The 288,358-nt window shown below is 43.3% G+C and overlaps 5 protein-coding genes across 17 annotated transcripts; 2 read left to right on the forward strand and 3 right to left on the reverse strand.

Annotated features, from left to right (window-relative positions):
- Positions 1–1,480: 1,480 nt before the first annotated feature.
- NCMAP (non-compact myelin associated protein) lies at positions 1,481–53,382 on the forward strand. Of its 2 annotated transcripts, none has more exons than XM_069971266.1 (4): positions 1,481–1,783; positions 47,964–48,053; positions 51,736–51,820; positions 52,764–53,382. In XM_069971266.1, the coding sequence occupies exons 2-4, from the start codon at positions 47,969–47,971 to the stop codon at positions 52,903–52,905; spliced, it is 312 nt and encodes a 103-aa protein (XP_069827367.1). In that variant the 5' UTR covers positions 1,481–1,783; positions 47,964–47,968; the 3' UTR covers positions 52,906–53,382. The 2 variants fall into 2 exon arrangements, with proteins under 2 accessions (XP_069827367.1, XP_069827368.1); XM_069971267.1 differs by lacking the exon at positions 1,481–1,783 and adding an exon at positions 46,344–46,395.
- A 22,592-nt stretch (positions 53,383–75,974) lies between these two features.
- Positions 75,975–94,725, reverse strand: RCAN3 (RCAN family member 3). Of its 3 annotated transcripts, none has more exons than XM_069972510.1 (5): positions 94,688–94,725; positions 88,752–89,000; positions 85,602–85,775; positions 78,989–79,160; positions 75,975–77,807 (listed from the first exon to the last, which is right to left on the reverse strand). In XM_069972510.1, the coding sequence occupies exons 2-5, from the start codon at positions 88,950–88,952 to the stop codon at positions 77,647–77,649; spliced, it is 708 nt and encodes a 235-aa protein (XP_069828611.1). In that variant the 5' UTR covers positions 88,953–89,000; positions 94,688–94,725; the 3' UTR covers positions 75,975–77,646. The 3 variants fall into 3 exon arrangements, with proteins under 3 accessions (XP_069828611.1, XP_069828612.1, XP_069828613.1); XM_069972511.1 differs by lacking the exon at positions 94,688–94,725 and adding an exon at positions 94,521–94,600; XM_069972512.1 differs by lacking the exon at positions 94,688–94,725 and adding an exon at positions 94,268–94,464.
- Positions 94,726–98,769: 4,044 nt separating this feature from the next.
- NIPAL3 (NIPA like domain containing 3) lies at positions 98,770–132,675 on the reverse strand. Of its 6 annotated transcripts, none has more exons than XM_069971272.1 (13): positions 132,574–132,675; positions 130,653–130,866; positions 128,840–128,908; positions 119,974–120,145; positions 117,091–117,150; positions 112,041–112,162; positions 111,711–111,807; positions 110,335–110,470; positions 104,463–104,551; positions 102,559–102,622; positions 102,207–102,301; positions 100,713–100,956; positions 98,770–100,632 (listed from the first exon to the last, which is right to left on the reverse strand). In XM_069971272.1, exons 2-12 carry the CDS (start codon positions 130,737–130,739, stop codon positions 100,775–100,777), a joined length of 1,173 nt encoding a protein of 390 aa, XP_069827373.1. In that variant the 5' UTR covers positions 130,740–130,866; positions 132,574–132,675; the 3' UTR covers positions 98,770–100,632; positions 100,713–100,774. The 6 variants fall into 6 exon arrangements, with proteins under 6 accessions (XP_069827373.1, XP_069827372.1, XP_069827369.1 ...); XM_069971271.1 differs by having other exon boundaries at positions 98,770–100,638; positions 100,715–100,956; positions 112,041–112,186; XM_069971268.1 differs by having other exon boundaries at positions 112,041–112,186.
- On the forward strand, positions 114,956–196,238 carry STPG1 (sperm tail PG-rich repeat containing 1). Of its 5 annotated transcripts, none has more exons than XM_069971276.1 (8): positions 114,956–114,978; positions 147,705–147,823; positions 164,620–164,718; positions 167,085–167,264; positions 170,968–171,079; positions 174,414–174,582; positions 176,668–176,858; positions 195,720–196,236. In XM_069971276.1, exons 2-8 carry the CDS (start codon positions 147,713–147,715, stop codon positions 195,791–195,793), a joined length of 936 nt encoding a protein of 311 aa, XP_069827377.1. In that variant the 5' UTR covers positions 114,956–114,978; positions 147,705–147,712; the 3' UTR covers positions 195,794–196,236. The 5 variants fall into 5 exon arrangements, with proteins under 5 accessions (XP_069827377.1, XP_069827376.1, XP_069827375.1 ...); XM_069971275.1 differs by lacking the exon at positions 114,956–114,978 and adding an exon at positions 121,586–121,666; XM_069971274.1 differs by lacking the exon at positions 114,956–114,978 and adding an exon at positions 132,797–133,029 and having other exon boundaries at positions 195,720–196,235.
- A 29,760-nt stretch (positions 196,239–225,998) lies between these two features.
- GRHL3 (grainyhead like transcription factor 3) lies at positions 225,999–240,586 on the reverse strand. The gene is made up of 16 exons (XM_069972514.1): positions 240,181–240,586; positions 236,006–236,192; positions 235,682–235,743; positions 234,772–235,102; positions 234,604–234,683; positions 233,926–234,079; positions 233,046–233,157; positions 232,809–232,903; positions 231,448–231,606; positions 231,199–231,274; positions 230,534–230,667; positions 229,956–229,987; positions 229,757–229,845; positions 229,132–229,217; positions 228,581–228,645; positions 225,999–226,909 (listed from the first exon to the last, which is right to left on the reverse strand). Exons 1-16 carry the CDS (start codon positions 240,195–240,197, stop codon positions 226,795–226,797), a joined length of 1,794 nt encoding a protein of 597 aa, XP_069828615.1. The 5' UTR covers positions 240,198–240,586; the 3' UTR covers positions 225,999–226,794.
- Positions 240,587–288,358: the final 47,772 nt, after the last annotated feature.

Genomic DNA, 288,358 nt, shown 5'->3' on the forward strand with positions numbered 1-288,358 from the left:
ATCAAATGCCAAACGTTCGGGTTCGGATCGACTCGAACCCAACCCGGTTTGCTCATCTCTAGTCCTAAGCAGAAAGCAGCAGCTCGAACTGGGGGAAGGAGACTGAATTATTAGTCTCACCATGGGCAGCAACATATGTTATGTTTCAGCAGAGTGTCCCTTTAAGCAGTGGCGTAGCTACCATAGAGGCAGGGAAGGCGGTTGCTATGGGGCCCGTGGAGGGAGGGGGCCCAGGGAAGATAAGAGCCTCCTGTGTCTTTTTGCTTAACCCCTTATTTACTGCAGTGTGTAAGTGACCCAGTGTTCTCGAACATGGTGCAAAACAAAAAAAGGGCTAATACAGAAGACAATTAGCTCTCTGCCTGACTACTCTGATAACCTCTGTCCTCTGTTTTTAGAGTTCCTGCAGAGGTCAGGGGTTATCAGTGCAGGAGTAGGAAGAAGAGAGCTAATTGTCTTCTGTATTAACCCTTTTTTGTGTTGCAGCATGTAAGAGAACACTGGGCCACTTACACACTGCAGTAAATAAAGGGTTAAGCAAAAGGTAGTCTGCTTCTGCACCTATGTATATAACCATGGGATTCTGCCTCTGGCCACAAGAGAATTTTTTTTTTGGCCACATCACCGAGTATATATATATATATATATATATATATTATTGTGTAGGGGAGGGGGGCCCCATACAGTTTTTTGCTATGGGTCCCCATGAATCCTAGCTACGCCCCTGCCTTAGGTCAGGAGGGGGGGGGCTTTGGGGTGCTGTCACCTCTTTTCAGGTCCAAACTCGCCTGTTCTGTGCTGTATATTCTAAAAAATATATACAGTGGGGGGCTCTGTATCCGCAGTGCTGTGTCGGTGGCAGCTCTTGATCAGAGCAGGAGAGCATGGTCCAAGTACAGCCCTGCAGTTCCCAACCTGAATGTTGGTGGCAGCAGAGAGGTCCTTACTAATCAATATATAATAGTAGATAAAAGAATATATAAATTTATTCTAAAAAAAAAATATAGCACAAAGTAATATAATTTTATGAAAACATTGTATCTTTTTTTTTCTTTCTTCCTTCTTTTCTTTTTTTTTTATTTTTTTAATCGTTACTCTCCGGAATACCCCTTTAAATCCTACATCTATGATTCCTATAAGTCTGTTTCTATTTTTAATTCAGAAACAGGAGAGTCGCTTGTTCGACCTCCAGTCTGGAATTCTGCTGAATTAAAAATGCCACAAAGATCACAGTCTGCTGGAAACAAAGGAGCAATTTATGCGCTCACCTATTCTACTTCACTCGGGCTATTTGTGTCCGAACTCTCGTCTACCGAGTGCGGCATAATTAAAAAATTTTTTTTTTTGTAAAATTCATCAGTTTAGCAGCGATATACTGTAAGAAGCATGGGGTGGGTCTGTGGTTGATGGCAATTACCCAGAGGGAGGTGGGAGTAGAATCAGCCGTCTGTCTGCAGCTACTGATTTACAGAATACACACTGGACAGGAGTGAAGAAGGAGGAGAGAGATTAATAAAGAACAAAAAAAGTCACAGTACACCTGAACAAGGAGTGGTTGAGCCAGAAAAACAGGATCGCGTTTGTAGTTTCAATATGGCGTTGAACTAACTCTGGTGGATAGGAAATACATTTTGTCTGATTCTATACTGAAACTCAAACACCAAACACACAGGGAATCATCATGGTGAAGAGGAAGAAGAGGTGTTCAGTGTAAGCAGAGCAGAGATCTTGCCTAGGTTTGGAGGAGTGAGGAAATCTACCCACATTCTAGCTGTAAGCACAGGTAAGCCATACCATTCCTTTCCTTTTTGTCGCTTTTTCTATGGCTTTTACGCTTTTATTTAGTATGAAGTGAGCGATAATCTGTATCTGGTTCTTAATGTTTAAGCCTCCAACTTCTACTTTTTTTTAGATAGACTTTGTAGCAGGACAGCAAAAACTTCCTTGTTACAGAGTCAGACAGTTCCACATGAGGTTGTTCTATAGAAACTTGGAATCTCGGATAAAAGGTTTAATGGTTACTCCCATAGAGACTACTGTATGGGTGAAATAATTCCTTGAAATATGCCCGTGAGGTTACCGCAAGATCTTATTAATACAGAATAAAATGTTGGTCTATCATAAAAATAAAAAAAAAAACAGCAACTGATCATTGGTGGTATGTGATCAAATTTTTGTAATCAACTGAATGTATAAAAAAAAAAAAAAATTTTTATATATATATATATATATATATATATATATATATAATTTTAGCTAACCAAAATTATTATATATTTTTTTTAATTGCCTTGTAATTCATGTATAAGGAAAAAAAATGCTACATCTATGGTCTGACTGGCCCAGGTCTACCCAGAAGAGAGTATTCCGGCACCATTATCACATCTAAATAATCATGCCTAAAGTCATGTATTAATAAATATGGTCACGCCAAAACAGGCTTTCCTGTTGTTTTCTTACAGTCTTAGAACTACTTGTAACAGAGAATGCTTGTTAAGCCGGTGACATCAGTTTAGTGCTTATATCCGAGTGATTCTTTATGTGTTAAAGGGGTAGTTCACCTAAAAAAAAAAGTTTCTTTCTGATGAACTGGTGCCAGAGATCTGTAATTTACTTTGATTAAAAAATATCAAGTCTTCCAGTACTTAGCAGCTGATGTATGTCCTGCAGGAAGTGGTATTCTTCTCAGTCTAGGGAGCAGGAAAGGTTTTCTATGGGAATTTGCTACTGCTTTGGACAGTTCTTGACATGGACAGAGGTGGCAGCAGAGAGCACTGTGTCAGACTGGAGAGAATACAACTTCCTGCAGGACATATAGCAGCTGATAAGTACTGAAAGACTTGAGATTTTTTTAAACAAGTAAATTACAAATTTCTGACAGGTTTTGGTACCAGTTGATTTGAAAGAAATGTTTTTCTTTAAAATATGGTGGAATTAGACTCTATCTATATGCCTGAGAAATTGCAGTTTCATGCTGCATTGTATGAATGGGTTTGTCAAAAATACCACGCCACAATGGAGAGTATGACACATAGAGCGTGTGAGTACAGCTTTCTAATGAGTATAACAAATCATAATAATGTAATTCATCCAGCAGGATAACCTATGTATAATGTCTAGACAAATAGTGGTTTATAGGTTTGATTTACATGGAAGTAATAGCTAATAAAATGCTGTATCACTGGCCGCATTGTAAAACCACAATGCCTTTCATCCAAGGACAATATTGTGCAAACATCATTATTATCATAGCTGTCTTCTAACTGAATGTAATCTTATATGGGTGATCTATTTAGCAGCCAGTATATATACTTAGAGAGCTATCCCTGCTACAGTAAAAAATGTCAGGAAAGTGAAAACGGAAATAAAACCTATAATAGAAACGTTTTCACCTGTAAGCTATGTCCCCATGGGTCTCCAAACTGTGGCCCTCCAGCTGTTGCAAAACTACATTTCCCATCATGCCTGGACAGCCAAATCCAAAGCTTAAAGGGGTATTCCCCCCAAGAGCTAAAAAAATGAAATGCCCCCAAACCTAGCCAGTCTTACTCACCAAGTCCCTCTGAGTATTTTGAGCCGTCTTCATCTTTCTAGCTGCTGCCGTTCCGGTTACAAGTTTTTCTAAAAGCCGATCTATATCCAAGATAGGAAACTACATTTCCCATCATGCAATGCTTCTGCCTGATGATGGTGAAGTAGCAGAGCTGAGACAATGAAGGAGATGATGACAGTGTAGCAGAGCTGAGTTGGAAGTGACGGTGTAGCAGAGCTGAGTTGGGGATGACAATGTAGCAGAGCTGAGACAATGAAGGAGATGATGACAGTGTAGCAGAGCTGAGTTGGAAGTGACGGTGTAGCAGAGCTGAGTTGGGGATGACAATGTAGCAGAGCTGAGTTGGCGGTGACGGTGTAGCAGAGCTGAGTTAGAAGTGACGGTGTAGCAGAGCTGAGTTGGGGATGATGGTGTAGCAGCGCTGAGTTGAAATGACGGTGTAGCAGAGCTGAGTTGGGGATGACGGTGTAGCAGAGCTGAGTTGGGGATGACGGTGTAGCAGAGCTGAGTTGGGGATGACGGTGTAGCAGAGCTGAGTTGGGGATGACGGTGTAGCAAAGCTGAGTTGACACTGACCGAGTAGCAGAGCTAAGTTGGGGTAAAGGTGTAGCAGAGCTGAGATGGTGAGTGCCGCGGGTGAAGGTGGTGCCCCATGGCTAATCACGAAGGGGGGGTGCCACTTGGTGATCGGGGGGTCGGGTGCCACTGGTGATAGGGTCGGGGCCAGGAGCAGGTAGCGTGTGGACTGAGGTCTGATGATTCTATGCAATCCATGGGGGTGAATGCAGCTGGATAACAGCAAAACTGTGCAGAATCCTTAGTACATTGATATTGGAAAGATGAAAAGCTACGGGTGGGCAACATATTAATGCAAAAATAATTTGGGGGGGGAATACCCCTTTAAGCTGTCCAGGCATGATGGGAGTTGTAGTTTCACAACAGCTGGAGGGCCACAGTTTGGAGACCCATGACATAGACGGCCGCTAATAATGATCATGATTAGAGATGAGCGAAGCAACCAGAAATTTGTTTCGCAAGCTTCGTGAATTTTCGGTCAAGCTCGGCAAGATTCGCAAATTGAATCTTAACAAATTTCATTAAAACGGCCAAAAACTATAGTAGCTACAATAGTGGGACTATTACAGAAGAGTACAGGAGAATTTGTTAAAGCAAGTTGTTGTAAAAGCGTCAGAAATTGGAAAATCACAATTTAAAAAAAATGTCAATCAGCCAGTCAGTCATCCAATTTCACCTCTCCTCTCCTCTCTGTCCCTATATCTCTCTGTTAGTCTCTCCCTGCTCTGCTGTAACTGTCTGCTGCCATCCTGCTCTCTCCTCCACACACAGTGGACTGGCCACCTCCGTTACCAAACCTCCTTATATAGAGGGGGAGGTGCTGACATCACAGAGGGGCCTGCAGCTGATTGGACGGGCGCCAGGGATTATGGTTAATCCCTTTCTCCCACCCAGTGATGCTCTAGACAGCATGTGTGGCCGCCATTTAGTTTTTTTGCGAATTTCCTTAACAAATTGGCGGGAATTCGGACCCCAGGACAGATCTTGGATGAAAAGCAGCTATACAAAAGTATAAGCACTTTGGGGGGGACAGATTGTGGGTACAGACTCGCTTTAGGAACTTAACGGGAATCTGTCAGCTGTAATTCATGTTCCAAACTGCTGATACTGTTAGATGCTGTTAGGACAAGGAGACACATCGTCGTACCCTTTATTTATCCATCTGTGCTTCCAGAATGTAGAAACATGCTTTTATTCTATAGTACAAAGAGCCAAAGAGGTGATCCTTAGCTTCTGAAGTGCAGCAACACCTTCTCCTATACCTGACCCTGCTTGGGGCTTCAGTAATCGCTATCAGCATTATTCATACTTTGTAAAATGGGAATTACAGCTGCCAGATTCCCTTTAAGATACGCTAATGGATTTTTACCTTTAATAAATATGTAGCCATGACATCCTGTTGATAAGGCTGACCTAAAGTAAATATCTATGGTCTCAGGACTAGTACTCATGAGTAGTAAAGTGCAAAACCATTGTATGTTAGACGTTTGCTCATATGTTAGTCAACAATTAGTTATCTTTATATTGTATGGGGCATCAGATGTTATACCCATGTAGCCATTTGGATCTTGCTCTGTTCACCGTGGTGTCATGGCTGCTGTTTATACAGGATCCATGGCGGGTATGATGACGACACCTTTAAAGGAAAAGTCCGGTGGGGCAGAAGTCAGGGGCAAGGGGAAATTGATTACAAGTAGGAACTTACCTGTCCTCGTGCCCATGGTAAGCAGCAGGACTAGCCCCGGGACCCCTGCTGGTAAGCAATTTCCCCCGAGTTGTCATGACGGCACGACTTGGGGGAAAGGCCTGTCCCGGCTGACGGACTGGCCGCTCATCCAATCAGTGACTGGAGCGGCGTCCTGCCTCAGTCACTTACTGGCTGAGTGGCCGGTCCATTAGAAGGGTCGTTATGAGTCAGCACTCCTGGAGCCTAGAGGGGGTCCCAAGGCTATCTCCTCACTGTGATAACAATATGACTGCTGAGAAGTAATCTCTACAGAACAGGACGCATCACCTTCTTAGAGGTCAGAGTGAAAATTACTTTATGAAAACAATAGGTAATTTTTTATTACACATTCCTTTGAATATTATGAACAGACATGAACGTACTAAAAGGGGTATTCTTATCACCTAAACTTTTGCCAGGTTATAGATAATGCAAAAGTAAGCAATTTTTGCTTACTTAAGTATTTTGGCCCTCTTCATTGGCCGAATAATTGACAGCTCAATGTGTGGGTTACCGACCACCGATCTCTGCTTTCTGCTCTCTAGCCAACACAAGGTGGTCAGGATCCTTGCGAGCTTGAAAGCAGTGGCGTAGCTACCATAGAGGCAGGGAAGGCGGTTGCTATGGGCCCCCTGGAGGGAGGGGGCCCAGGGAAGATAAGAGCCTCCTGTGTCCTTTTGCTTAACCCCTTATGTACTGCAGTGTGTAAGCGACCCAGTGTTCTCTTACATGCTGCAAAACAAAAAAAGGGTTAATACAGAAAACAATTAGCTCTCTGCCTGACTACTCTGATAACCTCTGTTCTCTGAGCTCCTGCAGAGGTCAGGGGTTATCAGAGCAGGAGTAGTGAAGGAGAGAGCTAATTGTCTTCTGTATTAACCTTTTTTTGTGTTGCAGCATGTAAGAGAACATTGGGTTACTTACACACTGCAGAAAATAAGGGGTTAAGCAAAAGGTAGTCTGCTCCTGCACCTATGTATATAACCATAGGATTCTGTCTCTGACCACAAGAGAATTTTTTTTTGGCTACATCACCGAGTATATATATGTACAGTATGTATATATATATTAGTGTGTAGGGGAGGGGGGCCCCATTCAGTTTTTTTGCTATGGAGCCCCATGAATCCTAGCTACGCCCCTGCTTGTAAGTATGTTTTTACTCCTTCTATGCCTCCCTCTGAGGACACACACATCTCCAGGGCTTGTGGATTATCTCCTTACAAATGTGTGACCTCGGAGGGAGACATAGCGATGTGGAGCTCATACAGCTCAGCACCGATGTGTCCCGTTCTTACTCCTGTTTGCCCCATCCCCATTCTGTGGCCTGAAGTTGTAACATAGCCAATGGTGAACAGAAAATGATTATGTAATAACTGTAATAAGTCTTTTACTTCCTGGTGTTAATGCCTTAAATGCCATGGACACCCTTGACACTCTTTTTTTTATTTATTGTTGATTTGTTTTCTGAAAGCAAAAGGAAGAAACTTTCTCAATATATTTTATTAAAAACTTCCTACCATTTAGCTGCTACTCTGCTACACTGCTAGAAATCATCACCAGTGGTGCAGACCATTTTTTCACCCACCACCCGGTTCCTGCACTTGTCGTTGGTCTATTCCCGAGCACCACCGGCCCCCAGTTTGACAATCTCCCCTCCTCCTTTAGAATCAATAGAGCTGTTTCACAGAGAGAAGGGGGGTTCAATACACTGGGGGCCGGAGAGCCTGTCCCTTGCTTGGGAATAGACCTGACGACGAGCGCAATAACCGGGTGGTGCGCCACCAGCATCCCCACGCCGGTCTGTTCATGTAAAAAGCCCATAGCGATGTAACTAATAGTACATGTAAATTTAGATGAGATTTAACTCCCTTTATGGGAATGAGCCACCACATTTAAGAGATGTACAAATCTGACATTTCGAATATTCCCATTTGTATATCTACTATTCCAATTCTGAGAACTCATATTCAGGACTATACTAAAGGGAGGCCCTAGTCATCTGTTGATGAGCCCCACAGGATAGATCATCTGTATTTTTATGAAGACTTTTTATTACAAATAAAATGGCCTTCCAGGAAAAAATCTAGAACACTGTCAATTTAACGTCTTTGGGGTCAGTGAATCTCCCCTAGGAGAAAGCTCCATGTTTCTCAAAGGATTTTTTTTTTAATGGGGGAAGTGGTTTTCAAGAGTATCAAACCAATCACTTTCTTATCTCTTGCTATACAAGTTATTTTCCCACATTTGACTCCCCCCTCCCCCCCTATTTGTCCCACGTAATGAAAAACATGTTGCCAAGTGAGGATACAGAGAAAAATGGAAAGGATCTATGGGTTTAGAAGAAATCCAAAATCATTGCCAGCTGACAGCTTTCTGGTCTATAAATGGCATTCTTAAAGTAACTTAAGCCTCATGCGGAGTTTACAAACTAAGCAATATTTAGCCTGAAAGTAAGTCAGAAACTGATGTGTGTCCGAGGTTTCTACATGCAGATGTTGGTTTAGGAGTGTTATATTATGAGCTAGATTTCTGCTTGGTCATAAAACAAAATGTACTTTGATCGGCCATTAAACGACACTAGATAAAGTAATATGGCTTTCTACCCTGCATACTGAACTGTTAGCAGCCACCTAGAAAGCATTCTGCAGATGATTGCTATAGAAAGAGTTGAAAAGGTTAATTTATCAATGTATTTCTGTCTGTTCTTACTAAATCATCACCTGCCAAAATGATGATTTTTGCATCACAGCTGCTAAAAATAGGAAAAGTAAGCATAGTTTATTGGGAGGAGCCATGGGGTCAGCACAGCCGGAGGTTGCAATCGGCCTCCTGCAAGTGCCGACAGTATCCTTGGCAACCGGAGCGTGCCGCTGGCATCCCTGATGACCAGCCCGGCCAATTGCTAGGGGCACGGCAGCAAGCGTCTATAGTTATTGGCGTGGCCGGGGCTGCACCACCCCCGGCCGATCGGCTCAGGTGTTGTGTATTGTGAAATGCTGACTGGCGGCTGGCACCGCCAGTCGGCTCTGTAATAGTATAGTCTGGGGAATGGAGTCTCTGCCCCAATCACACCTGGCCTCCAAAAAACTACCCCCCTTATCATCCTCCTTGCCTGCAATAGAGCCTTTTTAGAGTGTGACTAAGCTAGCATAGTATCCTGATTGTAATTATCCTGGTTTCCTGATCCTGGCTTGACTTTCCTACTATTCCCCTGACTTCTGATTCTGTACTGCAACGACCGCTAGATACCAACCCGGCTAGTGGACTCAGCGATTATTATGTTTGTATTGTCTTGTCCCTGTCTTTGTGTTAGACTTATATCAGCGTAGTACCAGTCTGCAGGTTGGGGCTGGCCTGTCCAGGAGCCGATCACTCCAAGAGGAAGGGACAGTGAGGCGGGTGCCAGTGTTAGGGCTTCACTTGTCCTGTGTCTCTGGGTCCTAGCCTAACACATGGTCTAAAATTAATTGACTGTTTTATTAAAGGGGTACTCCGGACAAATAAAATGGTTTTTAAATCAACTAGTGTCAGAAAGTTATCTAGATATGTATATTGCTTTTATTTAGAAATCTTAAGTGTTCAGTATTTATCTGCTGCTGTATGTCCTGCAGAAAATGTTGTATTCTATCTACTCTGACAATGCTATCAGCTACCACCCCTGTCTGTGCAGCAAATCCTCATAGAAAATCTCTCCTGTTCTGCACAGTATCTGACATGGACAGAGGTGGCAGCAGAGAGCACTGTGTCAGACTGGAAACAATACACGACTTCCTGCAGGACAAGTACTGGACAATATTTTTTTTATAGAAATAATTGGCAAATCTGTATAACTTTCTGACACCAGTTTATTTGATTTTTTTTCTCTGTAGTGCTCCTTTGATACTAAATACAAAAAAAAACCAGACAATTTGGTACAAATCTATGGCTGCTTATAGCACTATAACAATGACCCAGAAAAAAATATTCTTACAGTTCTATAAAAACTTCCAGGGTTCAGTCAAAGGTTTTCTTTGTTTGCACAGTAGGGTTATAGGTTAAACTTGATGAACCACGTGATTGTAAAGCACAAATAATTCAGTATGAGAAGGATTTCTCCTCTTTACCAGGTCCATACAACAACGTCCAACAATATTAGACAAAGATTTCATGTTTTTACTTTAGGATATGGAGAAACTGATGCAGTGTAATTGGTACAATTTACTCCAACTTTTTTATTTTTTTATTATTCAGCTATATTATATATAGTAATAACTTTTTATATAGTAGTAACTTTTTTTTTTTACTATTTAACTATATTACTATATATAACTATAATGCCAATCTTAAATAATCCACACCTATGTTTCTGTACATAGTACAACATGTTAAAACTATTTAGTGATAAGAAAAGGGCAAAAAAAAAACCAAACAAAAAAAACTTTTATATGTAGGCAATACACCACGTAGTTAATAACCCATTATTTTAAAATCAGCAATATCCTATAATTATCTTTTTAACAATTTCCACTTATATCCAGTTAATTATGATCATGGTGTTTAGAAAAAAGCAAACAAATCCCCTAATGGGTCTCATCTGCCCTGCAGACGCCACAGACGTAATGAAACATGTGGACACATCATTCTTTTAATTAGCTTTTAATGCAGAATTTTTCATCACTAATTACAGCGCTGACGGCTGCGAGTGCCGGAGTGTTATAGTATTAGGATAGCTGTGCTACTGAGTCTTATTACTCAGCAATTTATTCATTTCAGAATATTTCGGCTACACTTTATTCATTTAAAACTTTCCCCTGATTTGTTTTTACAGTATGAATAAAGCAGATACAGCAAATACTGGCAAAGCATGGTGCAAATAGAGACTACAGGTTATTCAGAAATATTCACACCAAAAAAAATTCTGGTGTCAGAAAGTTATTCAGATTGTTTTAAACCTTAAAGGGGTTGTCTGAGATAAAATTACATTTTTAATGTGTTTATTTGTTAGGGCAATGGCGGCGTCCCGTGCTCTGGACCGCCGCCGCACCCTCTCTCCCACTTCTGCAGCAGCCGGTGTCCATATGCAGGGACCCGGCGCTGCTGTTGCTTCGGCCCCGGGGGGCGCCTCACCTCACCGCGCTCCTGTCCGTCGCTGTGCCGGCCGGAGCGCGCGTCCCCACCTCCTTGGGCGCGCGCGCTCCGGCTGTCTCGGATTTAAAGGGGCAGTGCGCTCCTAATTGGCTGAATGTTAATCACTCCTCTATATAGTTCCAGCCCTGCCCCCTTCCAGGTGTTGGAGCCTCTACATGCTTCCCATAGCGTTTGGCCCAGCTCCCTGTTGTTCCTGATTCCTGTCCGCTACCTGGTCCCTAGTCCTTGTTCCTGGTTCCTGCTCCTCTGTTACACTATTGCTCCTGTGTTCCGCCTGTCACCCGCCGTTCCGCCTACAGGCCTCTGCCAGCACCATCTCCTGCCTACTGCTTCTGCCACGCCTTGCCTGCCGTCACTAGCAACCAAGCCAGGGGTAGCGACCTGGGGGTCGCCTGCCGCAGCAAGTCCGTCCCGCTTTGCGGCGGGCTCTGGTGAAAACCAGCGGCCCCTTAGACTCCGCTCCCTGGTGAGGTTAGTGCCATCGCTAGTGACGGTCCAGTGGATCCACTACTCCAGGCGTTACGTTATTAAAGAATTTTTTGCATGACATTAATAGTAAAAATTACATTTAAGAACTGTGAAAAAGAGACAATTTCTCTCAAATATTCCTGATTATTCCTTATTATGTCTGCTGTGTCAAGAAGACATGTGAGGTATGTAGGACAGTCACATTTTTTTTGTGGTCATTTTTTTGACCAACAGTCCATCACTTGGTCATCTGCATAACAACACAGGTACCACGCTGATGATGAAGTCAGAGTTTGGACCAAGTAAGCAGAATGAGCTCCAGGCGGGAAATGTACCAGTCTATATTGGGTCTGTGGAAGGTAGATGACAGTCTCGGGGTGCTGACCCCCAAATATGTGATGGCATTGGTTTGCCATGTGACCACAGACCACAAAAGTTTGTCTAAGTTGATAAAAAATCCAGACAGTGCCCCTAATTCCTCAATTTCCTTTTGGGGTCGGTGATGACTAGCAATACGTCATCGGCAAAGGCTAAGACTTTCGCTATGGAGGCGCCCAATGGTACATGGAGATGCCTTCGAAGGGGAAAAATATACCAGACATTTTCTGGAGGCCCTGATGGGTTCCCCAGAAAATGCCTGGTATATTTTCCCATAATTTGTTAGTGTGGTATCGGCCTGCTCATGACTAAATTTACAGAATAGGTGACAAACCCCCTGTCCAAAAGATTTTCGTATAAAAAAATGGCCATGATACTTAATCAAAAGCTTTATTCGCGTCAAGGTTCAGTAAGATAGATGGTGGGTTGTGGCCGTTCAAGGCCTCAATGGTGACTGCAGATATTTTTGATAGGATGTCTGTTCCGCAGGAAACCCCTTTGAGATTCAGACATCACCTGGGGAAGAACAAGTGGGAGTCTGTTGGACAAGATTTTTGCAAACAGTTTGTAATCCAGATTCACGAGGGCAAGACAGCTGCCTTCCCAGATAAGTTCCCGAAGTGGGAACATAGCCTGAATCTATGTTCACACACAGTACAATATTACCAAAATAAGATTGAATTTATGTTTCAATTTAGCAAAATGCATCAGACCTAATCAAATACAATACATCAACCTTTGGTTCACATTCCCCCTATACTAGGTTGTGTATGGACTGCAATGCAGCACCTGTACACATAAATTAAAAGGTTATGCGCCAATAGCTTTCTTTCATTGTCTCGTATCATACCAGGATTATGGCGCAATTCCATAAAAACAGTATACAAGAGCTGCTATGACTAGGAGATGTCCCTTCCCTTGCACTAGGTTAATGGTTTTCACACCGAGTAAAGATTGCATAATCATACAGATACTTTGTAACATGTTGGGCAACCTCTTTGTCAGGTGTCAAATTCTTTTATCTTGCACAATGATGACTCAGGGAACCATGTCACATTTCATTTATTTAAAGGGGATATCCGGAGAACAGGAAAGGTCCTACCTTCTCTGCTCTCAGTCTCTAGCACCTCTCTTCCTACATCTGCCTGTCCATGCTGATATCTTCGACGAGAGGGGGCAGGAGTATGCATTTAATTAGGGCTAATTTGATGCAAATTTGCACAATTTGTGATAAAATTTTTGAGAAATTTTTGCGGTAAAATAAAAAACTAGTAAAAAACATTTGATGACAGAAACACCTTAGTGCATGAAGGTGTTAATGTTTGGACCAGAGGTCTTGCATGGGTTTGATCCTGGCTTTAAAGGGGTTATCCAGTGAAAATATTTTTCTTTCAAATCAACTGGTGTCAGAAAGTTGTATAGATTTGTAATTTACTTCTATTTAAAGGGATCCTGTCACCGGGGAAGTGCGCCGCTGAGATGAGTCCGACGCCCATAGAGAATGACGGCTCCAGTCATTTTTTATGGTCATCAGACTCATCTCAGCGGCGTGTGCACGGCTTCGGGCGCTGATATCTTCGTCCCGGGACTGGCTCCAGGAACGAGACTCGTCGGAAGGGGTAAGTATCCGGGGGCTGCATCGGGGGGGTCGGGAGGGCTCTGTGCCCGCGTCCCCGGTGACAGGTTCCCTTTAAAATCTCAAGTCTTCCCATACTTATTAGCTGTTATATGTCCTGCAGGAAATGTTTTATTTTCAGTCTGACACAGTGCTCTCTGCTGACATCTCTGGCCGAGACAGGAACTCTGTCTCGGTTTTCTATGAATCCCCATAGAAAACCTCTCCTGCTCTGGACAGTTCCTGTCTTAGCCAGAGATATTATGTCTGAATCCAGAAATACAAGTTACTGGACACCATCAGAAAATGCTCCACGTCTTTCTAAATAACTCCATTCTTGAGATGAAGCAAGAAGGAACAATTATGTAGTTATCAGATTAGCTGCCTCTTAGTTGCCGATTGTCTAACCTACAGTATGTTTTCCTCCCAACCACTAACACGTTATCGAATAAAAATATTTTACAGTTCAGTTCCATTGGCTGGAATGAAGGTGACAAGTTAATATGCAAGCGCAATATCTTTCCATATCTCAGATATCTGCCAGGAGTCATTACCGCTAAGCACTGCAAATTCAGGCTGATGATTATGAATCATTAACCTAGGTGGATTTTGTGCTGAGTTCAACCAACAAATGGGAAGTATACAGCGATAATGCAGATCACTTTTCACAAAGGTGAAACTCATCTCCACCACCATCATGTTATATGAATATGGGGACATTAATGTTACTGTATACACAAGGTGCAGATTGCTGCAGTACTGAAATACTGTTGTAACAACCATTAAAGTCAAGATGTTAAAGGGGTTGTCCAGCGAAAATCTTTTTCTTTCAAATCAACTGGTTTCAGAAAGTTATATAGATTTGTAATTTACTTCTTTTTAAATATCTCCAGTCTTCCTATACTTATTAGCTGCTGCATATCCTGAAGGAAATTCAGTCTTTTCACTCTGACACAGTGCTCTCTGCTGCCATCTCTGTCCAAGACAGGAACTGTCCAGAGCAGCAGAAAATCCCCATAGAAAACCTCTCCTGCTCTGGACAGTTCCTGTCTTGGACAGAGATGGCAGCAGAGAGCACTGTGTCAAACTGAAAAGAAAACACAATTTCCTGCAGGACATACAGCAGCTCATAAGTATGGGAAGACTTGAGAATTGTTAAATAGAAGTAAATTACAAATCTATATAACTTTCTGACACTATTTGATGCGAAAGAAAAATATTTTCGCTGGATAACCCCTTTAATGTGGATGAAAACACAATGGCGGAAATAAAATCTTAGTTTACACTTAATCTCCACAGTCTACAGCTCCACCAGGTTGTTACCAGTGGCTCAGTCTGTACAGTAAGTTAACCAGGGACACCTTTACATGCACATTTTTGCACATTTAAGTCACACCCAGTTAGACAAAACCACTCCCGCTTTCCGTTAAGCCCTTTCTTAATAACCCATGAACCAGGGTTGGTGCCAATATTCTGACACACACACATTCCTTCTAATGTCACATGTATTCTGACATATTAAGTACACGATTCAGTGTCTCATATAGAAATCTGATGACCCAGGGGTGCTAGGTGTTGCTTGCAAGGTCAGGTATTGCAGCTCCATTGCGTTACTTAACATGGGGCTCGGAGTGGTATAGGGCCTCCCTGGATCCCAGCACACGTCCGTTAGGCATAGGTGCAGATGTAATCCCTGTGGTTAAGTGTAGCACTTTATTGAGAGTTATAATATCCCTTTATATTACTTGAAATACTTAAATGATAGCTTTTGAAGTTTTAAACAGTTTTTCTTTAGGAGGTTACTTGTTAAGGTAGGGCCAATTCGGACAGATATCGCCCCTGCACTCTTCAGTGACAGACTGCTCAGCCAATCAATGGCCGCGGCTCTGTCCTGTCTGGGCCAATGATTGGCTGAGTGGCTTATCACTAGAGATGAGGGAATCAGAAGCCGAGAGTTCAGGTTCATATTAACGTGAACCTCAGCCGGTTCGCTCATCTCTACTTATCACTTCAGAGATGTTTCAGAAACTTCAGGGCATACCAGCGGTGTGGAGAGTGGATAAGTATTGATTTATTATTTTTTATATATGCAGCAAGGGCTGCACAGACATCGCTTATGATTATATATATATATATATATATATATATATATATACAGCCCTTGCTGCATGATCGTCAAGCTGTATAGGCTATGTAAGCGAGCGCCGATCTAGCAGATTGGTGCTTACTTACATAGACTATCTGGCCGTGTAATACAGCCCGTACTGTAGGAGACATAATACATGGAAAGAGCACCAGGTAAGGGTGGAATTCAGCAGGGAAACAGGTTTGAACAGTGACAACGCTGTAGTATCTTGCACTACTGCTACATAAAGTACAGCAATTGCAGTTACGGAGCACATGTAACCATTGAAAAGGTTGCTGTCCTCTCTCGAGTGCCACAACTAATTGGTAAGGGTGCTTGAAGTTGAACCCTTGCCAGTCTATTATTGATGTACAATCTTGGAAGGTGTTTCGACTTTGTTTGGAAGGTGTTGTAGATGTAGATGTAGATGTTTAGGTCATTAATTTACCATTGCCAAAGGAACTTCTCGTCCTCTTCCTATCTCACAGAATAACGGTATAGATACAGATAAAAAAAATTTTGATAATTATTCAGCACGGTGTTTGGGTTGTTTTTGTTGACCATTTGGGCAGGTTGAATTCCTACTAAAGAGTTCCTGGTAACCCTTGAGGCCCTATTACACCAAGCAACCATAATGGCCGATAATCGCTTTGTGTAATAGCTGCTGTTAAAAGGCAGCGATAAGTTGACATTTTTTTTTAACGATAGCGACAGTCTGCTGGCCCCTGCTTCGAGTAATAGGAGTAGCTGCAGCAGACTGCCTCTATCTCCTACGGACAATTTAAAGTTCATCCGGGGGGGCACCTCCCGCATCTCCCCGTGGCCCCCCAGCTCTGACCCGCTCGCTGTTGGTGCATGTAATAGCGCCGTCAGTGAGCGGGGAACGAGGAGCAAGCGAGCACTGATCTGAAAGGTTGGCGCTTGCTTGCTCCTCACCATCGGCCGTGTAATAGGGCTTTTAGTTGGGAAACACTAGTTAAGGTCTTTAAAGATATAAGGTGGCAGTCAAACAGCACAACTCTAAGGGCCCTATTCCACCGGACAATTATCCTTTCTCATTTTGAGGAACCCAGTAGCAAACAGCTGAAAGTAACACTGTTGATCTATACACTCATTCCTCTGTTCATGAGCACAAAGCCTTCCGGAAGGCTGTTTGAGAACCGAGCAGTGTTTTCCTACAGAAAATAATGTAAATGTGTTTATTGTATGCACCAACAGTACCAGAATTTTTAATTAAAATATGTACAGTTTAATCACTGCCGCCATTTACTTTGGCCCTTCCCAGTCTAATACTACCAGCCTGTTAACACCCTAGATCTTGAGCATTATTTTTTGATGCTCCAGGACTAATGGTAACTGACTCCTCCCAGTAACGCTGTGGCAGTGGGTACTGGTGTAATAATGTGCGAGGTAATGTTAACCATTTTACAGGCTAATGCTAAGCCCCAGCTCCGTAATGGAAGTGTCTATCTAACGGCTTGCACTACTAAGCCTGTTAATTGCAGGAGATTTCTGCTCTTGAGAGGTAAACCCAGTTCAGAGCGAGATTTCTGTCATCATGATAGCAATCCGGGCCCCTGTAAGCAGTGGTGCCCATACACCTTTATGGCTGGGTTCACACTACGTAAGTTTCCGGCCGTAGCGCGTTCCGTGAATAAGCGGCCGGAAACTTACGTAGTTTGCGTACAATGTAAAGTATACGATCTACGGCCGCACAGTTCACACTACGTACGAACTTACGCCCGGATCGTATGCGGCGCCGTAAAAAATGAACCAGACCATTGTTTCGGGACAGAAATGCCATAACTTACGCCCGTAGCGTTACATGCGGTCCTATACGTAGTGGTGATTTCTTCATTTTGAAAGCTTTTTGTGCCGATCCAAAAGGTTCTGTGGGGTGTCCGGGGCTAGGCGAAGATTTCCAAGTAAAAGACCGCTGTCAGATCGCTACGAAGAGCGCTCAGGAAGCGTAAGTACACTACGGGCGTAAGTTTGCGGTCCGTATGTATCCAGCCGCAACTTGCGTAAAGTAGCGGCCGGAGTTTCATATGTATATGTCCGTCCGCGGAAAATATGCGGCCGGACATATACATAGTGTGAACATAGCCTTAATAACTATCCGCTGAACAGTTGTAACTTGCTGTCATATCTTTTACCTTTCTCTTTCTCTGTTACAAAAACAACTGGAGGCAACATTTCCCTGTTTTAATTACTATTCTACAACTGCTTGAACCATTACCTGTTTAATGATGTATTTATTACTGTGTCTGTTAATGGTTTCATATTGCCATTATATATCTAGTACCATGTGCAGTTTATTATGGTTTTAGGTTACAGGTTGGCAATCTAACTAAAGGGAAGGGCAATCCTTCCATCATGATTCCTTAAAGTTCTTTCTTGTGAATTGAGGATTTGCCATCTTAGCCACATTTCACCCTTCAGATTCTAAGCTGAATTTCAGCTTGTCAATTCTTGTGGAGGATGGTGAGGTGCGCATGAGATAATCTATTAAAAGAATGGGACAGGTGGAACTCCGCTCAAATTCTGTAGTATGAGCGCCCCCTGCAGCAGCATTGTCATAGTTTTTAGTTGGATATGTAGTTTTAGGTTACAGGTTCATGCCATTAAATTAAAGGGGTTAAAGGGATAATCACTAATGACTTACTTATAATTGGGTATTTTTTTTTTGCTTTTTTAGCTGGTTTATGAGTCCAAACCTCTCCACTAAGTTAAGGTCCGATTACACGGAACGATTATCGGCCATATGCGGCCGATATTGGCCGTTACGGCTGATAATCGCCCTGTGTAATAGAAGGCAACAATCAGCCGACATGAACGATGTCGGCTGATCGTTGCTGTTGTTTCTCTTTCAACATGTTGAAAGACAAACGACTAATAAAGCAGCGATCTGCTGCCATCGCTCTGTGGAATAGGAGCGGTGGCAGCAGACTGCTGCTAACTGCTATGGGCTGCTCGGATGATCTAACGATCACCCGGGCAGCCCCCCCCCCCCCCCCGCACCTCCCCTGTACTCACCCCCCCAGGGAATGAGGAGCACTGACAGACCTCGTTGGCTCCTCTCTGTTGCCCCACGTAATAGGGGCTTTATTCTTTTATTGAAATCAGTTCATGCTGCTTAGCTAATAATCAATAGATAAAAAAAAGTTTCTTATCTGCATTCACTTAAGTGTATTGTTCCCTGTTATGTTCATACTGGGGAAAGGTAGCTGAGTGGTAGGAAGTCTATGATCTTTACCTTATCTCACATACTGTATCTCCAGTTCTGGGAACCTCAAGTAACATAAACAGACTTATTATATTCCAATGATAATAGCTGCTCTTTTAAAGGCAATGCTTCCATTAACTATAGTGCATAGTTCTAGTGGTTCTCTAAAGATCCTTTCTACTGAGGACTCTATATACCTTTGTGTTGAACTCACCCTTCATTCTGGAGTGTAATAACATGTATGAATATAGTCCATAGCAATGTGCACACCCTTGAAACTTGTGCCATGAGCTGTGTTTGTGCCATGAACACAACCAAGTCAACTGTTGTCTATGAGAAGGTACACATTAGACAGGGTACCACACAATGATGGAAGGATAATATTCCAGGCCAGCCTTAAATGTGTATCAATCCCACTGAGAACAATTCCCATTACTTGAACATGCCGTATTTATTTAGAGAACAATAGCCAAACCAACAGCAGCCACAATTGTACCTAAAGGGCCTATTACACAAAGAGATTATCGGCCATTACAGACAATAATCGCTTTGTGTAATAAGAGGCAACGATCAGCTGAGGTTCAAGATGTCGGCTGATCGTTGTCTTTTAACATCTTGAAAGTCTGACGACTATGGGGAGCCCATAGGAGATAGCGGTGTCTGCTGCTCCTAGTACACAGTGAAGTGAAGGCCAGCAGGCCATCGTTATCGTTTTTCTCCCCAACATGTAGAAAAGACAAGGAGAAGCCGACCTCATGCATGTCGGCTGATCGTTGCCTTTTGACACTGGCTATTACACCGAGCGATTATCGTCCAAATATGGCCAATAAACGCTTGGTGTAATAGGGCCTTAAATGTACTTCTAGCTAATGTATCTTTATATAGTTCACTGTTAACACTCAAGCTTCTATGAGATATTATAATTTGTAGGTACATATCAGCTTTCATCTTCTATACCAATCATTTTCCTTTTAAGGCTGGGTTCACACTTGAAAGGCTATGTTCATACTAGTGGAGTGGAGTGAGTGGATGGCCGCCATATAACAGTAAATAACGGCCATTATTTCAATATAACAGCCGTTGTTCTAAAATAACAGCAAATATTTGCCATTAAATGGCGGCCATCCACTCAATTACAACATTGTGTGAACAGATCCTTTCTGTGTTTTTAATCCACTCCTGGTTTTGGTTGCAATATGAGGACCACAATACTGACTGAAATATACGTAGTGTGAACCCAGCCTAAGGGTGCATGCACACTACGGAATCCGTACAGAAAACCCGTTGCAGATTTCGTCGATCATCCTCGCTCGCGGCGGCGTGCATCTCCGTTTGTGCCATAGACTCCATTCTAGGCACAGACACAGGGCAGTTTCTAGGCCATTTTGGCAACAGGGCGACTCTTGAGAAAAGCGCCCCCCCCACCTCCTATTAATGGGGGGGCCGCTATAAATCACTGCTGAGTGAGGTGCGAGGTCTGGGTGGGACACACACTGCAGAGCGCCCCTATATGGAACATGTGTCCTGGACTCCTGGGCGGGCTGATACTGGGGGACACCTACAGAAGGAACCAGTGAGAAGAGACACCACAGCTTCATTAAATAACAACTACAACTCTCAGAATGCCTTACACTTATGAAGCTCTCAGGGTATGCTGGAAGTTATAGCTTGTGAGATGACAACACCTTGAGGTGTCTGTTCATTTTTACTTCAACTTCCAGTATATTCTGAGGGCTGTGGACTTTCAGTACATGCTGGGAGTTGTAGTGTTTGCAGGTGTTGTAGTTGGAGGCGCATTTGTTCCGGAGCAGGCCCCTCTGAATTTACTAAGGCTGGGTTCACACTACTTTTTTGCGATGTTTTTCCAAAAAACGGATAAAAAAATGTATGGAAAAATGGATGCTCGTGTGCATTCGTTCTGATCTGTTTTTCCATTGACTTCTGTTTTTTTAACATACACAAAAACACAGTAGACTGAATTTTTGTGTACGTTAAAAAAAAAGGATGCGTTCTGATATGACTGACAGGAAAAGAGGCTTGTAACCGACCTCTTTTCCTGTCAGTCATCCTGCAGAGCTCACGGACAGGCAGAGAGCCATGACTAGTCACAGCCCAGATGACTAGTTCCCGGCTCTCTGCTTGTTTCATGCGCCAAAATATTAGACCGTTTCAGCACCTACATTTCTACAGAAGACATAGAACACAGGGTAAGGAAGCATTTTGCCATCTTCCGGGCACCGCTAGTAGCATTATCGGGAAAATCTAAGTTAATGATTTCCTTTACAAGTCTATGGCACTATACATTCTTCCAGAGGAATGAAAATCCGCCTCAGGAATGGAAGAATGGAAGAATGGAGCGCCATAGACTGTAATAGAAATCAGTATAGCAGCAGATTTCACTGTGATACTCCCAGCGTGAAATTTACTGCAAATGCGGTATGTGTGGATGTGCCCTTATAAACCCTTGGTAAGTTTGAACCTGAACCAGAATCAGATGGTGTAGCTGTATCTTTTTTCTTTTCCAGGCTGCGTTATCAACAGCTGCACCATGCGGGTCTGGTTCTGGACCTTACTGTAAGGGTAGCTTCACACTTACCGCATTCGCATCGGATTTCATGCTGCCAGTTGTGGGTATGTAACCCCATTGCAAATCACACTTCCAAACTCGCAGCGTGAGATCTGCTGCGAATCCGGTATGTGTGAAGCTACCCTAAGTTGTCTCATCTCTAGTGTATATACAGACAGATCAATAGATATGTATTTACATACAATTATATATACACACACAAACACATACACACACTATACTTGTATACTACACAGTATGGACATCACACATACATAGAACACAAACAGCACACTATACATAACAGGATGTCACACACAGCACACTATACATTACATAGGATATCACACACAGCACACTATACATTACATAGGATATCACACACACAGCACACTATACATTACATAGGATATCACACACACAGCACACTATACATTACATAGGATATCACACACAGCACACTATACATAACAGGATATCACACACAGCACACTATACATAACATAGGATATCACACACAGCACACTATACATTACATAGGATATCACACACACAGCACACTATACATTACATAGGATATCACACACACAGCACACTATACATAACATAGGATATCACACACACAGCACACTATACATTACATAGGATATCACACACAGCACACTATACATAACAGGATATCACACACACAGCACACTATACATAACAGGATATCACACACAGCACACTATACATAACAGGATATCACACACAGCACACTATACATTACATAGGATATCACACACACAGCACACTATACATTACATAGGATATCACACACAGCACACTATACATTACATAGGATATCACACACGGCACACTATACATAACAGGATATCACACACAGCACACTATACATAACATAGGATATCACACACAGCACACTATACATAACAGGATATCACACACAGCACACTATACATTACATAGGATATCACACACACAGCACACTATACATTACATAGGATATCACACACACAGCACACTATACATTACATAGGATATCACACACAGCACACTATACATTACATAGGATATCACACACAGCACACTATACATAACAGGATATCACACACAGCACACTATACATTACATAGGATATCACACACAGCACACTATACATAACAGGATATCACACACAGCACACTATACATTACATAGGATATCACACACACAGCACACTATACATTACATAGGATATCACACACACAGCACACTATACATTACATAGGATATCACACACACAGCACACTATACATTACATAGGATATCACACACACAGCACACTATACATTACATAGGATATCACACACACAGCACACTATACATAACAGGATATCACACACAGCACACTATACATAACAGGATATCACACACAGCACACTATACATAACAGGATATCACACACAGCACACTATACATAACAGGATATCACACACAGCACACTATACATTACATAGGATATCACACACACAGCACACTATACATTACATAGGATATCACACACACAGCACACTATACATTACATAGGATATCACACACACAGCACACTATACATTACATAGGATATCACACACAGCACACTATACATTACATAGGATATCACACACACAGCACACTATACATTACATAGGATATCACACACAGCACACTATACATTACATAGGATATCACACACAGCACACTATACATAACAGGATATCACACACAGCACACTATACATTACATTACATAGGATATCACACACAGCACACTATACATAACAGGATATCACACACAGCACACTATACATAACATAGGATATCACACACAGCACACTATATATTACATAGGATATCACACACACAGCACACTATACATTACATAGGATATCACACACAGCACACTATACATTACATAGGATATCACACACAGCACACTATACATTACATAGGATATCACACACACAGCACACTATACATTACATAGGATATCACACACAGCACACTATACATAACAGGATATCACACACAGCACACTATACATTACATAGGATATCACACACACAGCACACTATACATTACATAGGATATCACACACACAGCACACTATACATTACATAGGATATCACACACAGCACACTATACATTACATAGGATATCACACACACAGCACACTATACATTACATAGGATATCACACACACAGCACACTATACATTACATAGGATATCACACACAGCACACTATACATAACAGGATATCACACACAGCACACTATACATTACATAGGATATCACACACAGCACACTATACATAACAGGATATCACACACAGCACACTATACATAACATAGGATATCACACACAGCACACTATACATTACATAGGATATCACACACAGCACACTATACATTACATAGGATATCACACACACAGCACACTATACATTACATAGGATATCACACACACAGCACACTATACATTACATAGGATATCACACACAGCACACTATACATTACATAGGATATCACACACAGCACACTATACATAACAGGATATCACACACAGCACACTATACATTACGTAGGATATCACACACACACAGCACACTATACATAACATAGGATATCACACACACAGCACACTATACATTACATAGGATATCACACACACAGCACACTATACATTACATAGGATATCACACACAGCACACTATACATTACATAGGATATCACACACAGCACACTATACATAACAGGATATCACACACAGCACACTATACATTACATAGGATATCACACATACCTTTGCACATTGAACTCTTTACACACAAATATAGTGGAGTAGTTTTTTGTAGCTGGGTGCAGTCTAGGAAGGGTTAAATCACCAGGCACAGGTCCTATGCTAATAACCCTCCCCCACCCCCTCCTCCCTACTGAAGCTGCAGAGTCTTGAGAGCTATGGGGAAAGGATGAAAGTTAGAGGGAAGATGAGAAAGTATAGACTGTGGGGTATGAAGCTGCCCCCCACCCAACAATCACATTCACATACACCCCAACACTGCTGATCCCCCACAGTGACCCCCCCCTCTCCCCCTCCAGACAGACAGGAGCGCTTACATAGACACTCTCCTCAGCTGTGTGCAGGCCGGGTCGGGGGAGGAGACGTTCTCAGACTGGAGCTGCTGTCTGTGCTGGATGCTCTGCAGAGCCACAGGGGGAAACGTGAGGGAGTCCCTGCTGCCTCCTCTATCCTCTATCCTCTTCCCTCTGGTCACAGGCCACAAAGGAGCCCCCAGGAGCCAGGTACTGTGTGTGTGGGCGCTCCAAAGTCCGAGCCTGCTGCCCTGTGCAGAACATCACTGATGCTGTGTGGTGAGGGAGGGCGCCCCCTGGCTGTCAGCGCCCCGTGCAGTGGCCCGGCCTGCACGGTGCTAGAAACGGCCCTGCACAGACATGTCAATTCTTTTCGGTGGACGGCGGAATCCGTCTGTGCCTAGAATGAAGTCTATGGCACAGACGGAAATGCGCGCCGCCGTGAGCGGGGATGAGCGACGGAATCCGCAACTGGCTTTTCGTGCGGATTCTGTAGTGTGCAGGCACCCTAAGACAGTATATCTAATGGTTTATTTAGGTGTCTGCGTTTTCATACAACACCCAGATGAACTGGTTCCCGCTTACCTGTGCCCTTAGACAGGAGAAACACATTGGGAGGCATTTATTAAGTCCGGCGTTTTTTACGCCGGACTTAAAAATGCCCCCGCAGCTCCGGCGGTACGGGGATTTATGTAGAGGCGGACTGCCTGTACATAAATCCTGTGCGCGCCGGTGCGCACCGCCGAACACCTACGCCAGCTGAGGACTGGAGTAGGTTTTCGGCGTACATTTGGGCGGAACGGATGATAAATCGCGCGGACTCTGAGTCCGCGCCCTCCGTTCCGCCCACTTCCCGCCTACTTTCCGCCCCCTGGCGTACTCGGCGGAAAGTGCTGATTTGCGAATATTTTATTCGCAAATCGGCCATTTGCGTATAAAATAATACGCAAATCGGCACTTTCCGCCACAAATCATCCGTTCGCCGGATGATACATGTGGCCCATTGTTTTTTTGTATATGTTAGTGCATCTCAATAAATTAGAATAATAAAAAGTATAAATTAGAATATCAAAAAGCCCTGACCAAGTATTGAGTGCATATACTGTACGTACTTTTCATTTGGCCAACATGTCTGTGTTAATTTTTTTATTTTTTTACAGTTGGTTTTTATAATATTCTAATTTTCTGAGATAATGAATTTCCTTGGCTGTAAGCCATAATCCTCAACATTAACAGAAATAAACACTAGAAAAAGTTCACTCTGTAATAAATGTATATAATACAGGGGTTTCACTTTTTGAATTGAATTACTGAAAAAAAATAACTTTTCGATGATATTCTAATTTATTGCGATACATTTTTACATATATGGTGTTTTTATGTAAATAATTTTCCAAGTTTATCACTGATTGTCACTGGTTTGTCTTTTTTTATCCTACACTTAGCATGAGGGAAGGACTGCAATTGTGGTTGGGGCCACTCTATTAAGGAAGTGGGTACCACCAAAAGGCAGGGATAGATACCAACATTTGTATTTCTAGAGTGCACCTGTGGTGAGCCCCTGCATGATGTTGTAGCGGTGGGACGGCCGGTCACTTGCTAGGTGGAAGTGTGACGCCACTACTTGTGGTGGATGGCCGAGATACAGCCGGACCTTAAGGGTTTTGTCATGTGACGCCATAGCCTGGTGGGCACACAGGTGTGATGGCACGCCTGCTTTTAGAGTATAAGGCCTTATGCACACGTTCAGTATTTTTTTCTGGTCCTGAAACAACCCGTGAGAAATTGCGGATTGGACATCCGTATTCCATCCGTATTCCATCCGTATTCCATCCGTATTTCCGTAATTCCATTTTTTTACTACTCATTGCTTTTCAATGCACTTCATCCGGATTTTTTTGCGGAAATACGGATGCCAACATGTTACAATCCGTAAACAATCCGTAACCAATTGATTTCAATGAGAGGATCCGCAAAAAAAAATGGGTCCGCACCCGGTCCGCACTAGGACATGTCCTTTTTTTTTTACGGATTGATTTTCATCCATTTCTGCTACTGATCGTGTGAATAGCCCAATAGACTTCAATGTGCACTAACTCGGATACGGAAATACGGATCCGTAAATTACGGAACGTGTGAATAAGGCCTAAGGCCGGTTACCCTTCTCCCATGTGGTCGGTGTCCTGTCGGGTTGCTGAAGGGTCCTCTGGGATTATGTCACAGGTGTCCAGAAAGGTATAGTAACCCTCCCAAATATTGGTAGGACCCGCCACCCACAGAAAGGGGAAATGTCCCAAGGTTATGGTGTAAATGCTGTGCAGGTGGTAGCGAGTAATCACAGACTCAGGTGGTAAGTTGACTTGGTTTACTACTTGTGAATGTGCAGCAGGTAATACAATGAATCTTGAACACACTTGATACAGTTCCAATAAATACATGTACATAGAGCCAATAAATACATGTACATAGAGCCATCAGATCTGTGAGATAAGTGCTGAGTAGGATGAAGTAGAGTGGATAAGGTTGTACTGAGGTAGTAGAGAGGAGGGTGCCGTGAGAGTCTCAACCCAATTAGTAATGTGCCCTGCCAGGAGGTTGAAATGCATAGAAGAATACTTGTAGAAGAAGAAGAAGAAACAACCTGTGACTGTGTATTGACCTTTCCTATAGTTTTCACACGACCTTGTGTCCACTAGCTTTGGCTGAACTGTACTGATGGGTGACACAGGCCCCAGACCCTGTTACCTGAGTTGAGCGGAATGGTTAGGATTTTCTAAGTACACCTGCGTTGCCAGATGGAGTCCATCGACTTTACATAACTTTGCTCCACCCAGATCAGTTCCTAGCTCTTTGGCTCTTTTGCGGATACTGTTCTGCACTGTAGTGTCTCCTAGTCCTCGGTGTGGGTTGAGGTTATCTGCTGGTTAGTCCTCTCCTGAAGGGCTTAACAGTGTATCACACAGCGTGTTTGGTGCTTCAAGAAGGAAAGGTGTCCGAGCTGACTGTCCTGCGTCCTACCCCTGTGGAGTACTGACTAAGAACCAACTTGTAGAGGGGACCTGGCAGAGGGCCAGGGCCCAGGTAGAACCACGGGGGAGAGCTATCTAAGCTGCGTCCTTTCTCCCCCAAAGCTTGGCTAGAACTCCTCCTCCACCCAAGGGACTAACTTCCAAACCAGCATGTAAGATGCGCTGTGGTTGGGTGGAAAGGGTGCAATAGAGAAGGGGAAAAGAAAGAGAGAATAGGATAGAATAAAGGAGTGATCCTGCTGGACAACAGAATCTGGTACATACACACACAAATAACCCTTGAGATACTTCAGCTGTGCAACTTCTGGACCTTGGTTATACTATACAGCGACATCTAGTGGTCATCTTTGGCAATACTACAGTTACAACAAGACCACAAACACGTACAGACTTTTACCAGGGGTGTAAGGAATAGCAACACCCGCAGTGGGACACCACACACCTCTGCCCTTGCCACCTAGACATCCCTCCTAATATGTCTTTCAGACCATGTGCTAGTTCAGTTGTTTGCACTAAATTTCCCTTATTTATTATAATTATTACTTACTTATTATTTTTTATTTGTCTTGTATTGTTTTGTGACTAGTCTTTTAACATTTGGAAATTAAAAGTCAAGTTTTATTGCCTCAGGGTGTTATTTATTCTTCGTTGACATTGTGTTTTCGGTCGAAAATTCTCTACCATTTATATTTTTATCAATGAGTTTACGGTTTTAATTTTTAGCAAAGTTTAAATTCCTAGCTTATAAATAGAGTGTAATGCCAATATGCTGGGTGCCTTTAGCCACCACTAAGGGGAGCTGATGAGCTTGCTGCATACTGTTTTATTATTAATAGTGATGGCTGCAGGCAGTCAGAATGTTATCGTCAAGACTTATGTTTGGGTAGGGGATTTGGAAAAATACTATTAGAAAATTATTTTCACATGCTTACCCCTCTGTGCTATCGTGCTAATCCCATCTGCTGCTTCCCGCTGCTTCTGACTCTCTACAGCTAGGCATTGCACCATCTCCAGGGCTACTAGCCTTGCTAATAAGAGGACTGGTTTGCCAGTCACGGCTTTAGGATGCCAAACCTACTAGGGCCAGCCTCAGGGTCCCATGCTAGTTTAACCTTTGCTATTTAAAACAGACATCTGCCTATGCCCGGTTCCTGTGATTGTTTCTTCCATGGACTTCAATAGTGTTTTAAGTTCTGATCTCCTCATGTTTGGTCATGACTTAGACCCTCTACTGTTGCAGTTTACTTACTGACTGCTGATTCTCACTGGTTCTCACTGTTAATGACTGACCACCACAATCACACACCCACCCATTAATCAGTGCTGCACTACTGTCACTGTCCGATCAGGACCCTGACAGCCCGAAGTCTCTTACTTATCTCCATGCAGTCAGCTCTGCCATCTTCTAATAGAGTCTGCCACAGGCAGACTTTATGTGAAGATTGCAGATAACACTGATCAATGCTATGCAATGACATTGCATTGACCAGTGTATGCAATCTAGTAAAAAAGAGTAAAAAAAAAAAATTAAAGATCTTAACAAATATGACACATGGTACAAATGAAAACTAGAGATCAGGTCATAAAAAAGAAGACCCTGTAGGTTACAAACTAAAAAGCATTAGTACCATCCGGAGGGTATTAGTGGTTTGGTGGGGTGGGTTGATGGATACAGAGACACTTTAAAGCCAAAAATTAGCTTTTGCCATCTTACAGATCTAGATTACATTATTACCATTATTGTAAGAACTCCTAAAACTGAGCCCATACTGCTCCATTTACCTATATTATATCGGTAGAGTAATGTGCTTTTCACCTTGACGTTAACCAGATGATGTATATCTGGATAACACACAATATTACATGATTTTATGTAAAAATTCACAGGGAATTGAAGTGTCTTTCTAAAAAAGAGCCCGTTATTTGCTGTGAAAATATTACAGGCAGGCGATTCTTTGCCAAATCTGAGAGCGTATTCATTATGTGAACAGTACTGCACAGCTGTATTCAATTGCTGTGAGTCATTCACAACCCACTTGTAAAAAAATCCAAGAAATTTGATATAAACATAATACAAAAATGTTTTCCTGCCCTGTGAACAAACTCGTGTCTTCTTGATTCAGTAGCAAATTCTTAACATCCTCAGTTAGGAAGTATAACAGTGTCTTATTCACCAGCACCAAGCCTGGTGTTATCTAGTATGTGCCCTGATCTGAGATAAGCCGGGTGACCACAGTAGGGATGCTGGGATTTTAAAGGGGGCCATAAATGTTAAGCTGGCCGAGCACTTTTAATAACACTCATCCTGACAGTTATCGACCCCATATATAAGAATATTCGGCACAGTGTAACATTTATACTCTATGGGAAGCCAGATTACCTATACCCAGAAGCTGCCACAGAAGGAAAACAGCCCAATCAATGAATATATCCAGAAGGAGGGAAAGGAGAGGGGTGTAGGGAAGTAGTTCAACAGTAGAATGAAAATATACGGTATGTTTGGGTATGAAAAAGTTGCAATGTTTTGTGCAAACTCTTATTTTCCTTATTTTCTTTCAAATCAACTGGTTTTCAGAAAGTGATATTGATTTGCAATTTACTTCTAGTGAAAAATCTCCAGTCTTCCAGTACTTATCAGCTGCTGTATGTCCTGCATGGATTATTTCCAGTCTGACACTGTGTTCTCTGCTGCCACCTCTGTCCGTGACAGGAACTGTCCAGCTCAGTAGCAAATCCCCATAGAAAACCTCTCCTGCTCTGCACAGCTCCTATTTTGGACAGAGATGTCAACAGAGAGCACGGTGTCACACTGGAAAGAATGCACCACTTCTCTTTTATTTTTTTTATTTCTACTGCATGAGTTGTACTGAAAAGGGGACGATTAATGCTCTGTCGCCCAGGGGCCCACATACACCTGGAACCTACCCTGCTTAGGACCTTTAGATGAACATTCCTGGGCACCCAATGTACTTACATGCCAAATTTGGGATCAAACAGTTAAGTGGTTCAGACGTCTATAGAGGACAAACAGACATTCACCTTTAGGCCATGTTCACATGGCGTAAGACACCAGCCGTTCTGTGACCCAGCCAGGTCACGGAATGGCCGGTGTCAGAGAAGATCATCCCGGCCGGTAGTGCAGTACTGGTCGGTAATCTTAGCTGCAGTTGAATTCGGATGCAGGCACGCACGTTCCATTGTGTGCACTGACAGGTTTTCTGCAGCAGCAGAAAACCGACATGTAATTTTTTTGCTGCGCCGCTAGGGGTCCTGGCCGGAGTGTATACCATGTGTATACACTCTGGCCGGGACTCCTTAGAAGGCAGCACTACGTAAGGACCGTAGAAATCATGGCCGATGTTACAAACTGCCGTGGCCTAGAGTGTCTCTGCATTAGGCTGGCACAACATCTCCATCCCTCCTCCCCGCCCTCCTCATCATTAGGAATGCCCCAGGCAGGTTTTCTCCTATTCATCAGCTGTGAGAACACTGCACATGGGCTGGATCGTTAAGGCACCTGTGCAGTGTTCAGTGCAGAGGAATAGGTAAAAACCTGCCAGTGGCATTCCTAATGATGAAGAGGGTGGGAAAGAGGGACGGAGGGGTCGTGCAAAGTTAGAGCAAAGACACTCTAGGCCACGCCAGTTTGACACAGGGCTGCAAGTTTAAAAGTTGTTTTTTAGGACAATAACTGCATCACCAGCCAAACGGATCACGGGACAGACCTTGGATTAAAAGCAGCTATCTGAAGTTATAAGCGGTTGGGGGGGGGGGGCAGATTGTAGGTACTTTAGATTGAGTGACTTTAAGTCTTGTCATCTGGAAAAGTTGGTTGGCGCCCTAGGCCTGCCGGGAAAACATGGATATAGCTATGGCTGTATCCATGTTTTCCATGACTCCCGAGGGAAGCAGGCAACTTTTCCAGATGCAGGCAGTTAAATTGTGAGTGTTAGGCTATGTTCACACTACGTAAATCTACGGCCGTTGTTTTCACCCGGCCGGACATGTGCGCCTGAAACTACTGCCGTAGAAACATAGCCATACGGTCTAGTCGTGAAACTACGGCCATTATATAAGTTTGCTTTCTAGATTGTTTCTAAGCGGGCTGAAACAGGTGATTTATTTGGAATTCTGCCCCCAGCCCAATAAACCGCACAGAACATTTTTAATTTCAAAATCAAAAATTAAATTAAATTAAAAAACTAACACCCATTTTGAAGCCTAAGCTGATTATATATGGAAACGATTGTTACAAGACTTACCTCTAAATAAATGCTGATCCGGACTAAAAAATATCCTGCCCAGATGAAGTGAAACATCATAGGACAAGGGTCTTAAGAGGAAAGTGCACAATATGTGTCAAATATACTTAATTAGGGACCATAAAAACTTAAATAAATTATAAATGTCACATCATTAGCATAGTCAGTAGAAACAGAAGTCATTCCCTCCGTTCAAACATTGTGTATGTCTGCTGTCGAGTTTTAAAATCCAAAATGTTTCTTTTTCAATACCAGAGAGCAGCAAAGCAAATTTGGCAAGTCAAGATTCGCTGTGAATCGCACTGTAAATAAGCTTCACACTTCGAAGAGAATTGCCGCTGATTTGTTAAGGAAATTTGCAAAAAAAACAAAATGGCGGCTGAACATGCTGTCTGGAGCATCACTGGGTGGGAGAAAGGGGTTAACCATAATCCCTAGCGCCCGTCCAATCAGCTGCAGGCCCCTCTGTGATATCAGCACCTCCTCCTCTATATAAGGCGGTTTGGTAACAGAGGTGGCCAGTCGGCTGTGTGTGAAGGAGAGAGCAGGATGGCAGCAGAGCAGGGAGAGACTAACAGAGTGATATAGGGACAGAGAGGAGGAGGAAAAGAAGAGGATAGGAGGGCTGATTGTGGGGGATGTCAGCACCTCCTCTATATAAGGAGGTTCAGTAACAGAAGTGGCCAGTAGGCTGTGTGTGGAGGAGAGAGCAGGATGGCAGCAGGCAGCAGAGCAGGGAGAGACTAACAGAGTGATATAGGGACAGAGAGGAGAGGAATGGCGGACATTGGATGATTGACTGGCTGATTGATTTTTTTTTTTTAAATTGTGTTTTCCGATTTCTGACACTTTTACAACAACCTGCTTTAACAAATGCGCCCTTCTGTAATAGTCCCACTATTGTAGCTACTATAGTTTTGGCTGTTTTAATGAAATTCATTAAGATTTTGAAATTCATTAAGATTTGATTCGTGAATCTTAACGGATTTAACCTAAAATTTGCGAAGCTTGTGAAAGGACTTTCCGGCTGCTTCGCTCATCTCTAATTAATACTATAAGAGACCAATTCTCTTCCCACCTGGGTTTTCATACTTTCTAAGTTCCATCATCTGTATACTCAGTGGTGTCCCCCCTGGTGTTGTTCAACAGAATGTCTTGATACCCCAGACATGGGCCTCTGGGGAACATGGAGAATCAAATTGTAGACTATTCTGTCATGAGTGCATAATCTTTAAAAAAAAAAAAACATTTAGTGTATGGCCAGTTTGTCTATGTGGTTAGTTTCTAGCATTGTGTCCACAGCTGTGGTACTTGTCAGGTAGACATATATATGCATTCTCAGGTACATATATTATTCAGGGTAATGAAATGACCATACGTTCAGGATGATGAGTGCATAATTACCACAGCTAACAAAGACAGAGAAGGCGTTTGCCCAATGAATCCAATCCGCCTTTGTTCTCAGTGGGAACTGTTTGCTTACAAGAGTAAGAATGCGGCAGAAAGACGTCAAAGGAAAAAATACCTGTCCACATATCTGCATTCCACTTAAAAGAAACAAAATATAATCATGTAATCATGAACTTTGCACAAAATGTTTCTGCACTTGTTCCCAGACCCCCGGCCACTTCCTGGTCCTGAGTGAGGACCTAGGTCGTGAACCGGAGCGGAGGATAGCGGACCCCAGTGCTGGAGCCGGGGAGGTAAGTGCATAGGAAAGAACAGACTGGAGTAGAACCTATTTATTTGTGTAGAAGAGATTTTAGACATACTCTCACCTGTGCAGAGGTCATTGTGTAGGGAGAGATGTATTTGAGCTGTGAGCATCACCTATTGTGAATAGTAATAGATTTGGTATTATCTATATTTTGGTGTCACCTTTTACTGTAGTCCTGTCTGTGATAACAAGGAGGAGTGACATTTATGGAACAGAAAGTGTCAGCCAGTTATTAGGCTTAGTGGCCAGAATGAAAACAATAAGATTTCAGGATTGTGGTCACTGCAAATTAGGTCTAAAATTAGCCTTTATTAATCCCAATATCTTCCTACAGGGTGTGCAATACCTCCTGTGAGTGGTGGAGAAGAAAGTGCAGAGAAAAAGAAAAGGATAGAGATAGGTGGAAAAGAGAAAGAGCTCTTATTAGTACGCAGATTACCAACAAACAATAACCCCTTGTTCACTACAGCTGTGCAATATACGAGTACAATAGATAAATAGTAGTGGCAAAACTTGGGTACAACTTCATTACCACTTCCACTTAGAGTACAAGCTTTTGCAAGGGGTGTATAAACCAGTAACACCTGTGGCGGGACATCACAAGCAATATGGCATCACGATAAAAGCAAATAAGTAAATCAAATGACTGCTGCTCAAATACATCATTTTCTCTGTTGACCTGTTCCCATATCACTATAACAGCCAGAATAAAATAATAGTTAGCGGGACGGGATGGGATTACAATCTGGACACACCGTGTAATTATGGAAAGGAATTTAATATCCCTGGGTACGGCTTTTCAGAAGGGTCCGTAAGTGCGATTGATAAAAGCTCTTTTATGTGCTTGGCAGAAGCATGCAACCTTTTTGCCAAATTGCACTGTAGGGCTGGCATTATTTAACATTTAAAAGCTATCAGGAGGAAAGACATTCTCAAAAAAAACTGAGCTATAACAAAGAGTTGAACTGATATATATTCAGTGGTGTACGGGGTCCCAGGGATTGAACTTTATGCACTCATTTTCTTTTAATCTTTGATAAACTAATTTATCTACATCCAACTCATGCAATAGTAATCTATGGGCAAGTACATGTTTATAGGTGTAAATTAGAAGCGGATGTGGACCTGCTGTGCCATGGACCAAACTGGGTAGTGCAGTCTAAGTGTCCCCTGTAGTGGGACACTACATAAAGAACGCAAGGTCGCTCCACAAGCATGGTTCTGGTGTTGGTAGTGGCTGGTCCAAAGAACAAGATGCCAGTGCTGGTGCACTAGGAAACAGGCCGAATAAGCATGAACAGCAAGCCGGGTCGTCAACAAGAGAATTAGCAAAGTATCAGGGATAATGCAGCAGCATAATTAATAAGGTGCAGGTCCATGGCAGACGGTTTCCTCTGCTGGTCAGACATACAAGTCGGCAACAAGAGACACAAATGATACAGTAGAGGACAGCTAGGCAAGTATAATCTGAAGAAAATAATTCAAACCAAAATGCTTTCATAGGTGGCCCAGGGGTACCCACTACCAGTATAGTCACACCAAATCGACAAGTACAAAGGCCTGGGGTATAAGATCCCTATTATGTGAAACCACACCCTTAAAATATATCTTTTAGTAGTATTGTTTAAAATGAAAAAGGAGTGTGAAATTCCAACTCCAATATGACCATCAAACGAAATCCCTGGATCAGCGTTCCATCACATGAAATCTTGTGCTCATATCTTGTAATATTATATTATCGCTTGTCTTGGTACTGTAGCCCACCCATTCCATTAAAGAAATACTCTGGCAAAAAAAAAAAAAATCTTTAAAATCGCATGGTGTCAGAAAGTTATATTTGTATATTTGTAATTTACTTCTATTTAAATACTGTCAGTTTCACTTGCTAACCTTGTTCTGGGCTGCAGACAGTTAAGCTAGGTGTGATTGACAAATCCCTTCACCACTCTCATTCCTTCCTATTAGCCTGTGATTTGTGTGGTCGGAATGTCAGAGGACTGGTCCAATCACGCCCTGGACCTGGACTCTGACATCACATACCTCCGACTCTTCTTTCAGTGTTTGCTATAAGTCTATACAGATTTGGCTGGCGTTTTCCCTTATTTGCTATTTTGATCTTCTGACCTCTTGCTTACCCTTCTCTGACTTCTCATTTTCTTGCTGACTTGGTGTTGTATTTGCTATCTACAGTTTTGACATATATCTGTCTGACCATTCTTTATTGTGTTGTTTGTCTTGTTTTGTGTGCACTGCTACATAGGGAGGGACTGTCGACCAGTTGTCACTGACTGCCTAGGGTTAGGTCGGCAAGTAGGCAGAACCCTTTTTGGGGGGTCTAGCTTTAGGGCTCACTCTTGTGTCTTACCTGCCTGATTTCTCTGGTCTTACGGTCCTGACACAGACACAACTCATGGTGGGTGCGGCCCTGTTTCTGGAAAGAAGCAGCCATGTTTTTCTGTACTGTACACCCTCTTTTTAACCAGTGTGTGTGGGTGGCATCTTTATTTATGGGCTTCATAGTAAATACCCTCAGTTCTTAAGGAAACATAATCTGTTTATTGGGTGTGAAGAAAAACAAACTCTTTCACAAGTCTACTAAAGATCACTTACAATGATTAGAATCAATGCACAGTAATTCATGAGTCCCATAAAATGACACAGCTATAAACATGACTGCATAAAAATAAAAACACTCAGTGGGCATGCTCAACAACACGTAAGACAGTTACTAGGAGTCTAAAACAGACTTGATATGACATTACTATTGTTTTTCCATTGTGCTTCGGCTGAATCCAACTTGTGTGAAATGACAAACAGATATACAGCATTAGCGAGAGTGTGGGGCCGAGCGACCGGATGTTTAATCAAACGTTTGTATCCTCGGAATAATTGCATTAGACAGCAACAACATCAACCCTTTCCTTGCCTTGCACACCACCGACATCTAGTAATAAGGAAAACCGAAAACCTACTTGCCCAAGATGTTTCTGAAATAATCCTCTGAATGATTATCAGCTGTTGTCTTGCTTCTTTCTGTAGAATGGGTCAGGGATTCAGAGACTTTCCACCCACATAATATTTATAAATGGAGGCACGCAGTTGTGTATATTTATAGCGTTCAGGCCATTTTTATTAAATTAAATTTCAGATGCAAATTCTGGACAATGTAACACGCTATGTAAAGCCCTGATGGGTCTTCCTTCCGGCCCAGAGAAGCTCACTGATTGAAATGCAGCTAAAAGAGAGGGAATTTTGCTTTGAATATTCTCGTGTCACATGTACTGGACCCTTCTCTATAAGCTAAAGCAATAACCAATATCTGGCTTGGCTTTTGACACTAGATTCAGTATGTATGTTTTCTACCAGTCTGAACTACCTGTCTTATTTCAGCATTTGACAGGTTCCACCACACCCGTCTGGGTTATTCTGCTAGCCTTATGGTCCTTTTACACGGAACGATTGATCGTTTGTTTTTGCACAATAACGATCGAATTCGAATGATAATCGTACGTGTAAACGCAGCGAACGATCAAACGACGAGCAAAAAAATCGTTCATTTTGATCTTTCAACATGTTCTCAAATCATTGTTGATCGTTCGCAAAAAATTCGCAGATCGTTCAGTGTAAACATTCTTTCAACGATTTCCCCTATGTGTGAGATAGGCTTAAACGATCGCATAGAAAATTTTTCGTACGATGTATCGTTCCGTCTAAACGCTGATCATTATAAAAAAAACATTGTTCATTCAAAATCGTTAATCGTGCGATCGGGCGAATTATCGCACCGTGTAAAAGTACCATTATTTCAGCATTTGACAGTTTCCACCACACCCGTCTGGGTTATTCTGCTAGCCTTAGGGCCCTATTCCACCGGACGATTATCGTTGGCATAATCGTTAACGATTGACAATCTCAAACGACCGTCATTGCGAAAGACCTTAAAACATTCACTAATTTCCATGGAACGATAATCATTACTTATGATCGTATTTGCGATAGTTTTTTCTTCGCTATTTCTTCGCTATTGCGTTCGTATCTACTGTGAACGACCGAATGACGTCTTATTCAATGCGAACGATTTGCGAACATTTTGCAAACGAGCAACAATTAAAAATATACTTCCAGGTCTTATAAAGCGTTCAACGATTTCTTGTTCGGTCGTTAATCGTTAACTGCATTTCAACCGAACGATTATCGTTTGGATTTGAACGATTTAACGATAATCTGAACAATAAACGTCCGGTGGAATAGGGCCCTTAGCCGGGCTGCAGGTGCTATAGACTAAATAGTGATGGACAGTTGTGTTCTTCACTTATTTCCCTTCCCTATCAGTCTGTGTTTTATGTGGTGAGAGGGCTGGTCCAATCACACTTTGGACCAGGACTGTGGTATCTCATAGGAGGTCCACGTGTGCTCTGGGACATTGCTTGCGATAGTCTCTTGTAGCTTGAGTTGGTGTTTTGTATTGTATTGGATGGTTTGGCATTCTGATTTCGGCTGCTTACATGAGAATCCTGAATACAAGATGTGATTGTCTAAACCAGACACCCATAAATTATGTCAAGTTATACGGATAAGAACATTTATGAATAATTATGAAAAAAAAGGATACATTTTTCTTTTTATAGTATTATTTCATAGCGTGTTTCAATGGCCAAAGCCTGGAGGTGACACATGCTGATCTTTATGCCCTCCAAGTGTTATCTGTATTACTTTACAGAAGTTAAAACAACTACTGATTAGAGATGGTCCGAACCTGCCGAGGTTCGGGTTCGTACGAACCCGGACTCTAAGCAATGATTCCCGCTGTCTTAAACCTCTGTGCAGAGGGTGGATACAGAGGGAGGACCGCCTGGAAAACCGGGATACAGCCACAGCCATAGGCTGTATCCCAATTTTCCAGGTGGTCTTCCCGCTTTATCCACCCTCTTCACGGAGGTTTAAGACAGCGGGAATCATTACCGAGAGTCCGGGTTCGTACGAACCCGAACCTCGGCAGGTTCGGACCATCCCTACTACTGATCTACAGTCATTAGAGACGGTTATTGCTAAGCATATTACTTTTTACTATATTTTTCTTCTATAATGTTTTCCCAGTGTTTTCATTCATTCTTCAGCCTTTTAAGTTTTCTTGTGGAATCTTAGTCTTTTTCCTATTATTAAAGTATAAGATTTTATCCATAAGAATTTATTAATTTGTAGGTTTAAGGGGTCTGTAATATAAACGTATTTTAGGTACTGAGCATTTAATACGTTTTGCATAAAGACATTAAAGAGAAGACATATCCATGGCAGAATGTACAAATGTACCAAGTATTTTAAGCATGTCCACAGTAGTTAGTGTCACCTAAGGTAGAGACAAGTCATTTTGCCCCTCAGGGTAAGATGTCACATGCTCTTTACTTGGATTATTTAAAGGGGATCTGTGACTAGGTTTATGCTGCCTTAAATGAGGGCAGCATAAACTAGTGATATAAATGCTGAACAGATTGGTGCATTACTTACATCATTTTGTTCAGCCATTCTCCTAATATGCAGGAGAATGGGCTTCACACTGCAGAACTTCCCCCACCCTCCAGCTGCTGATTGAAAGTTGTCTGCCTATACACAGCATGGATAGATAAGCAGCTGGTGGAGTTTTCTGCTTTTCATGAATATCCAGGACTACTGAGCTCATGCACATAATAGAAAGGACTAGTTATTGTCCATGTTATTCAGGAGGATATCTCTGAATCAGCTTCACAGAACAATGTAAATGATACATCATTCTGTTCAGCTTCTCTGTCACTACTTTATGCTACCCTTAGATTGGACAGCACAAACCTGCTGACAGAGTCTCTTTAAATGGATACTGTAAGAATAAATAAAATATGACATGTCCTAGAGAAATGTCAAAAGTTTTGAGTCTGTGTGTTCAAATTGCCACCAATCATTAGAGCTGGGAGAAGTGCTGAGCTAAGCGCTTTACTCTCTGGCTTGCTGCCATTTTTATCTGGCTCCAAAGAGACAGGATCTCTTGCTGCGAGACAGAGATCACTGCGAGCTGGGGAGTGAAGCATTTCTTCTAACTCTATGTAATAATTTGTAGGGGTCTGAATAACCTGACCCAACCAAACAAAACTGGGACATGATATTAACACTGCTCAAACACCACATATAGCACAATATAGATAATCGCTTGGTGTAATACATCCTGTTGAAAGGCAACGATCAGCCGACATGCGCGATGTCAGCTGATCATTGTCGTTAAATTTGTTGAAAAAATTTAGAACGATAACAATGGTCTGTTGGCAGACGCTTTGTGTAATAGGAGCGGCAGCAGCAGACCGCTGCTGTCTCCTATAGGCTAAAGATCATCCAGGGAGCCCCTCCCTCTGCCCTCTTGCTCTCACCCGCTTGCTGTTGGCGTGTGTAATAGCAGCGGCAGTTAGCGGAGAACAAGGAGCAAGCGAGTGTTGATCTGACAGGTTGGCGCTCGTTTGCTCCTCCAGATCGGCCCGTGTAATAGGGTCTTCTGTCTGTTTCCTACACGGGCACTGGATCACTGGTTTATCAATGACGTGTCTGCTGATAGGTGTAGAAGGACAAATTCTGTGGTGTGTTGAGCTTTACGTCTGCTCAAATTCATTCAAAAGAAATTTTAGTATGGGGCTTCACAGTATAGATGGACAATGACCTAAAACATAGCACAAAAGCAACCCAAGAACTTCTAAACTCAAAGAAAAGGCCCGTTGCAAAGGTGGAAACCCAGCATTTGGTCATGTCCGGGTATTCCAGAATTCAGAAAGAAACTGACTGGCAATTATTTGTATCCAGGTATTAACAATAATCCTTAGATTTATCATTATGTTATTAGTCTAGTTACTTTTGAGCCTGTGGAAATAAAGGGGAAAAAACTGTGACTAAAAGCTTAAAATTGCACTTCAATCCCATATTTTTGTGGCAGTGTTTCCCTGCATGCTTTTGCATTGTTTATTGTTGATTTGTCATCTCGATGTCCGACATACATCCTGATCCTACAATACAGTAGTGGCTGAAAGGTGGTCGCCTGCTACAGTTGTTTAAGACCAAGTTGTTAGAATTCTGGGCCCCCCTGAAGTGCCCCCCCCAGGCTACACACCATTTAATACAGAGGATAAATTATGAGACTTGTGTCACTGTCCAAACTGTATACAGTTTAGTATGGATTGCTTGAGTTTCCTGTATACAACCTCGAAAGAGATTGTTGAAGTTAACCATACATAAACTTTGACGTCAGTCACTAAAAGCGACCATAGTAAATTTCGCCATCCCCTATTCTGTATCGATTGCTATGAGCTACTGCTCAAAATATGTCAATGATCATGTATCATTTTTAAATGGTGCCTCACCAAGGCGTACAAAGTTTTTCCTGTGGTGTCTTGTGGTTTCAGTGAACCCACAGTAGCGTGTGAGTGTGTAATAGTCACTAATCCTTTATGCATTAGAGCTAATTGATTTGGTTGTTTTATAATCTACAATCTATTGTCTATAATCTATTCATTACAGGCTTAATGTCTGACAGGCTACATTTACACTACATTTGTACATTCTGTTGAAAACTACTTTTCTGTATGTGTCAATGGACCCTGAAACAGGATATATCCAGCTTACTTTTTTTTTTTTTGGCTGTCCTGGTTTTAGTAACACAGAAGTTAAAGGAGAAGTCCCATGACATTACAAAAGAGCAGAAAGGCAGGGGGGTGCAGGAACATAATAAACAAAGAAAACTCACCTATCCTCGTACCCTTTAGCTCCGCACCCCGGGCTAGTTAACAGCCGCCTCCTGCAGTACCTCCGGCTGCAATGTCATGTACCTGGCTCTTCCAGCTGCAATGTCACGTACCAGGCTAAAGGCCCTATTACACAAAACAATTACTGTTTAAAAATCTGCTAAAACTATCGAAAATGAGTAATTATCTGTCCATGTAATAGCACCCAATGATCAAACGACGAATGAAAAATTGTTCATTTTTGTCTTTTTCTTTTTTTAAATTATCGTTAATAGTTTGCCAATTGTTTGCATATTTGTTTGTGAAATAAGTGATCGGCAATCGCTTAGCCGGGCCCTGAAGTTGCAGCTGTAAGAGCTGGGTGACCTACCCAGATTCCAGCAAAAAATGACAGCTGACCGCCGTCAGCCGGCCCAGGAGCCACAGGGACCAGTAAGTATGTGCCACTAGTACAAAGCTTTTTTGTTTTTAACATGAACAGACCGCCATCGGTCTATTACCAAGCACCGGCCAGGCATGAAGCACCGGAGGCAGGCTTGCCATCCCCAGTGTGACGATCTCCCCTCCCCACTGTGAAGTAGCTCCCTTAATTCTAAAGGAGCCGCGTCACAGAGGGAAGGGCGTGTCGTCACAGTGGAGACCCCCAGTGGTTCAAGCACTTAGTAATAGACCAGGGATGTGTGCAGGAACGGGGCGGTTGTTTAAAAAAAAAAAAAAAAAAGACTGTGGCATCCACATCCCTGCATCGGTCTGTTCATGTAAAAAAAAAATAAAGTGATGTACCAGCTTTTTTTTATTTTCATGGGACTTCCCATGTAATTGAAGTCAAAAGACATCATCAAACTTATATAGGTTACCACAGCGGGCGATATAACCGTCAGCTGAACGATCATTCGGCCATCAGTTATGGAAGGTATTTGGCTATCTTTACAGGAGCTCGGTTGAGCACCGATCTTGATTGTGCAATCAAGCATTCTCGTTCAACATTATGGGGGAGATTTATCAAACTGGTGTAAAGTAGAATTGTCTTAGTTGCCCCTGGCAACCAATCAGATTCCACTTTTCATTCCTCAAAGACTCTTTGAAAAAATTAAAGATGGAATCTGATTGGTTGCTAGGGGCAACTAAGACAATTCTACTTTACAGTAGTTTGATAAATCTCCCCCTATGTATTATGTTTAGTGTATTAGTATGCTACATTTTGGCACATTTTTTGATGTACAGTCAGAAAAGGGTCTCTAAAGAGTCTAACATGCATAATAAATGTCGAGAAAAGTCCTGTGCGCCACTTTTTGGGCAGAAATTGGTGTTCTTTTTTTCTAATTCTAAATAACATCTTTCATCAAGATTAAAAAAGATCAGGCACAGTAATTTCCCCAATAAATTTTTGTAAAAATTTGGATTTTTCAAATACACAGTTTGGGGCTTTTAGCGTCGGACTAGTCTGAGCATTCACTATGATTTTTGTTTGCTGTGATTTTATCTTTCTGCATATCCTGGCACCATAATAATCACATGACAGCGTCCGCATATAAATAAACAGGCTGGGATCGTAAATGGATGTATGAAAGCGCAAATGTGAGAGCTCAGCACGGAAATGTGCTATACTCACCTACTCTGGGGAGGCTTCGTATTTAACATCACATAAACAATGGTCCACTTCATCATGGAAATAAACATTTATCCTGATAAACTGCCAGAAAGTAAAAAGCCCGAGAATTTTTCTGCAAACCTTTTATTTTGATTTAAAAAAAGGAAATATTTACAATGGGATCTGTAATCGTAATAGGTCCTTTAAATGCTTAAGGACACAGTGGGTTTTGGCCTTGTGGTCCGAGGCAACTTTAATTTTTGCAATCATTTTTTTTTTCCTCCTCGCCTTCTAAGAGCCATAACTCTTATTAGCTTGTCAGGAACAACTTTACTTTGTAATGACTTTTTTTTTAACATACCATAAAAATGTATGACTTTGTGGGGTGAAACTGGGGGGAAAAGTGCAATTTTAGTAAAATTGTTCAGTGTACAGTATTAGGCTTTTACATGTTCACACTATGTAAAATAACGGCCGTTGTTTTCACCGGCCAGACTTTTACGACCAAAACTACGGCCGTAGAATTACGATCGTACAGGCTAGTCGTGAAACTACGGCCGTTGTTTAATTTTGATTCCTAGCATGTTTATAAATGGGATGAAACAGGTCATTTACTTTAAATACTGAGCCCAGCCCGAGAAACCACTCAGAAAATTTTTTACATCAAAATCAAGTTCGGCAGATATAAGTTTTACGTTCGCGGCCGCATTGAAATCCACGGCCGTTGTTGCAGTATTACCAGCGGAAATAATTGACATGTTCATTTTTCACGGGGCCATATAAACAATGGCTGTTATCTGATACGTAGTGTGAATTCAACGGCTGTAGTTACATTGCATTGCAGTCATTACAGGGAACCTCAAAACAACGGCTGTAGTTTTGCGGTGCGGACAACGGCCGTTATTTTCCGTAGTGTGAACATAGCCTTAAACTTTACTCACTGTATATACTGACAGCAGATCCCTATGTACCTCATAGAGCTAATATCAAGCTTCTCTTTTCCAGGCTGTGCTGCCCTGCTCTGTGGTGAGACTGTCCATAAGATGGCCGACATGAAAGAGCATGTGACCATGCCCCGCCCCCCAGTGTCAACTACACAGCCTGTATATGGCTATAGAGGCCTGGTCACAGGCTCCTCCATGCTCAGCCATCTTCTAGACAGAATCACCACAGAGCTGGACAGCACAGCTTGGAGGAGGGGAGTCTTATTTTAGCTCTATGGGGTAGTGAGTACCCTTACTTATACTACGCACGAAACCATTTTACTCTAAAGTGGCCAACCTCTTTAACGTTGCCTTTTTGTGATTTTCAACCTACAGGGCTGTTTGGGGGCTTAATTGTTGCACCGTGATCTATAGTTTTTATTGGTACCATTGCCGTTTTTTAACACTGCTATATAATGTGCCAGAAGAAAAAACACCAGTCAGTTCCGAGATATATACAGCAATTATATCCAGAAGAAAACTGAGACTGGATGTAGGTGGTTTGGTGTTCCTGGTGCCATTAGTGAACACTGGAGTTGTGACACTATTGGGATAACTGCTCCTGAATTTTTACTATATGTATCAGTAGGTGTCCAGACTGTATGGGGTACATAATAAAAACAATACAGCACACATTTTTGTACTCTAAGAATTAAAAAAAAAAATCAATGTCAATTTTTTTTTTTTTAAATAATCGAAGTCCGTGGAAAACAGAACTCAACAAATGTCCTACAACGAAATCCGTTTTTACCATCCATTTTCGCATGTTTTTTTCCCATGTACTGTACATGTTAAACAGACAACTAAAATGTGGTGTGAACCTAGCCTAAGCTGGTAGATGAAGAGGATTTTTAGTTGATCTCCCAAGCATATGGGGTCTTGTGGATGGTTTGTTAAAGGGGTTTTCTGGGCTAAACTAATTGATGACCAATTGGTAGCTGTTTGGAGAGTCGTAGTGCCCGTAATACACAGTAAACTGAGCTGTTCATTGTGTACAGTAGGTTCCGAGTTACTACCACTTAGCTCCCATTCACTTTATTAGGAGCTGAGCTGCAGTAACCCTGAACAACTACACACTGAGGAGGACATTAAAACCAACGACCTGGGTGTATGCCAGGGAGAAGACCCAGATTCGCGTCTTCTCCCTGGTGTACATCTTCTGTATGACTTGATAGGGCAGAGGGTGCTTGGGGTGGGGGTGGGGGCGGGGGAGTTGCAGGAAGGCAAGGAAGAGGCGTGGCATAAGTCATGATTCAAATCTACACCTGGAAGCAGATCAGGCGAAGGGTCAGACGCACAGCTGATTCAGTAAGAGGCATGCGCTTCTACGTGAATTTGTCGGGAGAAAAGGGGGCAGGGCCTAACTTAGGACCGCCGTTTAACTATGCCAGTCTTAATAAACATCCCTTTAAATGTCTCTTCCAAACAGGTGATCATGGGGATGCAGAGTGTCAGCACCTCAGCAATTATCGGCCTATTTTACATGTAGGCCATCCATCATTTCAGCCCGGAAAACCTCTTTACACATAATCTTGTTGATAAACCAAATTTTTCGCTCCATTTTGACACATTTTAAGAAGTACTGACGTAAATCTGCTAGGAGGATGTACTTTTTGACATTTCTCCTTTAATTACTGTCAGTAAATCTTACCACCATCTGACCGAGCAGCAGCTACTCTATGGGCTTAGAGAGAGTGACAGGCCCTATGATTAATTTGCAGTGAAAGTAAAAAGTTATTTAAATATTTTTTTTTTCTTCTCTGAGTTTAGAGGAGTGAAAGTGACCTTACTTTTTTCCCTTTTGCTTGTACACTAAGCACCTGAACTAATAGGTAGTCAGTGCAATTAAGTGAACAGCTCTCTATGTATCTAGGAGAACATGTAAATTAAATTTAGAGAGGAAATAGTGCATTATTTAATGCATATGAAAAATCCCACCGAATGATATTTACCCAGTAGTAACTCAGATATGAAGTGTTTTATGGCCGCTGCTTCTTTACATGTGTACGCTTTAATACAGAGCCTCATTGTATGTTATTGAGCAAATATAATGAGCTATTCATAGAGGCTAGCAATGCATTATGGACCATATAGTAGCGCGGCAGTCAGTTTTTTCAAGGGCTCTCGCCTTAAGAAAACCAGGGCTTATTAGTTTGCCCTGTGAAGGATTCCCTAGATATGCGGTAGATTTCAGAATCATGGAAGTGGTTAGGAGAAAATATTTCATGGATAAGGATCCCGGTGGGTTTATAAAGACAGCAGTGTTCTGCCAAATAGAAGTATATACTGAGCAATCGTCCGCGGTAGACATGGACTGCATGAAAATATTTGTTCTTTTAAGGTTTCGCTTGATGAAAAATAAATTGCTCAATGCCAAGTGGCAATCATATGTCCTTAAACACGCACTGTCACTTTAAAAAAACCTCAAAATGTCAAACGTTTTGATTGGTTGGTGTTCTGGGCATCCAGACTGACAGCTATGGTTAGATAGAGCCTAGTGCTTCTCTGTCCAGCTCCCTGATTTTTCCTTCTCACCGCAGGTGACAGTCTCCATTATAAGTCTATGAAGCCCATCTCCCCAGTCTAACGGTCAGTGACAGACTAAACACCCAGACGTCAACCAGAAATCAGCAAATGTTGTGATAGCAAGCAGTTTTGCAATATTCTTACTTTATTTTTTCTTTAAGTTTTCTATGTTTAAATTAACCTTATACATTAGGCCAAACTGTGGTCCCTGTTCCCTCCGTGCCGATATTTAGTCTTTTTTCTGTTCAAAAAAACAAGACCAAACACAGGAAGTCCCAGACCTTTACATGCTTATGCAAGGAAACCTGTTCATCATGTAGGTTGTATATTAACTGAGGGCAATAACTATAATTAGCAAAAAGGTAATATTATAATTAGCCTATCATCTATGCATACTTACCTGGAGACAATGCTCGTTTGGTGCCGTGTGACAGGAGAGCTGACCATACAATGCGAGCACCCCCAGGATTTTCTGCTACTGAATTTAGACACAGCAGCTGTACACATGCACAGTGAAGACGTGTTGTGCTCTGTGCATGCTTAGGAATGGCTATCAATCCCAAGCCATGTCTGTGAGCGCGGACTTTGTGTTTGGTCTCTTTTTGTGAACAGAGAAAAGAGGGAATATCAGCACATAGGAAGCATGGATAGCAGTTTGACTGGAAGGGTGACACCTAGTGGCCATATGTATGATGTTGGTTTAAAGGGAACCTGTCACCCCCCGCGCCGGGGTGACAGGCTCCCGACCCCCCCGCTACAGCCCCCTTTACTCACCCAATCCTGCCGGGTCCCGCTTCTGGATTCAGTCGGGTCACGGAGATCTCATCCGCTGCAGCCCAACAGTGACCAAAAATATAGGTAAAGGATGCACGCAGGTAGGCCCCAAATCCTTGGTGGGGGAAAGTAGACTTGTGAAAAAGGGATCACACAGCATCCACAGGTAACAGCAAACGTGTTTATTCACACATCAGCGTACAGCCAAAGCAGCGATGTTTCGAGCTGGCGGTCTTTTGCGGTCGTTATGCTTGATAAGACCACCAGGTTGAAACATTCCTCCGGTCGCTGTACCCTGATGAATTATGTCTCTCTGACATATCAAAGTTTTGTTTCATGACAGGAACCCTTTAAGTCAACCATCTTCTAGGCAGCCTTGTACAATATAATTATTTGACTGTGTTGCCCCCTAGTGGACAAAAGTCATTTACATGCAATCTTTATGAATAGGAGTCCAAAACACTAAAAAATAATAATAATAAAAAATAAAATTATATATATACAATACATTCAGGCATTAATTAAATATATATTCATATTAGTTTTATCGTTACCATACTGAAAACGCTGCATCAATGTAGAATAAACAACAGTATATCAGTTTTGCAATCGCCGCCAATCTGTTATTCTCAAATAACTGAACTTTGCCTATAAAAAACACAATATTTCCCCACAGGTATAGTGACATAGAGTGTCACTACGTGTAAGGAGGCTTCTAAGTCCAGGATTTTCTGTGGCAGCTCGTGCAGACTTCTGTTTGCACATCCCTTTAAGCACATTCACATAAAGTAAATGCTGATTAGGTGCCATAGTCTACAACAATTATTTAATTGCTATCTTATGTGTTTTTTTTATAGTTGTCATGGCAACAACACCTCAATTAATAAACACAACAGTATCTCCAGGAAATACGACGACAAAGTCACAGGAACAGATTCTTTATCAGAGTAAGTACAAATATAATTTCCAATCTGACGTCCATGTATATTGCTATCTGGCCGAATTCCCCTTCCACGTCCGTGTTTATACTTCTGATGATTGTTCTACTTGGTATTATTAGATATCATGAAAAGGAGAATAACAATGCTTGGTTCTTTTGTGACTAATGTGGCAATTGCTAGCTATGGTGATCAGTACACACATTTATCTACAGTATACAGTATAGCACCATCAGATTCTGATGTACTGAGCTCATACCCAAATGGTTCATGTTCACATCCAACACATTGTTTCTGTTGGCCGACTCCATCGGAAGATTCCTTATATTTCAGACACCAATGGTGCCTAATGGATCCCACTGAGTTTCCATCAATGGTGTCCTGTATTATACTGGACGAATAGAACTAGGTACTGTGATTCTTTTTCTACATTTTTTAAAGGAATCTGCAAATCGACTGATCGTGTCTTTTGGTCCTGATTAAAAATCATTGGCCGTTGACTGCGCATCGCTACATGTAATAAAGATGTGCGGCCAGTGGAAAAAAATAAAGGAAAAAAAAATAAAACATATACATACCTCTCCACACTCCCCGGCAGTGGTGTAGCTATCATAGAGGCAGGGTAGGCAGTTGCTATGGGGCCCGTGCAGGAGCGGGGCCCGGGGGAGAAGGTAAGAGCGCGTGTCCTTCTGTCCTTCTGCGTGTACAACAGTCACTGAAAAAAACTTCCACCTAAATAGTTGATGGATGTAGGTACACTACATGAACATAGAAACAACTATCACTGAAAACATGTAGGTTTAAAACTTCTAACAAATTTTATTGGATATACATTAAAAACGTGGTCCAAAAAATAAATCAACAAACATAGAAAAACTTAGTGAATGATGCCGCACTAAACAAAAATATAGTATAGAGGTAGTGTGTCTATTTATTCATCTATTACCACACTAAACCCTAATCGCTGCATATGTATACAGTATAGTGGCATCAATCTACCACCCCGGTCTCAACGCGTTTCTCCCCTCCGGGATCATCAGGAGACCAAACCAGTAAACTCAAATGACAACAAGATATATGTTGCCACTATATCCCGTGTCCCTAAGGACAATAAGGGATAGTAATGCAAAGGCACTTTAAACTTTCACTCAATAAATAATATAAGTTATACTTGGAAAGTGTCACAATCGACCAACCAGTGCCATAATAAAACCGGGCTCAAACGAGCCACTTACGATCCCCACAGACAGATGTCCAGTCTCACATGGTAGTGCCGAGGACGCCAAGGCTCGATCCCGCCCCGCTAATATACTGGAGCGGTTCGCGCCCTTAGAGTGAACGGCGCCGCCCCCCGCTTACGTTACTGCGTCTCAAAGTGGAACGCAGCGTCTCATAATAGATCTAACCAGCGTCCCAAGTGGAACGCAGCAACTCATCGTGGAACGCAGCGTCGGGAGAAACCAGGTGATCTCCCGCTAGTCACATGACCGGCCCAGTGCTAGGTCACATGATAGAGCTCTGGTAGAATGCGTGCCAGGGTGGACCGCATGTCTAGTTCCTTCCATGGTACGTATCCACAACGCTCACAAAATTACGCATACCCAATCTTAAATTCCACCAATCAGATACACAAAGCATTTTTTTTCCAGTAGGTGATTAATAGACCTACACAGCAGGAAATGTGCAAACCAACACCAGCGTGTCTCTACTTGTGTATATGGCACATCCCCTGTCTATAAGAGTATGGGAGGCATAAATTAAAGGCACAACGGGCCTGTTAGATTAGTGAAGGGAAACCAAACAAATCGGTAAAAAAGGCCAATGATTGCCGCACAGGGGGGACAGGTATGATACCACAGAAGGACAGCTAGGATTAGAGTCACCATAAATTAGTGGTAAAACGGTCAGGGGGCTAGATATCGGAGAAAGTGTTAGTCCCTGGGAATCCCAAAGGTCTAAATTGCCCGGTACACAGCGACTAACTGTCCTTAAATTGCCCTAACAGTTCCCCTAGTGTCCTATTCTAATACGGAGCACTCGCCCTAAAAAGGGCGACCCCGTCCGGAACCTGTCCCTGCCCTGTCCCTAACACTCGCCCTAAACTGATTATTACCGAGACAAGGGGATATGAAATTAAGGGACCATACATAAATAGGTGACGTCACTAGGTCTAACTGACCGATTAAAGGATTTCAAAAGTGTTGCACCAACATAATAGAAACGGGGGCGGTGCCTCTCTCGCACTATATCCCCACAAACTGAGCTACTAAAATTGACGGCACTAAACTGTGGGGTTAAAACTAATTAGAGTTAACCCTGAAAGAGGTTGTGTGGTGACCACAGGTATCTAGATAAGTGTTGGCACAGATTATCAACCTGTACTATGTCTCAATAAAGCAAGTGAAGGTAAGGCGTTCATTAAGTCCTCCCGGAGTTTGAGATCGGAACCTATAGATCCATTCGCTTTCCTTCTGCAGTATCCTCCTGTCCCAATCTCCTCTTCGTACTGACGGCCGAACCCTTTCAATGATGGAAAATTTAAGGCATTTAGGATCTCCGTCATGTACGGAATTCACATGGCGTGCAATGGGTGTATCTCTCTTGTGCTGAATGTCTCCTAGGTGTTCAAGGATCCTTCTTCTAAGCTCGCGCTTCGTCTTTCCCACATAATCAAGGGGGCAGGTGCAGGTACATAAATACACCAACCCCTTGGTTTTGCAATTCACCAGGTCCCGGATTAGGAAAGTTTCCCCAGTGTTTGCATTCTTTCTGCGTGTACCCCTACTGTACTGCAGTGTGTAAGTGACTCAATGTTTATATATGTATATATATGCAGTGCTGTGTTGTGCATAGGGGAGGGGGGGCCTCCTAAAATTTTTTGCTATGGGGCCTTGTGAATCCTAGCTACGCCCCTGCTCCCTGGTGTCTTCCTGGCTTCTGCTCCCTGCCCGCTCCCTGCAGAACTGTAAAGCCGGTCTCTGAAGTGACAGAAGAAGCCAATCACTGGCTGAGACAGGACAGCGCTGCAGCCAGTGATTGGCTGAACAGCCTGTTGCTTCAGAGATCGCCTCTACAGTTCTGCAGGGAGCAGGCAGAAGCCAGGAAGACACTGGGGAGTGTGGAGAGGTATGTATATATTTTATTATTTTACACTAAAGGTGAGGGCTGCACAATAGTCGAGTTGTGTAATACGGCCACTGACACAAACGTGAGCACAGCCTGACATGTACCTAGAGACGAAGGAACTGACAGTTCAGCTCCAAGGGGGGGCCACTAGGCCCTTTGCCACATAAAGGGACAGCACTGCTATAAGTGGCACAGCATAGTTTGAAGGCTCTGGCACAAATAATGCAAACACCCACAAAAATATAAAAATTGTTAGCAGAAAAAGACCCCCGGCTCATCTACTCCGCCCTGATATTATTTCTTTTATTATTATGTTAGGATAGATATATGTTAAGCCCAGGCAGGTTTACATTCAGTTATTGTAAATTTATCAACCACATCTGCTGGAAGTTTGTTCCAAGCATCTACTACTCTTTCAATAAACGATAGCCTGCAGCAATACTGAATTACTACACACCATCATGGCAAGTGTTTCTTAAAAAGCTGAAAATGTTATATCTTTAGATCAATAAACTTTTCAAGTTTCAAAGTATCTATCAACTGTGTTTTGTTCTCCCTCTTCCAGGTGCTGGTGCGATAGTTGCTGCTATTGTGATCGGTGTCATTATAATATTTTCACTGGTCCTTATCAGCCTCAAGATGTATAACAGGTATATAGAATTTATATAAGTGACTCTGAGGGTTGCAAAATAAGACACATGTGACATTAAAGGGGTACTCCAGCAAACACTGGTGTCAAAGTTAGATTTTTAAAATTACTTCTATTTAAAAAATCTCAAGTCTCCCCCTACTTATCAGTAGAGATGAGCGGATTTCCCGAAGTTCGGGTTCGTATGAACCTGAACTATCTGCATCTGACTCCCCCTGTCTGCCCGCTCCGTGCAGCGGGTGAATAGAGCCGGAGGACCGCCTGGAAAACTGGGATACAGCCTATGCCAATGGCTGTATCCCAGTTTTCTAGGCGTTCCTTAGGCTGTATTCACCCTCTCCACGGAGCGGGCAGACAGCGGGAGTCAGATGCAGATAGTTCAGGTTCATACGAACCCAAACTTGGGGAAATCCACTCATCTCTACTTATCAGCTGCTGTATGTCCTGCAGGAAATTGTGTTTTCTTTCAGGTCTGACACAGTGCTCTCTGCTGTTTTTTACATAAATAGACCGGCGCAAGGATGGCAATGCTGTGGTTCTTTTTATGAACCTACGCCCAGTTCCCATGCACAGCGCTAGTCTATTTCCAAGCACTGTGACGAACCACCCTCCCCTGTGTGACGCAGCCCCTTTACAATCAATGGAGCCACGTCAGGGAGGGGAGATTGTCACACTGGGAGCCTGGGGGCCTGTCCCCAGTGCTTCATCTCCAGCCCAGTGCTTGGGAACAGAGCGGCGCCATGCACGGAAATCGGGCGATGTTAAAAAAAAAGATCACAGCACTAGCACCCCGTGCCAGCGCCAGTCTATTCATGTATAGAACACCAAGTGATGTACCTAGTGGTACATTCGCTTTAAGTTATAAATGATATTACTGATAAATCACCTAATACATGATATATATATAAATAAAAATATATTTTTCCCTACTTTTAATTTCACAGGCGCACACGAACAGAGAGAGAGCTGGGAATGAAAAGCACTAAAACCATAAACACACCAAGCACAAGGGCCCACCACAGTTCCCTCAGCCAGCCGACGTCTTTAACATCTGTTCCACCTGACATCCACCTGGAAAACCGATGACTGCCGCCAATGCCTGCTGCTGCTGCTGCTGGAGTGAAGTGGAGCTGGATTTCATTTACAATTACAATTAGTTTAGAATAATCTATTTACACCCTCAGATCTTCACTGAAACACTGAGAATGTGATAGTAGGTCTTTGCTTCCAAGACATTCATAAGTCTATCCTCTAGTAACCTCCTACACACCGGATGAGCTGAGACATAAGCCATTGTGTTGGGATTCAAAATGGCCACAAAAAGGGAATGGAAAGCCTCCTGACATCTCTTGTATCTTATATCTACTTTATATCTGACCAGTACTATGGACAGGAAGACTGGGGTACATTTCTGGAAGCATGACTGACCTTGTGATGGCTTTTACTTATACCTATTTATATTTATATATGAAAGGATGTATGTCGATTGTTGGACTTTCTCTGTTTTTTTCCCGCCATTATTCATTAAAATCACTGTGCTGAGCAGAAATCCATGACAAAGTACCACTGTGCAGTCAATGTCTATTGGAGAGAGGGAAAGCTAAAGTAGATACAACATTGCCTCTGTCCGTAAATCCGTCGATGGAAATGTACACATTGGGAGATAAGCGATTCCACAGCGTATAAATAATCAGTGTTTCCTATGTATGTAGAAGTAATTTATTTTGGGGCCTGAATGTTCGGAAACATCGCTGAGTACAGAAAGTTGACAAAAGTTATTTACAATTTATTTTTGTTTATTTGGCAAATTTTGGGGTTTATGGTCATAATACCAGAGATAAGTCTCGTCATATGGAAGTCATTTGGCTCTTCATACTCCTAGAAAGAAGCTGGTTTTGATGTAAAAATGACATGAATGGCCATCCTTACATGGACAAGTTAAAGGGGAACTCCAGGTAGAGGTAAAATAATAAAAATAAACCAGCTGCAGAAGCAAATAGCATTACTTACCTATCTATCCCAGTTTTGAAACTATCAAAAATCCATTTGCTTGGGGGGGGGGGTGTTCTGTATTGTGTGGCTGTATTTCCTAGTTGAGCAGGTGTACACAGTACTACAAGTCCCAGAATGTAATGCTTTACCTCAGCCTGACCATTCCCCCACCCTGCCCATTCCCCACCCAAATCTGTTGCAGAACATCTAGGCTGTGTTCACACATTGCAGTTTCTGCAGTTACTGAATTAATTGCAGTACTTTGTCATTTCATTGTGTTCCCACCCACACAACACACTGTTTGTTACCTGTAACAATGATATTGGATTAAAGGACTTTTTTTTTTCTCCATGCACATATTATGATGGAGCATCTTTTATCTTTTGAGCTTGAGCCCACAATAAGGAGTTTATCCAATACTATCTTACATGGGATATACTGTTTATGCCTTGTTTTTGTCCAGGTGGGATTGGCAGTGCTGGCTCTTATCCCTTCTGCTGTTTAGCATAATTTAATTGCAGTTCTGCATCATTTTTGTGCAGATGCTGCAGAACTGCAATAAAACTCCAACATGTGTGAACACAGCCCTAATTTCACAGCACACTTCTGCACAATCAGTGAAGTTGCAGCAGCTGCTTTGTCACTCCTTGCCTGCTCAGATTTAGACTAGAGGCTAAAGAGGCCGGTCAGAGATGGTGAATCACTCAGGGGATTGGGGGATCCAGCCAAGCCTCCTGTAACGCCCTGCCCCCTGTCTGCATCATCAGCCTGTGCTCGGCAAACACACACAATGTGAGACAGAGGCATGGAAGATTTGTCTCCTAAGGGGGGAGAACAGAGGGAGCAGGAGACAATGTGAATTGGCACAGAGGCCAGTTTTCTTCACTTCCTGGATTTCTATCAGCTACCAGTGTGGCAGAACCGCACAGATATGGTAATACATTGTATATAACTTTTAATAGAAAACAAGTTTTCCTTATCTAGAGTTCTCCTTTAAAGGGGTTGGCCACTTTATAGTAAAATAGGTCAGTGTACAGTATTAGTAAGTGTACTCACTGTATATACTGACAGCAGCTCCCTGTGTGCCTCATAGAGCTAAAATCCGACTCCTCTCCTCCAGGCTCGGCTTTCCTGCTCTGTGGTGAGTCTGTCCATAAGATGGCCGACATGGAGGAGCATGTGACCATGCCCCGCCCCCTGTGTCCACCACTGAGCCTGTATAAGCCTATGGTGGACACTGGAGGTGGGACTCTTTAGGGCTGCATCCAACTTTTTCAGCCACCGGTAATCAAATGCCACATGATCGGACTCGAGTTGCGCTCATCTCTAATCTCAATGTCTCCCAAACACAATCATTTAATGAAGAACTTCCCTTTCTTTACTGTCAGACTGGTTGCTATGGAGGTTGTAGATAATAAGCGGTATATTCCTAGCAACTAATCTATCCCAACAGGTTTTCTGCTCAAAGCTGGACTGGCACAGTGCTGACTGCGGACATGTAAGGACGTGTAATACTCCATCTCTCATTATTTCATAGCATGCATGTGGGTGTAGATTCTTTTTCATTTAAACTATGAATTAATTTATACAGCTTGGCATTTTGAGTTGTGTACCTCTCTTGAAAAATAACTTTTGACATGTAATCAAATATGTCAAACATTATTGATCCCAACAATTCTCGCTGCTTAGATCAGGAGATACAGCCGGGGAGAAGACACGGGAGAGGCCCAATCCACTCCATGGCCACTTGCTCTGTCCGCCTAGGTCAGGGTTGGGGAACCTTGGCTCTCCAGCTGTTGCAAAGCTTCGCTTTGGCTGTCCAGGCATGATGGGAATTGTAGTTTTGCAACAGCTGAAGACCCAAAGGTTCCCCATTCCTAGCCTGGGTAGTCTCAGAAACTTCCATTGGCGGACTCAGTCGGTCGGTGAGTGGAGGCACGGCTGCTGCAGTCTCTCCCTGCATTTTTTTTCTTGACAGGTACTCTCTTAGGGTACGTTCACACTTTCCTGTTTCCGCAGCTGATTTTCTGCTGCGCATCCACAGCAGATCCGCAGCAGATTTCATTTAAATAATATATAGTTATATAGATTTGTAATTTACTTCTATTAAAAATCTCAAGTCTTCCCATACTTATCAGCTGCTGTTTATCCTGTAGGAAGTGTTGTTTTATTTTCAGTCTGAGCACTGCTCTCTGCTGACATCTCTGGCCGAGACAGGAACTGTCCAGAGCAGGAGAGGTTTTCTATGAGGATTAATAGAAAACCAAGACAGAGTTCCTGTCTCGGCCAGAGATGGCAGCAGAGAGAAGTGTCAAAAACATTTCCTGCATATAGCAGCTAATAAGTATGGGAAGACTTGATATTTTTAATAGAAGTAAATTACAAATCTATATAACTTTCTGATATTGAAAAGAAAAAGATTTTCGCTGGACAACCCCTTTAAGAAACCAAGCTTAGTTGCTTCTAACAACTGATCAGGATCTAGCTTTCACTCTTTAGGATGAGGCCTTCATAGAAACTTCTGCTGTGTGACCTGCGTCTTATTTCTTAATGTGAACCATGTAATGTGTTTAATTAAAACATTTTTTGGAACACAAGATGTTTTATTTATATTGTGGTGCACATGTTGTACAGATATGGGCACGGGTGAGTATCTGCAATGAATATGTCCTAGCTTTATCATAGATATGGATAGAAATATGAACAAAGAGAATGATTTCCTGTGTGTTGTAAATATTATTTACGTGTATTGCTGTAAGTCTATTTATACCATATGTCCGATTGATAAATAAATCAATCAGAATGTTCAGAAACAAGTCATGTACTTACCAATAGGAGACAATTTCATCAGTAGGAACCATTCTTTATTTTAAAAGGGAAGCTGTCACCATGAAAATGTTGTCCGGTCCACTGGTGGTATGTTATAGAGCAGAAGAAGCTGTAAAGTCTTGTATACAAAGGTTTTGTATAACTTGAAAAATAATGATTAAAATTGCTGCTCACTCTATGCGAATCCAGGGGGTTGTCTCAAAGTCTTTACTGTATAGGCATGCATGCAGAGGTAGCTGTCAATCACTGAGAAGGACCACCCACTGGACTCTTAAAGAGACTCTGTCGGCAGGTGTCCTATCTAAGGGTAGCATATACTAATGACAGAGAAACTGAACAGAATAATGTATCACTTACACTGTTGTTTGCAGCTGATCCAGAGATATCCTCCTGAATAACATGGATAATAAGTAGTCCTCTCCATTATGTGCATGAGCCCAGTAGTCCTGGATATTCATGAGCAGAAGAAAACTCCGCTCACCAGCTACTGATTGGCAGTTATCAATTCATGTATAGGCAATTGTCAACTGTCAATCGGCAGGGGGAGGGGTGTGGCAAGGATCCTATTCTCCTGCATATCAGGAGAACGGCGGAACAGAATGATGTAAGTAATACACCGATCTGTTCAGCATTTCTGTCACTAGATTATGCTGCCCTCATTTAAGGTGGCATAAACCTAGTGACAGATTAAGGATTAAGGATATATATATATATATATATATATATATATATATATATATAGCAGGACAGACTGCTGCTTGTACAATGTGACAGGTTCCCTTTAATATGGTAGGTACAACAATTATTTTTAACAATCATTGTCTGAGGTTGGATTTATACTATTCATGGCCTATGGCCATCTTTAGACCTTAATGGGAACCTGCCATTACCGTCATTCTGCCTGAACCATGAATAATTGGGGCAGACTCCTTTGGATTTTTTCCACCCCACCAGCCCTGATTGATATATTTCTCTCTAGAGTTCATCCACACAACATAGGCCTATGTGGACCATGTACAGCCAGTGCACAGAGGCTGTAGAGATCCTTGGAAAAGAGTTGGACAGACTCTGTCAGGTGCAATAAGTACAAATATACTTTCCCAATAGAACATGCCATAATTTTCTCCTCGGTTGCGCGATCATATTGTTGGAAATGTCCATCAGATTCTCTGCCACAATTTTCACCCCATTGACTGGTTGGAAAAACAGTGGTAAATAATGGGGACTTAACTTATTCACTGCTATGAAGCTCTAGCAATGAGTGAGTTAAACTCGGGGACTTTCTGCAAAACTAAAATTGTTGAATTGTGATTGTTCATCTTTATCTTATTAAATACAAGTGCTGCTTTTATTAGTGTTTATTTTCAAGACATATATTGTATCTTACAATAAATGTTTTAGTGGTTAAAACGTCTCTCAGATTTCTTGTTATTCCAAAACAGTTTGGCATTTTAGGTCAAACTTCAGAAGAAAGATTAAAAAAAGTGGACGAAAAGCAGGTTCAATTTCTGCCACTTCTTTGGAATCATAAGATTAGACTATACCAGGTATCTTCATAGATTTGTCCCCATCTATACATTTACTGGCTTGTTCTTGGGATTAAACTCTAAGCACCTTTGGACACAGAATGTTTGGATATTTCCCCATCCATACTAACTTCAATTGGAATCAGATTTCTGTCTACAATCCCTTGAGAGTTTTCAAAACCATAATGCAGAATAAAAAAGATAGGCGCAACTGGAGCATAAATACTGGTGGCTGAAGACGTCAGGAAAACATGGATACAGCCAACGGCTAGGTTTATGCTATGGATAGTGATGAGCGAATACTGTTCGATCGAATAGATATTCGATTGAATAGTGAGATATTCAAATATTCGATATTCGTACGAATATCCCGCGAATATTCGATAAATATTCGATAAGCGTTCATATCCCCCAGCTTCCGGTTTCACCCTCCAAATGGTCAAATAGATGTTTTTCACTAATCGAATACTTGTTCCCATAGACTTTAATGGGATTGAATATTCGATTGAATATTCGAATATTCGCAGGATATTCGTACGAATATCGAATAGCTCACTATTTGCTCATCACTAGCTATGGACAAACAACAGCCGTATTTCCTAACAACGGTCGTTGTTGTGCAAAGGCTGTTATTAATAACGGCCATTGTTTTTTTACATAGTATGAACCTAGCCTATGGCTGTATCCATGTTTTCCTCCATTTCCTAGGGCAGCATCCAACTTCTTCAGCCACCAGTATTCAAATGGCGGACTCGATTGGACTCAAGCATGCTTGAGCTGTGCTCATCTCTTGTATCCCAAAAACATGGTTACTATAAAATGCCAATAGAAAAATACCACTTCCCCCTTCATCTCTATTAAAGAACTGCTTTTTTGGGCAAATAAACCAGGTAGCACAGGAAAGAGCAGGATCTCTTCAAAACTAGTTCACTCCACATCATGGATTCTCAGCACTAAAAGGCACTGACGATGGTATATATCAGATAGCTCCATGATGTTGAATGTACTTTGTTGGTTTACAAATTACTACTAAAAGTGATCTAATCCTGTGAGAGCAGCAGTGGCCAACATCTGGCAGCTTACTTTCCGACTTATGTTGGAAATACTACAAGTCCCACGCAGTGTTGTGATATTATAATTCAGCTCCATTCACCTCAGCCTTATCCAACAATAAAACTGAGCTGCAAAGTCACACCCAAACTGAGGAAAAGAGGGGTGCAGTTCCTGGAAGAAAGCGGCCATGTATTTCTAAGCCTGGATAACAATGAGATGAAAGAAGAGCCTTTTCTACTGCAGAACACGAGACGTCTTTTAGCTGTTTCCTTAGCTTCCTCAGATGCTGACATGGCGATCACACTGGACCTCCTCCTCCTCATCACAAGCCCCTCACCCAAGAAAGAGTGCACCAGCTGCATTTTTTTTGCCCATGTTCCCTTTTCCACATCATCACATATTGCAGCTCAGTTCAATTAAAGTGAATGGAGCCAAGTTGTAATTAGAGATGATCGAACAGTGAAAAATCTTAGGTTCTATCGAACTTGAACCTAGACGAACCTTCTGCACTTGATTCCTAATGCCTATCCATTCTGTGGGGAAGGAGGAGACATCCTGGGTGGGTACCTCCTGGAATTCTGGGATTCAGCCTAGGTAATAGGCTGTATCCCATAATTCCAGGCGGTACCCAGGCTGTCTCCTCCTTCCCCACGGAACAGATAGGCACTAGGAATCAAATGCAGAAGGTTTGAATAGGTTCTAGTTCGATCATTCCTAGTTGTAATACCACACCCAACCTGGGGACAAAAAACCTGAAGAGCCTAGTATACAAGACATATATATAACAAATAGTGTTGATTGGGATTGGACTTGCCGAACTGTTTGGGTCCCGGTGTCTGAAGAAGTTAGATGTCGCCCTGGGGCTGCCAGGAAAACATGGATACAGCCTATGGCGTATTCCAGGAGTCAAAGGCAGAGCATTCAACCCAAAACAGGCAAGTCCGCCCAACACTACTTATGAGTTCGGAAAAAGCAGAGAAACCCAACAACCTTTCGAATTTTGGTCAAGTCTCCAATATAAAATACTCCAAAAAATACCCAAGGATTCTAATGTATAAAAAAGCAGCAACAAAGGAAGTTGGACAATAGACTTTATTACATACAACAGTTTTTGAACAAGAATAAAGTTTTCCAAAAGAGACCTGATTCTTTATTTGGCCCTTGCAGTCAGATGAGAAGAAAACCTTTAACCATGTAAAGGCCAGATGGTGCAGAGAAGCGGATCATTTCATTGTAAAGTACATAGATCTTTAAAACAGTATGAATTCCAAAAAATATCTGAATGTGTTCTCACTTTTAGTTTTCTGGTAATGTCCCTCAGGTCTCTGCGGTCGTGACCTAATGCACACCATACTATTATTTGTCATACTGTTGTAACTTCTAAAATGTTAAATCCTAGTGAATAGAAAAGCTGAGAAAACGTCCATGATGGCTAACGTCCACACAGCGATTTTCAACAAATTTGGAAGGTCCATTAAATTTTGATGAAAAGACAGTAAAAAAAGCCCCCCCCCCAAAAAAAAAATAATAAATAAATAAAAATAAAATAAAAAATTGCGTGTGAACAACTTAAAATAGTGGCTAAATAACGGCAGTCAATAAATGTCCCGAACATCAATTTGACGGCCGTTATTCCATGCATTGTGTGAACAAATGGCTGTTGTTTCCATAGACTTCAATAGAAATCATTGAAGACTGAAAACAACAGGCGTAATTTTAACCAAGTGTGTGAACATGGCCTATAAAAGAAAGGAAGGTTCACCTTCAGCCATCTTCAGATCGGGAATTCACCTATTGGCTAAGTTCACATTACGAGATTACGCCCCTGCAATGTTCTGTCTGTCTCCCACTATGTTTGTCAGTGATTGTCGCTATAATAAGGCGACCAATAGCATGAATAGGTGAGTGCCGCATGTTTCATCTCCCTACACGCTGCATATGTTTAGTTACGTATATATCGTGCACATGGGTGGATGTGTTTTATATACATAACATATTTTCCAGTGTATAAGATGACTTTTTAACACGGTCATCTTACACGCCACATATGATCACTGCATACAACAGTGGGGGAGCTAAAAATGGCCGCATTCCCACTGTATGCGGCGACCACCAACAAAAAACAAACAGTTAACTCACCTGTGACCCGTTCCGGGCAGCTGCGCATATCCCGTCCCGTTTTCCGGCGATCCCCAAAGATCTCTCGAGCAGCCGAGTGTTTTATCGGAAAAACTCTGAGATGCTCGGCTGCCCGGGAGAGCTGCGGGGACCTCCGGCACAGACAGTGTACAGTACGTCACACTCAGGGGCGGATTAACTTTACCACAGGCCCCGGGCTGTTCACCAAGCCCCCCCACCCTGTAACTATGGCAGCACTAGCCTGGCGTTCATAGTACAGGACAGATAATGTCATGATGTCCTGATTTGTGCAAAATTGCCATAAAAAAACTGTGATTTTTTGCAAATCATGGCGGAAGTGTAGCCAGGAGACAGTACACCACTGAAAAAATAAGTCCTTTTGGGTGGTCATGGGCCCCCCAGGAGCTCAGGGCCCCGGGCTGCCGCCCGAAACGCCCCTATTATAGTCAGCTACTGGTCACACTGGCTGTGCCGGGAATGGGATGGGAGATGCACGGCTGCTGGGAACGGGTCACAGGTGAGTTAACTGTTGTTGTTTTTTGTCTTTAAGTGCAGTTAACCCCTGCCAGACCGCAGCAGGGCTCCAGCTAGTAAACCCTGCTGCGGTCAGGCAGGGGTTAACATTTTCCGGCGTATAAGCCGAACCCCTGACAATCTTCTTGAAAGTCAGGGGTTGTGTTATACGCCGGAAAATAGGGGTACATGTTTTCCAGTTTCTAGGACCCGTACTTCTAATGTATACAGTATGTCATCAGTGTAAGCTTTGCAAGCACGGCAACGTAAAGTTAAAGCCAGACGTAAATCCAGCAACTACTTCCTTTATACTTTCCATTTCTTAGAACCCTAGAGTTTTCCCCCCATACCTATACAATCCCTGGCAAAAATAATGGAATCATCACACACAGAGGATCAGCCAGCTTTTTATTACTTTGTAGCAGATGCACAGATATGGCACAAAACAATATTTGTTAAGGGTAGCTTCACACACACACCGTATCGCAGCGGATTCTCTGCTGCGGATCTGCAGCAGATTTGATCTAAATAACTGAACACAGCATCAAATCTGCACCATTAAATCTGCTGCAGATCTGGTGTGTGTGAAGGCACCCTAAATAGCCAAACATTTTGGCTTCATGAAATGTACTGCAAACTATTGAGATGTACTCTTTTTAATTAATGTGTCCATGCGTCATCTTTTTTTAGCTGCAAAGTCTACATTTTTTGATAATGACGGATGTTTATAACAATAATGATCATTATTTATGGCTGCCATTATAAAATAACAGCTCTTATACTAAAAAGAACGTCCGTTATTTTGCCTTAAAAGACATTGTGGGAATATAGTCTAAAAATGCATTTTAGGGCAAATAACGTTATTATGGTTATGAAAAACGTCCATTGTCTTGCAACAACAGACATTATTTGACCATTTTTACACAGTGGGCATATAGCCTTTGGCTATGTTCATACTATGTAAGAGACCGGCTGTTCCGTGACCCGGCCAGTCTCTGAAAAGATAATGCCGACCGGTACTGCAGTGCGCGCCTGCATTAGATCTCCACACAGCACTCTATGTAGCGTACGACCAGAGTCGCTCGCTCCATAGTGTGCACTGACAGGGTTTTCTGCGGCCGCTAGTTACTGGATAGTGGCCACAGAAAACTGACATGTCAGTTTTCTACAGCACTGCGAGAGATTCTGGCCAGAGCGTATACTATAGGGGAGATTTATCAAAGGGTGTAAAATTTTGACTGGTGCAAACTTCCCACAGCAACCAATCACAGCTCCTCTTTCCTTTCAGCACTGCCTAAAGCTGAGCTATGATTGGTTGCTGTGGGTAGTTTGCACCAGTCTAAATTTTACACCCTTTGATAAATCTCCCCCTGTGTATTCACTTCAGCCAGGATTCCAAAGAGTACAAGGCAACTTATCTTTTCGTAAAAAGTACGACTTTTGTTGCCGATTGCAACAACAGCCGTACTTTTTATGAAAAGGTACGTTGTGAGAACATAGCCTTAATCTTCGGGTAAAAAAAAAAAATCGCACACAGACACTGCGTTTTTGCAGCCTGTTTAATGGATCCTTTGAATGGAAAAAGAAAACGGATGAAAAAACAGATGCATTTGTGTGCATCCATTTGGATGCCTTTTTCCATTGACTTCCATGAAAAAAAAGGATCAAAAAGGATGTTTTTATTTTAATGACAGCTTTAATGGAAGTAAAAAAAAAACAGCATTTTTGTGTATGCTAAATAAAAATAAAATTATAATTAAAAAAGGATCCGTTTTGATCCGTTCTTTTTTTTAAGGAATGGAAAAACAGATCTAAATGGAAGCACACAAATGCATCCATTTTTTTATCCCCATGAAACGGACAGCGAAAATGTATTGTGAACCCAGCCTAACTGAAATGTTTGCCTTGGCAAATTGAAAAAAGAAACCCATCACAGCTCAGGTTTAATTTTAGCAGAGATCTTTAGGATATTAAACCTGAGCAGTAGTGGGCTGTTGTGGGCAGTGTCAGACTGGAGTATCTGGGGCCCACCAGAGGAAATGATGCTGGGGGCCCACCAATGAAGAACCAGTGAGAAATGACATTTTAGTCAGTGTTAATGCAGGTTCTAAAGCTGGGGGCCCACCGGAGGACTCTCCGGTGATCTGGTGGGCCAGTCCGACACTGGTTGTGGGGAAATGACATCAGTTTTTGTTTCCCACAGACTGATAAATTTGAGCCTTTTTATATAGGTTGGTGTGAGTAAAAGTGGACGTTAATAAAAAAAAAAACATATGGGGAGACCAAGGAAGACATAAAACTCAAAGCAATATACCCTGAAAAAGAGCGATGAGTTGGGGTGAAGGGGGCCTCCCAGCGAGGAGCCATAAGGGGTTTCTTTGCGACCGCGACCAGGTGATTCTTAGGTGGGGGTTGATAGGGTAGGAAATGAGTCCAGCATGGTGATATGAGTTAAGGAACTATGATTAAAATGGCCCCAGGAGGGTAGGAAATGGGTCCAGCAATGTGATAGAGAGACACTGTCTTATGTTTAAGATGGCCGCCAGAGGGCAGACAGGGGAGGGAATGTCGCTGGGGGCTTTGTGATGGAACAAAGGGATTAGCTATGTGGAGGGAATACCTGGAAGAGGTATAAGGCACCAGAGGGGGAGGGGCTTATAGGTATAAAAGCAGACAGGTAAGCCTGGTCAGACACAAAAGGTTTCCAGATCCCACCCACCCGCCCTGTGTTTTCATAAAGTGGGGTTTTGTTGGTAATGTATGTATAATGTATTTTCTGTTATGTAATGTATGTTTTTGTGATGCATGTACTTATAATGTATGTTTACAATGTATGTACTTATAATGTACATGTTTATAATGTGTGCTCTTGTTTGTAATGTTGTTTGAAATGTTTCCAATGTTCAATCACTTTGTGAGGCGGAAATCATGATCCTTCACCCAGGGATACGGCGGTAGGGCTAGGGGTAGCTATTCAGAGCCCTAATTAGTGGTCAGATAGCTCAGTGGTGATGTCAGAGGAGAGAGCCCGGGATGTGAGTGTAAATTAACTCTTTGTTGTCCTGTTTTGCTGCTTTTACTTTCTCTCTCCATATGAAAACCATGAAGACGGGGGGGGGGGGGGGGGGGGGGAGAGCTTCAAACTGCTTTTTCATGATAAAAATTCATTTTGCGGCTAATAAACCCAATTACAAAGTTTCTTAAAAAATTGCCTGGACTATTGATTTCTGCAATAAAAATTTTAACGACAGTGACACTTTAAAGTTAAAGGACAAGTGCCATGAAAAACTTTTTCCCAGTAATTGAAGCACATTACAAAGTTATATAACTCTCTATCTTATATATCTGCCTCCCTTCCCTGTCTTTCCCCCCTCCACCCCCCACCAGGAAGTGTCCTAACTCACACAGACCTAATTACTGCCGTCACCGTCACCAGGCAGCTCCTTCTTGTGAGGATGAGTCATCAGCAGGAGGGCTGCTCTAGGTCCTGTTACACCAGCCTCCCCTTCCTTGTCAGGTGGCTCAGCTTGCTCATCACTCATTCACTCACTGAGTCCACGGCAGCAGGAGAGAGGGTATGAGGTGGGGGGGGGGGAGCTGCTTATGTGCCGAAATCAGTCGAAGGGAAGATAAGCATGACATGTGACAAGTGATGGCTTGCAGTTGTTCAGCCAATGGGAGCTGAGCAAGCTGAGTCACCTGACAAGGCAGGGGAGGGGGGAGGCTAGTGTAACAGGAGAAGGAGCTGAGAGAAGAGCTTGGTGACGGTGACAACAGTAATCAGGTCTGTGTGAGTTAGGACACTTCCTGCTGGGGGGTGTAGGGGGGAAAAGACAGGGAAGGGAGGCAGATAGGTGATTGAAGCACATTACATAGTTATATAACTTTGTAATGTGCTTCAATTACTGGGAAAAAGTTTTTCATGGCACTTGTCCTTTAATGAAGGGTAACTTATACTGCCAAATTTTCTGCCAAGAATGTTGTCTTTGTTTCTCCTATAGTGGTCAAAAGACCTGGTGGGGTAATGTTCCTGAGGGTGTCCTCCTGAGAAGGGGGAGCCAAATAGGGGAGGGAGCCCCATCGGGTCTGGACAATATGTAAGGGGTGTAAAAAGGAAAAGGGTTTCGTTTGTAAGTTGAAATGAGTATGATGGGGCCTGCGTGCGCCTGCTTTTCTCCCTGCCTCGGATAGGCTCCCCTGGGATTGTGGGAGAATGTAAAAGTAAGAGGGGGAGGAGGATATGGGATAGTTTGAGATACAATAGTGGTGGCAGGCGGAGTGGGTTGGCGTCCCAAGTTGTTGAGAGTTGTTTGCTAAGATTACGGAGGGCGATATACCAGCAGGTCCAGGTCTGCCCTCTAGTAAAGGGTCAATATGGAAAGTTGGGGAACGGGAGGGGGTGTGCTTCTTGGATGAGAATTTAAATAAGCGCTGAAGCCTTATCTTCTACCTTAGGTGTTAAGATTTTGTGGTAAATGGGAATAAGTATGAGGAAAACCCTGATGTAAATTTTAAAGTGTTTTGTTATTTGTGATAAGTTTGATAAAAAGGAAAAAAAAAAAAAAATTCACCCCTTACAGAAAATGCAGCAAAAAAAAAAAAAAAACACAAATCTAAATGAGAGCTACATACAGAAAAAGCTAACAGAAACCAACGCTAAAACCTTAACTGAAGAAAATAATTTTATATTGGAATCAAAAGATATGTATATGTATATAAACGTTCCAACTGGCGATGCCCCATGCACTTGCAATGTATATAACATCATGGGGCAGAGAAGTTTTATTGTGTGTGGGGCCACTTCAGTGTGAACAGCCCCATACACATTAATATCCCAGGAGCTGGGCACAGATTAACTGCTGCTTGCCATTAAACGCTATGATCTATAGTGATCAGGTGTCAGTGACAGGAGTGGTACCGGTCACTGACTGATCGGAACGCCCAAAGTCGCACAGATACTGATCAGGTTGCCTGACAGAAGGAATAATACCTACCTCCTTCCTGCTGGATGGGCAATCTGCATCTAGAAACAGAATCTGCCTAAAAACTCTACATGCAGAGGGCCAATCTCACTGATCAGTGCTATGCAATGGCATAACATTGATCAGTATAAGCAATGTAATTTTTTAAATTTAACACTTTTTAAGTCCCCCTAGGTGACTATTACATTGATTTATTACAGTACATACACATATGCATTAGTATAGCATTGATCAGTGTTATCTGCGATCCTCACATAGAGCCTGCCTGTGGCAGACTTTATAAGAAGATTGCCGAGCTGACTGCATATATATATATATATATATATATATATATATATATATATATATATATATAATATAATATATAAAATATAACAATATTGTTCCCGCACAGTGAACAGCATAAACCAAAAGAGGAAAAAAAACACCAGGATTGCTGAAAAAAATAAGCGATCAAAAACTTCCATTTACACCAATATGCAAAAGTAACAATAGAAAGTGTAGCCATATTGGTTGTCACTTTCTGAAAATGATGACACAAAGATCTGCATGTTCTGTGTACACCATAGTGGTCATTTTATCATGACTTGCTATGAAGCTAATGACTTCCATGACTGACTGCATATCTAATAACAATGGCTTCTGATATATTATCTGATTATTAATATATGGCCATCTTTAACCCTTTCACATGGCAGGTTGAAAAAAGCACCGATCAGCAAGGTGCCTTTACACAGCACGATAAATCGATCATTGCATCATTTGGGCGGCCATTCTAATGCATTGTTAATGGCAACATCCCCTTTTAACCCCTAGACAACCGTGGGTGTCTGTAACCACATGACACAAGCCGTACTTGTACGCCAGTATTTGGTACAGTGTTATGAAGCAAGCTGAGGAGCTGAGCTTGTTTCATAAAGGATGAGGCCCTCGCCACTAATGATGGGCTGCAGCAATTGTGCTTGTCATTTATCCCTTAAATGCCACAACCGCAGCGTTTAAGAGTAAGTGATAGGATGTAAAAGTCCCCTAGATGATCTTAAAAGGTGTAAAACAAAATCTATATATAATATATTATATATAAATTAAAATATATATATATTATTCAAATAAAATATCTAAAAATAATATAATAAACTTATTATACATCTTAGCACAAGGAATAGTCCAACCTATTAAATATTTTTTATTAAATTACACTTAACATCTACAGAAATATACTAATAAAAACTAGATATCATGGCGCAAAAAAAAAAATGACATCCCATACAGCCTTGTAAGTGTAATAGGGCAAATTATTTGCCAAAAATATTTTACTGTAAAAAAAAAAAAAAAGAGGAAACCATTAGAAAAGCTATGAAAACATGGTTTTCGTTGTGTTAATCATTTTTCTTACAAATTAATTTTCTCCTTCTAAGGCCTCATCTAAGGTCAAACACCCACACATACTACATGATCTTCTCTTACAGCTTGTTTGCCTTATCCCTTATTTGGTTTCTCATGCTAACATAGACCGTAAGCCCTCATCTCTCCCACTGTATTATTCTGAAATTTACTCTGTTCTTGCATTTGTGTTTTGATATGCACTTTAACCTCTTATAATATGTACAGCACCCTGGAACCAAGGGCCGCAAAAACATTTATATTAATGAGAATATAAATGATGATAATGACAGTGCTGGACCTGTTATCGAGTAGGTAAGGGTTTAGCAGCCAGAGCCCTATACATTTTAGTCCACATTGGAGGAGATTCATCAAACATGGTGTAAAGTGAAACTGGCTCAGTTGCCCCTAGCAACCAATCAGATTCCACCTTTCAGTCCTCACAGACTCTTTGGAAAATGAAAAGTGGAATCTGATTGGTTGCTAGGGGCAACTTAGCCAGTTTCTCTTTACACCATGTTTGATAAATCTCCCCCATTGGCCGTTACAGTTGTTCAAGCTGCGCGTATATAGTGGATGAGACTGAGTAAAGGACTGAAGGACATAAATCTTTAATTAATCATGGCCGTTGTTACAAATTGCCGGCCGTGATTAATTAAAAAATATACATTGCACTGACGTCAATGGAATCGGCCGCACTTTGAATTGTGCCTGGGAGAGCTTTGGGGATCTCCAGCGCATTGTATGTCTCCCTGCGAAAGGAACGGGACATGAGACACACAGCTGCCGGAAAACAGGTCAAAGGTGAGTTAACCTGTTGCTTTTTTTCCCCTTAGCTGCAGTTAACCCCTGGCGTATACCCGACAATTTCTCAAGGTTAAAATGTCGTCTTATACGCTGGAAAATACAGTATATATATATATATATATATATATATATATATATATTTATTATAATCCTACAATAGTGCCATTTTCACACTGACAGCCACCATAGGTAAAAAGTTCCTGTTTGAAGTCATCCCTTTCAGTTGTCATGTAATTATTATCAGAGGGTGGATTACATTAAAAGCAATCTAATAAAGCTACAGGCAGATTACACAAATAATAAAGTATAAAGTGCTGCAGACTATGTTGGCGCTAAATAAATAAAAAATATTATTATATAATGTTTATTTTGATTTAATTATAATGATATATAACTAATAGGACATAGAGACAACTCACCTCCTGACCCTAAGTACACAGGGACACTTGCACGTAACAGAGAATATCCTCATTATCATAGAAGTCAATAGGTTGTTTTTTGAGAAAAGTTTTTTTTTTATGTCTACGTGGCTGCTATGTGACAAACTTCGGCAATAATAATTATGTACAGAAATTAAAATCCTAAAAAATCCAATAAAAAAAAAAATCAGCAGAACAAATATATTTTACGTCTTTTAATAAGAAAAAAAAACAGGGAGAGTCTGTAATTTTTGTTGCAATAACAAGGCTGGGTTCACACTATGTTTTTGCAATCCGTTTTTTCAAAAAACAGATTTAAAAAACGGATGGAAAAGGTTCACAAGGTTCACTATATACCACGTAGTTCACTATACACCACGTAGGTTATACTTAAAGAGAACCAATCATGGGCGAAAATTTAATTTTTTTTTTTTCGATAATTAGATTAAAACTGTTATTTTATTAATATATGTAATTTGAATTAATTACTTTAAGGGCCGCGTTTTTGCAATATACTTATTTTATTTTCCTGTCTTGCGCCGGCTCTTTTGAAAAGAGCCGGCGTGCGACAGGAAGCTCCCGGCATGCCGAGCGGCGGGAAGGGCTCCCATGAGCCTTTGCCACCGCTCTGTAAATACACAGTGATCCCGCGCTCGCGGTGTATGAATGTCCTAACTGGGCCTATTAGTCTATTCCTGAAGATACAGACTGCCTTTGCAGTCTGTATCTTATACTTTACCTACTCCTCTGTAGCGGTGCAGTAAAGCCGGGCGCCATCTTGATTACGTCCCTTGCGTTCCAGCGCTGGAACGCACCACTGTGACGTCATTAAGATGGCCGCCCCCGGCCTTACTTCTCCGCTATACTGGATTAGGTAAAAGCATAAGATACAGACTGCACAGGCAGTCTGTATCTTCAGGAATAGACTTAGGGACAGAGAATCTTTTATTATAGGGACAGTTAATTTCAGGTGATTGGTTCTCTTTAATGAAATTAAGGAATAATGATAGATGTGTAAAATGTAATCAAGAAGGAGGGCATTTAATTCATTTATTATGGAGATGCCCAAAATTACATACTGTAGGTATTGGGCAGATGTTGTGTCTAGATTGGAAAATAGATTAAACATCGAGATAGAGAAAGATCCGAAAATATGTATTTTGGGTGGATGGAATGATCTACAAAGTTGTAATGAAGTAAAAAGGATATGTTAGCAGCTAAGAACTGTATTCAAAAATGGATCTCAGTAGCTTCTCCGGTGATGAGTGGGAGAAAGAAATGCAAAGAATAATAATAATGGAGTACTTTAAGACCCGAAAAAGAGCAATAATACTGAAAAGTTTTGTAAGGTATGGTCGAAATGGCCAAAATGGCAAGAGATGATTGTTGTAAAGGTGGTGGTGCTGGGGGAGTGGAGAGTGGGTGGAGAAGTGAGGTAGTGAGGATATATCTGCTTTTGTTTTTTGGGGTTTTTTTTTGTGTTGGGGGGGGGGTTGGACAGAGAGGGAAGGGGAAAAGGAGGAGGCTTGGGCTCCCTGAGGAGTGTAAAGAAAGAGTGTGTTATACATTAGGTGTTAGCGAGGTCCAATATTGCAATTTGGTAATATATCTAAACAGTTATTTGTTACCTAGGGATGTACTCCCCGAGCACTGAGATTTCCATCACAACATTAGAGTCTAGAACTAGTCAGGTTTGGATTGGTTGGGGGTGACCTTGGAGAGCTCGGGGGGGTCTCTGATCCCGATCCAAGCCCCTGGAGCGAGCTCGTCGATCTGAGTGTCTGGTCTCACCTGTGAAGGGTAACTAAAAGAGAGATTATTAGATGAATAAGAAGGAATTAGTAGCTTAACATGAGAAAGTGTGAAATACAAAAGATGACTGTTTCTCCTGGATGGATGCTGGGGTGAGACAGCGAAAATATGGTATATGGATGCTGTAGTTTCTAGTCTACCCCAGGAAAATGTTCTTGGATTGCATAATAAATGTGGCCCAGAGCATTAGAGTGAATGAGGAAGAATCTGTAAGAGGGAGGGAGGCCTGTAAATGGTCTGACTCGCTCAATGGATTCAGTATGCTAAAAATCTTCACAGTCTCTTTGAAACTTTATACATAATGTTATTGGTAATTGTAAGGGTGAAATGGTAAAGATTTCCCTTTCCGGGTGAGTACTGACTCTGGGTGGTTATGAGTATTGGTCTGGGGACGGGCGTGAATGGATCGGAGGGGCCAACACCGGGTGTCTACTAGGGCACTCTATTCCAATCCAATTGAAGGATGGTTATTAGTGTAAGAACGATAAATATAGAATAGGGAATAAAAGATAGACGTACACGGTCTAGAGCTGGGTGGAGATACATCCCATGGATAGTAAAGTACTGTAAAATGCAATATTGATGGAAATAAGTGAATTAAGCTATACCTAATTTAGGTAACCTTGGAGGGGTTGGGCATCACAAGCCTCTAATAATTTAATGTGGATTTTTGTATGTATATGCGATTTGTTAATAAATAGTAATAATTAAAAAATAAATAAATAAGAAATAAAAAAACATAGGCGATACATTCTCTACAATGTGTAAGTATTTAGTATGTTGGTGCAAAATATGAATTCTAGTAGACCTTGTGTTTCTGTGGTGTTCCTAAGCCATCATACAGAGATTATACAGGGACCACAAAGGAGCATTTAGTAAAAAGTGTAGAATGATCTGTTCTTGTTGGCCGGATTATGTTGCTGCCTATTGTTTGCATTAAACAGCAGGATCGGCCTGTGCGGCTGACTGTAGCACATGTAACATGAGTGGCAGAGTGAAAGTGTGTTGGGATTGAGAACATGTCATGCCAGTAATCGAGATCACTGATGGCTTCAGGAAGGCTAAGACCAATTGCCTATATGCAGAAAGGGAGCCTAGGGTGAGTCTGTAATTTTTGTTACAAGAACAAGGCTGGGTTCACACTATGTTTTTGCAATCCATTTTTTTCATCCATTTTTGCCAAAACCAGATTTAAAAAACGGATGGAAAAACGAATGCATTTGTTTTCATCTGTTTTTCCATTAACTTCCATAATAAAAAAGTTTTTTTTTTTAACATAAACAAAAATGCGGTAAATTTTTGTGTACGTTAAAAAAACGAATACATTTTGATCTGTTTTTTTTTTTTAGATATATAATGGAAGCCAATGGAAAAACGGGTGCACACAAATGCAAAAACAGAAGAAAAAAAAAAAACATTGCAAAAAACGTACTGTGAACCCAGCCTAAGCACAATTTTCACACACACAAACAGACGTATTTGTATGTATGTGTGTGTGTATATATATATATATATATATATATATACACACACACACACACATGTATATATATATATATATATACATATATATATATATATATATATATATACACACACACACACACACTTATATTTATATATACACACACAGTTTTTTCTTTTTCTTATGCGGTCCAGTTTTCATCAGTCTATGGAGCAAAAACAAATGCAGGCACATATAGCAAGTACTCCAAAAATACTCTTGAAAAGCTAGAGAGTATTAATAAACTCTATATAATGTTCTTATGCATTCCTCTCTATGTTAAAAAGTTTATTTAAAATATCTCCACAGCGAACCTAGGTTCATAGTAAATGCTTGGATTGGAGAGTATTCAGAGACGCCATAAAAAGCAAAAAACATCACACTATAAAATTTCTATAGAATCTATACCATAAATATATTGTTGCTATATACACAAATTCCAACAAATGAAATGAAAAAAAAAGGAAAAAAATACAAGAAATTCTATTAAAGCATTATATTTAAAACAGGAGACTCTAACAGTGAACTATGCAAAATGATTGTATAGCACCCGATACTAAGTAACATTTGTAATGTTCTTCAGTACATACTGACATATCCTAGAGACTAACTGATCAGAAAAGTATAAATTATGGTCTTCACTTTCAGTTAAAAAGAATGAAACTCAGCAACCTCACTTTGTGCTGCTGCAGACACTGTATGATTTAAGATACAAGAAAATATACAGACATCGCTGGATACTGCTTTAAATGTTAAAGGGGTCGGCCACTTTATAGTAAAATAGTTCAGCGTAGAGTATTAGTAACTGTACTCATGGTGTACACCCCTGTGTACCTCAAAGAGCTTAAATTTGACTCTCCTCCTCCAGGCTGTGCTGTCCTGCTCTGTGGTGTTTCTGTCCATAAGATGGCCAACAGGGAGGAGCATGTGTTCATGCCCCGCCCCCTGTGTCCACCACTGAGCCTGTATATGTCTATGGAGGACACAGGGGGCGGGGCATGGTCACATGCTCCTCCCTGTCGGCCATGGACAGAAACACCACAGAGCAGGACAGCACAGCCTGGAGGAGGGGAGTCTGATATTAGCTCTATGAGGTACACAGGGAACTGCTGTTATTATATACAGTGAGTACACTTACTAATACTGTACACTGAACTATTTTACTATTAAGTGGCCAAAGCCTTTAAAGTGAATCTGTACCACTGGTCATGCCCCCCCCCCAAACCGCCAGTAATGTACTGATCCTATTTTCAAAATTCTGTTTGTCTCCTGGTACCTGTAATTGGGCTAAACAACTTTTATTCTGGTGGTGTGGTGATAATGGGGCATGGCCTAGAGCATCCACCTGTAGATTCCAGGGGTGTGATGACAGAAGGAAGGGGGGGAAGAAGAGGAGCTGCAGGCCTAGGGCACTGATGCTCTAGGCCCCACCTCATTGACACTGTACCACCAAAAAGAAGTTGTTTTAAGCCTGAACACCGACCCCAGGAGACCCCTGGACCAGGCATGCATTAGGGAATGGAACAGAACGGAAACGGCGGTTTGGGAGGGTGTGTCTGGTGGTACAGAGTTGCTTTAATAATTGTCAGGCAATAACCCAGAGTAGGGGTAAAGTTGTTCCCAAATGTTAGGAAGTCTACTGAAACTTCTGATCAGTGACCCTCCCCCACTCAGCCATGCACATAGCAGGGGTGTAATCCTTAGCTCTTCTATGGAAAACGGGAAGGACAATCCCAAGTTGCAAAATTGTCTTGAATTGAAATGAAAACTTCAAGTTACTAGAACCAATATGTAATACGTGGCTAACCCCATACAGTTCAATACTCAGCCCATACGGCTAAAGAATGTGCCATGAAAGACTAGTTCACATAAAGAGAGAGAGAAAAATGATGGGAAGAGATACCCAACAGAGCATAAACCATGGTCTAAGGCACAGGTCTCCATCCTTTTGTAGGACACAAACTACATTCCTATGCAACAGATGGTGTTGAGCCACAGTGAACAATACAACGGAAAAAGGATACAAGAGTTATATGGCTCTTAACATGGAGTTAGCTGCAATTTATACCGTTTTGACCCCAGTAAGTTCTAACAAGACCTCCCTGGTGCTACTAGAGTATAATCTGCAGCTGCCTACACCTGGGAAGCCACATGTAAATGGTCGAGAGACACGTGTGGCCCCTGAGCTACTGGCTGAGACAACCCTGGCCTGCGTTAACTCTAAGGCGTTGGGTACGTAAGTTAGGTTTTTAGCTGTTGGGTTAAGTTCTTCAGTTCTTCTTCAAAGTTAAATTAGGAAAACAGAATTATTCCACCGGTAAGAAAAATATATTAATTTATGTAGTTTATTTTAAAGGGAAACAAAGACAAATCTAACCTGCAAAAAACTCCCAATTGGTAAGTCTTTTATCTTCATCCTCAGCGCCCGTTCTGTGCAGTTTGTAGTTTGGAGCACTGGGGGCTACCACGCTAGTCATTAGAAGGGGCGGGGCAGCCAATGGCGGATCGGTGCGTTGGGAGCGGTAGTCCCGCCCCCAGTGCTCCAACTGGCCTTACTAGACACTGGATTGAACTACAAACTGCACAGAAACAGTGCTGAGGTTGAAGGTAAAAGACTTATCTTCATCTTCAGTGCAATAGGGACAGATCAGCAGGATGGATTTGTCTAATCTGACCATAGCGTCCCTTTAATTTTTATCTCTGCTTCCCAAATCCTTTACTTAACCACAATGAAGTGTAGCTAACCGGGATGATCGTTTTACTACAGTAAGTGCACGTGTGTACTTACGGTCCACGTAATACAAGACACAGTTTAACATTCACCATACAGTATATGGCTTATATATACACACACTAGACAGTACAGCATCGGCATCAGGTTATAATAATGTTATAACATGTCATTTAAGGTGCCTTTTAAAAGGTTGCATCCCACATAGCAGGCTATAAAATACATTCACCATCATAGCAAAAGTCTGCCAATAGGAATTTTCCCATTCGTTTTTATAGGAACTACTAAGTATCCTAAAACAGGTAATGCTCTTGGAAAATGTAGAGATACTAGCAATGCACATAGAGTCAGTCAGCGAGGTTAGGATTCTAACCATTTGTACGTTACTTTTCCCAACCTAAGATTTACAATTCTATCCTTGGCTGGATAACTTCATTTAATAAACATTAAAAAAAAAGCTCACAGTCATTTAGAATCCATTTATACTAACATATCAATATAAGTTATACAACTAGAACATCCAAAATATAAACTATGTGGAGTGTGGCACTGCCATCATCTGGGCAAACCCTACTGCCCACAATGTCCCTCTGTGCTCCACTTGATTCCAGCAGAGGTTCCTTTCCTATGATCTTTCTATTGATGTCAATGGAACAACGATATAGAACGGACAACAATACCCCTCTGTGTGCTGCTTCTTGCAGTACATCATGTGACATAAAACCGTGAAACCCCCCCACAAATGACACAGACAACCATCTTAGAACATCAGAGGCTGTAAGTAACTTGCTTGAATAAGGACAATGCCCCATACTGAGTAGCTAATACCCTGTAGATTAAAGTGTCACTGTCGTTTGTACAAACTTTTGACGTGCCATTGTGGAGTGTTCAGACTTGTACTGATCGGGAGATTGAGTCAGGCTTATAATGTAAGTCTATGGAGCCTGACTCTTTTTTTCTTACACAGAGTGGGGAGAGGATGTACGTTTTCTCCCCACTTGTTCTCCCAATCGGAACGGGTCTAAACATTCAGACCTGACCCCGATTAAAACTTTTGACATGTCTTTATGACATAAAAAAACTGAAACTGGCAGCACATCTATGACTCTGTTCACACTGTAGGCTGCATGCTACATGTGGCTAAAGTACAGATAAAAAACAAAAAGGGCAACAGCAATCTGTAGGTGCAGGGGCTTACTGTACATACTCCCCCCGGCGTATAAACAATAAAAAACTGCTCTATAGATAATAAAAAAATGAGGATCTTAGTAAACTATTTGATCAAACTGAGGGTACCATGTCACCACGTTAAGGTGTCCTCAGAGACATGGTCCTACTTTAGCATTCCCACACTAGCAATGGCCTCTCATGGGTTAACATTTAGCCTACAACTGGGCAGATAGGAGCCAACTAATCTCTATTTTAGGCACCCACAGGACATCGGTGGAGTGCAAGCCAACAGGAGGTAGCCACATCCCCACATACAACCGAAAAAAACCCTGAAATTGGCAGCACTCTAAAGCCTCTGTTCACACTGTAGGTTGCACGGCGCATATGGCTAAATTACAGACAAAAAAACAAAAAGTGAAACAGCAACCTACAGGTTAAAATAGAGATCCTAATTTTTTATATCTATATAGCAGGTTTTTATCGTGTATATGCCAGGGGGAGTATGTACGGTAAGCACTTGCACCTGTAGGTTGCTGTTGCACTTTTTGTTTTGGTTTTATGTCTCTATGACACGTCAAAAGTTTTTACAAATGACAGTGACACCTTAAACAGTCTGTTTTACCCAAGTGTTTGGGTACAACTCTTTAAGTGGTTAACTTTCTTTCTAAGGGGGACTGCCCCTTTAAACTGGAGGTATCGGACACAGAAATACATTTTTACTGCACTCAACCTTTTTTTTTTTTTTGGTTGCAGTATAATGGCTAAAACACTGATAATATGTAACACATACATAACAGTAATGAAAAAGTACATAAAATAAATATCACTTCTGATAATGTGATCTAGATTGTCTTTAGCTATATACATAAAGTGAATGGTAAGATCTACATTTCCCTTTTAAGTTTTCCAAGATATGTTTTCCAATTCTATGTGTTTTTTTCTCTTTCTAACCGATAAAATTGTCAAACTAGTTTAAGGAAGAAGGGGGCTCTGTAGGACGCCTAGTCTGGACAATTTTTTGTTTTGGGCTTCTCATCTCATCCTCCTCTTCCTCAGTTTCACTCTCACACACGTGAACCACCACGCTAGGAGTTGACTCTGTGCCTGCATGAAGTTCGTACTTCTCCCCTGAAAAAGTACAAAAAAAAAAATAATAATAATAAAATAAAAACAGCGATGGATTAAAAAAAAGTACCTGTCATTAAAGCGAATGTACCATTAGGTACATCACTTTTTTTTTTTTACATTAGATGATCAGATGCTGGTGGTGCACCTGGTGCCACCTGGTTACCACACTCCCACTGTGACACGGCTCTTTTGATTCTAATGGAGCCACGTCACAGAGGAGATGGGATATCTGAGATATACTGGGGGTAGTGGGCCTGCTCCAGTGCATAGAGCCAGGCCAGTGTACAGCAAACGAACATCGTCGAGCATGGGAACTGGGTGGCGTTCCAAAAAACGGACCCCGCTATCGGCCGATTTGTTAATGTAAAGGGGGGGGAAAAAAAGCTATGTACCTGATTGTACGTTTGCTTTAAAAAAAATTTTTTGACATGTCAAAAGTTTTTGATCACAGTGGGTGTCAGGAGATATACCTGGGTGTGGCAGCCGTGTCATTCACTACCCGGCCTATGTAGCCTCATAGATTATCAGAATTAGCTGATCAGTAGATACAGCCGGGGTGTGGATGACACTGCTGGGTGCTCTCTCCCAGACTATATCTGCTGATCACTTTAAGTCTCTGCAGCAAAACCCGCTGCGATCAATAACTTTGTATATGCCTGATAACATGGCAAAAGCTATTTTTAAATAACAGGTATCCTTATAGTTTGGTATTGATGTATATGAATAGTTTTGTATGAAAAGGAGATGCAATAATTCAATAATGGGCGTTACTCCATGCTCATTATCGACTGATTGTGCCTCTGTATCCACAGAGACCCGAACTTTTGGATGGGCAGTGGATTTCACCGCTAATCCAGAAGCACTCGTTGTGATGGGTACACTTTAATATTGGCTCTTCGGGCTTGCTTACTTACCATAGTGCATCCTGGTGCCATCTCCAAGTAAATGACACACACAGGCGTCCACATAATAGCGAACATCAGCCCAGGCCACCTTCTTACACTGCTTCATGGCACTTCTTCCGGCTGTGGACTGGTCTGCTAGTATGGGCACTCTGACCAGGCTATGGCTACAGTCCTATATACACTAGTCTGTAATGCACTGTATTCTAACATCTACCATAGTCGTCACTAACTTCTCAGCAGTCCCATATGTACAGTTTCTAGTGATAAGCGACTTACCTGGACCGAGTTTTGAAACCGCACAGAGCAAATCATAGTTGATCACTGGTGTTGGGTCCTCGCTTTGTTTCCATCCTACAGGAGGAGATGCTGGCGGTGAAATAAGAAACTGTTTCATTGGCTGTGGGGGCAGTAGAAAGGATTTTTCCCCTTCCTCATTGGATACTTGGGCCTGAAGAAATATCCGAGAGGGTAATAAGTATCACTGTATAGTGTCACAGAAATTGCTTAGCACTTCAAGACCAACATAAAGTTATACAAAATTACAAAAAAAATACAATAGAGAAAGGCATCCGTAAGTCGGCTAATAAAACATGTTGTGTGACCTTTCCTCCCAAATAATAAAATGACATTTTATTTCCCATTCAAAATTAACTGTTATAAAACATTAAAGGAGTAGTCCAGCCCTGTCAAAAATCTGACAGGCAGCAAGGGCAGGAAAAAAAAAAAACAAGCAACCCTTGCTTACCCCCTTGTGCCTGCAATGAGCAGTGTGACCGGCCCCGGGACCCCCGCCGGAAGGCATTGTGATGACGTCACGACTCGGGGAGAATGCCGGTCCCCACTGATGGACAGCCCTCTCAGCCAATCAATGACTGCAGCAGTGTCCCGCCCCAGTAGCTGACTAGCTGAGTGGGCTGTCCATCAGCTAGGTGGTGATGTCAGCTGTGAAGGAGATCCCGGAGCCCTGTGGGGGCCCGCAGCAGCGATCCAGTGCTGGAAAGGCATGGGGAGAGGTGAGTTGGTGTAGTTTTTACTGTTCCCCCTGCCCCTGCTGTTACAAAAATTTTGCTGATCCACACTATAAAGGATACTATTATTCATACAGCACAGTGATTGTGGTCAAGTATTTTAAAAAATTGTGCAAAATTGCTGAATTTTGTCAGTCTCAGAAAAAAAACATAAAGGGGGAGATTTATGAAAGGGTGTAAATATACACCTGGTGTAAACTGGCCACAACAACCAATCACAGCTCCTCTTTTATTCTACCAGAGCTGAAAGCTGAGCTGTGATTGGTTGCTGTAGGCAGTTTACACCAGATGTATATTTACACCCTTTCATAATCTCCCCCAAAAAGATATATAGATATGTTTTTTTCCCAGAAATAGTTCTTTATAGTTTCTAATGTGCTAAGGGTGGGTTCACACTACATTTTTGCTGTCAATTTACAGTATATATGTAAAGGAAAACAATGGATGTAAAAACGAATGAAGTTGTATGCCATACTACAGGATCAGTTTTCCATTGACTTACATTATATGGGAAAAAAAATTATGGAAATTGGTTTGTTTTTTACGTACATAAAGACGTGATTGACTTTGTTTTTCTGTACATTAAATGTAAACGTTCTAAAACGGATTCAATAAAACAAATTTATAAACACAGTGTGAACCTAGCCTAATATATGTGAAAAAAAACTTTATAATCACTGTAATCGTTGTGACCTGGAAAATATATTTATTATGTTATTTTTACTGTAAGTTTAATTACATTTTTTTCACTATCCCCCCCAAAAACGGTTAGTAAAAGTTAATCAATTAGTAAGGTTGGGTAAACACTGCATTTTTGCTGTTTCTTTTATTGTTTTATGCACATCTGTTTTTATCCTTTTTTTAAAAAGAAAAAATGATCGAAACACATCAGGTTTTTTTTTGCGTACACAAAAATGTGGTCGACCTCGCTTTTGTGTACACTAAAAAAACAGATGCGTTTTGATCCTTTTTTTTTATAATGGCATTGTCATTGGAGAAAAGGATCAAAACGGATGCACACAAATACATCCATTGTTTGCAAAATAAAGATTGCTAAAATGCAGTGTGAACCCAGCCTTACATAAATCAAAATGGCCCCAAAATAAAAAAAAATAAAAATAAAAATTAGTCCCACAAAAACAAGTCCTCATGTGGGCCCTCATGTTGGCAAAAAAAAAAAAAAGAGGAAAAAAGAAAATTCCTTGGTCACTAAAAGATTAAACACTGTGATTGTCTATGGGTCAGGCTGGTGATCACATGACCCAGTTACAGTAATAAAACACATGGATGCAGCCATGCTGGAATGAAACAGATGGCACTGTAGGAATAGTGATAACGAGTTTGCATTATATGGGAAAAAACAAAACCTCATGCTTTAAACCATTTTGGTGAGGCAACTGAAATTACATGAAGTGACATGATCCTGATCATACAATCTTATTTGAATTACATCATGCTTTTGTGACTCCTACTGTGTTTTCATATATTGCAATAACAATAGACCGTTATCTAATGACTGCCCTCTCACAAGACTGTCCACACCAACTAATCCCATAAATTTTACATGTCCGTGCAGCCCTTGTCCTAGTGTAAAATAATAAATGTTATATATATACCTGTCCACGCTCCCCAGTGTTCTTCCCTCTTCCGCCCTCTGCTGGCACTTCTGAGTGACAGGATATTCAGACAATCATAAAGCAAGACGGGCTCTGAAGGGCCAGCAATGGCTGCGGAGAACGGGCAGAAGCTAGAAGGACACCAGGGAGTGTTGACAGTTATGCTGCATGGACATCGATAAATATATATATATATATATATATATACACACACACACACACACACACACACACACACAGGGTGGTCCAGAAGTAGGTGGACAGTATGTGTAATAGGGTCATAAAGGGGGACATTTATCCAACGTGGTGTAAAGTGAAACTGGCTCAGTTGCCCCTCGCAACCAATCAGATTCCACTTTTCATTTCTCACAGACTCTTTGGAAAAGTAAAGGTGGAATCTGATTGGTTGCTAGGGACAACTGAGACAATTCTACTTTATACCAGTTTGATATATAACACATACTGTCCACCTACTTTTGGAGCCCTCTGTATAGATAGATATACAGGCCTTGCTGCACGATTATCAAGCCATGTACTAGTCTCAGTAAACGAGCACTGATCTGGCTGTGTAATTCGGCCCATACAGTATGGTCTCCCTTTCCTCCCTGCAATGCTTCTTCCTCTTCCCCTCATTGCTCCAACTTCCTCACCTTCGCCCCCTTTGTTCCCCTTTCTCCTTATTACTTTGACTTATTCACTTCTATACTTTTTATTTAGTTGCCTAAATCAAAACATATTGATTTGCTAAGCTAAGAACTAGTCGTTTCTTCTTGATTCTACAATAAACAGTGATCCACTCTCTCGGAGACCTACACCATACACATATGACATGGTCACGGCAAGCTTTTACTAGAATACTCTAAAGCGAGTTTAGGAGCTAAGGGCGGGTTCACACTACGGAATTCTCGCGGACAATGTCCGCGGAATTCCATCAGCTATCCGCCCGCACATCTGGGCGCCTTTCCGCCGGCCCCATAGACACCATTCTATGGGCCGGCGTATTCCGCTATACGCTGAAAGAAATGTTATGTCACTTCCTTTAGCGGATCGCGGAATACGCCGGCCCATAGAATGGTCTCTATGGAGCCGGCGGAAAAGCGCGTGCCCGTGCGGGCGGACAGCTGACGGAATTCCGCGGACATTGTCCGCGAGAATTCCGTAGTGTGAACCCGCCCTAAGGGTCCTATTACACAGGCCGACTACTGCCCGATAATTTTAGTAAATGAGCGCCGATCTGCTAGATCGGTGCTCCTTTATTGGACCTATTACATGGCCCAATAATTGGGCAGTAGGGGCTGCATGGACATCGTTAGCGATGTCAATGCTGCCCCTGCCCAAACACCTGAAGACTGGAAGCGGGGAGAGGTAAGGTATCAGGTGTTTGGGCAATCATCAGCTCCTCATGACTAAAACACGTAGCGATGCGTGGTCGGTGCCCGATGGTTTTAGGTCCGAACCTAAACCAACGATCAAGCTGATGATCGTTTCATCGACTGATCTTTGTCTCTACTACACAGAGTGATAATCGCCCGTGTTATAGGCCCCTAAGTTTGTTCCACAGATGATGAGTTCGCTGATGTTCACCATTAACCCCTTAAATTCTGCGCTCCTTAGTGTGTCTGTCCCTGAGTTATTGACACCTCTGCAGCGTTTCCAATTCTAAGAATATTCTCCAGACCTGTTATAGCATAGGGAATATATGCATGTAATATAACAGACATATAGGGAGTGCTGCCATACCCTCTTTATTCCTGAACAGTAACATACCGTCAGGTTGAGGCTTTGTGGCGAATTTCTCTTTTCTTGAATTCCCAAGACACATCATTTAATCAGGATTACGGTACAGAAGCAGACATAAATTAGCGGCCTTTTTCCTGGCTTACATCGCCGAGAGCTTTGAAAGCGTCCTTCTTCTAGAATGTGGTCTCTCTGCATTCATTAACACTGATCAATATTGGATGGTTTCCCTAATGCTTTCAATAACCGGTGTTTTTCTTACCATGCAAAAAATGTTTTTGTCTGGAGACCCCTTAAAGGGGCATTTTCTTATTTGGTGAGAAACCTGACAGAAGGCTGCGGGGTTATTGCAAACAGCACAACGCTATTCCTTTACCGTAAATATTTATACAAGTGTTGTCGTGTTTCCCCTCGGCATTTGCTTTCAAAAGCAGCCCAGGTGGCTAACAGACTACAGCTCCCATCCTGCATTGCTCACAACTCATTGCTCCTCTGCTCCCCCTAGCTGCTGAAGAGCAAATCTACAATCTCTTATGCATGTCATACGGTTTGCTGGCTCCCATCTTTTGCTGTTTCAAAGATCAATATCTCACCTTCCTATAAATACTATTGTTAGAACTGAGCGCCCCTGATCAGCGTGCTGACGTTGCAGTACAGGTTATAACTAGGGGCAACAAGTAGGGCTGGGCGATATGGCCAAAAAATAAAATCTCAGTTCTTTAAAAATGATTCTCGATTTAAATCTTGATTTTTTTTTGTTGCTAATAATTAAGTAATAGTAGAGGGAGTAGTAGTTGGAGTAGCAGCAGTAGTGGGAGTAGTAGTAGTACTAGTGGGAGTAGTCGTAGTAGCAGTAATTGTAGTAGTAATAGCAATAGTGAGAGCAGTAGTAGTAGTAGCAGTAGTAGTGGGAGTAGTAATAGCAGTTAAGGGAGTAGTAATAGCAGTTGTGGGAGTAGTAGTAGCAGCAGTAATTGGAGTAGGAGTAGTAGTTGCAGTTGTGGGAGTAGTAATAGCAGTAGTGGGAGTAGTAATAGCAGTAGTGAGAGCAGTAGTAGTAGCAGTGGGAGTAGTAGTAGCAGTAATTGGAGTAGGAGTAGTAGTACCAGTAGTTGGAGTAGTATTGGGAGTAGTAGCAGTAGTGGGAGTAGTAGTACCAGTGGGAGTAGTAATAGCAGTAGTGGGAGTAGTATTGGGAGTAGTAGCAGTAGTGGGAGTAGTAATAGCAGTAGTGGGAGTAGTAGTACCAGTGGGAGTAGTAATAGCAGTAGTGGGAGTAGTAGTAGTAGTACCAGTTGTGGGAGTAGTAATAGCAGTAGTGGGAGTAGTAGTAGTAGTACCAGTGGGAGTAGTAATAGCAGTTGTGGGAGTAGTAGTAGCAGCAGTAATTGGAGTAGGAGTAGTAGTAGCAGTAATTGGAGTAGGAGTAGTAGTTGCAGTTGTGGGAGTAGTAATAGCAGTAGTGGGAGTAGTAATAGCAGTAGTGAGAGCAGTAGTAGTAGCAGTGGGAGTAGTAGTAGCAGTAATTGGAGTAGGAGTAGTAGTACCAGTAGTTGGAGTAGTATTGGGAGTAGTAGCAGTAGTGGGAGTAGTAGTACCAGTGGGAGTAGTAATAGCAGTAGTGGGAGTAGTAGTAGTAGTACCAGTTGTGGGAGTAGTAATAGCAGTAGTGGGAGTAGTAGTAGTAGTAGTACCAGTGGGAGTAGTAATAGCAGTTGTGGGAGTAGTAATAGCAGTTGTGGGAGTAGTAGTAGTAGTACCAGTGGGAGTAGTAATAGCAGATGTGGGAGTAGCAGTACTGGGAGTAGTAGTTATAGTCACTTGGTAGGTGTTGAAGAGAAGAGAGCTGTGGGGCGCTGTGCTGGGTACTCACCCGCTATCTGGTGCTCTGGGTTCCTCAATGCCTGGCTGCTGCTCCTGGAAAATCTTTTGTATGCGGGAAGCAGGGATGCCCTGGGTGCGGGCAGCAGCAGTGGATCCAGCAGGGGGCGCTCTGACCTGCAGGAGAAGCAGCTGCAGCTCTGGGCCAGTTAGAGGCCTTATTCAAGCTGGAGGCTACCAGCAAACACACCGCCCGGGCCCAGAGCGCCACTGCTCCGCCTGCAGGTCAGAATTCTTTTTTTTTTTTTACGATCATTATTTTCACTTCATTATTTACAATTGTAATTATCAAAATACTGATGTATTTTCACCTCTGAAAACAATGAACAGTATCTGCCCCACTCTACATTAGAGGTGAGCACGACTCGAGTAGATTTTTTGGCATTTGAATACTGGTGGCTGATGAAGTTAGATGCAGCCCTAGGGAGGGAATTCTGGAAAACATGGATACAGCCATAGACTGAATCCAACTTCTTCAGCCACCGGTCCAGATAATCGGTCATCTTTGTGATGAACTGGTAAAAAATCCGGAATACAATGAATATTATGAATTTATACTTTTCTATATGTACTGGAAACCAGATGTTCCCTTATATAACGTAAAGGCATTTATAGATTAGACTGTACCTGTGCAAAATACAACTTCAACTTCTTTCCATTAAAGTCCGACTCGTGCAGCTCAATCCTGGCTCTGGCTGCTGCTTCTGGGTTACTAAAATTAATTCTCACTCGCCTAAAGCTTTTAAACAACTGGAAGGAAGCTTGCTCATCATATACTGTGAAGAGAGCTTTGAATCTTTCCTGGAAAAAGGTAAAGAGAAAGTTGTTAGATCTTCTGGGTAATTCGGATATATGATAAAGGAGCCCTATAATAATTCAGATAATATATGGTAATGGAGCTATGCTACAGACAGCGCCTTAGATATAAGGGGGCAAGAGTCACAACTGGGCTTTGATACTTAAAGTGGAAGTTCAGCAAAAGAAACTATTTCTTTCAAATCAACTGGTATCAGAATCTGCCAGCGATTTGTAATTGAATTCTATTTAAAAATCTCAAGTCTTCCAGTACTCATCAGCTGCTGTATGTCCTGCAGGAAGTGGTGGGTTTTTTCCAGTCTGACACAGTGCTCATCGCTGCCACCTCTGTCCGAGACAGGAACTGTCTAGAGCACTAGCGAATTCCCATAAAAAAACCTCTTGTTTCCAGAATGGAAAGAATACCTCTCCCTACCGTACATACAGCAGTTGATAAGTACTGCGGTACTAAGTTATAGAGGTAAATTACAAGTCTCTGCCACATTCTGGCACAAGTTGATTTAAAAGCAAGGATTTTTTGCTGAACTAGCCCTTTAAAGGGGTTTGTTCCCACCTATATGGTCAGTTTTTTATAGTCATGGGCTAGATTTAAAGGGGTATTTCATCTTAGAAATGTATGACACATCTACAAAATATGCCATAAAGGTTTAATGGATGCATGTCTCATCTCTAGAACTTATCCCTAGAGTTTCACATATTTGGCCAACGTGCACCTGCAAATATGTGGATAAGGTGAGAAAGATAGGCAGACTTCGGCTGCCACCTCTGTCCATGACACGAACTATCCAGAGCAGTAACAAATCCCCATAGAAAACCTCTCCTGCTCTGGACAGTTCCTGTCTTGGACAGAGGGGGCAGCAGAGAGCTCTGTGTCAGACTGGAAAGAATACACCAGTTCCTGTAGGACATACAGCAGCTGATAAGTACTGGAAGACTTGAGATTTGTAAATAGAATTTACAAATCTGTATAACCTTCTGACACCAGTTAATTTTAAAAAAACACAAAAAAAACCACATTTTTCTCCAGTTTCCCTTTAAGGATGCAGATTGCTGCAGATGAAACAAACTTAGTAAAGCAGTTGCCTAAGATTGTTGTAACCATAGATACGCGGAAACAGCAGTCAGTATCTGTTCTAGAGGCGGAAAGTAGCTTATAAATAAAGACTAAAGAACCTGACAAATACTGTGCAGTCATTTCAACAAAGGGAACAACCAGCTTGGGGATCTGCTGGATCAGCACTCAGCACTGAGCCTATAACATAGCTCGATTATCGTGCCGCATAGGCTAGATCAATAGCGATGTCCGTGCAGCCCTTGCTTTAAAAGTGTAATAATTAAGTTCATAAATCACCCCTCCACGCTCCCTGGTGTCTTCCTGTCTTCTCTACGCTTGCCACAGCCACCAATGCAACTTGAGAGCCGGTGTCGTGTCAAGCCACTCAGCCAATCACTGGCCGCGATCGTCCTGTCCTGGCCAGTGATTGGCTGAGTGGCCTGTCACTTCAGACACCAGCTCTGAAGTTGCACCAGAGGCTGCAGGAAGAAGAGAGAAAAACACCGGGGAGCGTGGAGAAGTAACATATAAACTTAGTGTCACTGTCGTTCAAATGTTTATCCCCCCTGTCTTCGTGGTTCTCTTATGGAGAGGGGAGGGGTTGAGGGAGATGAGGCACCAAAACAAGACAACAAAGAGTTAATTTACAGCTACATAACCAGGTTATCTCCACTGAAGTCAGCATTGACCTCTCTGACCTGGGAATACTGGCTTTCACACAGGTCCTGCTGTGTAATCCTTTGTTCTCTGCAGGTGACTAATCTCCCTCCTCCCTCCTCCCCTCTCCATAGGTTACACAGGGCTCGACTGATGTAAAAGACTCGAGATTTCCTGACAATGAGCAGTGAATGAGAGAGAGAGGAGGGGGAGGGGGGGGGGAGCGGACCTGGGGAAAGTCTTTTTACATGCAGATAATGGCATATTTGCTTAATAAACCCAATCACAAAGTTTCTTTAAATCGCCTGTGCTATTGATTTCTGCAAAAAATAACAATAAAAATAAAAATACGGCAGTGACACTTAAATTATGTTCTTTACAGATTCAGAAAAAAGCCCGGAATACCCTTTTAATTTTACTGAACCGACTATAGCAACTTGTGACTACATTCTTTCCATTTCCCAAACTAAGTCATAGGTAGACTTTTTACATTAAAGGGGCTGTGTCACTAGGTTTATGCTGCCTTAAATGAGGGCAGTACAAACTAGCGACAGACATGCTGAACAGACCAGTGTATTACTCACATCATTCTCTTTAGTTGTTCTCCTAATATGCAGGAGAATGGGCTTTAGGCCACACCATTAACTCTACCCCGTTATTGACAGCTGTCTACCTATACACAGTATAGACAGACAACTGCCAAAGTGTGCTGGTGCTCATGAATATTCAGGACTACTGAGCACATACACGATAGAGGACTACTTATTGTCCATGTTATTCAGGAGGATATCTCTGGATCAGCTGCACAGAACAATGTAAGTGATACATCATTCTGTTCAGCTTCTTTGTCACTAGGTTACGCTACCCTTACATAGGACAGCAGAAACCTACTGACAGAGTCTCTTTAACATCAATGGACCTGACATGGGAACACCTCAGTATACACACCTAGCCAAATATTTTTGGAGGTATTGTGAAGTAAACTGGTGACATGCAACCCAAACATCATGTGAAACAAGCCTGAGCCTAATGTCTTCCATACAACTGAATCAATGTCTGCTATCAAATACTATATACAGTAGCTAGTCACAGGAGTCCAGGAATGGAACAGAACTGTAATACCACACACAACCTGAGGATGGGAGTGGCGCTGTTTTTGCAAGAAAGAACTAGCTGTGTTTTTTTATACCTAGCTAACCCCTTTAAAATTTTCTTTTTTTAATAGAGAACAACAAAATAGCCATACATACCTTCTGGTCTTCTAACTCAAAGACGGACTCATGTACACTACATGCAAACAGAGATGTCGGAAGGTCACTAAAATCCATTAACTCTTCCAGGTCATCATCATTTTCCCCAAAGATCATCTCTTCTTCCTCCTCTTCTTCTTCTTGGTCACTGCTGTATATATCAGCGCTTTCATTCCAGGACTTCATGGTGTCTCTCAGCATTGTTAAATTTTCTTATCCCCGTGGACTTAAAATTCTGGTCAAGAAAACCTGTAGAAAACTTACAGTTAAGTAATGGAAGTCTCCTGTATGAGGTGATATATCTCACAGTTACATCATGTTGAGGTAAGAGAAAGATGGTAAGGCTGGCTCCACACCACATTTTTGCAATCCGTTTTGCCAATGGAAAAATGCACACAACTGCATCTGTGTTTTTTTGCAAAAACGGATGAAAAAAAACTGATCGCAAAAACGTAGTGTGGACCCAGCCTAATTCAAGTGTGTACATTGGTATTCAGACTATAGTAAAAATTTAAATATAGTATTAAAAGGGAACTCCATTTAAGAGCTCCATATTGTGCATGGGATGCTGAGGATGAAAGTATGTCTCTTACCTTCACCCTCGGCGCCGTTCCCATGCAATTTTTAACGTAATCCTGTGTCCGGTAGGGTTGTTTAAAGCACTACCCACCCCCAGAGCGCCAATCCGGCCTGCCAGCTCCACAGATGATCATTGGAAAGGGGCAGTCTGGTGGTAACCCCACCCTCAGTGCTCCAAACGGCCTAAACAGATGCAGGATTACACTACAAACAGCACAGGAACAGGGCTGAGGATGAAGGCAAGAGCCATACCTTCATTCTCAGCACTCCATACTCCATTCGTCTAACCTGATAATCTCCCTTTAAAGGATTAAAGGAGAAGTCCAGCTAAAATCCTGTAGCCGACAGGGGGGAAATTGATTACAAGTAGGCACTTAGCTCTCCTTGTGGCCGCGGTGAGCAGCAGGAACGGCCACGGGCCCCACGAAGTGTGATGAGGTCACGAAAATGCCCATCCCACCTGATGGACTGGCTGCTCAGCCAATCAGTGACCTGAGTGCCATCCTGCCCTGGTCACTGACTTGCTGAGCGGCCTGTCCATCAGTTGGGCTGTGACACGGACACCTGGAGTCTGGTGGGGGTCCCGCGTCCACTCCCCGTGGGCATGAGGAGAGGTGAGTAGGATGATCAACAGTCCATCGAGAATACCTTCCCCATAGAGAGCCCATATAACAGGACCTAAGGTGATGCAGCAGGGCCTTGTGGTCTGACCGGCTGGGAATCAACCTAAGAAGGTGGTGGCCGCCATGAGATAATCTAAACCTTTAAGGGCATCTGTCCCTCTAACATCTCTATCTATCTTAGGGAATAAACAAACATACGCTTTATACAAGAAGCATCAAAACTCGTAAGAGGAGAAATTCAGCGCCCGCTTGAGTGTCTGGCCAGTTTCCACGGTAACCGAAATGCACAGCACTGGTTTTATAGTGGAAGCGAAATAAAATAGGGTCACAATGACTGCTAATAACGCAGGCCATACAATAATAACTGCACCAGATCGCTCTCCACCTGCGGCTGGTCCCATAGGGACTGCGTGTGCGTGAGGGATCCAAACCTTATATAACATAAAGTAGCACTCTGCCATTCAATTTCATAGGCAAATCCTTTGCCTTCACTAAGCTACAATATTACAGATGGTTTAGAGAGTTACTTGTGTGGTAAACAATGTCCAAACCATCTGGGTGCAGCAATTTCCCTACCAGCGCCATCTTGTGGTCAAGAGAGGAACTGTACCTCAGCATCAATCCCCTGGAATTATTTGCTGGCCAGCTATCATCTATGAAACTGCGGCCCTCCAGCTGTTACAAAACTACAATTCCCATCATGCCTGGACAGCCAAAGCGAAGCTTTGGCTGTCCAGGCATGATGGGAATTGTAGTTTTGCAACAGCTGGAGAGCCTGAGCTTGACACCCCTGGTCTATGAGATGATTTCCTATGTATAACTTTACTTTCATGTTTCAGTCATCTGACGATTCCAGGACATACAGTAGTGTTATAGTACAGAGAATAGCAGTACTAACACTGAATGTTGTACACAAACATCTAGTAATAGTCTAAATTTAAAGGGGTTGTCTGACCCATCATCATATACTTCATTAAGGCACTCTGAATTATTAATTATATCCATAACCTCTATCGGCAGGTGCTGCAAATAGGATCTTTATCTCAATAGGGCTGCTCCCAGCACATGCATGCATTGCAAAGACAACCCATTGATTTTAACAGAGCACAAAAACAGAGGTGATAGTCTGGGCCCTCTGGAATTCAGTAAAAAGGTGATCTCTTTACTTATCTCCAAAAATTTGTAAGTGCATACGGATTACCTACGCGTTTTGTGCCCATGCGTGCTTAGTCATGGTTTAGTAATTGCGTTTGAAATGTGTGGATTATCCGTATGGGCTTTTAAGTTTTTGGATAGGAAATAATGATATCCCATTTTAATTGAATTGTGGGGTGCCGAGACCATCACTGTTTTTGAGCTCCATTGGGATAGTGGCTGGCTGCCCCTGCCGGACTCGTGCACCCTCCTGGATGTACCACAGCCATATGAATTTAGAAGGTTTGCTTTGAATTCAATAGGCGCCATGTCTTTATTTACTAATGGTGTTCAGGAAATTTGCTGCCAGATGTGAGGCCTTAAAGGGGTAGTTCAGCAAAAAAAATAAAAAATTCTTTCAAATCAACTGGTGCCAGAAAGTTCCAAAGATTTGTAATTTACTTCTATTAAAAAATTTCAAGTCTTTCAGTTCCTATCAGCTGCTGGATGTCCTGCAGGAAGTGGTGTATTCTTTCCAATCTGACACAGTTCTCTCTACTGCCACCGCTGTCTGTGACAGGTACTGTCCAGAGTAGTAGCAAATCCCTATGGAAAAACCTCTCCTACGCTCCAGACTAGAAAGAATACACCATATTCTGCAGGACATACAGCAGCTGATAAGTTTTGAGATTTTTTTTATTAGAAGTAAGTTACAAATCTCTGGCACCAGATCATTTAAAAGTAATTTTTTTTTTTTTGGTGAACTACTCTTTTAAAGGGCTATTTTGGCGCTTAAGATAATAATATAATCTACTGCTGGGGCAGCGGAAAAATAGCTCTCATTCTCGTTTCCTTCCCCCGCCCCTCATCCGTCTTAACAAGTACAAGTCTACACCTGGGTCCTCCACAACAGAGCTCTGCACCAGACATGGCTTATGACTATAATGAAGGAGAAGGATCCGAGGAGACAAGCCATATACTGCACCTCCAATAGAGATGAATGAAAGAAAAATTACCATGTCTGGGTTCCTGTCGGTGACTTCACATCCCAGCAAAGTGTCTTTTATTCCTGCACGCAAGGCAAGGGGATAGCCGTGACTAGTCATCTTGGCTGTGACTAGTCACTGCTCTCTGCCTGTCAGTGCACTCTGTGGGGTGACCGACAGACAAGGAGGACTGTTAGAGACTTTTATAGGGCCTCCCTGTCTGGCAATCACCCCTGCAGAGCGCACACTGACAGGCAGAAAGCCGACTAGTCACAGCCAAGATGACTAGTTCTCAGCTCTCCCCCTGCCTCGCGCACTGGAAGTCTGTGAAGTCACCAACAGAGGAACCCCAGACATGGGGGGGGGGGGGGGGGGGGGGGGGCTCTATACAATATCCATTACGCGCTACTGGGAACCTAATCAGCAAAATTGTGCGGGTTGGTTTCTTATAAAGGAGAAGTCCGGCCCCGTCAAAAATATGACAGGCGGCAGGGGAGAAAATAATAAGCAACCTTTGCTTACCTCTCCCCATCCATGCATGAGCAGTGTGACCGGCCCCGCTGGAAGTCATTTTTACGGGGGAGAAGCCCGTCCCGGCTGATGGACAGCCCGCTGAGTCAACCAGTGACTGCAGTGTACCCCCCCCCCCTCTGGCTGAGCGGCCAATCCACCAGCATGGTCCCGGAGCGGTGATCCAGGGCTGGAGAGGGGGTAGCTTTTTGTGTTCCCCCCTGCGGGTAGAAAATTTTTGCCCCTGCCTGGACTTCTCCTTTAAAAGGGGTGGGCCACTTTATAGTAAAGTAGTTCAGTGTACAGTATTAGTAAGTGTACTCACTGTATATACTGACAGCAGCTCCCTGTGTACCTCATAGAGCTAAAATCAGACTCCCCTCCTCCAGGCTGTGCTGTCCTGCTCTTTGGCGAGTCTGTCCATAAAATGGCCGACATGTAAGAGCATGTGACCATGCCCCGCCCCCAGTGTCCTCCATAAGCATATACAGGCTCAGTGGCGGACACTAGGGGCGGGGTATGGTCACATGCTCCTCCATGTCTGCCATCTTGGAGACAGGCTCACCACATAGCAGAACATCACAGCCTGGAGGAGGAGGGAAGTCTGATATTAGCTCTACGAGGTACAGAGGGAGCTGCTGTCAGTATATACAGTGAGTACACTGTCTACAGCTCTGTACTCTGACCCAGGAAGTCTCCCTCACCTTCCAAATCAAAGCAGATCCACTTAAGGCTGGGGCTTGCATCAGGGGACAGGACTGTGGAGGTAATCTCTTCCTAGCTGTAACCCCTCTCTCCCCTGACAGAGAGCGCTGCTATACTCTGCCCACATATGTCCTGCTCATTCCTTCATACTCCTTGCAGCCTCTGTCAGCCCTCATGTTTCCCATCCTCTCCATTCCTGTTATTAAACGCCTGGACTTACACTCAGCTATACACACTGCTGCTATAATGTGCCTGCACTCACACTCAGTCATTCACCCTGCTGCTATAATGTGCCTGCACTTACACTCAGCTATACACACTGCTGTATAGAAAAGTTTCTGTCACTCTCCTCCTGCACAGCTCTGTGATTCTCACTTCTGGATTGGTCCATGCTGAACACACGGCTCTTCCCCTCTGCTGTCATATGACCACACAGGCCTCTGACAGCAGCCCTGCTTCTCTATTCTGGCCTGTTGTACTACGCTACTACATTATGGGGATCTGCGGTTTCATCCTGTATCTACAAACTGCTGCTGTGTTATCAGGTTTATGCACTTACTATACATTATACACCACATGCTGATTGCTATACTGTACAGTAACTTATAATATCACATTCAGCTGGTTGTACATGTTTGTTTCATTAGTTTTACATGTTATTCAGAATATAAAATGATTGTTGGGGTGTGGAACCAATTGTCTGCATATCAGTGATTTCTTATGGGAAAATTTGCTTTGGTTTAAGAGTGGATTTGGATTACAAGCGCGGTGCCGGAGCGAATTATGCTCGTAATCCAAGGCACCAATGTATTGTACAGACATATAAAATAACTAAAATGGAATGTGCTACTATAGTAATAAAATAATAACAACAATAATAATAATAGTAACAGTAATAAGAATAATATGTATACTGTAGAAGTTCCAGCACATGTTACCCATCAGACATCACCCACTAGAGAGCCAGGCTGCATCTTACTTCTTCTCCTGTTTTCCTGCCAGGATCTACAGATCACCATCCAATCACTCATTGGACATAGAGGAATAGACAACTCTGCTCTATGCCGATGCATGGGGCTGTCTGCAGCAGCAGCGCCCCCCTCCCCAGTTGGTAGAGCATCAGGCCACAGTCAGCTTCAGCACTGCAGCCCTATGGGCGCCATCACACAGGAGCCAGCAGCATCAGTCGCCACAATGACCTTGTCACCCGCCCAGCCATGCAGCACAGTTACCTGATAACCCAACACCTGCAGTCCCGCCCCTTGCACTTCATCCCCCAGCTGCGTCCTCTGGCTGCACACTGACAGCTGTCAAGCGGCCCGCAAGACTGACGGCGCCGGCGGCCAATGGGAACCGCCGCCGAACTCTCTTCAGCCAATCAGAGAAGGCGTCAACTTACGGGAGCAGAGCTGATTCCTCAGACCATTCAGTTTCATAAGAGCCGTGAGCGTCTGTCAGGCGGATTCCTATTGGTTCTTCCTCAGGGTCCTCCGGATTGGCTGGACTCCGTGTTTTCTGGATGGTGATTGGTTACCGGTGATTGTGTGACGTGTGATTGGTGGAGAGGCCGTTGTTGTCGTTCTTCCTTTCATGCGGTGCAGGAAGGAAGCTCAGCGGCTTGTGTGCTGCGAGGGAGACCGCTGTGCCATTGACTTACAACTGGAGTCTGGCACAGAGGCAGAGAGAAATGCACTTGGCCTTTTTTTTTTTTTTTTTTTTTAAAGTGACAGTGCCCATCCAAATTCCGGCATATTCTGGACTTAGGAGTCCAGTGGGCGGTCCTACTCAGTGATTGACAGCCGGATTTTCTAAGCATCATCTGGAGGCTAAAACCTGCCTAGAAATGAAAAACAATATAAGTAAACCCCTTATCTGCTGTGGGCAGTAATGCCTCCTCGCTCCCCCTCCTATCCCTGCTTGATTGACAGCTGGCAGCTAAGTTCTGACTGTAAATGAAGAAGCAACAAGGCTGGGTGGGAAGTGGAGCGAGGAGGCATTAGCCCTCAGCAGACGGGGTGCATTCACACTACGGAATCCGCACGAATAACCTCCGGCGGATTCCGTGCGTGCTTCCGCTTGAAGATCTGGCTGTTTCATGGGCTCCATTCTATGGGCAGGAGGATTCTGCCGCCTGTCCAAAAAAGGATTGACGTGTCAATTCTTTGGGTGGATGGCGGAATCCGCCTGACCATAAAATGGAGCCCATGAAACAGCCAGATCTTCAAGCAGAAGCACGCACGTAATCCGCCGGAGGTTATTCGTGCGGATTCTGTAGTGTGAATACACCCATAAGTAAGCTTAGTAAAGTGCCGCTCTGACACTTTGCACAGGAGAATAAAATCATTTTTCTCCCCCCCGGCTGCACAGCTGGATATATGAAAGGTCCCATGTGTCTCCTTGACCTACGGTAACAGCATCAGCAGTCTGAAACCTGAATTGCAGCAGACAGACAGATTTCCTTTCAGCAAATTACAGCTGATACAACACTATTGCTCCAACTCATGTGCTTATGGCTGTATCCATGCTTTCCGGGACTACTTAGGACAGCATCTAACTTCTCCAGCCACAGGGAGTGCAGTGTTAGCTTTGGCTGTCCAGCTGGAGGGTCGAAGGTTCCCCATCCCTGGTTTAATCTTTTATCTGTTCAGGACGTTATTTGGCCTCTACCTGACATTGCACACCCTTCAGAGTGGTGGCAGTGTGATGTATAGGCTCCGACTGCTGTTATTGAGCTCCTGAGCCCACTCCGTGCTGCACTGCTCTCTCTTATGCTACGTTTACACGGGGCCATAATTCGCCCAATCGATCGTTTAACGATTTTGCGGCAACAATTTTGGTTTTATAACGACCAGCGTTTACATGGGACGATAACTCGTCTGTAAAATCGTTTTTGCGATTGTTTTAAGTTTGCTTAAGCCGGCCGAAAGCCCGCCCGCAGCCCAGCCCCGCATCCTACAGCCCCCTGCTCCGGCTCGATCGCCCCCCCCCCACTGCCCCAGCCCAGAGCATACCTTACCTGCTCGGCGTAGCGGGTGTTCGAGATTCCCGGCTCCCCTCTTCAGTGCATTGATTGGCTGAAGAGGGGAGCCGAGAATTTCAAACAGCTCCTCTTTAGCACTGATTGGCTGAAGAGGAGCTGTTTGAAATTCCAGTCTCCCCTCTTCAGCCAATCAATGCACTGAAGAGGGGAGCCGGGAATCTCGAACACCCGCTACGCCGAGCAGGTATGGTATGCTCAGGGAGGCGGAGGTGGCAATCGGCAGCGGGGGTGCTGATCGGGCCGGCGGGGGGGGGGGGGGGGGGATTGTTGGGGATATGCGATTATTTTGCGAAAATTCGAACGATAATCGTGCCGTGTAAACGCAGCATTATTCTCTCCATTTCTGGGGGTGGGAGTAGAGTTGGGCTGTTGGCCAGTAGTACACAGCTTACTCCTTTCCCTTATTTGTTCTTTCGAATTACCTGGTGTCAGAAAGTGCCAGAAATTTGTAATTCTCTTCTATTAAAAAAAATAAAAATCTCCAGCCTTCCAGTACTTATCAGCTGCTGCACGTCCTGCAGGAAGTAGCATATTCTTTACTGTCTGAAACAATGCTCTGTGCTGACACCTCTGTCCATGACAGGAAATGTCCAGAGCAGGAGCAAATCCCCACAGAAAACCCCTCCTTCTCTCCAGACTGGAAATAATACACCACTTCTGGCAGGACATAAAGCAGCTGATAAGTACTGGAAGACTGGAGATTTTTTTTTAATAGAAGTAATTTACAAATACCCGACACCTTCTGACACCATTTGATTTGAAAGAATTTTTTTTTTCCCGCTGGAGTACCCTTTTAAGTTCAATTTCCATCTTGGCTGAGCATAACTGTGCTCAGCCAATCGCGGCTGAGCAGCTAATGACGCGGCAGAGGGCGGCCGGCATGAGGGACGGTCGAAGCGGTTCAGCCGGCTGCCCAAAGATGACATCATTGTCACAAGATGGCGGACGGGGGTCGACACGAATCAGGTGTATAGAGCACTACACTTCTTGTGGTGGCGTGGGTGGAACACGGGGAAGGGGGCCATTCACTAACATAACATAAATTACAAAGTTGTATAACTTTGTAATGTGTGTTATTTAGTGAATAATTGCTTACCGCCGCACTACCCCTTTAAAAAATCGCTCCATTCCCAGACTTATAGCGCTTTTATCCTTTGATCTATGGTGATGTGTCATTTTTTGCGCCATGATCTGTTCTTTCTATTGGTACCTTGATTGCGCATATACGACTTTTTGATCGCTTTTTATTAAAATTTTTCTGGATTTGATGCGACCAAAAATGCCCAATTTTGCACTTTGGAATTATTTTGCGCTTACGCCGTTTACCGTGAGGGATCATGAATTAAATAAATTAACATTTCGGGCGATTACGCACGCGGCAATACCAAACATGTTTGTTTATTTATATTTATAAAATGGGAAAAGGGGGGTGATTTAGACTTTTATTAGGGGAGGGGGTTATTTATTAATAAAAACACTTTATTCTTTTTTTACCTACAGTAACATGAAGCCCCCTGGGGGACTTCTATATACACAGCACTGATCTCCCATTGAGATCAATGCTGTGTATATAATAGAGCAATGATCCATCAGATCATGGCTCTATTATCATGGGGGAGATCCCCCACTAGACACCAGGGACAGGGGCCACATACAGTATTCATACAGCTGTCAGCTGCATTTGAATACTTAATTAGCCGGCCGCGGCGATCAATACCTGCGGTCCCTGGCTGCACATAGCAACCGGGGACCGCGGGCTACAGAGAGGGCTCACGCCGGGAGCCCTCTCTGCTTCCCCTTAATGGCTGCATGACGGTTATACCAGTCATGCGTTGTTAAGGGGTTAGTAGGTTTTGTGCAAACAGCCTAGCAACACTGTCTATGCAGCTTTTGGGGATACGTAAACATTGTAGCTCACAGCCTACACCATTTGTGCAGCTCCCATTAAAGTGACTCTGTACCCACAATCTGACCCCCTAAACCACTTGTACCTTCGGATAGCTGCTTTTAATCCAAGTTCTGTCCTGGGGTCCGTTCAGCAGGTGATGCAGTTATCATAAAAAAAAACTTCTAAACTTTCAGCTTCGTGCCCTATGGCCGGGACTTACATTGTGTATGCATTAGGCTGGCACCTCTCCGTCCCTCCTCATCCCTAGGAATGCTTCAGGCAGATTGCATACTATTCGGCAGCTGTGTGAATACTGAACATGGGATGGACATCCATTTTCTGGGGTAAGGGTAGCTTCACACGTACCAGATCCGCAGCAGATTTGACTAAATGAATGAACACAGCATCAAATCTGCTGTGGATCCGCAGCAGAAAATCCACTGCGATACGGTACGTGTGAAGCTACCATAAAGAGGCATTTTCAGTAAATGACTTATAGAAAGATCAGCAATCACATGGGAATCAAATGAAAGAAAGCGGCAGAACCAACATCTTTATCTGCATAAAATGTTCTTTAATATTACTTTTTCACTTCTTAACACTTTGTCCAAAAGCTGAAAATAAAATATAAGTTAAAGGGGTTTTGTCACGAAGAAAATTAGGTCAGAAATCCGCTGCGGATACGTCCAGTGTGTTTGTACCCTTAAACATTTACTAAATTCAGTTTTATACTGTACATGAATCTTATCAAAGTAGGTAAGACAATTTTACTGGGAAAAAAATCCAACGAGGTAGAGCCAAACGGAACAAACAATTTACCACGGACAACTTCCAATGTGAAAAATAAAAATAAGCCAAGTATCTAACATAACACTGTGTGCACAATTACAGGGCAAGTGAGTAATTTGACATCTATATCTATATATATATATATATATACACACACACACACTCACCGGCCACTTTATTAGGTACACCTGTCCGACTGCACGTTACCACTTCTATTCAGCCAATCACATGACGGCAACTCAGTGCATTTAGGCATGTAGACATGGTCAAGACAATCTCCTGCAGTTCAAACCGAGCATCAGTATGGGGAAGAAAGGTGATTTGAGGGCCTTTGAACGTGGCATGGTTGTTGGTGCCAGAAGGGCTGGTCTGAGTATTTCAGAAACTGCTGATCTACTGGGATTTTCACGCACAACCATCTCTAGGGTTTACAGAAAATGGTCCGAAAAAGAAAAAACATCCAGTGAGCGGCAGTTCTGTGGGCGGAAATGCCTTGTTGATGCCAGAGGTAAGAGGAGAATGGGCAGACTGGTTCGAGCTGATAGAAAGGCAACAGTGACTCAAATAGCCAACCGTTACAACCAAGGTAGGCAGAAGAGCATCTCTGAACGCACAGTACGTCCAACTTTGAGGCAGATGGGCTACAGCAGCAGAAGACCACACCGGATGCCACTCCTTTCAGCTAAGAACAGGAAACTGAGGCTACAATTTGCACAAGCTCATTGAAATTGGACAGAAGATTGGAAAAACGTTGCCTGGTCTGATGAGTCTCGATTTCTGCTGCGACATTCGGATGGTAGGGTCAGAATTTGGCGTCAACATGAAAGCATGGATCCATCCTGCCTTGTATCAACGGTTCAGGCTGGTGGTGTCATGGTGTGGGGAATATTTTCTTGGCACTCTTTGGGCCCCTTGGTACCAATTGAGCATCGTTGCAACGCCACAGCCTACCTGAGTATTGTTGCTGACCATGTCCATCCCTTTATGACCACAATGTACCTGTATCTGATGGCTACTTTCAGCAGGATAATGCGCCATGTCATAAAGCTAGAATCATCTCAGACTGGTTTCTTGAACATGACAATGAGTTCACTGTACTCCAATGGCCTCCACAGTCATCAGATCTCAATCCAATAGAGCATCTTTGGGATGTGGTGGAACGGGAGATTCGCATCATGGATGTGCAGCCGACAAATCTGTGGCAACTGTGTGATGCCATCATGTCAATATGGACCAAAATCTCTGAGGAAGCTTCCAGCACCTTGTTGTATCTATGCCACCAAGAATTGAGGCAGTTCTGAAGGCAAAAGGGGGTCCAACCCATTACTAGCATGGTGTACCTAATAAAGTGGCCGGTGAGTGTATGTGTATATATATATATATATATGTATATGTATATATATATATATATATATATATATATATATATATATATATATATATATATTTCCAACTTCAAGCTGTATAAACTAGAATGCTTATTGGATTGAAGCATATCAGGTACGTATGTGTAATAAGGAAGGTTGTGGCCTTAGGAGATAAAGGCGTGTTTAAAATATATATCTTCACTTGCCTGATAACTTTGCGCACAGTGTATGGTTGAACTTACATATATATATATATATATATATATATATATATATATATATATATATATATATATATATATATATATATATATATATATATATATATATATATATACACACACACTGGGAGAACAGAAAGACTTAATGTACAGGTTTGTTCAGTCTTTAAGGTAATGAAGCCTAATCACTCTTATTGTGTTCCAAGACCTTATACGTTTGTGCCGGCGATGCTTCTTCTGATACAACAGGTAGAGTGGCCGGCGCATAGATTTCTGATAAACTGTCATTACTTTGCAGAGCGCCATAGGAAAAGGAGCTTCCAAAATCCGGCTGGACTGCGCTATCATGCATGTTGACTCCCCCTATAGCAAAGAAGAATACATTTTATTAGACATCATTGATAATGCTGCACAGGTCTTTTCCACAACTGTATGCTGGCTGCTGTACAGAGGTAACCATCGGATATCACCAGCTTGCTCACCTCCACAGTATGTCAGAATGAAAGAACATATATATGGACTAAACCAGAGCTGGACATTCACGTTAAAGGGGTTATCCAGCACTACAAAAACATGGCCACTTTTTTTCAGAGACAGCACCACTCTTGTCTCCAGGTTGGGTGCAGGTTTTGGGTAATTTGTTCCATTGAAGTGAATGGAGCTTAATTGCAAACCACACCTGGACAGGAGACAAGAGTGGTGCTGTCTCTGCAAGAAAGTGGCCATGTTTTTTGCAGCCCTGGATAATTCCTTTAACTGTTCTCTGTTTGATTCGATTACAACGCTATCCAATTTGTAACATTTCCGCCATGTTTTACTACTTTTGTAAAAAAAAAAAAAATCATTTGGCCATTCTGATCCCTATAAGTTACATTTTCTGTCTATGGAACTGCATGGGGCTCATTACACTGGGACCATGTTAACGTAGTTCAGGACTTTTGACCACTCTTTGTACTGACTGCACTATTTTTTGGGTGGGATATGATGGGACCGAATAAGCACAATTTGGGCATTTGTTTTGTTTTATACGCTTACACCATTCACCATGTGATTTAGATAACATGTTTTACCAGTTTTTTTTTACAATTCTGCACTAGCAATACCAAATATGTTTTTTTTTTTTTTAATTAGAAAAATTCGAAAAGTGTTTGTGTGTGTGTGGATTGTGTGTATTGGGGAAGATTTATCAAAGGGTGTAAAATTTAGACTGGTGCAAACTGCCCACAGCAACCAATCACAGCTCAGTTTTCCTTTCACCAGAGCTGGAAGCCGAGCTGTGATTGGTTGCTGTGGCCAGTTTGCACCAGTCTAAATTTTACACCCTTTGATAAATCTCCCATTATGCAATATTTTTTTTATTAATTTTTAAAAACTCTTTTTGTAGTCCTACATAAGTCCACTAGAAGTCCTCTGCAGTCCCCTTATATGAGCAATCTATTGATTGACAGCAGCATCTAAATGGTAAAATAGCTGGCACAGTCTAGAGGAATTCTTTGAGTTGCATAGATGTTAATTTGCCCTAAGATTTCAGTTCCTTTACTGGAACTAAAGATCTGATGCTTCAAACATAACTTTCAATAGAGCTGCTGTGCAGTGCATGTGCGGCATTTTACCTGGCACAGAATTGATGGCGACATATGGTTCAAAAGCTTTCGTCTTCTTTCTGTTCCTGGTAATGAGGAAGACTCCCAAAAAAGCAATAAGGCACCTTTAGGGAAAAATAATACATTCTCTTACATTTACAAACTAAAATCTCTACAGTAATTGTGAAGCATTTCTGAAAAACATAATGCAAAAAGGATCATGTTGTCCATAAATATATGAAATTCTGTGGTGGGCATTTTCCTGAACATATAACTTATTCTACAGAGCAGTATGGAGAATATGTTTGCACAAGAATACACTCTAATCTATAGGCCCAGAATCACAACGTTCTATGGGTAGTAGCCAAACTTTTACACTTACCCTAATGCAAACATACACATATGTAGCACATCCTGATTGCGGAAGTCAAGGTAGAACACTGCACCTATGGACATAGGAAAAATTATTGCTTATTCATCCAATCAGGGGTGGACCAGACCACATATAATACCTCCCCCCCCCCTATCATACAAAAACAGGTACACAATGCTGCATAAAATTTTACTTTGTTATTACACATCTCCCCTACTTCCTTAAAGGGGTACAACTGGTGATTTTTTTTTCTTTTAGAATCAACTGGTTTCAGAAAGTTTTATACAGATTTGTAATTTACTTCTATTTAAAAAATCTCCAGTCTTCCAGTACTTATCAGCTGCTGTATTTCCTGCAGGAAGTGTTATGTTATTTCCAGTTTGACACAGTGCTCTCTGCTGACACCTCTGTCCATGTCAGGAACTGTTCAGAGCAGGAGAGGTTTTCTATGGAAATCTGTTACTGCTCTGGACAGTTCCTGTCAGGGACAGATGTGGCAGCAGAGAGCACCGTATCAGACAGTAAATAACATAACACTTCCTGCAGGACATAAAGCAGCTGAGAAGTATTGAAAGACTTGAGATTTTTAAATAAAAGTAAATTACAAAAGGTATTTAAAACTTTCTGATATCAGTTGATCTAAAAAAAAAAAAAAAAAAATTCACTGTACCCCTTTAAATGGAACCTTTCAGGAGTTGAATGCTGCCTGAACCACAGACAGCATGAGACCCGTAAATCAAGCCTGGCAGAGTGAGGCTGAATTCCTGGCCTCACTGAGGAAATCACAACTCATTGTAGAGGTCCTGGAAGCTTGAAACTTGTGAAAGGTTCCCCTTAGGAAACCCCACCATTATCTCAAAAAATAAAAGTGGAACACCTAATCACCCGGTCAGGGACGGACACTGCGTCTTCAGTCAGGGACAGGTGTACACTACCACTATACAAGTGTAGATATAACCAATGCTGGGGAGTGTTTGGACACTGTGGAATGGGCTGGGACAGACCCAGTGGTCCAACATGTAGGAGACCCACTGGGAATCTGCCTGCTAGCCAGTCCGTGGTAGATATGAATTCAGCTCCTTGTAAAGCATTACTGTTGTTCTACATTTTGGAGGCTACAAAAGCTGCATCTGGCCACATCATCATCACCCAATAAGTAACTCGCTTGCCTCAACTCCTATCGCCCTAGCCACATGCCTTCTTGGGTATCTAACTACCATAGTGTTCTTTGGAACACAACATAGACCTAAACAGAGACCAGATCTACAGTTTAAGGGTACTATTACACGGAACGATAATCGGCCCGATTTGGCCGATTATCGTTCCATGTAATAAATACAATGATCAGCCGGACAACAATGATCGTTGATATAGGTTCTGACGTATTTTTGTCGGGCGCCGACCGCACACCGACTAACGATATACATCACCCAGCCACGTTCCAGGGCTGCTGCTGCGGTCTTCTTCTCCCCGGGTCCCGCACGCTGTAACGTCAGAGTGGCCTATCAGCTGACAGGCCGTCCGGCCAATCACAGGCCGCGGAGGTCCCAGCCTGTGATTGGCTGAGTGGCCTGTCAGTTGACAGGCCACTCTGACGTAAGAGCGTGCGGGACCCGGGGGGAAGAAGACGGCAGCAGCGGTAACGATGTCCTTGCAGCCCTTGTTAAACGATTATCAGGCCGTGTAATAGGTCCAGTAAACGAGCGGCGATCTAGCAGATCGCTGCTCGTTTACAGGTATTATCGGGCCCTGCTCGGCCTGTGTAATACCACCCTAAGGGGCATTTCATATATGCCCCATCATCATACCAATAATGTAGGTGAATTCAGAGACACTGGCTGCAGAAAGTTAGATGTATATTACAGTATATAGTTTTCCCTCCAAGCACCGATAGAATATTCTAGTAATTTTACCTGCAGATATAGCAAGAGTTGTAGATACAATATAGTTAACACTTGCGATCAGGGCGGAATCATACAACTGGGAGGCTTGGGACAGGAACCTGCAGGTAGACAAAGACATTTCAGAATAAATCTAATAATTCAAAAAGACAACTACTCCCCATATGAAGAGTTCTCTGCAATGCTGTACGTATCAGTTTTTTTCAATACTGTTATTTCTTCCTATTATTATTTTGCATTGATTTCAAGTATTTAACCCCTTAACGACATCGGGCGTAAACTTACGCCCTCGCGCCCTGGTACTTGGCGCATCAGGGCGTAAATTTACGCCCGATGTTACCCCGATCGCTGCGTGTTCGCACACAGCGATCGGGGAAGATGGCCTGCTATAAATCATAGCAGGCCATCTTAGCTTCTCGGCACGGGGGGTGGTTAACACCCCCCGTGCTTACGATCGCCGCTATAGGCTGATCAATTCAGATCAGCCAATAGCGGCGATCGGAACCTTTCCGGGTCATCGGCGACCCGATGACCCGGAAAAAAATGGCGGTCGGTGCTGTCCGAGGACGGCACCGACCGCCATTACTGTAAAAAGTAATGGTGATCGCCGTGCCACCGGCCCGATCACCGTGAACGGCCGCCCGGCCGTTCACGGCGATCGGGCCGGTGGCACGGCGATCAGAGTCCCACAAAATAGTAAATACCTGCCCTGGACCCCTCAGCTAGGTAGCCGAGGGGTCCAGAGCAGGTATTTGTACATTACTCACCTGTCCGGAGCTCCTGATCGGCGTCTTCCGGGTTCGCGGCGTCCTCGTCTTCGTTCGGGTCTTCGGCTTCCTCCGTGACGTCACGTTCGGCTTCTCTCGGCTATTTTCGGCTCCAGCGTCGGCCTTTTCCGTATTTTGCGCTCTGCTGCCCTCTAGCGGCTGATATGTGTAATACACTTATCAGCAGCTACAGGGATGTTCAGAATGTAGAATTTTTTTTTTTTTTTTTTTTCAAATTTTATTTTTCTATTTTCCGCACCCTATCGCCGCTGAGTGTTGATCAGCATTGCACGAAAGTGCGCTGCTAATCAGCAACTCCTCCTTTTTGGCGTAGGGTGTTTTTTTTCTATATTCTACTGCCACGGTCTGCTGATAAGTGCGGCATTTATCAGCAACTCCTTTGTTGGCGTACTTTTTTTTATACTTACTGTAAAAAAACACGTAAAAAACACTACATTACACCACATTACATTGAATAAAGTTTGACACTACACCACTACATACCCCATATACTAGTCCCGGTATAAAGATGGCCCCCAGGGTGTTTTCGGCGTCAGAGGGATACGTTATTATTGCCTCCGACACCGAAACAGCCAGTGAGGATGAATGGGGGGGATCCTTCTTTCCTCCATTCATCCTCATCATCCAGTGACGTGTCTGGGGGTAGCGTAGCGTACGCTGCCCCCCAGACACGTCTTTTCTGCCAGTACCGTCCCAATAAGAGATGACGGTATGGTGTGAAATTCTACACACTCTGTGAGAGTACCTCAGGGTACACTTACAGATTTAGGGTACGTGCACACTGCGGAATGGCAAAGGATAACCCTTTGTGCATTCCGCAGCTGGCACCCGCCGGCGGACTGATGCGGGCGCATGTCTCCACCCGTGTCATAGACTCCATGTTATGCACGGGCGGATTCCATCGTCCGTCCAAAGAATTAATACGTTGGACGGAGAGCGGAATCCGCCCGTGCATAGAATGGAGTCTATGACACGGATGGAGACGTGCGCCCGCATCAGTCTGCCGGTGGGTGCCAGCTGCGGAATGCACAAAGGGTTATCCTTCGCCATTCCGCAGTGTGCACGTGCACTTAGAGTGTATGAAGGGACACCCAAATCCAGCCCCCAGATGCCCCCTCCCCCCCTATCCTCGGAGTTAGTGGGGAGATCGATCGGGAACTGATCTTCCCACTGCTGGATAAAGGTTACCACCTGTACGGGGATAACTTTTATACCAGCGCCCCCCTCTTCTGGTCCCTCGCTGCCCGAGCTACTGTAGCTTGCGGCACGATACGAAAATATCAGAAGTAGTAATAGCGCCCTAATATTTAGCAGCCATGGAGCGGACCCAGTGCTTCTGGATATGAAGGACCCCGTATCACACCAGGGAAACATTTTCCAGGTGACGTCCCCCACACTGGAGAAAGGGAGACCCCAGAAGAAGTGCAGAGTGTGGGGTAACGGGGATCAGGAAGGACACCATTTTCCAGTGTGACACCTGTCCTGATCCCCCCGGCCTCTGCATACTGGATCGCTTCAAGGCACACCACACATCATTGGAGTTCTACATTATCTAAATTCTGTCCCTTATTCCTATTTCAGGGGTCACGTTGATCCAGGGATTATTCTGATCGCCATTATGGAGTCGGGAAGGAATTTTCCCCTGTGATGAGGCTACTGTCGTCTGCCTCACAAGGGTTTTTTGCCTTCCTCTGGATCAACACAGATTGAGTTTGATGGACACCTGTCATTTCCAACCTTATAAACTAATAATTGGCCTAATAACCCCAAATAAATTAGAATTGTCCCTTTTCCCCAGCTAAATAGGTATGGCTGCCATTCCCATTAGAGGATACCATGATGCAATTACAAAGCCTCTGTGCGGCCAGGACAGTAGAAACCCCCCACAAGTGACCCCATTCTGGAAACTACACCCCATAAGGAATCTAACAAGGGGGGCAGCGGGGATATGGCCCCCTGGTGACGGCCACATTTGGGACGTGAAAATGAAAAAATGGTATTTTTTATTTTCTCGGCACATGTTCTACGTAAGTGCCCGTCACCAGTGGGGTCCATATGCTCACTGCACCCCTTGTTAGATTCCTTATGGGGTGTAGTTTCCAGAATGTGGTCACTTGTCGGGGGTTTCTACTGACCTGGCAGCACAGGAGCTTTGTAATTGCGACATGGCCTCCATCCTCCATTCCAGCCTCTAAATGGCGCTCTGTCCCTTTGGTGGCTTGCCCTGTGCCCATATAGCACATTATGCCCACATGTGGGGTATTTACGTACTCAGGGGAAACTACCCTACACGTTTTGTGTTCATTTTCTTTTTTAACCCCTTGTGGAAATGGAAAAAAATCAAGGCTAGACCAACATTTAGTGTAATTTTTGTAAAATTTTTACTCTAAATCATTAATCTTGTCATGATTTTTTCATTTTCACAAGGGGTTAAAAGATAAAAAAAAAACATTTAATGTGTAGCGCAATTTCCCCTGAGTACGGAAATACCCCACATGTGGACATAAAGCGCCATGCGGGTGCAGGGTAAGCCTCCGAAGAGAAGGAGCGCCATTTCGTTTTTGAAGGCTGGATTTGGATGGAATGGATTTCGAGGGGCCATGTTGCATTCAAAAGGCCCCTGTGTTGCCAAGACAGTTGAAACCCCCCACAAGTGACCCCATTATGGAAACTGCAACCCCTCAAGGAATGTAACAAGGGGTGTAGTGAGCATATGGACCCCACTGGTGACGGACACAAATGTGGAACAATGTGGCGTGAAAATGAAATATTAAATTTTTTACACTATAATGTTGGTTTAGCCTTGAATTTATCATTTTCACAAGGGGTTAAAAGAGGAAAAAAAAACAAAATGTGTAGAGCAATTTCCCCCGAGTCCGTAAATACCCCACATCTGGACATAAAGCGCCATGTGGGCGCAGGGCAAGCCTCCCAAGGGAAGGAGCGCCATTTGGATTTTGGAGGTTGGATTTGGCTAGAATGGATGATGAACGCCATGTCGCATTTACAGAGCCCTCGTGCTGCCAAAACACTGGAAACCCCCCACAAGTGACCCCATTCTGGAAACTGCACCCCTCAGGGAATCTAACAAGGGGTGCAGTGAGGATATGGACCCCTTGATGACGGGCACATTTGTGCCATGAAAGTGAAAAAATAAAATTTTTCCCTTTCACGTCACATTGTTCCACATTTGTGCCCGTCACCAGTGGGGTCCATATGCTCACTGCACCCTTTGTTAGATTCCTTGAGGGGTGTAGTTTCCAGAATGGGGTCACTTGTGGGGGGTTTCCAGTGTCTTGGCAGCACAAGGGCTCTGTAAATGCGACATGGCCCTTGAAATCCTTTTCAGTAAAATTCAGCTTCCAAAAGCCAATTGGCACTCCTTCCCTTTGGAGGCTCGTCCTGCGCCCCCTTGGCACTTTATCGCCACATGTGGGGTATTTCCGTACTCGGGAGAAACTGCGCTACACATTTTTTGTCTTTTTTTCCCTCTTATCCCTTTAAGAAAATGAAAAATTGAAGGCTAGAACAACATTTTAGTGTAAAAAATTTTTTTTTCAAGCCATATTGTTCTGAAAATCTGTGAAGCACCTGTGGGGTCCAGATGCTCACCGCACCCCTTGTTACATTCCTTGAGGGGTGTAGTTTTCTAAATGGTGTCCCTTTAGGGGTGTTTTTTAGGTTTTGGCACCCCAGAGCCTCTGCCAACCTGAAGTGGTACAGTCAAAAATGACCAAATATAACGGAGGCGTTGAAATTCACTAGGCGCTCCCTTATATCTGAGGCTTGTGGTTGCGTCAAATAGCGCAATAGGTCACATATGGGGTATTTCTATAAACTGCAGAAACGGGACAATAATTATTGGGGTGCATTTCTCTGGTAATAGGTTTATAATTATGAAAAATATTGGATTACAATCAAATCTCTGCACAGAAAATTAAAATTTTCAAATTTCTTACACACTTGGCTTTTATTTCTGTGACTCCCCTAAAGGGTTAAAACACTTTCTGGATATGCTTTTGCAGAGTGTGGGGGGTGCAGTTTCTGAAATGGGGTGCTTTGTGGGGCTTTCTAACATACAGGCCCCTCAAATACACTTTAAACCTGAACAGGTCCCTAAAAATATCTGATTTTGAAATTTGACTGAAAATTTGGAAATTTGCTGCTAATGTTTTAAGCTCCCTATTGTCTAAAAAAAATGAAAGATAGTTTAATAAATGCCGCCAACATAAAGTAGACATGTTGCTAATGCTATTTAATATATAATTTATGTGGTATAACCACTTTCTGTATACGCAAAAAAGTTTCAAAGTTGGAAAAATGCATTTTTTCACATTATTTGGTTTTTTTTCATAAAGATTTGTTATGAGTATCGACTCCAATTTACCAGAAATGTAAAGTACAATATGTCACGAGAAAACAATCTCAGAATCAGCCGGATAGGTAAAAGCATCCCGAAGTTATTAATGAATAAAGTGACACTGGTCATATTCATAAAATTTGTCTCTGTCATTAAGGCCATTTCAGGCTCTGTCCTTAAGGGGTTAATAGAGCTAAAGTTTGGCTTCTGTGCTTTTCATATGGATTTGTTATGCTAATAAACCCACCATTTGCAAAATCTTCTGAGTCTGAGGTGTCCCCCAGAGACAATGCCACCACCACTTCCGAGATTGACTCGTCTCAGGGGTGACAGCCTGCTCAACCTATCAATGACTATGGTACTGGCCCGCCACGACCAGCGATTGGCTGAGCGGGCTGTCACCTCGAGACAAGTCTGTCTAGGAAGTGGAGGCTGGATCTTCTCTGGGGGAAACCCGTTGGACACCACCAGAGGGGCACGGAGAGGTAATCACAACTTCTTTATTGTTTTCTATATATGTTTCCTCTAGCCGTTTAACCCCTTTAAATTGAATAATCCTGTCTAGCTGTATGTAAGAATGAAATCTGTGTGACAGCTCAGTATATACCTACTTTTATAGGCTAACACATAATAAAACTCACATAGATACAGCTTACCAAAGGAAACAATCCCATTAACGTCTAATCTAATATGAAGATAAAAAATGTACTGAAATATGAGACTATATAACACTTACGATGCCTGCGCAACAGCAGTAGCAACCATACACACAAACATGATGTAAAATATGGGATATCCAAGCTGCATGGTGCCTTGAATAGAGACAAAGATCATGCCAGCCAGAGCTTTCACTGTGATGACTGTTGTGGACCCTACAATAAAATGCAAAAAATGTAAATTCCATATTTTATGATACACGTAAAAAGGTTTCATAATATTAATTCCAGTTATAGGGGTATTGCTAATACAGCATTGACATGGGAAGCAACAGACTGGAGAGCACCTTAGCCACTTGTATGGGAGTTTGTGAGCATGCTCTGTGACTTGTGCAGGAATAGGAACAGGGCTCACCTACTGTGACTGGAATGTTCTCTCCTTAACTATATTAAGGTATCTACTCTCATTGTTATCCTGCCTATAATGACACTATGAGGAGAATTCTAAGATGTTAAGTGTCAGCTTATTATTAGTCTTAGTGGCTGAAATGATTTAAAATTACATTAAAAGTACATTTGAAAATTGGACTAAAAATTATAAAAAAAAATTTGTGCAACATAAAATTTTAATTTAAAAAGGTTATTTTCTCATGATGCCAGGGTATTAACAAAAAAAACAAGCCAGGGTGTAACAAAAATGTTGACATTGCTGGGGCTCTAGAAAAGAAAAAAAGTTATACTTACCTATGCTAGTGTCCTTGCAGGTCCCTCACAGCTCTTATTTGGCTTCTTCCAGTCCCCTGTGCTACTTAGCTCAGAACAAAAAGAGTGGATCGGGGGACTGGAAGGAGAGCTGCGGGTGAATGGGTATAGGTATATATAGTATTTTTATTCTTCTCTTTTTTGTACATTCCCCTTCAATGTCTAAATTTTTTAAACTCCGGAATACCCCTTTAAGAGTTGCATCCATATCAAAGTTTTTCCTGCCACAGTCAGCAAACAAAGCCAGGAACTAGAGCTGGCCCCATTCACTTGAATAGAGCTGAATACATAGCAGGTTTTCAGGAACACTGCTGCTTAGGGGAAAACAGTAAAAGGGTCAACACTGGAGCCTATTCATTCCTATGATCACAAAGTTGCCAGATTTTGGACCCCCAATGATCATAAAGTTAATGCATATTTTAGCAATATGCCATCACATCATTAAATAGAAACAGTGACATTTGTCTGCAGAAGAGCTATCCCTTTAAGTACACTCGTTCTCATTATGGCGGCTTGATAACAGTGCGCACAATAGTCTAAACCTCTTAGCCTGCCTTGTCAATACGGTCACGCCTATATAATTACATGACTGTAATACAGCTGGCACTGACGCCTAATATTATGCTTGTATATTTGTTCAAAGAGTGTGTAAGTTGTCAAAATCACATGAATGGGAAGAGTCAGAAGCAATTACCTAACAATGCAACCAGCATTAATATGATGAGCAAGTAGTTCACATTCTTCTGTTTGTAGTAATAGAGCAGGGAACAAAAGGCAAGTATTTCCACCAGCTACAAAGGGAAACACAAGTGTAAAAAAAATGTTATTATAGTTTGTAAAAACAACAAAACCCATCATTCCCCTTCCGTATATATCTGTAGATGATGCTAACCAGTACATGGCATTACAAGTTACACCCATAACAAGTCACTGAGAACCCTTTACATTCATAAAAACTGAAAAAGGAGCAGATGTCCACATCCCCTGTACCCCCGCCACCGCCTTGTGCTTACTCAGTACTTACCATGTACAGCAGGAACGGCCAGCTTACTAAATGTCTTACAATGTTCTCTCCAGTCATTCTTTCATGGCCGTTGGGCCCAAAGGTTATCAGCAGATACGTGCCAATGACAGCTAAGCCGCAGCCTAGAAAGGACAAGATATAACGTCCTTTTGGGGGACGGAAGAAGAAGACACATATAGAAATCAGACCAGGCCTGGTTAGTGAACATGCAGATGAAAATGTGAAAGTTACGTGATCATTAAATCAGAGAGAATCATCGCATTGAAACTTGTGTAAGAGACACTGTGCAGAAAGGTGAGGAAGGTGGTGTATGGAGTGCAAGAGGCCCATGGCAGCCAATCAATATGTAACGCAAGTCTTAAAGTGATACTGTGTCTCCTCTTTCTCACGCTTTATTTCATCGGTGGACAGTGTCACCTAGGCGGGGCTTCACGGGACCTGGGCCCCCTCTCCTATATAGATGCTGTCACCTAGACAGGGCTTCACAGCAGTTGGGCCCCCTTTCCGATATGGACAGTGTCACCTAAGTGGGGCTTCACAGCAGTTGAGCCCCCTCTCCTATGTAGATGCTGTCACCTAGGCGGGGCTTCATGGGAGCTGGGCCCCCCCTCCAATATAGACTCTGTCACCTAGGCGGGGTTCAAAGCAATTGGGCCCCATCTCCCTGCCCAACTGCAGTGAAGCCCTGCCTATGTGACACTGGTTATATACTGTAGGAGAGAGGGCCCAGCTGCCGTGAAGCCCCGCCTAGGTGACACTGTCCACCGATGAAATGAAGCAATTTTAGAGCAGGAAGACACAGACAAGTTGTATACAGGTATATATCAAATATGCAGCATCTAAGCTTGTGGATAGTGTGGAGAACTGCACATTGAGTAAGAGGGTGTCAGTATCACTTTACAGCAATCAGCAACTTTTGGTGCGTTTACACAGATTTATCTGACAGATCTTTAAAGCCAAAGCCAGAAACAGACTATAAACAGGGATTAGGTCATACAGGAAATACTGGGATCTATCCTCTTTTCAAATCCATTCCTGGCTTTGGCTTCCAAAATCTGGCAGATAAATCTCTCTGTGTAAACGCACCCTTTGAGGCACCTTTAATTATCAAAGCAACCAGCAATTTGCACTAGTTTTGATCATTTTTTCCCCCAAAGAGTTTTTAAAGGGACACTAAATCTAGAAGGAATCAAAGAAAAACAAAGCAGAATATAAAAGGTAATTTCTAAGCCCCCTGAAGCAAACAATCCTATAAAACATACAACCCCACTGAGGGTAGAGAACTCTCAGAAAGAAATGGCAAAATAAATCTTTTATATGTCCTTGATCATTTTGCTTTTGTATGAGTTGGTTCTCTCTGCTCAGTCTTGAGCACCGTTGTGTCACTATTCTGGGCCAGATTTCTACCGACCTTCAGGACTATAAAAGACATTACAGGAAGTAAAAAAACAAAAACTTTTAGTGTCCCTTAAAAGTATAAAGTTGTACATACAAATAAAAAAAAAAAAAAAGTTTATGCCATGCCAAAGCCTTTGGCCAAGTGGCCTTTCACCTGCAGTGGGAATCAAGCGGTGCTTGTGCAATTAGTTGTGTCCAAAACTGATCTGTGTGTACAGTACAGTACTGTGTGTTCACACATTCTTGGGGATAGTCATAAAATGTTTTCTCTGTATCATCAAAGTCATCACTAAGATTCTGATGCAGTATACATTCACAACAGGGATCAGCTGCTGGACCAAACCAAGCACAGAATTCCAGGGTTGGATTCATGGTGAGTGCATAGAAGTGTTAGCAAAGCAAAGAGCATATTACCTGCTGGAACTTCTCTCGGTTGTTTAGTAAGCAGTTTACATTTAATAAAAATGCAGCTTTGTCAAGAGATGCCTTAAAGGGGTAGTCCAATGACAATTAACATGGCTATACTTGTAGGACTCATCAAGTTAAAGGGGTAGTTCAGCAAAAAAAACAAAAAATTCTTTCAAATCAAGTGGTTCCAGAAATTGCCAGCGATTTGTAGTTTATTTCTGTAAAAAAAAAAAAAATCCAGTCTTCCCATACTTATCAGCTGATGTATGTCGTGCAAAAAGTGGTGTATTCTTCGCAGTCTGACACAATCCTCTCTGCCAACCTCCGTCTGACAGGAACTGTCCAGAGTAGGGGTATGTGCACACTGAGGAAAAGGCGAGGAATTCAGCTTGAAATTTAGCTCAAAATTCAGCTTGAAATTCCTCCCGTAAAAAATGTGCAGAGCAAAGTCCCATTGTGTTCAATGGCTTTCTGCTCTGTTGTTCACACTGCAGAATTTCCGAGCAGAATTTTCTGCTGTAGATCTGCTAGAGGAATCCTATAGTAGTCAATGGGGGGCTTAAATTCTGCTTAAATTCTGCCTGAAAACTATCAGCTACAATTCCTCGAGAATTGCTCAGTGTGCACATAGCCATGCAGCAGATTCCCATAGAAAAAACTCTTCTGCTCTCTAGACTGGAAAAAATACACCACTTCCTACAGGTCATACAGCAGCTGATAAGTACTGGAAGTCTGGAGATTTTTTTTTTTATTAGAAATAAATTACAAATCTCTGGCAACAGTTGATTTAAAAAATTTTTGGAAAATACATTTGGCAAACTTGCCTCCTTTTCCTGATATGCCCCCTTTCCCTCCCACTGTTGACAGCTCGTTGTCTAGGTTACCAACAACCACTCTACCCTAGAAACAGTGGGCAGACCGATATATAGAAAGAGATAAATATATATGGATATGGTTTATATGCAGTATCATACATAAATATGTATTTTATAGCTATATATACACATATGTATACACACATAAACCGACAGGCTACTGCTTTTAGAGCAGAAAGGTGGTTGGTAACCTAGACAACAAGCTGTCAGCAATAGGAGGCAATAAGCAGACATATCAGGGGAAGAAAGCAAGTTTGGTAAATAATCTTATTTGCAAAATATTTAACTTGACGAACCCGACAAATATAACTATACTAGTTGAAGGGGGAACTACCCCTTTAAAGTACATTGCCGCTTTTACATACTTCAAATTATACTTAAAATTATGTGGAGACTGGTATCTGAATGTACCTGTGATGCTGTATTACAAAAAAAAAAAAACATACAACAAAAACCACAGCTACAGGCACTAAACAACACAGAACACTATACAGGGGTCATCCAACTTAAAGGGGTACTCCGGGCTGGCTGGGGTTATTTTTAGGGTATGGCCGGGGAAAGGGTGGAAATAGAGGCCTCCGGTCACTTACCTCCCAAGTTCCAGCGCCGAGTAAGTGACCGACTGCCTCTATTTTTACCCCTTCCCCGGCCATACCATATAAAATGACCCCAGCCCGGAGTACCCCTTTAAGTTGGATGACCCCTGTATAGTGTTGATAAGATTGTGTTAAAATACATGAGTATACAGACTTGTTAACACTGGAGCCACATGGAGAGAGAAAAAAAAAAAAAAAAAAGCATGGAGGACTAAAATGGAGGCACCTAAAGCAGTGCGAATTAAATAGGGGAATATATCAACATTATTACAATCATAAGCACAGGAAAACATTGGACAAGCCCTTCATAGGAAAACTGTCACCACTTTCATGCTGTTCGGCCAGCCCCCAGTGGCTTCTCTCCTCCCCACTACCACCAGCCGTGATTTACAGATCTCTGCCCGTTTGGGTATTAGAAATGATCTGCAACAATACTGACTATTGGAAATATGAGAAAACAAGAAGTACATTATAATGGGGTGGGGCGCGGGGAGGGCTGCCCGGGTGATCGCTGATTGTCCGGGCAGCCCACAGGATACAACAGCGTCTGCTGCAGACACTCCTATTCCACGGAGCGATGGCAGCAAATCGTTGCTGTATCAGTCGTTTGTTTTTCAACATGTTGAAAAACAAACGACTGTAACGATCAGCCGACACGAACGATGTCGCCTGATCGTTGCTGTCAATTCCACAGGACGATTATCGGCCATAACGTCCGATATCGGCAGATAATCGTTCTGTGGAATAGGGCCTTTAGCCAATTATGTTCTGTTTTATATACACTACAGCTGGATTCTGTCCTAAGTTTACAGAGTTTTATGTTCAGGTCGCGGCATTTGATTACCGGTAGCTGAAGAAGTTGGATGCAGCCCTAATGCTGCCTGAAAACATGGATACAGCCATAGGGGGAGATTTATCGAACTGTGAGGAATGAAAAGTGGAATCTGTTTGGTTGCTAGGGGCAACTGAGCCAGTTTCACTTTATACCATGTTTGATATATCTCCCCCATTGTGCTGGAAAAAAGATGGATCCAGTCCTGGGAAACTTCTCCCAGTTTCCCAGGACTGGATCAATCTTTTCCCAGCACCCGGGGGAGGAGCGGCAGGAAGCGGAGCACACTTCAAAGCCTTGCTTCGCTTCGTTCCTACTGTAAATTCGCCCATCACTAGACATTAGTCCATGCAAGGTGACTCCTGGCTGTTATCAGCCGCTAAGGGCCGCCATTAATAGCTCGCACTGAGTAATCTCCATGCTGTCTGTGTCAAAATTGACAAAGGTATCTAAACGGGCTTGCAGCATTACATTAGTGGTACAGTGGTCTGAGATCGCGGGAGCCGATCCATTGTAAGTGCAGCCTGAGGCCTCTGCTAGGCCTCTGGCTGCCTGACCCGGCGATTGATTCAAGCTGCTTACAGCAGACTGTCCCAATAGAGTGTCAAGAAAATGGATTAACACTGTACACAGGCAAAATTAGCACTCCTGCACTTTTTTGCACTTACACAGAATGTGCTAATTTAGTAGTCTGGGCAATTCCGTATACAACATTACCAAATATATTTGTATATTTTTTTTATTTACATCTTTGACCTAATTTAGAGGGATATGTCAGATTTGTCTTTCTGCTAACAGACAACCGAGCTTCTAATTACACCAATGGAACAATTACTGTTTATTTTAGTAAGATTTATGTCTATATACTAGGACACATTCATTACAATAAGAGTTTATGAAGAGATGTATGAAGTAAATGACACCATAAAATCAGTACTCACTTAGGAACTCCTTGGGTTTCCACTTTTCTTTAATAAATATAATGCCTATAATTGAGCTTGCTGACAAAAAAGAAAAAAAAAAAAAAAGAGAGAGAAAAGAAAACCTCTTTATATTCAACTAGTTTTTCCCCCCCTGAAATACCGATACATACAGACCTCAGACCCCCCTGCTAACCATCACACGGACATATACTGATTGCAGCCCCCCTGGAGGGAACTCTGGAGCTTACTGCATACAATTTATACAGCAGATTAAAATTAAAGAGACTCTGTACCCCCAAACTGCTTGTACCTTCGGATAGCTGCTTTTAATCCAAGTTCTGTCCTGTTGTCCGTTCGGCAGGTGATGCAGTTATTGTCCTAAAAAAATACTTTTAAACTTGAAGCCCGTGCCAAATGGGAGTATCTGTGCCCTAACTTTGAACCACCCCTCCGTCCCTCCTCCCCACCCTCCTCATCATTAGGAATGCCACTGAAACATTTTCTCCCTGCTGAACATTGCACAGGTCCTTAACGATACAGCCCATGTGCCAGGCTGCCACAGGTGGGGAATAGGAGGCAATCTGCCTGGGGCATTCCTAATGATGAGAAGGGTGGGGAGGAGGGGCGGAGGGGTGGTGCAAAGTTAGGGCACAGATACTCCCGTTTGGCACAGGGCTTCAAGTTTAAAAGTATTTTTTATGACAATAACTGCATCACCTGCCAAACGGACCCCAGGACAGATCTTGGATTAAAAGCAGCGGTTTGGGGGGGACAGATTGTGGGTACAGAGTCACTTTAAAGGTTACAGGGGTACACCGGTCAATTTTTTTTCTTTCAAATCGACTGATGTTAGTAAGTGGTATATAGATTTGCAATTTACTTTAAGGCCCCGTTCCCACTGAGGAAAGGTAGCGGAATTCCGCGACGGAATTGTCCGCCGCGGAATGCAGTTAGCCTCCCGCTCATAATGGGAGTCTATGGGAGGCGCGCGCTCCTGCTCTGTACGCGCTGAACAATGAACATGTTGCAGATGAATGAGCAGATTTCCCTGCACTCCTTTTCCCCTCCCTGTCAGTGCCTCATGGAAGTAGCGTCCTGACACTCACAACATCAGCAGTGAAGCATTACACATGGCTGTAGTAGATATTGACCTCTAAATTTAAGTTGTCTATACTAGTGTTATAAGATCGGTCTATGAGGTCTGTATATCTTTGCTTCAATAGAGGCGATGTTATTTTGGTTTTACCCAGCAGCTTATGCATGTATCTTTACTTCAATAGAGGCGATGTTATTTTGGTTTTACCCAGCAGCTTATGCATGTATCTTGTGCAATGTTGCGATCTATATCCCAGTCATTATTTTAAACTTTTTTATGTGTGTGCTCTGATAGTACCAGTTATATGATATGTGTTATGTAATGTTATTTATTATTGATTTTATGCATCATGATTTTATGTAGATTGTATGCACTTTTCTTAATCAATTGGAAACGCCCCCTAATGGGTGTTTCTTTTTTGTACCTGAGCCTATTTAAATAACCCTCCTGCTATCCTATGTTATGCACTTTGTTTTATCTGATGAAGAGGACGTATGTCTTCGAAACGCGTCATATTTGTGCTATATTAAATATATTTTTCACTATATCAAATGCATTTATTTAAGCTTTCGGCCACTTCTCTATGTGGACAGCGCTGACCGTGAGTACCTCAATTCCTTTTTATTTTATTCACTTATTCTCTCCACGGGCCCCATTATTTTGGGAGTATCCTGTGTTTTTGGTACAGTCAGCTTAGCAGTCCCTAGAGGTAGTAGGCCCCTATACAGTGGACTGTCACCTAACAAGACCCTGGATTCGGATTTGTACCCTGTTGAGGGGTGATATGCACAAAGCCCAAGTGGCATCCAGGTGAGCACCTTCTCACATAATCCTTATCCTTGGTGTATTGAGGTATCACACGAGGCGCCGGTGCCCGCTTTTTTCTTTTTCTCTCCCTTGTCAGCGCGGACAGGACAGGAGCGCGCGCCTCCCATAGACTCCCATTATGAGCGGGAGGCTAACGGCATTCCGCAGCGGACAATTCCGTCGCGGAATTCCGCTACCTTTCCTCAGTGGGAACGGGGCCTTAAAGTCTTAAGTATTCCAGTACTTATCCGCTACTGTATGTCCTGCAGGAGGTGGTGTATTCTTTCCAGTCTGACACAGTGCTCTCTGCTGCCAAGTCTGTCAATGACAGGAATCATAGCAACCATAGAAAACGTCTACTATTCTGGACAGTTCCTGACATGGACAGAGATGTCAGCAGAGAGCACTGTGTCAGACTAGAAAGAATCCAGCACTTCCTGTGGGACATACAGCAGCTCATAAGTAATGAGAAACTGGAGGTTTTTAAATAGAAGTAAATTACAGAATATAGTGTTTTACAGAATATAGTTGATTTGAAAGAAAAAAAATTCACTGGACAATCTCTTTAATGGATAAGGCTGGGTTCACACTGCGTTTTTGCAATCCTTTTTTCATCCGTTTTTGCAAAAAACAGATGAAAAACGGATTGCAAAAAACGGATGCATTTGTGTGCATCCGTTTTGATCCGTTTTTCCATTGACTTCCCTTATAACAAAAAAAAAAAAAAAAAAAAAAAAAAAAAAAAAGATAAAAACGGATCGTTTTTTTTTAAAAGGAAACAAAAACGTTGCTGACACTATTTTCTGTCCGTTAAAAAAAAAAATGATCCGTTAAACGTATGCTGAAAATGCAGTGTGAACCCAGCCTAACTGACACAAGGTTCTGTTCTGTAATCCCAGACATATACGACAGAATGCATATGGAAGCCATGTGGAAAAGAGGCATACTCATACCCAAGAGTTTTAAGAAGAATAAAAGCTCATGTTTAAAGTACTTACCTATGAGAGAGACAGCACTGAGAGGCACAATAAGAGACAAAGGAGCAAAGGCATAGGAAGAAAACACTGCTGTCTCGCCCATCATCATCAACAAGAGACCAAGCCACCAGGTCTTTGTCTTGAAGTATGAACGAGGGTCTTTGGATCCAGCCAACCGAACATGGCTGTATTTCTAAATAGGATACAAAATGGTTTGTTAGGAGTTTTCTTCTGATATACTTTAACAAACATGTCTTATAGTTAAAGGGGTATTCTGCTCAAACATAACTTTTCATATGTTGCTGCCCATGGTGAGGCTAACAATTCATTCCATGCTTATTATCTATTCAGTCTCCTTCTCCCAGTTCTGAGCTGCTGCTTTCTGTTGAAGACACAAAAAAACGTGTGAGCTTTTCTATCCGTATCCCCCTCCTCCTCCCTCCCTTCTGATGTAAACAAGCCCCTATTTGCAACATTGTAGTTTCTTTGTAATGCTGGGAGGGATCACAGTGAGTTCACCAGAAACTTGACCAGATAAAGCCTGCCAGGGACTTGTTTACATCAGCCGTCTCAGAAGGGAAAGGTTGGAGGGGGAGATGGAGAGAAGCTCACACACAGACGTTTGTGTCTTCAGCAGGAAGCAGCAGCTCAGAGCTGGGGGAAAGAGACTGAATACAATAGATAATAAGTACGGAACGAATTGTTGGTCTCACCATGGGCAGCAACATATAAAGTTATGTTTGAGTGGAACACCCCTTTAAGGGTTCTGCTTTGAGCAGAACGATTCTGTCAATACGAGTATCACAAATGTCCTCTATTGCTCTGCTGTAGTGTGCACAGAAATCTGGTAAGAGGGGATCAATTTCCCTGCAGTCTCTCCACAGGAGAAAATAGGTATTACACAATGGTCATTCAACTCAATGGGTTGTCTGGATAATCCAAGAACAGGTCAGGTCCTCCAGAGTGGACAATGCTCAGAACTCCACAAGAGATGTAGATCCTTGACAAAAGGACCCCCATCTAATGACTCAAAGTTCTTTAATGGAGTATATGAAAATGTGTTTTCTAAACTGCACAGCCCCTTTAAGGTTTTCTATTGGTTTTATTTAAAGCAGTTATCCAAGCTTAGAAAGACATGACTGCATTCTTCCACAAACAGCACCTCTCTTGTCCTCAGTTTAGGTGTGAGTTTTACAGCTCAGTCCCATTTAAGGGAATGGGCCACCTTAATTTTTTTTTTACTTAATAAATCAGATATAAAACGTTGCTCTTTTATTCCAATCTGTTAATATTTTCTGCAATTTTTTTTTTATTTCACTTTTTGTACACTGTTATGGGGGCTGCCATATTGTCTGGGCTGTTCTTAACAGCATTTAGTGAAATTACTTTACAGCTAGCTTCATGGACATGGATGACAATAGACAGTCCGTCCCTTTAAGATGAAGGTAAAACATTACTGGGCACGCTCTTTGACCTCTGAGGTGGTCATTCCATGGGAATCTGCTATTGTGACATGGCTTCCCATTGGTTTATACCCATATTAACCAAAGTAAAAATGAAATTTCCTGATTCCACTGACTAACGTGACTAATGACAGGTGTTACATTTTATCCCTGAAGTGAATGGCCCAGCGTCTGACACACCGATAACAAGTAGCGCTGATAAAAACAGAAGATTGTTAGATGCCCCAGTTCACAAGGAAAGATCTGATGCGGTAAGTATACAAGACATGACATTTCCTGGTGTTCTGGCACACCGCCTGGTGGTTTCCATACAATCCATTGTTTGTACTAATGTAAGAGCCCTTAAACATCAATGGTTAGGATTTACAGTGTACTCTAAACTTTATTCTGCCAACAAGGAAGAACATGCAAAGAACAGAGGGAAATGTTTCTATAGGGCAGGGGGCACAGAGCCTGAAGACATGTTTATTTCCTTCATCCGTAATGTGGTCATTTGGAAATCACACTGCTCTGTTAGGGTACTATTACACGGAACGATAATCGGCCGAATATCGCTCCATGTAATAAATACAATGATCAGCCGATGACAACGATCATCGGCTGATCGTTGATATAGGTTTGGACCTATTTTCTTCGGGCGCCGACCGCGCACCGCTACGTGTAATAGCAGTGTGCGGCCGGCGACTGACGATATACATTACCCATCCACGTTCCAGGGCTGCTGCGGTCTTCTTCTCCCCGGGTCCTGCGTGCTCTAGCTTCAGAGTGGCCTGTCAGCTGACAGGCCGCCCGGCCAATCACAGGCCGCGGCAGTCCCGGTCTGCGATTGGCTAAGCAGTGTGTCAGCTGACAGGTCACTCTAAAGTTAGAGCACGCGGGACCTGTGGAGAAGACCGCAGCAGCAGCAGCCCTGGAACGTGGATGGGTAATGTATTTAGTTTAAACAAGGGCTGCAAGGACATCAGTAACGATGTCCCTGCAGCCCTTGTTTAACGATTATCGGGCCGTGTAATAGGTCCAGTAAACGAGCGACGATCTAGCAAATCGCTGCTCATTTATAGGTATTATCGGGCCCCCATCGGCCCGTGTAATACCACCCTTAGCCTACAATTGGCTACTATACTTTGTTATACCTTTTTCAGTTGTATGGGTGTACGCACATGTAGTTTTATATGGTTACAATGACCTTACAGGAACCTTGCTGATTATGAACATTCAACTATAAACACTAGTTAAATATAGCTCAATGCTAAAAGGACCAAAGATGAAATCCAGTGGGAAGGTAAAGCCTACTTACTGACCTAATACAGTGCCAGACCTTAATAGATAAAAGAAAAGGATGTTAAAAAGGAAACTAATCAGCAGGTTAGAAGAATCTAACGTGCTGATACGTCCCTAAAAAGCACAGGGTGATGAAGGTAAGTTTTTTCCTTAGCGCTGCTTTCGTGCTATTAAGAGTTTTTAGACGTTTTGGTACACTGGGGGGGGTAGGACTACCAACCCCAGTGCATCAATCTGATGCGCTCCACTGATATTCCCTTAAAGCGACTCTGTACCCACAATTTGACCCCTCAAACCACTTGTACCTCCGGATAGCTGCTTTTAATCCAAAATCTGTCCTGGGGTCCATTCGGCAGGTGATGCAGTTATTGTTCTAAAAACAACTTTTAATCCTACAGCGCTGTGTCTAACGGCTGCTTTCAATCCAAGATCTGTCCTGGGGTCCATTCGGCAGGTGATGGTTATTCTCCTAAAAACAACTTTCAATCCGGCAGCGCTGTGTCTAACGGCCGGGGCTTACATTTGTATATGCATTAGGCTGGCACCACCTCTCTATCCTTCCTCCCCACCCTCCTCATCATTAGGAATGCTCCAGGCAGATTGCTTCCTATTCCCCACCTGTGTGTATAATGAACATGGGCTGGATCGTTAAGACACCTGTGCAACGCTCAAACAGCAGTAAATGTTCCTGGAGCATTCCTAATGATGAGGAAGTTGGGTAGGAAGGACGGAGAGGTGGTGCCAGCCTAATGCATATACAAATGTAAGCCCCGGCCGTTAGACACAGCGCTGCCGGATTGAAAGTTGTTTTTAGGAGAATAACCATCACCTGCCGAATGAACCCCAGGACAGATCTTGGATTGAAAGCAGCTATCTGAAGGTACAAGTGGTTTGGGGGGGGGGGGGGGGGGTCAGATTGTGAGTAGATTCACTTTATAAGGGGAACTCCACATAAGGAAAATTTGTTTTCTATTAAAAGTACATTAAAATTTATATAGATGTGTCTATATAAAGTATTACCATATCTGTACAGTTCTACCACACTGGTAGCTGATAGAAATCCAGTAAGTTAAGAAAAATGGCCTCTGTGCCAATTCAAATTGTCTCCTGCTCCCTCTGCTCCCCTACCTTAGGAAACAAATATTCCATGCCTCTGTCTCACATTGTGTGTGTTTGCTGAGCACAGGCTGATGATGCAGACAGGGGGCAGGGCGTGATGTCACAGGAGGCTTGGCTGTATCCTCCAATCCCGAGTGATTCACCATCTCTGACCAGCCCTACAGTCTAAACCTGAGCAGGCAAGGAGTGACAGAAGCAACTGCTGCAACTTCACTGTGCAAAGTCTGCAGTCTGCATCCTCAGCACCCCATGCACAATAGTGACATACCAGCAGGTTAGTTTCTTCTAACATGCTAATAGTTTCCCTTTAAAGTCTGAAAAGCCAGACCTGTGCAGTAATACACACTCATCTCATAATAATAGGCGTTCAGGAAGCCAAGAACTATGCTGCTATTTGAAGTCTCTTAAAGGGAACCTGTCACCCCCCCGTGCCGGGGTGACAGGCTCCCGACCCCCGCTACAGCCCCCCTATACTCACCTGATCCCGCTTCTGGATCCGGTCGGGTCACGGAGATAGCGCACGCCGGGCTGCAGCGGCTGATGAGAGAGGAGTCCAGCGCTCATAGAGAATGACGGTGCGCTGGACTCTCTGTCATTCTCTATGAGCGTTGGACTCATCTCTGCAGCGCCTGAGATCTCCGAGACCCGACCGGATCCAGAAGCGGGACCCGGCGAGTATAGGGAGCTGTAGCGGGGGTCGGGAGCCTGTCACCCCGGCACGGGGGGTGACAGGTTCCCTTTAATATAGTGGATTTGCTTCTAAATAGAATGAGCCATGTGGCATCTAGTGAATTTATTTCCCAGAGCTTACTTCCGTATTCCTTCTATCAGATATATACACTGGGCGTGTTACCAGAGCTATCCCTCCAACAGAAGGCCACTGACATTGATCACCCATAGGCCCCAATATTATAAAGATACTGCACTGTATAATGTTTTTGTAGTGTTTCATTATATATTAAAGGGGTTATCCAGCACTACAAAAACATGGCAACTTTTCCCCCTACTGTTGTCTCCAGTTTAGGTGCAGTTTGCAATTAAGCTCCATTTACTTCAATGGAACTGAGTTTCAAAACTCCACCCAAACTGGAGACAACAGTAGGGGGAAAGTGGTCATGTTTTTGTAGCGCTGGATAACCCCTTTAAAAGGGCAGCAGACTGAACGTTTCTATACTGTATTACGTCATCATATACCACTCTGACACAGGCCATGGAGGTCTACAGATCCCTTGGGTCTTTGGTTTTAGGGCATATTGACAATGATAATATTTAAAAGTTATATTCATATTGGGGGGGGGGGAGAATTTATCAAAATGGTGAAAAGTAGAATTGTCTTAGTTGCCCCTAGCAAACAATCAGATTCCACCTTTCATTTTCCAAAGAATCTGTGAGGAATGAAAAGTGGAATCTGATTGGTTGCTAGGGGCAATTCTACTTTACACCAGTTTCATAAATCTCCCACATTGTTCCTTCCACAGGCAAGTGGATACAAATTATGGTCAATTTAGGTAAAACAAAGATTAGTAGAACAGAACTTTAGACTTTACCTTGCCATCCAATATCACAAAGTACTGAGGCTGAGAAGATCTGCTGCCAAATCTGTTCTACTATATTACTTCTATTCAAGTGGATGTTCAGGGAAAAACAGTCTATAGCCCACAATGGCGGATTATAATGTAGGCGGTTTGGGCGGCCGCCCGGGGCCCGAGGCTCCGGGGGGGCCCATGCCTTGCCGCCCACATTATAATGCCGCCCGGGAGGCCCCCTCGCCACTGCACTCTTGTGACCGCAAGCATTGTTTCGCTTGCGGTCACAAGAGTCTCCGGCTGCCTCCGTCTGATGCGCGGCTGCCGGGGGTGTCCGGTCCTCTGCCTGGCAGCGCGCGCGTCACACAGCTCCTAGTGCCGCCTGGGGCCCTGTCTTCCGGTACTGGGAGCGCACGTACCGGAAGTCAGGGCCCAGGCGGCACTAGGAGCTGTGTGACGCGCGCGCTGCCAGGCAGAGGACCGGACACCCCCGGCAGCCGCGCATCAGACGGAGGCAGCCGGAGAGAGGATCGACGGGGGAACGCAGGGTAGGTGAGTTATATTTTGTTATTTTTGTGTTATTTACTCACTGGGGGGCATCTATAAAGGGGGGGAAAGGGGGGCCAGCTATAAAGGGGGGCAGCTATAAAGGGGGGGAAAGGGGGGGCAGCTATAAAGGGGGGGAAAGAGGGGGACCATCTATAAAGGGAGGGGGGAGAGGGGGACCATCTATAAGGGAGGGGGGAGAGGGGACTATCTATAAAGAGAGGGGGGCCATCTTTAAAGGGAGGGGGGAGAGGGGGGACCATCTATAAGGGAGGGGGGAGAGGGGGACCATCTATAAAGGGAGGGGGGAGAGGGGGACCATCTATAAAGGGAGGGGGGAGAGGGGGACCATCTATAAAGGGAGGGGGGAGAGGGGGACCATCTATAAAGGGAGGGGGGAGAGGGGGACCATCTATAAAGGGAGGGGGGAGAGGGGGACCATCTATAAAGGGGGAAAGAGGGGGACCATCTATAAGGGGGGAAAGAGGGGGACCATCTATAAGGGGGAAAGGAGGACCAGCTATAAGGGGGGAGAGGGAAGAGGGGGACCAGCTATAAGGGGGGAGAGGGAAGAGGGGGACCATCTATAAAGGGGGAAAGAGGGGGACCATCTATAAGGGGGGAAAGAGGGGGACCATCTATAAGGGGGGAAAGAGGGGGACCATCTATAAGGGGGGAAAGGAGGACCAGTTATAAGGGGGGAGAGGGAAGAGGGGGACCAGCTATAAGGGGGGGAGAGGGAAGAGGGGGACCATCTATAAAGGGGGAAAGAGGGGGACCAGCTATAAGGGGGGAAAGGAGGACCAGCTATAAGGGGGGAGAGGGAAGAGGGGGACCAGCTATAAGGGGGGAAAGGAGGACCAGCTATAAGGGGGGAAAGAGGGGGACCATCTATAGAGGGGGACCATCTATAAGGGGGGAAAGAGGGGGACCATCTATAAGGGGGGAAAGGAGGACCAGTTATAAGGGGGGAGAGGGAAGAGGGGGACCAGCTATAAGGGGGGAGAGGGAAGAGGGGGACCATCTATAAAGGGGGAAAGAGGGGGACCAGCTATAAGGGGGGAAAGGAGGACCAGCTATAAGGGGGGAGAGGGAAGAGGGGGACCAGCTATAAGGGGGGAAAGGAGGACCAGCTATAAGGGGGGAAAGAGGGGGACCATCTATAGAGGGGGACCATCTATAAGGGGGGAAAGAGGGGGACCATCTATAAGGGGGAAAGAGGGGGACCATCTATAAGGGGGGACCATGTATAGAGGGGGAAAGAGGGGGACCATGTATAGAGGGGGAAAGAGGGGGACCATCTATAAGGGGGGAAAGAGGGGGACCATGTATAAGGGGGGAAAGAGGGGGACCATGTATAGAGGGGGAAAGAGGGGGACCATCTATAGAGGGGGAAAGAGGGGGACCATCTATAAGGGGGAAAGAGGGGGACCATCTATAAGGGGGAAAGAGGGGGACCATCTATAAGGGGGGGGGAGAGGGGGACCATCTATAAAGGGGGACTATCTCCTATAGGATTAGCACCATCCTCTCCTGACATCCTCTGTGCTGCTGGGACCTCCCCTATAGATCAACACCCTCCTCTCCTGACATCCTTTGTGCTGCTTGGTCCTCTCCTATAAGATCAGCACCCTCCTCTCCTGACATCCTCTGTGCTGCTGTGACCTTAGGGGGGGGCAACATCAGGGGACCAGGTGAGGTGGCGATATGTTTATTGGGGGCAGTGGAGGTGGGGTGGGCAATGCTTACTGGGGGTAGCAGCAAGGGACCAAACATTATGTTTATTGGGGCCAGCAGGGAGGGGAGGCAGGCAGTGTTTATGGGGGACAGTGGGGAAGGGGGGGGAACGCAGTGGCAGATTATAATGTGGGCGAATTGACTGGGGGGGGGGCCCAGGTTGGGTGGACAGCCCGGGGCCCAGAGTACATTTAATCCGCCACTGATAGCCCATCCACAAGCTAAACTATCAATAATAGATTGGTAGGGTGCCGTCACCTGGCTCCCCCATCGTGCCTGCGCTACAATGAGAAGCAGTTGGCTTCGTTCCCTATGTAGCAGCAGCTTTGGCATCAAAAATTTGTCAGATAACTGTTTCTATGTAAAGGCATTCTAAGTTTTCGTCCGAAAAACTTCTTAAGGGTGCCTTTACACATACTGAAATGCGATGCGCATCCACGTAGTGTGAAGGTCTATGGGCTACATATCTGCAGCAGAATTTCCGTTCCACTGCAGATATGTAACCTGGCCCCTTTAACCCCCGCAGCCCCCGGCCCGGAGCATACATGACCTGCTCGGTGCTGCAGCTGTGTGTGAGGCTCCCGATCAGCCAATCAGTGCACTGCAGCAATGATTGTCTGATAAGGACCGAGGGGAGCCGGAAGACTCTCACAGCCGCGGCGTCGAGCAGGTCATGTATGCTCCGGGCCGAAGGCTGCGGGGGGTTAAAGGGGCCGGGTCACACATCTGCAGCTGAATGAAAATTCTGCTGCGGATATGTAACCCATAGAACTTCAGTATACCAGGATCCGCAGCAATTTTTACTGCAAACTCTGTGAAATCCGATCCGGATCCGGTACGTGTGAAGGCAATGTAAAGGACTCAGCACAGTATTAGATGTGCAGCTTCAAATCTGAGACATCAAAGCTGCAGCAGATCCTGCATGACTGAGCGCACCTGTCATTATGTTTCCACAACCAATCGGTGTGGAGTCGCTCCTGCCGCTGAAGTTCAGGTAAGTACGGATATGACCATGCCGGGTCGGCTAGATTCACGAGCTCTATTCTGATCCAATAGGGCTCCTGCATGGAACTGACCAGTTATGGTCGTATCCGTAGATACCCGAATTTTGACTGCACACTGATCGGGTGAGGAAACAAAGTGACAGGTATGCTTTAAAGTTGTAACTCAGGCATGTTTTTTTTTCTTTTGGGAGTCTGTTTCTTAACGTCTTACCTGCAGGTTGAGCCCAACACTAATAATAAGATGTCCGAATATAGCCAGCAGAGCTCCAATAAGATTGTCCTGAAAGACAAGGTAATGGGGTCAGGTATGACACTGTGAACCATTGTCAGGCCATACTCCACTATGGACACAACTGGTTTTAGGAAAGAATACCCCAATGTAATAGGTCATGTGATGGAGCATGTGATGAAACATACCTTTATCCATCTGTGCTTCCAGAACATAGAGGAAAAACGTGTGTTTTTTTTTAAGTGCAAAGAGTCAAGGAGGCTTTCCCGAGCTCCTGATCTGCTGCGCGCTGTAACACTTCCTTTCTCCCGCTCCCATACCTGACACTGCTCGATTGTCAGTCAGGGCTCGGCTTCCGAGTGACTAACAATCAAGCAGGGATAGAGATGGGAGGACGTTCTACAGCCCTCAGCACTTGCATTTCAGGGACTTTGAAAAACCTCTCTGACACTTTGTACTTAAAAATAAAAACATTTTTCTATGTTCTGGAAGCAAAGACAGATACCATGTGTCTCATTGCCCTAACAGTGTCAGTGGTTTGGAATAAGATTTGCAGCTGACAGATTCCCTTTAATACAGCAGCCCATAGGTACCACATGGCAGCAATGACACCATAGAGCAGGGGTAGGGAATCTGGGCTCTCCAGCTGTTGCAAAACTACAACTCCCATCATGCCTGGACAGCTAAAGCTGGAGAGCCCAGATTCCCTAGCCCTGCCTTATAGGGTCCTATAGCTCTTATGGCAGGTTTCCAACAATACATTTGAACAATTTGGTCGATGAAGTTTTCACGTGACTAATTCCTTAATTTTTTTTTTTATATAAAAGGGATATTACAGCTAATAAAGTGATATATGCCATTCCTTTAGGGAACTGTAGCTCATCCTATCCACTTAAAAAATGGAAATGTGCAGCGGTGAAGCAAATGGTCACATGACCTGGCTGATGTTACATGAATCCAGTCATTTAGTGGGTGGAGTTGTACGTGATGATGCCGGCATTTAAAGGTGTAGTTCAGCAAAAATGTTTTTCTTTCAAATCAACTGGTGCCAGAGCTTTGTAATTTAAATCTCAAGTCTTCCATTACTTATCAGCTGCTGTATGTTGGTGTATTCTTTCCAGTCTGACTCTCTGCTGCCACCTCTGTTCAAGTCAGGATCTGTCCAGAGTAGTAGCAAATGCCCATACCAAACCTTTTGTGTTCTCCAGACTGTAAAGAATACACTACTTACTGCAGGGCATACAGCAGCTGATAAGTACTGAAAGACTTGAAATTTATAAATAGAAGTATATTACAAATCTCTGGCACTTTCTGACAACAGTTTATTTGAAAGAAAAAAACATTTTGCTAAACTGCCCCATTTTAATTGCAGCAGAGACACAATGTATTTCTAAGTGTTGGGAATGGGCATGTTAGTATCCCCTAACCAGGTACACACAAGTAACCTGCATTTTAGGGTTCATTAGATGGCACCGCAACCATCTGCTATAAGAATATTGGTCTGGAAAGACAACGACCATCAGCATTTAGCAAAGAGTTTTATTAGATGTCCAAAAGGATATCCCATTAAAGGGGTTCTCTGAGCTTAGAAAGACTTCCAGAAACAGCACCTCTCCTGTCTTCAGTTTGGGGGTGGGTTTTGCAGCATTGAAGTAAACTGAGCTGACCTGTAATACCACACACAACCTGGGGACAAGTATGGTGCAAGAAGGCAGCCATGTTTTCCCATCACGGATACCCCCTTTAAATATCAATGAGTGGCTAATGTGTAGGCATTACAGATACCACGGCTTACCTTGTAGGAGAAGTAATTTTCAGAAGGGGTTTCGGTCGTTGACAATAGTTTCTCCGCATGAATGGGAGAGAAAGTAGCTTTCTCCATGTTCTCATCTAGTTTGTTCCTTGTCTAATGCATTGTCAGATCCTGTCTCCAAAGAGTCCTCAGGCACCAGGTCCACTCCAAGGGTTTCATCATAGGTTCTGCTTCATCGATAGTGATACAGTGTGGCCTAAAACGAGACCAATACTAAATGATCCATCTATACCTGATTATGGGGGCAGCCATCTTTAGAGACCATTCACACCACATGTTGTGCCCACATCGCAGGTGTACATCAAGTTCCCCGTTGACATATGTCCCTAACATTTACCTTGCACTGGACCTAGAAGCATGGTCGGCTGAGTCCTTTACCATGAAAAAGTCCTCTGTGCCCCCCGGCCCATTTGCTTTGGAGCTGAATGGAGCCTTGGGTCAGCGTGTGACCTATCCCTCCATTCATTCTCTATGGAGCTGCTGGAAAGAGTCGGGTGCTCTACTCCACTCCGGAGAGAATGAATGCTGTGCCAGTTCAGCAGTGTAATTGATGTCACTTTATAAAGCCCCCTCCTACATAAAAGGAGAGGATCACAGGATTAAAGGGGTACTCCAGCAGAGTGGGGGTACTCTGAAATGATAAAAGAGTGTATACTCACTGGCCCTTATCCCCTTTCAGCTGCTGTTCTGAGGAAAAGATGGATGGGCTGGGACAATATGGCATTGGAATGGCAGGTGTGGGGATGGGCGGTGTGAGTTCAGGTTTTTTTTTTTTTTTTAAAGGGGTTATCCAGCGCTACAAACACATGGCCACTTTTCCCCTCTCTTGTCTCCAGTTTGGTTGGGGTTTTGAAACTCAGTTCCATTGAAATAAATGGAGCTTAATTGCACACCACACCTGAACTGGAAACAAGAGTGGGGGGGAAGTGGCCATGTTTTTGAAGCGCTGGATAACCCCTTTAAATACCCCAGCCTGAACATTTTAAATATAAAGACTATTCCCTGAAATCCCCCTTGGAAACGTCTTTTCTTCACTTTACGAGACACTCTGATTGGACAATAGAATAGAATCTGTGAGTGCCAGGTTAGTTCTACACTGCCCCCTCCCATCTGCCTCATGCCCCCCAGATGAGAACTACACGTTTCACCACAGTACCTTGCTGGAACTAGCACCTGCTCATGGTGGGTAGAGGTAGAGGTTAAAGGGGTACTTTAGCAATTTTTTTTTCAGATCAACTGATGTCAAAGTTATATAGATTTGTAGTTTATTTCAATTTAAAAATCTCAAGTCTTCCAGAACTTATGAGCTGCTGTATGTCCTGCAGGAAGCGGTGTATTCTTTCTAGTCTGACACAGGGCTCTCTGCTGCCATCTCTGTCCAGAACAGTAACAAATCCCCATAGAAATCCTCTCCTTCTCTGGACAATTCCTGACAAAGACAGAGGTGGCAGATGAGAGCGCGTGTCAGACTGGAAAGGATACACCACTTCCTGCAGGACATACAGCAGATGATACGTACTGGAAGACTGGAGATTTTAAAATAGAAGTGCAAATGCAAAAAGCTATCTGACACCTGTTCATTTAAAAGATTTTTTTGTACAGGAGTTCCCCTTTAAGGGGTTCAGCAGGTATCCCCAGTGTGTAACAGCTGGGATGGAGACCAGTGACACCCTGCACACCGGCAGCTCCCCTCCCCCTGATAGAGGAGGACAGGGCTGTATAACAAGTTATTATCCCGGCACTGCCCCCCCGTATGTACCGGCAGCCGCTCCTCTATAGCCCGGACCTTAGGCAGAGCGCACACAGACTAGGCCCCCCTGTTCCCCACCATGACACCCCTCAGCACGTCCATATGTTATACTGAGCACGCACGCAGTCACCGCACTCTACACATCCCACTCACCTGTTCTCTTCCTGCGGCTCTAACTGGATTCTCCCGTGCACTACTATGGCTGTCTCTGATTGGGTATTAGGGCTTGTCACTCATCCTCACAGGCGGGATGCTATTGGCTTAGGAGCAGCAGGCGCAACGCTATTGGTGTAGGATAGTAAAAGGGGCGGGGCTAACTAGGGAGGAGATCCAGGAAGTAACAACAGGGAGTGGAATGGGCGACTTTCAGGCTGAACTAGTCACGCCGTGACGTCATCAGTGTCCTAACTAGGCTCATTTGTGTGTGCGCTAATGAGCGCGCCGCGGCAGCCCGTGTCACGTGGTCAGGTTACGTGACATTGTGTTTATTATGGCGTGACGTACGCCGGTCCTTCTGCGGGAGTGAACTGGTTAAAGGGTAACTAAGCAACCAGTGTATACAGCTCTGCTGCCATGTGGCTACTGGGACTGAGCTGCACAGAGAGCAAGGCAAGTATCCCTCAGCCCCAGTGCTGCACAGGCTCTATGGGAAGGTCTGATCGGGATATGGCACTATCACTACATTTATAGCGATGATAACGCGAGACTTGTAGGTGTGGGGATGGGCAATCACTTTCTATAGGTTAGGTTAAAGGGGTACTCCATCATAGTGGGGGTGCTTTGAAATTATGAAAGAGTGTATACTTACCGTCGCCATTCCTCTTCAGCTGCTGTCCTGAGCAGAGGAAGGGAATGGGGGAGGGGGTGAGTACATTATTTTTAAAATACCCCACAATGAGTGTGTTGAAAACACAGAACCCGTGTAAATCTTTCCATTATAATTTTGCTCTGTCAGCTCCACTCCTGGTTTTGACTGACAGAAATACTATGTGTGAACATGGTCAGCCTGTAGACCAGGGATGGGGAACCTTCAGCCCTACAGCTGTTGCAAAACTACAATTCCCATCATGCCTGGACAGCCAAAGCGAAGCTTTGGCTGTCCAGGCATGATGGGAATTGTAGTTTTGCAACAGCTGGAGGGCCGAAGGTTCCCCATCCCTGCTTTAGACTGACCATCGATAGGGGTAGGTTCACACTGCAGTAAGTGTTTTTGTTTAATTTTGCTGTATACAAAAGTGCAGTCGATTATTGTGTACAACGGAAAAAGAATATGTAGCAATGCAGTACAGTGCTGGGGAAAATGGTTATGGTGTATTTGTTTGTGTACGTTTTTATTCTCGTTATAATATAAAATGTTTACCTGTTAAATTTAACTATCAATGTAGCATAATCCTAGCCTTAAAGGGAACCTGTCACTCCCCGTGCCGGGGTGACAGGCTCCCGACCCCCCGTTAGAGCCCCATATACTTACCTAATCCCGCCGGGTCCCGCTTCTGGATCCGGTCGGGTGACGGAGATCTCAGCCGCTGCAGCCCGGCGCGCGCGCTGAGAGATGAGTCCAACACCCATAGAGAATGACAGGAGAGTCCAGCGCTCCGTCATTCTCTATGAGTGTTGGACTCATCTCTCAGCGCGCGCGCAAGGCTGCAGCGGCTGAGATCTCTGTCACCCGACCGGATCCAGAAACGGGACCCGGCGGGATTAGGTAAGTATAGGGGGCTCTAACGGGGGGTCGGGAGCCTGTCACCCCGGCACGGGGGGTGACAGGTTCCCTTTAAGGCTGGGTTCACACACTGTATACTTCAGGCAGTATTTGGTCCTCAAGTCAGGTCCTCATAGCAACCAAAACCAGGAGTGGATTGAAAACACAGAAAGGCTCTGTTCACACAATGTTGAAACTGAGTGGATGGCCGTCATATAACGGTAAATAACTGCCATTATTTCAATATAACAGCCGTTGTTTTAAAATAACAGCAAAAATTTGCCATTAAATGACGGCCATCCACTCAATTACAACATTATGTGAACATAGCCTTTCTGTGTTTTCAATCCACTCCTGGTTTTGGTTGCTATACAGCCTCACAAATACAGCCTCAAATATACATAGTGTGAACCCAGCCTAAGGCTGTAGCTGTATTCCCACATTTGCGTTTCGATGCACTATTTTACTGCAGTTTTGCAAACTGTAGTAAAATAGCACCAAAACGCATACCAGAAAATGCAGTATGTGTCAACACAGCTGAAAGGGTTAATCCAGGGGACCACTGTGTCAGACTGGAAAGAATACACCACTTCTAACCAGTTTATTTAAAAACAATTTCTTTTCACCAGAGATAGGTTCCAACTATGGCGCGATCATTTTAGTAAACGGACGCCGATTTGCTATATCCATGCTAGTTTACTGGACCTATTAGACGGCCCGATAATTGGGCAGTAAGGGCTGCATAGACATTGTCAGCGATGTCCATGCAGCCCTTGCCCAAACAGCTGATACCTTACCTCTCCCCACTCCCAGTTTTCTCTCCTGTGCTTTGCAGGTTTCCGGTCTGGCCTGTCAGCTCACAGGCCAGAAGGGTAAAGGAGAAGTCCGGCGAAAATCTTTATTAAAGTATTGTATTGCCCCCCAAAAGTTATACAATTCACCAATATACACTTATTACGGGAAATGCTTATAAAGTGCTTTTTTCCCTGCACTTACTACTGCATCAAGGCTTCACTTCCTGGATAACATGGTGATGTCACGACCCAACTCCCAGAGCTGTGCGGGCTGTGGCTACTGGAGAGGATGGTGGCAGAGGGACACTGAGGGACACAGGGCACTGGAGAGACACTGAGCATCCCTCTGCCATCATCCTCTCCAGCAGCCACAGCCCGCACAGCTCTGGGAGTCGGGTCGTGACATCACCATGTTATCCAGGAAGTGACATCACCATGTTATCCAGGAAGTGAAGCCTTGATGCAGTAGTAAGTGCAGGGAAAAACTTTATGTTCATTTCCTGTAAGTGTATATTGGGGATTTGTATAACTTTTAGGGGGCAATACAATACTTTAATAAAAACTTTCACCAGACTTTTCCTTTAAGGTTCCTTTATACAGGATGGGTCTGCTGCAAACTTTCTGCAAAAAAATCCCACAGTGTAAACTCCTGTAAATCTACAACAAGTTGTGCGGATTTGCTGCTGCTGATATGATTGTATTTACAAAAACCTGTAGGTGCAGTTCTTTGGCAGACCCAGTAGCGGTCTTGGTCACCAAGCATCCAATGCAATTGCGTGGGGCCCCCGACTTTCAGGGGGGCCCCGCTCTGGTGCCCAAGACCGCTGTCCCGCTGCTGCGATCTTAACTGTAACTATGTGTGCTCGTAACGAGCGCACATAGTTACAGGCAGCAGCGGCACTGACAGGGTGAGAGCCATTGGCTCCCTCCCTGTCAGTCACTCTTGTGGCCGCAGGAAGTGTTTTCCCTGCGGTCACAAGAGGCCGCTCTGTGTCCCTGGTGCCAGCGCTCTACAGGAGTCACTGGAGCGCCGGTGCCATGACAACGGGAGAGCGGCCTCTTGTGACCGCAGGGAAAACAGTTCCCGCGGCCACAAGAATGAAGAGAAGAGGAGACGCCCGGACCCAGGTGAGTATAAGTGTTTTTTTTTTTTTTTTGTGTGTTATATACTATATGGGAGGGGGAGCACATAGCGGGGGTCTATATAAACGGGGGGGAGGCACGGAGGGGGGGGCTATAAAAACGAGGGGAACCTCACAGGGGGTCTATATACTTATAGGAGAGTAAAGAGGGTCTATATAAACGGGGGAGCACTCAGGGGGGGCTGTATAACAGGGAGCATACTGGGGGTCTATATAAACGGGGGAAGCGCACAGGGGTTCTATATAAATGGGGGAGCACACGGGGGGCTGTATAACTGGGGGAGCACACAGGGGTCTATATATAACTGTGGGCACACAGGGGGTATATACAACTGGGGCAGAACACAGGGGTCTATATATAACTGGGGGAGCACACGGGTCTATATACTACTGGCGGCAGTGCACAAGGGGTATATACCACTGAGGGCAGCACACAGCGGTCTATTTTACATTGGGACTGCACAGAGGTGCCTATATACCTTACTACTATACTGGGGCACAGAACATAACTAATTATTAAGTGGGGGCACAGGGACACCTTAAATCTGTGGGGGCACAGAGGGGTGTAACTACTATAGAGGGGTACAGGGGACCTTACTACTGTAGGTGTTGGAGCCTAAAATATTTCTCTGACAGATTCTGGAGAGAGGATTCACAGCCGGTAGAAGACTTCAAGGTGGCCCAGGCTGGATGAAGAGAGAAAGAAAGAAGTAAAAGACGCTGATCAGAGAAGACGCCCCCTGTAAATGACTGGATGTATCTGCACGCTGTTATAGGCTTGTATTGTCTCTGTATGGTGGTAGGAGGGTTATAAGAGGACGACTGGGGGAGGGGGGGGAGCGCATGTTGAGAGGGAGGGGGCCCGGACATGACTTCGCTTGGGGCCCCAGAAATGCCAAGACTGCCCCTGGGCAGACCCACAGCATTTGCACCCACAGTACACACCTATGCATTTACTTGTACATGTAAAAGCCACAACTGGCCCGTCCTGTGTGAAAGCACCTCAGGTCTCGTTCACCTCGCCCTCAAGGCACTGACCTGAACATAGCTAGTGACCACATTCAGGGTATTTTCAATCACATACTAGTTTAAGCTAAAAAATAAAGGGGAATGGCCAGTCCTCCAGGTTACTCTTACGCTAACTTTATGTGTCAGATATTAAGGCAAAAAAATTATTTATTAGGCTAAAAGAACACAAAAAGCACTAAAACGTGTAGACATAGGTGGTGTGTATCATTTAGCTTGTTGGTTAGTTTTTTTGGTTTATAATGGATAGCTGCACATTTTTTGTTGTGGTATACCATATATATTAAGCAGAATTGGGCCTTATTCACACGTCCCGTAATCCACGGATCCGTATTTCCGTACTCGAGTTAGTGCACATGGACGCAAACCAATCCTGAAAAAAGGACCTAGGACCTAGTCTGGACCCAGATTTATTTTGCGTATAACTTTTTGGCATCCATATTTCCATTAAAAAAATAAGGATGAGTCATTAGTCACATGTTGAAATGTTGTGTTTGTAAAAAAAACGGCTTTACAGAAATACAGATGTACTACAGAGGCTCAGTCTGTAATTTTTAGCGGAGTGTACGGGTCGATAGCGGGAGGAATCAACAGACATGTAAAAAAATACTGAACGTGTGCCTAAGCTTGTTTTTGCTTGTTTTCACCACGCTCATCTTGTTTTTTTCTACCAGAAGGGGGCGTGGTTTATAACTAGTCAAACTTTATGCAGTTTCAGTGGCCGACAGATGATGTTGGTGGAGATATGGGTCGGGCGTGATAGAGTTTCACTGACCGACAGATAATGTCGGTGGAGATATGGGTCGGGCGTGATGGAGTTTCACTGAGCGACCCCTTTGTATTCTGAGAGACAGGCTGGCACCAGAGGAGTCTGGCTGTGGCGTACTCCTCCCATTCCTATAGAGAACACAGGAATATTAGGTTGTGCTGAATGCCTATGTGTATGGGGAGAACGGGAGAAATAACTGTCGGCTGAACAATTGTTTGTCGTAACGAGTGCTCACCGGCTCCCTGTCAGTCACTCTTGTGGTCGCAGTGGTCACAAGAGGCCGCTCTGTCCTGTCTCTTGTTTCGGCGCTCAAGTGGCGTCACTGGAACGTCGGCGCCAGGACTAGGGGAGAGCGGCCTCTTGTGACCGCTGCAGTGCTGCCACAAGAGGGGAAGACAAGAGAAGACGCCCGGACCCATGTGAGTATAAGTGTTTTTTTTTAATGTTATATGCTATATGGAAGGGGGAGCACAGGGGGGCTATATACCTGGGGGAGCACACAGCAGAGGTGCTATACATTACTGGGGGGGGGGCACAGGGGGACTATATAATACTGGGGGAGCGCACACGGGGGCTATATACTACTAGGTAGCACAAAGCAGGGGACTATATACTACTGGGGGAGTACAGAGGGAGGCTATATACTACTGGGGAGCACAAAGCAGGGGTCTATATACTACTGGGGGAGCACACAGCTGGGGGCTATATACTACTGGGGGCACAAAGCAGGGGTCTATGTACTACTGGGGGAGCACACAGCGGGGGCTATATACTACTGGGGAGCACAAAGCAGAGGTCTATATTCTACTGGGGGAGCACAGGGGGACTATATACTACTGGGGGAGTGCACAGAAGGGCTATATACTACTGGAGAGCACAAAGCGGGGGTCTATATACCACTGGGGAGCACACAGGGAGGCTATATACTACTGGGGAGAACAAGGCAGGCGTCTATATACTACTGGGGGAGCACACAGCGGGGGGGCTATACACTACTGGGGAGCACAAAGCTGGGGTCTATATACTACGGGGGGAGCACACAGCGGGGGGCTATATACTACTGGGGAGCACAAAGCAGAGGTCTGTATACTACTAGGTGAGCGCACAAGGGGGCTATATACTACTGGGGAGCACAAAGCGGGGGTCTATATACTACTGGGGGAGCGCTAGGGCTGGGCGGTATACCGTGAAAATACTGATACCGTGAAAATACCGATACCGTCTCTGGCGTCGGTTAACCGACCTCAACTTTGCCAGGACGGTATGTGCGGTATTTTCACCCTCCCCTGGCACTAGGACACTGATAGGTAATGCTCCCCTCCTGGCTGCTGGAACACGGAGCAGCAGGTTGCACAGACCGCGGGATCTATTAAGCTCTCCGCATATAGAGAACCCCACATAGATGCTGCTGCTGTGTGGATGAGGCCTCATATTCCCGCCATCACCTCCTCTTTATTGGCTGCTACACTCTACAGCAGGTGACAGGTCACTCGAGTCTTTCATCAACTGCAGTGAACGTCCTCCACCACAGAGGGGCAGTGTGTGGCAGGCTGGGGGCGGCGCCAGTCTCTCGCATCCTCCTGTGAGTGGGCAGTGATGGGTAACGCTCATCGCCTGGCCATACATGACCCGCGCTTCATATATACAGCCTGGGCTCCTAGCACGAGGCCGCCGCCTCCGCTCCCATCTGTGCGCAGCTCAGCAATGTGCACACCGTGCCGGTAGCGGGCTCTTTTACAGTCATGTTGGCCCTATGTAACAAGCTGCTGGATGGCTTCATGGTTCTGCTCTGAAGGGAGGAGATGGAGCTCACCCTGGTGGGGCTGGGGGACAGTGTTATGTGGGGAGGCCCCAATGTGTGTGGACACCACTGGGATAGAGGGCAGACATCTTGTCCTGTACCACACAGATGTGTTATGTGAGTTTCCCCTCATAGAGGAAGCAGGAGCTGTGTATGGAGGAGAAAGGCCTAGCAACTGTTGGATGAGGAGGCCTGGGGCCTTACATGCACGCCTGGTATGTGTACATATTATATATATAAACACACACACTAGAGATGGATAAATATATATATTAGAGATGAGCGAATCGCTCATCTGAATATAGCGCTTCGCTTTTAGCGCTGCTTTGTTTCCTTTTGCTTCACCCTAAGTGTCAAGGAAAAGCTGGATCCAATCCGGGAAAACAAGGAGAAGTTTCCCAGGATTGGATCCAGCCTTTCCCGGCATCCTTGGAGTTGCGGCAGGGAGCAGAGCAGCACTGACACACACACTAGGAAAGATGAGCTCATATATTACATGAAACCACTGTACTAGCCTAGGCAGCTTTCCTAGTCTGCACTGCTCCTACAGCTGTAGTGTATACGTAGCTGTATACCTGTAAATACACGTCCTGTAGTGCAGTGCTTCTCAATTCCAGTCCTCAGGCCTCACCAACAGGTCATGTTTTGAGGCTATCCCATAAAAGACACCTGTGATAACACCAGAGGCACTGAGTATAATTATATCACCTGTGAAATACTAAGGAAATCCTCAAAACATGACCTGTTGGTGAGGCCTGAGGACTGGAATTGAGAAGCACTGCTGTAGTGTGTACATACATATGTACACACTACAGAATGTGTGTATACAGGTATACAGCTATGTACACACTACAGGACCTGTACATATAGGTGGAAGCTATGTACATAGTACAGCATGGGTATATAAATCTATCTGCACACTACAGGACGTGCATATAGAAGTATACAGCTATATACACAGGGGGACTATATACAACTGGGGGAACGCACAGGGGGACTATATACTACTGTGGAGTGCACAAGGGTCTATATACTATTGGGGGAGAAACAGGGGGCTATACACCACTGGGGGAGCTCAGCTGATGTTCAGCTCGGACCTTCGTCTGACAATAGACCCCGGTAAGTGGACCTTCACTAAAAGTTGGACCCCTGCCCTAGATGATCGCTTGTTTGCAAAACCCATCACACAGCTCAATCACTAGATGGGGGAACGTGTTAGGTGAGTATGGGTATAATGTTTTGTTTTTACTCAGCCCCAGTAATGCATAACAGTTTTTATTTTCCAGAATTGCTAGCTCTTCTACACGGGTCGATTGTCGGGAAAAAACATTCCTACGAACGCACATTGGCTGCAAAAGAACTATAGATGAGTGAATCGCTCATCTAAATGAAGCAAAGCACTTTGTTTGATCTGTGCTCCGCTCATCAAGCCGCCTGCCTTTCAGCCCTGCTCTGCTCCCTGTCACTCCACCCTGGGTGCCGGGGAAAATCTTGATCCAATCCTGTAAAACTAGAAGAAGTTTGCCAGGTTTGGATCCAGCTTTTCCCGGCATCCTGGGAGCAGTGGCAGGGAGCAGAGCAGGGCTGAAAGACCAGTGGCTTGATGAGCGGAGCGCAGATCAAACAAAGTGCTTTGCTTCATTTAGATGAGCGATTCACTCATCTATAGTTCTTTTGCAGCCAATAATCAGCTGAATGAGCGTTCGTAGGAATGTTTGTTCCCAAAAATCGGCCAGTGTAGAAGGGCTAGCAATTCTGCAGCTAGCTGTCAAAGTTGACAACTGAATTAAAAACAATTTTGTCCCCCATCCCTGGTGTCTAGTGGGGGGATTTACCCTCCGGGTTCTTACCGAACCAGGCCTCAGCGTCACAATGACGCTAGTCACAGCTCACTGATCTATAGATCTAGGCTGCAGCAGCCCAGAGTAGTACAGCACTGATCTAATCGATCAGTGCTGTATTAAGTATACTGCAGTAATCACAATGGGAAATCACTGCAGCAATAATAAAAGACTAAAAGTTAAAGTATTAAAAAAAAAAGTTTTTTTTACTAATAAAAAAAGCCCCTTCCCCTAATAAAAGTTTAAATCACCCCCTTCTTCCATTATATAAATAAACAGAAATAAACATATTTTGGTATTCACCTGAACTATTAAATTATTACATTGGTAAACGGTGCAAGAGCAAAAACCCGCCAAAGTGCAAAGTTTTTGTCACATCAAATGCAGAAAAATTGTAATAAAATGTGATCAAAAAGTCGCGTATGTGCAAGCAAGAGACTGATAGAAAGTACAGATCATGGCACAGAAAAATGACACCTCACACAGCCCCATAGACTAAAAGATAAAAGCATTAAGATGGGAATAGAGCAATTTGAAGAACTTCTAGTTTTTTAAAAAAGGTTTTAATATTTTTTAAAGCTGTCAAATAAAACAAAAGTTATACAAGTTGTAATCATACTGACTTGAGGAACATAGATGACATGTCACTTTTACCATAGGGCGAATAGCGTAAACATGACAACACCCCCACCCCCACCCAAATAAAAAAAATTGCACTTTTTTTTTTATTTCACTGCACAATCATTTTTTTCTGGTTTTGCAGCATATTTTATGGAAAAGTTAAGTCTGCCATTGGGAAGTATAATTGGTGTCGCTAAAAATAAGGGCTCGTGTGAGTCTGAAAATGCTAGCGCTATGGCCTTTTAAAAAAAAAAAAAGGAGGCAAGAATGAAAGCGCAAAAATGAAAATTGGCTCCGTCCTGAAGGGGTTACAGAGGCTCCTGTAAAAACATCTATGCATATATCGTGCCTTCAGTTTCAAACTGTAATATTCTTGGAAAAGACTAGCTATTTGTTACAGCTTTATTTTACCAAATAATTCTCTCATACATAGAGCCAAAGGCTAAATAACTGAAATGACAAACGTGATTTCCCCGCTGCAGTCACTGGGATTTTGATATCACTTCCAGTGGTTCCTTCATGTTGCCACTAGAGGGTGAGGTTGAGCCATAGGATATCTCTATGACAGGTGTAAGGAGAGAAGTAATCTACACGTTTCTGCCCTTAGGCAAAAGGGTGATGAGATGAATTATGTGTATGATTTATTATTAAGAATGTCTAGATACAACCTCCTGGTATAGTAAAATACCCTCCAGGAAGACATAAGAAATGTAACATTCCTTCTACTACTACCTGCTTACTACACAGGAACGAGGTAGAAATAGTAATAAAGGTGTCACTATATAATGAATGATTTTATAGCCCTTTTTAGTGCCGGCTCCCATATATTGCACTTAGAGCTTGGTTGTATGGTTGTATATGAATACATTTACCATATATATTGTTACAGAGCAATGCAGCATTTTGTAATGTTCAGTATGAGGAACTGGGTAGCGCAGTATACAGATCCCCTAGGGGCTGCTCTTCTAAGAATAACCTCTTATTGGGACATTGCTATTTATGGTGACGACTACTGAAACCATAGCCTAGGACAAAAGAAATGGTTTTGACCCTTATTTTCCTAAAGGTATTTTGCAATCCCTTACGGGATTTAAGGTCACCTTAGTGACCTGCACTTAGTGCGAATGGTAGGAGAAGCTTTGAACCAGGGGTGAACACAGACTGCATAGGGCCCCTGTGCAAAAACATTGCCTGCCCACCACCACACACACACACACACACACACACACACACACACACACACACACACACACACTACCCATCCTGGCTACTACCAATCCAGGCTGCCCCCCCATCCCAACATAATACCAATCCTGTCTGCTTCCCATCCTCACAATACCTCGCCTGACTACTTTCCCCACACACTACCCGTCCTTGCTGCCCCCCATTCCCCAACACACACACACTACCCATCCTTGCTGCCCCCCCCCACACACACACACTACCCATCCTGGCTGTTTCCCATCCTCACACACTACCAATCCTGGCTGCCCCCCATCCTCACACACTACCAGTCCTGGCTGCCCCCCATCCCCACACACTACCAATCCTGGCTGCCTCCTATCCCCACACATTACCAATACTGGCTGCCCCCCCCCATCCGCACACACTACCAATCCTGGCTGCCCCCCATCCTCACACACTACCAATCCTACCAATCCCATCTCCACACATTACCAATCCTGGCTGCCCCCCATCCCCACACACTACCAATCCTGGCTGCCCCCCATCCCCACACACTACCAATCCTGGCTGCCCCCCATCCTCACACACTACCAGTCCTGGCTGCCCCCCATCCCCACACACTACCAGTCCTGGCTGCCCCCCATCCTCACACACTACCAGTCCTGGCTGCCCCCCATCCCCACACACTACCAATTCTGGCTGCCTCCTATCCCCACACATTACCAATCCTGGCTGCCCCCCATCCTCACACACTACCAATCCTACCAATCCCATCTCCACACACTACCAATCTGTGCTGCCCCCATCCTCACACACTACCAATCCTGGCTGCCTCCTATCCCCACACATTACCAATACTGGCTGCCCCCCATCCGCACACACTACCAATCCTGGCTGCCCCCCATCCTCACACACTACCAATCCTACCAATCCCATCTCCACACACTACCAATCCTGTCTGCCCCCCCATCCTTACACACTACCAATCCTACCAATCCCATCCCCACACACTACCAATCCTGGCTGCCCCCCCCATCCTCACACACTACCAGTCCTGGCTGCCCCCCATCCCCACACACTACCAGTCCTAGCTTCCCCCCATCTTTACACACGACCAATCCTACCAATCCCATCTCCACACACTACCAATCCTGGCTGCCCCCCATCCTCACACACTACCAGTCCTGGCTGCCCCCCATCCCCACACACTACCAGTCCTAGCTGCCCCCCATCCTCACACACTACCAGTCCTGGCTGCCCCCCATCCTCACACACTACCAGTCCTGGCTGCCCCCCATCCTCACACACTACCAGTCCTGGCTGCCCCCCATCCTCACACACTACCAGTCCTGGCTGCCCCCCATCCTCACACACTACCAATCCTGGCTGCCCCCCATCCTCACACAATACCTATCTTGGCTGCCTCCCATCCTTACACACTACCAATCCTGGCTGCCTCCCATCCCCACACACTACCAATCCTGGCTGCCCCCCATCCCCACACACTACCAATCTGTGCTGCCCCCATCCTCACACACTACCAATCCTGGCTGCCTCCTTTCCCCACACATTACGAATCCTGACTGCCCCCCATCCTCACACACTACCAATCCTGGCTGCCCCCCATCCTTACACACTACCAATCCTACCAATCCCATCTCCACACACTACCAATCCTGTCTGCCCCCCCATCCTCACACACTACCAATCCTACCAATCCCATCTCCACACACTACCAATCCTGGCTGCCCCCCCATCCCCACACACTACCAATCCTTGCTGCCCCCCATCCTCACACACTACCAGTCCTGGCTGCCCCCCCATCCTCACACACTACCAATCCTGGCTGCCTCCTATCCCCACACATTACCAATACTGGCTGCCCCCCTTCTGCACACACTACCCATCCTGGCTGAACCCCATCCTCACACACTACCAATCCTACCAATCCCATCTCCACACACTACCAATCCTGGCTGCCCCCCCCCCATCCCCACACACTACCAATCCTGGCTGCCCCCCATCCTCACACACTACCAATCCTACCAATCCCATCTCCACACACTACCAGTCCTGGCTGCCCCCCATCCTCACACACTACCAGTCCTGGCTGCCCCCCATCCTCACACACTACCAGTCCTGGCTGCCCCCCATCCTCACACACTACCAATCCTGGCTGCCCCCCATCCTCACACAATACTTATCTTGGCTGCCTCACATCCTCACACACTACCAATCCTACCAATCCCATCTCCACACACTACCAATCCTGGCTGCCCCCCCATCCTCACACACTACCAATCCTGGCTGCCCCCCCATCCTCACACACTACCAATCCTACCAATCCCATCTCCACACACTACCAATCCTGTCTGCCCCCCCATCCTCACACACTACCAATCCTACCAATCCCATCTCCACACACTACCAATCCTGGCTGCCCCCCCATCCTCACACACTACCAATCCTACCAATCCCATCTCCACACACTACCAATCCTGTCTGCCCCCCATCCTCACACACTACCAATCCTGGCTGCCCCCCATCCTCACACACTACCAATCCTACCAATCCCATCTCCACACACTACCAATCCTGTCTGCCCCCCCATCCTCACACACTACCAATCCTACCAATCCCATCTCCACACACTACCAATCCTGGCTGCCCCCCCATCCCCACACACTACCAATCCTTGCTGCCCCCCATCCTCACACACTACCAGTCCTGGCTGCCCCCCATCCTCACACACTACCAATCCTGGCTGCCTCCTATCCCCACACATTACCAATACTGGCTGCCCCCCTTCTGCACACACTACCCATCCTGGCTGAACCCCATCCTCACACACTACCAATCCTACCAATCCCATCTCCACACATTACCAATCCTGGCTGCCCCCCCCATCCCCACACACTACCAATCCTGGCTGCCCCCCATCCTCACACACTACCAATCCTACCAATCCCATCTCCACACACTACCAGTCCTGGCTGCCTCCCATCCTCACACACTACCAGTCCTGGCTGCCCCCCATCCTCACACACTACCAGTCCTGGCTGCCCCCCATCCTCACACACTACCAATCCTGGCTGCCTCCCATCCTCACACACTACCAATCCTTGCTGCCCCCCATCCCCACACACTACCAATCTGTGCTGCCCCCATCCTCACACAATACCAATCCTGGCTGCCCCCCATCCTCACACACTACCAATCCTACCAATCCCATCTCCACACACTACCAATCCTGGCTGCCCCCCCATCCCCACACACTACCAATCCTTGCTGTCCTCCATCCTCACACACTACCAATCCTGGCTGCCCCCCATCCTCACACACTACCAATCCTACCAATCCCATCTCCACACACTACCAATCCTGGCTGCCCCCCCATCCCCACACACTACCAATCCTTGCTGTCCCCCATCATCACACACTACCAATCCTGGCTGCCCCCCATCCTCACACACTACCAGTCCTGGCTGCCCCTCATCCTCACAATACCTCACCTGCCTACTTTTCCCACACACTACCCATCCTTGCTGCCTCCCATCCCCACACACACTACCCATCCTTGCTGCCCCCCATTCCCACACACACTACCAGTCCTGGCTGCCCCCCATTCCCACACACACTACCCATCCTTGCTGCCCCCCATCCCCACTCACACACACTACCCATCCTTGCTGCCCCCCATCCCCACTCACACACACTACCCCACCTGTCCCCCCCAGTGGTTCTCCATGTCATCAGAATGCTTGATGCCGCTATAGCCAACTGCCAGTTGACATCACTAGTGTGCGTGTCCCGGGGAAGGGCAGGAGCGTGGCGCTGCTGCAGCCGGCCATAGCTCACGTATACAATAAAGGAGTGCGGTATATGGGGCGGGCAATGCATGGGATGGGCCACAGCTTCTGGCATCTCGGTGCTGGCGGCCCCGGGTGGCAGTATGATACATATCACCTATGTGGCGGGGCCGGGGGCAGTGGAGAGGCCGCTAAGCTGAGGCTCAGAGTCCAAGCCTGGCAGGTCCCTCTGTTGGCCTGGGCCCTTGTGCAGCTGAATCGGCTGCACAAGTGATATGTCCGCCACTGCTTTGAATATACACATAAGCATATCTATAGGGCACCATTAGCCCACTGTAGGCCAAACAGTGGTGTTTAGGATTTGTCAGGCTAGTATGGCTCTATATAGTATGAATATATGTAATAGATTACAATATTTCATACAACAGCACAAAATGTACCTTGCACGGCATAACTTCTATTGATTTGCACAAGGGGGGGTACTCTGCTGTCCTATGCAGGAGGTGTATACTATGAGCTTTTCTCTGTACATGGTAAATCACAGACATGATCTGAACACTCACTTACTACTTTCTTCTGACTCCCCTTTCTAAGGATTCAGGATGCCGACTCCTTCCTCGATTCCAACAAAATACCAGACTGTCTATATTGCGGAGTCAGGAAAGAAGGGTTTCAACTCGAGGTCACTGAGATTTTCCTACAGTCTTAACCAGGTAATTTTAGAGATGCTTCTGTGGATTGTATTGGTACGAAAATATCTCCTAGGCTCCGGTGTGCATTTCTGGAGCTCTAGGCCTTATGCATATATTATTTCTCCATACAACTCTATACATCCATAGACTCCTATCAAGTCTTACAGTACATCATATTTCTTTGGATGCCATATTGCTGAGTTGTTCCTTCGAGGGAAAGATGTCTCTGACATATAGTGCAGTGCACCATATGACAGTACTCATGGTGCCATGTGGAGCCATACAGCTTACTCCATAAGACTCAGCCATGTACATGAGATGTTACTACCCTGTTTCCCCAAAAATAAGACATTCCCTGAAAAAAAAGAACCTAGCAGAAGTTTTCCTGAATTGCTAAATATAAGGTGTCCCCCCGAAAGTAAGACCTAGCAAAGTTTTTGTTTTGAAGGAACCTGCCAAGCAGAACACCACGGCTTGCAGCTGTGATTTTTCTTAGCCCGCTGCCGTTGTCCCCTACCTTCACCGTCCATTGCAGAGCAGCTGCATGCAGGACATGAATACTGCCACCTGCCACCAACCCTGATGTTCCATTCTGCGGCTATCACTTGTAAATGTGCAGGCAAGGCATCATAAGGCCCATCACCTGCTGCCATCCCTGTTGTCCCCTACTGCCAAATGTATAGCTGCACACAGTCTGCCGTTATCCTGCTGCCTGCCACCATACCGTATGCTGTCCCTGCTGTGCTGTATAAGTGTGCTGGGGGGAGCTCCCCCTGGTAGCCAGAAGCCTCCATACCGCATGGTGTCCCTGCTGTGCTGAACCAGTTTGCTGTGGTGAGCTCCCCCTGCTGGCCGGAAGCCTCCATACTGTATACGTATATCCCTGCTGTGCATGCGACATGTGAATTCTTCTTCATGTAAAAATAAGACATCCCCTGAAAATAAGACCCAGCACATCTTTCGGAGCAAAAATTAATTAATAAGACTCTGTCTTATTTTTTGGGAAAACACGATATGTCTCCTAATATAAAGAATAGGAGCCGCAGATGTACCTGTACTACATATGGGGGCACAGGAAATAGAGCCCACGCTTTTAGCAGGTACAGAGCGATTTCAGTAGCGCACCAGTTATGTTACTAAGATTGTATGATGTGACCTTTGCAACATTTCAGAATGAGAATTTTTCTTACCTTGAGTCATACTTCAGTAGAAGTGTATTTGAAGAAGGTTGCGTGTCTGCCTTGTTCCCTTTTGCTTCTATTGAAGTGTCATGTGATTGATGTAAGGCTAGATTTACATTAATTTATGCCTCAACATTCCGCTCATCTATGTGTCCATAGACTGAATGAACAGACACATGATGCTTGGTGGGCACTGATGAGTCTTTTTGTCTAAGGGCCCTATTACACCATTTTTTTAAGCCAAAGCCAGGAATGGATTTGAAAAGAGGAGAAATCTCAGTCTTTCCTTTATGACCAGTTCTCTGTTTATAGTCCATTCCTGGCTTTGGCTTAAAAAAATCTGTCAGATAATCTGCTGGTGTAATAGGGCCCTAAGTGAGTGGGTGCCACCTGTCCCTTACCCTTGAAGGGCTGTCTGGCTTAGACAGTAGGGGTATAGCTCTGGGGCCCTTCTGGTTTTAGAAACTTGTAACAAACTTCCTTCTTGTGCGGTTATTTGTGAGGCATTCTAAACTTTTGTAGGACTTGATCTTGGACTTAAAAAAATGCAGTGAAACAAATATATAGTTTAGAACCAAAACTCAGTACAATTTTAAATATCTTACAGAATGGAGATGTATATAGCTGTGGGGCCCACATCCTCATTGGTGAAGATGTGTGTCTCCTCTCACCAGCCCTGAAGCACATACGCCTACCTGGGGACACATGGGCACCCCATCGCAGTGCCTTTGAGCTGGTGGTAGACCGCTGCAAGGTGAATGAAAGGAGTTGTAAAACTAATGAATTGTGGAGTTTGCATTGTTCACCCCTAGACTTGAGGAGGTGTTTCTTTGCCTAAAGGCCAATGTCATGAGGAATAGAAGAGTAAAGTGCTTCCACGTCAATGCACAAAGCACAGAGAAAGTCACAATTTTTTGCACAAATAAGCAATTGCCTTCAAGATCGCAACACATTTACCCCAAAAGCCTACACAAAAACCATTGATTACGTTCCACCTGCGTCTTACAAATTTAGGTTTTTAAAACCATAAACCTCACAAGTACCTCATGCAAAAAACACTATTCCTACTATCAAAACAAAGTAATCATAAACTTCGATCGGTGGTAAAGAGGCTCACAGGGATCTGACATGGGTGATGGGGGGAGGCTGAAATCTGCAGTACATATGGTACATGTGAACACACACGTATTCCTGGTGGAAAAGGACCATTTAATGTAATAATTTTTCTCAATTACTTTAACTTTAAATTTGGCATAGGTGTATAAACTGGCTATAGTCTGTGTTCCCAGCTGCTCATAACTGAGCATTGTTGTGTCTTCATAGCCCAAGTAGCCAGCGCCAGAGAAAGTACAGTAGAATCACATTACATTTTATAGTGCTTGGTCTCATGGTGGCTCTGGGTGCTATAAATACAGTGGGGGGGTGCTCTGTTTCCTAATGTATAGTTCTGAGCGGCCAGGAGCATGTATTACGGCCAGTCCCTATACCTATGTGCTTCTATTAGGTATGAGAAATACTACTCTTAATATAGAATGTCTGCATAGTACAGCATCCAGTAGAACATGAGACATTTCTTTTGAGAGTAGACCCCATAAGTCTAAGGGTATGTGCACACTGAGGAAATGTGATTGAAAATCCATTGCGGAATTCACCGCTCGCAGACTGCGGCTGGCACACGCGTCTCCGTCTGTGTCATAGACTCCATTCTATGCACGAGCGGATTCCGTTTTCTGTCCAAAGAATGAACAATCCTCCTCGCAAAGTGCGCTGACAGGCAGAGAGCCGTAACTAGTCACGGCAGCTCCACACCCAGATGACTAGTTGCCTCCTCTCTGCACGTGCGGCTGGTAGCAGGCCCGGACTGGTAATCTGGCAAGGCGGGCAAATGCCCGCTGGGCTGGCCAGATTACCAGTCCGTGGGCCGCCCGGCTGTTTTAACGGAAAAAAAAAAAAATCACCGCTGCGGTCCGCTCCTGACATGCTCCTCCAATCCAATCAACGTGGGGCCGATGCGGCCCCTCGTTGATTGGCGGAGCACGTCAGGAGCGGGCCAGCCGAGGCGAGGTGAGCGGGCTGTGGTGGCCGGAGGGGGCTGCGGTGGCGTGTCTCTGCCCCGTTATCCCCCCCCCCCCCAAGGGCCGAGGGCCGCAGACGTGCCGCGCGCCGGCACGTCTGCAGCCACCTCCACCAGGCCCCCAGCGGTGACGTCACTTCCCTGACGCGCCGCTGAGGACCTGGAGGAGAGAGAGGAGAGCCGCCGCCGTGGACCGAAGATGCAGCCGAGGAAGAAGCTGCTGGGAGCGAGGTGAGGTGAGAATGTTTTTTTTTTTTTTTTAACCCCTTCACATGTGGCCATACAGGGGGCTATTCTATACAGGAGGGGGGTGCAGGGGGGGGGGTGGGGGCTATTCCATATTGGAGGAGGATGCAGGGGGTCTATTCTATACAGGAGGGGGATTCAGGGGGCTATTCTATACAGGAGGGGGTGCAGGGGGCTATTCTATACAGGAGGGGGTGCAGGGGGCTATTCTATACAGGAGGGGGTGCAGGGGGCTATTCTATACAGGAGGGGGATGCAGGGGGCTATTCTATACAGGAGGGGGTGCAGGGGGCTATTCTATATGGGAGGGGGTGCAGGGGGCTATTCTATATGGGAGGGGGATGCAGGGGGCTATTCTATATGGGAGGGGGATGCAGGGGGGCTATTCTATATGGGAGGGGGATGCAGGGGGTCTATTCTATACAGGAGGGGGATGCAGGGGGCTATTCTATATGGAGGGGGATGCAGGGGGGCTATTCTGTATGGGAGGGGGATGCAGGGGGTTATTCTATATAGGAGGGGGATGCAGGGGGGCTATTCTATACAGGAGGGGGTGCAGGGGGCTATTCTTTATGGGAGGGGGATGTAGGAGGGCTATTCTATATGGGAGGGGGATGCAGGGGGGCTATTCTGTATAGGAGGGGGATGCAGGGGGCTATTCTGTATAGGAGGGGGGTGCAGGGGGGCTATTCTGTATGGGAGGGGGATGCAGGGGGGCTATTCTATATGGGAGGGGGATGCAGGGGGCTATTCTATATAGGAGGGGGGTGCAGGGGGCTATTCTATACAGGAGGGGGTGCAGGGGGCTATTCTATACAGGAGGGGGTGCAGGGGGGCTATTCTATACAGGAGAGGGATGCAGGGGGCTATTCTATACAGGAGGGGGTGCAGGGGGCTATTCTATATGGGAGGGGGATGCAGGGGGCTATTCTATACGGGAGGGGGTGCAGGGGGGCTATTCTATATGGGAGGGGGATGCAGGGGGGCTATTCTATATAGGAGGGGGATGCAGGGGGCTATTCTATATGGGAGGGGGTGCAGGGGGGCTATTCTATACAGGAGGGGGTGCAGGTGGCTATTCTATATGGGAGGGGGATGCAGGGGGGCTATTCTGTATTGGAGGGGGATGCAGGGGGCTATTCTATATGGGAGGGGGATGCAGGGGGCTATTCTATACAGGAGGGGGTGCAGGGGGGCTATTCTATACAGGAGGGGATGCAGGGGGCTATTCTATATGGGAGGGGGATGCAGGGGGCTATTCTGTATAGGAGGGGGGTGCAGGGGGGCTATTCTGTATGGGAGGGGATGCAGGGGGGCTATTCTATATGGGAGGGGGATGCAGGGGGCTATTCTATATGGGAGGGGGATGCAGGGGGCTATTCTATATAGGAGGGGGGTGCAGGGGGGCTATTCTGTATGGGAGGGGGATGCAGGGGGTTATTCTATATAGGAGGGGGATGCAGGGGGGCTATTCTATACAGGAGGGGGTGCAGGGGGCTATTCTTTATGGGAGGGGGATGCAGGAGGGCTATTCTGTATAGGAGGGGGATGCAGGGGGCTATTCTGTATAGGAGGGGGGTGCAGGGGGGCTATTCTGTATGGGAGGGGGATGCAGGGGGGCTATTCTATATGGGAGGGGGATGCAGGGGGCTATTCTATATAGGAGGGGGGTGCAGGGGGCTATTCTATACAGGAGGGGGTGCAGGGGGGCTATTCTATACAGGAGAGGGATGCAGGGGGCTATTCTATATGGGAGGGGGATGCAGGGGGCTATTCTATACAGGAGGGGGTGCAGGGGGCTATTCTATACGGGAGGGGGGTGCAGGGGGGCTATTCCATATGGGAGGGGGATGCAGGGGGGCTATTCTATATAGGAGGGGGGTGCAGGGGGCTATTCCATATGGGAGGGGGTGCAGGGGGCTATTCTATACAGGAGGGGGTGCAGGGGGGCTATTCTGTATTGGAGGGGGATGCAGGGGGCTATTCTATATGGGAGGGGGATGCAGGGGGCTATTCTATATGGGAGGGGGTGCAGGGGGCTATTCTGTATAGGAGAGGGGTGCAGGGGGGCTATTCTGTATGGGAGGGGGATGCAGGGGGCTATTCTATATGGAGGGGGATGCAGGGGGCTATTCTGTATAGGAGGGGGATGCAGGGGGCTATTCTGTATAGGAGGGGGTGCAGGGGGCTATTCTATATAGGAGGGGGGTGCAGGGGGGCTATTCTATACAGGAGGGGGATGCAGGGGGGCTATTCTATATAGGAGGGGGATGCAGGGGGCTATTCTATATGGGAGGGGGATGCAGGGGACTATTCTATATGGGAGGGGGATGCAGGGGGGCTATTCTATATGGAGGGATGTACAGCAGGGGGGCTATTCTATATGGGGGGATGTACAGCAGGGGGTCTATTCTATATTGGGGGATGTATAGATGAGGATGTTGCTGGAGCATGAAGCCTAAAATGTCTGTCTGGCAGATCCCGTGGAGAGGAGTCCTGGCCAGAGAAGCCTTCATGATGGCCGGAGCCAGATGGAGAAGAAAAGGAAAAGTGGACGTCTCTTCATGCAGAGAAGACGCCTACTGTGAGTGACAGGATGTAATTGCACTATAATCACTTATCAGGTCTGCAGAACCTTTATACAGCTGGGATCTACCTCAGTATCAGGGGTGTCACACTCCGGCCCTCCAGGTGTTGCAAAGCTACAATTCCCGTCATGCTTTAGCTGACCAGGCATGATGGGATTTGTAGTGATGTAACAGCTGGAGGGCCGGAGTGTGACACCTGTGTTCTATTGTCACTGTTCTGGGAGAATATTGGTCTTTATATATTGGCTGTTATTTGGTGCCAGTATAGTGGTATTATCCAGTCACTGTATGCTGAGGGTAGTGGGCATGGTGTGATGGTATAGTGGTATTATCCAGTCACCGTATGCTGAGGGTAGTGGCCATGGTGTGATGGTATAGTGGTATTATCCAGTCACTGTATGCTGCGGGCAGTGGGCATGGTGTGATGGTATAGTGGTATTATCCAGTCACTATATGCTGCGGGCAGTGGGCATGGTGTGATGGTATAGGGGTGTTATCCAGTCACTGTATGGTGAGGGTAGTGGGCATGGTGTGATGGTATAGTGGTATTATCCAGTCACTGTATGCTGCGGGCAGTGGGCATGGTGTGATGGTATAGTGGTATTATCCAGTCACTGTATGGTGAGAGTAGTGGGCATGGTGTGATGGTATAGTGGTATTATCCAGTCACTGTATGGTGAGAGTAGTGGGCATGGTGTGATGGTATAGTGGTATTATCCAGTCACTGTATGGTGAGAGTAGTGGGCATGGTGTGATGGTATAGTGTTATTATCCAGTCACTGTATGGTGAGAGTAGTGGGCATGGTGTGATGGTATAGTGGTATTATCCAGTCACTGTATGGTGAGAGCAGTGGGCATGGTGTGATGGTATAGTGGTATTATCCAGTCACTGTATGCTGCGGGCAGTGGGCATGGTGTGATTGTATAGTGGTATTATCCAGTCACTATATGCTGCGGGCAGTGGGCATGGTGTGATGGTATAGTGGTATTATCCAGTCACTGTATGGTGAGGGTAGTGGGCATGGTGTGATGGTATAGTGGTATTATCCAGTCACCGTATGGTGAGAGTAGTGGGCATGGTGTGATGGTATAGTGGTATTATCCAGTCACTGTATGGTGAGGGTAGTGGGCATGGTGTGATGGTATAGTGGTATTATCCAGTCACTGTATGGCGAGGGTAGTGGGCATGGTGTGATGGTATAGTGGTATTATCCAGTCACTGTATGGTGAGGGTAGTGGGCATGGTGTGATGGTATTACTCGTATTATTGGTAATGTTAGTGTTGTATATAGTGGATTGTATTCAGTCACAGTGTAGTGGTATTAGTCATTATGTGGTGATAATGGCCGTGCTCATGGTGGGGTGATATTATTTGTTACTTATATACTGGTAGTATTGGCAGTATTGGTGGGTTTGCTTAATAACAGTATGGCAGTAACGGGTACAGTATGGTGATATTTGCTTCCTGGTGTTATTAACTATGACAGTGTTATCATGCACATAAAATTCTTACCTATGTTACCATTATATATCCTTCAATTTTTCATGGGGCCCTACTGATAGATAGATGGATAGATAGATAGATAGATAGATATCCAGTAGGAAATGGCTATCTAGCAGCTTATTATGTAGCTTTGACCGCCATTATATGGTGTGCAAACATAGTCAGGATAAAAGGGATTTAAAAAATATAGTAACTTTTGTCCAAAAACAGCACCACCCTGTCCTCAGTGTATGGTTATTACAACTTGGCTCCATTCACTTCAATGGAACTGAGCTGCAATACCTCACAGAAACTGAAGAAGAGTGTGGCGCTATTTCTGGAAGAAGGTGGCCATGTTTTCTCCTATAAAGGGAATCTGTGAGGTCCGTACCAGGTCTAGGGCTGTAGATCTCAGCAGACAGATGTGAGCGAGATATCACAGACAGGACCTTTAGTCCAGTGTAAACTTATATAATTGTCCTTTTCATTTCCAACTAAAGTTTCACAACAGCAGCGGCAGCAGCAGCAGCACCCTACACGTCCATCAGTCAGAGCAGGAAGGGGCGGGGCAGAAGGTGCTGCTGTGGCTCCACCTCTGTGACACTTCAGCTGGTAATGAAAAGAACAATTATAGAGGTTTACACTGGACTAAAGATCCGATCCCTGATCTGTACGCTGGGATCTACAGCTGTGTACCTGGTATAGACCCCACAGGTTTCCTTTAAGGGCACGTTCATACCTAATCCAATGCGGATTTGATGCTTCTGATTTAATCAGTTGAATGAGTGCATATATATGCCACATCAAATCCACAGCAGATCATGTTATAGCATTATTTTTAGGTGCTGATGGTGGGGTTCACATGTTTAAGGGAGTAGTGGGGGACATGGATAAATGAAGCAGAATTTGCTACAGCGCGTATTTGACACCGCTATCCATGATATATAGGGAAGGATATGGTATGTGGGCTGCTGGGGTTTGATTGCCAGGGCTGATTTTAAGTCCCAGTCCGGCCCTGGCTGGTAGCCTCCGGGAGCTGCACAGTACATCTGTACAGTGCAGCTAGGAACCTTATCAGCACAATCGGCTTGATAAGTCCAGCTGGGAGAAAGAGGACAGGGCTTTATTTAAGATTGGCGCACAAGTACGCCCGTCTTGATAAATATCTCCCTAGGTCTATACTGATACATTATGTTAAATGAAATGTATAACAAATTTAACTCATGCTCAGTTCAATCCCAGTCACATGATCTGTCTCATTAGTACTGACAGTTGGTTTTCACTTCACATGCAGCAAAGGGGATTGTGGGAAAGTGTCTGCACTGTTACATGGCAACAGCAGGGTCACAGTTCACAGAGGAAACCAGGAAGTGATCAAATGCATAGGGAAGTATAATGGTACAGTAATGTCCTACAGTTATGTCCTCCTTTACATATGTATATGTGGTACACATCTGATTTTACTTTCTTTGCTTAGTGACACCACCCCCTTCACCCCACTGGCTCCACAGGGGGTTGGGGACCTTTTCCTTTTTTTTTTTTTTTCAAATCTATGACTACCAGGTACAGTAACAGGGGTGACTATAGGTACAGCAGTGGTGGATAGGGAGGCTTGTGAGTACAACAACTGGGACAAGGTAGACTATTAGGTACAGTAACAGGGGTGACTAAAGGTAGAGCAGTGGTGGATGGGGAGGCTGGTAGGTACAACAACTGGGACAAGGTAGACTATTAAGTACAGTAACAGGGGTGACTATAGGTACAGCAGTGGTGGATGGGGAGGCTGGTGGGTACAGCAACTGGGACAAGGTAGACTATTAGGTACAGTAACAGGGGTGACTATAGGTACAGCAGTGGTGGATGGGGAGGCTGGTGGGTACAGCAACTGGGACAAGGTAGACTATTAGGTACAGCAACAGGGGAGTTCAACTTCTAGTACTAATCCCTATGTGATTTATATTAGATCTCGTCACCACCATTGTAGCTAAAAATAATCAGTATTTGATTAGTCAGCCTTTTTCTATTTCAAAAGACTTTTTCATCAATCAGTCTTTTATAATAGCGATCTGAGGTCATAGTTTAGGCATCGCCCTCGCTGTCGCATTCCTTCCTTAGTTTTTGTCAGTCTTAAGCAATAAGCCCTGAGGAGTTGCTACTGTGTTTACAAGATGCTAAAGGTGCATTTTTTGTTCATTCTTTCTGTGATCTAAACACCTAGTAATTATAACAGAGAAATGCTGGACTAACAATCGTATCTTATATATTTATCAACCACAACATTAAAACCACCTGCCAGAACAGCTCTGTCTGTGGCCGTGCAGTCCCATATGTAGTGATGTACTGGATGTTTTTACATCTTTCTGTCATAGCTAGCATTAAAGGCAACCTGTCAGCCATGTTGAGAGGTCAGCTGGGGGAATCCTTACATACCTGAAGTATGACTTGGGATCAGACCAGATGGGCTAGACTAGTGCTGGGTGATTAATCAAATTAATTTGATTAATTCGCCTAGATTTTGAGAATCGATTTCCATTTTTTTTTTTTGAAAATTGTAAATTCGATTTTCAAGGAAAATAAAAAAAAATGCACTCCGACCTGCAGGGGGAGCAGTCGCACTGCAGGCAAGCTGCTCCTTCTTCAGGTCAGAGCAGTACCACTCGCCCGCACCCCCACACTTGGAGAACCGCAAAAGCCTCCCTACTTAACACACACCCACCCATATGATCGCTGCCTGCACCCAGAGCACCGCAGCCCACCCCCCACGGACCAAGATGCTCGCATGGACCCACAAGACGGGGAGCGGCTCCTTAGAACACCGAAGACTTGGAGCTGGTGCCCGCTTCATGGTGTGAGTAGTGTGCCTGTCACTGTGGCGTCCGGTGGGGCCATCTTTCTGGAAGACTTGTTTTCATGCATTACAGCCTCCATACTGTACTGTGTGGTGCTAGTCAGTGCAGTCAGTACTGCAAGACTACTCTACTACTACCCCCAATACTACTCCCCATACTGCTCTACTACTACCCCCAATACTGCTCTACTACTACCCCCAATACTGCTCCTAATACTGCTCTACTATTACCCCCAATATTTCTCCCAATACTGCTCTACTGCTTGCACTACCATTGCTTCTACTACTACCCCCACTCCTGATACTACTACTACTACGCCCACTACTGCTACTCCCCTTATCTACTACTACACCCATCATCTTCTATGCTTCTACACCCCTTATCCACTATGCCTCTACTACTACATCCTGCATAAAATAAATGAATAAAAAAAAGTCGACATTTAAATCGAGAATCGAGAGAAAAATGTAAAACATCGGGGGTTTATTTTTTGGCCATATCACCCAACCCTAGGCTAGAGTAAACCCATGCAAATCAATGAGCCTTGGGTTTCCTTGACTCTGCCACACCAGTTCTTCCTTGCAGGATATTTGATAGGTACTATCAAAGGCACTGATGGGTACTACTAGGAGCCAGCAGACATAAGTCATGGTAAATCTGGTCTGGGCAGGTGTATATTTTGAGTGAAATTCTACAAAACTGGATTCATGTGTGGCCAAAAAGAAGTCTCTATAGATTTTAGGACATGCTTCAGCTTTTCAAAGTACGGCACAGATTGCTTGGATTTGTTATTTCACACTTTTTCATAAACAGCCATTATGGGAACTTGGCCTTACAAAATCCTATGTGTAATTCTTTTTGATCTGGAACAAATACTTACTCTTAGCCTGTTCACACCTATCAGAATTGCTGCGGATTATAGTACATCACATGTGGATAAGATTTCACCAAATCCTCACGTATTGGAAAATGTCAGTGTGCTCATTTATAGCTCTGCGGTTTGCTTATTTATTTACTCTGGGTTTATTAGGCAAATATGCCATTATCTGCATCCAAAAAAACTTTCCCCGGCCCCCCCTCCTCTCTCTCATCCACTGCTCAGAATCAGGAAATATCGACTCTTTTACATCAGTCGGATCCTGTCTGTTCTATGGAGAGGGGAGGGGGGAGGAGGGAGATTAGTCGGCAGCAGAGAACAAAGGATTACACAGCGGGACCTGTGTGAAAGCCAGTATTCAGTATTCAGAGTATTCAGTCAGAGGAGATAGCCCGGTGATGTAGCTGTAAATTGACTCTTTGTTGTCCTGTTTTGGTGCCTCATCTCCCTCCACCCCTCCCCTCTCCATAGAAAATCATAAAGACGGGGGAGAGCTTCAAACTGCTTTTTCATTATAAAAAAAAAAGCATTTTTAATAAACCCAATTACAAAGTTTCTTAAAATCGCCTGTACTATTGATTTCTGCAAAAAAAAAAAATTAAAAAAAATTAAAATTACAGTGACACCCTATTGTTGCGGATTTTGTGACAGATTACCCAGATTTAATCTGTAAATTACAAGAAAAAAACACACTATACTCACTGTACCGATTCTATGGCATTCCTATGCAATGCTTTCCCAGTCCCCTGGTCAACTTTGATGTGTTTTGCTGACATATGACTCATGCAGCAGTCACATGACCTCATTGCCGAATGAATGTCAGAGGCCATTGGGCGAACAGGGAAGCGTTACCACAGGAGCATATAGGGGACATTTACTAGCGAGTCTAATATGTTAAACTATTCTAATGAAGATTGGTGTATATTTTGGTCTAATATTTTGTAACTGATTTATTAAAATGTTGTACTGCCTTGAATATGTCTAAATAAAAAGTAGCAAAAATGCAAAAATTGCGCAATCCTATTCACCTGGTACTGGCCAGACATAAGCCTGCACCTGTTTTGTGCAACTTGTGCAAGTCGCAAATGATACATTGGGCGTTAATCCCGGAATATCCAAACTTTTGGGTGAATATCCAAAACAGGCAGATTAAAAAAAAAAAGTTGCATCTAAAAAACATTCACCCATCGAATACCGGTTTATAAATAGATCTTAGACCAAAAATAGGTGAAGAATCAAATTTTTCACGTAAAAACAGACGCAAAGTCCTTGATAAATTTCCCCCATATTGTTTTTATTTTGGCCGTTAACCGTTTCCCACTAAAAAATCCACAACAAAAGCTGCACAACTTGGTGTGGATTTGTCTTGCTGATTTCTGATTTTGGTCAAAATTGCTCTGAAAATTTGCAATAGCTATTCTGAGTCATGTGTGCATGGGAAGGGTAAGTTAAAGGGGTACTCTGGCCCAGCCGTATTTTTCAGATATGGCCGGGGAGGGGGTGGTTATAGATGCCGGAGGTCACTTACCTCCCCGTTTCCAGCGCCGGGTCCCGGATCGCGGCTCCCCGTACCCCCGTCCGCTTCCTGGTCTGAGCTGCCGCAGGAGACGTGACATCTCCAGGCAGCTCAGCCATTCTGCGACTGTAGCGGAGTCCTGCCTCCCATATGGGGATATGGGGCGCCGCGATCCAGGACCCGGCGCTGGAATCAGGGAGGTAAGTGACCTCCGGCATCCATAACCACCCCCTCCCCGGCCATATCTGAAAAATATGGCCGGGCCGGAGTACCCCTTTAACAGGAGCCAAATGAGATCCTCCTACCTGTATCCACTGTGGTATATTTACTGTACCTTCGTATTTTACTCCCATCTCTTGCATATTTTTTTTAAACATGTATTTCTTTATTGAAGCAAGAAGCCAGGTCTCAGAACATTGCAAATATTCATGGAAAATGAACACAGTGATGTACCCAATTAGAAAAAAAAAAGGTATACATAGGTATACATTTTTTGGACAATTGACAATTAACTTTAGAGATAAACTCAGCATGGGTAGGAGGGTCTTTGTCTAAGAAATGGTGGGCTTCTTGGCCACATGCAGCATACGACCAACTACGTCTTTTTTGTATTTCATATTTTACTGTTTGTAAAATATGTTGGCTCTTTTGAACTTCACAAACCGAATGTTAACAAACCACACTAAAACAGCTCCACAATTGAACAATTACAGGTGTTTAGCTGTTTTAGTAAGTTTCACAGAGTTCGCTAATCTATACTTACCTCTCCGCACTTCCCCGGTGTTCCCTTCCTGGTCTTCAGTGTCTTTAGCCACCCCCAGCCTTCTCAGCCAATCACTGACTGAGAGACAGCACCGAAGCCAGCAATTGGATTTCATTATTGAGACACAAGAGTGACAGCCTGCTCAGCCAATCGCAGGTCCTTACCGTGGTGCTGTCCCATCTCATTTAGCCAGTGACTGCAGACTAAGCTGAAGGTGGCTGAGAATGCAAGGGGAGTGCAGACAGGTAAACAATTCTTTTTTTTTTTTTTTTATGAATTAAAAAAAAATAAAAGCTTGCAAAAATTTGCTTTGCTCAGTATCAAGGACCAGATCAGATTTTATTTTTGTCGGAGATATCTGGAGAAAATGGGGGAAAATTAAATAACATTTTGAGTTCCATGTATGAATGTCACTTGCTTGACATCTTTGACATTACTGTGTCGTATGCTGGTATTAAGCCAAACTATGCTAGAATAAGTTGTGAAACCTGCCTCTTCATATATTATATATTCATGTAGCATCTTTGACTATCCATGGGCCAAAACCTAAAGTTTAAGGGGCCTATTCCACGGGAGCGATAATATCGGCCGATTCGGGCGATTATCGCACGGTGGAATAGAGAAACGATCAGCTGATGATCGTGTCATCGGCTGATCGTTTATTTAGGGCCAGATCTAAAATCATCGGTCCCCCACCACGCATCGCTACGGTGGAATAGCGGTGCGCTGCGAGCGACCGACGATTTGAGAAGCGCAGCATACATTACCTGGCAGGACTTCTCTTCTGCGCCGTCTTTCTCCTGAGTCCTGCAGCACAGCATCAGCAGCTCCAGGGCGGCCTGACTGAGCTGTCAGAGCACGCAGCCAATCACAGGCCAGGACCGCCGCGGCCAGTGATTGACTGAGCTGTCTGACCGGAGCTGCTGATGCGCCGTGGGACCCGGGGAGGAAGACGGAGCGGAGGAGAAGTCCTGCCAGGTAATGTATGGTGCAAGGGCTGCAAGGACATCGGTAACTATGTCTCTGCAGCCCTCGCTCAACGATCATCGGCCCGTGGAATATGACCCTAAGGCTGGGTTTACACAACATTTTTTTTTCTTCTGTTTTTACAAAAAACGGATGCATTATAAATAAAAACTGCATCAAAGTGCATCCTTTTTTTTTTTTTTTACATACACAAAAATGCGGTAAAACACATCCGTTTTTTTTTTATAACAGAAGTCAATGGAAAAACGGATCAAACCAGATGCACACAAATGCATCCGTTTTTTCATCTGTTTTTACAAAAAACGGATGAACGTAGTGTGAACCCAACCTAAGCCAGCTAAGAGCTGTTGTAGATTTCTGCTATAATGTAATATATAGGCCTATCTCTGGTGTACATTATAGTATATCTGGCGCGGTTAGCCATGCCATACTCATTAAACCACGTCTGGTTTTTTTGTAGCACTGCTAAAAAAAATTGCAAAAGATGCCAAAGTGACAAAAATTGGTGTAAAAGTTTGTGATATTTGTCGGTCTTTACCCAAGTTATGCTTGATAATTTTTTTGTGTTTATTACTGAGGATTAGGCTTGGGCTAGGTAAAGATGGTAAATTGATGACAATATTTAGCTCTTTGAAAAGAAATCTCTCTGTATCGACACGTTAACTAGAGGGCTTGACAGTCCCGGGTTTAGCCAGGTTATATATTCAATTATAGGGCTTGTCAAACAATGGGCTTGTTCTGAGCATCTTGGTCCGCCTTATGTATTAGTTCAGTCTTCCTTAAGAAGTGCACAGGTGTTTGCTGTCCCAGCTTACACATACCATTGAAACTTCCTCCTTGGTGACGTGAGTCCAGGTTTCATTAAAAGCTTAAGCTGTCAGTTTTTGCCTTTAGTTTTGTTCCATATCCCTCCCTGTTTTCTTTGCCGAGTGCCCCTGGAGGAGGCTGAGTCAGCAGGGCAGAGAGACAAATCGACTTATTCACTGCTCACACATAGGCTACTAAGTCAGTGTGTAATTGTTCATTGCAGATGTCAGGCTTGCTTATGCATTATGGCTTTTAGATTGTGGTGCCAAAAAAAAAAAAGTGGGGAGCAAAACCGATGCCCTCTAGCTTTCCTGATATTATAGCAAAGATAAATCATTGGCTGATTGGTAATACCCGATAATCCGAGCTAACTTGTTCATCGGCTGATTGAAGCTTTGTGCGGCCATATAATTTATCATTGTCGGACCCACAATTCATTTAAAGAGGTTGTTCAACAATTTTTTTTTCCATATCAACTCATGGAAGAGATTTGTAATTTTACTTCTATCAAAAAAAATCTCCAGTCTTCCAGTACTTACCACTTGCTGTATGTCCTGCAGGAAGTGGTGGATTATTTTCAGTGTGGAGAATAGGAGAGGTTATCTATGGGGGTTTGTTACTGCTCTGGACAGTTCCTGAGATGAACAGAGGTGGCAGCAGAGAGCACTGTGCCAGACTGGAGAGAATATATCACTTTCTGCGGGACATACAGCAGCTGATAAATACTGGAAGACTTGAGATTTTTTAACAGAAGTAAATTACAAATCTCTGGTTTGTCGATTTGAAACAACCCCTTTAAAGTGGCCACACAGATGATCCAGCAACTGTTTGTGTGGCCTGGCTGCAAAATGAATCGAGCTTTGGTGAGGCTCTGCAGATGAGTGCCAATCTCTCTCATTAACGCTAGTTTTGTGCCTCACATCAGGGCAGGTAAATTCTGCCCCCCCCAACACTTCTGAAAACTGGTGGGTGGGTTAAGAAAAAAGGGGTGAGCCAGGCCAGCTACCTGGATGTATCGCCTAGATTTGTTTTTACTGTTTTACTGTTTTTATTTGTTTTATATTTTTCCATAATAAACATATCCTTTCACCTTAAGACTATGTTCACACAATGTATATTTTCATAAATCACGGCAGTTGTACGTTGTAAGGCCGGGAGCACCGGAATTGTTTAAATCTTTCCGGGACCTTACTGATACATGGAATGTGTGCGGAAGGCCTTATATTGTAATCACTTACACAGTTATTGAACATACCAGAGTGGAGTCTGTTGGAAAGAAATCAATTATTGAGTTCAAAATGGAATCAGAATCTTCATAATCAGATGGGAAAGTTTACAAGCTTTTTAGTTTTGATGGTTTAGTCCAAAAATGTATAAGTAGGTGTACAAAACAAACACAAAATAAAAAAAATTTGACCTATAAAGTCTTTTTTTTTTCTTTGTCAGAATGAAAATCCAGGCCCTGGATCGTACAATGTTGGAAAAGGACCGAAAACCGACAGTGTTTCATATTCAGTTAAAGGGACGGGAGGATTTCCATCAAGGGTAAAGAACGTTTTGAGGGAAAAAAATAAATGCTTGTCTGGGTTTAATTGAAATTTGTCAGCTGTAAGTGCTGTATACAGCTGATGAAAGGCTGGATAGCTGTCAGCCTAATTTAAAGCCAAAATCTAGAAATTACATAATGTTCATTGTCCCCTTTGGTGATTGCAAGAATTCACTCTGATGTCCTTAAAGGGGTTGTACACCAAAGAATTTTTTCTTTCAAATCAACTGCTGCCATAAAGTTCCAGAGATTTGTAATTTACTTCTATTAAAAAATCTCAAGCCTTCCAGTACTTATCAGCTGCTGTATGCCCAACAGGAAGTTGTATTATTTCCAGTCTGGAGAGCAGGAGAGGTTTTCTATGGGGATTTGCTGCTGCTCTGGACAGTTCCTGACATGAACAATGGAGGCAACAGAACACTGTGTCAGACAGGAAAGAAAACACCACTTCCTTCAGGACACACAGCAGCTGATAATTACTGGAAGATTTAAGATTTTTTAATAGAAGTGAATTACAAATCTCTGGCACTTTATGGCACCAGTTAATTTGAAAGTAAAAAAAATGGTGAACAACCTCTTTAAATAGAATCTGTCACTACTTTTATTCTGCGTAAATGCTGAACAGATCGGTGTATTACTTATATCATTCTGCTCAGCTGCTAAGCTGGAGAATGAGCTTCATGCAGCACCACTTCCCCTGTTCTCCAACTGACAGTTGGCTGCCTACGCACAGCATGGATACATAACTGCCAATCAGCAGCTGGTGGGCGGAGTGTGCTGTTACTCATGAATATCCAGGACTATTGAACTCACTCACATAATGGAGAGAACTACTTCTACTACTATTCTCCATGTTGTTCAGGGGTATATCTCCAAACCAGCTATACAAAACAACGTAAGTGATACATCATTCTGTTCAGCTTCCCCGTCACTAGTTTATACTACCCTTATATAGGACAGCATAGACCTGCTGACAGAGTCTCTTTAAAATGAACCGTACCTGCTAACAGCTGATGTGGAGAACTATATAAATTCTATCAGCTCATTCATTTGTAAGAACAATGTCACACAGGAATACTTTCCACTTGAGTAACCGTATAATGGCATTACACACAATGAGAATGCCAGCTCCCTGTGACGCACAACGTTAAGATAGCTAATATAGTGTATTTGCATATTTACTCAGCTGTGTAATTTATGAATGAATTAGATAAAGAAGCAAAATATCTACACATATAGGGCCCAGAACTTCCTCCGACTCACTTTGCCTTTCTATGCTGCAAATGCTGTGCGTTCAGTGTTTTTCTCCTACAATATGCAGCTTTTGGCTATGTTCGCACATAGTATTTCCGTCAGTCTTTTGGTCAGTCTTTTTTTCAACCAAAACCAAGGGTGGGCTGAAAACACAGAAGCTGTGCAAATCCTTTCATTATAATTTTGCTCTGTCAGTTCCACTCCTGTTTTTGGTGAAAACAAAACTGATCAAAAGACTGACGGAAATACTATGTGTGAACTTAGCCTTACACTGCTCTCCCATGACGGACATGGAGAAACTTATCACACACACAAGGAAGAAGAGACAGACTGAAGCTTTATTTCATAGCATTACACTAGAGATTCTGCACACAGAAGTGACACATAGTGAATGGCAGTGGTAGTCGGGGAATTCATAGCTCTCTTGCCAGTCTAGACTTAAAGGGGTTGTCCAGCGAAAAAAGTTTTTCTTTCAGATCAACTGGTGTCAGAAAGTAATATAGATTTGTAATTTAATTTTATTTAAAAATCTAAAGTCTTCCCATACTTATCAGCTGCTGTATGTCCTGCAGGAAGTGTTGTTTTATTTACATTCAAAAACAGTGCTCTCTGCTGATACCTCTGGCCGAGACAGGAACTGTCCTGAACAGAAGAGGTTTTCTATGGGGATTTGCTTCTGCTCTTTACAGTTCCTGACATGGACAGAGGTGGCAGCAGAGAGCACTGTTTCTGAATGTAAATAAAACAACACTTCCTGCAGGACATACAGCAGCTGATCAGTATGGGAAGACTTTTTAAATAGAAGTAAATTACAAATCTATATAACTTTCTGACACCAGTTGATTTGAAAGAATTTTTTTTTTTCGCTGGACAACCCCTTTAAGGCTCTATTACACCAAACAATGATCGGCCGTACTTGGCAGGTCTGGCCCATAATCATTTGGTGTAGTAGCGTGTGTTTTAATATTATACTGTCTGCATTGCTTATTTTCCCATAATATGGACACCATAGCACGAGACTAAGTAAGGATATCTGTAACCATTTAGCAATCCTATGTATTGTGTCACTGTACATTGCATAACCCATTGATTAAATGATCCATTGCTTTAGGTCCCTAGATCTTCTCGTATCAGGGCTCTGCGTAGTCCAGCTCCTAATTCTTATGACGTTCAAGGTTCATTATTTTCAAAGAAGGATTTTAGCCAGAGTAACTCCAGCATGTTCCATCAGCCTATTGCTGTCAAGGTGGAGGATATCAAACATAAGACGCCAGCTCCAAATCAGTATACTGTAAGTCTGACGGTGCTGATACAATTCTGTATTCTATATGGAGCCATATTAGTATCTTATGTATTTTTATTTGACCAGTCACACTACGGAATTCTCGCGGACAATGTCCGCGGAATTCCGTCAGCTGTCCGTCCGCACATCTGGGCGCCTTTCCGCCGGCTCCATAGACACCATTCTATGGGCCGGCGTATTCCGCTATACGCTGAAAGAAGTGTCATGTCACTACTTTTAGCGGATCGCGGAATACGCCGGCCTATAGAATGGTGTCTATGGAGCCGGCGGAAAAGCGCGTGCCCGTGCGGGCGGACAGCTGACGGAATTCCGCGAGAATTCTATAGTGTGAACCCGCCCTTACAACTGCCTCTGTACTGTTCATTGACTCTATTATAGACTCACTGGCCCTGATTGTCTTTTTTATGATGTTCCTAAAGGGGTTGTCCGGCGAAAATCTTTTTCTTTCAAATTAACTGGTTTCAGAAAGATATATAGATTTGTAATTTACTTCTATTTAAAAATCTCAAATCTGCAGGAAATGTTGTTTTCTTTTCAGTCTGACACAGCGCTCTCTGCTGACACCTCAGGCCGAGACAGGAACTGTCCAGAGCGGAAGAGCTTTTCTATGGGAATTTGCTGCTGCTCTGGACAGTTCCTGTCTTGGACAGTGAAAAGAAAACAACATTTTCTGCAGGACACACAGCTGCTGATAAGTATGGGGAGACTGGAGATTTTTAAATAGAAGTAAATTACAAATCTATATAACTTTCTGTAACCAGTTGATTTGAAAAAAAAAAAAAAAAAAAAAGATTTTCGCTGGATAACCCCTTTAAGACTCTTCCAATGTAACATAGGGTTCTTTTGCTGGTAGTAAGAATACATGCAGTGTTTTTCTCTGTGTACATATATGCAATAAAGTAGCTTTTGCAAACTTTGTAGTGCCATCCTAAAGGGACCTGTTTTCAGCCCTCTGCCTATTGCCCAGGGATGTACTGTAGCTGATAATAGACAGTGTGCAGCCAAAAAGAGTCTCTGCCGCCACTGCTGCTACCCGTCCCCTAATAAGTGATACATTGCTCCCTATTCACAATGAGAGGGAGTACAGTTGTAGTTTGTCCATAACTACAGTATATCCCTAGGTAACAGAAAGACAAGGTCTGTCCCATTGTTGAACGTGACTTGGTCCAATCTTTATCTTTAACCTTTTTCCTATATAGTGCTGGATATTTTAAGTGCTGGTGGGTGAAACGTGACATACAGTTTTCTAAATGTTCAGCGCAGTGATGGTGCTGGCCTTGGAAACTCTGCCTATGCTGTTAGCAGGATCAGTGACATGGGAGTGACAAGCTTGGCCGGGCTATTGCGTCTGCACCACTTTACACCATAGCAGCGCATAGGCAGGAGTGTCAGCATAACCAGGCCATATACTAACTAGTGATGCACGATGCACCGAAATATCGATACTACTATCGATATTTCGGTCAGAAAAACGGTTCGATACCAGGATTTCCTGGTATCGATACTTCATGTTAATCTGCATAATAGTGCAGATTAACATGAAGAATGGTGCAGAGAACACGGCCGGCAGCTACCTGAGCGCCGGCCGTGTTCTCTGTGTGCCGCCCCCTGCCCCCTGGTGTCCCCTCCTCCGCCCGCAAGCTCTCCGCTCCCGGCGGCGCCAAATTTAAATAGCCGGCACACAGCGATCGCTAGTGTCGGCTATAAAGGGTAGATGCCGCTGTCATAACCGACAGCGGCATTTAACCCCTGCAGAGCCGCTCCATATGCAGCACGCGTCTGCTTATGGATCGGCCCCTCACTGCTAATGACTGCGGCCCGCAATCCCGCGGGCGGCAGTCATTCAACCATTCCAAATACGGGACCCGCCGGTGCTGCGGCAGCGGTCCCTTACACCAGCCAGTTCCCCAACCTCCGGGTCCACAATCCTGTCGCCGCCCCTCCATTCCCGTGGGGCCCACCGATACAGTGGCACAACAACTCCCAGAATACCTTCTTGTGGGGAGTTGTTGTTCACAAGGAGGCATGCTGGGAGTTGTTGTGCCAGGAGGCTGCTAATGCATTACAACTTCCAGCAGCATACCTCCTCATGCACTACATCCCCCAGCATACCTCTTTGTGCACGAGGAGGCATGCTGGGAGTTGTAGTGCACAAGAATGTATGCTGCACAGGATGTATGCTGCTGTCAGGAGCTGCACAACTGCAATTCCCAGCATACCTCCTTGTGCACTACAACTCCCAGCATACCTTCTTGTGGGGAGTTGCAAAGCACAAGGAATTATGCTGGAAGTTGTTGTTCACCAGGAGTTATGCTTGGAGGTGTAGTGCACAAGGAGGTATGCTGGGAGTTGCAGTTGCGCGGCAGCAGCCTTTCAAAACATCCCAGCATACCTTCTTATGCACTACAACTCCTAGCATACCTCCCTGTGCACTACAACTCCCCACAAGAAGGTATTCTGGGAGTTGTTGTGCACAGGGAGGTATGCTTGAGGTTAGTGGGGAATAAAAAATGTAAAAAAAGTGTTTTAAAATAAAACAAAAAATAAAGGTTCTAATAATCCCCCCTTTTCCATTTTTTTCAAAAAAAAAAAAAAAGAACATACATGTATCCATTACATGTGAATTGTCCGAACTATAAAATGTAACAAAGTGATCAAGAAGTCACATAAATAAAAATGTTGTGCATGGGGGGAACATATCTGTAGTCAGGGAAAAGGGAAATTATATTTGTATTTTTACGTGTTTTTTTTCTCAAACTTTTTATTTAGTATCGAATTGGTATTGAGTATCGAAATCCCAAAGCTGGTATCGGTATCGAACTCAAAATTTTGGTATCGTGACATCCCTAATACTAACTGAGGGGTATATATAAAGAGGGGATGCGGGGGAGAGGCGCAGAGGGGAACTGCAGGCCTAGGGCACAGCAGCTCTAGGCCCCACCTCTTTGTGCACAGCAGCTCTAGGCCCCACCTCTTTGTGCACAGCAGCTCTAGGCCCCACCTCTTTGTGCACAGCAGCTCTAGGCCCCACCTCTTTGTGCACAGCAGCTCTAGGTCCCACCTCTTTGTGCACAGCAGCTCTAGGCCCCACCTCTTTGTGCACAGCAGCTCTAGGCCCCACCTCTTTGTGCACAGCAGCTCTAGGCCCCACCTCTTTGTGCACAGCAGCTCTAGGCCCCACCTATTTTTGCACAGCAGCTCTAGGCCCCACCTCTTTGTGCACAGCAGCTCTACACCCCACCTCTTTGTGCACAGCAGCTCTAGGCCCCACCTCTTTGTGCACAGCAGCTCTAGGCCCCACCTCTTTGTGCACAGCAGCTCTAGGCCCCACCTCTTTGTGCACAGCAGCTCTAGGCCCCACCTCTTTGTGCACAGCAGCTCTAGGCCCCACCTCTTTGTGCACAGCAGCTCTTTGACCCACTGTCCAGAACTAAGTTTTTTTCTCTGAACATACTGACACCAGCACAGATGTAGACCCCAGGAATCAACATTTTTTATTGATCGCTGTACAAAGGTACCAGCCGTTTGGGGTAGGTGTTTTCATTAAAATCTTAAAAGGTGAAGGATGGGGTCAGAGAGGAAAGGGGGGAGCTCTAGGAGATGCATAGTAAGGATTTTTAAGAGTGGGTAAAATCACAGTATATTACTATTTTCTTTCCTTTATATATGTCTTTATCTTTTTGTGCTTCAGGTATCTATAAATTTTTGCCATCCAAACAGTAATGTATCTGCACATGCAGCTTTTGTTTCGGGAACAAAGAGAGATGCTTTACAGCTGAACACCTTCAAAGGACCTTCACCTTGTAAGTTCTGGTAATGACAAAAATTGTTGAAAAAAAAATGAGGTTCGATGATATGACATGACTGTATGATCGGTGGGGATCTGACTGTCTGGACCTCCACTCAGCACTGGTTTACTGCTACAGCCCCTTCAGTGCATTCTTGCACAGTGGCACTCTGGCCAGTGGTTGTTCAGGGACGTACAGATGGTCCCATTTACTTTATTACAAGTTTGTTGCATTTCCTGCATGTCATGAAACCTTGTAAGTGGGCTATAGCACTACAACAACATAGCCGTTCCTTCATTGTCCAAATTAAAGTGGAACCCCACTTTGATGGCATATCATATTTACTTTGTGTGATGGGAAACACCTTTAAAGGGGTAGTGCGGTATAAAACCTTTTTTCTCTAAATAACACACATTACAAAGTAATGTAATGTGTGTAATTTATGTGAATGGCCCCCTTCCCCATGTTTCCACCTCCTGACCGTTGACCCGGAAGTGTGATACTGTATACTCACAGAATCACTGTCAACTCCAGCCGCCATCTTGGGACAATCACGTCACTCTTCATGAGGCCGATCTGACAACAGACGTCTGGGGCTTCTGTTATGTTCAGCCAATCGCGGCTGAGCAGCTGATGATGTGCTGGAGGGGGGTCGGCATGAGGAAGGGCTGGAGCAGTCAGGCCGGCCTCCTGAAGATGACACGATCGTCCCAATAAGCTGAAATTAGCTGCAGATTCTGCTTCAAATTTCACCCTTAAAATGTGAGCATAACATTGCTCCGTTGTGTTTAAATTGGATTTCCCCTATGTTGTTCACATGGCGAAATTTCCGTGCGGAATTTTCTGTCACTGATCCGCTCTCTGTCTCAAGAATTGAAATGTCAATTCTGCACCTATTCTGCCACAGCTGAAGAAGAAGACATTTCATGCAGAAAATGTTTCTCTTTTAATTCCTCACCTATTCCTCGGTGTGAACATACCCTAAGGGATCAAGATCTGAAGTATCCAGGCAGGACTGCATCATTCATAATCCTCAGCATTTTACTACATGAAACTTGCAGTCTGTGTCATAACTGACATTGGGATTTAAAGTGTGGGTCCACCTTGGGGCTACAGTTCACATTATGGACTAGGAAATAGCTTTTAAAGCAATTTCCTAGTTTGTGTTTCTTAGCAGATATGTTAAATATGCTGAGCCAGCAGCTTCAGGTAGTCGGTACTCGAGCAGCTGCAAGCCTAAGTCTGCCGATAGCAGTTAACTGTATAATGGCCGGTAGTGTAATAGAGAGAAGTCCTGAATAATTCTCCTGTGTAAATGGAGCAGAATTTTTAGTAACTAACTTCACTACTTTGATTAGCAAGGTTTAATGGAACTCTTAGGGTACAAACACACACGGCTTATACGCTGCGTATTTACTGCTGCGATACGCAGCAGATACGCAGCAGATTAGATCTAAATAACTGAACACAGTATCAAATCTGCTGCGTATCTGCTGCGTATCTGCTGTGTGTGTTTGTACCCTTAGGGTGTTAATACACGGGCCGATGGTGGCCCGATCAATAATGTAAACGAGCACTGATCTGCTAGATCGGTGCTTGTGTACAGGGCCTATTACACGGCCCAATAATCCATTTCATGGTGCACAGCCATTTCTCATTCTGTCCATTTCACTGGGTAGGAAAAGAGGTGGGTCGCCTGCCAGCAATACATGCACAGGTACTTCCTTTGTCTTATTTTATCGGCCAGTCACAGACCAGCACCTACTCCTGTTTGCTATGCCATGGCATAGTGCTGAAGAACTTGAACAGGCTGGAAAGTTATTCACAGTACAGTAATATAAATCACAGTACAGTTTTATAGATCCTGTTTTTCTCAGGATTAGAAAAACACATTTGCTTGCTTACTTGCAAAAACAGCAACACCCCCAGTCCTCAGGTTATGGTATTACAACTTAGATTAGAGAATAGCAATGTTTCTGGAAGAAAGCAACCATGTTTTTCTAATCTTGGATAACCCCTTTAATATATTCAGAAGAAGAATAACAGAGGAATGGTACTATACAGAGTCTTGACAAAAGCTGCTCCATAATTCTTTACGGTCGTGGTAATGTGCTTTCTTACAGGGGTACTCCCGTGAAAGCTTTTTCCCAGTAATTGAAACACATTACAAAGTTATATAACTTTGTAATATGCTTCAATCACCTATCTGTCCCCTTTCCTATCTTTTCCCCCCTCAATCCCCCACCAGGAAGTGAAGTAAACTATTTCTTACCTAATGGCTGTTGACCCCAGGAAGCCATTTTGTGACAAAGACATCATCAAGAGAGAGGCGGGTCTAAGCCCAGTTAAGCCAGCCTTCCTTTGTCAGATGACACAGTTTGCTCAGCTCTGATTGGCTGAGCAAACTGTAAGCCATCTAACAGTTCTACACAGTCAGTTAGACATCACAGGTGCAGCGGGTGGATACAGCGTAAGGAACACCTGGAAAACTGGGATACAGCCCTTGGCATTAGCTGTATCCCGGTTTTCTAGGCGTTCCTACGCTGTATCCCCCCGCTGCACGGAGCGAGCAGACAGCGGGAATCGGACACCGAGATTTCTGGTTCATACGAACCAGAAATCCGGCAAGTTCGCTCATCTCTAATCACAGGAGACAAAGTGCATCATGGGAAAGCCCAAACCAGGAAGTGAAGAAAAAATGAAGACACCAACTGGAGCTTCAGGGACCTGCAAACAGCGGGAAATTCAAACCGAGACAGACTCCGGAGGGATGGTAAATGTAAAAACTATGTTTGATTTTTTTATTTTTAATCAGCACCGGAGTACCCCTTTAAAGGGTTATTCTCATCTGATAGCTCTAGGATATGCCATCAAATTATAATTTGTGAGGGTCCATCCTGAGAATGAGGATGAAAAGAACTCCTTGTCAAACAGGCCACCATATTGTGATATTCTGAGCTCTACTGCAATGGTATCACTTTCATAGTAGGTAAAACTGGGTCAGCATGTTAATGGTATGCCAGAGTTTACATCAGGTAAGAGTAGATTCTTTTCTAGGAAAGGGGATTACATTTCATCAGAAAGTAGGTGTTTGTTCTTAGACAAAGTTAATTCCTATGCATTGTTAATCTACAGAGGTAACCAGGAACGATTAATATTCTTATGTGAAACTTGTTAAGTTGATACAAGAAAAAAGGCATCTAGAAACATTTACGGTACATTAGGTTCTATTCACACATAAAATATGTCTTTGCTTTTGCACCATTGTTCTAAGTTGAAGGTTATTTTTTATAGATGTGTGTCGCATTTTCACCTAAGCCCTTTATAATGGAACAATATGTCATTTTAGGTCATTATACAATAAATGACACTATAGTTAAAGAATCTTCCAAGGTCCTGGTTTCATGCTTCAAGTCAAATACTTCACGGGACGTATTAAACACGACATCTAATTTCCCTGGGCCGACCAACTATGACCCGTATGGATCTCCGGAAATAAGAAAGAAGACTGTCTTTCCGTAAGTTACAGAACAGATGTGTATAGAAAACATAGATTGTTTGACTGAGGCAGCAAGAGGTATTGTGTGCAAATACATTAGTCCAAGTTTTCTGAATTCAGTTACCACTATACAGACAACACGTACCGTACCGCTCCACACTATTACAACACATCGTAGGATCCAACAACATAGGATCCCTCTCCACCACAATGTATTCCTATCCACCTGTAATACACAAAAATATATAGACAAGACTTTAAAAATCATTACAAAAAACCTAATCTTGTCCCTGACTACTGCTGAAGCTAACCCACTGGGAAGAAAGGATACTAGGGAATGAAATGGCTTTGGCTATACAGAACCTGTATGAAAGGTAAATACCATTTAAGAAAATGAAGTAAGAATAATTGTGCAGTATCAGCAGGGTCCCAAGCTACCACTCCATTAGGATATATCCACACTACAGAATTCTCACGGAGAACTCCTCATCCCTGCGCGCTCCCGCTTCACTCTCCGCCCATCCCATAGCCTCCATTCCATTGTCAGGCAGATTCTAGTCTGCCCGAAGAATGGATTGGGTCTATTCTTTGGGCAGGCGTCATTATCCGCATATCCATAGAATGGAGCCTATGGGATGGGTGGAGAGTAAGCTGGGAGCGCACAGGGACGAGCGGCGGAATCCACGGGGCGTTCTCTGTGAGAATTCCGTAGTGTGGACATACCCTAAGGCTCCTATTACACCGAGCGATTTCTAACGATTAACGACTAATGATAAACTACCGCAAATGAGATTGTTTATCGTTAACCTGAAATCGTTCACCATATATACAGAACGATAATCCTTAGTTACGATCGTTTCTATGATCGTTATTGCAATCGTTTACTACTTCTGATCCCAGCAGAACAATGAACAATGTGCAATTACACTGAACGTTTAGTGGAAAAATGCGGAACTTGAGTGAACGAATGTGGAATTACAGTGAACGATTAGCGAACGATTAACGATAATTTTACGTTCAGATCTAAATCAATGGTCAACAACATACGAACGATTTTTCGATCGTTGTCTGCAATATCACAGAACGATTATCGTTTAAATTCGAACGATTTAACGATTTTTCGCATGAAGATCGTCCCGTGTAATAGGGCCCTAAGTCTCTAACTGCATTGAACCCTATGAGGCTGGAACCTGTATTGCTGTCAGCACAGCTTCCTCAGTGGTGAAGTAGTCTACTATTGCGCGCGAAAACGTTTGATGTTTGCCGCACCTGCGTACATCCACCTTCGCCCTTCCATGATGAGTGTATCACGGCTACAATAAAGATGTTGCTCAGCTACAAGTGGTGAGTGCCAGTACTTTCTCTACCAATATTTATAGTCTACTATTGCACTGTACTGACAATGCTTAGATCCTGCTTCCATATATTAAAATATTACCAATAATTACAATAAATATTTGTGCGTGGTAGAGAAAAATAGGTATTCCATATAAACAAGGGCACATCAATGTGACTCAATACATTTATTAACTACAATTCAATCACAAAAACAAATATCCCCAGCCCAATAAAAACATTTAAAAATTTCCCAACCTAGGGACCAATAACATAGTCATACATCCACCCGACTCTTTCTGGTGGCTCCATAGAGAATGAATGGAGCTGCAGGTCATGTACTGACCCCAGACTGTATTTATAACAAAGGAGCAGGGACGCCTATCCAGAGATTCCGGGGGTGGCAGGGAGGTCCGACACCGCCCCCCCCCCCCAATCTCATACTTGACCCCTATCCAAGTTAAAATCAGCAAACCCCTTTTAATGTCCTTACTACTTGCTTATTGTATACGTTTCTGAGGTATGACTACTGGGTTCTCAGAATACCTTCATCCACCAGAATTGATCACGGTTGTTCTTTATAATGTTATTTCATTTTGATTGGTTAAACTCTGGTTACGGTAGATGTCTAACCCTGCTATAGTTTTTTTAACTGCTCCATTATCTACAAATACAGTCTGTAACATATACACAAGTTTTTGAAATACTTCCCATCTGTCTCCTTTTGTTTTTACATTAGATTGTAATGTCAGATATTTTTGCCTTTTAGGAAGAAACATTACCTCGGTTTCTCAGCTCCTGCAGTTCCAGTTCCCAAGACACCAGCTGTCCCAGGGCCAGGACACTATGACCTTGTAGATTATGAAGGTCCACCCAAACATTATATTTCCAGTGCTGCTTTTGTGTCAAACACAAGTCGTTGGGCAGGGGATGTCTCTTCGGCAGACATTCCTGGACCGGGTTAGTAGGAATCATATGTATTTGCACGCTAAAATTTTTGCATTGTCTCTTTACCAATTTGTTTTCTATGATATATATAGATAGATATTTATAGATTTCCTATTATTTAAATTAGAGCTGAAATCTAATACAGCGGCAACTGCTACCCTTGTACCCCGTGGTGCAGTTGTGATGCTTGCCCCTCCTAGTCTGCTTACTGGACTGTACATTCACTGGGTACTATCTCACCTTGCCCGGAAAATGTGAGGTGAGCTTAGATGCATACAGTATTATGCAGTGCCGTTCACCCACCTTATCTGCTATAGGTCTGGCTGTTCTAGCCTTTTAGTTTTCTGACAAGATGTTCCTATTACAACTGCTTCCAAGGTGTCCCCTAAATATCTTGAGGCTGTAGTATTTAGACATGACCACAAACCTAAGAGAGGGTGAAATAGTATTTGTGTATATACAAGACACAGGCACAACATGCTTTTTTATTGCAGATCATAAAGATGCTGTAGTTTTGTTCACCTGTAGTTTTGTTGAGTCACCTGTGTTTGATGGATACACTATGGTATGGGTAAAAGACCTGCATTTCACATTGTTTGAAGAGACTGTAATTTGCTTAAAGGAGAAACCCGGGGAAAATTTTTATTAAAGTACTTTATTGCCCCCCAAAAGTTATACAAATCACCAATATACACTTACTACAAGAAATGCTTATAAAGCGCTTTTTTCCCTGCACTTATACAGCATCAAGGCTTCACTTCCTGGATAACATGGTGATGTCACGACCCGACTCCCAGAGCTGTGCGGGCTGTGGCTGCTGGAGAGGATGATGGCAGAGGGATGCTCAGTGTCCCTCCAGTGCTCTGTGTCTCTCAGTGTCCCCCTGCCATCATCCTCTACAGCAGCCACAGCTCGCAAAGCTCTGGGAGTCGTGACATCCCCATTTTATCCAGGAAGTGAAGCCTTGATGCAGTAGTAAGTGCAGGGAAAAAAGCACTTTAATGGTGCGTTCACACCTACAGGATCTGCAGCTGATTTTCTGCAGCAGATTTCATTTAAATAACTGAACACAGCATCAAATCTGCTGCAGATCTGCTGCAGATCCTGTAGGTGTGAACGCACCCTAAAAGTATTTCTCGTAATAAGTGTATATTGGGGATTTGTATAACTTTTGGTGGGCAATTCAATACTTTATTAAAAAATTTCGCCGGACTTCTCCTTTAACTCGCTCAAAGTTTTTTGTTTTTTTTCTCTTTTATGTTTGTTGATGTCATTTGTAATTTTTTTTAGAATTTAGTTTACTTGTATTCTGCATACCATACTTCATATTATAGCCATACAGTAATTTGAGAAATTAATTATTGACCGGACCTTAGGTTCTCCCCAAACAGAATTTTAATTTCCATCTACCTAAAGGGAACTTGTTGTCTGTTTTCCCTCCACTCATCTCTCAGCTTTAGAAGTGTAAGCAAGATAGGGGAGAGGTACATGTAAGTTTTTAGAGTAGAAGTGGGAGAAAACCAAGCCCTCAAGGACTTGGTTAAACTGTATCAGAGTGTAGATGGGGTGGAAAAGTAAACTCCATAATGATAAGGCTCATACATGAGAACAAGTGCAGGCAGCAAAATCCTGGTTGCACAGAACTCACATTGAGCATGTGTCCCTGGGCTCCAATGCCTCAATACCCTCAGCAAAAGGAATGATTATACTGTATAAGCTGTCACACATGGTGCAAACATGGCTGATAGGTTTCTAGTTGTGCAGTAGTCAGCAGCAGGAGATGGCATGGCAAAGATTCATTGTAGGCAAAATGGAGTTCAGACAACACAGGTACAGAAAGTGTTAAAAAAAAAAAAGACTGGGAAAATGTTAAAAAAGGCTTAAATTCAAATTATACGGGGCAACAAAGTACACATTCAAGGAAATAGAAGGAACCACAATTATTTCTCTGAACAGTAGTGTCTATGGTCAGCCAGCCTTACAGGGAACGGTAGCCAGCCCCATTTACTTGAATGGCACCACTGTGCGGGGAACGGCTAAAGAGCTCTGCAGCTCAGAGCCCCACTGATCATAGAGAGACAGGAAACCCTCTTTAATAATTCTTTTGTTTTTTACAACCAAGGAATGGCTTACATTATAACATATAACATATAAACTTATGCTCCATTCCAGAGTCAGGAAGGACACAATGGGGGAATAAATAAACAAATTCCTGGTACTTTCTGCTGGGTTTTGTGCCAGTTGTTTGGCACAGGGTAGTTAGTACTTTGTTGCCTTTCCACAATTTATTGCCGCATCACAGTCTGAATGTAGCTGCTGTTTCTTGGAGAGTGGTGACAGATCAGCTATACAGGATTGAGCCTTGTCATGTACTTACCACGTGATACGCCTTTTCTGAAGAAAACCTTTCTTTATGCTCTACACTGTAATTTTGACCTGATGATTTTTTTTTTTTACTCTTTTTGCTGATGATAATCTCAGGGATTCTTACAGGTCTTTTTAAATATCACGAATGTCTGTAGACGTGGAGAAGTCAATAATACAGTTTAATAGCCACTGGTATCGGTTCTTGTCATCATTTACAAGAGCATCATAACTAAAAGGGTTGCCCTTTCTGAGGGAATGTGCACTCTACGAAATCCCGATGGAACACTGGTCGCGGATTACGCAGCTCACACCTAGCGGACTCTGGCTGCCGCATGCATCTCTGCTGCTACCATAGGCTTCATTCTATGGTTTGCCAGATTTTGCCATCCACCCGAAGAATGACCGGGTTCATTCTTTGGGTGGACTGCAGAATCTGGCAAACCATAGAAAGGAGTCTATGATAGCAGCGGAGATGCGCGCGGCCACGAGCTGCAGAATCCGTGACAGGTGTTCTGTCGGCATTCCGTAGTGTGCACATACCCTTAGGTGGGATCTTCTGCTTGGGTCTTCAGCAGAGTATTTGCAGAAAGTGGCTCCTGTTCTGAATGGCCATCTTTTACACTGCCACCCATTTATTTTGGAGCCTCTAAAGGGGAAATAAGCCACCTAGATAATTACTGATCATAAGGGTTTATAGCAGTCAGACTCATGGAAAGTTTAAAGGAGAAGTCCGATGAAAATTTTTATTAAAGCGACTCCGTTCCCACAATCTGACCCCCCCAAACAGCCTGTACCTTCAGATAGCTGCTTTTAATCCATGATCTGTCCTGGGGTCCGTTCAGCAGGTGATGTAGTTATTGTTTTAAAAACGACTTTTAATCCTACAGCGCTGTGTCTAACGGCCGGGGCTTACATTAGTATATGTATTAGGCTGGCACACCTCTCCTTCCCTCCTCCCAACCCTCCTCAGCATTAGGAATGATCCAAAAACATTTACTGCTGTTTGAGCTTCGCACAGGTGTCTTAACGATCCAGCCCATGTTCATTATGCACACAGGTGGGGAATAGGAAGCAATCTGCCTGGAGCATTCCTAATCATGAGGAGGGTGGGGAGGAAGGACAGAGAGGGTGTGTCAGCCTTATGCATATACTAATGTAAGCCCCGGCCGTTAGACACAGCGCTGCTGGATTAAAAGTCACTTTTAAAACAATAACTGCATCACCTGCCGAACGGACCCCAGGACAGATCTTGGATTAAAAGCAGCTATCAGAAGGTACAAGTAGTTTGGGGGGGACAGATTGTGGGTACAGAGTCGCTTTAAAGTATTGTATTGGTTCCCAAAAGTTATACAGATCACCAATATACACTTATTACGGGAAATGCACATAAAGTGCTTTTTTCCCTGCACTTACTACTGAATCAAGGCTTCACTTCCTGGATAAAATGGTGATGTCACGACCCAACCTTACTCCCAGAGCTGTGCGGGCTGTGGCTGCTGGAGAGGGGGACACTGAGGGACACAGGGCACTGGAGGGACACTGAGCATCCCTCTGCCATCATCCTCTCCAGCAGCCACAGCCTGCACAGCTCTGGGAGTCGGGTCGTGACATCACCATGTTTTTCAGGAAGTGACCTCACCATGTTATCCAGGAAGTGACATCACCATTTTATCCAGTAAGTGAAGCCATGATGCAGTAGTAAGTGCAGGGAAAAAGCACTTTATAAGCATTTCCCTTAAGTGTATATTGGTGATTTGTATAACTTTGGGGGGGGGGGGGGGGGGCAATAAAATACTTCACTAAAAGTTTTCGACGGACTTCTCACTAAAAGTTTTCGACGGACTTCTCCTTTAAGTTATACACCTAACAACAAACCACCTGCTTGACTTAACCTTTTTGTTGCAACTTTATTTTTTAATCTGCTTCCAAGTTTTCTTATATAATGTCAAACAGAAGTTCCTTTAAGTTCACATTTCACAATGGTGGTTCTTGACATTGCCTAAAGGCCTAAATGCGTGAAGATGTCAGTGTAAGATAGTGCTTTCCAGAACGCATAGCTTGTAAGCTAAAGGAATGCTGTTTGAGCACGTAATGTTCTTACTTAAGGGAATTTAACCCTTTCAACCCTAAATGTTTACATTTTCCTTGACATCAGTAGAAAAACCATATTTAGCTTTTATATGCACTTTAGCACAAATAACTTTCCTATTTGTTTAACTTGAATTTTTAATGCCAAATAATTGTATTAATTTTTTTTCCCCTAATTTACATTGAGACATAAAGGCATTTCAGCTGTCCACCTGTAGATGTCAGTGTTGCAGCTGTTTTTTTTATGAGCAGTTATCAGTGAATAGCTGGATTACATAGGCGAGATTTGGGGAAGCCCTGGGTGCACAGTAATTGTGAAGAATTTTGTCTGACTTGTTTCTGAACATTTAGGTTCAGAATTAAAACTACATCCTTATAATGAATATTTATGAATATAGATATTTTTACATAAGTAAAAGTGTAAAAGACCAGTCTTACTCCCCCCTCATATCATTAAAGGTCTGTATTATGACTCTTTCTTTTGAGAGAACCATCAATATAATAATTTTTTTCTTGGTCTTACATATTTCATTTGACGTCATACTTTGCTGCTTGTACCAAAAACAAATCCAGCACAGCTTTCATTGCTACTGACAACAAAGACAGTGTTTCTTTTATACAGTTTATAAATGAGGTCCATTGGGGTAGCTTTATCAAAACTGTCTAAGGGTACAAACCCACTTGACGTATTTGCTGCGTGAATCTTAAAAATAAGCAGGCAAAACGCAGGTTGGCTTTATACGATTGTTCTGCATTAAAATACACAATTGCGTATTTTTGAAGTGTAAAGCTTGTTGTTAGCAAAGCATCAGTTGTTAACAACCTGTGTGAAAAACGCATGTAGCTTCACGCTTCAAAAATACGCAATTGCGTATTTTAATGCAGAACAATCGTATAAAGCCAACCTGCGTTTTGCCTGCTTATGCTTTAACAGCATTTTATCATAATAAAGTTTCTTTGAAATATAAAACCCCCCCATTAAAATCTTCAAAAAAAAAACTTAGTTATTAAATTATTTAATATTCTAAACTTCAAAAATATACCATAATTTGTATTTTCCTGTGCAGAAATGTTTAAACCAATAAAATATACTTAATTTCTCCTGCAGGATGAATGACATAAATGAAAAAAATAAAAAATGCCAGAATTGCTAAAAATGGACTAAAACAAAAAAATCAGATCAACACTAAAATAGTACCTATAAAGACATGACCAAACCCACCCTCCCCCAACTAAAGTTTAAATCGCCCAACTTCCCAAAAATATGTAAAAAAAAAAAAAAACATTCGATATCGTAGCATACACATTGTTAGATATATTAAAATATAATAATATTGGTACTGCGCGGTCTGCAGTGTAAACGTAAAATGCAAAAAAAAAAAAAAACTCCCATAAGCACCAAAATGTTACCAATAAATACTATAGATCATGGTAAGTGATCATCATAAGTGAAAAAATAAGTTTTATGGCTTTAAGAGGGCAAAGGAGGAGAGAACTGCTTCAGTGTGACCTTGATATCCATGCATCAATGACCTTACAGTAACAAAACAGTAGGTCTTTAACCACTTCATGACCAAATATTAAATTGTGCCATATCCAGCTCTTTTAATGCAGTTGTTCTCAAGCATCAGGGATTTATTTTTTCTGTGAAAAGATCACAACAGATCATGATAATAATAATAATAATGATAATTTACATTCATTGGGGGAGATTTATCAAACATGGTGTAAAGTGAAACTGGCTCAGTTGCCCCTAGCAACCAATCAGATTCCACCTTTCATTCCTCACAGACTCTTTGGAAAATGAAAGGTGGAATATGATTGGTTGCTAGGGGCAACTGAGCCAGTTTCAGTTTACACCATGTTTGATAAATCTCCCCCATTATTCGTATTATTTATTTTAGTTAGCATGCTTTTTAACAAAGCTTTACTTACCAGAAATCCAGGTCCAGTCTCCTGAAGGCAGCTTGTCTTGTGCTGGTTGAAAAAAAAAAGACCAAACACATGAAGTACTGGACAGTACAGTCTCAGCTCAATGGGGGAGATTTATCAAGCTAGTGTAAAGTAGAATTGTCTTAGTTGTCTCAGATTTTTTTGAAAAATGAAAGGGGGAACCTTATTGGTTGCTAGGGGCAACTAAGACAATCCTACTTTTTACCAGTTTGATAAATCTCCCCCAAATGTGTCCATCAGTCATATCACTGCCTTCTCTTTGAGCACAGATGACTGGGACTTCCTGCGTTTAGTCTCTTTTTTTTTTTTTTTTTTTCAACCAGCACAAAACTAAAAAGCTGCCTTTAGGAGCCTGGAGCTGACGATGAATACTTGTAGTTTCACTTGTACGGATCACAGCTGGTACGCTGGCAGATAAGAGACGATACTTTGCATTGGTGCTGGGATCAAGATAGAGATAAACACTTGACACAGATCCGGTGATGTAGGCCCCACCTTGTGGGTAGAGCTAGCCGTTGGGGTGACCCTTTAGGAAACCTAGCAGCTTGCAGTAGAAATTCGCTTATTGCACTTAGCTAAACTTCTAACTTGTAGCTGGAGTGATCATCAGGATGAGAGAAGAATAGCCGCCCAGGGTAGACATTGTTGTCCCTTTACTGCAGCCTCGTCACCTTTAGGCATTAGCTGGACATTGCTAGGAAGATAACTAGTCCCAAGCCCACTATATATATGGTTTTCAGGAGGGATCTAATTGGACAAGGGAACTTAGATAACCCTCTGTGGTAGAGTAGTGACCTCTGAGGTAGCTAATTCAGGGATTGGTTAACCCCTTCCCCCAATATGACGTCCAGGGACATCATGAAAAGCAGTGCCAGAACGCATCATGACGTCCCTGGACGTCATGATTTCCCTGCCTCCCCCCGCTGTTCCTATCTGAGATCGGGAAGCAGGAGGAGGCTGTGTCAAACAGCCTTCTCCTGCTGCCACTGCCCGGAGGGGAGCCGTGCTCCCCCCTGGACAGTTAAACGGGTTATCCAGCGCTACATGGCCACTTTCCCCCTCTCTTGTCTCCAGTTTGGGTGGGGTTTCGAAACTCAGTTTCATTGAAGTAAATGGAGCTTAATTGCAAACCGCACCTGAACTGGAGACAACAGTAGGGGGAAAAGTGGCCATGTTTTGTAGCGCTGGATAACCCCTTTAACCCCACTAATGCCGCTGTCATTGCGACCACAGTGTTTATAGGGATATTGTGCAGCGGGGATCAGGTGGCGGGTGGAGGCTGCAGCATGTTGCCTCCTCCCGCTGTCATCGCTGTAATGCTCCCCCAGGCCCCCCCTTCCTTCTCCCTGTGTCCGGCCGTGCTCCCCCCGCTCTGATCCAGCTTCCCCCTGTCCTCCGATGCGTCCTCTCCCTCCCCTTGTTCCCCGCCCCTCCATCTGTGCTCTCCCTCCCCTTGTCCCCCGATCTGTGCTCTTCCTCCCTGTGTATCCCGTCCTCCGTTCTGTGCTCTCCCTCCCCATGTCCCCTGTCCTCCGTTCTGTGCTTTCCCTCCCCGTGTCCCCCATCCTCCGTTCTGTGCTTTCCCTCCCCGTGTCCCCCATCCTCCGTTCTGTGCTCTCCCTCCCCGTGTCCCCCGTCCTCCGTTCTGTGCTCTCCCTTACCGTGTCCCCCGTCCTCCGTTCTGTGCTCTCCCTCCCTGTGTCCCCCGTCCTCCGTTCTGTGCTCTCCCTCCCTGTGTCCCCCGTCCTCCGTTCTGTGCTCTCCCTCCCTGTACCCCCCGTCCTCTGATTTCTGCTCTCCCTCCCTGTATCCCCGTCCTCTGATCTGTTAATCCGGCCCCCTAAAAAATATAGAAAAAAGCTATCAAAAAGTGTCAGTTTATGCTGCAAAAAAAATCCCTCACATAACTCCATTGGTGAAAAAATTAAAATATTACTGCTGTTACAATATGCAAGACACAAACTGTTTTTATAGTATGAATGCTATAAACTACAGTATAAGAAAAGCTATATAAAATGGATATCACTGTAATCGTATGAATAACAATAACATGTCTTGTGTGACATAGTAAACGGGGTACAAAAAAATGATTAAAAACAACTGCTAAATTGTGTTTTTTGTGTGCGGCCAGGTGACGTCAGGTGTGAGTCAGGTGACGCACTGCAGCCACATATGGGGGATTTCTAGAAACATTGTAATAAGGGAAATCAATATTGAGTTCCATTTCTCAGTTAGTATTTGCTGTGTTAGAGGAAAAAAATTGATTAAAATCGAATATCTTCCAAAAAAATGAAAATTTTTAATTTCCCCTCCAACTTGCTTACATTTCTGCAAAACACCCAAAGGGTAAATAAACTTATTAAATCCTTCCAAGGAGAGTACACAGTTACCGGCACTGCTGCTGGTTTCGGCTTGGGAGCTTTTATGTTGCTAGGAGTTGCTAGACTTAGTTGATCAGTAGAAGCGCGCATGCGCGCGAAACAGCTGTAATCACCCTGCTTCGTTAGTGCTTGGCGTCTACAATGTGGCCCTGGATGTCCGTAAATGTTACTTTGAATACTTTGAGGGGTGCAGTTTTTACAATGGAGGGATTTATGCTGGTAACTAACATACAGGCCTTACAAATCCACTTCAGAACTAAACTGGTCCCTAAATAAATCTGAATTTGAAATTTTCCTGAAAATTTGAAAATCGCTGCAAAATTTTGAAGCTCTAACGTCCTAACAAGTAAAAGGAAAATCACCAAATGACGTCACCATAAAGCAGACATGTTGTAGATGTTGCATTAATAATTAGTTCATGTGGCATAACTATTTTTCTCAGTAAAAAAAATTTTTGAATACAAAGGATTGTAAATTTTTCTAATTTTTGCGCAAATGAGTGTATCAACCAAAGTGTACCACTAACATAAAGAGAATTATGTCACGAAAAAACTGTCTCAGAATAACCGCGATAGTTAAAAGCATTGCAGAGTTATCACTACATAAAGAGAGACAGGTCAGATTTGCAAAATAGGCCCTGGTCATTAAGGCCAAAACAGGGTGCGGAGGCAAGGGGTTAAGCCTAGAAATCAGCAGACAGTGGCATATAATCAAAACAGAATCAGTTAACCCTTAGCATAGTTTCTACTTCAACTGTGCAACATAAGGTGCAAGTCACAGTGACACCTGGTGGTGGGAGCAGCATAATACAGACAGTCTGAGAGCATATACACAAACAGTTCCGACCTATACATGCTTAAAAGAAGCAGTGGGCACCTGCTCTCGGACACTGCACAAGTAAGTATACTTTTGTTATAAAGCATTATAACAAAAAAATATACAGTGGTACCTTGGTTGCATTTTGCAAGAAGAGCTCACAGTTTTTCAAAATTGTAATTTTGTTTAAGAGCATTGCTTTGGTTTAAGAGCTCCCTTTACTGGGTGGGAGGGACAGTCGAGGAGGGGCATGGTCTGCATACATAGCGGGGTCCACAGCCCTGCACTCTGACCCAGAAAGTGTCCCTCACCTTCCAAATTATAGCAGATCCACTTCAGGCTGGGGCTCACATCAGGGGACAGGACTGTGAAGGTAATCTCTTCCTAGCTGTTTCCCAGGACAGAGAGTGTTGTAATTATTGACCCACATATACCCTGCTCATCCCTTCATACTCCCTGAAGTCTCTGTCAGCCCTTGTTTCCCATCCTCTCCATTCCTGCTAAAATGTGCCTGCACTCACACTCAGCTATACACAATGCTGCTATAATGTGCCTGCACTTACAATCAGCCATTTAGACTGCTGTATAGAAACGTTTCTGTCACTGTCCTCCTGCACAGCTCTTTGATTCTCACTTCCTGATTGGTCCTTGCTGAACACACGGCTCTTCCCCATTGCTGTCATGTGACCACACAGACCTCTAACAGCAGCCCTGCTTCTCTATTCTAGCCTATTGTACTACACTACTGTATTATGGCGATCTGCACCTCCATTATGTATCTACAAACTGCTGCTGTTCTTTCATTCCTATACACTTACTATACATGATACACCACACGCTGCTTGGCTATACTCTACAGCAGTGCTTCCCAACCTTTTCCACCTGGAGGCACCCCTTATAATAAAACTATAATAAGAAAACGTCATACAGTAACTCACAGGTGACGTTTTCTTTGATCTGAGGCATTACTTTCCCTTTTCCTTTCTATCCGGCCCGGACCACCATGATGATTCTTCCAGGTACGTTTCATCTCTTCAAAACCTGCGAAACAAACAATTTAGGCTCCTCACATTTCTAGCAACTTCCTTCCCTTTCTCCCTCCTGTAGGCTCCCATAGTAACTGCGTTGTTTGGTGTTATGTGCAGTTAATCGAGTAGGAATGTGGGTTGCCCCCTGTATGTAGGATCCCCTGCTGTGCCCTCATATACTAATAATGTCCTTAGCTGTGTACCCCCATACAATAATATTGCTCCCAGATGTGCCAATAATAATGGGGCAATAATAATGCCCCAAATAAGCCCCTATGAAATAATAATGCCCCCAAATGTGCCCAATACAATAATAATGCCCCATATGTGCCCTCATACAATAATTATGTCCCAAATATGCCCCCATGAAATAATAATGCCACCAAATATGCTCCCATGAAATATTTATGCCCCCAAATGTGCCCCATACAATAATAATGCCCCCAAATGTGCCCCCATATAATAATAATGCCCCCAGATGTGCCCCCATGAAATAATAATGCCCCCTGCTTTGCCTCTAAAAAACCCCATCCTACTCACCTAATCCAGCTGTGTGGCTGCAGGGAGCAGCTCTTCTTCTCTTCGGGCTCCATCTTGTGAGCCGTGGGGACGGGACCTCCGGCAGGCGTGATGACGTCACATCATCACGCTTGCCGGATAGGTCACGTCCCGGCGTCCCATAGGCAGCAGGTATGAAGTGGCGGCGGCCTATGGGAGTGAATGTAGGAGCAGGACACTGACAGGTCCTGCTCCTACATTCTGCTCACTTTAATTTTCCATCAATGTGATCGGTGCATCCCGAAAAGCTGCGGCCGCGATGCTTAAAGAGACCGTGTACATTTCCCACCGGGATCCTGCGGCACCCCTGGCGTGTTCTCCCGGCACCCCGATTGGGAGACGCTGCTCTACAGTAACCAATAATTTCACATATCCAGCTTTCTAAATGCTTGTTTTACCTGTTATTCAGAATAATAAAATTATTATTTTTGGGGTGTGGAACCATTTGTCTGCATTTCAATGATTTCTTATGGGAAAATTTGCTTTGGTTTAAGAGTGATTTGGATTACAAGCACGGTCCCGGAACGAATTATGCTCCTAATCCAAGGCACCACTGTATATCAATTGCAAACATACTGATATAGTTATTCTTTTTTCACATCCCCTGCTGATTTTGATTTTAGAACCTAAATGACAGTGACACTTTAAAGTAAATGTACCATAAGGTACATTGTTTTTTTTTTTTTTTTTTACATTAGCCAGTTGGTGCCGGGATCCTAGTGACGCAGCTCTTTTTTTGAAGCGCCGCCCAGTTCCCACGCTCAGCGGTGATCTTTTTCCATGCACTGGGGGAAGGCTCATCGCCCCCCAGTGTTATTATTTCACTCCCTTCTGTCACACATTGATTCTAGTGGAGCCACGTCACAGAGGGGATATCGCCACACGGGGGGGCGGCAGATCCCCCTCCAGTGCTTAAAGCCGGGTCGGTGCATAGAAAAAAAGAATGGTGTCGAGCGTGGGAACTGGGCGGTGCTTTTAAGACAAGTAGGTGCCGTATATTGTTTTTCAAAGGAAAGGATATCACTTGGAACTATAAACGCTGCTTGATATTCCTAAAATATATTTTCTGGGTTAATCCATTTCACAGTAACAATCCATCACTCCATTAGATTCAGTGCGTTAAAAAGTGATTGGAATAAATTTAATCTATGGCTCTAATATATCATGATAATCCATGTGGCTCTCCCAGCTGACAGAATAAGGTGTTACACTGTGACCCATTTAAAGGTCTGTGGCAGATTGCAAAGTTTGCATAATGAATTAATTTAGGGATGCCTTTCTGTATATTCATGTTAGGAAAAGGACAACTCCTTTGGCAGAAAAACATGCACACCCATTGCGGAGTGTCTCTGTTTCCTGTTGTGTTAACATGAACAAAGACACATTTTATAGAAAGAGAACCCGAAAAGTCCTTACTGAAAAGAAAGTCATAAGAAATGTTCCCCAGGTTATTTATGTAGATACATTGCTTGCAGTTGGACATAACTGTGATATGGTTTGGTATTTTCCCACTTAACTCTTAACCCTTTTAAAAACCGTGGGTCATTGATGCCTCAATGCCCAGGTCATTTTGGCACTTCAGCTTATGGGATCATAATCAGTCCATAGCTCTGCCCCCTCTCCTCTGTCCCCTGCCACTGTTAGAAGCCTGTAACAGCGGCAGGGGAGAGAGGGTAGGGGGCAGAGCTCGCGGATGCGCACCGGCCTTCCCTCCCTTCTCTACTGGCCTCCGTAGCCAGGACGCTGGAAGCGTGTGTCCATAGCTACCATTGGGTCTCTGCGATCACATTGCAGAGCCCCTCTGTAGAGGGAGAATTTTCTGTCTGAAGCCCTATAGATTCTGTGGTTGTGCCAACCGCAGTATCTATAGGGTTAACTGTCAGTGCCGGAGCGGTGCTGACAGTTGTGGCGGATTCCTAGCTAACACTGACAGCCGGGATCCGCCGCAGATGACACAGGCACAGCTTTTGTGCCTGTGTCATCCTCCATCATTACTTAGACTTAAAAGATCAAACAACAACTAAAAAAAAAATTCTTTCTAAAACAATGCCACATCTTTCCTCAAGTGAACTCTGCTCCACTCACGTTCGTGGTACTGAGTTATAGTACCACGCACAATCTAACTACAAGAGTGGGACTGTTTTTGGAAGAAAGCTGTTTTTAGAAATTTAGTGAAGCTATTTTCCCATCATGTATCAGAAAACCAAATGCAGTCACTATTTGAAAACGTCGTCCATTAATCTCAGTGGACCAGCTATGAATATGCTGTGATATACAGTATGTCGGCAATCTTGTTCGATAGGTTGTTTCTCTGAGATAGTTGGAATGCAGAGTTGTTCATTTATTTATGTAATGGAAGTGTGTCGAAGGTGAGCATAGCCCTTTAAGGCAGTGCTTTTCTACATACTGCACACTGTAAATGTCTTAAAAAGTTAGGGCTGGGAACCTTTGAAGCATCCTGCTTATAGCCCCTGAAGCCATATTTCCAGGATGATCGCTTTAAGATTTTAACATCAATAGACCCCTGCAGCACGTGGATGCCGGTGCCACGGTCCTTTTTTTTAAATCATGGCCTAGTTCCCATCCACGACGCCGGTCTATTCCCGGTCACCAGCCCAGCCCAAAGCACTGGAGGTGGGCCCCTGGCCCCCAGTGGTAGGAATCCCCCTTCCCTCTATGACGTGGTCCCATTGGTTCTAATGGAGCCGCATCACAGAGGGGAGGGATTTTTCTCCCACTGGAGGCGGGCTGGCCCGCCTCCAGTGCTTCAGGCCAGGCCTATGACTTGGAATAGACCGGCGCCATGCATGGGAATTACTGCAAGGCAAATGCCTTTCTAGATATTCTAAACATCCTCCTAGGTTTGCTTTAGTAACAATAAATCGTAGCAGCCACTAAATCAAAGTAATTTCTATCTTTATAACTAGGGTTTTTTATTTCCAGCCCACATAGAAGGCATGAGTAATGTTCAGTATTAAAGGAAGCCAATTACCAAGACAGACCACCAGGATATATATTGGCTGTTCTCAGAGGGCTCATGCTTGCAGAGACATGAAGGTTCTCTTGGTGCTTCTAACTGAAAGGTAATGTTTAGTGGATATGCACTCACATCATCGCCAGCTGATGAATTAGGTCTGGACCTAAAGAAACAGTCAGGCGATGATCGTTTTATCGGCTGATCATTGTATTACACAGAGCTATAATCAGACTGATTTGGACGATTATTGTTCTGTGTAATAGGGCCCTTAGGAAGGTGCTACCTGTGTCTGGAGGGTGGACAAGGAAACTGTTGCAGCTGCTCATGCTTTTCGGCAGATCACACAATTCACTTTACTGGTGGTCTGTCTGCACCATCTAGAGCCAGTTTTACTTATGTGTGTGTGTCCTCATGTAACCTCTGCTCCTAACAGTGTGGGCAGAATAACCTAGATAGTGGTCACTTCGTAGAAAATACAACCCTGCTTCTCCCAGTCCAGTAACGTACCACTCTCGAAGGCTGTCAACTGGGCAAAATGTTTTCGAGTAAGGGTCCTATTAGACGGAGCAATTTTTAAAGATTAACGGATAACGATAAACAATCGCAAATGAGATTGTTTATCGTTAACCTGAAATCGTTCCCCATATTACACAAAACTATAGTCGTTAGTTACGGTCGTTACTATGATCGTTACTGCGATTGTTGCTACGATTGCTACGATCTTTACTCCATCTGATCCCAGCAAAACATTGAACAATGTGCAATTACACTGAACGATTAGTGAACAAATGCGGAACTTGAGCAAACGAATGTGGAATTACAGCGAACGATTAGCGATAATTTTAGGTTCAGATCTAAATCAACAATCAACGACGCACAAACGAGTCGTTGCCTGCAATTACACTGAACGATTATCGTTTAAATTCGAATGATATAACAATTTTTTGCACGATAGGGGCATGTCTAGCAGTCAACATCTAGCTTTTTTTTTTTTGTCAATCAGTGTATACAAGGAAGGTATCTGTATGTTTATCCACTCTCACGTGAGGTCATGACTTGCTTTTAAGTTTAAGACTGACTCATCTGGTAGACAGCCAGATTTGACTGTTTGGGAAGTCAGCCATACAGCATAAGGTGACAGGAAATGCTGTTGTTTCCTATAATTTAAAATAACATTTTGATGTGTCATGTGGTTTACTTCAAATAATTGTATTCAAAACAGACATGTTTGTTCTGAATGTATAATATTTCTTTGATCTTGTATGACTATCTTGCTGTTGAAATAATATTATTGACAATGCTGCAGCACTTGCAGTGGGCTGGACGATCGGTCACAAGAATAAATGTTGTGGGTATGGGTCACGTTTCAGCCACAGCCTCAATATTATGACGTTCTGTATTCTCCTCAGTCAGCATTTGAAGAAATGTATTTCTGTCGCCTGGTTGCATAATCAAAGGTTAAAGGGGTTGTCTGGCGTTAGCAAACTTTTGCTATATGGCTGTGGTCATATAGAAAATAATAAAGAGCATATGTTTGCCTCTTTACGCTCCCCCGGTGTCCTGGTGTCTCTGGTGTCCCCTGCTAACTGCAGCCCCTCCACTTCCATGACAGACCCGTCTTGTGCCAAATGGATTTAACGGCAATAAGGTCAGCGTACTTCTTGACTGGTACACCTAACGTTTTAGAATTCAGTACACAACATAGAAGAGTGTTGTCAGCAAAAAAAACAAACAAACACCTATCTAGCCCCTATTATTATTATTATTATTATTATTATTATCATCATCATCTTAGGATAGGTATATGTTTAGATGGGAACATAGCAGGGGAAGTCAGCTGTCTTCACCATGATCATTATTAGCGGGCGCCTATACGATGAGACTGCCGCCTTTCCCTGCTGTGTTCCTGAAGTGGGAATGTAGTCTAAAGATCTAAGGTCCAATAAGGTTTATTGTTTTTAAAGGTTTGATCATGTCCACTATTTCCCTTCTTTCCTTCAGACTATACAGACTAGGTAGATCCTCTACCATCTTTGTAGCCCGTCTTTAGACCCATTCTATTTTATCAATATCTTTATGTAAGTGAGGTCTCCAGAACTGGACAAAGTATTCCAGATGTGGTCGTACTAAAACTCTATACAGCAGAATAACAATCTCCCTTTTCTTTTTTGAGGTCGTCAGAAATCACTACCACTAAATCCTTCGGCCAATATGATACTCCAATAGAGGATTCCTTCTTCCCAGCTGCATATCAGCCCTATTGCACACTTTTGTGTCATCAGTAGAGATGAGAGAACCATGAGCATGTTTGGGTTTTTCTGAACCTAAAACCTTTACATTTGATTACTTCTGGGTGAAGGTGTTGGATGCAGCCCTAAGGCTGTCTGGAAAACATGGATAGACATGATTGGGTTCGTCTAAATCAGTGCTTCTCAATTCCAGTCCTCGGGCCTCACCAACAGGTCATGTTTTGAGGATTTCCCATACAAAGATCACCTGTGATACTACCTGATGCACTGAGTATAATTATATCACCTGTGACATACTAAGGAAATCCTTTAAAACATGACCTGTTGGTAGCCATAAGGACTGGAATTGAGAAGCACTGATCTAAATGCTCTGTACTTCTTCAGCCACTAGTAATAAAATGCAGAGTGTTCAGACGTACCAGAGCGTCTTAAAATAAATATTGGCTTTGTATAAAGGTTGCAAAACACAGACACTATACAAATTTGAAATATGCTCATGTAAAATTGGCCTTACAGAATAGCGGAAAGACTCTTTCTGTTTTACCATACCCAGAGTATTATACTTTTGCCAACATGGTTTGATACTGTACCCACACAATATACCCACACAGTGTCTTGGTTGGTTGACGCCTTTGCCTGGTTAGAAACACTGTTCTCTTTCTCCAATGCAACATTATGTTTCTACTGTATGGAAAAGGTATCTTGGAGAATCTTTAATGGAGTTCTGTATCTCAAGTTTAAATAACTGCTACAGTAGCACAGAAATATTAGGGTAGGGTCTATTGTGGAGAAATGTTCTGTGTTGCAGATTTTGTTATTGAAGCACTGTTGATCCACAGAAAAACCCACAGTTACGGATTCTTAGACAGCGCAGATTTACCACGCAGCCTAAAACCAAATCCATCTGGTTTTGCTCAGAGCCGCTTAGCTTTCATTTCACCAGAGCTCTTTTTTTTATCTGAAAATTTTTAGGTTATGTTCACACTACGTAAGTACCGTAGTAATCACTGTTTGCAACAATGGCCGTGATTTCTACGGTACTTACGTAGTGCTGCACTTGAGGGAATTCCGGCCAGAGTGTATACACATAGGGGGACATTGATGAAGTCCGGCGTTTTTTACCGTTCGTGCGAAAGTTTTGAAACCTACGCCGAAGGTGGAGTAAATTGGCCAAATGCGAATATTTTATTTGCAAAACGGACATTTGCAAATAAATTCATTCGCATCTGGCCATTTTACGCCAAAAAATACAACTTTTTAGTTTGATAACTTTCCCCCATAGTATACACTCCGGCCGGGATCCCTAGTGGTGCTGCAAAAAACCAACATGTCAGTTTACAGTGCACATGATAGAGCGAGCGGCTCCGGACGAACGCTCCATTGTCAGCAGCGGGGAATTCGGATGCGGGCGCACACTGATGCACCTGCATCTGAATTCTGCGGCAGTGAATATTATCTGGTCGGTACTGCAGTAACGGCCTGGATGATCTTTTCTGACACGATGATTTTTTTCTGCCGGTGTCTTACGCAGTGAGAACATGGCCTTATTATGCGTTTTTTGTTTCAATTGGTGAACTCATTAAGAGACTACAGAGTTCAATAGTCAATACAATAAACCCAAGTTAAAATTACATTAGACTCGAGCATGGCCTTACAGTAACAAAAGTTATAACAAATGTAGTTATTTGCAGGCGCAGGTGCTGTCTCTTAAATGGTGATTAGCAACAATAGAGAGACTAGCCGTCAATACCCCTATTTCCCCAGTGGCGCAATAAAAAGTAAAGTGAATCCGGCGGGGCAATAGGTGAGGGGCCTAATTTAAGACCAGTATACAAGTACGCCGGTTTTCATAAATGTCCCCAACACTGAGATTGCTATATGTTTCTAGTATTAATGCTCAGATGTGGCTGCTATTATACTGTCAGGGCCTTGACACTGAGACCATTTAGTTGTTGGCAACAGTGCTGGACTCTAGAGACTCGCTGGTTTAGCCTTCAGAGTTCTGGTGACCGTGTGCCCCAAATTTTCCCCCTACACTCTTTGTTTCATTGCTAAACCTTAGGCAGCTATAGACTATCTACGGACTAACTAGTGGAGGTATTTTAGAAATGTAGTCCCTGCCTCCTACTCACACGTTTCGCCAGGTAGTCTGGCTTTATCCAAATCTGATTGCCCCCACATCCGCATCGCCAGTAAAAATAACCCCCACATACAAGTATAATCATTACAAGGAATAATGCTAGTGAATGTGGTTTTAATCTTTTCATAGTAAATTTTTCAAAGTAAGTTAATTAAAGTCACTGGGAAAAAAGGGGTATCGAGCGCTGGTCCCTCTATTGTTGCAAATATTATAACATACCCCCCAGGTATATGCAGGGGTTTATAGTAAACAGTCTATTACATGGTGAACACAATATTTAACCATCATCTGTATTTTTCTGTTTTGTCAACTACAGGTGCTTATCGTCCCGAAGTCCCAGGAAAACAGTCCTTTCTTTACAACAGTGACAAGAAGTGGGTTCCAGCCTAGGCCACACACAGAGCCCTGCTCTAATGAGCTGCGTCTAAGGCGTATAGCTGGGAACCTTGGCTTTAGCAGACTCTTCTGTCAACTCTAAACAATCAGGAATCTAAACAGGACTGCACCTAATTTTATGCCAAGTATCAGATGTTGGGAGTCCCAATTATCAATTTGCTGCTAAAAGAAAAACTTCAATGTCTGTTCCTAAAGATCTGTTTTATACTCTTTCTAAGGTTTTTTCCCTTAGATTTCCATTTTGACAACTAGAGTGGTGTAATGTTTCCTGTAAAAAATAAAAAAAAGTCTGTACTTACATACAGAAACCTGCTGCATCCATCACTTTGTAGATTTGTTATCAACCCATGCTGTAACTAATAATCATTGACTAGTCACATGCAATACATTCAGTAAGATACAGCTATAACAGTGCAAAAATAAAAAAAAAGTTAAAGATGTTGAGGTGGGACAACAAAAGAAAAGCTCAAATAAATTGCAGTGCAAAATTTGTGTCTGAGGAATGTCTTAGAGAGGTTATCTGGTTGGGGAAAACTTTTTATATTGTGATTGGCTGAACAGGCTGTCATCTTGAAAGTAGAGTCGGGAGCATTCGGGGGGACTTCGGAGGAGCATGGCTAGGTAAGCGTAGGCTTTTGTATTTTCAATACACTTGCAAACATATACATTAAAAAGTTTCCTTAACCGCACAACCCCTTTAAGGGCGGCACATGGCTCCATCCCAATACTCTCTGCTCCACGCTCCTCTACTTCACGCTGATCCCGGGTCTGCTCTAGGGATGAGCGAACCGGCTGAGGTTTGGGTTCGTATGAACCTGAACTATTAGCTTCTGATTCCCGCTGTCTGCCCGCTCCGCGGAGAGGGTGGATACAGCCTGAGGACCACCTGGAAAACTGGGATACAGCCTATGGCTATAGCTGTATCCCAGTTTTACAGGCGGTCCTCAAAGTTGTAACCACCCTCTCCACAGAGCGGGCAGACAGCAGGAATCAGAAGCCGAGAGTTCAGGTTCATACGGACCCAAACCTCAGCCGGTTCCCTCATCCTTAGTCTGCTTCTGTCGTTCTCACTCTTTCCAACCTCTGCTGCTTCATTCCGGCCGCCTCTTCTGTCCACTAGGATGCACACACAGCCGCTTACCAATGATTTAAAGGGGCAGCATGTCTCCATCTATTTCTGCCTTCTACCAGTCTTGTTCCAACTGCACCTTTTAAGGTCACTCAGCCTGTTTCTCCTTGCCTGAATGTTGGATCCTGAGCGTTCCTACCGAAGGTGTTCCTGTGATCCGCTGATGTTCTGTGAATCTGGTACCTGTGCCTGTTTCTCAGATTATGCCTTGTGTGTACCATTTGCCTCTCCCACCGCCAACTTAGATTGTTTGAACTGCTTCTGCACTGTCTGGTGCTTGGGGACCAGCTTCTACCCACACCAGGACCACACTTGCGGAGCAACTATGGGCCCTCTATCCGCAGAAGTCCAGCTTCAGCATCCTGGGGTAGGATAAAGGGTGAAGACCTAGATAGTACTTTGACTCCACTCCCTGGTTTGGCCCAAAGCCAGACCACATGTGGGGCCACATCCATTGCCTGTTATGTCATACTGTTCCTGGTTTGACTCCTGATAAGTCTCGACCTTTACCTTGCCTTGTTTCTGTATATTGCCTCTTAAATTGTTTGGCACTTGTTCTCCTCCTGGCTCTAACCCTTAGCTTTATATCTGAATACTATTTCATCCTCTAGCCTACATTCAGATTTTTCTCTTGGTGATTGCTCTTGGCTCCTTTCCTGACCATGCCACTACTCTATCAATGCTACTGCCATCAATCCATGACTACCGTGAACTACACCCGGGGAATCTTCCTGCAGCAAAGTACACGCCTACTTGTAAGGAATCAGGCCGAAGACGGAGTATCCCATAGACTCTACATGCCAGCGTAGCCAGCACTAAATGGATTACAGCTTAGAGGATGTTCGGCTCAGTACATGACTGTAACAGTCACATTATGGATCAAGCTCTGACCTGTAAGTCAGTACAACAATATGGGAAGAACAATGCTGAAAACAAACCAGTTTCTGTGAGCAATTATAAAAATAAGAATAGCTTTGGTGTGGCTCATAGGTAGGCAGTAAAAAATCAAGAACCCTACATCATGGGAGGAAATAATAAAACAGAGTGAATTCATGTAGACATAATGGGAAATGGCTAAAATAATCAAACCTGTTTACAACAACATTAATTACAAAGTACAGTATTTCAGGCTTTATGGGACATACGCTGTAGAATATACAGATGATCACACAGGAAGCACAGTGACTCACGCACGGGGAGTAGTTAGTACTGTTGCCTTGCAGCTCTGGATCCCTGGGTTTGACTCCAATCATCTATATAAAATTTTTAGATTCTCTTTCTGTTACAGCACCTCAGAATATGTTGGTGTAAGATAAACAATTGGAAATACCATATTTTTCGCTTTATAAGATGCACCTAGGTTTCAGAGGAGGAAAAAAAAATTGAACCAAAAAGGGGCATAATGTTGGCATTGTTTGGTAACGGTCCTTTAACTTTTTAAGATGTTATAGAGCTTAAAGGTTTAGAAGCAGATTCTTCACAAATTTCACGTACAGTAAGGCCTCATTCCCACGCCAGTATTTTTCATCAGTATTTGCTGATCAGCAAGTACTGAATCCTTTGCAACCCGTTAATTTCTGTGGTGCTATTCATACATCCTATAAATTTGCGGATCCGGTCCGCAGTTGCGGTACGAGTGGTCCCATAGAGTCTATGTAAGCCTCCGCATTTTGCAGAGGACACCTAAGAACTCTTCAAAACAATCTGCAATTCTGTGAAATCACCCTTTAAACTCCTCCTGGCTGGTGACATCATTTTAAGCCACTTCCCTTTTTTTTTTTTTTGCGGATCTGCAAAATACGGAGCACAATATGGATGCACTATGGAAGATATTTTGCAGATTGCGGAGGAAAAAATCACCAATTTCATTCTTGAAAATACACTGACGTGTGAATGTAGCCTAACAGCGCGAAGATCAGGTACACTAATGGATGACAATCAGGGACAGCATCGGGACAGGGAGGATATTCAGGGTAGAAAGGGGTTAATTTGTCTTGGTACAGTTTACAATGCCATATGTTCCTTTTAAAGCACTTTGAATCATTGGTGGTTGATGTAGGTTCTGGCCCTTTAACCCTCTCCCTGCTGCTGTCCAGCACTGAAATCCATGGCCCTTAAGACGTTGCAGGGATGCCTACACCACAAAGAAATCAGCACTTGTGACACATCTGGATCAGCCCTAGCAAGGTCACAATGGCCTACATTTTCAGAAAGGTTAAAGCTGCAAATGCTGTCCTCTTTCTCAGTGGCGTTGGCATAGTGAGGTCGCTGGTGCCACGGAGATGGAGGACAGTTTTTGTAGCGTATCTGCGATGAGACCCACTCCTCTGAGAAGAGAGGAGTGGGTCTCATCGCTAGATGCCAACAGGGGATTAAACAACTGGAGACACCTTTATAGCTTCAGAGTCACTATCAAAACCCCCTCCAGCTGTTCAACCCTCTCCCTGCCAGCGTCCATTGATGCCGGACGCTTCATTTTCGTTTTATAAGACGCACTAACTTTTCCCTCCCAAAAAATATGGTAATTCTCATTAATTTCTGTAATGTTTTTTTAAAGTATATGATGTTTTCTATTATTACCTTCCCCTCTTTCCTAGCTGCTTAAAGCATTTATTTTTAAGTAGCCCTCATAAAATAGGAACAGCTATGGGTGCAGTGTAGTAGCAATAAATCACGCATCTGTTTCATCCATGTGTAACCAAACACCTCCCGAGAATGAGCCTATTCTAATGCGATTATCTGTCACAAGACGTCTTCCTCATTCTCCCGTGTTTATCTTGTTTTTGAAGCTATCTTACAGCCACTCTTCCCATCCCTGGAGGTTTTGTACATTTTTTATGCTGTGATATTTTGTTATTTTATGTCTGAGCTTTTGTAAGTGCTACATAAATAAAGGGCAGGTGTTAGCCGTAATCCATTTCACACTGACTAGACTGAGGTGTGAAGACTAAGGGATCCCCTGGTCTTCACCCTTAACACAAAAACATGTACATTGAGGGACGAGGTGCCTTTTGTGTACGTACATGATTTAGTTAAGCTGTAAATGTAAAAAAAAAATAAAAACATGTGCTGAAGGATTAATTTGTACTGGTGTCACCACATCTATCTAATGTCTTAAAGAATCCTGGCACTCACCAAAATCGATTCATGCTTATTTATTTGATGTATTAAATGACAGGTTACAAGGACAAACTTCGTTCTTCTGGCTTTCATCAACTGAACAATAGTACAGTTGATGAAGGGCTGAAATGCGTCCATTTAACCTATTCGTGATTTACTACACCAAATAAATAGCATGAATCGATTTTGGTGAGTGCCTAGATACTTTACTAGTAGAGATGAATGAATATACATTAATAACAAAGCAAATCGCAATCTGCTCATTAGCTTACTGCCTTTTAACTCACTGCCGCTCTATGCCGCTCCTCCCTGGATGCTGGGAAAAGCTGGATCCAATACTGGAAAACTGGAAAATGTTTCCCAGGACTGGATCCAGCTTTTCCACAGTAAAAAGCTCTAATTCTGAAAATGATAACAATTGTTCATGAAGCAGAGATGTGTGCCTCCAGGGGGAAAAAATTGGTAATCCAATTTCCTCTTATGGACATAGCTATGTATCCAATTTTGCAGTCCATTCCTGCAGATGGGCATACAGTTATGTTCATTAGATGCACGGGACAGTTCCTGTGTCTGTGTTATTGTCAGTGGAAGCCAGCTATAATTTTGTGCCTCAAAAAGGCTTTTTATTTACATCAAGTAAGCAATCATACAGGAAGTACAAACCGTTTTATGTACCATTAAGTAATACAAACATGGAAAGAAAACTACAAGATGTCATATTATCAAACAAAAATAAAGAGGTCTATACCAAAGAAGAAGAACTTTCAGTCCTTTAAGCTGTTTCAAAACTACAATTCCAGTCATGCCTGGACAGCTGTAACCCTGCTGAACAAGACGTCCTGTTCGCTCCTCTACTGTGCTCCAGACTTGTCCTGGGGCTGCTCGTGTAGCGTTCTCTTTTACTTTCTGCTGCAGTGACACCTTTGGCCACTAGGGTGTGCATGCAGCCAACTGCTCTGGATTTATAGATGCAAGCTGTCCCCACCCATAATTTCCATCTGCCAATCCAGAGCCACCTGCACCTATTTAAACCAGCTCCACCTACTGCTTTCTGCCTGAGCATTGTTGCAATTATGAATTCTAAGTGAAGGTGCATTTCTGTGATCCTGACGATTCTCAATGTATGACTCATGCCTGTTCTTCAGCTTACGCTTCCTGCCTGACACTCGACTGTACTGTTTGCCACTCCTGTTTTCGTCCCTGCTTTTGAAGCTCCCTGACCTTTCGCTTGTCTGACTACAATACCCGTCTCATCCCTGGTACTGCCCTGACTCTCCTGCTGATGACCTGGCCTGCTGACCACTTATACTCGACCTATCCCCTGGTGCCTTTCACTGACTTTGGTTCTTGGGAACCAGCTGCTGCTCACGTCGGGACCACACTTGTGGAGTGACCTGGTGTCCCCTAGCCGCAGAGGTCCAACTTCCGCATCCTGGAGCAGGATAAAAGGTGAAGACTTGAGGGTCTTCTGTTAAAATATCATGAGCTTGGGAAACCACTCTGACACTTTTCAAGAGAGAATAAAAGCATTTATCTACGTTCTGGAAACACAAATGGATATATCAAAGTATCTTGTGTCTCCTTGACCTAACACATGTCAGCAGTTTGGAACGTGAATTGCATCTGACAGATTCCCTTTAAGAGCGCCCACCTGTCTAATATAGCAGGTTTTCAACCATTTCACAAACGGCTCCATTTTAGCCCTTGTGGACAGTAATACATGGGCTCTTGCCAGTTTCAAGCACAAGCTACGGGGGGTCTATAAGCTAGCTGGGCCCTCAGAGTCCTCTGCCACAGAGGGTAAATGGAGCCATCATGGAGAACAATGACCAGGGAGAGGTGGAGGGTGTCTGTACTTGCAAGGCCTTCCCTGCAATCTGAGCAGCTGCCATGTCCTTACATACACAATGAACCGAAACAGTCTCAATCTCAATTGGGTCCATGACATGAAATTCCCTCACATCTCCTAGGCTTACGGGCCCACAAACTGGATGCATACAGGATCCAGCTATATCCTCCCTATCCTAAAGCAGATAGACAGTTTCATCCTAAATGAGGCCACCTCCATACAGTCGTTGGGGAACGCAGATTAATCAATCAGTGAGCTAAGAAGAGCCTCACATTGAAACTGATATTTGTTATAGCTATTATGTCATTTTATATCTTTCAGATCTACGGTGGTCATATACCTTAATGTTGGCAGAGTGCCGCAAGGAATACCATGTTCATGTGCACGGGACATGGAGAAAATTTCCATACATAAGATTTCATTACACTATGAGACCTATAATAAGTTATGATTGTTATTCAAATTTAGAAGAACTGGACAATACCTTTAAAGTTATCGCCTTAATTCTGTGGTCATTTGGCGACCTCAGGTTAACAACATTAATATCCTAATATTCTGCTTGATTCCTAATGCTGCGTTTACACGAAACGATAATTCGCCCGATCGTACGATTAATGATGTCGGAGTAACAATTTTTTTTTTCATAACGATCAGCGTTTAGACGGTACGCTATATCGTACAGAAAATTTGTTTTGCGATTGCTTAAGCCTATCTCACACATTGGTTAAATCGGCAAACAACTGCAAATTTCTTTGCGAACGACCAACGACGATTTGAGAAGTTGTTGAAAGAGCAAAATGAACGATTTCTCGCTCGTCGTTTGATCATTCGCAGCGTTTACACGTACCATTATCGTTTGAAGTTGATCGTTATCGTGCAAATTCGCACGATAATCGTTCCGTGTAAACGCAGCATTAGGACCAGTTATCTAGGAGGGACCTTTACAACAGTTGCTCTTTCAGTCTAACAAACAGCTTCGACCAGCATCTTTGTTCTTGAGATTATGTATGTTCCATCTGATTAGTGACATTGTTATTCTGTTATTCTTTTAAGCTTAGTTTACATTACGTTTTTGCAATCCGTTTATTTGGAAAAAACGGATGCATGTGTGCCTCGGTTTTGATCCATTTATCCATTGAAATCCATTATGAAAAAAAAAAACAGATCAAAACGGATCAGTTTTTTTTAACGGACACAAAAATGTTAAAAAAACTGGGTTTTTTTCTGTTTAAAAAATATGAGTTTTTTTTATAATGGCATTCAGTGGAAAAACGGATCAAAACGGATGTACACACATGCATCTGTTTTTTCCATCCGTTTTTCATCTGTTTTTTCCATACGTTTTTCATCTGTTTTTTCCAAAAAAAACGGATTGCAAAAACATAGTGTGAACCCAGCCTTAGTTTATTCATATATGTGCTCTGTCCTCCCATCTACCTGTAATGGATTCATTGCTGTCCAAGAGGTATATGTATTTACTGCCTGCTACCCTGTAATTTTCAAAGAAGATCATAGGGCAGACAATCTGCATAGGTTTAGTGTGTCTCAGGAACCTTTTGGCAAAAAAAGAACTGCTTACCTATTTATTTCTGTTGCTTATATAGCTCTAATGTATTCTGCAGTGTACAGAGATCATCTTCTACTGTCCTCAGAAAAATACACCTGGAACAATTTTATAAAAGTCAATAAAAAATAAATCTATAAGGCAACAAGGCTAACCATGGACCCACAATGTTGTCCCTTGTAATGTGTTAAGGCTCAGATTTATGGGATTGACTGGACAACAGATACACTATATAGAGGGAGATTTATCAAACATGGTGTAAAGTGAAACTGTCTCAGTTGCCCCTAGAATCCAATCAGATTCCACTTTTCATTTGCCAAAGAGTCTGTGAGGAATGAAAGGTGGAATCTGATTGGTTGCTAGGGGCAACTGAGCCAGTTTCACTTTACACCATGTTTGATAAATCTCCCCCTATGTTCATTAATTTACCATAACCCTGGATCTTGCAATATTTTTATGTAAAACAGTTCAACATGTTGGGGGTTAAATATGCTAAAACAGTCTGCAATAATTGATTGGAAAACTATATTCATATGGGGCTGGGTCTCCTGGAAAACATTTGTAATTTTTAGGAATTTAATTTTAAGGGATACTCCAATTTTTCATATGAACTGGTGATAGAAAGTTACACAGATTTGTAAATTACTTCTATTGAAAATTCCAAAGTCTACCAGTACTTATCAGATGCTGTATGTCCTGCAGGAAGTGGTGTTTTTTTTTCAGTATGACTCTCTGCTGCCACCTCTGTCCATAACAGGAACTGTCCAGAGCAGTAGTAAATCCCCATAGAACACCTTTCCTTGTTTGGACAGTTCCTGTCTCTGCTGGACAGAGGTGGCAGCAGAGAGCACCGGGTCATACTGCAAAGAAAACACCACTTCCTGCAGGATATACAGCAGCTGATAAGTACCAGAAGATTAGAGATTTTGAAATGGAAGTAAATTACAAATCTATATAACTTTCTAAAACCAGTGGATTTGAAAGAAAAACTCTTTCATGTACCCTTTTAAATGCTATAATCTTGTCCGCCTACATCTACTACTAAGGCAAGTTTACTGAAGTCAACCCAGAGAAACAAAACTCAATTGTGCTGCACAAAGGTTCACATAGTCAATATCAGGCCGAAAAAGTCTCCCTTCCAACCATCTACTGAAGCCTAATGAAACATCAACCCAAGTTAAAATTAGGCAACATTTGCTACATGAAATAGTAATGGAACAATACATTGTTATAGTTACAGTCAGTCTAGTGGTAATAATACTGCTGCATGTGCAACTTTACCTTCTTCCCTCCATATTTTCTGCAGTGCTCATGATCAGAGAAGAGCACAGATCTGCTGGGAGGGAAAGATTCCACCTTACTGCATTGTATTTTCTTAAACAGCTCAGATAGTATGAGATAGTATGTTTCCAATGAAAATATTTTTATTTGCTTTTGTAATTTATAGCCAGGCTTTGTTGCATAACATTAACCCCTTCCGTACAAATTTCCGTACATTCTTTCAGCTACAGAGCCATGTGAAGACTTGATTTTGTGTAGTTGCAATTGCACTTGGGTTATGACGCCTATATTTTAACAAGAAATGTACTGCTAAAATAAAAAAATAAAATAAAATAAAATTCTGCAACTTTTGCTCTGTGTGCATGTAGCCTTATTTCGGCCGAACCCTACAGCTGCTATGGAGCCCACCAGATCAGGGGTCCCCTTTGCCTTCTTTTACAATACACTGGGCCCCCTGAGCTGTCATTGCTGCACCAGGTCGCCGTTCTGCAAATATCCCTTTAACTGAGAGCGAGAGAGAGGGGGAAATAAAACATGGGTGCACCCTCTCTCTCTCTGTCCCGGTCACTGAGAAGAAGCCCTGACAGGAGACTCCTCTCCTGCAGCAGCTAGAGGCCGCTCTCCTGTCTGGCCTGTCAGCTGCCTGCACGGAGGAGCGTGATATCCTCCGACCCCCAGCCCTCTCCTGCCGGACCTCAGGCATGACAGCTCCTTCCCCCTTCGGTAAGTATACACTGTCACCTATAAGGTGTGTGTGGTTGGGGAGGGGGGATGTTGTATGGTGGCTGCTATCTTGCATAAGTGGGGGGGGGGGGGACTAAAACTCTCAGTGTGGTCTGTCTGCTGTCTGTGCCCCCATCCTCCTCACAGACTAAATAGAGACACAGATTGATCACACTGGGAGTTGTAGTCCCACACTGTCACTATACAAAGCTACCCTGTGACTGCAGCTCCTGTAGGACTGCATTATAGTCACCCTACATACAATCATGGAATAATTTGAATTGTCCCATTTTTCCATTTTTCCTTGCAGTGCCAGAAAGGATATATTCATGCAGTACTATATATATATATATATATATATATATATATATATATATATACACACACACACACACGTCAGTACTAGACAGGATATATACATGCAGTACCGGGCTGGATCTATCTATCTATCAACATATACACACACGTGCAGTGCCAGAAAGGATATATAGTGCAGTACCAGGCTGTTATCCAGCATAGTATGGTGCTATTGTTCAGGTCTGGTATAGTGGTGTTACCTAGTCACAGTATGGCGGTATTGGTCAGGTCTGGTATGGCAGTGTTATCCAATCACAGTATGGTGGTATTAGTCAGGTCTGGTGTGGTGCTGTTACCCAGTCACAGTATGGCGGTATTGGTCAGGTCTGGTATAGAGGTGTTACCCAGTCACAGTATGGCGGTATTGGTCAGGTCTGGTATAGCGGTGTTACCTAGTCACAGTATGGTGGTATTGGTCAGGTCTGGTATAGTGGTGTTACCCAGTCACAGTATGGCGGTATTGGTCAGGTCTGGTATGGCAGTGTTACCCAGTCACAGTATGGTGGTATTGGTCAGGTCTGGTATGGTGCTGTTATACAGTCACAGTATGGCTGTATTGTTCAGGTCTGGTATGGTGCTGTTACCTAGTCACAGTATGGTGGTATTGGTCAGGTCTGGTATGGTATTGTTACCCAGTCACAGTGTGGCGGTATTGGTCAGGTCTGGTATGGTGCTGTTACCCAGTCACAGTATGGTGGTATTGGTCAGGTCTGGTATGGTGCTGTTATACAGTCACAGTATGGCGGTATTGTTAAGTTCTGTTATGGCGGTATTGTTCAGGTGTGGTATGGTGCTGTTACCTAGTCACAGTATGGTGGTATTGGTCAGGTCTGATATGATGGTGTTACCTAGTCACAGTATGGTGGTATTGGTCAGGTCTGGTATGGTATTGTTACCCAGTCACAGTGTGGCGGTATTGGTCAGGTCTGGTATGGTGCTGTTACCCAGTCACATTATGGTGGTATTGGTCAGGTCTGGTATGGTGCTGTTATACAGTCACAGTATGGTGGTATTGGTCAGGTCTGGTATGGTGCTGTTACCCAGTCACAGTATGGTGGTATTCGTCAGGTCTGGTATGGTGCTGTTATACAGTCACAGTATGGTGGTATTGGTCAGGTCTGGTATGGTGCTATTATACAGTCACAGTATGGCGGTATTGTTCAGTTCTGTTATGGCGGTATTGTTCAGGTCTGGTATGGTGGTATTATCTAGTCACAGTATGGCGGTATTGGTCAGGTCTGGTATGGTGGTATTATCTAGTCACAGTATGGCGGTATTGTTCAGGTCTGGTATGGTGTTATTATCCAGTCACAGTATGGTGGTATTGGTCAGGTCTGGTGTGGCGGTGTTATCCAGTCACACTATGGTGGTATTTGTCAGGTCTGGTATGGTGGTGTTATCCAGTCACAGTGTGGCGGTGTGTGCATGTAGCCTTATTTCGGCCGAACCCTACAGCTGCTATGGAGCCCACCAGATTAGGGGTCCCCTTTGCCTTCTTTTACAATACACTGGGCCCCCTGAGCTGTCATTGCTGCACCAGGTCGCCGTTCTGCAAATATCCCTTTAACTGAGAGCGAGAGAGAGGGGGAAATAAAACATGGGTGCACCCTCTCTCTCTCTGTCCCGGTCACTGAGAAGAAGCCCTGACAGGAGACTCCTCTCCTGCAGCAGCTAGAGGCCGCTCTCCTGTCTGGCCTGTCAGCTGCCTGCACGGAGGAGCGTGATATCCTCCGACCCCCAGCCCTCTCCTGCCGGACCTCAGGCATGACAGCTCCTTCCCCCTTCGGTAAGTATACACTGTCACCTATAAGGTGTGTGTGGTTGGGGAGGGGGGATGTTGTATGGTGGCTGCTATCTTGCATAAGTGGGGGGGGGGGGGGGACTAAAACTCTCAGTGTGGTCTGTCTGCTGTCTGTGCCCCCATCCTCCTCACAGACTAAATAGAGACACAGATTGATCACACTGGGAGTTGTAGTCCCACACTGTCACTATACAAAGCTACCCTGTGACTGCAGCTCCTGTAGGACTGCATTATAGTCACCCTACATACAATCATGGAATAATTTGAATTGTCCCATTTTTCCATTTTTCCTTGCAGTGCCAGAAAGGATATATTCATGCAGTACTATATATATATATATATATATATATATATATATACACACACACACACACGTCAGTACTAGACAGGATATATACATGCAGTACCGGGCTGGATCTATCTATCTATCAACATATACACACACGTGCAGTGCCAGAAAGGATATATAGTGCAGTACCAGGCTGTTATCCAGCATAGTATGGTGCTATTGTTCAGGTCTGGTACGGTGCTGTTACCTAGTCACAGTATGGCGGTATTGGTCAGGTCTGGTATGGCAGTGTTATCCAATCACAGTATGGTGGTATTAGTCAGGTCTGGTGTGGTGCTGTTACCCAGTCACAGTATGGCGGTATTGGTCAGGTCTGGTATAGCGGTGTTACCCAGTCACAGTATGGCGGTATTGGTCAGGTCTGGTATAGCGGTGTTACCTAGTCACAGTATGGTGGTATTGGTCAGGTCTGGTATAGTGGTGTTACCCAGTCACAGTATGGCGGTATTGGTCAGGTCTGGTATGGCAGTGTTACCCAGTCACAGTATGGTGGTATTGGTCAGGTCTGGTATGGTGCTGTTATACAGTCACAGTATGGCTGTATTGTTCAGGTCTGGTATGGTGCTGTTACCTAGTCACAGTATGGTGGTATTGGTCAGGTCTGGTATGGTATTGTTACCCAGTCACAGTGTGGCGGTATTGGTCAGGTCTGGTATGGTGCTGTTACCCAGTCACAGTATGGTGGTATTGGTCAGGTCTGGTATGGTGCTGTTATACAGTCACAGTATGGCGGTATTGTTCAGTTCTGTTATGGCGGTATTGTTCAGGTGTGGTATGGTGCTGTTACCTAGTCACAGTATGGTGGTATTGGTCAGGTCTGATATGATGGTGTTACCTAGTCACAGTATGGTGGTATTGGTCAGGTCTGGTATGGTATTGTTACCCAGTCACAGTGTGGCGGTATTGGTCAGGTCTGGTATGGTGCTGTTATACAGTCACAGTATGGTGGTATTGGTCAGGTCTGGTATGGTGCTGTTACCCAGTCACAGTATGGTGGTATTCGTCAGGTCTGGTATGGTGCTGTTATACAGTCACAGTATGGTGGTATTGGTCAGGTCTGGTATGGTGCTATTATACAGTCACAGTATGGCGGTATTGTTCAGTTCTGTTATGGCGGTATTGTTCAGGTCTGGTATGGTGGTATTATCTAGTCACAGTATGGCGGTATTGGTCAGGTCTGGTATGGTGGTATTATCTAGTCACAGTATGGCGGTATTGTTCAGGTCTGGTATGGTGTTATTATCCAGTCACAGTATGGTGGTATTGGTCAGGTCTGGTGTGGCGGTGTTATCCAGTCACACTATGGTGGTATTTGTCAGGTCTGGTATGGTGGTGTTATCCAGTCACAGTGTGGCGGTATTGGTCAGGTCTGGTATGGCGGTGTTATCCAGTCACTGTATGGTGGTATTGGTCAGGTCTGGTATGGTGGTATTATCCAGTCACAGTATGGCGGTATTGTTCATTAGGTCTGGTATGGCTGTATATGTTAACTGTACATTATCTGAAGCTTTTACCTACCAATCCTATGGCAAGAATCGCTACAGACAATATGTAGATCATTTAGTGTGCAAACGTGTTTATATATTTTAAGCATTTAAAAACCATGTAGAAAAAGAAAGATTGAGCCAATGTATGTGGCCGAAACCACACGTCCATTTCTTCCCCAGTAGCCAGGAAGTGGGGGCCCCCCTTGGAAAGTTCGCTATGGGGCCCAGCCATTTCTAGTTACGCCCCTGACTCCTGATGAGCATTTGCAGTTAGGTGGTTATGACTAGACTTGACAGCTTAGTGGTCAGTCAGGAAGGGGAGGGGCCCAATCAAAAGTTTGCTATGGGGCCCAGCCATTTCTACCACAGCGAGATCACTCTTTCTGCAGCTTACCCTTCCCCATAGGGAACACAGGAACGCTGTGTATGGCGAGGACAGGCAGGCGAAAGATAGAATTGATGGCCGGACAATGATTCTGCCATCAGTTATTTATTGTTCACTGATCTGCTAGCAGAGTTTGGCTGAGCTGGACTCTATTAAAAGAGTCACTTCAGCAGGTAGAAGAGTATAGGCCCCCATATTGCAGAAGTGAACAATCAACCCCCCCCCCCCCTCCATCATGTTGCAGTGTGGCACCTGTCATTTGGACATTTAAATACCACGATCGATATTGGTCATGACATTTAGATAGTTTAATGATTGACATTGGCAAGATCACTGGTGTCAGTCATTAGCAGCGGTTGTCTACTGCATATAGCATCAGACACCTGCTGTGGGCAGAGCACACTCACTGCCCACTCCATATACCCCTTCCCTGCCTAGCCTGTGAATTAATGTAGGGCAGTCGGAAAATGGTTAACATTGCTTTTCTTGAGACTTTACTGCTCTTGTAACATAGACTAAACAGTGCTTATGAATTTTGCACTTGTAAGTACTAAGACTAAGACATGCTATGGTTATGTTCCCACTACAGGAATATGATTCTTATTAGCGGCCGTCTATATTATGTTCCTCTATGTTCCTGAAGTGGTAACAAAGCTTATAGTTGCATTTTACTGGCCACATTACAACCACAATACTTGCAACCTTGAAGTTCACACATTGAAACTTATATTGTCATAAATCTCTCTGGTGATTTAAGTGTGTTCCAGCAGAATAGTGTATAGGGGTGTAGATGTTGCTGCTGTAACATGGCCGCAGCTTTAACCAGATTTAAAGCATCCTCTGTTAACTATGCTTAAGCCCCTATTAGGGTGGTATTACATGGGACAATTATCGTTTGAAAAATCGTATTTGAACAATAATCGTTTTGTGTAATAGCAGGCAATGATCAAATGATCTACGAAAAAACGTTGATCGTTTGATAGAATCTGGACCTACTTTCATGGTTGATTGTTCACAAATCGTTCAAACATTGTTCGGTGTAATAACACGTTGTTCAGTCCATCCCTGGTCTATCAGCCAGGAGAGGACAAGCGCAAGAATAACCGTAACGATCATCGTCCTGTGTAAAAAGGTGAACGATTTAAGATCGTTTGTCATAGCGGTCGTTTGAAATCGTTTATCGTTAATTGCCAACAGCAAGCAGGTAAGTGTCAGGGGAGGGAACAATAGTTTTTTTTTTTCCCCAAATGATCTGTCTGGGGAGCACATAGGAGATAGTGGCGGTCTGCAACCTCCACTCCTATTGGGCGGAGCGACGGCAGGAGATCTTTGCTCTCATGTTGAACATGTTGAAAGGCAATAAAAGACATCATTCATGTCAGCTGATCATTGCCTTTTATTACACAAAGCGATTACCGGCCGTAATGGCCGATAATCGGCCAAATACAGACGATACTTGCTTTGTGTAATAGGGCTTTTACACTGTTGTCGCAACACAACACAGTTGTCTGCTAGGGTGTCCAGGACATAACAAATGAACAATTCCTTTAATGTCTATTGTTACAATTACCACGCTAGTCCCTTCATCCGCCAGAACCTTTTTGACTTAGCTACTGTCCATCTTCTTCAGGTCTGTTACCAATAGAAATGATGGTTTCTACAAACATAGTCTGTGATTTTTAGTGTGCGCCTAGATAATACAGGTGCTTCAGTAAATTATCAGGGTCATGCATTCAATCTTTGAATATGAGTTACAATAAAACCACATTCCTGGCTCTCAAAGGAACAATAAATATGTCAAAATCCAGCAGAGGTGACTGATGTCAAACCACCCCCTTAGGGGACCTTGGAGACAGACAGTCAACAAGAGATTTCCTGAAGGTAAAGCTAATGAGGGACAAGAAGCCCTCCAGTGCTCTTGCTCCTTAGGTGATGATTGAATGGTGTAGGAGTCTTAGTCCTAATACTGGTTTTTCGAGTTCTTCTAGATCGTCACGTTTTTACAGGGTCTCTAGGTATTAGTTTGTTTTATGTGTTAATAAATTGATTACTGAAAGATAACAGTAGGTAATAGACTTGATATCATCACCAATATGAAGAGACCTTGGAAAGCAGCTACTATTATACTGTAGCTACACTCTTATTGGGCGGCCCATAGTTATATGGACCAGACTCTGTAATTTATCACATTCCAATAGATCCTTAAAACTATTAGTTTATAATCTACAGGTCACACAGGCTTAAAATCCCAGACGGCCTTTGTCAAAAATACTTTAGTCGGATTGTTTGGTGATGCACTTTGTAAAGTAAGTAGTTTTAAGTATAGCATCTTCTTCCGTTCTTCATATTATAACTTTACTTCTGAGAAGCTACAAAAGCATCTATATTCCTTGTAATTACTGAACTTAAAATTACTAAATGAATAACTATTCACCCCCAGCTACTATAAAATACCTAGGAAATCAATAAAACTGCCAACTGGTCAATGAACTAGTCAAAGGGACACCAGCTGTCATAAAAAAAATCAGCACAAATAAAAGCTTGACTGTAAACTTTGACATGATAGAATGAAATTAATTAAAAATACCTGAAGAAAATTTGGGGAACTGTAAGTCTGAGAAGATTATGCTTCCAGCAGGACAACAGCCTTAAAGGGGTTATCCAGCGTTTAATTTTCTTACATATGTTGCTGCCCTTTTGGTAAACATAATAAACATGTCATGCTTACCTCTTTACACTCCCCTGGTGTTCTGATGGGGCCGCTCCACAGTCTCCCGCTGACTACAGCACCATGGCAAGTGATTGGTAAGGTCGGTAGTCATTCATTTGTTTGTCTCAGAAGTAGCAGAGCTTTAGTCAGCGGGGGACACTGGAGAGGCCTCATCGGGTCATGGGGGGAGCGCGGAGAGGTAAGCATAACGTGTTTATTATGTTTACCAAAAGGGCAGCAATATATATATCACGTACCCAGCTTAGTGATTGCCCTCTCAACCAATCAGTAACTGGGGCAGGACACCTTCCCGGTCACTGACTGGCTGAATGGGCGATTGCTCAGCCACACTGTGACATTACAGCTGGACAGTCGGCGGCCGTCAATGGGACCAGCACCGCTGCAACGGAGGCATGAGGAAAGATGAGTTAATTGTTAATTATTTTTTCACCAACCCCTGCCTGCCTTTCTGTCTGTTTTTATTTTTGTGGGACTTCCTCTTTGAGTTTAGAGTACAGAGATATCTTCCAATCTAGACTCGTATTATGCTCCTCCTATATACTTTACTTAATGGTCTAATTAATGGTCATTTGAAAGATATTTTTTGAGACACTGTAGAGGTGTATAGTGGGCAAGACAACAGTACAACCGAACAGGTTTTCCTTTACCATGAGTGTAGTTGCCAAACTCATGACAAATTCAGGCTTTGTTACCAATACAGTTATAGACCTTATTAAAGGGGTTATCCAGCATAGAAAAAACATGGCCACTTTCTTCCAGAGACAGCACCAGTCTTGTCTCCACTTCAGGTGTGGTTTGCAACTAAGCAGGCCTGTATTTAGAGTTCATGCTGCCCTAGGCACTTTGCACGCCGAGGCGCCCCCCCCCCCCCCCCCCCCCGGCACTGGCTGGTTACATGCATGATATATACCCTTTGCCGCTCTGCTTGATGCCCGCTATTCTCATCAAACAGACGTGATGGAGGAAGGAAGGAGGCTGGGGACGTCTTAGTTTGTGGACCGCTTCTGTCCAGTGTGGGACTGGGGTACCTGGGGCCCACCAGAGGAAATAATCCTTGGGGCCCATCAATATAGAACCAGTGAGACACGACACGCTGACCCCGTCCTTTCCTGGATTCATCTGTATCTGTGACATATCCCTTTTTCAGTCGAACTAAAACTCTCAGAACCCCCTCTATTTATACAGCTCTCAGGGTATGCTGGGAGTTTTAGTCTCTGAGAGGACAACCCTGTAATAAATCACTGTGTGCAGAGTCTTCTGGTGGCTGCAATCTGTGGGTGACAACCATCAGCCCTGAAGGTCCAGCAATACATCTGTCTACACTGTACTACAACTCCCAGCATATCCTGAGGGCTGCAGACTGTCAGTACATGCTGGGAGTTGTAGTGTCTGCAGCAGTTGTAGTTGGGTCCTATACACTGGATGCTTTGTGGCATATAAGAATACATAGATCTGTGGGGGCTCAGTGCAGGGAAGTGACCCCAGAACATCACTTTTTGTTCTATCCCCTATTAGTGATGTTCTGGGGTCACGTCCCTGCACTGAGCCCCCACAGATCTATGTATTCTGATCTCCCACAAAGCATCCAGTGTATAATGCACCTAGGATCCAACTACAACAGCTGCAGGCACTACAACTCCCAGCATGTACTGACAGTCTGCAGCCCTCAGCATATGCTGGGAGTTGTAGTGCCTGCAGCTGTTGTAGTTGGGTCCTAGCTTAAAAGTTTGTGCTAGTGTACTGTAGTGACTGCAGGGCTGTGTCAGTACACTACCGCAAACAATACACTGACCCAATGGTACACAGGCTCTGCACACGATAGAAGTGATTACAGTGCAGTTACTAATGACTCACAGGTGACGTCTTCTCCGATTGGCGTCGCTCACTTTTTTGCTTTCTTCTCCATCTGGCGCAGCATCATGAAGACTTCTCCGACCAAAACTCGTCTGCAGGCGGGCAGCTGGGGTGACGGTGAGGGGGAGCAGCTAGGGGTGGCAGGGGGAGAGTCTAGGGAGGCAGAGGGAGAAGCTAGGGTGGCTGGGAGAAGATGGGGCAGCTGGGGTGGCAGGGGGAGAAGATGGGGGGCAGGGGGAGTAGCTGGGGTGGCAGGGGGAGCAGAAGGGGGGAGAGGCGGAGGAGAAGGGGGCAGGAGAAGATGGGGTGATAGGCAGGGCAAGAAGCTGGGGGGAAGGGAGAGCAGCTGGGGGGCAAGGGAGAAGCTGGGGTAGCAGGGGGAGCAGCAGTGGGACAGGCGGAGGAGCAGATGGGGGCAGGGGGAGAAGCTGGGGGGGCAGGGAGAGCAGATGGGGGTGCAGAGGGAGAGGCTGGGGGGTGCAGGAGGAGAAGCTAGGGGGTGCAGAAGGACAGGCTGGGGGGTGCTGGAGGAAGGGCGGGGGGGTGCTGGGGGAGAGGCTGTGGGGGTGCTGGGGGTTGCTAGGGGAGACACTGGGGGGTGCTGAGGGTGCAGGAGGAGAGGCTGGGGGGTGTAGGAGGAGAGACTGGGGGGGTGCTGGGGGAGAGACTGGGGGTGCAGAGGGAGAGGCTGGGGGGGTGCTGGGGGAGAGGCTGGGGGGTGCTGGTGGAGAGGCTGGGGGGTGCAAAGGGAGAGGCAGGTTGGGGGGGTGCTAGAGGAGAGGCTGGGGGTGCAGAGGGAGAGGCTGGGGGGTGCTGGGGGAGAGACTGGGGGGGTGCTGGTGAGAGGCTGGGGGGTGCAGAGGGAGAGGCTGGGGGGTGCAGAGGGAGAGGCAGGCTGGGGGGGTGCTAGAGGAGAGGCTGGGGGGTGCAGAGGGAGAGGCTGGGGGTGCTGGGGGAGAGACTGGGGGGGTGCTGGGGGAGAGACTGGGGGGGTGCTGGTGGAGAGACTGGGGAGGTGCTGGTGGAGAGACGGGGGGGGTGCAGAGGGAGAGGCAGGTTGGGGGGGTGCTAGAGGAGAGGCTGGGGGTGCAGAGGAAGAGGCTGGGGGGTGCTGGGGGAGAGACTGGGGGTGCTAGTCAGAGGCTGGGGGGTGCTGGTGGAGAGTCTGGGGGTGCAGAGGGAGAGGCAGGCTGGGGGGGTGCTGGTGGAGAGGCTGGGGGGGGTGGTGGTGAGATGCTGGGGGGGGGTGCAGAGGGAGAGGCAGGCTGGGGTGGCAGGGGGAGAAGATGGGGGGCAGGGGGAGTAGCTGGGGTGGCAGGGGGAGCAGAAGGGGGGAGAGGCGGAGGAGAAGGGGGCAGGAGAAGATGGGGTGATAGGCAGGGCAAGAAGCTGGGGGGAAGGGAGAGCAGCTGGGGGGCAAGGGAGAAGCTGGGGTGGCAGGGGGAGCAGAAGTGGGGACAGGCGGAGGAGAAGATGGGGCAGCTGGGGTGGCAGGGGGAGAAGATGGGGGGGCAGGGAGAGCAGATGGGGGTGCAGAGGGAGAGGCTGGGGGGTGCAGGAGGAGAAGCTAGGGGGTGCAGAAGGACAGGCTGGGGGGTGCTGGAGGAAGGGCGGGGGGGTGCTGGGGGAGAGGCTGTGGGGGTGCTGGGGGTTGCTAGGGGAGACACTGGGGGGTGCTGAGGGTGCAGGAGGAGAGGCTGGGGGGTGTAGGAGGAGAGACTGGGGGGGTGCTGGGGGAGAGACTGGGGGTGCAGAGGGAGAGGCTGGGGGGGTGCTGGGGGAGAGGCTGGGGGGTGCTGGTGGAGAGGCTGGGGGGTGCAAAGGGAGAGGCAGGTTGGGGGGGTGCTAGAGGAGAGGCTGGGGGTGCAGAGGGAGAGGCTGGGGGGTGCTGGGGGAGAGACTGGGGGGGTGCTGGTGAGAGGCTGGGGGGTGCAGAGGGAGAGGCTGGGGGGTGCAGAGGGAGAGGCAGGCTGGGGGGGTGCTAGAGGAGAGGCTGGGGGGTGCAGAGGGAGAGGCTGGGGGTGCTGGGGGAGAGACTGGGGGGGTGCTGGGGGAGAGACTGGGGGGGTGCTGGTGGAGAGACTGGGGAGGTGCTGGTGGAGAGACTGGGGGGGTGCAGAGGGAGAGGCAGGTTGGGGGGGTGCTAGAGGAGAGGCTGGGGGTGCAGAGGAAGAGGCTGGGGGGTGCTGGGGGAGAGACTGGGGGTGCTAGTTAGAGGCTGGGGGGTGCTGGTGGAGAGTCTGGGGGTGCAGAGGGAGAGGCAGGCTGGGGGGGTGCTGGTGGAGAGGCTGGGGGGGGGGGGGGTGCGGGTGAGATGCTGGGGGGGGTGCAGAGGGAGAGGCAGGCTGGGGGGGGTGCTGGTGAGAGGCTGGGGGGGTGCTGGGTGAGAGGCTGGGTGAGAGGCTGGGGGGGGGTGCTGGTGAGAGGCTGGGGGGGGTGCTGGGGGAAGGCTGGGGGGGTTCTAGGGGAGAGGCTGTGGGGATGCTGGGAGAGAGGCTGGGGAAGAGGGAGCGGCCGGGGAGCAGAGGCAGGTGAGGTAGGCCGGGGCCGGGTCCAGTGAGCTTCCGGTGGGCACACACTGCCTCTATCACAGGCCGGAAGCTCACAGCTGCAGCCCCGCGGTGTACGAACTTCTCTCCTGTTCGGCGCGATGACGTCACGTGCGTCGCTGCCAACCGGGAGAGAAGGACCGCAGGGCTGCAGCTGTGAGCTTCCGGCCTGTGATAGAGGCAGTGTGTGCCCACCGGAAGCTCACTGGAAGCTGCACAGCAACATCCCCCCCCCCCCGGGCGGCGGACTAGGCACCCGTGGTCCGGTGCCTACGGCGGCAGGGGAGATTTTTTTTTTTTTTTTTTTTTATAAAAAAATTTTTTTGTTTCCTGCGGGTGCCGCCCCCCGAAGGGCGCCGCCCTAGGCACCGGACCACGGGTGCCTAGTGGCAAATACGGCCCTGCAACTAAGGGGTTTGATCATTAGGAAAAATAGGCCTAAACTGATGCTTTTGATAACCTATTGCCATTGGTTGCAACTGTGGATGAGCAAATTACAGTATACTTGGTCGGCTTGTCAGCAGCTGCCTTTGAACTCTGTGCTGCTCCATGTCGCTTTGGATGCCTGGAAAAGCTGGATCCAGTCCTGGCAAACTGGGAAAAATTTCCGACCCCCTAACCTAGTAAAGCACTTCGCTAGTACTGTAAATTTGCTAATTCCTAGTTACGACTTATTAAAGTGAATGTAGCAGCAAGTTACAATTTTTCTTACATGGATAGAACGGCGCAGTCGCAGTCCTTTTTTGAACCGTGGCCTAGTTCCCACTTACGACGCCGTTCTATTCCTGGGCACCAACTGGGGCTGAAGCACTGGAGGCGCGTCGATCCACCCCTAGTGGGAGGAAACCCCCGCCCCTTTATGATGTGGCTCCATTGAAGATGCCCTTCCATATTAGGGTAGTATTAGACGGGCCGATGGGGGCCCGATAATAAATGTAAACGTGCACCGATCTGCTAGATCGGCGCTCTTTTACTGGGCCTATTACACGGCCCGATAAACGTTTAACAAGGTCTGCAGGGACATCGTTACCGATCTCCTTGCAGCCCTTGTTTAAACATTATACATTACCTGTCCAGGTTGCAGGACTCCACTTCCTCTGTGCTTCTCCCCGGGTCCGCGCGCTCTAGCTTCAGAGTAGCCTGTCTCAGCTGACAGGCCACTCAGCCAATCACTGGCCGCGGCGGTCATTGGCTGAGCGGCCTGTCAGCTGACAGGCCACTCTAAAGCTGGAGAGTGCGGGAAGAGGAAGAGGAACCCTGCAGCCTGGACAGGTAATGTATATTGTCAGTCGCCGGCCGCGCAGCGCTATTACACGTAGCGGTGCGCGGTCGTTGGCCGACAATTATAGGTCTGAACCTATATCAACGATCAGCTGACAACGATGTGTTTTTTTTTATTATTTATTTAAAAAAAAATGTGTAGGGTCCCCCCTATTTCCATAACCAGCCGGGTTAAAAACCAAGCAACAGCAGCCTGGTAACACCAGGGTGGGAAGCGCCATTGTTTTTGGCCCTCCCCAGCCTTAATATTTCCAGTCTGCTGCTGCCCAGTCCAGGAGCACCAATTTTGATGCTCCGGGACCACTGGCACCCGGCTCTTCCCAGTACCCCTGGTGTCATTGGGTACTGGGGTAATAACGGGGGGGTTAGTGTTAGCCATTTTATACCGGCTAACACTAGGCGCCGACTTAGTAATGGATTCCATCTATTAGACGGCTTCCACTACTAAGTCTATATAGTAAAGAAATAAAGACACGACACAAGTGAAAAATATTTTTTATTCAAATAAAAACACCCCCAAACCCCTTGTTAACCATTTTATTTAAAAAAAATCCCAACAAGCGCTGGTCATCGACATAGTCCATCGAATCCGCCGTAATCCACAGGATACCGATATCTGAAAAACAAAAAAGGAGAAACACACAAAAAACACACAAACAGGAGCACAACACCCATCATTGTGAGCGGTGTTGTGCACCTTACAGTATGCAGCATCTTTACAGATCGCTGTATACAGTGTGGCATCCAAGGGGTTAAGGGAGGATGCATTGCATCCCCCTTAACCCTTTGGGTGCCATACTGAACAATCTGGCCCCCAGGGGGTTAAGTAAGGGTCCCCACTTAACCCCTTGGGGACCAGACTGATGTCAGACTGCACCCACACCAGCAAAGAAGAGGTTAAGTGACCCCCCTTTCCTTGCTTGGATGGGTGTAGGGCAGGGGGGGGGAGAGCTTTCTACTCACCCTCCGATGTTTTCTATCTTCTCTCTTCTATCTTCTTTCTATCTTCTCTCTTCGCCGTTCCCCAGCACACTGAGCTTAGTGTGACAAGACCTGCTCTTTATATTTCCGCTCAGCCAATCAGCTGAGCGGACATATAAATCAAAATGTTTCTTCTAATGTTGCTATTGTGATAAAAAAAATAGCATCATTAGAAGAAACATTTACTATTTTAATTAAGATAAAGTATTAATTAGTACATTGAGCTGTATTACCGGCAATAGTTATTGCCGGCAATAATACAGCTTCCTGTAGTAGTTAAAATTTAATTAATAAAACACATTTTCATTCTAATAAAGTTATTTTCGTTGTTCAATAGCTTAATTAAAACAAATACATACTTTTGCAATTAAATAAATAAATATACATATTTTTTCATATATTAATTTTTTTTATTAACAGTATATTTAATTGCAAAAGCATGGATTCGTTTTAATTAAGCTATTGAACAACGAAAGTAACATTTTTAGAACTAAACGTTTTTTTTATTAATTAAATATTAAAGGAGTACAACGGCGCTAAACATTTATTCACAAAATAACACACATTACAAAGTTATTCAACTTTGTAATGCATGTAAGGTATGTGAATGGCCCCCTTCCCTGTGTTCCCCCCCCCCCCCACCCCGGAAGGGTAGTGCATTATACTCACCGCATTCATGTCGACCCCCGGCCGCCATCTTGTGACCATGACGACATCTTCGGGAGGCTGGCCGAACCGCTCCAGCCGTCCCTCATGCTGGGCCCCCCTCTGTCGTGTCATCAGCTGCTCAGCCGCGATTGGCTGAGCATAACTGTGCTCAGCCAATATATGTGGCATCTGCCCACATGGGAGATATTTTTGGAATTTTTAACTGCACGATATGTGAATAAAGAAGAATTTTGCAACGTATGGGTGAGTGCCCTCATCTCCTTTCTATTTACTTGGACTGTTTACGTATTTACCTAAATGTGAGGAGCACCCACATTGCACATTGGTCATAGTCCACATAGTATGTCCTTGCAACACGTCAAGCCTATGACAAGGAATAGTGCCGGTGATCTCTCTCTGTATACTTTATAATGTGTGTTATTTTGTGAATAAATGTTTAGCGCCGCACAACCCCTCTAACTATTAAAGGGATTGACATTATTGCCGGCAATTGCTAATTGCCGCTAATACCGATCCCTGTAATACTGCTTCTCTGCTTTCCCAGGGAGCATAAACTTTATTAAAACAGCTAAAAAAAAATTTGTTTAGCTGTTTTAGTAAATTTAATTTAGATTAGAATATTTGATCACATATTCGATCAAACTCAAATCTTTGGAATAGTGCAGTATTAGATCGAATAGCTATTCGATTGAATACTATTCGCTCATCTTTAGTGATTTATACATGTTGCCAATTTTTTGGCGACTACAGTATTAACCACTGCATACCAGGGACATTGCACAAGGGCTACCATTTTGGAGATTCTTTGACCCAGTCATTTAACCATCAAAATGTGACCTTTGACAAAGTCACTTGGATTATTACAACTGCAATTTTTCTGATTCCAACATATCAACTTCAAGAACTGAGTGTTCACTTACTGTCTAATATATTTTACTCCTTGACAGATACAATGTCTTGGAGATAATCAGTGTTATTTACTTCACATGCCATTGGATGTAATGTTATGGCAAAAAAAAAAAAGAAAAAAAACATCAATTTTTTTTTTAGCAAAATGTGTCAAACTTGCAGAGAATGTAAGTGGAGGGAAAAAGCATTATATGTGCATTTCCCATAATAGGTGTCTATTGAGAATTTATATAACTTTAATGTTGCAATATCATACAGTACCTTAATTTAGCTTTGGCCTGGACTTCCCCTTTAAAGTTTGCAGAGTAAACTATGTAACAGAGTTTGACCTTCTCTGTGTAGCCTTTTTGTCTATATGCATACAAACCAGATTTCAATATTTTATTTAGTGTATTTACATACAAACAAATGTGGTTTGTTATGTTATGTGTTAAAAATATCTATAGGAAATTCGGAAATAAACTGAGTTTTAATGTATTTTTCAAAGTGTTCTATTTAATGTAAGGGTCCTATTCCATGGGCCCAATTCCAAGGGGGGCCCAATCAATAATGTAAACGAGCGCTGATCTGCTAGATCGGCGCTCGTTTACTAGGCCTATTACACGGCACGATAATTGTTTAGCGAGGGCTGCAGGGACATTGTTACCGATGTCCTTCCAGCCCTTGTTTAAACACCATACTTTACCTAAGCATGTTACAGGGCTCCTTCTGCACTCCTTTTGCCTCCCGGTCCCGTGCACAGCAGCAGCTTCGGTGCAGCCTGTCTGAGCTGACAGACCGCTCAGCCAATCACTCGCCGCGGTGGTCCTGGCCAGTGATTGGCTGAGCGGTCTGTCAGCTAAGACAGGCCGCACCGAAGCTGCTGCTGAGCACGGGACCGGGAGGCAGAAGGAGCGCAGGAGGAGCCCTGTAACATGCTTAGGTAAAGTATGGTACTTGTGAAATCGTCGGTCACCATGTAACGATGCACGGTCGGTGCCCGATGATTTTACCTTTGAACCTAAATAAACGGGTTATAATCCACGGAGTTATAATCGTCTGAATCGGGCCGTTTCGCCCGATTATCGCTCTGTGGAATAGAACCCTTACTGGCAGCCTACCCATAGACGGAAGAGTTAGGGTCCTATTACACAGAGCAATTTTTAACGATCAATGACTAACAATAAACGATTGCAAACAAGATTGTTTATCGTTAACCTGAAATCATTCACCATGTTACACAGAACGATGGTCGTTAGTTACTATTGTTACTATGATCGTTTACTCCTGATCCCAGCAAAACAATGGACAATGTGCAATTACACTGAACAATTAGTGAAAAAATGCGGAACTTGAGTGAACAAATGTGGAATTACAGCAAACGATTAGCGAACGATTAACAATAATTTTAGGTTCAGCTCTAAATCAAAGATCAACAACGTACGAACGATTTTTCGATCGTTTCCTGCAATTACACAGAATGATTATTGTTTAGATTCAAACTATAGCGATTTTTTGCACGATAATTGTCCCTTGTAATAGTTGTTTCAATGCACTATTATTTTGCTGCATACAGAAACATAGCCAACCATGTGTTTTTTTTGTATACAGCAAAATAAGACAAACAAACAAACATATGTTTTAATAAATTTTTCTTTGTGATGTAAGTCAATGAAAAATAGATCCTGCTGTAAGGCAGATAGTAGCATCTGTTTTGGTATCCATTCTTGTATACATTTATTTCTTTTGAATAGTATAAGGCTAGGACCACACACTAAAATAAAAGCTTAATACGACTGTAATTTGGATTGAATGTGATGTGTGATGAATTTTTTATTTTTTTTTTTGCAAAAGGAGGATGTATATAATAGTTGTAATCAATTATGTCTGTTGTTCTATGTGCTGTGTGCATTGCCGGACAATTTTCCATTGATTTTAATAAAGCGCATTATTATATTGAAAATTACAGCCATTTTTATGGTATATGAACATAGCCTAAAATGTTTACATTAAACATACTCAAAACTGCAGTGCTAACCCAGCCTTCGTAGATAGATAGATATAAATTTCTAATCAGATTCTTTACAATATCCTAACTGCTCCTAAGACTGCTTAAGAAAATACAAGCAGAATTCCTAAATTCTGACAAAATGGCAAAATCTGCTGCAATGATCCTGAAGTAAAACAAATGAGTGTTAAACAATGCAGACACTGTAGACTTTTGCCATGTCTTCCCAGACCCCCTAGGGCTGCATCCAACTTCTTCAGCCACCGGTAATCAAATGCCGAACAATTGGACTTGAGCATACTCGGGTTGCACTCATCTCCACTCAGAGATGATCAAAAGAAATGCGAAGCCCCAGAGCAAAAATTTAGGTGTTACAGCAAAGGGTCTGAAAGTTTTTAAAGGGTGTGTCCATGCAGAATCTTAGTTTTTCCTTTTAATAAATGAGCAAAGATTTCTAACTTGATGATTTCACATTTTTATTATGGGGTGTTGACTGCAGAGTGATTTTTTTTTTTTTTGCCCTACGGCTGCCAGGAAAACATGTATACAGCCTATGTTTTCCAGGTCTCCCTAGGGCAGCATCCAACTTTTCCAGCCATCAGGAGACAAATGCTGAGAATTATGACGAACCCTAGCACTTGCGCACCAGCAGCCTTTTCATTGGCTGGAGCGGCGCATCACATGGCTTCCAGCAAGCTCAGCCAATTAGGGCTGAGCAAGCTGGGAGCCATGTGATGCGGTCCAGCCAATGAAAAGGCTGCTGGTGCGCAAGTGCACCAGCAGCCTTTTCATGTCCCATTCACTTCAGCAGAAGACGCGTAAGAGGATGAAGACCAGGCCCGCCCCCTGCTGTGACGATATAGTCACAAAATGGCGCCCGGGAGAAGAGTACGGGGTCGACCATAATTGGGTATGTATATTTTATCTAACTTCTGGGGGGGGAAAGGAGTTACAAAGTTATATAACTTTGTAATGTGTGTTAAATAAGCTAAAAAAACAAAAAACGCTGGACTTTAACCCATGTAGGTCCAGATGCTGTGCTGCTAACTTTTCTTTAATGTCGCAAGTTAATAAAAGTCAGCTTATAGGCATGGGGGTGGAGCTGCAGCAGCATGTAGTCATACTTCCGCCCTTCTTCCAGATCCTTTTTTGACACCCTGGGGGGGATTTATCAAGACCATTGTACTCGTACCCCAGTCTTAAATTAGTCCCCACCCCCTTTCACATGCCTCTTAGTAAATCCAGCCGGCCGTGCGCCTGACCCATCAAATCCACACCTGCTTCCAGCCTGTGAGCAGGTGTAAATCATGATAAATGGATAAATGAGGCGTGGAAGGAGGCCATGCCTCCTCCCCTGCCTTGCCACGCCTCCCTTCCCCCCCAATGGGACAAGTGGGGGATGTGGCAGGTGCCCACCAGGGAGAAGGGGCAAATCTGTGCCTTCTTCCTGGCATACTCCATGGGTTCAGTAATGATAAGTGCTCCCCCCCCTTGTGCTGGGCTTTGCATAAAGTTCTGTGTGTCATGCCACTACATGCCACTGCAGCTCCCCTTGCATACCCACTTACCTGGTGCCAGCAGTGGTTTTGTCTCCAATATCAGACCAAAATTTACAGGTAAAGTGTCTGAAAAGCTACAAGGTTGTGGTGACGTTGACGCTCTGCAGATCCCAGAGCCCAGCGGGGGTCCCGCAAGTTCCCCTGCAGGCTGCCAGCTTTTAGAAATTGCCAGACTTCTTTAAGGGACCTGACAGGTTTCCCTGTAAGCGTTGTTATATAACACTGTTTAACCCTTATCCTCCTTCACCTGTTACCACATATGTCATATACTTAAATGGAGCAGGAAACATGCATGTTACACCTATGCATCCAATAATACCTTCCCACTGCAGCCATCTATGGTAGAAACAGTAGGTAACCTCTAATCAAATGTGCTCACCCCATCCCCATCTTGTGCAGTAGCCATAAGCAAGTATTTATAGTGGAATAGTCACTTTAACTAATGTATCCAAAATCTTTGAAAACCAAGGTTAACAAATCTGTGCCACATTCTTTAATGCTGGTTTCTATGCAAAATGCCACTGCAGAGTTTGTGCCAAAGCCAGAAGTGGGTTCAAGTGGGATGGAACATACAAATCCACATAAATCCTGTTAAATCCACTCTGGTTTTGGCACAAAAACTGCAGTGGCAATTTTCCAAAAAACTGCAATGTGTGATTCCAGCCTTATAGAGATCATGTAATATTAAGTGACCCTATTAGAAAGGTGTATTTGCCCCTTATTGTATTTATAAAGATATAGACTGCCTTTGCAGTCTGTATCTAATACTTCACCTAATTTCTGTCCTGATACTACAATGTTGGGAGGCCTTCATCTTGGTGAAGTCTCTGCGTTCCAACGCTGGTACACAGTGATTTCACCAAGATGGAGGTGCCCCAACATTACAGCATTAAAACGGAGATTTAGGTGAAGAGGACAGAGAGGAGAGAGGGGGAAGAGAAGAGGGGCTTGCGTCTGGCCGCCGATTACTGCATACTGTCGGAGAGGAAAGAGGGGGACCACCACACTGTCGCCATTACCCTTGAACTCCCCGGACAGGTGACTCCTGTACTGACCATCCGAGAACGGGGAAAAGAGTGCACCACCTTACAGCTGCTGGGACGGGGCACTCAGAAATACACAGTGATTTTTTGCTGGATAGTGCAACATCACTGTGTATTGGCAGAGTGGTGGGGAAAGGATCATAAGATCCCATCCATGATCACATCTGCATGCCTGGAAGTTCTGATTTCCCCCGACTCTTTTGAAAAGAGTTGGCACAAGCCCATAAAGAAAAAAAGTAATAAATGTGGGCACAAAAATGATGAATTATATTCAGAAAAAAAAATCTAACCTAGTAATTAAATTAAAGAATAAAAAAGAAAGAAAATGAAAAAAAAAAAAACATGATTGGTGCTGATTAATAGAAGATAGATTTGTCCTACTTCCCAGACAGTCACTATTTTTTATATTTACACATACTTTATAAACATTTTAGAAGGACACTATGAGGATTTTTTTCAAGGCATATTTATTTGCCCTTTTAACTAAATCTAATGTATAAAATAACTAGAACAAAATATACAAAGACAGAGAAATGTGATACGACATTGTTGAAATGGCAAAAATGCATTTCTGCACGTTAAAATACAAATATAGCAAATATATACATATATATTCTTGTAAAAACAATATAAACCAGCAATAAGAAATGTATAAAACTGTTTATCTTGTCTTAATCAAAAAGGGGTATTCAAGGCAAAACTGGCAGCTGTTTAGCATAAAAAGGTAAAAATATAATATTAATAATAATATCAGCAGCAAAGGAAAAATGTATACTAATGTAACATACTGTGATGAGCTTCCAGACTTGTGTATTGGTACGAGCAGCACCTCGTGTTATCATATGATCGCAGGATTGCTGCTAATTGAACAGTATTGAATATGCCCAGATATTGGAGGATCGCTGGTACGTCCATGCATTTCCATTGCTAGCTACCGTAGAAGCAACATCGTAATTTGCCACCGAAGCCGGCATATGTTGTAAACCATTTCAAGACCATACAATAGGGCAGTATTATTGGTGGTAACTTAAATTTTTTTTTGTTTGTTCATCAACTAAATACCTACAAGCATTCATTCATCTTCATTCTCAAGCTAGACGTACATGCAGATAACGTCCATTCAGTGGTCTTCTCCAGCCTTGAATTCACCAGAGTTATGGATACCATAAAACAATAATTTACAAAGTCTCTTTTACACAACAGTCTTTTTTTGTGACACAGAAGTCCCATGTCGGTTTTCCCAAGAAGCACTGGCTTCACAATACTTGGTGGTAAGATGCTCCGCTCACTTGGGTCAAGTGCAAGCACTGAGCAATGTTTTGAGGTCAGTTATGTTGGGGTCTCATCCCTCGGCCGAAAAGTCTTTTACAAGTATCCCACAAGATTGTTATAATTCTTTAAGGGTGACTTGGATGTTCCCATCTATGTCTGTCAAATCAAGCTGGAAAGCCATATGGTTGCTGTAATGCTGGATGATGTTATTGTCCATGTTCACCAAGATCCTAAGAAATAAAAAGGACAAATTATATTTAAAATTTCAACCATCATAGTTAGTAATTTAACCTTCATGTAATTAAAAGTCACATAAGCCGTAAAGGAAATTGTCCTATACCAATGTAACCCAAATGGAGTCATCAACTTTGAAGAAGTTCAGTGTTAAAGCAACTCTGTACCGGCACCCCGGGGGGGGGGGGGGGGTCAGCCTGTCTTCCTGTGCCGGTATTTAGAAGAGAAACAACTTTTATAAATTCGACAGGGTGGACAGTAAAACTGGCGTGGCCAAGAGCATCAGTGCCCTAGGCCTGCGGCACCTCTTTCCCCGCCTCCATTCAGCCCAGGGGAGTTCTGAAAGTGAAGGGAGGCAGTAAGAGAGGCACCGCAGGCCTAAGGCATTGATGCTCTAGGCCAGGCCAGTTTGATAAGTTGTTTGCATTGATAAGTCGTTTTTCTTCTGAATACGGCAGCGAGAGACAGGCCGAACCTGGCAAGGTGCTGGTGCAAGGTCACTTTAAAACCAATAGGGCTCCTTTCATAGTCAAGTTAAAGATAAGGCCACCTATAAGAATTTCAGTCTTTCAAGATCTATTTAGGATACGTGACTTTTCTTGTAAAACAGATTGTGTAACACAATGAGCTTACTATTTATTTCATTGTTCAGTTTCATACTATTGGGAAAAAAAAGATACCTTTGGCTGGTGGCCAGTAACAACATTGCCTTAGCTGTTCTCACAAAGTCAGTGGGGCTTGCAACCTGATTATATCTTTCTGTCTTCAAACAAACGTTCATATTTTTTTAATAGAACTCTCTACTTCCTGGTGTCGCAGTTTTGGTAGTTAAATGTTAGTTTCCTGGATCTTTGGACTTTTTAATATTTTTGTGGGTTGGGAGCAGGCAACTTGCTTGCTCAACCATTGTACCCACAAGTGGCCTCGATCCTATAGTTGCAAAGTTTTCTAAAAAAAAAGTCAAGGCCAAAAAAAAAAAAAGGCTGAGAATCAATGGGGCAAATTAAATGAATACCTACTTGTGTTTTTGTTGTTTTTGTTTTAGTTTTTCTAGGATTGTTAATCCCCCCCCCAACTTGTAAAGAGGGGGGGGGGGGGGCGCGAAAAAAAAGAAAAGGAAGCAGTGTAAAATTTGTGTATGGGGGAAGCCTAAGAAACTTTACTTTGGTCAAAACATGTTAATACATCACACACATATAATATTTTTTATTTGTTTACTACGAATATAATATCCACACAGAAATAAGTGCATTTGTCCCCTTTTAGTGCACATTTACAAGAAGGCACCGGGTTAATATATTGCAGAAGAAAGGACATTCCCAGAGACCATACGATACTTGCCAGCATGATGTGGGGTTTTTATGGGTTAAACATTCTTAAACCTCCACCTGACTCAAACATAACCTTTGATTTTCAAACACACATATATCATCTGCCAAAAACCACTGGCGATACAGTATTTCAGTTTATATAAAGTTGCCCTATTAAACTTGCTTGTTTCTACCTGCCCTTATCTGTTGGGAAAGTCTATGCTGATAATAACAGAGTAGTTACAATGAGAGAGAGAGAAGAAAAAAAAAGTTCCTAGTAAGAAGCCAATATGTCTGTACAAGTTATAGTTAAGTCAGAGTTAATAAGACAAACGTGATGAAAGAAGAAGGTCTTACCCTCTTTTACACTTTTTGTAGACTCTGCAGATCCTCTCTTCTGGTACACCGTACTTTTCTGAGATCTAGACCCCAAAAAATTATGTTTTTTTAGTTGGCTAACAATTGTTGGCTCTTAAAGACATTACAATGAACTCTGGATAATGTGGAGGAAATTTAGCTCATTTATTTAACAGAGTTATAATAACAGTGAATGTGACCGTCAAGAAGGAACCTGGCCTACTGAAGATCTTCAAAAACTCTGTTTAAGGGTCCGTTCACACTGAGCAAAAGTGGGTGGAACTTCAAGAGCAGCCCCCACCGTGGAACCTGCTTGAAATTCTGCCTGTCCCACTGATTTAATGGAATTTCTCGCACGCCTCCGCTCTCCGTGCAAAGAATTAACACGTCAATTCTTTGAGCAGAGAGCGAAAGCACACAGAAGAAACCCAATTGAAACAATGTGATGGGTAGAATTTCAAGCGGCGACAGCAGTGCGGACACCGATTGATATTCCGCCACTTTTGAACTAGTGTAAACGGGCCCTAATGTCAGTAAACAATTACACTTACCGCTTTCCGTAAGCCTGGGAGATCGGGTGTTTTCAGCATAAGGGCATCAAAAACTTCTTCTATTTCCCTTCTTACATACAACAACACTATGGATAAAACAAAATTATATCAATTACAATAAGCTACAAAAAAAAGTACATGTTGTGGTTATTATAGACCTTTCTTGCAGTTTAAAGTACTGTAATTTATAGTCAGAGACATGGCTAAAGCGAGATATTTAAAGGGGTTATCCAGGATTGGAAAAAAGCTGGTAATTTTTTTGCAAAGACAGTACCACCCGAGGACACGAGTAGTGCTGTTTTTGGAAGAAAGCAACCCCGATTTTCTAAACCTGGATTGCCCCTTTAAAGGGTTTTTCTGGGAATTTTCTTGATCCTGGTGGTGGAGGAGTTTGATTTGAACAAGAAGGGCTTCACCAAGCAGCAGAATCAAGGGAACAAGTCACAATACTAGGCACAGATTCAAATATGAAAAGCTGTAGTGCCTGGGTAAATCAGTTGCTGGTGTTGGTCAAGTAATCAGAATCAACCTTTTTTAGGACTTTCCTAAAAACTAGTAACCAACTGAATCTTACATGTATAATGTCTATCTTTACTGAATTACTAAGGTCTAGAAAAAGGCCTACCTCTTTGAGAGTCTTCCGTTGCCTGTTGCTTGGAAGGCGGCACATCAAAAGCATCGGTAAATGAAGTACAACTTCTCTTCAAAGCTAACCTGTAAAGAGCAAACCAGCAGAAAATTACCCACCAGTATAGATAAATACACAGTATAACTTAGATTTCTAGAATTATGACACATTTAGCGAGACATAGACAGTGCCTTACCTGTCATTACTATCTGTCGCAGTGGGAAGAACCTGCAATTGATAGGAAAGGAAAAATGTGTCAAGTCACCATAATGCCGATATAAGCGCAGATTTCTAACACATTCTCGAGTGCCTCCATGCTGTCTGTGTTTAAAAGGGCACTCATTGTATTTTGTCCATAGCTCTCCTCACTAAATCCTACGCTGAAAGATGTGTTTGTCTTGTTGAATTCCTGTGGCGGCTATTGACTCAGATGATGGTTTAACACTAGTGGTCGACATTCTAAACACAACATAGAAGGCCGAAGGAAGCTGACACGATAAACAACGGCTACATACATGACACAAGTAACATTTACACAGATATTGCTGTTATAATAACAACAAGACCAATATAATCCCTGCCAGAGGTGTAACTTGAACTTTTTGAGCCCCAGGGCTATAACAGGGCCCCTAAACCATGTGTTATTTATAGGGTTCTATGGATTTGTAGGTAGTACGGCCTTTGCCCCCGGCCCTCAAATTCTAGAGCCTCAGAAACGTCTTCATGTTCCCTATACAATAATATAAAAAAAAAATTATACTGAAAGGTACTTACAATTCCACATCTTTGAAGGTTGGAAAAGTGAACATTTGGGATGAACAAGACTGGCTGGCTTTCCAAATTCGTCACTGGTCTAAAATATGTAATGTCTGTTCCTCTGTATCCTGGTAGAGCATTCGTCTTTACATCTATTAAATCAAGGCAGCAATGAATATGGTGGCTCAGCTGATATGCTAAAGATATGCTAAAGATATTTTGAAAGGAGTTCTCCCTCTGCCCTTCATTCCCCCTAATTCCCGGCGCATCACTGGTGCGAGAACGAACGCATAGGGGTTTCACCAGGTCATCTTAGTGCGTGCATCGGGGCGGGGGGGCTCTTGTGGCTGGAGGTGCAATGCTGCCTCCGGCCACAAGAGATACTGGCAGTGTTGGCGGATGTGGGTGCTGTGAACTATAGCTACCATGGATAAAGACCGGGCCCTGTAGCAGTTGCGTTATCTGCCTCCATGGTAGCTATGCCACTGGTTTAGAGAGACACGAGAAACAGCCAACTAAGCAAGTCATTACTGCGAGTCATTATTTTGTATATTTTAAAGATTATTGCATTAATAAATCACTGAATACGTACTGTGTCAATGTAAGATTTAATGCAAAAAAATTCCCGTAGAGCAGTACTAGTCTTAATAGAAATGTTATATTGTATTTTTGTTGGTTTTTACCTTTGCTTGCCTCTGCACCCTTTCCTTTCCTTCTAAACTGCTTCCGTTCCTCGTCCCGCATCTTACGTTCAGCACCCTTAAACAAAACAAAAAACATCACATCAATGAATATGAATGATCTTTTAGATCTTTTAATAGAACTATTTGTCTATGTGGAAGTTACCAACCCTTAGACAGATCATCATACTAGTCAGACTATTTGCATATCATCTCTCTGATATTACATGCTTCATTTGGAACTAGTCATACCTTATCACAGAATATTTTGATCTGGCAGGAGGCCCGGTGGATGAGTCTCTTCACTCCAGTCTCGTAGTCATAAGTGTCAATCTGGAGGTTTAGAGGCACACCCTTGACTCCTTTCTGAGATGAGAAGTCTGTACTCAGACAATTGATGCCAACAAATATCTGAAAGCAAGCATGAAATGACATGTTATTTCAGTGTAAATATTTTTTATATACTTTGTTGTCTGTATTTGATAGTCCTTGTAGTACTGCACTACTACTCCCAGTAGGATAGCTTAGGCATTACTCCTGTCTATATGACGCTAAACATTAAACACAGTCAGTTCATCTGTCCTGATGCCAAAGTTTCCAACTGTTGCCTCCCTTAGAGATAATCCTTGCAAATCCTAACAACTCACTTTGCCCGAGGCACCAAACCCACCCAGAGAGCCTCTTCTCACCGTGGGAATGAACATCGTATCAAAAACGGTTTTCACTATTTTTTTTCCTTCCCATTGTCAAGTAACAGTCTCTCTGTACATCAGCCACCTCTATCTTTAAGATACCTTTTATTTCAAGTCGGAACTCTATAAAAGTATGTATAACCTAAAACAATCCAAAAAGTATAGAGAATAATGGGATCTCAAAATAACTATCCCCAAGACCTCTAAAAATGGTTATTGTGTTTTGTAGGGATTATGTTTGCCTTACTATTGTCAGTGACTGAGCCCCACTAACCAGACCAACCATGGCATGTCCTAGCAGTGTGTCAGAGTCCTAAATGAGAAAATCCCTTTAAAAGGTTTTTCAGTATAGTACCATCAACATATTCGTTTCCCATATAATATGATGTCTTAAAGGGGTTATTCAGCAACATTTTTATCTTTTAAATCAACTGGTTTTAGAAAGTTATAAAGATTTGTCATTTACTTCTATTTAGAAATCTCAAGTCTTCCCATATAGGGATGGTCCGAACCTGCCGAGGTTCGGGTTCGTACGAACCCGAACTCTCGGCAATGATTCCCGCTGTCTGCCCACTCCGTGGAGAGGGTGGATACAGCGGGAGGACCACCTGGAAAACTGGGATACAGCCATAGCCATAGGCTGTATCCCAGTTTTCCAGGCGGTCCTCCCGCTGTATCCACCCGCTGCACAGAGCGGGAAGACAGCGGGAATCTGATGCCGAGCGTTCGGGAAGGCTTGAGATTTTTAAATAGAAGTAAATTACAAATCTATATAACTTTCTGAAACCAGTTGATTTGAAAGAAAAAGATAACCCCTTTAAGACTACTTCATACTTACTACATACAGGACTGACACTTAATAAAATTGTAGGGTGGTACCGATACCACTACATGTTCAGGAAAACAGAAACTTGACTGTACCTTTGCCTCCTCATTGATGTTCCACACAAAGGACAAAGCGTTGTACGCTACTTCTTCAATACTCTCTACGGTGTTGCAGTTTTCTTTGTAGTCAGCTAGAACAAATAACATACGTAAGATACGTAAGACTATTGATCTCCATTCCATATATCCTACGTATGAAGTGACTTTAATCCAACACATTCAATCTGGAAGGAATTCGGAGCAGAATATATAATATAGTGTACATCAACTTACCAACATCTATGACTCTCTGCTTAGCTGTCGGCTGCCTAGAATGCCAATGCTTCCAACGTTTTAGTTGTTCTTCCGGATTCTTTTCATTGTCAAAAACTACCATTACAACACTCTAAAAAAAAAAAAAAGTAAGGATATATTGAGTAATGCACTTTCTAAATTCCCAAAGACTCCTACAACCTCCTTACTACCAGCTTCCATGGGCATGTTGGTACAGAAAGAAGAATCAGGGAGACTAGTTAAGACTTCATATGCAGCCTGCATAGTTTGCTCAGTACACATTAGGGGCAGCAATTGATATTCATTAGCCTTTCTATATAGAACAGTTTACATCTAAAAGGGTTGTGTTTTTTTTTTTTTTACAAAGGCTGAAAAAGCAGGCAGTTTGTCAGGGGAGACATGTCCGTAAGTAAACGCCACTTGTGGACTCGTACTGTTTGCCTTGGAGAATAAACTTGTATTCTCAATGACGCATGTCATTTTACTAGACTTTCAGAAATCGATGCATTTGTTCTATTCCATAATGTCTTTTTGTCTCCAAGTTTGTTTATTGTGTGGTCTTATTCATCAATGTCCGCTAGGTTTCTATTCGATCTATGCAGTTTATTACATTTGTTTTAACTGCTTAAAGGCCTGATGTTCTTACATTCACTAATATTAGAACACAAAGAAATTTTTTGTGCAAGCTTCTATGTGCTAAATAAATTAGCGTTTTTTCTTTTTACACAGGCTAAACCAAAAAAGTGGGTGAGATGCCAGTCTTAGTAAACTCCCCCCACCATGTGTAGTTTCTAGGATTATGTAATTTATCAGCTATTGAATTGATAACAGCCAACGGGCTCAAGTCTTTCCCACTAGAACTGGTAATCTTGAGACGTACCTTGACTTTATTAGATGTTAACTGCAAACATTTCCTGGTGTCGGCCATCCTCAGGTTGACAGGGTAAAATTGACCTTTATTAAGATAAGCCATTGGAGAATCTCCAGACTTGACATGGATAGCTTTGGGAGATTCCAGAGTGTACTCAAAGTCACTGCAGAAATAACACAAACATTCAGTCCTGATGTCCATTTCCCTTATGTCCTAAGCAGCAGCATGGACTACACCCCAATTCGTGCTGTTGCTTAGGACTACAGGAAAGAGAATTTACGGTAGGTAAAAAATTACACTTTCCCTTATTTCCTAAGGAGCAGCACAAACAGGGAGGTAGTCCGTGCTACTGCTTATGACTACAGGTAAGAGAATTTACAATAAGTAAAAAAAAATTAAATTTTCCCTTACATCCTAAGCAGCACGAATGGGGATGTAGTCTATGCTGCTGCTTTTGACTGGTGTAAAGAGAATTTACAATATGTAAAAAAATACACTTTCTTAAGCATTATAAAGTGTAAACAGAAGGGGCAGTATTCAAGGTATAATTTTTATTTGCACACATGAGTCGTGGCAATTTTTTTTTTTTTCAACTGGACTTAGGAAATTGCTATGAACACAATGTAGGTTCTAAGTCTGCAAGCAAATTGAAGTCGTATTTAGAAAGAAAGTATATTGAGGACTTACTGGTTTGCTTCCCCAGGTAAGTAGCTTTCAGAACAGGTGGACTCTGCTTGACTCCTGAGTATGTCGTTAAATATTAGGGGCTACAGAAGAAGAAAATAAAACTTTGATATAAAGAACGTGTACACTTGTAAATAGTATAGTGCTCTATAATGAACTTATTTTATGTACCTCTGGTGAGTCCTCTTTAAAGGTACTGTCTGGCTGCCATCTCTGTTGAGGTTGTGGTACATGTAGTGGTTCAAAGAGAGTGTTCAATGGATTCTTCTCATACACATCACATGTTGTAGTCATAAAGTCATCATGTGTGTCGGTTAGTTTGCTGCTACTTGCTGGTAAAGTCAGTTTGTTAGGGTTTATGAGACAGTCCAATGTTAGATAGTTGTTCTTTTTGTGAGTTTCTGTATATTCTTGAGAGGAGGAGGAACTATCAGTGAGAAATTTCAGAAGCTGTGTAGAATTTTCAAAGGATGAAATGTCCGAATCATATTCAATGCAGTTCCTATAGGGAATAAAAAATATATATATCATTACAGATTACAGTATTACAGATTAGATCCTGCTTAAATATTTTATTACTAGGAAATAAATTGTTAGAACTTGTTGGTTATCAAAAGTTTGGGACTCTTCGGATCACTAAACAGTCATTATCACTTAAAGAGACTTTGTCAGCAGGTTTATGGCATCCTATCTAAGGCTAGCATAAAGTAGTGACAGAGAAACTGAACAGAAGGATGTATCACTTACATTGTTCTGTGCAGCTGATTCAGAGATATCCTCCTGAATAACATGGATAATAAGTAGTCCTCTCCATTAAAAGCATGAGCCCAGTAGTCCTGGATATTCATGAGAAACAGAAAACTCCACCCACCAGCTGCTGATTGGCAGTTATCTATCCATCCTGTAGGCAGTCAACTGTCAATCAGCAGCTGCAGGGCGGGGGGAGAAGTGTTGCAAGTTTTTTATTCTCCTGCATACTATGAGAACGGCTGAACAAAATGATGTAAGTAATACACCGATCTGTTCAGCATTTCTGTCACTAGTTTATGCTGCCCTCATTTAAGGCAACATAAAGTCTTACCTTTTTACTTGCTCACAGCGGTCTGTTGAACTTGGTGAAATTATTCTTTTTTCTCTTGGTACCTAGAAAATATAATAAAAAATTACTATGCAGTGCCATCAACCATTAGTATCTATAGGTCTTATATGTAAAGTGTTAAAATGGAAGACATCAAAATGCATTAGTAACATTACTAGACAAGATGGATTAGACCCGTCTGACACCTTTACATAGAAAGTTATTAAGCAGAAATGCCATCTCAACCATGGATGTCCTTTCTGTCTAGTCAGGGGATAACAGGTATTTGTTGTTATTGAAAACCCAATGAACAATGAGAGTAATTACCCTGTAATAATCATAGAGAAGACTCAGTGCAGCTACTCCGTCATCGTCCCCATTCGCTCTCATCATTGCTTTGGTAGCTACTGTCATGGGGTTGTCCAAATACTTAGACCAAGCCTCATCTTCACTGGAGTAGGGATACTTCTGGAGGTTTATGCTGTCGTTCTGTAGGAGCATGACTGGCCGGTAACTGAGGATAAGAGAAAAATAAAAAATGTGAGATTATTATGTCATTGCATAGTATAAAGTTACCACCTTATTACAGTGGATCGAAGGCTTTCATAGCTCACGAGGAGGGGAGTCCGGTTACGGCATACCCATAAGTCAGACACTTGGATGACAGGCTTGTATTGTTACCAATTAACCTTCTATGAGACCACAAGCTAAACCTTTATGGTAAAGCAAACATAGGTTGCTCAGGGCTGCCCGCTCTGCTTAGGGAGGTTACACATTCAATCAAGTGGAAAGGCACCTGCCCGTGTTGTTTTAATGCCTTAGCTTCTATCTTCAATCATTCGTCTTTTTATATGTATTGTATACATTGTTTTCGCCTGTTATTTCTATACTTTTAGCCGCTCCTAACTTGCTCCCTTTGTTTTCCAGGAAAACACAATTTTCAGGCTCCAGAGTAATGAAATGAATAAATATGTACTCAGTACACATGCCTATGGTTAAACCAACTTGGAAATTATGATAAGCTCAACTATACAGTATACACAGCCCTTTGGCCAGTGCATTGCTCACAGCGTCAGTAACGTATATCATTCATGTAATACCCAAACACTACTAATAATGCTATCCCGTGCAGAAGGTGAAGCTAAAGCAGTGTGTGCCAAGAATTTAGTACATATCATACTCAAGAATACCATTTCATATCCAGTAATGGTCATTTTAAACCCTTTTACACCAAAAAGTCAATGGGGGATATTTATCAAACTGGTGTAAAGTAAAATTGTCTTAGTTGCCCCTAGCAACCAATCAGATTCCACCTTTCATTCCTCACAGATTCTTTGAAAAATTAAAGGTGGAATCTGATTGGTTGCTAGGGGCAACTAAGACAATTCTACTTTACACCAGTTTGATAAATCTCCCTCAGGGTACAAACCCACTTGACGTATTTGCTGCGTGAATCAGTCTTAAAAATAAGCAGGCAAAACGCAGGTTGGCTTTATACAATTGTTCTTTGTTAAAATACGCAATTGCGTATTTTTGAAGTGTGAAGCTACATGCGTTTTTCGCACAGGTTGTTAACAACTGATGCTTTGCTAACAACAAGCTTCACGCTTCAAAAATACGCAATTGCGTATTTTAACGCAGAACAATTGTATAAAGCCAACCTGCGTTTTGCCTGCTTATTTTTAAAACTGATTCACGCAGCATATACGTCAAGTGGGTTTGTACCCTCATTGTGTAAAAACCAATACCACATGCAGTGGGAAGGAGTTAATAGCCACAATTGTGTCTGGTGTCAGCACTAGGCAATGAAGTCATGAGTGTTTGATGGACTCGCTGAAGGTGTGGGCTGAAAGCTGAGGGTGTGTGCTAGCTTGAGAACATGTGTAGGTGGGCTAAGCTACTGTAATGTTCATTTTATGCTCTGTTGGGTGGATCAACTCTTTTCTTACTTGCGGCAAACTACAAGTGAACATCTTCTGGCTAGAGTTGAGCAAACTTTGGATGAACCCATGCGTGCTCGAAGCTTGCTCAACTTCTGGCTGTATAAGACCATTTAAAAGGTGTTATCCAGCATTATAAAAACACATCTGCCACTTGGTTTGTGTAGGGTACAGTTTAGTTCCATTGAAGTGCCTTTTTAAAAAAATATATATATTTATAATTTTTTTTAAATATATTTTTCTTACAATGATCAGTCCCTTTAACTGTTTTTAGGCAGGCACTACTAAGTCCACCTCACATCATATAATATGCTGAGTCATGCACAAAAATTCATAATGTGTACATTTGAAGACGATTTAAAAAAAAAAATATTAAGTAGTAACTTGAACAGAGAAAATTGTGTATATTGGTTATCTGTTCAGTTGGGCCTAGTTATCTGTTACTATAGAAACAATTCATGTCCGTGCAGTCGTTGGCTTATCTGATGGGTGTTATCTCATGGAACACTGAACAGGCATTAGTATATGGATTGTGTACTACATGTGTAGTACAGGTAACATGGTGATGTGACAGGTATAAGGCTTCAATATATATATATATATATATATATATATATATATATATATATATATATCTTGCCTGCCTTGATTTTACAGTATATTTGTACACCTCTATTACGCCTTTATATAAATATATATATATATATATATATATATATATATATATATATATATATATATATATAACTTTGTACTTTTACAAAGAACATTTGTCTTACAGTACAATTCTCCTTTTATGTAATATAGGACAGATCCTGAATCATATTACATAAGTCTTTTTTTAGGATCTCCCTAGTGCTGGGAGTACTCAAGGACTGTAACTAAAAAACACTGATTTATTTTCTATAAAACATAGTTGGAAACTGGAAGTTATATGTTAGGCAGCAAGAAATAGATAGTGAGCTCTTGTGATCAGAGCCCTCCCTCCTGGTTTGATCATTAGTTTAGATCCATATTATCCTAGGCAAATACTACTACTACTATGGACAGAAGGCAAAAGACATGATATTGTAGGACATACAATTTTACACCATATTAGATAGAGGCCATTGATGGCTTTGAATGAACAGTTTGCGTTCATTCTCTTATGGTCCTATAATGGTCCATTCATCTAATAAGGCATTTGTGTCACATTACAATAAAACCAATTAGAGCCATACAAGAGTAATTGTATTCATAGCACATTAAAGCCCCTCCATGCATTAGCATATGGCTACAAGAAAGCTTTGTTTTTACCTCTGTCTATGCAAATGGCCTACACAACTTCTATGGTAATGACTATAACACTAGAATATTCTCTACTGTGTTTAGAGTGAAACTTCAGGACTGCAAGACTGAAACTTACAGGTGAGACACCCAAACTTTTGTATTCCTGGTGCCAGCTTGTCTCAAGTCTTCCAAACTCTTTTGTCTATAGGACACACACAGACACACACACACACACACAATTATTTTGTCTGTTGATCTTCAGAAAATATTAGGGAAAAAAAAGAAGCAGAACACGCACTCAAGTTAATACCCCTCTAAAAGTGCCACGCCAAAGAGTTTAATTGTAGCAATTTAAGAGACTCCAATTAGATGGATTATGCTCTCTTTATTTTATTAGGATTTGTTTTATTGCTGGAATGCAAATAAATTTCCAGTTGAGTACAAGTAACTCCACATAAAAATTCTTTGAAACCCAGGTCATCCTTTGAGCAATCCATGTTATCAGTCATACGCATCACTTCAATACTTTCCTGTCCTTCATAGCTAGGAGATCTCAATTTTTCCCACTATACATTTGATCACCTCTATTCTGTTACTATCTCGGGTGACACAGTAAAAACTTCAGTTATACAGAATTAGTAGTGACTGCACCAACTGAACACTGGGACATTACATGAGTTGCGCCTAACGTTAAACTCTGCTGCATCTATGTATAGTACAATGTAGCAGCCTCCATGCATAAAATCATAACTTCAAAAACTTATTTTGTATTTATATGCAAAGATACACACAAACTCTTAAAGTAGTTTCCAATATATGGACATAGCTGATCATTGATCATTAGTTATTCTAATCAAAACGATTGATAGTTCTTGGACAAACCAAACACAATAAATAAAAGAATAAATAAACAATAAAAATTATCTTCAAAATACCCAGTACAAAAGGCCTATACAAAAAAACATTGTACCCAATATTTCCTAATAAATCATTGTATCCCCAGCCAGAGTCAATACTTTCTCTTACCCTATACTTGAAATACATACACACAAACCAAAACCACAAAAACCTCATACTATACAACCAAAGCCTATAACTAAAAATAGTAGAAGGAATTATAGAAATAAAAAGCACAATATACTACCATAGTCACATTGTGAACACTATATACTAAATATATATATATATATATATATATATATATATATATATGTATATATATATATATATATATATATATATATATATATATATATATATATCACAATCTTAGTAAGACAGGCAAATACTTACTCTAGTTCATTAGACATGGTCTCCTTGGGCTCAGCAGGAACTACAATACACCTTCTCACAATCTCTTGTTTCTCTTCTAATTGTGGTTAAGCCTCAGACATCCCTTGTAGAATGAAGTGTTAGATTTATGCTGGAGGATTTGTGTACAGGTATTTTCTCTGACAGGTGGGCTCTTGTACAGCGGGGAATCTCATTGGCTGATGGAACAGGTGCCTTAAGACAGGCACACCTCAGCAGGTGCAGTACTTAACTCTCTGTAAGCCAGCATACACATATGAATGAACCATAGCTAAACAAACACCTCCCCTTAGACAGGTAGAAAAAAAAAAATCTTAAAGAAACTCAGACTTCAGGCGAAACTTAACCAAAACTACAGACATGTCTTTGCTTGCTGTTGGCTTGTGGGTGAATAATAAAAAGATTTAGCAACAGCTTAATTCATACTCGGAGTTGGAGATCTCTGAATGCTTACCATTACACGACACAGATTCCTGCTATATCTCTATGCTGAATACTGGCCAGCAATTAGTATAGTAATGTATGTGGCACTGATTTTACAGCAAGACCTGTTGTAATAAAAGTAATAGTATTGTGTTTTTTTTTTCCTTCCGTGATGCCATTATTATAAAAATACATGGAGTCCATGGATTCCCATCTTAAGTGATCCAATTTTCTCATAGCAATGCTTTTAATATGAAATCTAGGTGACATGACATGGGTTATTTTGTTAATGTGTGCAACAAATCCGCCATATATGACTATAACCTTATAGAAATAAAATATTTGACATACTATCTATATAACTGTAAAAAAAAAAAAAAAAGAAAAAATATGACATCTTTTCGGTGTATCCATATTTGTTGCAGATATGTAAAAAACAGCACAACATAAAAAAAGGAATTCAACAATAAAAAAAAAATATTAGAACAGAAACTGAATAAACCCAAATATAAAATGAGAAAAAAAAAAATCTTTTCACTTTTTGTGAACATACCCCTTGTGTGAACATAGCCTATGGGCGTATTCATTCGCATCGATTCATGTATTTGCAATTTGTCCTTAAAACATAATGTATCATGCATTAATTACCAAATTCTCATTGGGTTTGTTCACATGACATATTCTTTTGAGGATTTACCTAATATTTAGAAAATACATATGAAAAAATAGAGAAATTCCACAACCGAAACACCAGTATGAACATGAAAATTAGAATATAATAGTCAGCTCACCTCATTTGATAGACACAGTTTATTAGGCAAGTGTGCACGGATCTTGCGGTGGTCACTTAAAATTCCAATAAATAAGTAAACAAAGTGATGGTTCCAGCACTCTAAAAAAGTTAAAATATAAATCTTTATTTCATATCCAAGTTAAAAAAGCTGAGCTGCCTCAAAACGACCGACACTTTTCGCGCACGTGCGCTTACTCGTGGTCTATCAGCTAATGGGTCCAACACATGTGTTGTAACCATTAGCTAAAGAACCATGACTAAGCGTGCATGCACGAAACCTGTTGGTCGTTTTGAGGCAACTCAGCTTTTTTAACTTGGATATAAAATGAAGGTTTATATTTTTAACTTTTTTTAAGTTGATTATTTTTTAGATTTGCCCTATATAGTTTAGCAAACAGAGGCCAAAATTACTCACTTTTGGCGTTTGTTGGGTAAATGGGTCTATGCATCCATTTAAGGCTTGTGATTCTCGGCAGCACAACCCCTTCACTTGTGACTTGTAAGTGAAGGGGTCATACAACCAGGCAACATGACAGGCAGAGGGACATTTTATTTGTGGTTGTGGTCTGTGTAGCCCCAGCCTAATGCGTGTATCAGGACTAGAGATTAGAGATGAGCGAACCTTGAGCATGCTCGAGTCCATCCGAACCCGAACTTTCGGCATTTGATTAGCGGTGGCTGCTGAAGTTGGATAAAGCCCTAAGGTTATGTGGAAAACATGGATATAGTCATTGGCTGTATCCATGTTTTCCAGACAACCTTAGAGCTTTATCCAAGTTCAGCAGCCCCCGCCAATCAAATGCCGATCGTTCGGGTTCGGATGGACTCGAACCCGAACCCGGTTCGCTCATCTCTACTAGAGATGTGTTAAACAGTTTCCAGCAAGGTCCATTCATCAGTGGCCCAAAATGCTCAAGCTGGATCACTCAGCACTTGAATAATGGTGGCTGACAAAGTTGGATGCGATCCTAAGGAGTCTTGGAAAACATAGATACAGCCATAGGCTTCAAACACCAGTAATCAAATGCTGAGCAATCTGACTCTAACACACTCAATTCCCGCTCATTTCTAGTCAGTACATATCCCAGTGCTTATAATAAACGGGCAGTGCTGGACACACTGTGAACCCAGCCTTACCCAGCCTTTAGCTATTTTTATAAGCCCTGTAAGTAGATTAGCTGTGTCATTATTAGGCTGTGTTCACACACACTAAAATAAAAGCAAAAAACAACATTGTCAGGCTGTGCAAAAACTATTTTTTTTCAGGCTTTAGTGTAGTGCTTTATTAGATTCACAATATGACCACATCTTAGACCTATTTTACTGTCTTATTTTGCTTTTATTTTACTGTGTGAACATAGCCTAAAGGGGGTCTGGTTGCCCAGCATGAAGCCTTAGTTGACCATTTTAATCCTTACCGATTTGTTCCCTTTATCCATAAAATTGTCTCTTAGTCCATAAAATTGGAGCAAGCAGAAAATGATGCTGAACAATACCCAGACTGTGTCCATTACCCTCTTAATACCATGTCAAATCTGATATCTGTGACTGATTCATTTGTTAGACTAGCCGAAGCTTTATATCTTTAAATTACTTAGCCTTTTCATTTTAGGCTATGTGTACAAACAGTTTTTGGGCAATTGTTTTTAGAGAGGAAAAAAATAGCCCTAAGGGTACAAACCCACACACCGTATACACAGCAGATACGCAACAAATACGCAGCAAATACGCAGCAGATTTGTTGGTACAGATTTGATGCTGTGTTCAGTTATTTAGATCTAATCTGCTGCGTATTTGCTGCGTATTTGCTGCGTGTTTGCTGCGTATTTGCTGCGTATCGCAGCAGTAAATACGTTGCTTATACGGTGTGTGGGTTTATACCCTAAAACAGCAATTCTACACCGGCAATTTTTTAATATTGCATTCTATCGAACTCAAAGGTTAAATATCCCTTAGTTACTACACCATTTTACGACCATAATTGTTTCAGCCATAAAATTAAGAGACGATTTTAGATTATGTTCACACACAGTATTTTTGCTCAGTATTTTTTCAACCAAAACCAAAAGTTGGTTTAAAACACAGAAAGGCCCCGACTACACAGTGGGGGAGATTTATCAAACATGGTGTAAAGAGAAACTGGCTCAGTTATCCCTAGCAACCAATCAGATTCCACCTTTCATTCCTCACAGACTCTTTAGAAAATGAAAGGTGGAATCTGATTGGTTGCTAGGGGCAACTAAGCTAGTTTCTCTTTACACCATGTTTGATAAATCTCCCCCAATGTCTTTTTTGGGAGTTTGACAAGTGTTTTTTGAACAGACGTCATTTTGAGTCCAAATACAGATGTTATTTCAAAATGACAGAGGTCGAAAAAGACGTTGGCTAAAAACGACTTTGTGTGGTCAAGCCTATGTATACTTGCAGTATTCTGCTCAGTATTTTGGTCGGGTTTTTTTTAACCAAAACCAGGAGTGGATTAAAAACACAGAAGCTGTGCAAATTTTCTCTGTAAGTTTGACTCCTGATTTTGTCTACAAATACTGACCAAAGTACTGACAGAGCTCTGCCCAAAATACTATGTGTAAACATAGCCTTAGGGTACTATTACACCAAGCAATTTTCCGACGACTAACAATTAACGATAAACGATCTTAAACGACCGCTAAAGCAAACGACCCGAAATCGTTCGCCCAAGTACACGAAACGATGATCGTTATTTATGATCGTTCTTGCGGTCGTTTAGTCGTCGATATTGCGTACGTTTCAGCTGTGAATTCTTATTCCACCGAACGATATGCGAACGATGTGCGAACGATGAGCGAACGATCAAACGATAAAAATAGGTCCGGATCCTATTAAACGATCAACGATTTCTTGTTGGTCGTTTAATCGTTGCCTGCTATTACACGAAATGATTATCGTTCAAATCCGAACGATTTAACGATTTTTCGTACGATAATCGTTCCGTGTAATACCACCCTTAGTCAGGCAGTTATGTGCCAAAATATGTTGGTATGGCATTGCAATGTCCACCATCAAGTACAAACAGGGCACCAGGACAATGACCCCTTCTGACTAAGGGTGGTATTACACGGAACGATTATCGTTATTTTATAATAATGGCCGGTGTTGTGCAAACAACAGCTGTCATTTCTGAAACAACAGCCGTTGTTTGCACAACAATGGCCGCTGTAATGAATTATGTCTGTTGTTTTTTTACATAGTGTGAACATAGCCTAATACGTCCTTCTCTGTCAGGATGACACACAGTTCACACACAGTATTTCACTCAGTATTTTGGTATTTTTTTTACCAAAACCAGGAGTGGGTTTAAAACACAGAAAGACTATGTTCTCACATCACAAACATAGAGGGGAAAGGTGGTTGTCTCACAATACAGATGGCCACTAATAATGATGCAGAATGTCGGCCGACCATTGCCTTTTAACAGGAGCTTCTACACCAAGCGGTTATTGCCCGTAACGGCCGATAATCGGATGAATATGGCTGAAAATCGCCTTTAGTTCCACTCCTGATTGTGGCCACAAATACTGGCAGAAACACTGGCCAAAATACATAGCCTTGATCAGTAAATTTGCTATGGTCAGATTGCTTTATCTATAAAAACTCATGTACACAGCAAAGTAACTGCATTTTTCTATAGATAATTCTTGAGTGTATGATATATACCTTTCTGTAAATAGGTTTGACAGGGTAGACACTGTACCCTTTGGGATGCCATCAGTCATTTTATGGGATGATTATCGGCTGAATGAACATTCATAGTAATGTTTGTTCCTGATGACTATCCCATGTAAAAATCCCATGTAAAAGGCCTAGAGATCAGCTAACAAAACTACGGCTACTGATCGCATTGTGCGGGTCTATAAAGTATTGTTTGTTGGTAGCATGTGTCCCTTATAGAAGAGAAGGACTGCACAGAAGGATATTTTCATGCGACTGTTCCCTTCCGATAACTGTTGTAATTCGGACAATGTAAATGTTCTTTTTAGCTTACACCGTTCAATGTGTAAAATGACCCTTAGGCTATGTTCCCACTTTGGTAACATAACAGATAAAGGTGGCCATCTTGTTAAATAGATGGCTGCTTGTAATCATCATGATCATCATCTATTTCACAAGATATTTTCCCGAAGGGGAAACATAGCCTTAGGGCCCTATTACCTATTACCCCCGGAACCTCACACAGCCTTGGTTGGATAGCGCACCAGCACCCCCACACCCAGACCGTCACCCGGGCGCCCGGCAGCCCCCCCACCCCAGTCTGCCGATGCCGCGCTCATGTGAGCGCTCAAGACTTGCCCCGGCCGCCTCTCCGCATCACCTCCTGCCCGCACGTGTTCATCCAATCCGATATGTCGGGCGGGCAGTAGGTGATGCGCCGCTATTATCACTGAAGTACTCACCTCACAGACGCAGGTGAGAGGTGAGAAGGCAGCCAGTGGGGAAGTGTGTGTGTGTGTGTGTGTTGGGGGGTCAGGGGGGGATAATGTATGGAGGAGGAGGGGGGGGCAGGGGGGGATAATGTATGGAGGAAGAGGAGGGGGGCAGGGGGGGATAATGTATGGAGGAGGAGGGGGGGGCAGGGGGGGATAATGTATGGAGGAGAAGGGGGGGCAGGGGGGGATAATGTATGGAGGAGGAGGGGGGGCAGGGGGGATAATGTATGGAGGAGGAGGGGGGGCAGGGGGGGATAATGTATGGAGGAGGAGGGGGGCAGGGGGGATAATGTATGGAGGAGGAGGGGGGGCAGGGGGGATAATGTATGGAGGAGGAGGGGGGGTCAGGGGGGGTAATGTATGGAGGAGGAGGGGGGGTCAGGGGGGGTAATGTATGGAGGAGGAGGGGGGGTCAGGGGGGGTAATGTATGGAGGAGGGGGGTCAGGGGGGGATAATGCATGGAGGAGGAGGGGGAGGGTCAGGGGGGGATAATGTATGGAGGAAGAGGAGGGGGGCAGGGGGGATAATGTATGGAGGAGGAGGGGGGGCAGGGGGGGATAATGTATGGAGGAGGAGGGGGGGCAGGGGGGGATAATGTATGGAGGAGGAGGGGGGCAGGGGGGATAATGTATGGAGGAGGAGGGGGGGCAGGGGGGGGATAATGTATGGAGTAGGAGGGGGGGGGGGCAGGGGGGATAATGTATGGAGGAGGAGGGGGGGGCAGGGGGGGATAATGTATGGAGGAGGAGGGGGGTCAGGGGGGGTAATGTATGGAGGAGGAGGGGGGGTCAGGGGGGGTAATGTATGGAGGAGGGGGGGTCAGGGGGGGATAATGCATGGAGGAGGAGGGTCAGGGGGGGATAATGTATGGAGGAGGAGGGGGGGTCAGGGGGATAATGTATGGAGGAGGAGGGGGGGTCAGGGGGGGATAATGTATGGGGGAGGAGGGGGGTCAGGGGGGATAATGTATGGAGGAGGAGGGGGTCAGGGGGGATAATGTATGGAGGAGGAGGGGGGGTTAGGGGATAATCTATGGAGGAGGAGGGGGGGTCAGGGGGATAATGTATGGAGGAGGAGGGGGGGCAGGGGGGGATAATGTATGGAGGAGGAGGGGGGGTCAGGGGGGGATAGTGGAGGAGGGGGAATACTGTGTGGAGGAGGGGGATCAGGGGGGATAGTGTGTAACAGAGGAGGGGGATCAGGGGGATAGTGTGTGGAGGAGGGGGGGTCAGGGGGGATAGTGTGTGTGGGGGGATGGGGTAGTGTGTGTGGAGGGGGTCAAGTGGGGTAGTGTATTTGGGGATGGCAGTCAGGTTATTTGCAGGCATGAGGGGAACTTTATTACTATGGTGGGTCCAGCAGGAGGCATTATTTCTATATAGGAGGCTCAGCAGAGGAGGCATTATTACTATTTGGAAGGCCCACTGAGGGCATTATTACTATATGGGGGCACAGCAGAGGACATTATTACTATTTGGAAGGCACAGCAGGGGATCCTATATACAGGGGACAACCCACATAGCTACTAGCCTTACTGCACATGACACAAAAAAGTGGAAGTTGTAAAGGTGCGGAGCCTAAGATGTTTGTCTGGCAGTTCCAGAAGAGACGAATTGTAGCTTCAAGAAATCTTCCTGGTGGTCTGGGCCGGATGGAGAGGAAAAGAAAAGTGACGCCTCAGATCAAAGAAGACATCACCTGTGAATTACTGTATGACTTTAGAAAGGTTGGGTAACTATGACATAAAACACGCACTGCTTTTTCTAGCAACAACCCAAATAAATGACTTGGGGGGAGGGGGGGCGCTTTTATGAAGATTCGCCCTGTAGTCAAAATTACCTAGAAACTGCCCTGCCTATTACATGGGACAATTATTGTGCGAAAAATCGTTGTATCGTTCAAATTTAAACGATAATCGTTCTGTATAATTGCAGGCAGGATCGTTCGTATGTCGTTGATTTAGATCTGAACCGAAAATGTTGTTAATTGTTCGCTAATCGTTCGCTGTAATTCCACGTTCGTTCGCTCAAGTTCCGCTTTTGTTCACTAATCGTTGAGTGTAATTGCACTTTTTCCATTGATTTGCTGGGATCCGGAGAAGTAAACGATCATAGTAAGTGTAACTAATGACTATCTGTGTTCTGTGTAATATAGTGAATGATTTCAGGTTGGAAATAAACAATCTCGTTTGTAATCGTTTATCGTTAGTCGTTAATCGTTAAAAATCGCTCAGTGTAATGCTGCGTTTACACGTAACGATTATTGGCCCGATCGTACGATTAGGCAAATTTTTTGCGTACGATGAACGACGATTTGATGACCTGATGAAAGATCAAAATGTACGATTTATCGTGCGTCGTTCGATCGTTCGCTGCGTTTACACGTACGATTATCGTTCGAATTCGACCGTTATCGCGCAAATTCGCACGATAATGGTTACGTGTAAACGCAGCATAATAGGACCTACTGTATAAATGACTAAACCAGCTTCTATGATGTGACAGGGGATGCACAATGTGTGTGAAGTCGGGGAAATGTTATAAGGTAGCATAGAACATGTACTCTGTGTTTGATGCAATAGAGAAGGGCAGAGTCTGTGAGTCAGCCAGCAGATGGGTTATCTTGGGCAGGATGAGTTTCTGTGGGACACACAAGCACAGGCTTGTTGTCCTGACTGTTCACCCGACCAATTCTGTCATCCTTTTTCCCTAGGATTGTATTTTCCTGTTTTGCTCAGGAAGATTTGTGTACACAATCGGCATCAAACAATGTGGTGTGTATACATGTTTACTTATACACAGTATCTGGTGTTTATATACAGAGACCTGGTGACATATACAGCTAGTGGTACAGCAGTATGATCAGATCCCCCCCCAAATCTTTCACCACCAAAAATGATCAGAGGTGGGATGAGAAAATGCTACAGGATTATTCACCCATCAGTTACATCATGCAAAATAGAAGGAATTGAAGTGGATAGAAATGATGTGATACTATATATTGTATAGTCAATTTTAAACCAGACGGGCATGCTATTAAGTCTATCAATTTATTGTTCTAGAGTAAAATGTGTACTACACCATCTATAATGGAGTACACCCTAATGGAATATTAATGGAATATGTAGCGCCAGCCACTGTTCTCTCTCTTTACCTGACGACAGCCAGAGACTGGCACGGAGGACAGCATAAGACGAACAAGTCACAAAAATGGTGACAGCCTCAGACTCCAAAAACATGAGGGCAACGTACAGAAGAAGGGGAGAGACACAAACGACAAAAGGTAGAGAGAGGAAGCACTGGACAATTTAAAGGGCCAGTACTCTCCCTTGGATTAAAGGGGACCCACAAGACGCTATTGCCCAAGGGCTAACAAAGACCTGAAGCCAGGCCCTAAAATTTAGCCATACAAAATGTAACCATTCCTCCTGATGTAGCCACTAAGGGTCATCATTATAGTAATTACATACTCCGGACAGGGCTATTGTGACATAATAATGGCTAAAGGTTGGTAGCTAACAGCCTTGGGTGTAGCTGAGGGAGGTCTCTGTCTGTTTGAAGCTGCACAGTCTGTCTGTCCACAATGGTAACCATCATTAAGCACCAATTCTAGTTAATGGCCCTTCACAAATCACTCTACAATTCAGATCACCTGCTAAAATAAGCATAAAATATACACACGTAGGTTTGTGCCTTACACTCTTTATGTCCTTCTTTTTATTACATGTTTCATTGCTGAATCTTTTGTTCTCCTTCAGGTTGCATTTTCTTTAGTTTTTCTGGCAAAGCTGTAACATCCCAGCATACCATATTTTGTTCTAGTATACACCGAAAAAAAACCTAAAAATTATGAGGTGAGACTTCTTTCGCACCTTGCGCAAACCCTTTTCTGATTCAACCGGGCTTGCGAATGGAACTGATCCAGCATGGTGATATCCATAGTTACCCAATCTTCAGGCGTAAGGAGCGGCAGCACGTGGGACGGGTAAATACTGATAATGACAGGTACTATATGCTTCAATGTTGTGTATTGATTTCACACATAACTGGGATATTATAAGGTAAAGGATCACAGGTGGACTTGCTGACTAGTGGAAGCAGGGGCGGATTAACTTTACCATAGGCCCTGGGCTGTTCACCAAGCCTGGGCCCCCCCACCCCACTGTAACTATGGAAGCACTAGCCTGGCGTTCATAGTACAGGACAGATAATGTCATGATGTCCTGATTTGTGCAAAATTGCTATTAAAAAAACTGTGACTTTTGCAAATCATGGCGGAAGTGTAGCCAGGAGACAGTACACCACTGAAAGTATAAGTCTTTTTGGGTGGTGATGGGCCCCCCAGGAACTCAGGGCCCCGGGCTGCCGCCCAAAACGCCCCTATTATAATCCACTACTGAGTGGAAGCAAGGGTAGGTGACAGCTGTAGGGGGAACTCCATGCCGAAAGCTTCATTTAACAGCTTTCTGTAGTATTAAGAAACATCACTGTTGGGGCACAGTGTCATTGGAGTCTCAGACCAAAAACAGAAGCCCTATGAGTTTGTGTGTATGGTTACTGTGCAGAATAAGGCTCAACTTATGGGCAAACTACCATCAGTGGTTGTTCATGAATAGGTATAAATATACATAGCTGTATTTCACCAACAATAACTTAATAGAAGCAGTAGTGGAATATATTAGGTCCTTTTCGGGCGGTAGCCTGGGGCCCATGGCCGCCCAAACAGACTTATACTTTCATTGGTGTATTGTCTCCTGGCTACAGTTCTGCCATGATTTGCAAAATATTGCTGCTTTTTTTTTTTACAGTAATTCAGGGCAAATACTGCAGCCAGAAGACAATTCAGTAACATTAGAGAACATACTGAAGGACCTTATCATGTGACTATGATGTCACCACAGGTCCTGTATAGCCTGCACTACGGAGGAAAAAGACTAAATCTAGTGCTACCATAGTTACAGTGGGGTTGGGGGGCCCAAGCTTAGTGAACAGCCCGCGGCCTATGGTAAAGTTAATCCACCCCTGAATATAAGATATCTGCTTATCCTCAAAATCTTTGTGCCCCCCCCCCCTCCATTGCAATTAAGATCCCCCAATATACTGAAAACCGCACAATGCAATAACAAGTAACTTCAAGGATTTGAAAGGATTGTATCATCTCATCTTGGGCGAGTTGATAGGAAGGACTGTCTGGTCATGTCACGAATAACCAGTGTTCCCTTTAAGCTGTGCAGGTGCCTGGGTGCACAGCTTCTATTACCCTACGCAGCTCTGGATCCCTGTGCAAATGTCACCATTCACTACAAACAGCATCCTCCGAAGATGAAGTGAAGTAGAATAGTGGAGCAGGACCTCTCGAGACTTGTGTCCTGCTCTGGCCGAAGCAATGGTGTCACCTAATCGCACCAGCCTGGGGATCCTGTTCCAATAGCTCTCATACAGGTGGTCTGAAGTCCTGAGGGACAGACGACGAAACTAAATTCAGCATGGGAGCCCACACTAGGAGGATATTGTGATTTAGTTTTTCCTTTGGGGCACAAAGGGCTTTACTACTATATGTTGCAAATGGGGCATAATTACTACATAGGGGGCATTATTTCTATGGGGTAGGTACATGGAGCATTATTACTATATAGTGGGGCATTATTCCTATGTGTTAGGCATATGGGGCATTATAACTGTATAGTGGGGCATTATTCCGATGTGGTATGCACATGGGGCATTATTTCTCTATAGAGAGAAAAGGGGGCATTATTACTGGATTGGGCCCAAGGGGAATTATTACTATATGAGGGACACAGGGGGCATTATAACTATATGTATTATATGGGGGCATTGGAAACATTATTACTATATGGAGGCACATTATTACTGAATGGAGCATGGGGGATTATTACAATATGAGGGGCAAAGGTGGCAATAATACTATATGTACTATATAGGGGCACTGGAAACATTATTACAGGGGGGCATTATTTCTAAATGGAGCCATAGGGGGCATTATTACTATATGGAGGCACAGGGTCATTTTTCTTATATAGTCACAGTGGACATTATTACTTTATGGGAATACAGGGGGTGTGTTTGTTTAGGAATACAAGGGGAAGATAACAACTCCAGTCAGACACAACGTCACCTGTGAGTCACTCTATGTAACTGTAATGATACAGGCTGCAGAGCTCTTATAGTATATCGTATGGTCTCTGTATGGGGGGGGGGGGAATACTGGTTACACTGGTCTTTACTGTGGATATAGTACATGGTGTGGAGGGATTATTTGGCCCTCATATAGTGCTGTTAGTAAGTTAGCCTTTTGACTAATGTACTGATGTTCTTATGAGGCTTTTTATTTTGTCCTCCTTTGCCGGATCATTGCCCAGCTCTCTCACCAGATTAGAGGGAACACTGTGAAAGTTTTTGAGCCTTAAACTGTCTGCAATATAGTCTATTATGTCACTATCAGTATAAGGATACTTGATTATTTCATAATTTTGTCACTATCATATAAAGAAACATATTGAAGCCGGTCATGAAATGACTCAATGAAGAATCATCATATTTCGTTTTAGGCTACAATGTGGGTAGAAATTACAACATCTGATGTACACGCTACTGTAATGTATGGTGATACTGCTAATGGGATTATTTATGGAGATGATTATCTTATGTGTTATCTTATGGAGCATCTATGGGTCATCCACTGGTCATAGGGCCAATAATTACCCAATACTGAGGAGCAGTTCGTTTTATCATGCGTTGCCCATCTCTACAGTCAAGTGTCTCTCGGACACTCTAAGTACTATCTAGAAGCATGTTCTCTTGTCTAGAGAGGTGTGGGAAATGTGAGAGATGTTTATAGCAGTAGATACTGATCTCTAACTATCTTTGATGAAAGTGGAAATGCAAAGGGTTAATCTGTACATTCTTTTATACTCTAGACATTTACTGTTCCCCATGTCCCCCTCCCATTCTCCACCCTTCCCACCCTTTCCTTTATTTTGCTGCTCTCCAGCCTACACACCCCTCCTTCACTGTCTCTCTCATTTTCCCACTCTTTTCATGGATATCCCTCCAATTCTACTGTACATCTCTGGCAGATTTCCCTCTCTTTTCTCATTATCCCTCCACTGCTTTTGTGTACTGTATATCCTTGCCTGCTGTGTACATCTATAGAAGACCATTAGATGCACTTTTTTTTTGTTAACAGAAGAGTTTTTCACTCCTGTCTGAGGATTTTCTGGATTAGGCCATGTTCAAACAACGTAAGTTCTGCAGTAATCGCGGCCGTTGTTGCAGCGACCATGATTACTGCGGAACTTACGTTGTGCTGAAGGCTGAGGGAATCCCGGCTAGAGTGTATACACATAGTATACTCCCTAGCGTCGTCATAGGATCCCTAGCGTCGTCATGAGAAACTGACATGTCAGTTCTCTGCGGCCGCTATTCAGTTTTCTGCAGCCGCAGAAAACCCTGTCATCTTACACAATGGAGCGTGCGGCTTCGGCCCTCGCTCCATTGTGTGCAGGGGGAGTTCTGATGCGGGTGCACACTAGTGATCAGCGGCGCTAAAGATCATCCGGCCGATACTGCAGGATGATATTTTCTAAAACCGCCCGTTTCGTGACCCTGCCAGGTCACGAAATGGCCGGTCTCTTACTATGTATATTTGGGCCTGTCTGCTGCCCTAGTGGACACAAAGCAAACAACATAGCAACCTAGATACGTGTATGTAGTTGTGTATAATTACTCAGGGAAAGAAATGTTTCCTGTGTATGTACAGCAGGAGAACTATTCCACATCTATACAATCACACTACAGTTACAGGCTATAGTCACACATTTCCATCAGTATTTTGATCAGTATTTTTTTTCCAACCAAAACCAGGAGTGAGTTGAAAACACAAAAAGGCTATGTTCTGGCATAATATTTTGGTCAGTATTTCTGTCAGTATTTTGGTCAGTATCTGTAACCAAAATCAGGAGTGGAATCGAAAAACTATAGAAAGATCTTCACAGTTTGGCCATGACCGCAAAATGCCTTTTTTTGGCCATTTGACGACAGTTTCTTTGGATGGCCGTCATTTTGCCCCAAAATAATGGCCAACGTCCGTTATTCCACAAATAATGGGTGTTTTAAAATAACGGCCGTTATTTAGGTGCAAAATGACTGCCATCCAAAAAAACAAAACAAAAAAACTGCTGTCAAATAGTAAAAAAAAGACATTGTGCGATCATGGCCAAACTGTGCAAATCTTTCCATTATAGTTTTTCTTTGTCAGTTCCACTGCTGATTTTGGCTTTAGATAGAAATACTTGCCAAATTACTATGTGTGAACATAGCCTTTCTGTGTTTTCAACCCACTCCTGGTTTTGGTTGAAAAAATACTGACCAAAATACTGAAGGAAATACTGTGTGTGAACATAGGCAAACTGAATATGATTATGACTATCTGAGTAATAAACATATTCAATAACAGCAAAATGTACAATAACAGACATTATTTAGCCTCAAAAGGCCAAAAAAAGGTCATTGTGAGAATTTAGGCTACATTTCCACAATAGGAAAATGATGGCCACTTTTTCATCACTATCTAAAGACAGTCGCCTTTTTGCACTAAAATGCCGACCAGCCGGCCAAAGGACGGTTGTCATTTTCCCATTATGGGATCATAGCCTTATTTTTATTTTCACCCAAAGTACGGTCATATTTGGCTTTTTTTTTTATTGTGGGTGAACCTAGCCTTATATTGTGTATAGACTGTATACAGTGTAATGTAATTTTATATAAGGCCATATGAAATCATAGTTGGTTAGGTAGTATAGATTTATATCTGAAATTTAAAGTCTTCAAGCTACAACCAGTAGCAGATTATAATAGGTCTGTTTTGGGCTGTAACCTGGGGCCCTGAGCTCCTGGGGGGCCCATGGCCACCCAAACAGACTAAGGGCCCTATTCCACCAGACGATTATCGTTTGCATAATCGTTAACGATTAACGATCTCAAACAACCGCTATTGCGAAAGACCTGAAAACGTTCACTCATTTCCATGGAACAATAATCGTTACTTATGATCGTAATTGCGATAGTTTTTCTTTGCCATTTATTCGCTATTGCGTTCGTATCTACTGCGAACGACCGAACGATGTCTTATTCAATGCAAACGTTTTGCGAACGAGCAATGATAAAAATAGGTCCAGGTCTTATAAAGCGATCAACGATTTCTCGTTCGGTCGTTAATCGTTAACTGCATTTCAACCGAGCGATTATCGTTTAGATTTGAACGATTTAACGATAATCTGAATGATAATCGTCTGGTGGAATAGGGCCCTTATACTGTTAGTGGAGTATCGTCTCCTGGCTACAGTTCTGCCAGGATTTACAAAAAAAACCACTGATTTTTTACAGCAATCATGACGTTATTTATACTGTACCATGAACACCATGCTAGTGCTGCCATATTTATGGAGTGGGGGGCCCAGGCTTGGTGATTAGCCCAAGGACTATGGTAAAGTTAATCCGGCCCTGGCTACAACAAAGTTTAAGGATATGTTTCCACAAGAGGAAAACGATGACCATCTTTCAGGACATTATTTGGATTCATCATTATGAAAAGACCAGAAAAACTTCTGCAATTTTCCCATTGTGGGAACTTAGCCATAGAGTTACCTATAGTGTCTAGTGTCCCCCGTAGTAGACATCTCCCCTAGTGTCCCCCGTAGTAGACATCTCCCCTAGTGTCCCCCGTAGTAGACATCTTCCCTAGTGTCACCATGTTGTAGACATCTCCCCTAGTGTCCTCCTATGACAGACATCTCCTCTAGTGTCCCCCATGGTAGGCATCTCCCCTAGTGTCCCCCATGGTAGGCATCTCTCCTAGTGTCCCCCATGGTAGACATCTCTTCTAGTGTCCCCCATGGTAGACATCTCCCCTAGGCCCCCCCAAGGTAGACATTTCCACTGGTATTCCCCTTCCCCAGTAGATAGTGTCTCCCATGGTAGACATCTCCACTAGTGTCCCCCATGGTAAACATCTCCCCTACTGTCCTCCATGGTAGACATCTCCACTAGTGTCCCCCATGGTAGACATCTCCTCTAGTGTCCCCATGGTAGGCATCTCACCTTGTATCCCCCCTTACCTAGTGACCCCCAAAATAGACATCTCCCCTATTATCCTATCCCTTCCTCCAGTACATAGTGTATCCCATGATAGGCGTCGGGAGGCCCAGTGTATTGCAAGGATGGTCCCCCTGATATAATGGGCCCCACAGCAGCTGCTATGGTTGCTACGGTGGTAGTTACCCCCCTGTTTTCTTCTGTTTGGTCACATTCAATATTTTTGCATTTTTGTGTCTGGTATTTTGAACATAGATGACAGGATGCCTAAATGCACAAGTGACTTTGTCAGTGATGCCCATAACAGTAGTATTTCAGGAGAATGTCTTGAATTCTTGAGAGTTTTGTTTGGTGGTGAGCTCATTATTTGTGTGATTTTATCTTGGTACATACATACAGTAGGTAGGGGCACAGTAAACAATGTTACTCGGTTAGTGCATGCCTGAAAACTCTTTTCCATTGTTATTGGAGATGATTTTTACAGATGCTCAGGTGGTGCCGGTCATGAAAAGTCAGTGAGTCTGAATGGGATGGCCTTTAAACCAGTCTGACACATTTATGTGCAGGTAATACTTGTGGCAGGTACATTATCTGCACAAATGTTAAAAAATTTCAGATATACTTTTTAAGATCGTCAAAAGGACGGCCATACACATATGTTTGGTTTATGTAACATATATGCTTATTTGTGCTTGTTACATTGCAATGTCTGTATTTAATGTTCCAGGCATTGGCTAGGTTCACACTATGTTAAAATGACATCCATCTTTCATAACAACGGCCATCATTGCGTAGATAATGGACATTATTTTTAAATAATGAACGTTATTATTAGCCATTGCATGTATTGAGAAATGTATTACAATGAGAATGATATGAATAAAATTTTGTTTAAAAGAAAAAAAAATGACGTCCGTTTTTTATTGGACGGCTGTCATTTAACAACAAATAACGAGCCGTTATTACATGAATAATGGCCATTGTTATACAATAACGGCTGCTATTTGTTGTCCGAATAAGAACAGCTGTCATTTTGGTGGTGTGAACATAGCCTTATACTGTCTTGACTTATTTAAGAATTAAAATATTATACAAAATTCTGTTTACCCTGGATGACTATTATTAAACCAATTTATTACTACAAATAATTGTTTTTTTGGAATAAAAAAAAAGATTAGTAAGAAAACTATATGTTATTAGGATGGTCAGTAAATGGAAAACCAGACTTGCACAATTATTGGAAGGGCTGTCTAATGCAATAGTCAATGGCAGCCAACAACTCTTGGGCCACAACCACACAATGTCTTTTTAGGCCCCTTGACTGACGGCCATCATTTTGCACCCAAATAAAGACCATTATTTGTGAAATAACAGCCATTGGTTTGAAATAACTGCCATTATTTGGGTGCAGAAGGACGGCTGTCCAAAAAAACGTCCATCAAATGGCCAAAAAAGACAGTGTGTGGTTGTAGCCTTGGTCTGGATCAGAAATTTGAAGATTGTCCTTATGACAATGTCCATCAGATCTTCACTGCATGACTTGGCAGAACCATGAATGGTAAACTGTGGTCTATAAAGTTATCTGGTCTAAAAGGTCCTTAACCTCTTCCCATCAGTAATACATATATACGTTCCTACTGCGAATACCCCATGCAGTAGGAATGTATATATACGTTTCTGACTGAGGGGCTTACTGATGTGTGCAGGACCGCTGCAGTGAGAGCGGTCCCGCGCACATTAGTGTGTCCGGGGCCAGAGGTAATAAGAGGCAGCTGCGATCCCACAGCTGTGTCTCATTACCCCCTAAACGCAGCTATTTATAGCGATTGCGGCGTTTAAGGTACTCTGTGACAGAACAAGTTTCTGTCATTAAGTGATCAGGGGGTCCTGATCGCTTGTGCCGACGGGCGGGGGTAAGTCACTTACCTCCGTCCCGTCTGATCGGCGATCCATGTATAGTGTCTGCTCTCAGGCAGGCTCTATGCATAGATTGCTGATAACACTGATCTATGCTGTATTGCATTACAGAACATCTACTATGTGCGATGACATGATAAAGTAATTCACACCATGTCCATAAACATTAAGAAAAGCATGCTTGAAGATTTTACTAAAAATAAGTGTTTTCGGGAGAGTTTGGGTTCACATTACGTTTTTGCAATCTGTTTTTTTCCTCCATTTTTGATCCGTTTGATCCAAATGCATTTGTTTTTTTTTTACGTACATATAAATAAGGTCAGCTACGTTTTTGTGTATGTTAAAAAAAAACCTGATGTGTTTTGATCTATTTTTTTTTTTATAATGGAAGTCAATGGAAAAACAGATCAAAACGAATGCGCAAAAACGGATGAGAAAAAAAACGGATTGCAAAAACTAAGTGTGAACCCACACTGTGAGCCTAACACTTTAATCCGAAAAGCCCATGTTCATGATGGTTTATCTGTAGTCAGATCACTGTTCACATCACACATTGTTTACTGTGCTAATGTTATAATCCACAACAATCCCACCTCTCCTAGGGTCTGCTTGGGAACAGAGCTAACTGGAAAGTTCTCACCCATGGAGACTACAAACTCTTCCCATCACATTTACACAAACATACACTTCTTCTATTGTCATTGAAATGGTTGATTACAGCGGCCATGATAACCGTGAGCATTCAGGCTTTTATGGCTTTTAAGTCAATTGGCCCTTGTCAAGTCAAGTGGCATCATGATAACTTTTTAGTCTACAGTAAAGTTTTATTGCTTTTATATTTATTATCTGGAGAAATAAGAAAGACCAGGGTATACCAGTAAAAAGCAGGTAACGTAAAAGGTGAACATACACCAGATTATTAAACATTAGATCATTTTTGTGCCGTCTTTCAGTTTTAATAATTTACTGTATTGTTTGTTTTTGGTCTTTGTTGGTTACAGTTATCGACAATACTTTTTTTGTTAAGACATTCAAAAACATCCATCTGAAGTCACTAGCGCATCGCAGGCTGTATAAAAGTACACTGCATTAATTTTTTTTCCATCCGTACTTTCTCAAAATGACGTCCGTCATTTTGCATTTTTGGTGCCCACCATTACAATGACGGCCTTTGGTACCTTACTCTAATTCAGGCCCTTTTGGGTATGGTTCTTTTTTGAAGGTCCATTGAATTTAGTAGTAAAGGCGATGAAAGGACCGTGAAAAAAAATTGTTTTATGAACAACTAAAAATAATGTCCACGAATAATTGTCATGAACAATAATTTGATGTCCGCAAAAGGAAAGTCTGTTATTCAATACTACACAATGAGGGACATTTATCAAGGGTTTTGCACCTACTTTTAGGTGAATAATTGGATTTTTTGACCCTTTTATGAAGCAGTATTCGACGGCCAATCACGTAAAAAAAAAAGGGATGCGTTTTAATGTGTTTTTTTTTTTTTCATAATGGAAGTCAATGGAAAAATGGATCAAAACGGATGCACACAAATGCATCCATTTTTCCATCCGTTTTTTGCAAAATCGGATGAAAAAAACAGGGAGATTTATCAAACATGGTGTAAAGTGAAACTGGCTCAGTTGCCCCTAGCAACCAATCAGATTCCACCTTTCATTTTCCAAAGAGTCTGTGAGGGATGAAAGAAGTTATTCAATACTACACAATGGGGGACATTTATGAAGGGTTTTTTGCACCTACTTTTAGGTGAATAATTGGATTTTTTGCCCATTTTATGAAGCAGTATTCAACAGGCGAATATTTTTTACATGCAAATTTTTTTTTAATCTGCTTTTTTTGGAGTATTCACCTAAAAATATGCATAATCCGTGATTTGCGCCCAATTTATCGTTTATGAATTTTTAAAAAGTCACACAAAGTGGTGAATGCCTATTCTGAGAATATTCTGAGAACATTATTTTCACAAATTTATGAAAAGTTTGTTAAATTAGTCTTATTTGGCTGGGTAAAAAAACAGATGAATGCTCTGAAGAAAAATTGCACTTTACACTCAAAAGTAAATTTCCCCTATGTGTATTAGGCAGCCGTCATTCCATTGACTTCAATTATAATTCAGTAATAATGGACATTATTTAAAATGTCCTCTCTCTCTTTTTTAGTGTGAACATAGCCCATGATAGGTGGCCATACACCTTCAACAATCAATGGCTGAATAACCGTTTTTATTAACTCCTGTCCGCCGGCCGTTCTCTCCATACCCAAAAATGTTCGGCATGGCCGAGCATTTGTTGTGTTCTCTATGGAGAGGGAGGGGTAAGCTGCAGTCAAAGATAGATAGCCGGTAACAGGAAAGGTAGATAGATAGATAGATAGATAGATAGATAGATAGATAGATAGATAGATAGATAGATAGGAGATAACAGATAGATAGATAGATAGAGAGATAGATAGATAGATAGATAGATAGGAGATAACAGATAGATAGATAGATAGATAGATAGATAGATAGATAGGAGATAACAGATAGATAGATAGATAGATAGATAGATAGGTGATAGATAGGAGATAACAGATAGATAGATAGATAGATAGATAGATAGATAGATAGATAGATAGATAGATAGATAGGAGATAGATAGATAGATAGATAGATAGATAGATAGAGTATGTAGATGATAGATAGATATGAGATGGATAGATACATACAGTATGTAGAAGATAAATGATAGATAGATATGAATTATTATATGACCTTCAAAATGTTTATTACCATTTTAAGTGTTCTACACAAAATCACTTCAGCACCAAAAGCCATCCATCTATTGGTAATGACAGCCACAGATAATGTTCATGACCATTATTTGCAGCCATCATTACCAATAGACGGCCGTCTTTTGGCGCTAAAAGGACGGCCGCCATTTACCCATTGTGGGAACATAGCCTTTAGATGAGCATTTTGGGTGTTACCTTTACCCAAAGACCATAAAATGACACAACTTGGCATATTGAGGCAGAATCCTCGATTTCACTTATAGAAGCTAAAAAAAAAGTTAAGTTCTAAAGATCGTGACCAGGCACACCAAATTCAATATGTCTATGTTTATATCATATCAATGGGTGCACTATAGACACAATATAGTTTCAGTGTGCCCTACCCTGAAACTACTGTACATAATGGTGCTTTCAACCCTCTGACACCTCCAGCCCGCTGCAATGTAAATACATGTTGTGTATGGATGCGGCAATGGAAAAACAGACTTCTGGTTATTTAGTGATTATTAAAACAAAAACATCCATAAAAGATCTAGAGCGTCTGCTCATAAAAAAGATTTCTCGAACATGAAGGAGCAATTTTAGTTCCGTTTTTACCCTATTAATATTTTACTACGATAGATACGATATCAGAACATTGGCCGTTTAATCGTTCTCAGGATCAGACCCAAGATCTGAGGTTTGAATTAATTAACAGTCAATGGGACAAAGCTCCAGCTGGGACGAGAAGAAGGCTGCAATGTTTTGGCAGACGCGTGGCACAAAAGGACGGGTGACAATGGAGTCTCAGCTCTGACTCCAGAAACTTTAGAGGTTTAAAGGTAGACACAGACATTAGCAATAATAATGAGAAAAGTTTTAATGGGTTTCTCACTGAGAAATCCCATACCTGCTACTATTACTGAGCAACAAACCCAGATTCTAATAAGTCCTGATAGGTCCCATTGACTTATAATGGGGTGTGTCAGGTTTTTGCTGGGTTTTCAGGGTTTTTGAGTACAAGAATAGTGCTGCAAACTGTGATTTTTGCTAGTCAGTGGCTTAGGCTGGGTTCACACTACATTTTTGCAAAAAACAGATAGAAAAACAGATGCATGTGGGCATCCGTTTATCCATTGACTTCCATTATAGAAAAAAACAGATCAAAACGCATCTAAAAAACTTTTTTTAAATGAACACAAAAATAAGGTTAAAAAAAAAAGGATGTGTTTTCATCCATTTTTTTAATAATAGAAGTCAATGGAAAAAGGGATCAAAACAAGTGCACACAAAGGCATACGATTTCACGTTTTTTTTTTTTTTTTTTTTAAAACTGATTAAAAAAATGGATTGCAAAAACGTAGTGTGGACCCAGCTTAAAAAAAAAAATTGTATGTACAGGTGGAAAAAAATAAACAAAAAAAAAAAAAATTACAAACAGCTGATTTAGGCAAAAACAGGTAATAAATGATAAGTATGTTGTTTTTTTTTACAGCTATAATCAATGGTTAGACAAGCCCCTAAAGATGTCACTTCTGATAGATAGATAGATAGATAGATAGATAGATAGATAGATCATGAAGCATAGTTTTCACCGTTATTAGCCAGGGTTGATTATCAACAAAAGACAAGTCGGGAGAAGTGATGTCATATGCATGGATGTTTTGAGAACCTGTGATTAAGAAAGTATAGTAATAACGCTATAGCCGCTGCTAAATCTCTGACATCCCGTTAATCTCTTTCAATTGGCCGGCCTTAGAGCATTCACAATCCTAGAAATGGTCTAAAACTTTCCAGTAGGCCCTAAGGGCATTTCTATAGCACTCTCTATTCATAGAACCTGAATCATGGCCTGGAGGCTTGATGTTTTTGTCTTTAAACCTACAACCATCCTGAACAATATATTATTGCACTTTACTTGAAGGCTTCCAAGTTTTATTAACTCCTTAACGGCCAGAGGTGTTTTGCGACCAGAAAAAAATTTCACCTTTTGGAATGCTGCATTCTACGTCTTCTTTCAGAGGCAAATTTTGGGCTTAAAAAAATTTCTTTAAAAACACACTAAAAAAAAAAAAAAGAACTGACAGCAGTTTTTACGCTTTTTGCAATTTTTTCTGCCATTTTTACAATGTAGCGTGTATTTGTGTATGCAGTGTTTTATTTGGCATTTTTTTCTCTGCCTTTTTTTACTTTAAGGCATGTGAAGCACCAACACCCATATACGTGGCATTTTTTTGTGGCATTTATCTCATCTATGGAAGTTTACAGAAAAAAATATGACACAGTTTCTGAAGAAAAAACGCCAAAGCATACTGCAATTTTGAAAACCTGCCAAAAATAAAAAACAAAAAAGGGCTGAAAAAAATGTCCAAAACAAAAATGTCAGGTAAGTTTAGTGTTTCATAGTTTCCAAATTTTATATACGAAAAAAATTCCAGCGCATACAAAGCCTGCAGCAGTAAAGTTGTTTTATTTCATGTCCATATGCAGCATATAAGGTTAGAGGATGCGTCTCAGCTATGCGCCTTTCTCTACTGTCTCGATTAGTTAAGAAAGGTGTATAGCTTAAAAGTGTCCTGTAACCTTGGCGTGTCCTGTGTCCTGTAACCTTGACGTTATGTGAACTTAGCCTTATACTGCAAAAATGCCTGTATTTGCTGCAGGAACGTTACCTTTTTACAACAAAATTGCGGGCACCGTTGGGTGTCCCCACAATTCAACGAACCCTTGACTACAATGTAAAGAACGTCCGCCGTACGTACTTTACATTACCTAAACAGCTATTGTTTAATAGGCATCTTTATTGTTTTATTGTCCGGTCTAAAGAATGGACGCTAAAATAACAAAGTGGGAACACAGTGCGTGGAACTGCATTGAATTCAATGCAATGCCGCAGCTGCAGAAAAGAACGGTCGCTGATTTAATTAAAATCAGTGTCCGTTCTTTACTAAAAACCAACATAGTGGGAACATAGGCTATGGCTATGTTCACACCACGTTCAAAAAAAGAGGAAAGGTGTCCACCTTTTCTATTTAAAAAGACATCCGTTTTTGCCACTATTTCATTGACTGACGTCCAATGCGCACAGTATGCAACTGAATCACAGATACTGTAGTACATATTGCGGAAAAAGGTAAGGGGGTTTTCTGGTCATAACATACTGAACGCTTTCCCTCAGGATAGGTCATGTGTATCTAATCTGTGTTTTTCAAAACCATGGTTCTGGCATACACAGATAAAAATGAGCAAGAAGTGGATGGTTCCATTCTCTTTGTAGTGGCCATGCAGGGTTATTGCAGCTCAGTTCCTATTTACTTCAGTGGCAGCTGAGCTGCAGTAGCATAGCACGGCCACTACACAATGAATGGAGCTGTCTTCTTCCAGCTCTGTTCACTGTATATATGTCAGATCTCTACCCATCAGATATTGATGACCCCAGCGATCTGAAATAAAATAAATTAGGCATGTCACTAAGGGGTTAATGGCAGCTCTCTCTTAGCCAAAGAGTTTGCAGATTGGCTTGGCCTCTAAATTCCCCAGACCTGAACCCAATCGAGCATTTTAGGAATGTACTGGAAAAACAAGTCTGATCCATTGAGGACACACCTCCCAATTTACAAAATTTACAGGACTTAAAAGATCTGCTGCTAACATCTTGGTACCAAATATCACATCACACCTTCCGAGGCCTTGTGTAGTCCATAACTTGATGGGTCAGATATCCTTTGGGAACATGAGGGGTCTGTGTTTGTTGCCCATAAAAAACAGTCAGAGATTGATTTTCAGTTCAAAGTGATTTAAAAAAAAAAAAAATTCTTAACAAATGTCGGTCCGGGAAGATCCGCCCGCTCGTCTCTAGAAATGATACAGAATTAAATGGGACTGAATTCTTTTTTCTGTACGTACTTTTCGACTTGTGGATAATGTGGTTGATTTCCCAGTTCTCGTCACTTTCTGGTTGTCTTATTGGAGGTCTATAGAACACCCAATTTTTTTCTTCTCTCCTCCAGATATCCTAACCGCAATGGTAATTTCCATAATGCATTTGTTCTTGGTTGGTCATGAAGGCATCCAGTTACTTCTGTCCTGTGCTCACTGCTAACATGTTAATAAGGTCGCATGGCAGGAAGCCCATGTACAGCATAGCCATTTTCTTGAAGCCATCATGCTAATTTCAAGGATTAGAAGAAAAAACATAAACACAAGTGTGGGTATAGCATAGCTAATCATTTCAATGTAAACTCCAAAGAATTCTTATTAAGGCTATGTTCCCACTAGGCAAGAGACCGGCCGTTCCGTGACCCCGGCCGGGTCACGGAATGGCCGGTCTCTGGCCGGATCATCTCGGCCGTTACTTAAGTACCGGCTGGATGATCTTTCCGGCCGCGGAGCTCTGATGCGGGCGCATCAGCGTGCGCCCGCTTCAGAACCTCCCATAGCACACAGTGAAGCGAGTGGCCGGAGCCGCTTGCTTCACTGTGTGAACTGACAGGTCTTTCTGCGGCCGGAATTCACTGAATTCACGAAGCGCATACGATGTGTGTACACTCCGGCCGGGATGACATTCAACATAGAGCTATGTCACACATTGCAAAACTACAGCCGTAATTTTACGTAGTGTGAACATAGCCTAAGGGTGGGATCACACTTAACGGAATCACAGCGGATTTCACGCTGCAAGTTCGTAGTGAAATCTGCTGCTATTCCCGTACTGTTAGTTTGAATATGATTACATACTCGCAGCTGAATTTCATCGGCTCGGTGTAAAAAAGGGGACTGCTGATTAGTCTTTGGCTTTGTGTTCTTTTTTTGTTTCTATGATAACAAATGTTACATTCCATGAAAGCCTTATGTGTCATATATATGTTTTCCAAATTTTGTGTTTGTAACTTATGGCAACAGTCATCTAGGCGCACAGGAAAACAAAATGGTGGAGTATAAGGTGGTATTCACAGCAAACGAGAGCAGAGGAATGATAAAATTCTTGCTTCTGCAAGGAAAGTCTGCGAAGGTTATTCATGGTGATATGTCACAGACATTTAGGGATCAATGCCCTTCATATCCTACAGTTAGGAGCTGGGTTGCCATTGCATCACCAATGATGAGGAACATCCTGGACGACCTAGAGTGATTGTTGTTCCAGGGATCGTCAATGCTGTGCACAATCTCATACTGGAGAATCAGCGAATTTCAGCTAAAGAAATAGCAGACATCATGGGCATTTCTTGTGTCATTATCCAAGAACATTTGCACATGAAGAAGCTATCTGCAAAGTGGGTCTCCAAATCTTTGAGTGACAACTTCCTGGTCCATTTGTCATCTTTCCGGACTGCCTGGATCGTCTGGTCACTATAGATGAGACCTGAATTTATTTGTATTACCCTGAAACCAAGGAGTAGTCAAAAGAGTGTAGGCACAGTGGTTCTCCTGGTCCAAAGAAGTTTAGGGTGCCAAAATCAGCTACTAAGGTGACGGCGTTTATGTTCTGGGATAAGGTGGGTATGATGCTGGTGGACTACCTTCAAAATGATTCCCGCATCAATGCAAAGAATTGAACTAAACTTTTGGACTAATTGAAGGCAGCTCTGAATGCCAAAAGGTGCAGCAAGCTGTCCAAAGAAACCTTATTCCTGCAAGATAACACCTCCGCTCACACTCCGCTCAAGTGACCATGGCAAGACTGGTGGAGCTAGGCTTCCAGCTGGTTGACCACCCAACTTCTTCACCAGATCTAGCTCCCTCTGACTTTCACAAACAAGAAAAAGCAAGCAGCACTGCTGAGTGAAAAAAAGTTAGGTGCCAGCGGTCCTGGATCCTGACCCGGGATCGTATTCAAATAGCAGCAAGATAGTCCACGGCACTCACAAGGTTAAGTTGAAAAAAAGTTCAGTGATTTATTTGTGCATCGTAACACAGCACTCCAAACAACAGTCCCTCTGACTTTCATCTATTTCCATACTTGAGGAAACACCTCAAAGGTACCAAATTTCACACCATTTCTGATGCCATGGCTGCTACGGATGACTGGTTTGGGGCACAACTGAAATCTTTCTTTTTGCAAGGTTTACAGAACTTGGAAAACCAGTGTAAGAAGTGTGCTGACATCAGTGGAGAGTATGTGTAATAAATGTAAAGTTTCATCTTCCTATCTAGTTTCTTTCTGGATAAAGCCAAAGACTTATCAGCACCCCCTCGTACATTACCGATCCACGCCTCGGCTTGCTTTGGGGGCTATTGGCATCCTGAGGTCCCACTCAGCCAATCAGTGCGGTGCCCCGCCGCAGCCACTGATTGGCTGAGCAGGACGGCAGGATGACATTTGCCTCGATTCCGTTACATGTGAATCACTAATCACTAATTTTGTGTAGATAGCAACAACATGGGCACCTATGGCAAAAACCAAAAAACAGATGATTTTCTAGTTCTTGCCCTGTTTAAGTACATGTAAAGTACACGTCACTTGCAACTTATTATTAAACATTGGTTCAGCATCTTTTATAAGCCTAGACAAGTTCACACAAAAGACGTAGGAACATAAAGTAGCCGATTCCATTTTAATTGTTACTTACCTGAAATTGCATATTTTACTACCTGCCCCTTTCTGAGGTTTAGGTAGTAAAAGAGTTGGAAAATAGTTATCGAAACGTTTCATGTAGGGAACACCCTAAACATAAAGTGCACCCTTTCAGGTTTGGAATATTAACTTTTTAATGCACATATAAATTTTAATCAACAGTCTCAGACATTTCTTGGTATTCTTACTTCCTGTATGGGATTTTTTTTTTGTAACCCTGTTATCTACCAACTTCATGCCATCTCATCATATACACCATATTATAAAGGAGTTCCCCCTAAGGTATACGGCCCAATGGTCATGTCCACACTGCTCTAGTAATCTTACAAAGCAGATGCTGGAATTTCTTAGCAGAACTTAACATCCCATTGTACATGGTAACTTTTGCCCATGCTTATTCAGGCCTTGGCGCAGTAATCTGCCTTAAAGTAAGGCCGAGACTCTACTTTTGACCATGATTCAGTGCCAAATTGTATGTTTCCTTTGTACCTTCGCCACTCATCTCCAAGGCCTGCCAGTCTGTTTGGCTTGGATGTCAGAGAGCCAGTCCAATCATGCCCTGGACATCACATAAGACGTCCACTTGTGCCCTTGGACATTGCATGTCTCTTGTACCGTGAGATGGCGTTTCATATTGGATTGGAGTGCTTGGAGTTTTGACCTCTTTGCCTGTCTTTCTGACCTTAATTTTTGCCTGCTGTTCTTGTACTGTTTTGCTATGCCTGGTTCGATCTGTAAATGCCTGACTAATCTTTATTGTTTTTGTCTCCTGTCTTGTCTCATTGTGCCTCACTTACCTAGTAAAGGAAACATTGCCCCAATTATTGCTGTGTTGGATTGGGCTTGCAAGTAGGCAGGGACAGTGGTGGGGGTCTAGCGCTAGGGCTCACAATGACTGTCTTTGTCTTCTATCCAGATCCCCGGTTCCCTTACAGTAACTGCTAGCAGAGCTTCTAGGGCAAAATGGTTGTTACAAGAACTTGTCTTTCTTACAGAAACAGAATTTTAATCGCTAAATCTTTCTTCGCAGTATTGAAAAACATATCAGCTTTAACTCATTGGCGTAGTTTTGCCTTGTTTAGAGGTCATCTTTTTTTTTTTCAGCCAATGACAGAACAAAGCTGTGCTGGGCTGTGAATGGTTGTTCTGGGAATTTTTTTTTACCAGTTTTTCACTGAATAATAAATCTGGCCCAAAGTGTCTTGTCATTTGCAGTTGTTGTCACAAATTGCTCAGCTGCATGAATGGACCCCACCATTCAATTGTTGTTGGCATCTTCGTTCCTGAGTTTCTAACTCACTATGCTCACACCCCAGACAACTGTTAGGCTCTTCTTTTCAGGGTTGAGAGCAATTTTTTGTGCTTAAAGGGGAACTATCAGCAGGTTAGATTTGCCGAGGAGGAAGGTATGTCTCTTACCTTCCTCCTCTGGGCCGTTCCCGTGCTGTTAGCAGTTTACTCCTCAGTCCGGAGCACTGTAAGAAGCATTCCTCCTCCCCTATCATGCGAGCCGGCCTGCTCCTTATAATTAATGGCATCCCTATTTTGTAAGCATTGATAATGTGTTGGATTGCACTCCCTATGGCATCTTGAGGATCTTGGAAATGCCTATTCGACTCTCTGTACTATAGAACAAAATAATGTATCTACATTCTAGAAGCACAGCTGAATATATGAGAGGTACCATGTGTCCCCTTGACCTAATAGATATCTAGCAGTGACAGCCAGGCCAGTCTGGTCACTGCTGTATACTCTTCTATTACCTGCAGGGTGATCAGCATCTGCGTCGAGCTGGTATCTAATCGTATTTGAAAAATCTTATGCATAGTACAGTTGGCACAATGGGTGCGGGGAGATTTGTATGTGGACTGGAGGGGCTTGTGTGCCAGGGCTTCTTTTGAGTGCCAGTCCAGGCCTGGCACCAACAGTTTGGAACATGTATTGTATCACACAATTGTATCTGAAAAATTCCCTTTAAGTCACGTATATGAGTCCATGGACTTTTCTGGAAGCTGTTTAGTGTCAGTGTCTGTAGCAGGTAGAGTGCTGTAAATGTCATACACCTGTGTGCCAGCATAGTGCAGCAATAAAGCCATTTTCCTTTTATAATTTTTTTTTATGTCTATTTTCTCCAGTTTTTAGCCAGGTTACTGCTATCAGTTGTATAATATTTTGGGAACACAGCAGGTAGTCTGCCATACTGACTGTACTATGCAGGTAATTGTGCTGCAGTCTGTATGCAGGTTACATTTAAATCTGTACTGTGCTATATACCATATGTTTAGATTGGCTACTGAAATCTGATCTTTCTGGAGCCTTTAACATTGTTCTGTAACACTCTCGAGGTTGTTCTTGTCCTTTTCTTGTATTTTCTCTACTTATAATTTTTTGTCCCTCCCATAATGTAAACATTAGGTTCATGTAAAGGCAAGAATGCAGCAATGAAAACGAACATTGACAACTTAGTAGAATGTATCATTACATTATAAGGTAAAAAGATTGCAAAATCTTTAGGTGTATACAACATGTGTGACTGTGATTTTCTTATTACAGTTGATTAGAATCAGCTGATCACCTCTGGTGCCCGCTTCTCTCAAAGCAGAAGTCCGTCTGTAGCAAAATTCTGACAGCCGGCAGGGGTAGGGGAGAAAATAACAATCACGCTTTGCTGACCTCTCCCCCTGCCGACTGACTGGCTCCAGGACCCCAACGCAAGGCATTTTTCCCAGATTTGTGATGGCTTCACGACTATGGGGAAAAAGCCCATTGTGGCTGATGGATCGCATGCTCAGCCAATCAGTGACTGCAGCAGCATTCCACTGACTGGCTAAGTGGCCAGTCCATCAGACGGGATGTGACGTTGGCTCTACAGGATATCCCAGAGCCTGGTGGGGGTCCCGGAGCGGTGATTCAATGCTAGAGAGGTGTGGTGGTCTACTGCGTATAGCCTTTCAGCCTATAGCCTAGTGGACTGTTTTTGTTGTGAGCTTGGCTGAAGATGTTATTTGTCAAGACGACAGTGTTAGTTCAGCACACAGGTGTGATGTTGGTACCTGTTTTGTATATGGCCAGTCCATGTCCCCAAATGGTCGGTAACCTCCAGGTTTGTTGTGGGTCCCTTGGGGTCTTGTCACAGCCACCTCGAGTGGCAACTCACCCACCCGGGATGTCGGTACCGCCACCCTCAGAAAAGGGGAAAAATAACCTTTACTCTTACAAGGAAGAGTGACATTTGCTTTACATAAGTTTCCGATCAGTAGGTTCTTCCTTTAGGCTGGAAGAGAATATGATCTGCACATTCAATCTGACACTTTTTCAAGATGATAACTGATGGAAAGGCTCAAGGATGTATCGGATGACTCTTACAGTGATCTTTAAAATTCGGAAAGGAAGTGGTCTCTTTCGCTGTACATCCGTATGTTAGAAAGAAGGAACGAAGCAAGATGAAAGGATAAGGAAGTTGAACTATTACTAGGGACAAAATCAGAGTTTAGCTTACAACCAACCAATTAAACGTGCAGTACAAGGTAGAGAGTAGAGCAAAAAGACAATGTAACCTTCGTACTTAAAAGCTTAGCAGCATAAACTTAGATTTCTGCTACCAATGACATCATTGACAGCAACCCCACCTCCAATGCACTTGATCCAAAGCACAGGTGAGTAGGCGCGGGTTATCCACCACAAGGGCCAGATCAAATAGGATATCAAATTTAATTAGCAAAACAATAAAATACATAAAAGGGTAAAAGCACAACGCGTTTCCAGGTCAGAGTGGCTTCTTCCTCGGGTGCATGAGGGTACTGAACTTTCACACTCTCTATATATATAAAAACAAAGGAAATGAAATCATCAGTCATAAAAACAAAGATGGCACTCAATTTAACCTCTGAAAGACAGAGACAATTATCATTTTTCCACTTTCGTTTTATCCTTCATGTGCTTAAAAGGCCATAGCACTTGCATTTTTTCACCTGGAGATCCACATGAGCCCTTATTTTTGGTGCCACTAATTGTACTTTGCAATGACAGGTTTAATTTTTGCATAAAGTATGCTGCGAAACCAAATAAAAAAATTATATGTGTGGTGAAATTGAAAATAAAATGCAATTTTTTTCTATTTGGGGTGGGGGGTTGTGTTTACGCAGTTCGCCCTAGGGTAAAACTGACATGTTATACATGTTCCTCAACTTGGTGCCATTACAACGATATGTAACTTTTATTTTAATTGCTAGCTTTTTAAAAATTAAGACCTTTTTTTAAAAAATAAATGTTTATTAAGATCGTTCTATTCCCAGGCTTATAGGCGCTTTTATCCTTTGGTCTATGGGGCTGTGTGAGGTGTCATTTTTTGCAACATGATCTGTACTTTCCATCGGGACCTTGTTTGTTTTTATGCAACCTTTTGATCACTTTTAATTACAATTTTTCTGGATCTAGTGCGACCATAAATGTGCAATTTTGCACTTTGGAATTTTTTTGGCGCTTACGCCATTTACCATGCGAGATCAGGAATGTGATAATTTAATAGGTTGGGGGATTACGCACATGACGATACCAAACATGTTAATTTGTTTATTTATTTTTATTTCTAAAATTGGAAAAGGGGGGTGATTTAAACTTTTATTAGGCGTAGTAAGAACAAATGCAGAAGCGGCAACTCACCAAGCAAGTGCAGGTTATTCAAGACGTTCACCGATCATCGGTACACAGGCATGGCAATCGCAGAGTGTGTCGCACTGAGGCACTTTGCCTCAGTGGAACACACTCTGCGATTGCGATGCCTGTGTACCGATGATCGGTGAACGTCTTGAATAAACTGCACTTGCTTGGTGAGTTGCCGCTTTCTGCATTTGTTCTTACTACGCCACATGAGATTGTCTATATGCTGAGCACCACCCGAACAGTGCATCACACATCATACATGCCAAGATTGCACGCCAGCAACCCCTAACACGGTGTGAATGAAGACAGTGCCAAGTGCTTATTGCTCCTATTGAACTTAAACTTTTATTAGGTGAAGGGATTTTTTTTATCAATAACAAAACATTTTTATTTTTTTTACACACTAACTAGAAGTCCCCCTGGGGTTAGGGTTATTTACTACACTGATCTCTTATTAAGATCTCTGCAGTACATTTAGGCTATGTTCACACAACGTGAGAGACCGGCCGTTCCGTGACCCCGGCAGTACCGTCCGGATGATCTTTTGGCCGCAGGGTTCTGATCAGAACCTCCCACAGCACACAATAAAGCAAGCGGCAGGAGTTGCTCGCTTCATTGTGTGAACTGACAGGGTTTCCTACGGCCCCAATTTATTGAATTGCGGACGCAGAAAACTGACATGTCAGTTATTTGCGGCCCCGTATGGGATCCCCGCCGGAGCGTATTCGGTGTGCATACGCTCCGGCCGGGATCCCACAGAAGATAAGGTTATGTCCACAGCGCACAAAGTAAGGCTGTTGTTGCCAATGTACGTAGTGTGAACATAGCCTTATACTGCATAGATCAATGAGATCAGTGATCAATTGCTCTGGCTTGCTGCAGCCAGGAACAATAGATAGCCCAGCAGGGATCAGCGCCATTACAACGCTGAGCGCTGGCCGGACTAGATGGAAGGATTGCTCCTCCGCGATCGTGTCGTGGGGGAGCGATCCCCCCCACTAGACCACCAGGAATGGGGGAAAGCAGCCATTTAAATCCAACTGTCAGCTTTGACAGCTGCATTTAAATGGCTTCAGATAGCAGGGATTGCGGCAGTTCAGAGCAGGGTCGCCGCTGAGCCCACGTCTGAAGTCCCCTAGTGACGCCCTGTGTCTTTAAGCGGTTAAAGAGACAGTACCAAATAAATACAACCTGACAGGTTTACTGTCTCTTTACTTGGTACTGTATTTATTTGGTATTGTCTCTTTAAATTGAGCGCCGTCTTAGTTTTTATGAATGATGATGTAATTTCTGTTTTTCCATTTTTATATAGAGAGAGTGTGAAAGTTCAGTACCCTCATTCACCTGAGGAAGAGGCTGGTCTGGCCTGGAAATGTGTTGTGCTTTTACCCTTTTATGTATTTTATTTTTTGCCAATTAATTTTTTTCTTTTAAATATATATTATCAGGCCTTCGTGGTGGATGACCCGCGCCTACTCGCTTGTGCTTTGGATCAAGTGAATGGGAGATGTGGTTGCTGTTTCTCCCCATCATGAGTTTACAGGAGGGCTGCGGTCCCATAGTCCTGCATGCGCTGTAGTGAGGGTTGTGCCTCGATCTCCACAACTTCACCAGGTGAGGGAGTCCACCTTGACTTCTGTTTGTATTCCTCTATTTGATACACCATGGAGCACTGTCTTTGCTTGCTCCTGTAATGACATCATTGAGGCAGACTTACTTTTGCAAATGTGCCAGAATTCTGGTGAATTATAAGCGAAGAAAAAAACGGTGCACTTGTTGTGCATCACATTAATAATGTGTTTAAAACCATTTCTGGCTCTCATTAGACAAGTGATGTTGTTTTACTTGAAAGAGGTGTGTGTGTGTGTGTTTGGTGGTGGTGGTGGGGGTTCTGGAAATAGGTGTGACAATGTTGCCAAAATTTTTGCGCAAATTCAACCAACCAATAGGTGGGGTAAAATTAGACAAAAGTGGCCAAACATGCTCCAAATTGATGAAACAATGTCATAAATCGGGCTCATTCTTTGCCTAGTCTAGGCTTATATTGTCTTAAGGCCCTTTTACCCAGGCCAATTATCGATAGCGAGCATTGCTAGGAATACTCATTTACCCGATTATCCTGCCATGTAAAAGGGCCAGAGGTCATGAAGCTCGCTTGTCGGCTAATTGGCTCTCTTGTGCAGTGGGTAAAATCATCGCTATCGGCCACACACCTCTCTGTCTGCTGCACATGGCTACACATCTGTCCATGAAAAAGGACCCCAAGAACTACAGAGTTTTAGTTAATCTGGTCATTGTCCTTAAATTCATTGCAATATGAGAAAAGCCACAGTCTGCATTAAAGTGGGAGAGACTCTAGTATGCACCAGATGAGATATGGTAGTAGGTGGCATTTGATTTCATGATGTCCTTAAAGCAAAAAAATTGTTGACCTACCGGGACCTTGAGGTTGCAGCCCCATCGTCCAGCCATAGAAGGCATACAATTGGCTGAAATTTTACCAGCAAAAGTGATGTACCTATTGGTGACCACATGCAGGTGGGGTTTCATCCTTATGTGATAGCTGCTGTGTGAGACAATGGCCTTAGGAACTTTTTAAACTATGTCCAAAAAGTTTATACTATGCAATGCACTTCTTAAGGAAGACGCTTGATATAAGTGACATCGCTTATTCCAATGGGCAATTTTCATAATATATTTATATGCACAGAAAACCACTCTGTAAACCTGGCCCCGCTTCTTCACTAGGTTTTTTTTTTCTCTCTCGAAATAACGGACGTTATTTGGACTATAAATGACATCTGTCCAAAAATTTAAAAAAATGACCGTCAAACGGCCAAAAAAAGACGTGTGGTCACAGCCTGACAGAGATTTTGGACTATGTTCCTTCTGAACATAATACCTAGGTTCACTAAGGTTTTACTCATAATACAATACCATGATTAGGATGTCTTTTTTGCCTTCCATCTTAGTCTACCCCCCATCCCTCAGCCCTTAGGCTGCTTTAGTAATAGTAAACATCATATGATGGATTGATGTTAAGATAGGTACAATAGACAAAACAAACTAACAGTGATGCACCTGTGCCACTTCAAGCTTGACCTTTCAGGCCTAAAAATGATTGATGAATGGATGGCATATACGATTAGTGAGCTAGCCATACACAGAATGCACTGCTAATAAAAATCAGCCGTAATATTAAAACCCCTTGTCTAATGTGTAGGCCCCCCTTGTGCTGAACCATTTGAGTATTCACTCCAAAGAACTCTAAAGGTGCCCAACATTACATGTTAAGCAATTTACTCCAAAGTAACTCTTTTATGGGATCAGACCAAATGGACAAGCCTTTGCAACCATGCCTTGCCACTGATTTACTTCTTGTCCTTCCTTTGATCAGTTTTGGTACCACTGCATAAAAGGAACATGTATAACACAGGATGCGGTTAGTGTGAGTTCAACTGCTAATGACTTGACGAGGTTAACCTATGTGATGTCTATACCCTAAAGACAATGGTATATTTAGTAGAGGAAAAAAGAGAATCTAGGTCCTCTAGACAAGTCTAAAAAGATGGTGAATAATTACAAATAGTGAGATATAAAGGTATAATTTACTGGTAGATAGTATATAGTATATAGCATATAACCAATAGCATGATAAAAACATATTTTATATAGCAAGTGACATGATAAAACACAAATAAACACAGACAAAATATGTAGAATATATAATTTGTACCAGAAATAAAAAATCATGAAAAAATGGCAAAAGATATAAAAATAGAAAAATGAAAAAATGAAAAAAGAAAAAATGAAAAAATAGTAGTAAAATAAAAGATTTTATAAAAGGTTATAAAATTGTGCACATAATTGGTATACAAAATATCACTTCCTAGGTGATTAATCGTAGCTCAATTCATCAATTCATCAGCACAATATGGTAAAATTCATAATTGTAAATCATATGGTTATGACAGAATTCATAGTATGATGGCGCTCATTTAGCACTTGGTTACGCCAAAAGTTCATGAATGTGCGCTACTTAGACCCAGTTGTGGAGTGTTAAATGGTAGCATTCATGTGGCGAACTGTTCATACGGCAAGTGAGCCTGGTATGTAGCTAGCAGGAACAGGCTGAGTAATGATTATCGCATTAGTGTAGCGATGTGCATTCAGTTGCTAGTACATTCATGTGGTGTATATTACACCTCTCACCGTTCCTGCGAGATGAAGGGTCCCCGGAGCGGCTGACTTGTGCGCTCGGACTTGCCGGCCTTTGTTTGGCTGTTCCTATTGCTGGAAGCATGTGCCGCGCTCAGCCCGGGTATTAATGTAGATCGGAGCTCCGTACACGCGCAATGTGTTGTGTTGCCCGCGGGACCTCGTGCTGATATTGGCGCCAAATGGATGTTTGAAAAGGCTGTTAATGTAGTAAGCCTTTGAGCATTAGTTCATAAGTAGGATATTGTTAGTAGCTGGACGCGTTTCGATACTTACTTAGTATCTTTCTCAACAGCAAAAAGTTAGTAAACTTACTTTTTGCTGTTGAGAAAGATACTAAGAAAGTATCGAAACGCGTAGTTTTATCATGTCACTTGCTATATAACATATGTTTTTATCATGCTATTGGTTATATGCTATATACTATATACTATCTACCAGTAAATTATACCTTTATATCTCACTATTTGTAATTATTCACCATCTTTTTAGACTTGTCTAGAGGACCTAGATTCTCTTTTTTCCTCTAATAAAAGGAGCATGACCATCCATTTATCAAATGCTTTAATCCAATCATACAGAGTGGTCAAAAAAATGTATCCACTGTTTAAAAGTCCATAACTTGCAAACAAATTGACGGAGTTGTCTCATATTTGGTGAAATATGGCTTAAAGTCTAACTTAAAGATATCACTGTAGGTGTTCGAAATGGTCACCATTCACATCCACACACAAACGATGCCGCCGAACTGCAGCACGAACTACTGACTGCAACATGTTCAGTTCGATATTTGCACATGAATGTACGATGGATTCTCGAAGTTCATCCAATGTGCGTGGCTTTTGTCGATAAACAACGTCCTTTAGTGTTCCCCACAGGTAAAAGTCCAGAGGAGTTAAGTCTGGGCAACGTGGTGAATACTCCACAGCAACTCTACGGCTTATCCATCTTCCTGGTAGATTTTCGTCAAGATATGCCCTAACACGATGTTGGTAGTGGGCTGGGGCACCATCTTGTTGAAAGTAAAATCTTCCGTCTCCATACAGGTCTCGGATGGCAGGTAAAATGGATGTCTGAAGCTTATGAAGGTACACCTCACCGGTAACTGTGCCGTCAAAGAAGAAGCCCAATCAAGCCCCGGTACGACAACCCACACCACACATTTACTCCTGGCAAATTCACGGCTTTGTCGACATGGACGTTCGGATTTTCGGCGGCCCAGTAGATGCAATTGTGGTCATTTACTGTACCATTGAGTTTGAACTATGCTTCATCAGACCACACAATCATCTCTGCAAACTCATCATCGTTGCGCACCATGTTGTTAAACCACTTGCATCTTTAACACAGCCTTCGGCTTCAAATTTGTTTCGAATGCGACGAATCGTTAAACGTGTCGGTGGCTCTGTTTGATACTCATTTCGCCATTGCCGTTGAACCTCATTTATGTTTTCGTACTTAAAATACCACTTCAAAACTGACTTCCTTTCATCGAATGTAAGCCTTGCGCCAGCCATGTTTACTCGAGTAACTAGGTGCAACTACGAACACAACACAGACTATCCGGCGACTGTCATCTGACAAAACAACGCTTGTGTGGTGACTGTCGGAACTAAAAACTAGTACACTACCAAATATGAGACAATTCCGTCAATTAGTTATGGATTTTTAAACAGTGGATACATTTTTTGGACCACTCTGTAGTATTCAGGAGTAGACCCCCCCACTGTCTGCAGTGCTGTGAAGTACATTGATATGAATTATTTGTGCCAAATGTCAGACCTTGACTTCCTAGATCAGTCATGTCAAACTCTGTCCCGCGGGTCAAATCTGGCGTTGGTTGCATTATTTTTAACCCGCCATGCTTTTCCATTGCTGTGTTAAATTTGGCCCTTCTGACGTTGCAGCAGAATGTAATATGGGTGGTGTGTAGAACTGCTTGGACCACCCATATTATAATCTCGTAGGCTGCAGGCAGTTTTTAGCCCATGGCCTAGAAGTATCTCAGTAGTGTCCCAACGCTGGCAATGTGGTGAAGTCATCATGCCTCCTGCAGCCTCTGGAGCCGCAGAACGGGTGAGTCCAAGCTAAGGGGGCAGTTATGAACAACTACAGTAGGGTCTGGCTTCTATTTTAGAGACTATTCTTGAAGACTGACTTCTACAAAAGAGACTGTAGGGGAGGGCTGGCTACTATATGAGACTACTGGAGAGGGCTGACTACTATAAAAAAAAAAACTATTGGGGTGGGCTGGCTGCCATATAAGAGACTATTTTAGGGACTTGCATCTATATAAGACACGATTGGGGAGGACTGGCTACTATATAAGACACTATTGGGGAGGCCTGGCTACTATATAAGACACTATTGGGAGGGCTGGCTACTTTATAAGAGACTATTTTGAGGGCTAGCTACTATATAAGACACTATTGGGGGGGCTGGCTTCTACATAAGAGACAATTGGGGAAGGCTGGCTACTACATAAGACACTATTGGGAGGGCTGGTTACTATATGGGACACTATCGGGAGGGCTGGCTACTATGTATGTTTCTAATAGTAGGCCTGGCTAGTATGTGGGGCACTATTTAGGGTGGCTACTACATGGGGCACAATTATGGGATTACCTACTGCTTAAGGGATATAATGGGTAACGTTCATGTTGAGAAAATGACTTTAGGATAGGCCGTGCCAGGAACACTGCACGCTAATCTAACAGTGCCAGAAACGCTGCATGCTACTTTATAAGAGACTATTTTGAGGGCTAGCTACTATATAAGACACTATTGGGGGGGCTGGCTTCTACATAAGAGACTATTTTGAGGGCTAGCTACTATATAAGACACTATTGGGGGGGCTGGCTTCTACATAAGAGACAATTGGGGAAGGCTGGCTACTACATAAGACACTATTGGGAGGGCTGGCTACTATATAAGACACTATTGGGAGGGCTGGCTACTATATAAGACACTATTGGGGGCTGGTTACTATATAAGACACTATCGGGAGGGCTGGCTACTATGTATGTTTCTAATAGTAGGCCTGGCTAGTATGTGGGGCACTATTTAGGGTGGCTACTACATGGGGCACAATTATGGGATTACCTACTGCTTAAGGGATATAATGGGTAACGTTCATGTCGAGAAAATGACTTTAGGATAGGCCGTGCCAGGAACACTGCACGCTAATCTGACAGTGCCAGAAACGCTGCATGCAATGTTCATTAAATATCATGGTTGGCCCGCGACTTTGTCCAATTTTTTAATTTTGGACCACTGTGTATTTGAGTTTGACACCCCTGTCCTAGATCAATATATACTGTATATATATATATATATATATATATATATATATATATATATATATATATATTTATATTATATATATATATATATATATATAAAAAAAACACACTGAAATCAATGGTAAATTTTATTAAGTGGACAGCTTGGTTACATTTAATCTGCCACTTGCTATATGTAATAGCCAACCTAAGAACAAAGAGCTGCCGTACAAAATATGAGACAGAGAACAGTCACCTGACCACTGAGGTGAGTTCAGACTAGCTTAATCTTTGCAGCCGGTGTTCAGCTAAGCTGCAGTCACTGAATATACATGTGCACTTGGGAACTAGGAGGAAGCGAAACAGGAACATAACCATGATGGGATAAATAAATACATGGCAGGTAAGCATCACCCTCAGTGGAATTCATCTTCAATGCCAACATAACCTATGCATCCTAATTTTAAATAATTATTGGTCTTTAGTAACACAAGCCATGGAGGATACTCCCTCTGAATCATTTCCATCCACCTTACATAGAGATAATTAAAAGGTATGTGGTAGCAATGAACAAATCTGATCATTTGCTTGCCTATTTTTGTCATAAAGTGATTCAACCGTGTAATACGGATTGCATCTATTCACACAATAATTTTGTCGTCAAGTGTTTAAGAGCCGCACAAAAGGAAGGAACTAGGAAGCACAAATTGAATCAGACATACTCAGATATACTCTAAACTTTTAATAATAACCTTCTCATATAAATTAGTGATTAATACAGGGATGGTAAGAGGAGGAAGAGAATCAAAGCAAAATCAATCAGAGACATATTAAATTGAATCTTCCACCTTGAAGTCATAATAACTTACAAAAACTTTTGTTTTAGTTATCACGCTTTATAATAAAGCTATACTTACTTGTATCCAGGTCCAGTCTCCTGAAGCTTTTTAGTCTTGTGCTGGTTGAAAAAAAGAGACTAAACACATGAAGTCCTGGCCAGTACAGAGTGTAACAGCTCAATGTGTCCATCAATCACATGACTGCCTTCTCTGTGAGCGCAGGTGACCTAAGAAACACTTGACTTCCTGTGTTTAGACTCTTTGAGGGAAAAAAAACAGTCAGAACAGTGCAGTGTTTTCCATGATAACTAAAAAATAGTTAATGTAAAAAAAAAAAATAGTGAATGTAAATTGCAAACTTGGTTTATATCACATCTACTGTTGATGTAGATTTTAAAAGTTATAACGACAGGGTCACTTTAAGGGCAATAATAAGATTTACATACCACCTTATCGGCACCCCTGCAGTAAACCAACTGGTGTTGATCTTTTTTGAATCTGTGGGCTGGTTCCCGTTACTTTTGCTGGTATTCCAAAATGCACATGAGGTCTGTTATGCACTGGAGGCATTCCCGGAGTGAGCAATTCAAAGATATCTCCACCCCCTCCACCCCGGGTGATGCACGCCTCCTCTTATCATTGAGACTTGCCTCCAGTTTCTTGCCTGGCCTGGTCTGTTACTGCGCCCTGATCTTGAGCCCTCTCATCAGAGCAGGGCCCACTCTGATGATGATGGCGCTCAAGACCATGGCACAATGACCGGCCTGGCAGGAAACTGGAGGCAAGTCTGAATGAGGACAGAAGGTGCTTCACCGGTGGGGGGGATATCTAAGAATTGCTCACAGCAGGCCTGCCTCCAGTGCAAGTTAGCTTACAGAACTGTCTTTTGGTAGGAGGTATGACCTAACGTTTGATCAGGCATCCAGGATGGTTTGCACTATGTTTGTGATTTCTTTCCACCTAACTGATGTCTTAAAAAGACCTTTAGGATCCTCTTTCAGAAATTTTTTAACAAGAATATACCATCCAATGTATTTGAGATAGCTTCAGATGTCAAATTTACAGAGCCCCAAATGTACAGAAAGTGTGAGTCAGGGAGATTGTAATGTTTGCATGTATTTATTGAAGTTTGAGTTTGTACTGTTTAAGTGGGTGTTTTAATCCATACCAATAAAATGTATATTTAAAGGGTGGAGAATTTTTGTGTTTGAATTGAGGCCTAATCCCACTATGGTTTCTTTAGTGGCCGAGTATTTGTGGTTTTTTTTTATCTATTAAAGCAATAATGCACAAATGTAACCAAATATGTTCAAAACAAACAAAAAGTCCCTGGACAGGGACTGGTTTGGCATTGACTAGACTGGGGCATGGTGTGCACTAGTAGGCAGTAGAGATAAGCAAACTTCGAGCAAATTCGGGTTTGCACGAACGTCAACTCTCAGCATTTAATTACCTGTGCCTGAAGAAGATAGATTCAGCCCTTGGGATTTGGGGAAAACATCAATACAGCCTATGACCTATGGCATGTTTTCTATACAGCCTTAGGGCTGCATCCAACTTCTTCATCCACCGCTGCTTGCCGTTTGCCCGCAGTCCGCTCATCTCTTGTAGGCGAGACACAGCAGGAATGATAGGACAAAAATTGACAAAGCACAAGTACCTAGGAAGACTAGGAAACAGAATCAGGTTGACTTGAGGCAGGAGGCAACTAGGCAGTAAGGAGTAGCTTTGTTGGAACAATGAGAAAATGGACAATTTAGGTTAACTGTTGCATTGCTGAAGTACACAGTGTGGCGAAACAAAACAAAAGCAACTTGCATAGACTACTAGTATCAATAATATGAAGACAGCAAAGGAGAAATTGGCAGCAGTGTAGTTCCTGACAATGAAACAAAAATGATCTAAATTCTTCTACGTGTTTATTTTTCATCCAGTAGTAGCTAGTAGTATTTAACCATTATGGTTAATGTTTAAAGTTGTAGATTGGTTATTATATGTATTATTAGTTGTAGAATGGTTATTATATGGATGTTCTCACAGCAGAAAAGCAAGATGATAGCGGCACTCACCGATGTTGGGAAAATGATGCTTTATTTGGACAAACAGGCATAAACAGCAGATGCTTTTCCAATAGTGACTATTGGAAAGCACCTGCTGTTAATGCCTGTTTGTCCAAATAAAACTTTATTTTACCGGCATCGTTGAGTGCCGCTATCATCTTGCTCTTCTGCCATGAGAACTGTCATATGCTTACTAATACAGCCGAGCACCGCTATATTGGAGTATAACCGCACATGGGGTCATTACGCCAAGGTCCAGAGTATTGGCCAGTAAGTGGATCCATGACGACACCTTGTCTTTTGTTTGAGTATTATATGGATGTACATCAGACATTGTTAACTTTTTACACAGACCCTAAGCCTGGAGCTATGACTTGGGCTATGACAAGTTGCAGACAAATTGCGTACTTGAAACTTTATTGTGAAACGGTTGTACAACTCAAGTTGCGTAACTTTTTCTTGCTTCAGTTAACGTAAATGGGGGGATTGCACAACAGTCCTTTACTTCTGTAAAAGAGTTATTTATGGTATCTTCATAGGGTATGTCATAAATGTCTGAGAGATGTGACTCCCACCTCTGGCAACCACAAATATCTTCAGAATGTGGAGAGGTAGCCATTGTATCCAGAGTTTGACTAAACAGAGCAATGGCCACACCTGTGCATGGCCATCTCTATTTGTTTCTATAGCCAAGCAAGTAACTCCATCCATTGCCCACTTGGATGCACAAACCAGCAGTGAAGTGGGATAAGAGACAGAAGTTGTAGAGTTGTTTTGTTTGTTTATATATCATATACATCTCTCTTAGGGTTGAGTGAGTACTAAAATGCTTGAATTCTCGTTACTCAAGTCGAGTATTTTCTATGATTTGGTGATATACAGCTTTGGTCATTTTCTTTCATAGCTACTTTATTATTCTTATGTTGTATACACATTAGTATTCTTAGTATCCTTTAGACTTGGTTATCTGTCTTGTGTTTTGACCTATATATACTTATATCTATATACTGTTCTACATGATAGGGATATGATATAACATTTATGGGGTTATTTGTCTTGGATTGCATTAGACCATATGATCTCCTTGGAGTTTGGGATTTTTAAGTGTTTTTAATTGGGACTTTGTTCTTATTGTATTTTGTACCTGATAAATAAAGTATGTTTATATTTTCATTATTTGGTGTGCCAATTTTGCCATCATAGCACGTACCTTTCCTTCTTCCTACATTTAGCTTCTTATGTGCTGGCATAGTGCACCCACACTTCTATATATTCAGAGCTGTGCATGCAGGGCCGTCTTAACCATTGGGCATGGTAGGCGGCTGCCCGGGGGCCCATGCGTCCTAGGGGGCCCCTGCCCTGTGTCATATTCCCTGGCCCTTTAACTGGGAGTGCTCCTGATCAGCGCTGGTAGATAGGGGCTGTGCACAGCTCGCTCTTGTGGCCGGAAGCTGCATTCTGCTTCCGGTCACTAGAGGTCTCTCTCACCCCCTGCATTCCCGTGCGGAGCAGGAGAGTGACGTCACCAGCAGAGCCCTGGAGGAAGGAGAAGCTGGAGGCCTGAAGCACAAAGCCTGAGTGAGTATGTGCTGATACCAGAGGGGGGAGGCTAGCTGGCAGGGAAGGGGTTAATCATGGGAGGAAGTGCTCTCTGCAGGGATGCAGACAGGGCCGTGGGTGAACTGGTAAACAGGGAGGGGGAGGGATCGGGGGTGTAACTCCTCTGAGTGTATATATATCTCCATTCAGTGTATACAGCAGTGTATTATATACTTATCCTCCTCCTGAGTGTGTATATATATCTCCATTCAGTGTATACAGCAATGTATTATATACTTATCCTCCTCCTGAGTGTGTATATATATCTCCATTCAGTGTATACAGCAATGTATTATATACTTATCCTCCTCCTGAGTGTGTATATATATCTCCATTCAGTGTATACAGCAGTGTATTATATACTTATCCTCCTCCTGAGTGTGTATATATCTCCATTCAGTGTATACAGCAGTGTATTATATACTTATCCTCCTCCTGAGTGTGTATATATATCTCCATTCAGTGTATACAGCAGTGTATTATATACTTATCCTCCTCCTGAGTGTGTATATATATCTCCATTCAGTGTATACAGCAGTGTATTATATACTTATCCTCCTCCTGAGTGTGTATATATATCTCCATTCAGTGTATACAGCAGTGTATTATATACTTATCCTCCTCCTGAGTGTGTATATATATCTCCATTCAGTGTATACAGCAGTGTATTATATACTTATCCTCCTCCTGAGTGTGTATATATATCTCCATTCAGTGTATACAGCAATGTATTATATACTTATCCTCCTCCTGAGTGTGTATATATATCTCCATTCAGTGTATACAGCAGTGTATTATATACTTATCCTCCTCCTGAGTGTGTATATATATCTCCATTCAGTGTATACAGCAGTGTATTATATACTTATCCTCCTCCTGAGTGTGTATATATATCTCCATTCAGTGTATACAGCAGTGTATTATATACTTATCCTCCTCCTGAGTGTGTATATATATCTCCATTCAGTGTATACAGCAGTGTATTATATACTTATCCTCCTCCTGAGTGTGTATATATATCTCCATTCAGTGTATACAGCAGTGTATTATATACTTATCCTCCTCCTGAGTGTGTATATATATCTCCATTCAGTGTATACAGCAGTGTATTATATACTTATCCTTCACCTATCACTCCATTGTTGTCTCCCTGTATGTATACTGTATAATACAATATACAGGGAAACAACATGGTTCATATATAGAGAAGGGCAAAACAACATGGTTCATATATAATAGTCATGTTGTTGCCCGTCTGTATATATGAGACATGTTGTTGCCCCTCTCTATATATGAACCATGTTGTTTCCCTGTATATTGTATTATACAGTATACATACAGGGAGACAACATGGTTCTCATATATAATAGTCATGTTGTTGCCCCTCTGTATATATGAGACATGTTGTTTTGCCCTTCTCTATATATAAGCCGTGTTGTTTCCCTGTATACTGTATAATACAGTATACACAGACTCCCTGTATTATACAGTATACAGGGAGACAACATGGCGTATATGCAGAGGGACAGCAACATGTCTCATATATAGAGAGGGGCACCAATATATATTAATTAGGCTTTTACCCACCACCTGTATACCCCACATATACCTGTACCCCCCATATATATATTTGTACACATATATCACTATTATAGGCTATATAACCACCTACCTACTGCTCCACCCTTATACCTGTATCTATATGGTAGATAAATAGGTGGTAAGGTATATTGCCTGTAATAGTGATATACTGTATGTGTGCAACATATATGACAATCACTATTATAGGCAATATACAGTGGTGCCTTGGATTACGAGCATAATTCGTTCCAGGACCGTGCTTGTAATCCAAATCACTCTTAAACCAAAGCAAATTTTCCCATAAGAAATTATAGAAATGCAGACAATTGGTTCCACACCCAAAAAAATAATGATTTATTATTCTGAATAACATGTAAAACAGATGAAACATACATATTGTGATATTATAAGTTACTGTACAGTAATGGAGCGGATGGGAAACACAAGGGCTTGACAGAGACTGCAGGGAGTATGAAGGAATGAGCAGGGCAGATGGGGGCACATACATGCAGCACTCTCTGTCCGGGGAGAGAGGGGTTACAGCTATGGAGAGATTACCCCCCCCCCCACAGTCCTGTCCCCTGATGTAGGCCCCAGCCTGAAGTGGATCTGCTATGATTTGGCAGGTGAGGGAGACTTCCTGGGTCAGAGTACAGAGCTGTAGACCCCACTATTCAGACCATGTCCCTCCTCCACCCGCCCTCCCACCCAATACAGGGAGCTCTTAAACCAAAACAATGCTCTTAAACCAAGTCACAGTTTTGAAAAACTGTGAGCTCTTAAACCAAGTTACTCTTAAACCAAGGTACCACTGTACCTTACCAGATAAGAGGGGCAGCGGCCGCTAGGGGGGGGGGGGGGGGGTTAATTCGCACCTCTGCCCAGGGGCCCATATTGCTGTTAAGACGGCCCTGTGTGCATGTCCTTCTGTCTTAGCTGGATTGGAGAGTCACAGAGGCTTTCCCAAGCTCCTGAAGTGCACCAGGCTGGAACACCTTAAGGCCTTATTCCACGAAACGATTATCGTCCGTATTCGACAGATATCGGCCGTTACGAATATCGTCCCGTGGAATAAGAGACAACGATCAGCCGATTGTTGAAGTCGTTTGTCTTTCAACATGTTGAAAGACAAAACAACATATAGCAATGATCTGCTGCCGTCTCTCCGTGGAATAGGAGCGGTGGCAGGAGACTGCTGCTATTTTCTATGGGCTGTCCGGATGGCGATCACCCGGGAAGCCCCCCCCCCCAGCTCCCTACGGCCCCTCCCGGACTCACCCGTTCGCTGCTGCCGTGTGGAATAGCGGCAGCAGCAAGCGGGGAAGGAGGAGCAAACGAGCGCTCACAGCACTCGTTTGCTCCTCATTGTCGACCCGTGGAATAGGGCCTTTACTTCATGGAAGCACTGGATATAGGAAAGGTACCACGTGTCTCCTTGTCCTAACAGATATCTAACAGCGTCAGCAGTTTGGAACACAAATTACAGCTGAGAAAATTGGCTATTGAAGTGTCTCTTGGTCATTAATTTCTCTGTAACACAGAAAAAAAGACAAATTTGGTCAGCTCTCCTAGAACACTATTCACACTAGGCAGGAGCACGTTGCTATGACTGAAATTGCTAACACACAAAAACACAAAAATGCAACAGCTCACTGCAATGGCAAGATACAGACTCACTGCAGACATAAAAATAGTTAAAAGCAGCCCCCCAACTGCTTAAAAAAAATTCGCACAAAAATAATGAGGCTCTTGGTTACCATTTGCAAACAGTGTAAACGACCCCACCACAATAAGGTGGCCTCATACTCGGGACCATTGTATGTTGCTCCATAATCACTGGAGATGACCGGGGAAAACTTGTGGGCTATAGGCTAGTGGTCACCCCTTAAAATCTGTGTACAAAAGCCTTATGGTGACCCTCCTAATAAAAGCCTGGCGGTGACCCTCCTGACAATTGTGTCCGAGAGCCTGGCAGTGACCCTCAGAAAATCCTTGGAGGTAGTAAAAAATACAGTGTTCCTAAGAAGCCCTGGAATTTAAATGAGCACACGGCTATACCTCCAAGTTGTAAATGTGGCCCAGGCACAGCACGTGTGGGAGGTGGAGGAAGGGTTGGTGCTGCAGAATCGGGAAACAGCAATCCAACACATACCCATTTTTGAGACACTCTTAATTTTTTTATTTTAAAGATAGACATTAAAAATTTAAATTGAATTTGAAATTAAAGATTATAAAACCACCCTTGAGAGTCCCATCTACTGACCTGGTTGATCCTGAGAAACAGCCACTAATTCCATGGAAGGAAGTAGGCACAACAATTATCACTTCCAACTCAGATTTAAAATTGAATTTTTTTTAAATTGAAAATAAAGTACTAGTGGTGGCTCCCCTAATAACTGCAAATGGCTTATCAGCTACCCAGGTCAGATCAGTCACCTCGTCGCAAACCCTCTCCTCTTCCAAATCCTTACTCTGCATGCCCCCCTTGCTTCCCTAACAACCACCTCACTGACTGTCAATTGTGTCTCATCATCATCAAACCCCTTCTCTCCCTGAGACAGTGGAAGGGCAATGCTTTGGGTATCAGGGCACACAACTTCCTCCAGGAACTCCTAAAGCATAGCTTCCAAATCAGGGAAGGGACCTACGAACATAATAAAGGCTTACTGCTAAATGATGCTTTAGGCTATGTTCACACTATGTATGTGTGCGGCTGTATTTTTTATGCGGCTGGAAATGTACGGCTGAAACTACGGCCGTGGGAAAAAATAGACATGCGGCTGAAAACATACGGTCATTTACTTGGAAATCTGGTTCAACTAAAAGTAACAAATAAAATCTTTAGAAAGTGATGCAAACACCTCTGGA

The sequence above is a fragment of the Dendropsophus ebraccatus genome, chromosome 5 (genome assembly GCF_027789765.1).
Source record: "Dendropsophus ebraccatus isolate aDenEbr1 chromosome 5, aDenEbr1.pat, whole genome shotgun sequence".
In the NCBI taxonomy this organism is placed as follows: domain Eukaryota; kingdom Metazoa; phylum Chordata; class Amphibia; order Anura; family Hylidae; genus Dendropsophus; species Dendropsophus ebraccatus.

Coding starts and splice junctions, on each gene's coding strand:
- NCMAP (XM_069971266.1), top strand. CDS start 47,969: ATGGCAACAACACCTCAATTAATAAACACAACAGTATCTCCAGGAAAT. Junction 48,054..51,735: donor GGAACAGATTCTTTATCAGA/GTAAGTACAAAT, acceptor TCCCTCTTCCAG/GTGCTGGTGCGATAGTTGCT. Junction 51,821..52,763: donor AGCCTCAAGATGTATAACAG/GTATATAGAATT, acceptor TTAATTTCACAG/GCGCACACGAACAGAGAGAG.
- RCAN3 (XM_069972510.1), bottom strand. CDS start 88,952: ATGCTGAGAGACACCATGAAGTCCTGGAATGAAAGCGCTGATATATAC. Junction 85,776..88,751: donor TTGAGTTAGAAGACCAGAAG/GTATGTATGGCT, acceptor ACCTTTTTCCAG/GAAAGATTCAAAGCTCTCTT. Junction 79,161..85,601: donor TGAAGTTGTATTTTGCACAG/GTACAGTCTAAT, acceptor ATATTTCTTCAG/GCCCAAGTATCCAATGAGGA.
- NIPAL3 (XM_069971271.1), bottom strand. CDS start 130,739: ATGGAGAAAGCTACTTTCTCTCCCATTCATGCGGAGAAACTATTGTCA. Junction 128,909..130,652: donor AAAATTACTTCTCCTACAAG/GTAAGCCGTGGT, acceptor CTTGTCTTTCAG/GACAATCTTATTGGAGCTCT. Junction 102,302..102,558: donor ATGTGTATGTTTGCATTAGG/GTAAGTGTAAAA, acceptor TTTTCCCTAAAG/GTGCCTTATTGCTTTTTTGG.
- STPG1 (XM_069971276.1), top strand. CDS start 147,713: ATGCCGACTCCTTCCTCGATTCCAACAAAATACCAGACTGTCTATATT. Junction 164,719..167,084: donor CGGGAGGATTTCCATCAAGG/GTAAAGAACGTT, acceptor CCATTGCTTTAG/GTCCCTAGATCTTCTCGTAT. Junction 167,265..170,967: donor CAGCTCCAAATCAGTATACT/GTAAGTCTGACG, acceptor TTTGTGCTTCAG/GTATCTATAAATTTTTGCCA.
- GRHL3 (XM_069972514.1), bottom strand. Junction 235,103..235,681: donor CGCTGTGAGCAAGTAAAAAG/GTAAGACTTTAT, acceptor TATTCCCTATAG/GAACTGCATTGAATATGATT. Junction 231,275..231,447: donor TCAAAATATTCTGTGATAAG/GTATGACTAGTT, acceptor GTTTTGTTTAAG/GGTGCTGAACGTAAGATGCG.